This window comes from Apteryx mantelli, chromosome Z, assembly GCF_036417845.1.
Source record: "Apteryx mantelli isolate bAptMan1 chromosome Z, bAptMan1.hap1, whole genome shotgun sequence".
Lineage (NCBI taxonomy): Eukaryota > Metazoa > Chordata > Aves > Apterygiformes > Apterygidae > Apteryx > Apteryx mantelli.
Genome location: NC_090020.1, coordinates 58,236,203 through 58,524,560, shown reverse-complemented (window position 1 = coordinate 58,524,560; position 288,358 = coordinate 58,236,203). Strand labels below are relative to the sequence as shown.

The 288,358-nt window shown below is 41.3% G+C and overlaps 11 protein-coding genes and 1 long non-coding RNA gene across 31 annotated transcripts; 4 read left to right on the top strand and 8 right to left on the bottom strand.

Moving 5' to 3' along the window:
- Positions 1 to 92,589: 92,589 nt before the first annotated feature.
- Positions 92,590 to 94,048, bottom strand: CARTPT (CART prepropeptide). The gene is made up of 3 exons (XM_067315894.1): positions 93,905 to 94,048; positions 93,719 to 93,802; positions 92,590 to 93,553 (listed from the first exon to the last, which is right to left on the bottom strand). Exons 1-3 carry the CDS (start codon positions 94,046 to 94,048, stop codon positions 93,446 to 93,448), a joined length of 336 nt encoding a protein of 111 aa, XP_067171995.1. The 3' UTR covers positions 92,590 to 93,445.
- A 6,491-nt stretch (positions 94,049 to 100,539) lies between these two features.
- Positions 100,540 to 143,048, bottom strand: MCCC2 (methylcrotonyl-CoA carboxylase subunit 2). Of its 2 annotated transcripts, none has more exons than XM_067315265.1 (17): positions 142,915 to 143,048; positions 138,246 to 138,312; positions 135,159 to 135,243; positions 134,793 to 134,894; positions 134,060 to 134,187; positions 128,068 to 128,180; positions 123,106 to 123,219; positions 118,021 to 118,085; positions 117,081 to 117,180; positions 116,073 to 116,168; positions 114,741 to 114,813; positions 114,450 to 114,526; positions 111,273 to 111,339; positions 110,880 to 111,036; positions 110,005 to 110,119; positions 108,576 to 108,661; positions 100,540 to 101,002 (listed from the first exon to the last, which is right to left on the bottom strand). In XM_067315265.1, exons 1-17 carry the CDS (start codon positions 143,035 to 143,037, stop codon positions 100,885 to 100,887), a joined length of 1,686 nt encoding a protein of 561 aa, XP_067171366.1. In that variant the 5' UTR covers positions 143,038 to 143,048; the 3' UTR covers positions 100,540 to 100,884. The 2 variants fall into 2 exon arrangements, with proteins under 2 accessions (XP_067171366.1, XP_067171367.1); XM_067315266.1 differs by lacking the exon at positions 100,540 to 101,002 and adding an exon at positions 109,672 to 109,738.
- Positions 143,049 to 144,365: 1,317 nt separating this feature from the next.
- On the bottom strand, positions 144,366 to 195,580 carry BDP1 (B double prime 1, subunit of RNA polymerase III transcription initiation factor IIIB). 5 transcript variants are annotated; one of them, XM_067316423.1, is made up of 43 exons: positions 195,384 to 195,580; positions 191,415 to 191,967; positions 190,676 to 190,785; positions 187,903 to 187,962; positions 187,388 to 187,531; positions 186,675 to 186,808; positions 184,593 to 184,687; positions 183,925 to 183,979; positions 183,120 to 183,263; positions 181,206 to 181,490; positions 180,712 to 180,883; positions 179,466 to 179,625; positions 177,490 to 177,566; positions 175,903 to 176,047; positions 175,662 to 175,738; positions 174,777 to 174,936; positions 174,284 to 174,366; positions 172,895 to 173,126; positions 172,220 to 172,410; positions 171,322 to 171,529; positions 170,639 to 170,823; positions 169,848 to 170,064; positions 168,199 to 168,314; positions 167,299 to 167,518; positions 166,593 to 166,777; positions 165,159 to 165,375; positions 163,704 to 163,909; positions 162,601 to 162,683; positions 162,296 to 162,348; positions 160,579 to 160,695; positions 160,243 to 160,279; positions 159,145 to 159,228; positions 158,248 to 158,479; positions 157,383 to 157,540; positions 156,799 to 156,940; positions 156,159 to 156,345; positions 154,661 to 154,721; positions 152,898 to 153,099; positions 151,682 to 151,898; positions 150,784 to 150,826; positions 149,160 to 149,454; positions 147,518 to 147,755; positions 144,366 to 146,812 (listed from the first exon to the last, which is right to left on the bottom strand). In XM_067316423.1, exons 1-43 carry the CDS (start codon positions 195,578 to 195,580, stop codon positions 146,684 to 146,686), a joined length of 6,906 nt encoding a protein of 2,301 aa, XP_067172524.1. In that variant the 3' UTR covers positions 144,366 to 146,683. The 5 variants fall into 5 exon arrangements, with proteins under 5 accessions (XP_067172524.1, XP_067172519.1, XP_067172521.1 ...); XM_067316418.1 differs by having other exon boundaries at positions 162,296 to 162,683; XM_067316420.1 differs by having other exon boundaries at positions 162,296 to 162,683; positions 190,676 to 190,779.
- Positions 195,581 to 203,950: 8,370 nt separating this feature from the next.
- LOC106486380 (survival motor neuron protein-like) lies at positions 203,951 to 209,861 on the top strand. 6 transcript variants are annotated; one of them, XM_067315859.1, is made up of 9 exons: positions 203,951 to 204,002; positions 204,144 to 204,215; positions 204,536 to 204,661; positions 204,949 to 205,149; positions 205,575 to 205,715; positions 206,784 to 206,855; positions 207,406 to 207,516; positions 208,444 to 208,529; positions 209,593 to 209,861. In XM_067315859.1, the coding sequence occupies exons 1-8, from the start codon at positions 203,964 to 203,966 to the stop codon at positions 208,498 to 208,500; spliced, it is 819 nt and encodes a 272-aa protein (XP_067171960.1). In that variant the 5' UTR covers positions 203,951 to 203,963; the 3' UTR covers positions 208,501 to 208,529; positions 209,593 to 209,861. The 6 variants fall into 6 exon arrangements, with proteins under 6 accessions (XP_067171960.1, XP_067171959.1, XP_067171961.1 ...); XM_067315858.1 differs by having other exon boundaries at positions 209,244 to 209,861; XM_067315860.1 differs by having other exon boundaries at positions 208,444 to 208,533.
- A 2,810-nt stretch (positions 209,862 to 212,671) lies between these two features.
- Positions 212,672 to 213,948, bottom strand: LOC136995422 (baculoviral IAP repeat-containing protein 1-like). The gene is given in 1 exon segment (XM_067316431.1): positions 212,672 to 213,948. A coding segment is annotated over 1 exon segment (771 nt). The 5' UTR covers positions 213,443 to 213,948.
- A 255-nt stretch (positions 213,949 to 214,203) lies between these two features.
- On the bottom strand, positions 214,204 to 222,795 carry LOC136995341 (baculoviral IAP repeat-containing protein 1-like). The gene is given in 4 exon segments (XM_067315863.1): positions 214,204 to 217,215; positions 219,328 to 219,543; positions 219,546 to 219,807; positions 219,809 to 222,795. Coding segments are annotated over 4 exon segments (678 nt in total). The 5' UTR covers positions 219,959 to 222,795; the 3' UTR covers positions 214,204 to 217,165.
- A 72-nt stretch (positions 222,796 to 222,867) lies between these two features.
- On the bottom strand, positions 222,868 to 235,469 carry GTF2H2 (general transcription factor IIH subunit 2). 3 transcript variants are annotated; one of them, XM_067315854.1, is made up of 16 exons: positions 235,434 to 235,469; positions 234,980 to 235,063; positions 234,812 to 234,889; positions 234,063 to 234,099; positions 233,276 to 233,362; positions 232,258 to 232,308; positions 231,731 to 231,785; positions 230,787 to 230,892; positions 229,643 to 229,733; positions 229,390 to 229,477; positions 228,740 to 228,847; positions 227,480 to 227,543; positions 226,372 to 226,475; positions 224,054 to 224,156; positions 223,716 to 223,755; positions 222,868 to 223,309 (listed from the first exon to the last, which is right to left on the bottom strand). In XM_067315854.1, exons 2-16 carry the CDS (start codon positions 235,033 to 235,035, stop codon positions 223,190 to 223,192), a joined length of 1,188 nt encoding a protein of 395 aa, XP_067171955.1. In that variant the 5' UTR covers positions 235,036 to 235,063; positions 235,434 to 235,469; the 3' UTR covers positions 222,868 to 223,189. The 3 variants fall into 3 exon arrangements, with proteins under 3 accessions (XP_067171955.1, XP_067171956.1, XP_067171954.1); XM_067315855.1 differs by lacking the exon at positions 235,434 to 235,469 and having other exon boundaries at positions 228,740 to 228,826; positions 234,980 to 235,366; XM_067315853.1 differs by lacking the exon at positions 235,434 to 235,469 and having other exon boundaries at positions 234,980 to 235,365.
- A 109-nt stretch (positions 235,470 to 235,578) lies between these two features.
- LOC136995280 (uncharacterized) lies at positions 235,579 to 245,808 on the top strand. Its single transcript, XR_010886829.1, has 3 exons — positions 235,579 to 235,789; positions 242,429 to 242,636; positions 245,714 to 245,808. It is a non-coding gene; the product is annotated as an uncharacterized lncRNA (long non-coding RNA).
- Positions 237,613 to 250,388, bottom strand: MARVELD2 (MARVEL domain containing 2). 3 transcript variants are annotated; one of them, XM_067315362.1, is made up of 6 exons: positions 249,402 to 250,388; positions 247,757 to 247,789; positions 246,453 to 246,589; positions 245,722 to 245,893; positions 245,277 to 245,327; positions 237,613 to 240,205 (listed from the first exon to the last, which is right to left on the bottom strand). In XM_067315362.1, exons 1-6 carry the CDS (start codon positions 250,368 to 250,370, stop codon positions 240,203 to 240,205), a joined length of 1,365 nt encoding a protein of 454 aa, XP_067171463.1. In that variant the 5' UTR covers positions 250,371 to 250,388; the 3' UTR covers positions 237,613 to 240,202. The 3 variants fall into 3 exon arrangements, with proteins under 3 accessions (XP_067171463.1, XP_067171461.1, XP_067171462.1); XM_067315360.1 differs by lacking the exon at positions 237,613 to 240,205 and adding an exon at positions 243,025 to 244,353 and having other exon boundaries at positions 249,402 to 250,387; XM_067315361.1 differs by lacking the exon at positions 237,613 to 240,205 and adding an exon at positions 244,493 to 244,543.
- A 1,283-nt stretch (positions 250,389 to 251,671) lies between these two features.
- Positions 251,672 to 268,947, bottom strand: RAD17 (RAD17 checkpoint clamp loader component). Of its 6 annotated transcripts, none has more exons than XM_067315331.1 (16): positions 268,872 to 268,947; positions 267,195 to 267,470; positions 265,986 to 266,069; positions 265,122 to 265,278; positions 264,501 to 264,637; positions 263,344 to 263,396; positions 263,125 to 263,250; positions 262,972 to 263,041; positions 261,464 to 261,575; positions 259,226 to 259,417; positions 257,741 to 257,826; positions 257,014 to 257,160; positions 256,348 to 256,494; positions 255,502 to 255,622; positions 254,795 to 254,852; positions 251,672 to 252,481 (listed from the first exon to the last, which is right to left on the bottom strand). In XM_067315331.1, the coding sequence occupies exons 1-16, from the start codon at positions 268,911 to 268,913 to the stop codon at positions 252,214 to 252,216; spliced, it is 2,076 nt and encodes a 691-aa protein (XP_067171432.1). In that variant the 5' UTR covers positions 268,914 to 268,947; the 3' UTR covers positions 251,672 to 252,213. The 6 variants fall into 6 exon arrangements, with proteins under 6 accessions (XP_067171432.1, XP_067171433.1, XP_067171435.1 ...); XM_067315332.1 differs by lacking the exon at positions 268,872 to 268,947 and adding an exon at positions 268,228 to 268,560; XM_067315336.1 differs by having other exon boundaries at positions 252,379 to 252,481; positions 255,502 to 255,581.
- A 320-nt stretch (positions 268,948 to 269,267) lies between these two features.
- AK6 (adenylate kinase 6) lies at positions 269,268 to 272,628 on the top strand. Its single transcript, XM_067316212.1, has 5 exons — positions 269,268 to 269,451; positions 270,056 to 270,148; positions 270,497 to 270,555; positions 270,640 to 270,785; positions 270,941 to 272,628. The coding sequence occupies exons 1-5, from the start codon at positions 269,424 to 269,426 to the stop codon at positions 271,128 to 271,130; spliced, it is 516 nt and encodes a 171-aa protein (XP_067172313.1). The 5' UTR covers positions 269,268 to 269,423; the 3' UTR covers positions 271,131 to 272,628.
- Positions 272,629 to 274,085: 1,457 nt separating this feature from the next.
- On the top strand, positions 274,086 to 287,832 carry CCDC125 (coiled-coil domain containing 125). The gene is made up of 11 exons (XM_067315924.1): positions 274,086 to 274,804; positions 276,462 to 276,520; positions 277,670 to 277,756; positions 278,557 to 278,634; positions 279,432 to 279,517; positions 281,802 to 281,884; positions 282,778 to 282,893; positions 284,047 to 284,154; positions 285,217 to 285,388; positions 286,791 to 286,924; positions 287,053 to 287,832. Exons 1-11 carry the CDS (start codon positions 274,525 to 274,527, stop codon positions 287,395 to 287,397), a joined length of 1,548 nt encoding a protein of 515 aa, XP_067172025.1. The 5' UTR covers positions 274,086 to 274,524; the 3' UTR covers positions 287,398 to 287,832.
- The last annotated feature ends 526 nt before the right edge of the window (positions 287,833 to 288,358 follow it).

Below are 288,358 nucleotides of genomic sequence, written 5' to 3'. Positions count from 1 at the left end.
TTGCTTTCTGCTGTTTATGCTATTTAATTACTTTCTAATTGCCAAAATTTGTAGAGGAAATTTTGTTTAATAAAGCTGATGCTTGCTTGCTCAAAATAAGAGGACATTTGCTAATAAGAGGGCATTTAAGTAATCAGCAACCCAGCACTCAGGAGCAATGTGTGAAGCAGGAAATGGCAACTGAATGGGGATTTATAATGGAGCGCCGCCCTCCACAGGAGAGCGCTGTGCGAGTGTAGCACCTGAGCACCATGAGATCAGCTAATCAGGGTAATAGAGGCCTCGCTAGCATGAAACAAAATCAAGAGCTAAACAGTTTCTCAGGATAAGCTGGAAAAACAAATTAATGAAAAGGAAATATTTTAAGCTTGACACCGCCACCTTCTCAAAGGCTTCAGCTCTCCCAGCAGACGTTGTTGACGTAGGACATTCAGGAACGCCCTGACCAGTCAGTGCTTGCACGCTGTTGGGATGCAGTGGAAAAAGGATGAGTCCTAATCCCTGCACTGGCATTTAAAACTTTCTCAGACTCTTGCCCTCTCATTTCAAAAGCATCACACTTAACTTTCCAAGTTCTTGGCTCTTTTTCCATCAATGTGTTTAGTGTCCTCTACCAAAATCTTTGGAGATTCTTGGGTTTGCTTGCTGTATGTTGTTGGAGAGTCTTGATGAAGTGTGGCAATTCCCACAGCATCTCTGGCAAAAACCCATTAAATGATAGCAGCAGGATCTGGATCCCAATGTGCCTAAAGCTACTTGATATCAAATATTTCTGGTTTTCCATTTCTAGTATTTCTGGGACATTGCCGCCTGCTTTCAAGCCTGTGGCCATTCACCGCCACCATGAAAGGGGACCTGCCACAGAAGTGGATGGGAGATTAGCATAACGCTCAATGACAGGTTCAGCACGTTGCGTCTCTGATCCCGAATTTGCTTCAAGGGTTGCGAGATATTCTTTCTGCTTAATCACTGTTCATATCAACTGCCTTTGGCCATGTAATAGCATATTCCAAGACTGACGCTAAAACCTTTAATTTTCATATAGTGAACAGCATTAAAAACTTGAAATTCATTACCCAGAGAACCCATAGAAATGTTGCTATTGCTCACCTTCATGTGAGCCAACTTTGTTGCTGCAGATGTTGCTTCATGGCAACTCTGCAGTTTTTAATAGTCATCACATGAAGTTGTCTCCAGTCTCTGGCTGCTTCTGCAGGCTTTAAGGCTGTATTTCTCACGCTACCTTTTAAACCCCTACTTCCAAAACAGTAGAAAAAAATGAGGCAAGTCATATTTTTGCATGCGGGCGGTATTCATACACTCAGATTCATACATTCATTGTTAGATTCTTATTAGTTGGCCTTTACACACATACACAAACACTAATTTTAAAAGCAGAAATAAATGAAGGTTCAGCATGCATACATATGAACTCACATACCAGTTTGAATCTCACCGACTTGTGACCTTTGCCACTCATCAGCACAAATTCTGAGGCAGAAATGTGCTAAAACAAAAAGAAGGAGAGGCTCTGATTTAGTCCGAAATATGAATGGAGTGACTCTGCTGAAGCTGGACTATCATTTAAGCACCAAGAGAGTGAAGCTATTTCAGATTTATTTTGGATTGAAGCACGAAGTGTTACTAATCCCAGCTGAAACACAGCAGACAATTACCCTTCATTTGGAGAGATAAAATTGAAAATTCACCAATATTTTTCTACAAACCAAGGACAATTAATAATTCTACACTAAGCATTTGCAACTGAGCCCAAATACTCACACCACAGTGCCAGATCCCTTACTTAATAAGCAGTAAATAACCTCTAGATCAAGCTTTAAATAAACACTAAACATAGCGAGTCAGCATAAACCACAGTCAAAACTGGGGCCACTAGCCAGCGCCTCTGCCTGGGGCTTTCAGCTGCGACCCGTGGACAACTCTTGGGAAAGCCGGATAAGCAAAGCAAGGCCCAGCAATGCACACACGTGACATTTCCACCGGGAAACGCCGCTCCGGCACAAAGCGCTGGCAAACGAAGGAGGCTGCCAGCTATGGCCCTGCACGGAGCGGCTGGCAAGCTGCCTGCTGGCTCCGCACCTGCTGTCCCGTGGCATTTCCCCCTTGCACGCACAAAGAGCCCCGCTACCCCTGCCCTTCTCCTTTGCCTGGCTCATCAAAGGGCCCATGGAAAAATAAGCAGGTGATGCCTTTCACGCTCCCTGGCAGCACGGAGATGAAAGATGGCCTTTCTAAACCCAAACCCTTGCTGCCACAATTTCAAACCATCAGGGCAAAAAAGGGGCTGACAGGCTGAAACCTCTTTCCCAGAGTTGCAGGTCTTCTCTCGTAGCTGTGCTAGTTGAAATGCAGCTTCTCGCACTTTGTTACCGGGCGTGCATCCAGTGTTTACATTGCATTACCAATATCTGCTCTATATTGTTGCTGTCACAATGTTTCAGATAGCATACGTTTTCATTTTATAGCTCTCCTGTTTCCCTTTAACTTATGACCTTCATTGAAAATGAACGCATTTATCTGCAGACTGTCAGGCAAAAGAGTTGAATCACAGGGGCTTGGCATCTGCAAAATGCTCAAATGCTTTGTAATCCACTGCAGCTGTATGAAGGTTTCTGTAGAGGAAGAAAAATGATGGAAAACCTTAAACTGTCTGAGATTAGAAGTTTGCTCTGGAGCAGCCCAAGACCATTTCAAGCCCTCACCAAAATAAAAACAAAGGCCTGCTGGGAATGGACATTTCTGATGCTCCCCTAACACATTTCTTTTTTGACTCTTCATACTTTTAAAAGCATTTCTGTCCTTTTCCTCATATCTTTACTGTTCAGATAACCCTGGCCTCTTCAGGGGCTCCCAGGCGCTGCATGAAGTGTGTTGGAGGCAGGAAGGGCCCTGGGCGAGGTCCAGGATTCGGCAGCCTTTGGCTGAGGGGATCTGACAGCAGCGCTGGGGCTCCTGTGTCTTACCAAACAGAGGCAGAAAGTAATTTCGCTTTTATTTCAAAAGTTTGTTAAAAGCTACCCAGTGAGGTTCTTGTAACGTCTGCATTGTTTCCCAGCAACCTGAACGACACTGCCGTGTTAGGAAAGGCGTCCTGAGCTTTTGTTCAGAGGGAGCAGGGCGCTCCGCCGCCGTCCCCCCGGCGAGGGGAAGGGAAGCGCGCTCTTGCCAGCAGGGCTGCTGGTGTGTGGCCTCTGTTGCTGCAGTCGCCCAGCTCCAAGGCCACGTTCATTTTCCCGAGACAGATTCCTTCATACCCCGACTCGGAGCTAAGCAAGCTCCAACGCAGCCATTGCAGGCACTGTTCGATCTTCCTGGTTTTCTATGTGGAGGAGCAACCATAGGTGGAAGTAAAGCCACACTTCTGGCTGCTGCCATCCACCGCATCAGTAATATCCTAAAATATTCCCCCACAAATGCCTAGGTGTAGCGACAAGACCCGGGTGCAGCAGCGTCCCTTCAGCAAACACAGACTCGGGAGTAGTGGAGGGCTGAGACATGAAAGCAGACCACGAGGTCAGTGGAACAGGCTTCTTATTTACCTGGCTACTCAGCTGATGTTTATGCTCTCCTGCCATCCACATGCCAAGTATTGACAACTCATGCAAGTTTTAATGTCTTTGGCACTGGTCAGAATAACAACAGCACCTTTAGTGAACATCAGGGTTTGGAGCTGGAGGGGCTTGAGAAACCGAGGTAAGCCTGTTTGGAGGGTGTTTCTGCAAAAGATCAGCCACCGTGAAGGAGCTGACAGTGGCATTTATGCTGTGGCCCATACGACTGAAAGTTAATGTTACATCTCAGTAAAATGTGCAATTCATGCTTAGAGTCATTTACTGGAGCCTCAGGTGAGAGCATTTCATCAAGGTTAAGTAGTTGGGGAGCAGGGAAAGGGGTCGCTTGATTCCACACCACTGATGGGAGATGTACAAAGTCTGGTTGCCCATCATTTGGGCTGTGAAAGGAATGGGGGAAAAAATCAAAAATTAAAGAGAAACACTGCTCAACCATTTGTTGGTCGCTCTGATGTTCAGGAGACTGCACCTGCTATGAGACACCATGGAGGGCTACCATATATAATCACTGTTCCAACACTGGCATACTCTCTAATTGCAGTGCATTTACTTTTATGGCTTCAATATGGTGCCCTACTGAAAGAGGAGTAGAGAAGGGAGAAAAAAAAGGAAAAAGAAAGGAAGAAAAAAAAAATAATTGACCTCAAAAATACATGGATCCCTTAGGACTGCTAGATGTTCATTTGAGCACTCAGTTTTCTCAGCATTTTATCTCAGACAGTGGCCTGATCTTTAAGAAAACCCAGTAATAGACAACCATCATATAGCTTGCCTTCAAGGGACATGTATTCCTATCCCTTAGATCTTGAGATTCAGCTTCAAGGCAGAAGGAAAGTCTGGCAGGAACCTAGAAAAGTCACCTAGACCATCCCTTGGCACAGAATTATTGAGATCTCAGTAATAGACAGGATTTCTGCAGTGTGTCAACAGCAGGTTAATGTGGAAAAATCCTCCTCAGGACTCAGCTGTGCTATTGGGCCCAATGTTCATCTTCCATTAGTAAACTGCACAGGTTGTTCCTGCGCTGGATGAAAGATGGGATGTTTTCACTTTTTTTTTTTTTTTTTTTTTTTAGTGGTGCTATTTCAATGGTATCCTTGCTCAAGATTTTTGTTTGTGGTTAAACAAGATTACTCATAGGCTTTGGCATGTTTTGTGATCTCTTGTTGGAGTCTCCAACAGCTGGATCACCTCAGAGAAATCAGGCTGTAGCTCCAGAGTGCATTTATTGCTCCCAGCTCTGCAGCCAAAATGCCCAACCTTCTCCTCTCTCCCTTTTTTGATCACTGCATAAGCAACATGCCTCTGAGCAGGCTTGTATTGATCTAAAAAGCCATCACAACTTTTCCAGGTTCAGATTCAAGTTGTATTAACTGGAAAAAGGCAGATCACGGTAAAATGCAATACCCCCAAGAATCAATAAATCTTGCTTTTGGAAGTGAAGAGGGTTTTTCACCTGCCCTTGCCCTCCAGATGGGAGCGGGAAACCTTGCGGCGCAGGGGGATACTGCCCCCGGCGAGCGCTCCCGGCATGCATGGGTCTCGCTCCTGCCCCAGCCCTGGCGGCAGCCCCCGCGCACTGCCTGCTCCGCACAGTGCTGCAGGAGACCGGGAAAGACTGGGACTGGCGAATGAATTCAGGCAGCACCAACGGAGCACTTCAGGCTTCCCAGCCACCTTGCTGCCTTGATAGAATTGAGATGCGTCAGGCCAACATCAATCACTTGTCCGATTTCCTTCAGCATTCCCTTTTCACTAGGGTTGAGTGTTAAAATTTAATGATGCATTTCAGTGTTTTCCAGTTTAATTCCTACAAAGGATTTTCCTTTCAGACTTCAGGAATAGATTTCCATTTTGATTTCTGTCCTGTTCCTGCGTATCTGTCATTATAAAATCAATCCTGTGGACATCTGGTCACAACAAAATCTCATTGCAAGACATTTTGCCTCATTAGACTTGTTGCTAGCTATTTTGCCATGGACTGCTGGTCATGGAAATTTCATCCCATGCAGCATTTACTCCAGGGCATGGATCTATTTCCAGCTAGTGAAGATGGAGTTTCACTACAGTTCCTACAGCTCTACAGCATTTCACCATACAGGAGATTCATGCAAAGACATTTCACACATGGCCATGGTAGACAAAATATCCTGGATAATTAGAAAATGATAAAAGAACTGGTGGTCTTTCAGAGAGATTGGTTGGGGTGAAATCACCAGTTTAAGTGTCTGAATTATACCTTTTTGCTTTAGGGTAGGATTTTAATCAAGATTGTCAAAATCACTTATCCTTTATTCTTAAGACCAGTAAATGCCAAATCTCACATTGTACTGGTGCCATCAGCAAGAAAAGTTGTGCATTTAACTCCTGTGCCTTTGGTCCCGGTGACTTCAGACATGGTTCGGTGAGCATTTGTCTCTCCTTAACCATTAAGATAATTGCTTAGAAGTCCTACTCCATTTATTCCTTTGCAAGATCTATAATCAGCACCTGTCTGTGAAGAATGGTACATTTCTGCCAACAACTGAAAATGCTGAATTAAAAGCAATGTCTGATTTTATTCTCAGTTGCCTTTATCACCTGGGCTAGGGTCCGGCATACAGCAGTTTCACCAAGCGCTGCCTGGGCACTAGCAGAAGCAGAGCACCGGCTACTCACTTGGGCAAAGCAGCAGCCGGCCTAGGCCAGCTCGCCCCTTCCCTGGGCATCCGTCGACGTCCTCACTGAAGCCGGGCCCCCCAGTCTATTGGCAACTGCGCCACTTCGGGGACCAGTGAGTCAATAGCAGCGGCTATTTCTGAGGAGTCACTATTACTGTTGCCTTAAACACGTACAGGAGCACACTGAGTCAATGCTTGCAGCAGCGCCAGGAGCCTGGGCGATGCTGGACAACAGCAGGATTTGGGGAGGAGGGAGGCTGCCCGTGCCATGGCATTAGAATATTTTGACATGTTTTTCAAGGGATAAATAAGGTTGGGTTTTTTTGTTTTGTTTTTTTTGCTTTAACCTGTTGTTTTCAACTTTAGGTTTCTTTCCAATCCCTAGTACTTCTAGTTTTTAAATACTATTTGTCCCTCTAAATTTACTGTACAAATGATAATTGTTCATAAAAAGCAAATGACAGATGCACCTGTCTAGTCAAACCTCCTTTCTGTGAACACCAATAGTAGCTTTAGCATGGGATGAGGGGCAGGAAACACACACACACACGCACGAACAATATTGATTGATTATTAAGAGAATAAAATTCTTTACAGACAGCCAGAGTTAGCTATAAAACTTTCTTGCTAATTCAGTGTTTAAACAACTTTTGGAACTATTATTGGCTGCCCAAATAATGGCTTATTAACAGTTCAGGAATTCCTTATTTTGATATCAGCGTATTACCAGCTACTACATCTTTCTGTCTAAGCCAAGATAAATAGTTCTGCTTTCTTGTTCAGGAAAGGACAGTTTTCCAATGCCAAAAGTTAACTATTATTGCAAACACTATGGCGAGTTATTATTGCGAATATTTCAACAGCACTTGCAATGCAATGTCATCTTGACCAGAATTTCTCATAATACCGCTTCAGGAAAAAGAGCGCTTGGCAACATGAAACTTTCAGTACCTGCGGGCTGGCCCTGCACACAGCTCCCTAAGTCCTCACTGAAGGGCCAGCTGCGGTGTTGGGCTCCGCACTGCCTCACCTGCTGTCCAGGAAAGCCGTCTTGCAAGGAGCCCCCTCCCCTCCAGATGCACAGCCGCCAGAGCCGTGCGGGTAACCTTCCTGCGCCCTTGCCCGAAGCAGGGCTGCCGGGTTGGTGTCTCGTCTAACCCGGGCGTAAGGTCACTGGGACCTCACTGCCTGTGCAAAGGGCTGCGCACAAAGGGGCATTCTGGAAGTCAAAGATTTCTTTTATCATTTCTTTCCTCTTCCGATTTGAGCTTAAGACTGAACTTTGTCAATGATTAAAGACTCGGTTCTGCAACACAGAGACAAATGAGACCTCGCTGAAAACTAGCACTGGTACTTGCAAAAGGAAACATGAAAGATGTGAAAATGCAGTGGGCAAGGCACTACCTGGAGCGGAGTTGAGCAGCCTTGAGACCTACAGAGATGCGAGGGCTTAAAACACCACCACAGGTCACTCCTGCCCTCCGCGTTAGGAGCACGTAGATGCATTTGGTACTAGCACAGCCACAGGCAAACAGCAAGAGGAATATGAGCTCATCTCGCCACCTGCCCGAGCCCAGCCGGCAGCAGGGCAGAGATAGGACGCTTGGCAAGACGGGAGCGGGAGCAGACCCAGCTCCAGGCAGGCGCAGGAAGGACTGGAGGAGCAGTGCGCTCCTGAGCGGCAGCGAGCACAGGGAACAGAGCAGCCCGGTGAGTCGCAGCAACGAGGCCTGCCACTGCTTTTGTCTCCTGTGAGGACTCGATGTATACTAGGAAGGCAATTTCCAAAACACAAACCTGCCGTTTCACACAAAAGCCTGCCTGTGTATCTTGAATAAAATGCAAGGTCTGTCCAAGCTTTTCTCCAGCCCACATGTAAATCTCACAAGAGCGTCTGTGCTCAAGTAAACTCAGCTGAGGTGATAAATGCTTCAGTAAGACACATGGCTGACTACTTCTTTAGTATATCTGTTTACAATTTGCAAGCAATCCTGGCATGGTAGTAAACCAGCAGACTTCAGGATGAAATTACTTATTTATATTCTCCAAATTCCTTTATAAGGACAATGTAGGAGTCAGAAACGCTGCGGCTTTCATTCTCCTTTGCTGTTGGAGTGAGGCCAGTTAATGCTAGCAATAGCATTCAAATGGCACTGTAGGGCTGGACTGTCAAAGCCACCTTGCACTGCCTTGATCCTGATTCCACAGAATTCACCATGGAGAAAATTAGGTCAACACTGAGAACTACCAAAAGTCCCCACAGTGAACACCGTTGCTCATACCAATGAAGTATAGTCCCCTCTGAGAAGGGAAGAAGCCATTGCAATATAAAACAGGTTAGACCTGCATAACTTTGGGCCTTCCCCCAGGGGCTGCTGTATCAGTCGACATTGCACCTCAGACCAGTGCAGTTATGCCACAGACTGCTTTGTGCTGACCAGGCTTAAACGGTTTGTTCAAGGTCTCAGAAAGTCTGTGGCACAATCAGATGTTAGAATCAGCTCTTCTGATTTCTGGAGTACTACTGAACCACCATGTTTATCATCTTGTTACCCTTTCTTCAGTATTTCTACATGGATGTCATATTAATATATCAAGCTTCATTCTGAAGTGTTTCTAGAACAGCTGTATTTGTTACAGATGCAGAGGCAAAGTAATGCATCAGTGTCAATCAGTTTGAGCTACCAAGACCAGAATCTCATCCACAACTCAATCTCATCAATTTAAAGGCAGTTAAAGCAGTTAGCTTAAGGGCAGTTAAGATCTACTTGAGGGCACACTTGTTTTTATTAATATATTACATAAATGCATTGTATGTCAAAAGCAGCAATAATTTTGATGGCGCTTCTCTTACCAAAAAACTACCCTGCAACATCCCTTTTCAAAGCTTTTGGCCTATTCCATATTAGAATATTAATACATTAAAAACAGGATTGTCCTTCCAAAGACACAGCATAATTATACTCAGGTTTAGTACCAGAACATCATTCAGCAACAATAAAACTAATTACCACAAGAGCAGTTCATGGTCAATATGCCAACTTATCTTTTAAAGTGCCACTAGCAAAGGTAGGCACATGTTTTTCTCCAACTATTTTTTGAAATATACTCTTCCTTTTTATGCTCATTTCCCACGACTATTGGTGCAATTTCATTTTATTTCCACAGAGCCTGCAGAAATAAAATTTTAAATTCACGTTTGACAACCAAAACACCCTGATCTGCACAGAAACATCTCCCAAGCTTTTGATTACAAGCTGTGCCCATCCAGAAAAGTCATGAAACCCAAAATGCAACAAAACAACACCATGTGATTGATGCTTCTAGTCAATGCGTCTCCAGTTTTAAGCCCTGAATCCTCAGAGCAAAGTGTTTGCCATAAATCCACAGAGTTCAGAAAGAAAGAAGTTTAACTGAGAAACTCAATGATAGGAAATCAGGATCTTCTCACCACTGTTCTGTGAGCAGAAGGGGAGCTGGAATGAATCGAGTCAGTTGTGCACTGGTGAATTATTTACTCCAAGCTAGCCAGGGCATACTTGGAGCAGTACTGCTTTAGAGGTGAGGCTGAGCTCTGTGTTACTGCAGCCTTCTCTGCCAGGTGAATCAGATTTCTTTGGATACTGAGGTTTGGGGGGGGGGTTCCCACCCACGACCTAAAACGCTTATATGCACTTCTTGTCAGTCAGCCAGGGGGGGATTTTCTGGCAGCTCTTGAAGCGCAAAGTGACAACATCAAGGGGCACACGACCAATACACTAGGAGCAGCAACAAGGAGAAAAAAAAAAACACACACACTTTTGTTGAGCCTGTCTTAGTCTCTGTTCTCTAGGAATTAGTGCTCAATAAGCCATATTCGTAAAAATCAGACGAAAACCTGCAGCAGGAGTTGAGCATGTGATCTTGCTCAACGTGCTGCCATAAAGCACTGTAACACACAGCCAGAAAGCGCTGCTGTTAAATCCCCGTCGGAAAGGAGCAGGGCAGAGATGCCGGAGGAGCACAAAGGGCTCCAAGAAGAAAGCAGCTCTTCGCTCCTTTGCCCCTGAAGTTACCAGCGTGCCTCTCTCCGGGAGTCTGGCACTGTGCTCTGTGTGACCTGCAAAACTGCCCAGAGGGTTTCGGGGAGCCAGCACACCTCTGCTGGCATTCCTAACGCTACGCCGCTCCGATTTACCGCGAGGACAGAGGGCCACGCTCACCGCGGCGCCTCCCGCGCCCTGAGCAGCGCCTCGGCTGGGCGACCGTCCCACCGCCGGCCAGGCTGGGGCCAGCGCGGCAAACGTGAGGCCACAAGCCAGCGAAGCTGGTTGCCCGATTTTCTGCTCCGCACGCCAAGGGCAGCTACGTCCGCAGCCTCCGCCTCCTTCCCAGGGCGCAACAAAGGGGCCTGCGTGGCCAGGGGCATTTGCCATTCAAGCGCAGAAAATCCCCGTATTCAGTACCGGGCTGGGGGAGCCGCACACCGCTCGGCCCCGCGCTCTGGTTTTGTCTAACTGCTCGCTGTGCTTTCAAATGAAAGCGAGTAGTCACTATAGAAACTGCCATATCATATGGTTATTTATGCTGCCTCTGAGATATGGAATATCTTTTTAATGAGGCATTTGTAATTTTGCAGCCTTTAGGAAACATGCTCCACAGTAATAGCTGGGTTTTGTTGGGTCTTTTTTGTTGTTATTATTTATTCAGGCTTGCTCTTTCACTGTTGAATGGAGGAGACTATACAAGGCTTTATTTGGAAATTCATTTTCTTTGTATTACATCCATAGGAGACAAATGAACAATTGTATTAGACTATTTTAGCTTCATTTCAGCAGCAACATCGTTCTTAGTACTGTGGAAGAACTCAGATGGCAGGACAGGTTAAAAAAAAAAAAAAGACAAAAATAGCTGTATTTAAGCAGTCAATCCACAGCTTGTTTAGTGCAGATAGACATGAAGAGATCACACAAAAATCTAGCAGGTCCCAGTCTGATGACCTAAACTGATGACCGTTTGAAACTAGATGTCTACTGAGAAAAAAGCCCCAACTGTTTGCATTGACTTTATAGAAAATTGAGCTGTCAGGTAAAAGTTAAAACCTCACAAAAAGCACTGATATGCACAAAACACAGAGTCAGTGAAGTTCTCAGTAAATACATTAAGAAAAAACACAGGAGCTGTAACCCTCTAGTGAGTATCCACCTTTAAACCATGGTGACCTATTTCTATTTTATTATCTCCATCACAATAAAGCTGAGAAGACACAAATCATTTGATGGCACAGCTGCTTGGAGGGCTGACAGCCACAAACCTGCTGAACATCCCCTTTGTTCAAAGGCTCACTTCTCAGTATCCAGGTCTGGGGGCTTTTTTATTACTATTTCTCCCCATCAAAAGAATGGAGGATTTTCAGCTGAAGGAGGTGCTGCCTGACCTTCCTCTTTTCTTGCGGTGAATGCCTTTCTTCTGTTAGGTGCTTCCTGGGACTTCATTACTTATTTGCATGAATAAGAGCATTACATATTCAGAGGCACAGGAACATGCCCTGAGGGGCACGGGAAGGCCTCCACCCCTTCAGCACAGCCTCCCACTCAAGGCAGGCTCTTCCTCTCGCCCCTCAGCCTGCTCCCTTGATCCCGCAAGCTCCAGCTCCATCACATGTGCCCAAGCAGCTTCACCCCCCCCTCAGACCATATTCTGTCCCCTCTTCCCACCCCTATCACTACCTGCTTGTTTTCCCCATCCCTCTCTAACTCCTTAGTGCTCTCCTTGCCTCAAAGCAGGCTGCTGCCTGCTCGGCTTGCCAGAGTTACCAGTCCTTTAGGTTAAGTCAAAGCTAAGGCTGCCCTGTGTCGAAGCACCTGGCCACCCACAGGCTTACCTGTGCCTCAGAGCCCAGGTGCATATACCACTGGGACAGTGGGAAGCGCTCCTGAAGCCGTGATGGGCACCTCATGCCCATGTCATGGGGCTGGGAGATCAAGACAGCAGCCTTGCCCAGGTGCCACCTGCCTCCAGCTACCTGGGAGACAGCCATCCCAGGAGCTGAGCAAGGAGCCCAAAGTGGTAGGTGTACAAAAACACCCTCACACCACAGCTGGCACCTGCTGGCCTAGCAAAGTCTAACCGATCTGCGTTGCCATCCTGCGCACAGCCTAGGCAGCCTGCATTTCTAGGCTCATCTCTTCCTTCGAGCCACAGCTCTCACTCTGCTGCTGCCAAATCTGGGCAGGACTCTTATTTTAGTCTTCCACACACAGAACTCGCTTAGTCTAATTCCTGGAAAATTATTGTTAATCAGGCACTGGGGACTGGCCATGGTCTGAAGATTGGAATGAATTATGAAATACACAGATCCTGGATTGCTACCAAGCATTACTTCAGCAGAGTTTTCAGTCCAGTTCTGAGTCTGAAACTGAATAAACCTTACCCACCACTATGAACTTGGCCAGAAGATACCTTTGTGCATCAACTTGGCTGACCCATGTTCAGATGTCTGCCTGCTGTTAGATCTTGAAGTTACAAAAACAGACAATAAACGGAACTGTTTCTTTTGGGCCAGAGGGATTCATTCATGGGCCAGTGTTATTTGGTATGCTTTGCTATAGATACTAACAAAGATACAGCTGCTAAAACTTGCAGAAAAGACTAAAACTGGTGGGATGGTAAACAGCTCATCAGGTCACGGCTACTGTCAGATCTGTATCATAATGGTAGAACAGCTTTATATTAGCAACATGTGTTGCATTATATCGGAGTACATAGACATGCACGTAGGAATGAAGGCTATAGGACAAATACAACTACAGCAAGTAGTTTGGAAAGTAAGGATTCACAAGAGTTCACAGTCAAGCAGGTTAATCCTGCCCTGCAAACACACCTAATAAAAATAAATAATAAACGCAGGACTATTGACCATAAGGAGGGAGGTGTTACCTGCAACTACATGTGGCATTTGCACAACTGTAAAGGAATCCAACAGCTTTCGGGAGCCCACACTATAAACACGCTGCAACACTGAGAAGAGCTCAGAGGAGAGCCATGAGAACGATGTGAGGGCCAGAAGAATCTCTTCATTAAAGCAGCACAGCCCGGGCAATTCATCCACGGAGAGGCTAGGAAGTGACTTGTGCCCTGCCTAGGAGAGCTGCACATGAGGGGTCCCCGCTAGCAGAGAGCTCTTCAGCAGACAGGGACTTAACGAGATCAAATGGCCAGACATGGAAGCCAGATGAATTCAGAGTAGTAAAAACAGCCCTCTTAAAATCAGTAAAGGTAATTAAACAATAAAGCAATTCTCTAGTCTAATTCTCTCACCTGACTGTTTTAAATCAAAACTCCATGTCTTTCTCTAAAGATGGGCCAGGCATGAAGCTCTTGAGGTAGAAATAACTCTGTTAATTCCTGTGGCCTAGTTACAAAGCTGTAACAGCAGCTGCTCCAGGTCTGACCGAAGGTCCCCCTAATCCATCATTCCCCAAGACAGGCCAGCACAAACACCTAAGGAAGGGTACGAGAAGAGGCTAGGCACTGCACAAGGCTTCACCCAACAGGCTCCCAGGTCCCTGTGATTCGCAGCTCCAGGAACCAGCCTGGGCAGATAGCTGCACGATCCTCTGTACACACCGCTAGCCACTGCTGCGCCACGAGGAATGGGCACCACAACTAGCCCCTGGAAAGCAGCACAGGTCACTAACAGGAACACCACCAGGGATAACACAAAAACAGCAAGTGTGGGAAAGGCATCCCAAGCCAACAAGAAGCCTAGGAAAGAGCATCTGGGCTGCCTACCTTTTCCTGCCTCCCCACTGGCGCCTAGGGCTCCCACCCAAGGGGCACTGCACAACTCGGCACTGTCCTTCTCCCCTGCAGCCCTTCTGGAGGAGAAGACATGAGCCCACCTCTAGGTGCTCCTTGCAAGCCTGGTTTGTTACCTCTTACCTTATTCATACTCTGATGCTACCAATCACTCCCACCTGAAATTCTGCTTCATCAGGCCTCCACCTGACCCATAGCCTTATCCTTCTTCTTCCCATTTTGCCCTCCTTTTCCTGAGCACCTTTCCTCATCTGTCTTGGAGGTGTGCAATGCAGTGAAGGCCCCACTACGCAAATCCTTAAGCACAACTTGTTCCTCACATGGCCACCAGGCCTACTTGCATGAAACCAAGTTACTTCAAAGAGCTAGAGTGTTTCCAGGGGGGATCCTTCCCAGCAGGGTGGTCCAGCAAGGCAGGAACTTAATCAAGAGCTTCTAAAAACCAAATGCAATGCAAATACATAAAAAGGAAGAAAAAAAAATGTATAGTCAATGCTGGGGTAAGAAACTAGAAATCAGCCAGAACTATAAAAAAAATATAGAAAATAAGCCAGAGTTTCAAAGCAAGCAGTTTTGTGAGGAAAAAAATAAGATTTAACAAACAAACAAAGGGGAAAACAGACACTGACAGTAAAAACACAGATGAGTATTTGTAAATAACCAGAAGACTATACTGATAACAGCAGTTACCAGAACTAAAGTCCTGGTCTCACAACAACTTGCATACCTGGGAGATGTTACGCCTGACCTGAGTGTCCTGTAGCAGTGAAGGCAACATAGCGAAGCTGAACACCAATGCAAGTCTTTGCAATATCCAGACACAAGCCCATAAGCTCTTAAGGGCTACTTTTATGTAAACGTAAAACGTTTTTGGGACACCAGAATTAACTGGGCAACAAAAATGTTCTGAACAAGGCCTGAAAGAGCAGATAACTGCATCAGATAGCTGGACAGAAAACCTGTGTTCATGCATCATTCATTCTTAGGAAATGTTATCAGAACAAAATCCCACCCCGTCAGAACAGAGGACATTTCACCTTTCTTTGGCAGCTGGCAGCTATTTGTCTTTGGTTCAGATGTGCATCACGTAAGATCATAAATCTCTGTGACCGGACCGTAGCCTAGTGCTTCTCCAGACTATGGGCCATGAGATTTCTATTACCAACCCTCACACTCAACCTGGACGCTGTTCTCAGAAGTCTTCCCTGGACAACGTCCTTGTGGTAAATCCCACAGGGCCGGTTAGCCAGGCCGCTGGGTCATCTGTGTGCCCTCCCCAGGGACCCGCGCTCCCCGCACAGGTGGGCAGAGGGCCAGGCTGGACTGGACCGGAGCCTGGCCCTGCGTAAGGGACAAACAGCAGCCTCAGCTATTTGCACCCAGGCATTTAAAAGCCGTGCAGTATCTTTCAGCAATTAAAAGACCAGTGGCTCTGTTTCTAACAATCTGTGGTTACTAGCAGGGTGCTCTCTATAGATGGATGACAGGAAGCAGTTTATAGTGCAATTTCTGTTCTCCTTCGCTGGCCATGGAGACCTTTAATTGCCTGCTGTACTCTGCAGGGATTGCCTTGCCCGTCCCCTTGAAAAGCAGGTGGTGTTTACACCGCTCACCCTCCCCCAGGATGTTTCCTAAAGCAAAATAGATCCTTCGCAGACCCATTGAATAGGGCTACTAGGAAACATGATGAGCATATGAGCATGTGATCCTGTCTCTGTCTCCTCCCAGCTTAGTTTGGGAGATGCTTTAGGGGTATCTAGCAAATTAGGGTTTGCAGCTAGCCAGAGCGACTGCTCTGCTCCTCTGACACATTATGGCCCTGCTGCAAGTGTCACCTGATGCAGGTTTATCAGGCTGCACCCTTGATAGCTTTGTTACTGTTCTTTGTACTAAATGCTCTTCCCCTCTCCATAACAACAGTTACAGCCTTACCGCCTCTCTGCATGATGCATTTGAGAAAGAGTTTTACAATCAATCAGTATAAAATTCTTGCTGGGCATCCTATAAGCTCAACTTTTTGAATAGAATATAAATGTTATGTTTATTCTTTGTTTGCCAGTTTACATAGTTCTTGTTTTAATGCTTGTTATGTTTTATATTCATGTGTTTGAGAGACAGTTCAGCTAGTCAGCCCAGTACCGTGCACGCAGGAAAGAGCATGTGCTTTCAAAAAGCAGAGCTCTTTTCTAAGCTCTACTTTAAAGCTTTTTAAAGGGGAATCGCTTTCTTCCATTTCCATTGAAGCAAATTGCAGTTCTTTGTGCAGAAACCTTGTTTACTAAGAAGAATTTAAATAATTTTCAATAGACCTTTTAAACACATGGTTTCTTCAAAAATGTTTAGGAAACCAGAAACCTCCAGCTTGCCTGGTTGAACCATTAGAGCATCTCCCACAGCTCTGCTCAGAGCAGGTTAGTGAGTACCTCCCTGACACTGGGGAAAAATGTGCAGAGAAGGAAGGGTTTCCTCACACACCAAGAAAGACAACTGACATTTTCTCCCATTCAAAAGCAGCAAAAAAGGCCAGTCTCTGACATTTTCTGGAACTGAAAAGGGTGTGCTTTGGATCAGGCACAACTTCTTGCTTTTGTCTTTTCAAAAAGTTTCATTCTGATTTCAGCTATTAAGTATTTTTGTCCTGTAGTTGCCTTGCACTGTGAAACAAAAACTTTCTCTATGGAAACCATACACTGCTGAAGCATCCAAACAAAGCAGGTAAGGAATTTCAAAAATGTATTGCTAGTCTCCCCATAAGAAGTGCCACACCAGCTTAGACCAAGTCTTCATCTCACCTAGTATGCCATCACTGGCAGCAGTCGACAGCCGGCGTTCGGGGGGAGCATAACAGCAGAGCAATGTGTGGTGAAACATCCCCCACCCCCCCAGCAGCCCGCGGCGCAGGGGCTTCCCAAGCCGGAGGAGCTGCTCTGGGATGTAAGAGCTCTCACTGGGTATCTCTTTGGCGAAGCTGAATGCCTTTCAAATCAGGGTATGATTTTAGAGCCCACAACACCCTGTGACAAGGAGCCCCACGGCTTAGCGGTAGGCGTGCGAAGAGCCATGTCCCTGTGGACACGCCAGCTCCTCACGGCTACGTGGCCGCCCAGCCCTGCTGCCGGAAAAGGCAGCGAACTGCTGTGGCCCTGCTCCCCACAGCTCTCAAGCTTTGACAGAGCCCAGGTGGATCCACCCTTGCTCAGCTCTTTCCCAAGAGAAAAATAAATAAATAAATAAATAAATAATCATTCCTCATACTGAAGCTGTCCTGCACCTGGGGTTGTCCCGCTGCCCTTTGCTGTGCTTTCTTGAGCTTTACTCTGTCCTTTTTGAGTCAGAGAAACTGAGTTGCAAAGAAGAGCCAGCATGTGGACACACCAGGGATTTGTGCAGTGTCAAAAGTATGTTTTCTTCCTCCTATCCCCTTTCCTAGTAATTGTTGCAATTCAGCTTGCTTTCTGAACTGGTATTGTTTTCTCATGTTTTCACAGATCTCATTCCCCAGTGGAGATAGCAGGAGATTCTACGAGTCCAAAAAATGAGTGAAACTGCCCTTTCCCATGAGAAGTTTCAGTAGTTGTCTTGTTTTGATAAAAAGTCATGAAAAAAAGAGGACTGTGCTGAAAAAATGCCCAGCCAACTCAGGGAGAAAACGTCCATCTTGGGCAGGTGCGGGGCCATGCCACAGGGCTCATGCTCGTCTCCTCGTTCGCAGCGCTGGCTCCCGCAGGGAGCCGAGCCATGTGCCCGAGCTGCACTCCTCCAAGCGCTGCAGGCTCCCTGCGAAGGCACGCAGCTCCGGGCGCTCCCACGGTGCTGCAGGGAGCAAGGCACCCGTCCAACAGAGATTCACAACGCTAATTAGCCCACAGCACGATAAGCTGGGTCAGACAGATCAGCATATTGTAAATTGAGTTTGAGAGGCTGTTAAACCCTGATATTTGATTTAACCTTTAATTAAAATCTTTATAAGCATGAAACAGAAACATCCTCTCTCAACGAACTGCACCAGACAAGACACCACAAACTAATTTGCCTAGTAAAAGTTAAGAATTCAAAAAAAAAAAAAAAAAAGGCAAAGAAAGCAGGTGCTCTTCTTACGGTAGCCTGCCCTTAGTTTACAGGCAGGAGGTATCAGGAGGAATGCTGCAGTATCTCCAGAAGACAGACACTTTTACTCTAAAAGGTGAAAACAATAACTACAGTTCAGCTAATAAGTCAAGGGAAAACAAGTATATTTGAACGGGTAAGTGAAAAGACTAACATGGAGCATTTCTAAAAATACTAACATTACTAGAAAGGCATGAGCTAGCAGTTTAGAAATAGCCACGGGAGTCAGCAGCTCCAGATTTCCAGCCCCGGCATCCTTTGTGGGCTTCGGCAAGCCAAGCTCCATATTGATCCATGGGGTTTATAAGACTCTGCCATTTCAGGGCTTTCCGCATAAATCAACAAGTATTAGCAAAGTCCCTTATGCACTTTCAGGAGTTTCTGGCACATCTTCATATTTTGTAAAAACAGCAAACTGTTTCAATAAGCATTTTTGGGTTTGGCCTATTTCGGTTTTTGTGATGAGGAATATTGTTAGTTCTTTGGCAGGGTTTTTAAAGCCTTTAAAGAAATGAAAAGAAAATGACCAAAATCTAAGCTGTTGTTATTTCATGACTGTGTCATGCTCAGGAAATGACATCTCTCATCATCTGGCAAAATGTTCTTGCATATTTCTGCCTGTTTCTAAATGACAGCAGAGATGAAAATAAGGTTCAGGTTGTGAGTCATGGATTTATTTGACCTCTGCTGTAAAGGAGATGTCACAGGGCTGGATAGTTTTTGGGAGGTGGTGCACAGGCCTCGACGCCCTTGGGCGGGCAGAGTTGGCCTTCACCCATTCTCCCACTGGGTTGACATGACAGATCTCAGCTTGCCCCATCTTCTTTGACTGGGAGATTTTAGCTGTATTTTATTGCCATGCCTGAGGCCAGTCACCCGGACAGACAGTTTGGCGTAGAGGGCTGAACAGGCAGCCCCTCGGACGCTGGCACGCACCGCACACGACTGCACCTTCTCACCTCTCGCCGTGAGCATGAGGTAGCTCACGGCTACCAGGGGCAAGCTGCTGCATGTGTCTGCAACCGCTAAAATCTCTCTGAGGTTTGTATTCATTTCTCAAAGCATCTATTTATAGCTGAAAAATAATCTCTGTATTTTTAGAGACACATTTGCTGAGCCCTTTTAGTGACAGCAGTCAGAGCTAAAATAGCCATCCACTTCAAAAGACAGGGAGTTTTTCCATACCCCTCAACGAAGACAACACCACTCCTATTCTTTGCACGTATTGAAATTCCATCTTCAGAGCACACACTCTGCAAAAAACCTGCAGGTGTCTCATTTCAACCACATCACCGCAAAAAGAGTGCCAGCTCCTGCTCCAAAGGTAGCAGTGGACAAGAGGTGTAATGGAAAGCCGGAGGAAAAATGTCCGATGAGTATAGGGTAATTGTTGGCTGTGCGCCTTTTAGGGTAAAAAACGAGGTTAAACCTGGGCTGTCCTCATGGTCACATTTGGGACCCTTCTTACTTTGCAATGTGATATTGCAGTAAATTTTGTAGCAAGAGCCTGATCCTGTGAATCCACATGTGTTAGCGCGCGAAGGTGATGGGACAATTCTCCCGAGAAAGGTGTCAGTTCTAAGCAGAAGTCTAAAATTTTCTAACACATCCTGACAGGGCTAATAACAAGGATCAAAATAGCAAGAGAAATGGCTGATTATATAAGCAGATGTCTAGCACAGAAAAAAAGATTTTTTTGTTTCCTCTTCACGGATGTAGAGCATTTGCACTGGAGTTTCCTGCAGAATTGGCTAAAATTTGCAAGACACTTACGTGCTTAAATGCAGATAGAGTCACAAAAGTTCATGTGTTATGCACAGAAAAAAATCTTTGCATGTCTGGCTTTTAATCATGAGGGAATATTGTGTCTTTTCATTATGAGGTACTGTAGGTTTTAAGGTTAAGTCCTAAGAAAAGATTACTGGCTTTGAATTTATTCCTACTGAAGAGAATGGAAACCAATAGATTACTTGGCTCTAATTTGAAACATTTACTTTTAGTAACAATTATCAACAAAACACCTTAAGATAAACAGGAGATAGACTGCAAACCCTGGCAGACAAAAAGGGCAGCAACCAACCACATCGGTTTAGGAAGCAACTGAAAAGCAGTGCCAAAAACAGAAGCTAAGCAAGATGGGAGCTTCTTAAGTGATTATAAATGACTTTAGAAGGTTACACAGCGAAAATCTTAAAGGTAGATCAGCCCCAACTACTTGTCTGAAGCGATCCTGTTCACTTCCTGGGCCTTTGCCATAGGTTTTTTCTTCTCACTCGCCACTTCATGCTAATGAGAGACTAGCTCCTGCCACTTTGTTCCCATCGCTGACCCCGACCCCTGTTCTTGGATGCCATATATTTAATGTAATTGAATTAGTCCCTTTTTACAGCAGGAGCTGAAATATTGCCCATTGGGGATTACTTTCTCTTTTCCTCTCTCATTATAAGCTCAGCTAACATGTCTTTCACAGAGGACTCTCCCATGACAAAAAGACATAAAAATTATGAAAGTAAATGAACAAATGCCTGGATGGAGAGATTCACATGCAGATAACTGTGCCATGACTTATCTTCATTAAGTGGCTCATGTCACTGGCAGCTGCAAAATCTGGTTGTTTGAAGTGAGAATGATTTTAGTAGTCAAAGTGCACGTATTAAGTGGGCTGGTTTCTTTAAATATATATACAATTCAGATTTTACTCTGAAAGTGTTCACTGTTAGATTATAGATCTATAGTTATAAATAGACAGATAGATATTCTTTCTCAGCACATACCTGAGCTATTTCAGCCTGTAAGTTGGTGTGATCTTGGTTTTTCACTTTCCATGTACTGTTGATTAATTTCTGCATCTCAGAAAACTTGAGCAAACATGCTCTGCAAAGTCAGAGAGAGGTAGAAAGTATACTACATGCTTCTTCACTGTTTCCCAATATCTGCATTCCTTGTTCCCTTTGGGAAATCCTCTTGATTATTACACATGAAAAATGCTATCCTCCTTGAGAAACTCAGGCCTACTGCCCTTGTTTCACATATATGTGAATTCTCAGATTGAAAAAGCAAAAGTAAAACCTTGAATTCTGCTGCAGAGACATTCCATTAAAGCATTGTGGATATGTTATTGCCCAGAAGCAAAAGTTGCACCTATGATATATCAGTGGTTTGTATACAGCAGCGTTCCAAGTTTTAAAAAACGACCCCTACAACTACAGCTGGGCAGATCCGAGGGCAGGTTAGTCTAACAAGAACAGCAGACCTCATCCCTGGGAAGTCTCTCCAGCAGGGATGTCTACTTGAGCACCCACCGTCCTGGGGAGGGGCAGCATTTGGGGTGCAGCCTCACCAGTGCCACGGGGAGGGAGGTGACACCCTCCCTCGGTACTCCAGCCGCGCTGCCCCTTGCGCAGCCAGTCTGTGGCCTCACTGATCCATGGTGAGGGCACACTGTGCGTTCGTGCTCAGCTTAGTGTCCCCTGAATATTTTGTTAGGTAAAACCTGAAAGAAAGGACAATGCTAATCAGGTAGAAGAGATATTTTCAGGCAAACAATATTTACTGACAAGCATGCTTTTGGATGCTGTTACCTAACTTCATGCCCTCCAAGTTTTCTCCCCAGGGTTCAGCAGAGATGTGACAAAGGCAACAAATTGCCTTTAAGGAAATGATTAGGAGTGTGGGATTGTACAGAGGCCTCTAAGACTTGTAAGAATCACAGATAAAACCATTCAAAGATATCTTTCCATCGTATTTTTAAACCACCGTGGAGCATGCGTTGGCATGATTTGTAAAGAAATGATCTTTCAGCCAGACAGTGCTTGGGGGACTCGCTGTCACACGAGCAGGAAAATCCCAATCCATCGCAGAAGCAGAAATACCACCTACTGTCTTTTTTTAAAGATTTGTTATGGAAAAGATAATTACACATTTCTCTAATGAACGATCTGTAACTGGCAGTTGTGATTGACTTCAGTCACAGAGACCGGGAGGTCTGGAGGAGAATACAGGGAGCTTGGAAAGTGCTGTTTGAACTATTCAGTCTCAGGGCTGATGGAGGCTGCCCCACTGAAAGGCACAGCAAGGCTATCTCATGCATGCATTGGCATTGGACAGACTTACAACCTTGCAAAATCTCAGCATCTCCCCAGTATGATACATGTAATAGAAAAAGATCACAGTTTTTCCTTATCTCCAGGAAGAGCTCATGAAAATTCATATTATAATTGTTCCTGTGTGTTGCTGATTCACCATTGTATTTGCCTGGTAGAAACAGCAGCCCTGATCGATGTACAGATGCTATTCAAAGGAGAATTAATCATAGTATTTGTGTTTATAGAGGACCTCAGCACCCACTGCAAGTTATAAGACATCTGATGGTATTTTTCAGTTTGCACTTCTCCTAGGTGCTATGGGCAGTGCACGCACGCTGTTGGACAATAACCTCCTCATCGCAAACCAATTCATAAAGCCCGAACATCACTTCCTTCACTCCTCACACCAGCAGAAGGTGGATGTGATGTCCACTACCCGTATCCACATGCCAAACTTGGGCATGTCACAGTCATGGTATATTCAATCTGATGCTGCCTGTCTGAAACGAATTGGGGGAGGTAATTCTTTGAGTATGTGTGCGCATGTGTGTGTGCATACGCAAACATACACTAGATGCATGCACATGTCTACTTTATCAGTATACCAGAAATGTTTTCACGGCAGAAAGAAAGGTGCTTCCACTTGAAACCTTCATCTTCAAGTGCTTGTAACTTTCTGAATAAAATCTAATATTCAGGATGAACATTTCATGTTCAGATTCTCATCTCAGCAGTTTCTTCTCCCCCAGAAATGTCAGTAAGATTTCACACAGTTCAGAAAATGAGTTTGCACCATTTAAGCAGCTCTTCAGATGATTTTTCCTGTTGACTTCAGCTAAATTCAGATTAAGACTGTCCCGTTCCTAAGGAAAGAGCACTGAAATAACTGAAAGAAAAAAAACTGGAGCAGCAATGGAGAAGGGACACCCACAAGCAACAGTCACCACACATGGGTTTCTGCTGTCTTCTGTTATGGGAAGTACAGAAACATATGACAAGAGACAAGGGGATGTGTACAGAAGGTGGCAAGCACAGAAGGCTGAATCTCAGTTCTCCACTGCATGGAAGAAAGGGATCATTTGCTTGAATGAAGTGCACATTTAGTACAGAATAAAATGTCTTGGGGCTTTTAAAAATAGTTTTAGGTTGGTGTTCATATGATTCAAGGGCACTATGCAAGTGCCTTTCAAATTTTGTGATTCTGGTGTGGTGAAAAAAACCCGTATAGCTTGCTACTTTCTCCAAAGGAGACTTCCACATAGGCACTCAGTATTTTTATAAAATCTTTATCCTGGATTCACAAGATCTTCATGTTAGAAGATGCTACATGTCAGTGCAGAGAAACACTTTACTTGGCCTGTCATCAAAGTCATTATTGTATCATGTGTGGACTTTATACCAACCTGGTTACCTACAAGAAATCATGGTTTTACCAACATGTATATTTAATCACAGTCTTGTATATATTTTAGCTCCTGTGAAGGGTATCATGCTGTCAGGCCAAGGAGCAGCTTGCTGGTAGACTCATGAAAGGATAAGGGATGGTGAACCTGACACCGCCACAGCCTCCAGCTGTGTGTTACAAAGTGTTAATTAATAGTGTTTACAGAGTCCTTACACCCGTGAGTGATTAGGATTGAAGCAAGCATGGAGGGAAGCTCCTGTTAAGTACCCAAGATGTGCATTGACTTGGTAGAATAGGGAGATTTGCAGCTGTATCTCAAAAGCTTGATCTAAAGGTATATCCAGGGGGACAGACGAAGAGTCAAACTTCCCAGAACTGAAAGTAGCATTCAGAAAGTGAAATGTTGCTTGCTCTCTAAATTCACAAGTTTAGCAGATGAAATGTAGGCTTGAAAAACTTAAATGAGAAAGAGTAAACACATTTTGAATTTAAGCTAGGACTGCAGTTTATATTTTGTTCTACTAGCACCCTTTCGTTGCTAGTCTTATACCTAGAAGCTTGATTACTTGTTTTGTCATCAACCCCATCTGGCGTTCAGGGAGAACAGGCTGCAAGGGACACATTTAGCGTACTCTTTCTCCACAGGGAAAGGCAAGCCATGACATATCTGAAATTCTTTTAGTGGATGCAGGGACTGGGGCCTGAGGCTGGCTAAGGAGCAAAGGACCAGAGTGGAATATCTGCAGGTGCCGACTTTCTAGCTGGTCTTCCCTCTGACTAGTGTCTGCCTTGCTAGGAGCAAATAGCCAATAAACGTACCATGACTTTGGGCAAGAATTGAAATATCACATCCAGGCTCTGATTTTTCTATAATGAATAAAATAGTCTTTCTGTTCTAGTCTAAGCATGTGCAAAGGTATGTCAGTAGAATTCAGATGATTAAAGTGCTGTAATCTATTTAAGATGAGATATGCCCTTTTCTGTGCAAAGCCAAACATCCCTGGTACACTACAGTTACGTACGGTTTACCTCAAAGTGGACAGAGAGAGAGAGAGTGCAAGAGCTATAGGTGAAGACAAATGACATTTTGTCAGAGCCCAAGAAATCATTGCCCAGTTTAAATGAATGAAGCATGCCTAAAAAGATATAAGAAAAATACTTGTAAAAAATCCAGAAAAACAGCTCAATGTTTCACAAGGACAAAATTGCATAAACCTTGTTTTCTTTTTGCAGTAAAGGATGTTGCTGAGGAACACCCTATTAGCAGCCTGCTATACCTAGGCATACTCTGACCAGTGATCATGAAGCTATTTTCCCAGCAGGGGACTTTTCAGTAAGGATTCTCTGTATGAAATCTCACTTGTAAATGAGGAAGTGGATCTATATGACCGCAAATTTGATGGGAGACAAATTGCTCATGGTGTTATTCCAGTGGTTGCTCTCCATGCACAGCGCCGGCATGAGACAAAGCATGACTCTGCTTATAGATTCAGTGCAATAAAGCGTAAATAATTGAAAGCTTTCTGATATTATCCTGTCTTCTTTTAGCATGCTTCTTCAATAATTAATTCATTTGTGTCTTAAACGTGTCTTGCTCCATACCTTCAATCATTCTCTCAGTTTTGCTTATTAACCTTCAGAGATCATGCTCTCTTTTGTACATGCTTTTTCCTTATCGTGTTATTCTGTTCATCCTGTGGGAGTTTTCCTCTCTCACACTCATCATTTTCCATATACCACTTGAATCTCCACATGTCTATTGCCTCCAGTAACAATAATTAGCAATAACAGCCAACATGACTGTAGCTTTCAGTGTTTTCTCACTGCTCTTTAATTCAGGAATCAAGATCTGCAGTTCCTTCCTTCTTCCTACTGATTGTGCATTCATTGTTGCTGGGGGATTTAACCCGCTCCTGGGGATGCTGCAGAGTATCGCAGCCCTCATGCCCAGGTATCATCTGACACAGGTAACGTCCTTCATGAGGCCAGACTGGCCCCTGATTCATTAACCTCATTTTAAATTCTATGGCCTATTAAAAAAACTTCTTAAAAGGCTTATTAGTCTGCTTACAAAATGTTATCCCTTCTTTTTTGATTTACAGATTATGTTGGAGAGCTTTTCCAGGCTAGAAAACTCATTTCAGACTAAAAATCTGTCACTTAGGATCTGCAGACTTAGACATTTCCCTCATTCACAGTTATAACCTAATTTCCTAGGCCTGCTCCTGCTCCTGGTTCAGTCACCAGAATCTGCCGCTGAACAGAATGAGGATGAACTCAAGCCCTGAAAGTTATTTTAAAGCTTTTTCTTTTCCAGTCCATTTTTGTCATGTTTTTCATCCCCTGTTTTCTGATTCAGCTGTCAGTTTCTCTGAACAGAAAAGTTTCATTGTTTCAGTACTTCAGCAATACCCCTTCCCTGAATGGGTTTCTTTTGCTGAAATGTTTACTAGTTTTTGAAGACTTTGTTTCCAAAAAACATGCAGGAGAAATATCGAAGGGGGTAAATTGTGGAGATAGGGGAGAGGAGGCTCAGACTAAAAATGGTTTCAAAATAAATTCTATTAGGAAACATACTTTGTAATTAGCAGTTTGCCAACCTTTGGGAAAAACAGACCCAGAGCAAGGCAACGTTCAGCTTCCACAGGCAGAGATAGAAGACATTAATGATTTTCCTAAAATGCCTCATTCACATTTTGACTTTGTTTCACATTGAGCATTGGGTATTTCTCAAATTATTTGCCATTGTGGTCATTCTGACATATTATATCTATCTATCCAGCCGTGTGTGTGTGTATAGGTACTTTTATATGGCTAAACACATTCCTTAAATATCCTATATCAAATATGAAATGGATGGTTAACTAAGTAAGTACATATCACAGACTTTATACAAAAATTCTATTAATTCTCATATATATATATATGTATGTATATTTCTCACACATAAATGTTTGTTCTGATCTGACACCTTTGTCCAAGCCAATCTATGGGAGCAGACAGCAATGACTTTCCTTCGTGGGCTTTCCATCAATGTTTTAACATTTATCCCATAAACTGGAATAGTTAATACATAATTCACTGAAATACACCCATTTTTATGGGTAGAACAGGAAGTCTACTCACCATTATGAAATTTCTCCCAGATTGGTGCGTTTTTTACTAAATCTGTCATTTCTCATGAACTGGGTAGTTTTTAATTGTGCTTCACTCACGGTGCAGCTGGACACCACAGACCACTTTAGTCCTCTGAAAGGACTAAGGGAGCCCAAACGCGGGGTGGAGCACAGGTCCCGTGCTAAAAGGAGAGCGCCGGGTGGCTCGCAGTCGACCTCTGCGGACTGGTGGCCGGCTCTTCAGAAACCCGACTGAATCCGAGGTACCTCGTTGCCGGCTGCCGGGTCACCCCGACTCCCTCTGCCCTGCTCAGCTTTAGACACTCTGCCTGCTCCACTTCAGCCTTTTTTCTCTCTCACTCTCTCGATCGTCAGCTTCTTATTCAATCAGTTTTGCATTTTCTGCCATGCAAACTTGTCTCACGTAGAAACACCTTCCCCAGTTGTAGCTATGTCCCTCGTAAGGGACATCCTTCTGCCAGGCTACCAACGCATGCTACAGCCTCTGTCTGCTGTCACAGGCTCGGCGCTCTTCCCTCAACCTAGGACTTCTCGAGATTGGAGATGGCCCCTGTTAGATGTCTGGAAATGCCTACTGTTGCTGGAATACAGTCATAAGTGAATATTACAAATACAGCTGGGTAAAACGCTCTCTGATATACATCAGAGCAAAAATTCAGATACATCAAAGCAGTAATAGTGAACCAGTGAGGGTGAAGAAAATCAATGCATGTCGATGTTGAAATAGGACCCAGGACATAGACACTTCTATAAAAGATGACTCCACCTTGGATCCAAAGCAGCTTGTTCAGGTGTCATATAATCCTCTACAAAGCCAAGATGAACTGCAATGAGGGTCTATTCTTTCACACTTTTCACCTGAAGGATTTGTATTGGTCTTACACCACCATGATCCTGAATCAAAAACAGAAGCAAAATCCACACCAGAAGGAGTTAGATCATTTATCCCTTCTCTTTAAATGACACATGGGAGAAGGGAGAAAAGTTATTGATTCTGTTTCTTTTGTAGAGAATTTCATTGACTGGCAGCATAACGTGAGCAAGAAAGATTGCTATCAGTCTCACCTATTGAACACTCAGAATAAAGCAGTTAATTTTGAAGCGAAGTCTTCAAGAGGGAATCACAGAATCACAGAATCGCTGAGGTTGGAAGGGACCTCTGGAGATCATCTAGTCCAACCCCCCTGCTCAAGCAGGGTCACCTAGAGCACATTGCACAGGATTGCATCCAGGCGCGTTTTGAATATCTCCGGAGAAGGAGACTCCACCACCTCTCGGGGCAACCTGTTCCAGTGCTCTGTCACCCTCACAGTGAAAAAGTATTTCCTCATGTTCAGATGGAAGTGTCTGTGTTTCAGTTTGTGCCCGTTGCCTCGCGTCCTGTCGCTGGGCACCACTGAAAAGAGTCTGGTCCCATCCTCTCGACACCCTCCCTTGTACACGTTGATAAGATCTCCTCTCAGTCTTCTCTTCTCCAAGCTAAACAGACCAAGCTCTCTCAGCCTTTCCTCATAAGAGAGATGCTCCAGGCTCCTAATCATCTTTGTAGCCCTTCGCTGGACTTGCTCCAGTAGTGCCACATCCCTCTTGTACTGGGGAGCCCAGAACTGGACACAGTGCTCCAGATGTGGCCTCAGCAGGGCTGAGTAGAGGGGGAGAATCACCTCCCTCGACCTGCTGGCAACACTCTTCCTGATGCACCCCAGGATACCATTGGCCTTCTTGGCCACAAGGGCACATTGCTGGCTCATGGTCAGCCTGCAGTCCACCAGGATTCCCAGGTCCTTCTCCGCAGAGCTGCTTTCCAGCAGGTCAACCCCCAACCTGTACTGGTGCATAGGGTTATTCCTTCCTCCCTAGGTGCAGGACCCTGCACTTCCCTTTGTTGAACTTCATGAGGTTCCTCTCTGCCCACTTCTCCAGCCTGTCCAGGTCTCTCTGAATGGCAGCACAGCCCTCTGGTGTATCAGCCACTCCTCCCAGTTTTGTATCGTCAGCAAACTTGCTGAGGGTGCACTCTGTCCCTTCATCCAGGTCCTTGATGAAGAAGGTGAACAAGACTGGACCCAGTACTGACCCCTGGGGGACACCGCTAGCTACAGGCCTCCAACTAGACTCTGTGCCACTGATCACAACCCTCTGAGCTCTGCCATTCAGCCAGTTCTCAATCCACCTCACTGTCCACTCATCTAACCCACACTTCCTGAGCTTGTCTATGAGGATGCTATGGGAGACAGTGTCAAAAGCCTTGCTGAAGTCTAGGTAGACAACATCCACTGCTCTCCCCTCATCTACCCAGCCAGTTATTCCATCATAGAAGGCTATCAGATTGGTTAGGCATGATTTCCCCTTGGTGAAGCCATGCTGACTACTCCTGATCACCTTCTTTTCCTCCACATGCTTGGAGATGGCCTCCAGGATGAGCTGCTCCATCAGCTTTCCAGGGACGGAGGTGAGGCTGACTGGCCTGTAGTTCCCTGGGTCCTCCTTCTTGCCCTTTTTGAAGACTGGGGTGACGTTGGCTTTCTTCCAGTCTTCAGGCACCTCTCCTGTCCTCCATGACCTTTCAAAGATGATGGAGAGTGGCTTAGCAATAATGTCCGCCAGCTCCCTCAGCACTCGTGGGTGCATCCCATCAGGGCCCATGGATTTGTGGGTGTCAAGTTTGCTTAAATGATCTCTAACCCACTCCTCCTCCACCAAGGGAAAGTCTTCCTCTCTCCAGACTTTCTCTCTTGCCTCCAGGGTCTGGGGTTCCTGAGGGCTGGCCTGAGCAGTAAAGACTGAAGCAAAGAAGGCATTCAGTAACTCTGCCTTCTCTGCATCCTTCGTCACCAGGGCACCCACCCCATTCAGCAAAGGGCCCACATTTTCCCTAGTCTTCCTCTTGCTGCTGATGTATTTGAAGAAGCCCTTCTTGCTGTCCTTGACATGCCTTGCCAGATTTAATTCCAAACGGGCCTTAGCCTTCCTCGATGCATCCCTGCATACTCTGACAACGTTCCTATATTCCTCCCAAGTGGCCTGTCCCCCTTTCCACTTTCTGTATACTTCCTTCTTCTGGTTGAGTTCTGCCAGGAGCTCCTTGCTCATCCATGCAGGTCTCCTGCCTCCTTTGCTTGACTTCCTACTCATAGGGATGCACCGCTCTTGAGCTTGGAGGAAGTGATGTTTGAATATTAACCAGCTCTCTTGAACACTCCTTCCTTCTAGGGCCCTCACCCATGGGATTCCTCCAAGTAGGTCCCTGAAGAGGCCAAAGTTTGCTCTCCTGAACTCCAGGGTTGCGATCCTGCTTGGTGCCCTGCTGCCTCCTCGCAGGATCCTGAACTCCACCATCTCATGGTCACTGCAGCCAAGGCAGCCCCCGACCTTCACATCTTCCACCCGTCCTTCTTTGTTTGTTAGTACGAGGTCCAGCAGCACACCTCTCCTTGTTGGCTCCTCCACCACCTGTGTCAAGAAGTTGTCACCAATGCTCTGCAGGAACCTCCAGGACTGTTTGTGCCTAGCTGTAGTGTCTTTCCAGCAGATATCGGGGTGGTTGAAGTCACCCATGAGAACCAGGGCCTGGGATCGTGAGGCTACTTCCAGCTGTCTGTAGAAGGCCTCATTAACTTCCTCTTCCTGATCAGGTGGCCTGTAGTAAACACCCACAACAGTGTCACCCATGCTAGCCTGCCCTTTGATCCTTACCCATAAGCTCTCGACTCGCTCTTCATCCACCCCTAGGCACAGCTCCATACATTCCAGTTGCTCTGTCACATAAAGAGCAACTCCACCACCTCGCTTTCCTGGCCTGTCTTTCCTAAAAAGCACGTAGCCATCCATGACAGCACTCCAGTCATGCGAGCTATCCCACCATGTCTCTGTAATGGCAATGAGATCATGGCCCTGCGACCACACACACATCTCTAGTTCTTCCTGTTTGTTCCCCAAGCTGCGTGCATTGGTGTACAGGCATTTCAGGGAGGTGATCGAGCATGCAGGTTTCCCAGGAGGGGTAAAAGAGGGTCCTCCATAGCCACATCCCACGCGCACTTCCCTGGCTTCATTCACCTGTTGGAGGCATCCTGACTTGAGCAGTCTTTTGCCAACTACCCTGTCACTATAACTCTCCCCTTCCCCCGTCTTTCCTAGTTTAAAGCCCTCCTTACCAGGTTGGCCAACCTGTTGGCAAAGACCCGCGTGCCCCGCCTCGTGAGGTGGATCCCATCTCTCACCATCAGTTGTCGATCTTCAAACAGGGTCCCATGGTCGTAGAAACCAAAACCCTGTTGCCAACACCAGCGGCGCAGCCAGTCGTTAAGCTGGAAAGTCCGTCTCCTCCTCCTCTCATCCATCCCCCTCACTGGCAGGATTGAGGAGAAGATGACCTGGGCTCCCAGACCCTTGACCACCATCCCCAGAGCTCTGAAATCCTGCTTGATGGTCTCCAGTTTGCCCTTGGTGTCATTGGCGCCCACATGGAAGAGCAGCAGTGGGTAATAGTCAGAAGAATGGATGAGCCTTGGCAGTCTTCCCATGACATCTCTCACACAAGCCCCCGGCAGGCCACAAACCTCTCTAGACATGGGGTCAGGTCGGCAGATAGATGCCTCCATCCCCTGCAGCAGGGAGTCCCCCACAACAATCACCCGCCGCTTTTTCCGGGCGTTCCGGCAGGGCACAGGGTCTGTTGTCCCAGGCACTTCCCTTGCAGCCATGCCCATCTCCTCCTCATCCTGGAGGGCACTAAACCTGTTCTTCAGCTTCAGGTCTTCAGGAGGAGTAGGAGCCTTTCTCCTCCCACGAGCAGTGACCAGTTTCCAGCCTTCTTCTACGATGTTATGATGTACTGTGTCACACGGCACAGAGCCCTCTGGCAACTCCACTGCTGCGGGGGGTTGGGACTCCCGAAGCTGCACAGTCTCCAAGAATACCCTGTCTATCTCTTGCTCTGCTTCCCGGATGCTGCGCAGCCTACTGACCTCCTCCCGTAACTCCCTTACCTGACGACACAACTCGTCAACAGCAGCACACCTCCTGCAGGAGAGCTGGCTGCCAGCCCAGGCCTCCCGGAGAGGCCCCAAGCACTCCCTGCAGCCTGAGACCTGTAGAGCCACATCTACTGTCAGAGGGTCGGTCTGGGTCCCAGCCTCTGACACAGCAGCTCCAACAGCCGCTGGGGAACGTGCTGTGCGGCGTGTCACGACCATACTTGAGGAAGCGTACACCACAGGGATCAGAAACAAAGGTCCCTTCGTGCGTCCCTTCGCGCGCCCTTCTGCGCGAACTGCTGCGCAAACTGCTGCGTCTGTTCGCTGCCTCTGTTAGCTGCGCTAAGGGAAGCAATTATGTCAGCAGCTCCACTTCCCGGAGGATTAACGTAGTTAGGGGATACATGATAGCATTTGCTTTAAGGTTATGCCCGCTCAGGGAAGGTTACCAAATTGTGCCATCATTGGCCCTCGTTTTGCTGCTCTGCAGAATCCTTTGTGGCAGCAGGGCCATAGACCTGGCGAGGGGAGGGAGGGATACTAACATCACAGAGGGCAGAGTGTGCAGTCAAGTGCTTTTGAGATGCTGCAGAAATTGTTTTCCACATTGAACAGAAACATTTCCACTAAAAGTTTGCTACCATATACTGTCAGTGTGCTGGGACAAGGCCCCAGAAGAAGCTCCCCATAAGATGAGTGCCATGTATACAGCAACTATTCTAAATCAGCATCAGTTATTTCATGTTATATCTTTATATGAAAGTTATAACAGAATGAATCCTATGGAGTTTATAAAAGCTATTATTAAATGCACAGACTGGATCTGTGTTATCAGAAGATGGTCCCAGGAGAAGCCAGGCAGGATTAAGAGATCAGTGCAAAGCAGTAGGCATGTTCATTAAGAAAACCTAAAGAAATGAAGCAGAAGTGATGTAATCCCCTGTCCCAGTACCCAGACAGCACAAACAGGGAAATAGGAGCCAGAAATGCCCTTGTGGATGAAAGGGAGCTAGCTCTGGGCGAGGCAGCAGGAACGGTGTGGCGGTGCCCCTGGCTGTGGCAGCTCCCAGGATTTCCCAGGGCAGCGAGCCTCCGGGGCCAGCCGCACGGAGACAGCGCAGCGAGCACACCCTGGCTGCTCAGTGCAATCCTAATGCAGCATGCTGGTTTTCATTCCTGTTTCCATGATTGCCATTTTATGGTTTGGCTCTTCCTGATTAAAAGCAATAAACTTTTTCCACTGACTCGTTCAGTTGTCTCCAAGCAACTGTGCACAGACTGCACCACCCTCAGAGGCTGGCGAACAGGTCGGCAAATACCGGTTTGCTCACCAAGTGCCGTACACACTCAGCTGTTTGGGAGACTCAGAGGGGCTCCAGGGCAGCCGTCTCCCAACCCACAAGGCCCTGGCCATCAGACGGTAACAGCGAACGCCAGGGCTGTAGGACGTCTTGAGACTCAGCAGTTACTCCAAACTTGTCACATTTACCTACAGAAACTAAATTTGACTTCATGTCACTGATGGTCTCTGGGCTTTAAAAGCAAAACTGAGAACCACACACTACATTTCAGCGTGCAATTGCAAAAACATATATATTTACATACTGTTCGCAGTGCTTATAAAATTATGCATTTGATAAACAGTTTCCACATATACAATCACAAAATGCTCTAGGGACTGCGGGTATGGCAAAACCAGCCACCTGCCCTCCTTGGGCCATCCCCAGAGGCAGGTGGCTCACTCTTCAGGTGCTGCTCAGAGCACCGCAAGGGAAGATTTGTACCTGCGAGAGCTGCCACGACTTCCTGCCTTGCAACAGACTTCTGGCATGACCTTGGACAAGTAACTTAATTCCTCCGTGCCTCAGTTCCCTGGCTGTAAAATTAGGCTCTCATTCTAAATCCTTTACTGACTTTGTTTACTTACACTGTAAATTTATCAGAACAGAGACTATTTCTTACTACGTGTTTGTACAGCGCATGGCAAGTGGAGAGCCTGCCCTTGGCTGGAGGTCACAGGTGTCCCACCATGGTGTGAGTAACAAGAGGCTGTAGCATGTGTCTTATGAACAGAGAAATAAAATAAAATAAAATAACATAACTTAACTTAACATAAATAAAATAAAATAATGTATATCTCTTTCTAATCTCATAGACATGTTTGTATATTCATTCATTCAAAACAGTATACAAAACAGTTCAGCATGTATCAGACACGCATCGATAACGTTTCCCCCTGTGAGTTTCTGCATTTGCCTCTAATACGAAGAATGGAAGACAGTGGCTTTGACTTTTCCAAAATACGGAGATATTTATTACAGTCAATTCTTCTATTTCAGCAGCAGCTTCAGTTTGGCCTGACTCCTCTATTACATGACTTGTCTCGGTTCAGAGAGCTGTAATGCACTAGTACTCCAGGTCCTTGCACTAAATTTAGAGCGGATATTCAATACTGTAGTGCCATTGCCTTGTCAAAGGCAGCAGAGGAAAGTCCCCATATAAAACAGAATATTACCATCCCTGTGCCTGTTAGTCCAGCTCACACTGAAGACCGTGGGCAGCTTGTGGCGGAGGGCACCGTGGGATGCCGCGCTGGTCGCGGAGCACTGCAGCATTCGCCAAGCGAGTCCCGGTGCGGGGACGCCGCACCGAGTGCCCCGGCAAGGCACATCCACCCCGGCCGGGGAGTTTGCATATTTCCAGCAGAGTGGTCATGGCACCGTGAGGCTCGGTGTGGGCGGAAAACCCTCTGCAAACGGCGAAGGATCGTGCAGACAGCACGCCCCGAGCCAGGCGCCGCGCTGCCGCTCCCGCCACGGATGCCCGGCCTCGCTAGGCCACAGCAGGCCCCGGTCCAAACACCTCCGCCACTCTCGCCTCTGAGAGCGCTACGCGCAAGCCTGGAATTAGGCCAGCTCCCTTCTGCTATCATTTTTAGCAATTATTTTCTCTAAGGACAGGTTTATTACTGGGAATAAGTAGCCACAGAAGGAGGAAAGACACAGGGATGCTCAAGGCCCAGCTTCACATCAGCTGAGTTAAGGATTAGTTCAGCCCTGGTACTGTGGGAGCAGCAGGGAAGTGCTGGGGAGGCTGGAAAGCCAAGAGTAAGCATAGGAGGTGGGCAAGATCCCTCCAGGATCAAAAATAACTCTGAAAACACATCAGAAGCCTTACATCTGAGTTCACAGGAGTGGGCAGTTGACATCTCCATACCTCTGGGTTTGGACATGTAATCTAAGACATGCAAAGCAAGTCGATCAGAGATGCTGAGTATTTGCACTGCAGTTAGTGGTTGCCAGCAGTGTTTACCATTCACATTTTGCAAGGACAACTTGTCCTTCTTTCTCCCATCATTCCTCTCCTTTCTGGGTTAATGGAAAAAAAAACCAAATTCAGCATACACATCCACCCTTCCCAACAAGGCCAACCTTGCAGAAGAAGCACGCTTGCTGTACAGCCACCCCTCCCAGCACCCTCACTAGGGAGGGAGACCTGCAAGTCCCACCAGTTTTAAATGTCTTGCTGTGGGGTGAGCCTGGCACTGCAGGAGACCTCCGGGCCCGTAGCCCAGGCTGCCGAGCTGGCTCGTGTTATTCATGTCTCTGCAATCACGGACATCACGCTGCAGCAGGGATGGGGCAGTACGTGGCTTGCAGTGAGAAGAAACAAAAGAAACGTCCTGTCACACATCTCCCCAAAACTGATAACCCCAATAGGTTTCCAGCAACATTTCTGTGTACTGTATTTTGCTGCTGAACTGAAGCTAGGTGATAGCAGCTTAAACCAGATGAAATCTGTAGACAGCTAGCTATACTCTCCCAACATATGCCAGAACAAGTACATTTATCAATGGTGAGGCAGACTCCTCTGAACATAAATCAAACATTTTCATTCAAGGCAGCTTGGTGTTTAAAACAAATCACTCCAAGGCACAAGCACCACCAAATAATTACCATGACGTATAGCAGTGTTGGGAATGAAAGGGAGCACTTCGATCCCACCGGCAACCACTCCCTGGGAGCCAACAACATAGGCCATACCATTTTGCAACAATAACACACAGTACAGCTTTAGCTGTATGGGCTCTCACCCGGAGAGCTGGGGAAAGGAATATCAAAATACTGCCAGGCAGGCAGGCAGGCAGGCAGCAGCAGAGCGATAATTTGACATTTCATCCTCATGTCAGTGAACCTGCACCAACATCACGTACCGCATGGCACTACGTGAATCAGAAATAATATTGACAATGAATGAAATGAGAGAGGTAGAGAAATAAGAGATTAAGTCCCTACTCTCTTTTCTCATGACGTCTTGCCTCAATTACCTACAGTGATTGAGAGAGGCGGTGGCAGAACTGCAAGAGAAGTTCTTGGGGGCTGAATAAGTGTGTGAAGCTGCTGTTTCTTCTGGTTTTACTTCAGACAAATCACCCAAGTGATTGCCCAGGTGTCCTGCTCTTTAATGCAGGGGTAGCATTTGCCTGCCTTGGGGGAACTAGCTGGCTGGTAGCGCTCTATCGCAGTGACCATAGACTTCCATCCCAGTCCTCGGCCTCAACTAGCTTTTCCTTTCCTGAACAGCACACTCTGAATATTGCAATACCAGGCTTCCTAGCTCAGTATCGATCTGCAGAGGTTGGAAGCCATTTAGCATTAGCTGTACCTTACTGAGTACAGCGCTATGGAGAGGAGATTTTAAAGTCACAGATGTCGGGCCAGATGGCAAACTTGATGTGTACTGGTGGCAGCTTACAGAGCTGGGCTCAATGTAATGTAAGGATCAAAAAGGGATATTTCTTTAAAGTTCAAGGGAACTGGCACGAGTGTATTTCAGCAGTGAGGAGGGCAGAAAGGGAAAAAGTTTAAAAAAAAAAAAGAAAAAAGTGCAGCTATCAGGAGGAAAGCACTGGAGAGTGGTGGCAGCCTCGCCCCGCCATGACACCGCAGCAGCTCCGGCCGCACAGGCCCCGCACGCAGCAGCCAAATCGTGGCTGCTTGGGAGCAGCCGCGCTGGCAGCAGAGCCAGCGCAGCCTCCCAGGGGCCGTGTGCCGCCCTGCCCAGCCGCTCGCTCCCGAAAGCCATGGGCAGCCCCGTGCTTTAGCACGCGTCTGTGGAGACGCACCTGCTTGCAGCCGGAGGCCACGGCTTAGGGAATCAAACTGTTCAGCCAAAAGGCAGATATTGTGCTGGTTTTAATTTTTTTTAAGACCAGCAAAGCATTGGTTTACAAACTGGAGAGTGCTGTTCCCCGCTGGCAGCATTTCCTGCCGATGACCTCAGCATTTGCTCATTCTGACATCACGGTCAAGAGCAATATAATTTGGTCTGGTGTCCTGGGAAATGCTTCCTGGGCAAATTTACAAGCGAAATAAGGACATATGCCCTTCTGGATGGCAAGCCACAATGTACTCGTCTTTCCAAACTGTCTGTGAATAATAATAAGGAGGGTTTGAAATGTTCCCTGTCCTCATTTGAAAACATTCACTACTGAAGACTTCTGCTGCATCAGTGATGAGGGGCCAAACCTTGAGACCCTCACATAATTTTCAAGAGTCTTTTGGGAGCAAATTCTGGAGCAGAGCTGTCCAACCCACTTCAGAGAAATTTTCAACTTGTGCAGAATAGAAGTTGCTTGTTCAATAGCTGTTGCAGAAAAGAAAAGTTGATTGAAAAAAACTGCTAGAAATTGCTTCAGAAACATTAACACTTGTTCATGAAATGAGAGGGATGACCTGAGCTCTAGATCTCCCTTTTAGTCCCAGGAAGAGCCTTGTTCCTTTTTGACAAACCCCATCTCCTCAGAAGAATTTCCAACATTGTCTGAGAGAGCATTATATCAGAAAAGAAATGAGGATATCAAAAGCTGGACCAAACTAATTCATATAGTACAGCAAACATATTGTGTGAACATGTTGCATTAGTTAGCATAAGATTAGCATTTATACTATTAATAGAGACTTTGCTGCACTTTTTAATATCAAGTACTGACTACAATAAAGCACATCACTGTACCTGTGTTTCAGACAATGTGAAATCATTTATTCAAGTTGCATTTCAATCACATTTAACTGAGAAATCAGCCAACCTAGGTCCCAAGGACTGTATCCTCCATGTACCTCTATGGGAGCTAAGGGAGCGCTGCCAATTTACACCGGTGGTAGATAGCTGTCATATTGCTTTTACAGGGAGCAAAATGCAGATGTGCTGATCTGGCTGAGTGCCACTTAGCCACCTGCAGAAGTGAATGGGGAGAGGAGTTCAAGATATGTTAGAGCATCTCTGTTGAATTACTTTGTATGCAGCTGCCTACAACTAGAAAGGGCTGACAGCTGGGGCAAAGACCTCTTCAGCCACCCCCTTTACACTGCAAGCCAAGATAGGACTCACTTAGGAGCAGTCCCAGCTTCTGTAACAGGAAGGGTTTCTTTCTTCTTTAAGCCTACAGGCTACCTCTAGCTTCCAGTAAAGCGTACAATCAACTATAACATAGCAAGCAATCCCTTTGGTGACCACTATCTCAAAGGCATAGCAAACACATGACCACCCTTAAACTGGATGACTGGATATGATATTAGGGATAAGAAATCCATGGAGAGCAAAAGCTTTGGTAGTCTTTCAGGCTATTTTCAAGCTTGGAAAGAACTACTCTTAAGTTCACAAGCTAAGTTCACAAACCAGGCTAAGTACATTACAGTGACCCTACAATGGCGTTTTGTGAAACAGGAGCCACGTTCTATGCACTGACTACTCTGTACTGCTATTGCTTTCACAAGGTGAAAAACCCATCTCCTGTCAGGTTATACGGGCTGCAGAACAGTACAACTCTGTTGTTTGAATTATATTGTTATCCATTCCATAGCTCAGGGGAGCACTTTTGCTTTAGGGAAGCTCTATCCACATGTGTACTCTGCTTAGATGTCTGTTATTCAAAAAGAAATCATCTCTTTACTTCTCTATAGGATGTATTAAAAGGTTATTTTCCATTCAGTATAACTGTAAAAAAACAGTTAAAAATTCAAAGATGAAACTCCTCGAGAAGGCTCAGTTAAAGCAGCTCATATATTTCGCTGATGCCTTATTTTCACCACGCTTAGAATATTCCTGCAGTGCTGAAGCACTGATATAAAGCAGGAGCTACAGACTTCTGGTATTCTTTTTTTGTTGAAGTCAGTGCAAGTGATACCTGAAATGAAGGCAAAAAAGAGCAGTACAGAATTTCACCATGGGGACTGGGACACAAAACACGCTCACTCCTGCTGTAGCGAGGCACAGACAAGGACTTAGTTATCTGAGGCTGACCTCAGTCACAAGATAAGTTGTGAGAGATATTTTAGGGCAGGGAAACAAACAGACATGGTTTCAGCCTTGTTGAACAAACAGCCTGTTGTTTTGCCAGTGTCTGACTGGGTGCAAACAAAATCCACTTCCCACATGAAGTTGATCTACGAAACGTAGGAGCAGGTCTGGTTTGCATCGCTCTCATGGGACACAAATCTTGACACCTGTGGTGAGCTAGAAAGGAAAATGCAGAACCACAACCAGTTTCTCCTCCTTCAAGTAAAAGGTAGTCAGGGACCTATTTCTCATCAATTATATTTTCATATGTATCAAAGTGTGATGAGGATTCATATCACTTAGTTACATTCTGCTCTAAGGCGCACTGGAACAGGTAAGGACAATAAACTAACGTTTCCCTGGGACATGTTGGCATCAGTATTGAGCAGATCAGCATGGAAATTAGTGGAATGGTTCCAGGGCAAGCCGCACTGCTTCGTGACCATGTTTGCTCGAGTATGAGGCTGAAGACATGTTACACCACATGATCCCCGTGCCAGTCTCTCTTCTTAGGAGGATATGATGTTAACACAGCAGGATAGTTCCTCCGGCATCATAAAACTTTTGAGATGCTGAAGAGTTTTCCAAGCAAAAAAATAAAATCTGAAAAGTTTTCACAAACAGGAACTCCATAGGCAATTTTGGTCTAGGTCAGCTGAAACATTTTCGCTGAACATCAATCACTGAATATTTTTTCCATTTGTATTTCAGACTTTCTGTATGTTTTACCTTTTCTTACTGCAATTAGTGTCACTGTACAGATAAGAAGACATTTCCAAATAAAAAGAGCATGCATTTTCTTTTTTACTTGAAAATGTCAAAGCAAAAGATGTCTCTCCTGCACTTTGTCTCTGACACACCAGTGAAGCTCTGCTAACACTGTGCAGCCCTGCAGGACCAGCCATCCCCTGACTGGCACCAAATCCCAGTTCTCTGAACACAGGGGCCACAATTGCACTTCCTAGATTGGTATTGCCCCAGTGCTAGGCTGGGTCCAGGATGGGGCCTCAGGATACACACAAGACCGAGGGTCTGGCCACGACTTGGCTTCACTGTTGCCAGCGCCTTATCCAGTGACTCGTGCCAAGGTCTCTCCTGGCAGAAGCACCTTCTGCATTCGCACTACCAGTTTCTGTTTGCACTCAAGGATGGTGGTCATGCCTTGCTCTCACGTCTGTAGGGAATGGCCATTCAACAAAATATACATGAATTTACAGCCAAACCAACAGGTATGCTTTGGCAGGGCTTTTTCTTTTTAACTCACAGAAAATAATAGCACTCTACCCCAGGGAACATCAGTAGTAGGCCAAAGCTTCAAGTGATGGGAGCACCTCCGTTGTAACGCACCCCGACCCACCAGATGTCCTAGCTGCAGGGAGAAAGATGGGGATAAAAAGAAAGAAGATAGGGAAAAGAAAGTGATTCTCTGCAGGTTAGTAGAGGGGATGGTGACCCCCATTTGGGAACATCCATACCTGAAGGATAGCCACTACAATGGCCATGGGTGGAGATTTGCCAGGAATTATTTTCAGTGCCTTCATACACCAAGTAAAACTGCTAGTCAAGCAAAGAGAGCTCTGTTCTTCATGCAATTTTTGTACATCTCCCAGGAAGTACAGTCTGAGGTCCTGTAGCCACCCTGGCTGGCTTCACACATGGACTGGAAAGGCATTCCTCCAGCGGTGGATCTGAAGGGGAGATACCCAGCAGCACAATGTGGAGACTGGGTCCACACCCACATAGCTACTCATGCTGCCTCCTCCTTTTCAACCCTGCAGTGCAGACGTGAGGTCTTGCACAAGAGAGAGAAAGAAAGAGAAAGCTCCTTTTGTTCTTCCCTGCTCTGTATAAAAGCCAGGCCAAATCTGCAGTAAATTATACTTTACTATTTTAGGTCAAAGCAGATACATGGCTGTGATAAGTTGGCTGCTTCTGCACCCCAACCCTTATGGGTTTAAAGCAGATCTATGCCTGTTATACTAAATACTCTAGGAGCTAGTGTTTCAGAGGGGGTCTCCTTCACTGTGGATCGAATTCTGCATGTGCAATTTCTTTTAGTCATGAAGGATTTGCTCCTGATTCCTTGCATCCCAGAATGCAGAAGATCCGTGTGTATAAATCAGACTAATACTCGGCTTGGGTGGCTGGTGGACACTGCAAACTGTGCCTGCTCCTTGTAGAAGAAGCACCAAGTTCCTATATTAATAGAAAGTTGAGTGCAGAAATCTGATCCCAAAAGAGTAGTTATTTTCAGCGAGTTAAGAAATGCACATGTGCATAATTGCAGAGCAGTCTCTAGCTGCATTTGAAGATGCTGAAATGCAATGGTTTCATGAAAGGCCTGATACAAGACAGATGAATAAGGCAGTCAGAGTAGCTGAGGAATGAATGAAAGCACAGACAACACCAGCACCATGACTTTTGCAAAGCACCACAGTAGTTTCTCTAAAACTCTCTTCATCAGACTGTAAGCAGAGCAATAGCTATTATGCACTACTCCCTAAACATGCACGGCTATAAAAGTTGCAAGGGAATTTTCAGCAAGCCCGTTCAGCAACTGCACCTTGTTGCAAATAGGCTGTTTCTTTTATGTTCAGGCTGGTGGCTCTCCCCTACAACCCTGCAGATTACTGGGCGCCCCCAGGAGCTGCCCCTGTGTCCTACATGTGGAAACGGTGATGGCCAGGGATGGCACCAGCCTGCCAGGGGTTGCTCTTGGGGGCTGCTGGCAGCCAATGTCACTTAGAGCAACCACGCAGGGGGTCCCGGCCAGTCTGTGGGAATAACCCAGTGTGAGCATGTGGGAGGATCAATTTGTCTCCTTGTGGAGGGTGCTGATATTGTGCCAGGGCTAGAGACCCATGCAGACCTCTTGGCTTTAAGAGCTGCCAGTTGCCCATTCTTCCCCTTCAGAAATTTAAGCAATAAAAACTAATTCAAGCCTGAATCCACAGATGACAGGTGGAACTTGGGGAAGTGAAAACTGTCCTTCATCAGCCTAAAAACATCAGATCTGAGCCAAGACTACAAACAATCAAATAATGGAAAAAGCTGTCCCTAAAGTGTTTTGGCAAATGAGAATGACAATTTGGCTTGACTGTTTCGTGTATGGTTACAATAACCACCATACACAGAGATGCTGTGTTCATGAGCACATCTGCAGAGCTGAGAAGTTTTACGAGGCCAAGCACAAGCAACATCCATTTGAAAATTCATACCCAAATGTTCCCTGTTTCCAGTTCCAGACTCATGATTAGTTAATAACCTGCTCTCAAGTTTGCAGTGGAGGCCAGGGAAGGAAGCCAGACCCTGAGACTACAGTGATCAATCACCTCCTGGGAAATGAACGGCTTGACACCGGCTGATCTTGCACAGCCAAAGCAGAGCTGAATGTGCCCAGAGCCCTGGCACAGCCCAGGATGCAGAGTGTGGCACTGTCCCTGCCTTCACCCCAAATGCCGGCACCGCACAGTCTGCAGGGGCCATGCCCTGCTGGGGCGGAAATGCCTCCTGAAAGCCAACAGCAAGAAAGCAAGAGAAATAGATGGTGTAGATTTGCTGTTAAAGAAGGGATGGGCACCTCCTAAGCTCCCTAAGGACTGTGCTGAAGGAAAACACATCCTGAGTTGTCAGTGACTCAACTTACTCCTCCCCAGGGAGGTTTCGGGCAGCAAGAAGGTTTGCAACCCAGCTCACAACACAGGAGCAGCGCTTAAAGGGAAAACACTGCCCTGCCATCAGTGAGAGGATCTGCAGTTGCAGGCTTGGCAGTATTAGCTGGCTCAGCCCTGAGAACATCCAGAGACTAAACACTGCTAACAAAACTACCTGGAAATGCTAATAAACAGTTCCTAAGTAGATCTCAAAAAAAAAAAAAAAAAAAAAAAATCAAGATCTAGTCACACCTGAAAAACAGGGAAAACGTTTCAAGCACACTTCAAAGACACACAGCAAAATGTTCAATCATCTCTGCGTCCTCATGCACCTCTCTTCAAAGGGAGCAGAGCCCACTGCAACAGTACTCTTCAGAGAGGTGTAACTGCATTGCCCTGTTTCCCCATGGTTTACAGATTGTTATCTTGCCACTGCTGCAGCTGCCCCTGCCCCAGGGCTGGGAAGCCTCTTGCTTTGCCCGACATGCCACCTTGTTACAGACGGGGCACATCGCATGGCCGATGTTTGGCAGGAGCAACATGCAGAACTTCCCTGTTATTCCCCGTCTCCAGAAGAACCTTTTCCTCAGGTACGGGTCCAGCCAGGACTGGCTCTGTGGTGACTCCAAGGTCACTAGTAAAAGCCTAAATCTGCTGGAAACTTGAGATGTTGTCCAAGACGCACCATGGCATTAGAGTCATAATACCTCTACTATGAATCAGTAAATAACATTTAACCTCCCACCATAACAACAAAAATATAACATTTGTAAATGAATATACTTGAATTTGAAACAAGGTAGTCTTTCCAGACTTCTAATGATTTTGATACTGTAAAAATATACACTAACTTATTGTACTTTTAGAGCTTTCCACTGCCAAGAATAAGGTGATGATAAGTAAGCATGGCAAAGGCAGTGTGCTCAGGTGGCTGCAAGAAGCAACCATTTCATTCCAGGTTACACGTTAAGAACATTCGGGTCTTATTTGGTGATGTTACCGCCAACAACATAAGCACCCGTAATAGCACTGATGAATCAGAAAGCCATCAGTGCAGCTACACAGTCTTTGAAAAGCAGAATATAAACAGCTGTTTCAAATAAGACTAAGTACATGTTTAAACTGTGACAAACATAAAACAATGTGATAACACAAGGAAATCCCTCTTGGATTGTGGTAATAAACCACTGATGTCACCACTTTCCTGGATTCAACAAAACTCCATGGCAATGTAATGCCACCATTGGGCAAGCTCCACTATGGAGTTTTGCTTTTTTTTTCTCCTCAGCTAAATTAACAGTGGTGAGAAAAAGTATCTGTGAAGCTGCAAATTGCCAAACAATGTTGTCTGGCAATTTTTCTTCCATGTTTCCTTTCATTCCCTCACATTAAAAAAGGGAAGAAGAGAGAGATTACCTAGTGATTCTTGGCCTAACTCCTAGCCGAAAGCTGGGAGAACAGATGTTGCCATTTTCAAATTTCAGACCTGCCCTGCCATTAATTATTTCAGCCCGCTGAATCTGGTGGGATTCCAGTTTGCTGTGGTGGCAATGTACAAAACAATTTCCGACTCTGAAATCCCAGATTAGCAAGTAAGGATCAGATCACCTGACAAACTGAATTACCTGACCAGAGGCACTGGCTATTATGGGAAAAACTGGTTGACTAGGAGAGAAGATCTGTTTTTAGGAATGAACAAGATGTCATGATTTAGAGAAAGAAAAACTTCTAGTAAAAGGATGTGGGACACCTTAGACAGATTTGACCTGTGCCCAAGGGACTTTCTGGAACGTCAAGGAAATAGTGTGTTTCTTGTACTCTCTAAGATGCTGAATGAGTATGTTAGAAAGCTTTGCAAAGATTCCCCATTATATGCTTCAGTTATCATGAGTCACCAAAAAAAACCCATAAAATGGAAGCACTGCACTACCTTTAATGAGAGGAGCCCACAGTGAGCCCACAGGACCGGGTGAAGCAGAGAGACAGACAAAACCTACCTGAGAGCCTGAAACTGGAAGCGTTGACTGGAATTTCCTGGTTGGGTCTTGGCCACAGAGAGTTCACCAACCGTCCCAGTTGCCACAGCAAGATTTGAGAAAACCCAGCTGGTATGCCTAGGGGAAACCACACACCACAGACTCATCTTTGCACTTCACGCTTCCCTCAACACCTTCAGGAGAGGCCCACATGCCTTCACAGAAGCACTCTCTAGCAGTGCCAAGCACTCAGTCTTTCTAGAAGATGCCCCAGGGCCTTCCTGTAGGGGCAGACAGGACTTATCAGCCACTTGACCTCAGCCCACACTGGGGTTGTCCAAGAGGCCCCTGTGGATGCGAGGTGCTCGCTGGCAGGTCCTTGGGAATCAGGCCCCACCGGGGCCAGCCAGCCCGGGGCAGCCCACTGCACAGGGGTCCATCCTGCATGGCGCTGACTGGCAGACCCTGGGAGACAGGAGGGAGGCTACTGGGTGGGCTGGTGTCCTGGCAGTGACAGACCCCCATGTCCCTGCCACCTCGTCATTCCTTGTCACCATTTCTCAGAGCACCAACGTCCTCTGTGGTGGAGCAGGTACTCATCAGGCTGATGCTCCTTAACTTGAACGTCAGTAGAGGGTCCAGAAGGGACTCCAGCATGAAACTGCAGAGTTGGCCAATGTGTGTGACCCTTACCTGCAAGCAGCCATTGTGCCAGGGGACCAGCGTGTTGTCAGGACAACCTCCTTCCTCAGTCAGGACTCTAAGGCAGCGTGGTGCCTGCCCAGGGCAATCCTGCCTCCCTTAATCTGCTTCTCAAGGGTGTCAGTGAGCATGCAGATAAAGGGGATCCAAACAGACAGCATATATGTGGATTTTCAAAAAGGCTTTGACAGGATTCCACAGTAAAGGTTGTTAAAGAGACCATGTTGCCAGGGACTGGAGGAAACGTCTTTTCATGGATTAAAAGCTGGTTAAAGGATAAGAAGCAAAGAGTAGGTCCCAATGGTCACATCTCAGGATGGAGAAGAGTCAGAGTAGAAACCCCTGGAGAGAGGTGCTGGGATCTTTTTTATTCAACACCTTCATTAGTAACCAAGAGAATGGATTGAACAGTGAAATACTTAAGCTTCCAGATGATCACTAAGCTCTTTCAGTTAACCACTGGCTATGCGGATGGCGAGAAACTCCAGAACGACTTTAGAAAATTGAATGAGTGGGCAGATGTGCATCACTGTAGATAAATGCAAGGCAGTAGATCTGAATCATGCCTACATGACACTGAACTTGGAACCGGGAGTTACTGTTTAGGAAGGAGATCTTGGAGTCACCAGGGGCAGTTGTCAGAAATCTTTGGCTCAGGATGTTGATGGAGCTAAAAAGGCCAAGTAGCACTGGGCATCATCAGGAAGCGTATTGAAAGCAGGACAGAAGGTGTAATTTTGCTGCTACATAAGACCCTTGTGCACCCACTTCTTGACTACTCTGCAAACTCTGTTTTCTGCATCTCAAGGAGGAGGTGCTGGAATTAGAGGAAGTACAGAGAAGGGCAGAGTACAGAGAATGAGTAAGGAGATGGAGCAGCTGTCTTCTGAGGGCTGGGACTCTTCAGGGAGAAGGCTGAGGGGGGGATCTGACTGGTGTTTCCAAAATTATGAAGGGGATATGCTGACCATGGAACTGCTGTTCGCTAAATCCTACAGTCCAATACTAAGGGGCATGCAATTAAATTAGCAGAAGTCTAGAACAGATAAAACACTTCTGTAACGTGCTGCCACAGAGGGTTGGAGGCAGACAACACCAACAAGGTCAGAAACGGTTTAGACGAATTCGTGGACAACATGTCTATCAATGGATCCAGTAAAGACTGGGCAGAGACATGCTCTCCAGCAGGCAGGAGTGGGAATGCAAGGACACAGGAGGCAAAGGGCTCACAGGAGTGCTGAGGCTCATGTCCTCACCCCAAACAACCTCTCCCACTGCTGCTGCAGAGGGACAGACTGCAGGGCCACCGACCTGACCTTGCAGGGCACTCTCACTCCTCAATGGACTGTCTGTGTACCTGTGCAACAAGACACACTGCACCTTGGCCGCAAGAAAGCTACTGAGAGATTTCTCTACCTGGTTCCCAAGACTATAGCTTCCAAGTGCTTCACGTGCATCCTTACAACACCCTTGGGACAGAGAAAAATATTAATCATCACTTTGCAAACAGAGCTTTGAAGCAAAGGAGAGCAAGTCTCTTATCCCAGAACATGCAAGGTCTCTGCAGTCTCACTTGAAATCGAGCTCCTACACCTTAATTTAAGTGCCTAATTTGTCAAATCATTAAAGGTAGAAGGTTATTCTATGACTAGGTTGAATGTCAGTAAACAAAACAATTCTTTGCATCAGGTGTAAGGCTCATAAGGAACAGTGGGCAATAAGTAACAAGCAGCAATATCACACTGTCATATTACTTGCACTGAAAGCCACATACTCCAACAAAAAGGCTGATCAGTCACATGTAACAGCAGCCAAAAACAAATCCACCCCAACTCGAGATGCTAAGTCACACCAAATTTTCCCTAACAGAGAAGTTTCCAGTCTCAGTGCCTGAGCAGAGAGAGCAGAGAGCTGCTGCTGTTAATAATTTTTGAAATGGTGTTCTCAGAATATTTACATATACTTATATAGCCTGGGGCAAAAAAGCACAGTGCTGCGACAGGGCAGTGACACACCACTGAGGTTCCTGGAAGAAGCGGCAGCTCTGCTGTGCCCACCACACTGTCGACAGCCCAGCACACCCAGACGTGCCACGGGGCTGTCAGACTTGGAAGCTGCCACGGCAGCAGGTGACACGCCAGTGCCAAAGGCCTGTCAGTGCACAGCTCACCTGGCAATGCAGAAGGAGTATCTGTGATCTACATGAGAGCCGTAACACCCCGCTATTAATCACGTGGGTATACAGAGCTCCCAGGATAAGAGTGTGAATACACGTTATCATTCAGCAGAAGAACGGCTATGTCTTTTTTTTGGCTGTCATATCATTTATGAATGATATGAAAACTACTTTCCATCACTCACCTGCTGTAACATCTTATGCTGCAGAAGAGAGATGGTGCCTGGCAGAGCAGCACCAGCCCATCCCCACAGCTATGCAGCTCCCCGCAGCACAGAGCTTGGGCGGACTCGTCTCATGCGAGTGATCAGGTCAGCATCTGACCTCTCTGAGGGAGCACTGAGCACTTGCCTTGGTCTCAGAGGAGCAATCTTTTTGGGTGACTGACCTGGGATACCTCCAAAAGACCCAGCTTTCGGGCTCATTGCATACCTGCCTTCCGAAACATCAGACCTCTGCAACTCCTTGGGTTGTACAACCAGCACTTGAGGCATCCAGACTCACGAATCAGTTCTCAAAGTTTCTGCTAGTGCTGACATATTTGCTCACAAAATGTCTGCCTCAAAGTATTTAGAAAGAAGGGGAGTGAGCAGAAGCTCAGTCACTCCCAGACAGAACATTTTCCACATTCGCCTTTGCAGGATGCAGGTTTCAGAAACTTTTAAAGGTCCAGCAGGTTAGCATTTACACCTTAATGCCTTCACCTCCCAGCAATGTGCCTTGATATTTCTTCATTTATTTGTTCAAATACTAATCAGTGTAACAACTGCATTGCTGAATCTCTGTGGTCTTCTGCTCACCCTACTTAGATTTCTTTCACGTAGAAGACTGGCGCAACTTCCAAAAGATATAAAACTAATAAAGAACTGATTTCTAGTGTGTCACTAGAAGTTATCCATTTAAGTTACAAAGCAAGAAAACCTGGCACATGGATGACATCAGATGAGACTGTTTACAGTAAATGCTTCAATTTGGAGCTTTAATAGGAGACAAATATACCACTGCATGAATGCAAAACTGTGATAAAAAAGAGCTGAACTGGATTTTTGTAGCAGTGAGGCTGCAATACTGCAACATGCTTGCCAGAGAGGGCAATTCTACCAGCAGTGCAATAACAGCTACACAGCTGCTACAGACCAAAGAAATCAGTGGAGTATTTTACCATCCTGAGCGCAATTCCTTTTGCAACTGCTGTGTCCTTCTTCCTCCCTTTCCCCCCTTGGCAATTATTTCCACAAATAACCTTATCTTTGGTTGCATGTAACTTTTAAGTACATATTGGTAACTTAAAGATAAAACATCACAGGGACGTTGTAGATAAAGCTAAGTACATATTAGAAGCTTACAGATGAAACATCAAGGAAGTTGTAGTGTTGAATCTTGATACTGTATCACAAAACTTGTAATAACCAGATTAAAATCCAGCCGACTGTAAGTTGCAAAAGCAGAATCTTTGTCCACTGGGGCAGGAGCATTAGCTACTACGATAATGAGAATAAGTTTTGCGGGGCTTTTCAAAGATCTAAACGTTGTTCAATCATTACAAGCCGTGAGAGGCAGAAATGACCGGTGGTTGGCTCAGATACCAAGTACCTGACATGAAAGACCCAAACGATGCTGTACCGAGGTTTAGCACCGCCACCAAGGTGATGGTACCTGGTAGCGGTGGGAACGCACTTCGGCCGTGCCCTGCGAGCCAGCGGTCAGGCGGGCGTCAGGTGGGCACTGCCGCCGCCGCCGCTCGTTAGGGAGCTTCGTCTGCTGGGCGGGCGCGAGCGGGGCGGCTGGCACACGCACAGAGGCGGTGGCAGCTGAGCCCAGCTCCGGGCTGCCATCACCAAACCCTCTGGGGCCCAATACGAGCTCTTGGTAACAAGATAATTATTATCCATCTCCATGTGATTATCTTGTTATTTACAGGGAAACGCAGGCAGTGCGTTTTTCTGCGTTAGAAGCAAGACTGCAGTCTTTTATTCATGGGTCCTTTGTCACATCTTTCCCTTTTTTTCTGACTACCAGCCGCAGGGGACTACATGAAACCAGGGAGATTGCCCAGAAACGCGACGGCAGCCCGGTGCTGGCCTGCCTGCGCCGTTTGGTTTGTCGCTGGCAGGAGACGCAGACGTGGGCCAGAGCAGGAGAGCTCGCCACCGGCACCGGCCAGCGGTGGAAACGTACTTTTACTGTTGCTGTGAAATAAAAGAGCCTTGTCAGAAGTGTATTGCGGTCTCGCTCCCCAGCTCTCGCCCCGCGCAGAGGGAGGCCCGGCCGCAGGTGCGGGAAGGAGCGCGCCCGGCGCCCCCTTTTCCAGCCCGCTCGCCCCGCCGGCCCCCCGCTTCCGGCCCCGCCGTTTCCCAACGCGTGCCAGGGCACGGGGCGGGCGGCTGAGGCGCTCCGCGGGGGGCGGCCGGGCAGGGCCGCACCAGGACGGCTTTGTCTTCCTGCAGTGGCGGCTGTTCAAATTGTATTGGAGAAACACAAAGGGAGGGTACTTGAAAGTTCATTTGTTAATGCTAGTGAGGCAAGATAAGTCAATGTACCATATAATTTTATGCAGACAGGAGCTGAAAGGAATAGAGCAAAAAAACAACTGTTTAAATTTGTGAAAGCAGACAAAGCAAAACCAAGTGATCAAGAACGAACTGCAGCAATTTTTCCATGTCTTCATTTTTAAAACAGTGTTTAAAATGAGGGCACCAGTCTTAGCATCTGACAGCATTTAATTTCAGTTAATGACCAGATTACTAATGCCAGCTACAATATCTTGGGAAGAAAACGTTGAAGGAAACAGTAAGCTCTTGTAGAATAGAGTTTTTAGAATAATACAGTCACGCATCTGTAACTTGCACTTCTGCATTTCTTTTAGTGCTCAGAAAAGGTAGTCACTCCATCACCTTCAAAATTTCAGGTCTTTGACATATCTGGTTAAACCCAATCCCACATACTTTCTGGGTTGCTATAAGCTCACAAGAGTACCTAAAATGAGTCTGAATATAGCTGTTAGCAACTGAAAAGAATGAAGGAATATTTTTAAAAATAGAGATTTGGTTAGTAATAGCAGTTATTTTAAAGAACAAAATACTGCTAGAGCACAGTCACTTGGTCATTCAGTTTAGAATAATATATCAACATAATATTATCAAATTATCAAAACAATCAGTTATCAAAATAATATTTTCCTTCTGCCCACAAGATATATTTGTTTTACATGTGCAGAAGATGCTTCTTTGCATATTAAACAGGTAGCAGAATCATGTGACTTTTTAAAGTTTTATAGGTGCAAGAATAGGTATCAATTTGCAGAAAAGACCACTAACAGACTACTAAAATGCTAACTTTTGTTATTTTGATGCTCATGTTTTTAAAATAACATATCAAACAAAATCTGACATCATCATTATTTGATTTATTACAGATGTAGTCCAGTGAATGAATAGAACAGCATGCTACGGACCCAGGCCTGGACTCCCTCATTACAACCCCCTTAGTAACTAGCCGAAGGAAGAAAATGAATTTGCATGAATAAAACATCACTTTAATATGTTCTAGTAAATGGATGTCCCAGGAACTCTGGATGGTCAGCTTGGATGCTTATCTAAACCTTCTTCTGACTACCACTGCTCACAGAACGGGTATTTCTTTTGATCAAATATCTCATGTTCTTCATTTTTGACAGTATAGGAATACTAAAACTTAGTTTCTTGGTGCATTCTAGCATTTTTACTTTCTAACAAGATGAGATAGCGCAAATTATTGGAGAAAATCTTAGTAAATAAAATTAATGCAATACTTTTTCAAATTTCTACCTAAGCGTGCAGTTCAGCTGATGGAAATTAAGAATTACTTTTGAACATATTGTATCCTTCACTGAATGTACTTTTCTAACGAGGAATAAATGTTAAATCACAGTTTGAGATTTATAGTCTCAGCTCAATAAGACACCAAGGCACAAGACTAACTTTAAATATATAAGTAGTCCTATAAATTGAATTATTCACACATCTAAAACATATATGCACATAAATAATGAATGCAAGTTAAGATTACCAAAGAGATCAAATCAATCATTTGCCCATTCAATCCCCATACAAGCCAGACATACAGAGTCTGCATCTTCTTAACATTTCTTGTAATTCTAAAATTTATTCTCAATTTATGAATAAACTTGAATGCTAATGTATTAAACTGATGCAAAAATTGTAAAGGAACACAGATCCTTGCTTGATGATCTGTATTTCCATTTTCTTTCATTGTCTCAAAATACCATCTTCCCTTAAAAAAAAATTTTGAAAACAAAAACCAGAATAATTTACCCCAGCTCTATTAAGCAGAAATGAAATTCTAGGATGAAAATTTCTGACTATGTCTTTGGTCATGCTCTGCCAATTGGCTATCAGTGATAGATGACCTGTACAAAATGGAGATTTTTTTTCATATGAACCCCAGGTTCCTATGAGGTTTTCAATAACCTGGTTATACAGTCTTTTCAAATTCCTCTGCTTCTGACAGGGAACTAGTTGTATGAGGAGCCACATCACAAATTTCAAATCTTTTATGCTATGAATTTCAAAAAGATTTGAAGCAGAGATACAAATTTTTCTCATATTTATTCCATGTTTTATGCTATGCAGAAGCAACACAGTCCCATCTGAAAATTGATTGTGACCTCAAAATTTGGCATTTAACTCAAAGAACAAGTATTGAAACATCAGCCAGCTATGATCTATGCTGAAACAGATTCAAAACAATGACACTTGCTGGAAAAAGTAATCAAGGATTGATATCCCTGGCATTAGCTCTTCAAGTAGGTAGAGAAAGTGATAGATGAGCATCGCCTGTCAGATGCTTACACTGGGAGAATATTCGGGTCCAAGTAACCAAGTGCAAACTCTTCTTCTAGACTCTTTTTGTTGTTATTTAATATTGATACAGCAATAGCCCTTGGGTCAAGCCCCAGGATTGGAGGAAAGACATAAATATACAGAAAATATAAGCAAAGTATTTATAGTCCTAAGGCTAATTTTAGGGCACCCACGGTAGAAAAAATTTTTTGTTGACCTTCCGTGCATTTGCCTGTGGATGCTCCATCCTATGCCTATCTATAAAATAGGGGTGGGAAGCTAAGATCCATGTCTCACTTTTATTTATAAACATCGTGATCATCACCAAATAGGACCGTAAATGTTTATAATGTGTTGCAGATGAACGTTTGACTACAGCTCCCTGTCCTTAGGCCAGCCGTAATGCCCTGCCGCCCATCATCACTCTTCCCCACAAGCTCCCTGCTGGGCTCATTTGGAGGCACGATCTGCGACCCCGCAAGTGGAGGCAGAGCCCTTCCATTAACCCGCGTTGCTGCCGGTTAGCGTTGGCTGTACGTTCTGCTCACTAACCTGTAATTTGCTTTCTCTGACAGGTTACGAAAGAGACGGGTATGAGCTAGCAGGAGGGAGAGAGCAACAGAACAGGAAATCAGGCAAACACCCATGAAAAGCTGCGAAAAAAGTATTAGTTTGAAGGTCAGCATTTCTGACTGTTGCTGCTGTTGCCAATGAACCAAACGCTATGAATGGACAGCTCAGTTTAGAACACGTACTCAAAAGCTACAGCACTCGGAAAGCCACAGCAAGGAACCAGCACACCCCACGAGCACTGGTCATTCCTGTTTATTCATGGAAATCATCCACTGCTCCCCTCACATCTCATTCTCCACAAGACACACATACATGCATCACACACTGCCATCTCTTAATGCACCCAAGGACTCTACTCCACTGGATAAACTGTGCTTTTAAGACCTAATGAAGCGTCCCACAGCATATTCCAACCGTATCAGAGCAAGGCTGCACACAAGCAGAGCGAGGTGATGAAACAGGACAGCACGGCCCCGAGCAGAAACAGCAAGGAAAAAGCGAGAGAGACATCAGATGAGGGCAAATCTGCCACACCATGCTGGGGCAGCAAAGGGAGGATGATGACAGAGTTAGAGCAATAGGGGAAATTGAGGCAGTGCTGCCTCGGGGAGGGGGAAGGCCCCAGGGAGGCTAGAAAAGCTGTGGGCAGGCAAAAAAGAGAAAGGTCAGGAAAGAGCAAAGGAAAGGGACAGCAAAAAATTTATTTGCTTGTTTTCAGCCTTTGAGACAAGTGGGAATTTTAAAAGCACAGGCTTTTGTAAGGAGCAGAGTACGTCACTAAGAGCCAGGCGCTATCCGCACGCGCAGGGTGGCAGGCAGGTCCCCTCATGTCCTACCACCGCGTGCCCTGGTGGGACATGCAGCGTGAGTGAGTCAGTGCTTCTTCACCAAAGCAAGTTAGGTAGTGAGGTCGCTGTGATGCACTTCCAGCCTTACCTCTCGTTTATTAGCGATGTTTATTAGGATAGACATACGTAAAAACTGGAAAAGGGTAGACAGTGTGTAAGGGACTTAATGTTGGCCTCAGCATGCCTGGAGATTACAAATCACCTGCTAGTTTGCGAAGAGACTAATGAGCAGCATCTGAGATAAGGGCAAATTAGGGCAAATAGTTTTAGAAGTAAACATCAAATCACAAAATCTGTTGGGCCTCCCAAACCCCAAAAAGTAGAATATGATGTAAATTCTGCTCTGATCTAACACATCTTTATAAATGGACAATTATTATGCTCTTAATGCAAGAAAATAGCAACATGTCAAATTCAGTGCTTTGAACAAATTTTTTGATACATTTCTGAGACAGTGAGGAAACCTTCCCCTATGTGAGTCCATGAAAAGTATTGACTTGTGCCTATTTCTTTGTTCTATTAAACCGAACATCCAAAAACAATTATATTCCATAATTTCCATTTTAAACATGAGTCCAATTTTCAAGTGAAATCAGAGGGTCATGTGCAAAAAATACACAACAATTGCATGTCTAATTTTTGCTCAATTACCTTGACAGCACCTGCGTAGCAGGCAATTTCTCCTCTAAATGGGCAATTACGTATCACACAGATACAGTAACACAGCTGATTTCACACAGACTGTAGCTCTTAGGGATTTGGTGCCTTTCTGATAACTAGAAACAAAAGTCACAATATGTGTTAATGCACTATAAAAACCTGTCTCTCTACCCTTTTTTTACTATTAAGTTCATACATGACTTTACCATTTCAATTTTCTTCTAAAATCAGGTTTGGCTCCAGCAGTCCCACCAGACATTTAATTATAATAACAGCTTAATTCAATAAAATTTAGTCTCTCAGAAATTCTCCTGAACTTATTGCCGACTCAGTCATTTTCATCTATATGCTTATATGCAGATCCTTCTTTTCTCCCTGAAGCAGTGCCTGCAATTTTGCTAGATACCCACTGATCAGAGCTGTAGCAGGCCCTGCAAAAACCATATATGTGACGCTGCGTGTTGTTGAGCAACATCCTCCGGTACAGTAACTTCACTAGCCCTCAGGCTACAGATGCAACACGCTCTCACGCCATGCAACACTTTCAAAAAGCTGTTTTACAGAGCTTGGCCCTCCACCGGCGGCAGGCACGTCCCGTTTGGCCTCCCGACGCCTCCTGCGACTGCGGGCACTGCCGTCCGCTGCCTCTCTCGGCGCAGGGGTGCAACGTGTCTGCCAGGGAGCACCGGGAATCACCTCTGCCCCAGAGACAGCACCTCTCGAGTCGCATTAGAAACCGGCAGAAGAGGTCTGTTTCTGCCTCGGCTGCTTTGGGCTCACCCAGGGTGCCCACGGGGTTGGCAGGGCTCGGCCGGAGCGGAGACGGGGCGAGCGAGCAAGCGCGCGCGGGGTCTGCGTTCCGGGCAATAAGGGCTCTGGGTATAGGAAAGCCTTTTGAAGAATTCCCAGAAATTAAATGTATAAATAATGTACAGCAGGATATTATCAGCCCAGATGGTAGATGCAGAATAAAAATAAGACAAAACAGACTTCTGCATTAGCATCCCTGGGGCTTTGCTGAAAGGGTTCTGTCTTCCTCCAATATTTCAAAATTCCCTTAAATTATGGCCCATGTCTCACCTGGCTGCCACTGTTCCCTGATATTCAAAGGGAGAAAATAATGTGGTTTTAAAAACGTATTCTTCCTTTAGTGCCTATGGGATATCAGGGGCAGAATGAGATCCGCAGCACAGCCCCGCATTTCTGCAGCACCAGGCACCCAGAGGGCTGGCAGGTCTCGGGGACAGGGAAGCACAGGGGAGATGGACCGTTTCGGAGTTAGCAACTCTGTGGACATGGCTGGTAAAACGTGCTGAAAGCTCAAGTGGCAATATTATAAAACAGACAAGTTCCGCACGTATGCTGCTTGCAGAGCAGTAACCGAGCCCCGGCTGTGGGAAAAGCCCAGCGCAGCCCTGCCAGCTCCCTTGCCTCTGCTGCTCTAGCCCCAGGGCGCCCGGAGCGCCCGGCTACGTGACGTCCGGGAGGGAAGGCACCGGCTGAGAGCAGCAGCCGATTTCCTCTCCCTGGGTAAAAAAACCATAAGCAATTCTTCACGTGGGAGAAAGCTGGAGGTGGGGAGGCAAGCAGCTGGCAGCATCACCCTGAAGAGCAGGTGGAAGGTTTAAACAACTGCTCCTATGTGTTTTTGCACCCTGCGATGTTTTTTCTGCACTGTCAGGTTTTTATAGCACCAGGATTTTGCCAACAGCGTGTGATCCCAAAGCAGACCATTCTGCCACGGGATTGGCTTGATGGCAACAGGAAGGGGGAGGGCAGTGCTCTTAAATTTTATAGCTGAGAATAAGCAGTTTATAAAGTTTGCATATTTAATGTACCCTGAGTTGTTCCTGTATAATTCCAGCCTTGCTCTGGAAGCAGATACATGACTGATCATCTCAGCTCTGTTCAAAAGGTTTCCATTCCTTGACACCAGCTGACATTTTGTGAATTATTTACCGTGAGACACTGCAGCATACATTACATCCCCGCTAAAAGCTTAACCCTTCGAGGAGACTGTCTGGCTTTCCTGATATTGGAACAACTGACCTGAAGACAGGACGCAGGAGCCAAATTCCCTGCAAGGCCCCTGAAACCAGCTGCTGCCATTTTATCAGTCCGTAGCAACCCAGACAGCCTCAACAAGCTAGTAAAAAATACTGAATCTTTGAAAACTGCAATTCAAAGTGCACGTTTTCTCTTAACTGTCCGATCAGGAAACTGCCTAGCTCTTGGTGGGATCCTCCGACATACAAACAGCTCCGGGCGCTGCTGTGCACATCTCGCTTGTCAGCTGCAGAGCTGCGGTACCTGCGAAGGCCCAGCCCCGCGCGCCTGGTCCCAGGAGTCACTCCGCTGCATGAACCCCAGGAGAAGACCGCCAGCTCCTCGGGGAGGCGGCACCCAGGGCAGCACCTAGCACACGAGCAGCACCGGGGCGGTCGTAAAACAAGCCCGAAAGCCCAGGGGGGCAGCGGAGACTCAGCACAGAGCGAGGACACCTTCCCGGCAGGGCCAGGCTCGCTCCTGACTCCTATTTACACCGGGCCCTGTGGCCTTAATGAGAATTTTACCAGAGTAAGGGCTTAGTCAAGGTGGCTGCACAGCATATCCCACCGGCTTGGTGGCATGGGCTCAGTTATCTTTGGGCTGCTTTCCTGTTAAGGATAAGGGGAGTGTTATGCAGGAATGGATTTGCTGTAAGGCCTTCTCTTGGAAGAGAGAAAGCGCATGAGTTAAGGCCCAGGTGTGCCTGGCTTTGAGCACACACCAGTGCACTTAGGCACAGATTTGCCTGTTTAATGTTGGACTCAGACTCAAAGATGTTTGATGAGCATACATGACTTTTCCCAGGTCACCTGGAAAATCTGTGGGACATCTGGGGGTTGAGCAGAGAGCCCCTGAGTCTTTACATACCTATGAAACTCTCCTATTTTAAATATATATGAAATCCTAGACTGTATGCTTAGGGGCCTGAGGACACCAGAAAGTCCAGTTCATGCACATGCTTTAAAAACACAATATGTTATAAATCACTTTGCATTACACGTTGATCATTCAGAAATCCCTATGCCCCGAAAAGGATGCACTATGCAAGGCAGCAGCAGCAAAGAACAACAGTCATACTCATAAATCATTTTTTTAGGTGGTTCAGGGAGGGCTGAATTACAATATAGAAAACAGTCACTTGCTTTCCATGGTCTTGCTATGCTACTAGAGCAGATAGGGAGGACCAAGGTATAAGAGGAAACTCTTGGCAGTTGCAAGCCTCATCTCTTTGAGATGAAGCGAAAGGCTGAAGCAGGGGCTTTTTCAGTAACTATTGCCTGGCATATACAGGAATGTGGGAAATCAAGTCACACTTTGCTATTGGGAGTACATTTGAGGGCATTCTTTCTTTGAATAAGCCTAGTGCTTTGAAGGATCCTCAACCTGTTCTGCTGGTGTATGGGAAACTACTGTGCTCAGACCTTACTAATTCACCTTATAGCATCTGTGAGCCAACGGCACAGAAATTCTCACTAGGTATATTTATCACAGCCAATTTAAACCGAAGAACAGCATCAATTAGCTGTTTCCCAAGAACCCCATGATGTTCTCCTTCCTGCCTGGACACACATACACCATCACTGCCACCGAGGTGCCTGCTGGCACTCACACAACCACACTGGCAGTCAGTCCTCTTCTACAACCAGGACTGAGGCAGAGAAAAGCTATGTGCAAGGGGAAATCATGCACCAGGCTGCAACTTTAGACACCACATGTAAATCTGAAGATTTACATTCTTTGTAAACAGGCCTTTGTCTCATTGGAAGTGAATTCCTTGGAAATGGAAAGGCAGGTGCTTTTGAAAAATGTTCTTATCAGTGATGGGCCCACAGGGATGTGGAAAACTGGTCATGAAACAGCAATTTTAACCTGCACGCAGCTGAAGGTGTGGGGTGCATTTTACTCCAGGACTCTTCTTCCTTTCTTTTCAAAATGCCTGTTTTCCAACCAGTAGCATTTGTTTAAGTCCCAGTTTATGGTGACTAAGAGGTTTAATGGCTGAAAAAAATGGTCGGAGGGTCAGAGCTCTCCAGCTTGGTTCAGCGCCGGGCCAGTGCATCGATCCAGGACTGTGGGCAAGAGGCTGCCCTCTCCCTGCCTCTTTATGCCCTGCAGCAAAACGCACGCATTGTAATTGGTGCATTGTTTATAAATATAATTGATTTTAAAGAGCTTGGAGCCTTTCAGCTGCAGCCACTAATAGCCAGCAAAGCTGTTATTGCCATTCTAAAAACTGCTGAAACAAAAGTGAGGTTATAAAGAGCAAAGCCCCAGCATTCTGGCTTTTGGTACTCTCCTGTTCAGAAAACATGCCTGAAAAAATATGAAATGTACACCCTGCTCCCGGCATCTCAGAACGTACAGCAGCGGTGCAGCCCTGGGTGCATTTGGAAATCCCGCAGCCCCTCGGCAGGTCTCCGCAAGCCGAGGGGTTGGCACCCAGCTCACTGAGCCGTCGGAAGCACTGGCTGCAGGAAGGACAGCAAGTCAGCGGAAACCTCCTCACCGCCTTCAGCAAGGGACGCGTGAGGCCGTGCGCAGAGGCCAGGCTGGCCGCGTCGGGTGAGCGTTGCCGTACATCCCTGCAGAAAAGCATACGCGTGTTGTGCAAGTAGCTGAACACAGACATGGGAGCGCGAGGGGGGGGGAATGCATGCACAGCACTCAGCACAGGTCGGGCACCAAGCTTTACACATGCATATGTGCAAAAATCTGGCTTGTCCTTATCAGTTTTAAAAGCTTTGATGCACATATCCTTCCGGAGGAACAGCTGAAAAATGTATTATATACAACTATGCCACAATATGCAGGCATGTAATGAAAAAGGGAAATAGCAAATTCTGTCATTAAAGAACCCCAAACAATTCGGCCAGTAAAACAGGCTGTGATCTCCTCGGCACACTTTCAGGCAGCAACAGAGCTGGTTTAATTGGTCAGCCAGCCACGCAAAACTTTAAAAACGTTTTCTGGTATTTAGCTGCAGCATCTAGAGTGTCATCTGTAGACCAGTTCTTTCTGATGGAGCCCAAGCTGCGACAGTCCCATATTTTATGCACAGCAAACCTCCTGTCTTTCTGTAAATCTATCCATCTGGTATAAATTAGTGTCTCTCTGAGGGGAAGCTTTGGCTTTTAGCTTTTTATCCATCACACAATAAAATATAAATATACTCTTTCTCTTTGGAAACTGAACATGGACAAAATATGGCAACGCAGGAAAGGAGAAAGAAAAGCACAGCATTGAAACCAAGCATGCATGAAGGAGAAAAAATTTAATTTTTCCTACCAACTCACACAACATACAAGCAGAGGCCGTTTCACATCTACAGATCCTATCAGCAGCACAAATATATTTCACATACAAAACCCCGGGGAGACGCTACCGCAGAGCAACTCCGTGGAGCGATACTCAAGCTTCCCACGTAGTGTTCAGAGCTGCAGAGTGACGCTGCCCAGCGCCAGCCCTCGCGAGCCGCAGGTTTACCGGCCCGTGCAGGGGCCGGGCTGCTCCGGAGCGACCTGCAGCAGCCCTCGCACCACCCTGCCCCAGAAACAGGAAAAAACACTGTCGCTAGCAAATGGAATAGCGTGCTTTGCTTTTTTTTCTTTTTTTTTTTGCAGAAGGGTTATCGGTGATGTGCCGAACTGTGTTTTGACAATGCTGCTGAAGGACTGCCGAATGCTTATCCCGCAGGCTTGCTAGGCCTGGAAACGCAAACACATAGCTGCGGTTTGTCTCAGCGGCAGCGCGCAGCCTCAGCCCAGCGACCCCGAGGAACGCGATGCCCGTGGGTGCTCGAGCACTTCTCCAACGCTAGCAACAAGCCCACGCATCGCTTTCCCTTTCTAATACTAATGAGAAAACCACAATTACCTACACAAGTGCCCTCATCAGAAGGTTGCTGCCCATCTCAGAAATAATTCTCAGTGACGGATCGGCGGCCTCAGGACACCAGACCTCAGAGCCGGAGGTTGCATTAGCTGCAGCGACTGAGCACGGAGGTGCTGCAGGAGGCGCGCTGGCCTCACCGCAGCCTCTCAGCGGAAAGCTGCCGCGTCTCACGGGGGAATCGCTGCCCTCTCGCCTCCCACGCCAAGAGAGGGGCGAGGGCGAGCCCGGCACAGTGCCGCGCGGGCCCTCACGCTCCTGTGCGCAGCGGCTGCAGCGCTCCCCGAGCAAGCCCGCGGGAACGCCAGGGCTGGGGCGCAGGCAGCTCACACGCAGGTCTGCACTAAACACACGCAGGAGCAAAATCCACCCGTGAACAGGCAGGCTTCACGTATGATCAGCAAAAAGGCTGTCTATAAAATTCTCTTTCTGCATACTGTAAAATCGGGAAGAGTCACTGGGAAGTCCAACAAAAGTCAAAAGGCGTATTGGAGAGCGACATTACATGTATAAAGACGTATTTCTATCCATACGTCTTGGTTAACTTCACCACTGCTATAGGTATTTATATATAAATAGCAAGCTCCAGCATGAGGAAAGCTACATTTATTCGCATTACTGTTTGCTGAGTTTTTGTTTGTTTGTTTTGTAGTTTTTTATTCCAGGACCTGACAAATGGCACCACGACTGCCAAGGATGCTGGCGAGAGCAGCCAGCAACCAGCTCCTGCAATGTCACCCTGTGTGGGCAGTAATGGGTTTAATCTCATACACAAGCATTTAACTGCTGCAGTGCTCTTTAAATCAATGTGCTAGGTACATGCATTAATATTTAATATTGAAAAGCAATATTATAATGTGGCAATACTGCACATAAATAAGTGCATTTAATTCGATACAATTACACCACAGCTGAGTTTGCCCTGCTGTATTGACTTTTGCAATTAAAAACAGAAGCACAAATAACCCGGCTACTTAAAGAAAGAAACAAACAAACAAAACAAAGATGTTGCCCTGGGGAGAATATACTCAAAGACTGAAAAAATAGTTACATGAAAGGATCACCTGATAGAGTAAAAGTCCAAAGACAAAACACATTTATTTTAGTGTAGGCTAAGCATTCTAAAAGTGCTTGTGTGATATTATAGCAGTTTTTCCCTTAAAGAAAGATGTATGCTGGAGAAGGAAGACAAAAGCCTTGTGGCAAGATGGGTGAATCTCAGATATGATCAGGTTCACTGCAGAGAGACATGTCCAGCAGTTTTTTTGGTTCTTCTTTTTTTAACAAGCTCGCTGACCTTGGAATTTTTACAAGTGCTTGTAAATTAGTTTCACACCAGCTTTGTTGTATGAGGACAGCCTGTGCGTGCATATATTACCTACATAATGAATGTCAGAAAAGCAGCATTCAAATTCACACTGCAATTAAAACCAGACTGGAAAAAGCACCAGGGGATTCTGGAGCAGTGGTACCTCCCCGCTAGTTACTGGCAAAATCTTTCACCCCAGGCCTGTTCTTTCACTGCAGACCCATGCGCACCCACAGACACGAGTTCCCAAAGCAAACAAACCCGGCAATGAACATTTTCCAGGCCACACTTCACCAAAGGCTTGATTTGCATTTGTAAAGTACTGCGCTTTGAGGGAGAACAGGCCATAACGCAGCTGAAGCACATGATTATTTCTGGGCAAGATTATTTCTGGGCAAGCCCAGCCCGCGGCTGCTCCCAGCTTCCTCGGGCACCGAGCAAGGCGCTTGGCCAGGGCCGGCACGTCCCGGCTCTGCCTGCAGCAGCAGGCTGGCCGAGGTCTGCCCACCCAGGCTTCTCTCCGGCAGCTTTTACGTGCTCACACATGGCAAACATTTGGTGAATGCGGAGAAAGAAATCCTGTAAAAATCAGTTATGGTTGTGTGTTTTTATCAGAGACCAAAACAACTCTTCCCCCAGTGCCCTTCTAAAATATCTTACAGTGTTCAAAATACCTTTCACGTTCAAAAGGTCAGAAATGAACCTGAGGGTATCTCTAGCTTCTCCCGGCCAGGGTAACCCTTCATCACCTCGCTGGATCACCACTTCACCTTAACTTTCACGCTTAAAGTTTGCAAGCACCTTTCAGTTTTAAAACAACAAGCTACTGGGAGACAAAAAGCATTTTCCTAGTCAGGAAATTAAATTTTCATATGCAATGGCTATATTACAATTTGCTTCCCAAAAAAACTAATAGTTCCTCAATGTAAGCTACAAATGCAAACTCTCAATATTGCCTTTTCTTGCACAATCTTAAGTCACTATACGATAACTGTAGCACCAGAGAGGTAAAATATTCCAGACTTTCTGGTCCTGCATTAGTCTAGAAATCCTTTATACTACCTTGAACTGTGAGGCCCTTTTGACTTTTCCATTGCAGGGGTGAAGCACGCCTTGCCCAGAAGCCCCCTACACAGTCTTCGGGAGTTAACCTGTGGCGGGCTCTGAGGACTTTGTGCTTCGTGATGGAGCTTTTCCCTCAGGAAGGCTAAAAGGCTCAGGGAGTGACAAGGGTGGGACTGCAGAACTGAGCAATGTAAAGGTGAACTAATCAGTGAAGACAACACAGTAAGCAGCAATCTTTTTTAAGACCGGTTTAATCAAAATGAAAGATCTTCCTTGCTCTAGACACAACAGCTGATCAAGATGGTATTGTGCATTTAGATCACATTAGGGTGAAGGAAGAAACTGCAAGGGAGTAAATGCCTCTTTCCCTAGGGACATTTCATATCTACATCTCTTCTTTTACATTTATATTTTGCAGTGGTCCAACCTGCATTGAACAGGTTGCTTTTCTGAGGAAGGAAGTAGCAGTGCATGAAAAATGGTACAGAAGCATTCAGGGAAACCAAGGTATTTATAATTTCAGAAACTGAAATTCAACAATTCCCGGGAGAGAGGCTTGCGATGCCTTGCCCTGTGACACAGGAGCAGTGATGTCTCATGCTCAGTGACAGCTGTGAAAGTCAAATTTGCATCTCTTTCATTAACACCAGCCAAGAGGAATTACGTACAAACGGAGAAAGGCACCCTCCGTTTGGTATTGGAGGCTAATATGTCATTGCTGTTTGCCTGTATAATCTCTTACCTCCACAAAAGACCATCACACCCTGACATCTGTATTCAGCCCCAGCAAAAAGTTTCTCCATGTCCCTAACGCTGGGAACTGCTCCTGAGCAGGTGCCAACAGAGCAGCGGGGACAGCCTCAAGCTGAAGCTGGACGGCGTGCGGGGTCTCAGCACCCACAGAGCTGGAGGGGCCTCGTCCTCGCGGGGCACCAGCACCGCGCAACGCTGGGGCCGTACAAAGGAGAGGGGGCAAGCGACAGCCGGCCGCTGCCACTGGGAGCTCAAGCAGCAGGCACTGGATGGAGTCAGCGGCTCGCCGCGGAGCCGGGGAAGCACTCTCAATACCAGATGTGTAAAAATGATACTGCTGTGTTTTCTCAGGGACAGGTCACAAGCAAACATTGCTGAGCTCTGGAAAATCACGTGCCGGCCCATCGCAAGGTTCACCTGGGAGCTAAGAGCCCCGGTGCAACTCGGCACCGCACTCAGCCGCGCATGGGGTACGGCTACTGCCGAGCTCGCGGGGAGGAAAGGCTTCGGTGGGAGCAAGCGGCAACAAGGAGGAAGCTCTTGCCAGCCCTGCCCTCATGTGTTTGACACCCTACAACCTCCTGCAGCTCCATCCCACCATGAAGATGCTGTCTCAGTCCTGGGCTGACAAGGAGACCTGGTATCTACCTCTTCTGGCCTTCACGACAGGAAGAGCACCGTGCCTTATCCAGAATAACTGGCCCCTTGTGTGCCCTGGCACACTTTAGGCAAACTTAACACAGCCACAACACAGTTTTCCCATGATACACAAGAGCAGAGATTTTCATTGACAAGTTTGCCTGGCTCAGTTATTGTTTCCATTTATGCTTTCACAGATCTGAAGTTACTGTATTTTTGTCCTGTCAAGTGCAGTGACCCATATTAACCTTCCTCATGCAAATCAATCATGTAGGTATTTCCCTCCACACGCTCTGCCTTCAACAACAGATTTATAATGAGGACAGTTAGATGGTCAGAAACGATATGATTAGGCCTTCAGCTTGGAGGGTGCTGTAGTATTTGTCCCATTTTTCTTCCCTGTATCTCTGTGTTTATGGATCACCTTTCTTAAGGATAAAGAAAGAGTGAAGAGAGGGAGCGGGGATGGTCATCTTGAAATCTGGCCTATTGCAAAGTCTTCGGACTTAGCCTCAGAAGTAGTACTGTAGAAGTAATTTTTGGTACCATTACCAAAGACTGCAGTCGCAGATAATTGCTTGCTTTAGACTTGGCTAATACAGCTTAATGAGCTCCCAGCCCGTGTCATGCCATGGGGCCACGGTGACTTGCATCTGCTGAGCGGATACGCCTCAGTGCGCACACTTTGGGAGTGTCATTTAAAACACGTCTTTGTCACCAGAAGGGGGGGGGGGGGGGGAATTGCATTGCATGGCAGCAAAGCCTCAGAAAGAGGCAACAGAAAGAATTTTCTAATTTCCCCAAATGATATTTAGTCATTTGCACTGAAGTGAGCAAAAAATTCAAAAGGCATAAACATTAGCTGCCAGACGTTAAGTCAGAATTACAGCACAGGAACGTCGCTGGCTGGAGAAGTCCAACACACGTTAAGGGGCCAATTGTTCCCAGGGCAGTGCGGCAATTCCTCACAGGGCTTCTCCCTGCAGCACGGCCCCTTTCGTCCATCTGCTGCCTCATTCAGCACTTTTATCAATGGCAAAAGAACAAGTTTCATGCTCTCACTATTATTATGTTGGTACCTAAACGCGTACTCATCCAGCAGGGCTGGGAGGGAGGAAAAGCGCCTAGTTCTGCATGGCCCGATGGGATCCCTCCGCGCCCAAACCTGGGGTCCCAGCTGCCGCTCACGGCTTGCCCCTCCAGGAACATTACTTTAAAATGTAAAGGGAGAGCTTATACATCCCTGACAGCAAGGAAGGTACCGGAAAACTGCTTATAAAGCTGAGTAAAACAGAGGAACTGAGATGCAGGAAGCCCTGTTTGGTGGAAAGGTTCGATTGCCAGACAGCTGTCACCAAACTTGTATCGTACCAGAAACAAGGAAGGAAAAGGACCGTATTGCCAGGCTGATGGTGTTCCCTGCGCCTAAATCACACAGCTAAGTGCTTCACAAATAACACCTTTCTTTTAAGCTGTCAGCAATAAGTCTGGGACTCAGCTAAAATACGTACTATTCAGAAATTATTCATGAAGGAATTCCTGCAGCTTTGCTCTCACAAAGGGTTTGTAGCAACCATTTGGCCCTCAGAAATGTGTCACTCACTTTCGTTCGGCTAATGAGCCAAAAACACCGCTCTGGTCGTCGCAAGGCTCACACTCCACTTGCTGGAACAAATTCTTTCCTCTACTCATTTTAAAAAGCATTTTCCGACACGGTTGCAGTACGTTGGGATAATCTTGCTACGAGCTGCGTGCAGCTGCTGCTGCAAGCGCCGCAGCGCGGGCGTCGTCACCGTGGCCCCCGCACCTCCGCTCGCCGCCGGGGAGCTGCAGCGCCGGCCGAGGGCTCGCGGCTGCCCCGGCCCGGCCCTGCGCACGGGCCCCGAGGCCCTTCAGGGTCGCAGAATAGCGGGAGAGCCGATGTCCCTCCCTCAAAGGGAGGGATTCCTCGCGGATTCTGCTGCTCGGGGGCCAGCTGCGCCCAGAGGCCCGGCACGCTCAAAGCGCAGGTGCCCGGCTCCGCGGGCGCCCCAGGCCCCCGCGGGCCCAGCGAGCAGGCGCTGCCCAGGTACACCCGGCTTCGGGTTATCAGCGGCCCACACGCAGGCCAGGATCATTCACAAGGGGGTCTCGAGCAGGTCCGTAATTCACAGCCTCTAATATTTCTGCAGGTGCCTTTGGCAGTAAATTCATTCTGCACATTTTATATAAGATTGTGGTGAAGAGCTCAGGACAAATAACTGAAAATAAAATGACAGGGGACATAGGAAAGGCAAAAGGAAGGCTAAAGAGAAAGCAGATTAAGATTTTCTGCTTATTCCTCCCGTACACTCATATGAAGAACGCTTTATTTTAAACTGTGAAACCATTTCTTAAGCACAGTTTTACACATGACACAGCAAAAATTTAAGAAGAATATTTTAATTCTACTAACCTTTTTTTAAAGTGTTTTGAAAATTACTGGAAAAAGGCATTACCCAAGAGCTACGTGTTCCTCCACCAATAAAGCAAAAAGCTTAGCAGGATCCAAAACAATAACCAAACCGTGTGGTGAACAAAGATAAAAACTGCAGTTACAGTAAAGCATTTAATTTAAAGAGCCACGAGTTCTGGCAAGGTTATAACTTTCATCATTCAGGGCACAAGCCAACTTCCCATCAAATGGGATTGTAAAGAAATTTCTCCTCTGGACTGGTTAATTTATGAGTGCCCATTTCGGACCTTTTCACCTGTGTCTCAAAGCTGCTTCAGTCATCACTGGATGTTGGGTTAGATCAACTCATCCACAACGGCAATTCCCAAGCTCCTACTCCAAGCGAGTGCATGCAAAAGGAATGCAAAAACAACTTAGATTTTGCCTACAGAAACCAAAATTTTTGAGGTATTTAAACAGTTCAGACTGGTAATCATATCCTCAGCCAACAAATCCTCCCTCCTTCATCCTGAAAGCTTGTTCATCCCAGAATATGCTTCCCTAACAAGCAGATTATTCTCAAGGTATTGGTTGATACTGAAATGTGTGTTTCAGCTGGAGCTTACCTAGGTAATCATATGGTAACTAATGTTATTATCAACTTAGTTGTTATAAGATGTTTGCTTTGGCCATGTGAATGGCAAGAAATGTGTGAAAGCCCGCTTTGTGTTTCAGTCTCCTGTTCTGCAGGGATACGAAAGATGTGCAGCAACAAAAAAATCACACTTTCTTTGATACTTGGGAATTTAACACCGAACCCATGAAATACTACAGGCAAAAATGGATAATGATCAGATTAGTTTATCCAGAATAGAAGGCTTTTATTAATTTACCCACCCACACACAAATGCTCAAGTTGAATGTATATTCTGCTGTACCATAAAGACTTCATAAGAAATTCTCAGTGCTTCTATCAATACTTCTACCATATAAAGCATTAATTAGTGTTTTGTATAGGCCAAATATTTAGACTACTGTGACCACAAGGCAGGCAAGAGAGGGTCGGATACCAGCGGAGAGAGACACTCAAGGTTCATAAGGGGTTAACCAGGATAGGTTTAATGAAGGACTTGCACTACAAACTGCATGGGGAGCCCCGGGAACTGCGAGGAGGGGTCGCCGATGGGAGGCTGCTGGAGGCATGATCAGATGCACGGATGGGACCCGACTTGTTGTTCCTAAGGGCCCCTTAAATCTGCTCAAACTGTTTCCTTATCTCAGCTGTGCTAACCTGGAGTAGTTACTGCCCAGGAAGCAGCTAGAAATTAGCTGACAAAAGGGAACATGCATGCCTGGCCCTGATGGGAATTCAGTCAGCGTGTAGTTTCACACGCTGGGGCTGCTACCACGTACTCTGCCAGTCACCAACTCCCCGCCAGGTCTTCTGCAGGTGTTCTCACTGCAGCGACCTTCTAACTCTTGGAGAATGCTGTATCTATACAGTGATAGTTATCACATAAAACATTACTTAGGGATTTCACTATGTTCTAGCATAGCTGGTTTTAAAGTCAACAAAGTTGAATATCCAAAAGTCCATTTAAAGACATTAATGTTACTTTTGCGACATAAAACATTTCTCAGTTCATATTGTTCTTGGACTGAAGTATTTATAGTTAAGTCAGAAAAATGAACCTTTATTTTCAGTTTACTTTCTTGAACTGGTAATAGATGGATTTTACACATTTCAAGCCATGCAGCTCCTCATTATTCCTGAGGGTTACTTCTTCCTCACCACCATTTTTTTCCCCATTAATGCTGCAGAGTAGAAGACGTGCTGGTTTGGACAAGGGGCCACGCGCAGCTGTAATGCCCAGCTACGGCCCTGGTCCTGCTGACACCAGGATCCACGTCCACTTGTGCTTCTCCTTGAGCAGGACTCTCATTCCAGCACCCTGCTATCGCAGGGAAAATCACTGCAATGGGGGTTCTGTGGGGGAGACCCCAAAACCAATAATGGTGCTGCAGGAGCAGGAAGGAAGGGAAATTTGGGGCGAAAACACATTAAATATTGAGTCTGTCACCTATGCTTTCACACTGGTCCTCTGCAAAGCTATGGCTGTACTTAAGGGGTAAAGTGTAGAAGCCAAGAGTCTGGAGGGGCAAATCACCAGCTCCCCAGGCTATCCGAGGCTCAGAAGGACCCAGAAGCAGCATGTTCACTGGCATCTAACAGTGCATTTTAGTCCTCCCTGCATATATTTTGTAACTATGTTTACAACTTCATCGTCAAGAATTTAACCCTTTGCTCTGCTAGAATAAAGTTGTGCTGTCATTAAACATTAATTTTGTGAGATGTCCACATAAGCAAGCCTGAGAGGCACAGGGCATATTGCTTTCTATAGCAGTGCCGGCAGCTGATAAGTTTGGGAATAGGGAAGTATTTCTGACCAAATGACAAAGGGTCACTTTGAAGGATGCCCATGGCATGTCCTAAGCTTCAGCCGGCAAGTGACTCATGCCTCATCTCGAGTGTCTGTCACTTATCTCTTTGATCTGTCTCTTAGAATGAAAAATCTTCACTGGTAAGAAAGTGATTCCCGCAACAGAGCTAAATTGCACATCCGAAACAAAAACTTTAGATGTTTTTTCCATTTAAGCTTTTGGCTGTTAAAACATTGCACCTCTGGTTTTGCACCAGCGATGCTGGTAAGGAAGCAGTATGCAGAGAGAAAGACGTCTGGACTGGGTCAGTGGTGGCAACGCACACACCGCGGGCTTGCGGGTGTTGCGCGATGGGGGTCGCCTGCCAGCATCCGCCAAGAACGGCGCTGGGGTCACAGGGAACAGAAGGCACACTTTGTGCAGAAATAACTTCCGTCTCCAGAAAGATACGTTTGAAAAGTATTTTCCAAATAGGTTGTTTCTGCATAAGATAATCCATGAGGACTGCCCTATAAACTTCCACCTTTGGACATGTCAAGCTAATTATATCCCATACGTTTACTCCAAAGTAAATACTGCTTGTATTAAGCCGGTAGCAGTCCGGCACAACAGACAGAGAGCAGAGTGAGAATGACCTGAGGCATACAATGAGCTCTATTTATGTATTTTTAAATGTTCAAGTTAATCCCTATATGCATCTTGAGTGTGACAGTCACTAATATGCCATAGCAGTTCAAATAAAGCCCTTAAAAGGTGATATCACGTTTCCTGGAAGGAGCAGAGAAGTGATTCTGCACAGATCAATAAAGACAATAATAATTGCCGTAATGCCTACTGTAACTTGTTAACTGTAAGACACCATGCAAATGGAGCCAACCATAAAAGTCATTTTAGCCTAGCTTCAAACAAAGCCTGTGAATTGGTTTTTGCTAAGAAACATGAAAATATAGAAGACAACAGAATGACTAAAGCAACATGGGTGTATAACAACGTTATTCATGGTCATTCCGTTGGCAATAAATTAAATAATTTCTCAAGATTTGCACATAGCTGTTTGTAGCCTGAAATACAATACACCCTCTTTTAGCTGAGGAAAAAAAAAAGAATGGAGACTTGGTTCAGAAGGGCATATATTTCTCTATGGCCACTCTTGTCTCAAATCATGGAAGTATCACAGTTTTCTTCCTAGCCATTTCCTACTACAGAAATAAAAAAGGAGAAATCCTGGTGGTTTTTTTTCCAAGACAGGAGAACTGCACTAAGAATTTTTGTATCTACAAAAAGTGTGCTACAGCCAGACAGTTTGAACTTTGACAATGTATTATTATTTGTAGATGTTTTTGGAACATAACCAAGAAACACTATCCATCTACAGATTAATAGAAAAGTGAGAATGAATATTTGCTTCTAGATAATTGTTCAGCTCAGGAACTACATTATCCAGGAAAATACATTATAAATCATTCATAATTTGATCCTAAATAGTGCAACAAATTTTGAATCACTTTTCCTCATGGATCAAAGAGTTTCAGAATGATAAAAAGTTCATTTTGTCAAATGTGAACACAAACAAATATCAAAGCATTCTCTCACAAGACAATTATATCTATATCCTGCTGCTGAAAGGCTAAAAATGCTAATCAGCTATTATAATTTTCTTCTGAATATCAGGTCAATTAGAACAATTTGATCTTATATGCACTAAAGTGTATAACCAATTCCTTGAAGAAATTCCTTGAAGAATAAGTCAGAGCCTAAAGTTTGCCACATTCTGTAGTCAAAAACGTATTCGTCTGGAAACACATCATGGCAAAGCAGGGAACTGGAAAGGGATTTCATTCCATTATATATTAGCTCTCAGGCCTAATTTCACATTACAAGACTGAATTAGTAATTGAAACAGGCTAATCCAGCTCTTTCTCTCTCTCTCTCTCTCTTTTTTTTTTTTAAACTTTGCTGAAAACTGCACTCATAATTCAAGAAGTGAAGCTGGGTGACAGATGGGATATGGATTGCTCATGTGAAATATACTGTGGTCTGAGAAACATAATAGTGTTTGTGCATGCATCTTTTAAGACCTTTGTACCATTTGTACTCTATCAAAGTGCCAACTTAAATAATAACTTAAAAATTACAGTAACTGAACTGTCATTTTTGGACAGTAGAGAGTATGCTTTGATAGTGTAGGATATATTTGGAAGAAACAGCAAGGAGGAATGAATAGATCACCTTAGCAGTGATGACATACAAAATACCTGCCTTCATCCCACCACACTCAGCTGTGACCACTTCCCATTCCCACGGGGACAGACACCACCCTGCCAAGAGGCCTGGGACAGCTGGTGTCCCAGCAGACTACCGCTTCGGATCATCTCCAGGTTCGTACGGACTTTAACTGCATCACTTTACTCAGGTCATGCGATCCCACTTTCCTCCTAAACTTCATGGAACGAATATCTCCTTTCAAAACAGAAGATGCTGTTGCAGTTTAAAGACCGCAGAAGCTGAAAACCCTGAACTGGGCAATAATTTGGTCCTGAGAACTAGTGAGAGCCATTAGAAATTACTGCCCTGCTTTTATCCCCGAGGGAGCTGAACAGACCCTAAATTGCAGCTGTGGATCCCGCTTGTGGGCTTCGGGCTGGTCGGCAATACCTCGGTCTTTCTCCAAACTGAGAGCATCAGCAAAATTTTACTCCCTGCAAATATTACTCACCGAGTGTTTCCAGGATATATATATTTTTTAACTCTCATCTTTCCCAATGCAAAACTGTGCATCGATGGTCAAAATCAGGCAGAAGCTTGCAGAAGGAGAGCATTGCACTCCACACCTACTCTGCAGCACACACACAGCTCTACTCTTTTCTGATCCAACTCTGCTTGTTGCCAGCAGACATGGTACATTCATTTATGAATTTTATGGACACATGGACATTTTCCTACCAAAACATTACTCTGACAGATTTTTCTCCCCCATCAGCTTGCTTCCAGTGAGCCAGCAGTGGTGCTCACTGCCACAGCAATCACAGCCACAGTCACTCATCTTTTCCCCAGACTGAATTTTCAGAGTTTGTCCCTGAAGGGGATGCCTTCAAATAGCTTAGTCAGAATCAAATTTAGCAACTCACTCTTTGACCCTGGAACATGGAAGACTTGAATCAGCAAGTCTGCAGTGACCACAGTCCTACAGACTTCTCCCCTTAAAGAAAATTCATTGACAGTGTGATGTTTGAGATGGTTACTAATCATGACATAAGAACATCTCCCCTCGGTTATTAGCACACAGCTTGGCAAAGACCACAACAGTTGCCTTATTTGATTTCTTCAAAGTTAAAAGACAAGTTTAGGCCTTTCTTTTTGTGTCAGATGTAGAGGCATTTTAGAAAAGAAGTTCCTTCCCTGGCAGAAGCACCATAAATCAACAGATCAATTTGTTTCCATCAGAGGTTTCTGTTAAACCTAATTCAAAATTGAATTTTTATGGATAAAATATTTTGCTGGAACAAGGTTATTCCATACAACACAGTAATGAGAAGCTTCCTGTAGCTGAACACTGAAAACTGTGGGGAGGGGGGGGGAGACGGGGGAGAGGGGGGGAGAGGGGGGAGGGGGAACACCAGTGCCCCAGGCAGCCTAGCTAAAACAGATGGTGCGATCTGGTGGGGGGAAGATAACTGCGAGGATTAGAAGAGCGAGCTGCGAGCCCTGACTACTATCAAATAACTACTGAAGCAGAAGGATCAGTCTAAAATCAAGTGACATACTGACTAAGGCTCAAGTTTATAAAAGCAATGCTTTGTCAACACTTCCCTAAGGAACACAGACAAGGCAACCGGCAGGAAAGAGAAGAGGTGGCTCCGTGCTTTGGATGGGCTACTTTTACATGGGTTTTCAGTGCCAGATTCCAACAACCAGTTTAAAAACCAGAGACCTATTACCTCATCAGTTTGCGGGAAATTAGCCCAGATAACGGCCATTTATGCTAACACTCGCACAAATCCCCTTGCAAAAGACTGAGAATGCACACCCAAAAATGCCTGGAAACAGAGAGGGGGAACAGCAGCAGATGCCTTTTTCTTTACGGCCCGAAGGCTCAGAGCAGCTATAATTTGCCCTAGCCCCATTTAAATTAGCAGTTACGGTGATTTCCGTGGGAATCCTGCCCTCTGTTGATGTAGGTAAAACATTTCACCCAGGTGCAGATGTTGCTAGCCAAAGTGTTGGCTGCTTTTGTAAGACATGTTCTCATTTAAGAAAGGGTTTTTTTTAATGACACATTCTGAGCGAGGCTGTAACAGACATCTGACAAGGATGTGGTAGAAAAGTACTAACCTTAGAAAAGTTTTCCTGGTCAAGAAAAGATGTAAAGCCACAAGCTTTGTTTTAGGGAACAGACGTTACGCTGGGCTGTCCGAACTGACTGCTCGTGCCTGCCTCACCAAGTCACTGGGCGCAGCAGGAACGAACCGCTGGAGGAAGCAGCCAGCCCGAGGTCCCCACGTCTGCAGCGCCCGTCACTGAGCAGCGCGGCGAGGCGAGGAGACCGCCGGCAGGAAAGACGGAGCGCCCAGTACGGCTGCAGCTCGCCGCTCCGGTCTGGCCACGGCAGCCGCTGCCACGGCCCTCTCCTCACCTCCACTCCTCTACTGCACACACGTTTGCAATGCAGGCCACTTCCCTGCTGCGCTCTGAGATGAGGATACAACAAGCAGCGAGCTGAGGGAACGGGAGCGGACAAGGCCACACGACACTGCACGCGCGGGTTGCTCCAGCTGCAGTGTCTGGATATACCTGGCTTAAATCCCTGGGTTTAGGAAGCTGAGGAGCGAGAGGAGCAGACCAGACTGTGGACTCTGGTGGTCCATGGCTATATTTTCTGAAATACCCTAAAAAGAAATATGTGGGTTTTTTTCAACTACATTAGAGCATAATTTAACAGTCTTTGCCATAATGATTAAGATAGATAAGAGAAAACAAGAAACAAAGGAATCGGGAAAGAGATTCCTAGTACCTTTAACACCAGCTGACCAGAAGTGACTGTTTTGCCAAAACCTCCTTATTTGTACTTAATAAAATAAAAAATGAAAAAATAAAAAGAGGAATTGGAACTAGAGGAACCTTTTTATAATAAATTAAAATTTCACAAAGTATCTGGATTTTCTCTTTGTTCTTCCAGGCATTTGTCTTTTCCAAATCATGCTTCTAACATATATTTTCCCCCTAAAGAAATCACAGGAGGCAAGGAAACCATATTTTTCTTATCAGATGAGATATTCCATATGGCAATACAAAATACTTGTGACTTTTCCCTTATGTAGTGTTCCTGAAGCAAGGATTTCTGAGCAAGCATGTTATCTCCCCAGCATTTTTCACTCTGCCAACCAGGAGTGCAAGACTCTGGCTTGCCTTATGTCAGACACATCCTTATACCAGCTGGCCAGCCCCTCCAAGCACTCCTTCTGGGACTCTGCCATCTGGCCTTTTCTGTCCAGACCCTAATGCTGGGTCACCAGGGAGGTCTCCTGGTGGATTCACCCCACCCCTTTCTCAGGTCTCACTGTTTAGACCCAGCCTTCTCTTTGCTAGATTTCTTGGTGCCCGTTATTGTACTTATTTTCACAGCATCGTTCTCTTTTCAGCTTGTTCCCAAGTTTACCACACTTGCTGTAGCTGCAAGCCACCTTTCCCAGCAGCCAGTCACAGATGTATTATTTAAAAATCTCTGCTAATCAGAGGATCTGATGCTTATGAGCACTGATTTGAAATCTTGGCATGTTTCTCGGATTTGAGTTTCCAGCAGATTGGCTGCAGGGTATGTGCATGGACAAATACTTGCATAGAAAACAATTTGAGGAGTTCTCCAAAAGCCTACTATTTCCATCTCTTAAATGAATGGGGTATTTGTTATCAGCAATCCAGACATACAGCTTGAGGAAAGCTAATGTGGTTCAAACTTACAAACTTTAAAGCCAAGAACCCTGGCACTGGTCCAACAATAATACTGGCTGGTGCTCAACAGAAAGAAAGAGTCTTGTGAAGATCCAGGAAACTTTGGAGATGTTAATTAAATGTTGAAGTTAGATTTTAAGTTGATGCACTTAGCACTTTATTGCTTGCTGGGCACAGGCAGCAATGCAAACAAGGGGTCAGGTTGTCACACAGCGAAAGCGGCACTCGCCAGCCTCACCGCTTGCCCACCCCGAGATAACGTTCACAGCCTCCTGCCCAAAAGGGACGTCCCTGGAGGAGGCTAGCGGGGGGCCAACGCTGGCAGGGAGGCCAGCACGGCTGCTCAGACGGGCCCAAGCATCACGGGAACCACCGCTGCAGACAGCTCCTCCTGCACCGCTTCTCGCCCACCTCACCCACCTCCTGCTCATCATGCTCAGAGCCGGCATGCCAGGCGCCCCGAGCACGGAGGGAGCAACCACCTCAGACCATGGCCCTGTGGATTTACCATAGCCCAAAGGGAAAATGAAAGTTGTTTCCCAGCCCTCGAGGCTGCAACACATGCATATTTATGCAAGATCACCAAGTTACATGCAGAAAAGGGTGCACAGTGATGACAGCTTCATTTGGTATATATAATGAAATCCAAACAATAAAGGACCCTCGTGGGTCATGGTGGCACGAGTCAGTGCAGGGCCACCAACAGCCCCATTGTGACGGGACTGTCCCTCCACTCTGTCAGACACAAACTACAGGAAACACCTCTGGTGCTTGTGGTAAGTGGCACAGGAGTGCCGCAGAGAGAGATCTGCCCACAGGTGCCAATATTGGACACACAGTTTCTTTGCTTCCCGCTTGGTTTATTAAGGATGTTTGTCTTTATATAAAAATCAGTATTATCAAAAATTAGTATATTCATTGACAAATAGTATCTCAGAGCTCTCATATTTATTTAGGACAGATAATTGCAGTATCTCATGCTATGTTGTGCACCACCAAATATATCAGAAGTCACCTGTAGCAATACCTCATAAATATACATACCACTCTATTTAGGAGAGTTTGACATAAGAGGAAAGTACATTTTAGCATATTTAGGGATAGGGTATGCTAGAGACAAAACAGACTTCCCGTAAGCCTTTACTTGAGAAGAGTCCGATCAAATATTTTTTCCCATATCCTGTAATATCTGGATGACTTATTTTCTTCTCTGCAAACTAAGATTATCACTGTGAGTCCAGAGACCCCATAGAATAATTTAGATTGGAAGAAAAGCCTAGAGGCGTCTAGTCCAACCCTCTGCTCAAAGCAGGGCTGACTCCAAAATTAGATGGGGTTGTCCCTGGCTGTCCCTCCCGCAGCCCCCGCCTCCTGCGGGGGGGGTTGCTCAGGCGAACTGCTCCGTGCGATGAGAGGAAATAGCTCTTCCCTCACCCAAACCCGCATTTTCACCCACGAGCTCTAATGACTGCGGACGTCGAGGCGGCTTGATTTTAAATGTCAGCTATTTTCATCTATAGCTGCACTTCCCATCCTGGGCTCAAACCAGAAGCAGCAAAACAGGCAGAGCACAAAACGCTGCGCTTTGTGCTGCTTCCAGCTCAGTCAAACCCAGGAAATACTGCATTTCTCTGGGGACGGGGCCGCCCCGCGAGGCGGCCAGGCTGAGGAGATGCGGCTGCGGCCTCAAAAACAGAGCTCTTCCAAGCTCTGGGATTCTTTTTCAGTGCAGCTTGTGCTTTTTCTACATCTGTACTGATCCCAGTCCTGCCTTTGCATGCTTCAGTGAGGAGACTCACTCAAAAAATACCGAGGGACTTAACTCCTGAGCCCCCTGGAGAAAGGGCGGCCTTTCTCGTACCTTCCACACGGGAACAAGCAGGCTGCCAGCTCCAGGACAAGAGGCCTAAGGAGGCGGTTGTGTTACCAGACACATAAGGAAAAAGCCTCTTATTTTGCACTTAAAGTCATCAACGGCTCAGCCCTTCACCAAAAGGGTCGGGTGCCCGTTTCAGAGACAGCACCCGGGCTATCAGCGCTTTCCGCGCTGCGCTCGGAAGGGACGAGGGATGCGGGCTCCCGGCGCCAGCTGCGCCCCGCTCCCCGGCCATGAGCGCTACGGGGGTCAGCTTCCCGCAGCGCCTTCGGGTGCTTCCGCCGCGAGTCTTTAAAACAGTCCCTGGCAGCATCACTCTCTCCAAGAGGAGACAGACACGCTTACTGAGCGACGGCGGCTCCCGGGGGCCCAGCGGGGGCCGGGCGCAGGCAGCCCCCGTTGCAGCTCCCGCTCAGCCGCGGCCAGGCTTCGCGGGCGCTGCCGCGAGTGGTGCCCCCGAGGCGAGCAGCACCCGTCAGGCCGCTGGACAGAGCGGGGAACAGCAGGCTCCCCTCACACCGGTGTCGAGGGGCTCCCACCCCTGCGTCCCGAACACTTAACTCGGGTTTTCCTGCAAAGGCCCGGCGCCCCTTGGAAGTGACAGTAACATTTATCCATACCCTCACACGCATCTTTGGCACTTGTTAGGCAAAATTTAGCACTAGCGATCACCCCATCAGTTCACCCTGGTCTCCTTTTTAGCATCTTCTGTTCCTTAAGCTTAGTTAAAGCCACAGGTGAACCTCAAAGGTGCCGACCGCACAGCGGCGCAGCACAGACGGTGTGACCAGCAACCTTTCAGAAGTGCTCAGCTTATGCCTTCACCCTCCACTAATATTTCGCAGGGCAAACACTCAGTTGAATAACACACCGACATGCCAGCGGGTACCCTGAAGTGTCAGTATGGCTTTTTTTGGTTTGGGTTTTTTTTTTGTTTGGTTGGTTGGCTTTTTAAGGCATGCAGAGGTCTTGATGAAGATCAAAGCAAGAAGCAGGGCCACGTTCAAAACACCGCATTCAGACACCTGCAGAGTTTGGTGCGCCCGGGGCACACCGTTGGCACAGGCGTGGAGCAGCGGGGCAGTAAGATTAGCTCACGGCGCCCAAGGCAGCGGGGCTCAGCTCCTCCCTGGTCACCCGTCATCACCGCCACCAGACAAGCTTCAGGCCTGGTGGGCAGGCTCAATATATAGCCTTTTTTTTTTTTTTTTTTTTTTTTAAGTTTGTGTCAAAAAAAAAAAGTCTTGTTGCCTGGGTTTGGCAGTTGTTAGATGCTGAAGAAGAAAAATACTATCTTTTAGCTGTAATAACTCAGGGCCTCTCCAAAGGTTTTGACATGACAGGCAGCAAGCCAGGAGCCGGGGCAGAGGTGGCATATAAGGGCTGTGCCAGGCTCCCCCCATTTCTGCTCCCTTCTCAGAGGCTGCTCCTTGGTCGGCTCCCAAAAACCATCTTACCATCTCCTGCGCCCTTTGGACCATTCAAATGCCTAGAGCAGATGTTTCAGTGAGCTACCCACAACGATGCTCAAGTCAGAAAACAGTAATTATATTCCAGCTGCATGAAGCTTGCATAGCAATTAACTATGACAGCACTTTGTGGATTAAAGTAATTGGGGTTTATTATGATGTTTGCTTGGTTTTCTTAAGCCATCAGTCAACTCCTGGATAAGAGGAAAAATTAGCTCACTTTAAAATATCCAGTTTCTTTTCTGTGTAGGCCTTAATAGGAAATCAGCATTACAACTACATTCCTTTACGCTTCAAAGATTTAAAAGCTCAAAAGACTGGATACCCAAAATATGAGGTCCTGCAAAGGAGTTTTAGGAACTCCAGAAGTGTGTGTTATTCGTTACTTAAGTTAGGGACAGCAGAAATACACATTAGGACAAAATGGAGTTGCAGGTATCAGCTGTGAATCGGTGATGATATTTTATATGCTTCTAGCAATTATTCAGTTTGCAATTACTATTTGAGAAAATATATTTACATACCTACAATATCAAAGTGGCATTTTTAAAATGGTTTATAGAGGGCCAATTACTAAGTTATATTTTAAGAAGTGATTCCTGAAGGGTTAGAATTCAGTCGGCCTGGGTGCTGCTTGTAGCAATTGCTTCAGCAACAACCACCTCTAATGCATAAACTAACTACTTATAAAATGACTGGTGCTGCTTATTCAGGGATCTTTCAGCACCTGCAAACTGCTATTTTTGTGTGAGGCCACATAAACTAGGCTTTATTTCTCCCTTTGACTTCTTTGGTTGTCTGACTTCAGAGCTAATATTTGTCAGACATAAAATTCAAGATTTTTTTTTTTTAAACACCTGAAATCTCATCAATGATATAGTCTAAATAAGGCTCCAGAACTGTTGAACTTGGCAGCTCTATTATATAAAAGACATGTGGCTGGAGAGTAAATATATCTCAATATCGCAATTTGAGCAGATGTATCCCAGTGAAGAGCTAACCTGCTGGATGTGTAATATTGTGTAAGCCAAATAAAAAAAATATATGTGGCGTGAGGGCACTAGTGATCTCAGGAGGTATTGCTCAAAAATTCTTCAGCAAAATCAGAGGTAGTAAACTGGCCCTTGATTTGGGGCCATTGAACAGGGGCAATTCCCATAAATAAGGGTTGGAAAGACAGGATTTTTTCAATACCTACAGCTAAAGACCACAAGAGCAAAAAATACTAAGTTCCAGTTTCATCAGCTCCATGTGCTTGCTGACCACATGAAGGGCTGAGGAAAACGCCGTTTATGAGGTACAAACCCTGTAGTCAGATGTCTATAATCCACACTCTTCTGAAACCTGAAACAACCAGTGTTAATACAGTGTTTGCTCTCCTTCTGGTTACAGATTACTCTTGTCACTCTAAAACAACTGTTTGGCAGGATCCATGCCCTCATAAAAAGTGTGTTAGAACTACAAAACCCACACACAAAGGTTTTATATATAAAACCAGATGTACTGAAAAAGACAGAGTAATTCTGGTCTCCACACCCACAGCTTTGTAAAACCGTGGATAGGTCCCTCATTTTAGGAGAAAGGTGTCACAGTTTGTTCTAACTGTGCCTAATGTTTTTGTTTTTAGCGTATTCAGGGCGATTATTGTCATTATGATAATAGGTTGCTTCATGGTAAGCATGAAAGTGTAAATACAGTATGTATTTATATAGCAATGAGAAAGACTAAGAGCAGTGCAACATTTGAATAGCTTTATTCTAAACACTTCATTTATGGTCTGCTCTTTTAAATAGCAACAGCAAAATTATCTGAGAAGGCTACTGCTGCCCTTCAGTGGGAGTTCCTGATATAACACTGGCACATAACCATTTTTGTTCATCGTAACAGAATATTACAAGAAAACAAAGTTATCCCTCTCCAGAAACTGCAGTTAAAAATCTGCTGCCAAAAATACTCACCAGAACTTGGCAAGATTCCTCCCGAAACATTCCCCCACGCAGAGCGTTACTGTTTTTGAGCTAAACCAAAGTACATGGTCAGAATCACTGACCTTCCCTCCTGAAAGGCTGCATTTCATCTCCAACGTGCTGACGTTATAGCAAATGCTGATAGAGGGTGTGCTTTTGGCGGTATTGATAAAGAAAGGCTTTAGGAAGTCAAACCACACATTGCAACCTCTTTTGATATAACGTTACAGAGCAGAAGATGTTCTTTTGGATGCAGGCTGCTGCTGGGTGGCTGTGTGACAGGGACACACCACCCCTTCCCACTGCACGTGGAGCAGGCTCAGGCCGTTTCCTCTCCCTTTGACCACCCAGACGCCTCTCTGCAGCACGCACTTTTGGGCTGCCATGTCTCATACCCGCTCTCCCCGCGCGCACGCAGCTGGCTGCAACGCAGCCCTGGGGTCCACACGCTGCAGGTGGTCAGGGTGTTTCAAAGGCTCTCGGGGTTTCAGCAAAAAGCCCGCTGCCCTCTTTCCATTTTTCTATCAAACACGTAATAGGAATATGGAGAACAGACAGACAAAGGACGAACGGATTTCCCAAACATAAGTAGAAGAATTAATAAACACCACATCTAACAAACCTTTTTTCCAAAAGGATGTTCAGTACTACAAGGCTAAATGTGTTGGCACAACCGTATTAATACTGACCTACAGCCCTTAAAATACTTCAGCTGAGGCGGGGTTCAAATACCTGTGTTTTTGGGGTAGTTACCTGGCCGGGGGGGGGGGGGGGACGGCCACCGTGCGGAGGACGGGGGCCCTCGGCAGGGCGCCCGGCCGCTTCTCCCTTCCTCAGGGGGAGCCCGTGCCTGCAGGCGCAGGGGGCAAGACACGCGTGGCACGAGAGCGGCACGCAGAGGCGCACTCTGCGACAGTGGCAGGGAAAGCCCCCGGCGGACGAGGCCACGGGCCCCAGCACAAAGCATCCGTGGGACCAAGCGGAAGCTCAAGCCGTGCGTTCGTGCCCAGACAGCAGCCCCCGGGAGCGAGCCGGGGGCCCCGGTCTCGCCGCCACCGCCAGTCGCTGGCATTGCGATGGGAGCGACTGCAGCAAGGCGAGTGGGAAAACCGCACTTTAAACAGAGTTGTGTTTGAACAGGTTCCTTGCCGTTCGCTCGCCTAACATTCACACGGAAAAGCCTGAGCTAAATCAAACATTTGCAGACAGCATGTTTCAGGCTGCTCCTTCATTTAATTATGGAATAAAGATTGGATTTCTGTCAAAATGAAGTCCTGGTGGATGAAAGGAAGACGTGGCTGAGCAGCATGCAGGAAAAGGTTGCCAACACTGCTGATCAAGAAGAGTTCCAGAGTTCCAGAGAGAGAGAGAGAGAGGTCTGTAGCTATCTTAGAGTCTTTAAGAAAGTTTAAAAAAAAAAAGTTTTTTTCCAAAGCGTGTGCTCGAGGTCTTCCACCCCAGGCCTTATTCCTGCTACTTAAGAGCAGCCCATGGCAGGCAAAGGGAAAGCCCTCGCACAAGGAGGTTTTCCCTCCACCAAGCTTTCCCAGCTCCAGGCCGGGCTGTCTGAGCTCACCCACCTTGGAGGGAGCCAGGAGGCTGCCCAGCACCCTCTTGGCAAGGCAACAAGGCCCAACTGCTGAACAAACCTCCTTGTTTAACCTCTAGTGGTCCCAGGAAAATCCCATAGCAGAGGCAAAAGGACTGTGGCTTTCTTTCTCCTATATCCCCAATAATGCTGTAGAGCAGGCACTACTTACTTCCAAAAGACCACAAAGGCCACTTCCACACTTACCAAAGTGGTTTGGAGACAATCACTTGTCCAGCCAGGGAGCAGAAGCCACACCAGATGCCATAGGGATAATAACCAGGTTGCTCAAACACTCATCATGCTCAGAAACTTCACAGTAAAGAGCTTACAAACCAGACTTTCAACAAGCACTCACATCCCTCGCATGCAACACAAACATATGCCCCCAGGTGATGGGAAGTAGGGAAAGGTACTCTTGCAATTAACCTGGTCAGAGTGTTCTCACCTTCCCCAAATTACATCCTCCCTCCTTCCCGGGTACAGCTGCAGCTGGGGCTAATCTCAGTGCAGAGCTTTGCATCGGGGCAAGAGCAACTGCACAAGAGCTGTGGATTTATGGGATCAAGTTGACTGCAGAGGATAGAGGCAAGGAAATGAGAAATGTTTGCTAATGGGCATATATTATGTTCAAGTCTAGTAAAGCACAATAAGCTGTAAGTGATGACACCTCGCGCTGGTGATTAACACATTCACTCACTGGCTCATTCAAATGCAACAAGTCCATGGCCAGGGTTGCCCTCGCTGGTGGGAGAGCCAGGACAGTGACAGGTCATTCTTCTCTTTCTCTTCTTGAGCAGGGGAATTACTGCCTTTCCCAGGGTACTGTTATGCTTCCTACACTTTAACTCCTATTAGCTTCAACATGCACATGGTTAATGCATGATAGGCCTTATCAGAATATCTATATTTGTCAACGAAAATCAGCCTAGTGTCAGATCACCCTGTCCTAGTTCCACATTAAAGTCTTCATACCAACACCAGTTTCATTTCAACAAGCTAATAACTTACTTAGAAATCCTGTATGCCGGCAAGGGACTGCCCACAGCTGCAACTACCAGCTAAACAAAAGTTTAAAAGTATATGCTGTGCACAGGTGCATGATGAAGCCTGTGCTGAGCCGTAAGCCTGCGTTTGGCTGAGCAGGCTGAGGGCAGGGTTTTAGTACTATTATAGCTATTTTGGCGGTGCTTGTAACCAAAGTATCAATGTAGAGTGGGAACTCAACTACTGTCCCCTATTGCCCTTCATCTGTCCCCTTGAACAGGAAAAACAACGGTACCCCAGAGGCAGTTTCTCATGGGCAGAGATGCCCCATGCCTTTCTGCTCCAGCTGCAAGGCACACTGCTTTGCCCAGCTTTTGCTATTGCAAAATGCATCGCTGGGAGTGCACATGGAAAAAGCAAAATCCATAAATCACATTGCAAAGAGGATTCTCCCCTCGGAGAAGACTGGAAGAAAGACAGGCATTAATCTTGCAGGGTAACACACGGCACAGTGCCTTTGTCACTGCAGTATCGTGAACACTGTGTAGACCCGAGTCATACACAGGCCAAAGACTTTGAGAGCCAGGGCGCGCGGATCCAGGAGGTTCGGGAGCTAAAATTCCCAGCCTCCAGAGTCGGAGGGCCTGTGTGCAATTCTGTCTTATATCCACAGGTGTCAGTGAAAGACCAGCTCTTCTGGGGTCTCTGGAGCAAAAAATCAGAGTTTAACAGAGCTACTGAAGTTTAGCATAACCAGACTCCAGGGCTTTAGGGCCATTGCCGGGAAAGCATACACGTTAAGAGAGACTTCAAAAGGCAGAGTGTCCTGGCAAGCTCAGAAGTGACAGCTCCTGAAGCCTGCAAGGACATGCACATCAGCAGAGCCGTCCCCCTGCACGCAGGTCTGAGCCTTCCCCTTGTGCCATGTGCACAGACCGCCTGATTTCTTTTCATTCTTCAGGCCAGACGCCTCCGTTTTCCTCCCCCGCAGCCCCATCCATGTGCTGTGTTCTCCGTGTGTTTCCCCTCCCCTCCACTGGACCCTGCAGGCCCCAGCCCCCTTCAGGGCCGCCTTCCCCACCAGCACCAGCAGCTTCTGCCTCGTAGGCTTCTGGCTAATGAACGCTGCTGTCTGCGGTCCTTCCCGTTCAGGCTGCCCTCCTCCCAAACTGCCACTGCTGCTCGGAGAGCGACTGGGAGAGGAGGGAGAGGAACGCTCACGTGCGAGAGGAGAGCGCTGGGCGTGGGAAGAGCGGGAGCCGGGCACAGCCAGCCGGCAGGGCCCTCTCCCGGGGCCCCCCGGCTGCCCACGGCTCTGCTGCCTCTCCGGAGGAGGCTGCTAAGCAGCGGTGGGGGGATGCCAAAAAAAAGAGAGACCTTTGGGATTTCCAGGCCTCCCAGCATGGGGCTGTGGGGAGCCACATCATTTGTGGCATTTATCATTTGTCTTAACAGCACAAAATATCTGCGTCATGCGCCCGTCCCAAGGCGACGTGCGTGCCATGTTTATCACCGCTTTCCCACAGAAAAAGCATCTCTGACCGAGAGCATCCCACGGCGCTACATCACCCTCCCCCGCCGCAGCACGGCCTCAAGCCCAGCTGGGAAGCAGCTGCCGGCGGCGGGAGCCCTCGGCAGCAGGGCCGGGAGTGCCGGGAGCACTGGGCGCTGGTGCAGGGTGCGGGGCACTGGGCCTGCGGGGCGAGGGGCCGGGCTGGTGCCCAAAACCCACGCCGGGGCGGGGAAGTGGCGCTTCTGCCCCCGCCCGAGGGGTGGTCCTCAGGCCGGGCACGCGTTCTCCTCCGTCATCGCTCGACCGAGGACAAGGACGAGCCAGACGATGCGTGGGAAGGCCTCGACCGCGGGCCATGTGGGGAGTTTGGGGAAATCCGGGAGGGCCGCCCAGAAAGTCGGACCTCAAAAAAAATCCTGCTGCATAAATCCGGGAGAGTGGGGTGCCGCTCATGCCGATGTCACCACGCTGCGGAGCAGGCGCCTCCACGTGGGGCGGCTGGGCAGGCGGCCGCCCCTCGCGGCAGCGGAGCGGATCTGCCCTGGGGCGCCCGGGCGCCCTCAATCCCGCACCACGCATAGCCGCGGCGCTGAAGACGCCCCAGGGAGGAGGTACCCTTAGCTGCATCACAGCGCCCTGCGGTGCGGAGGGACAGCGGTAGCCAGCGCTTGGCCTCCGCCACCGTGTCTCCTCCCAGCCCCAGAGGTCTGGTCTGGGTTCATCAGCCGCTGGAAAGGCCGAGGGACCAGGAGCGGCATCGGCACCGGCCGCCTCCTCCGCGGCCCCTGCCGGGCAGCTTGCTGCAGTGCCCAGCTGGCAGCACCTGCCGTGGCGCTGAGATCCTGTCTCCGCTTCCCCAAAACCTTGCCGTGCTACCGGCAAGGATCCCTCATGGTCCGACATTCATACGGGGATGAAGGAGGAGATCATTTACTAAAGCAAGCGGATGACGAACAAAGTGCTATTGGCAGCAGTAGGATGTGGTATCCAGCATTTTATACACTTGCCTTTCCTCCTCACAGACTCGAAGGACATGCTTTCCTAACCTTACGCATGTGCAGGAAAATAATTTCCTTCCCCACAAAATGCCGCCGTCTTAGAAGGGGTGAGCAGCAATCACTTAGCACCCGGGAGCCCTGAGGATGCCCCAGGAGCACTCACTGTTCCCCAAACCCAGTCTCACAACACCCCCAAAACCACATTTCGTCACAAGGGACTCTGCAAAATTGCTCCTACATTCAGCTTTTCTGCATGGGCCGGAGGCATTATCCTTCAGTGGCGTATTTCTGTAAGCAGAGAGCAGCAGGAGACGGCCCCTGCAGCCTCAGCGATGCCTGGATTAGGGCGAGAAGCAAGGCGAGGTGTTTGCAGGAAGCGCAGCGTGTAACAAGCTACAGCGAGCCACTCCAAAGAGATTCAAACTGTACAGCGCCTGGCAAAAATCGCACTGTAAATCCCTTAGTCTTGATATTTTTTTCCAGGTTTCCAAGACATTGTCTCAGATAACCCAGCTTTGCTTGGCATATTAATCGCAACACAGGTCTTGTGTGCCAGCGAATCAAACGAGATGAGAAGACAGATAAGGTCTGCGTGTTCTTCCCCTTTTCTGCAGGGAGCAGCGCGGGGCAGGTGGGTGCCAGGGCCTGCCATGCCCCAGGAGGGCTGCCCAGCCCCGCGCCTGCCGGTGCCCGCAGCACCGGGACGGCGACAGCGACGGGGGCCGTGGCTGCGCGCTTGGCCGCCCACCCGGGCCGGGGACACCGGGGAGCCGCTGGCCCGGAGTGGGCAGCAGGTGCCTTGGCTTCCCACCTGTGAGGGGTATTGGTGCAGCTGCTGATGCCCGCTAACAGCTCTCAAGAGCACTTTAAAGAAAACTTACAGCTTTCTTCATGGCGTTGGGACTGGAAAGAATGGATCCGAAAACGAAGAAAACGTGTCAGTGGCGGCACAGTGCAAGCACCTGGTGCTGGTGGGGACAGACCTGAGAAGTCTGCAAAAATAACCAGCATGTAAAAATATTAGGATTTCCTTTCCATAGCTGTTATACAAGCAGAAAATAATAAGTCTTTTTTTTAACTAATGAGGCAGTATATCTAATGGTTCAAAAATGGGGCTCACAGCCTGGAGCCATTTCTTTTCCTCTATTTCTTTCTGAGCAAAACACAAATAATCCATGCATGCCTCAGCTTTCCATCCTCTCCGAGGAGGGTACAGATCCTTACTAGTCCTCACAAAATGATCTTAGTGAAATCCAGACCCACCAGCATCAGCCAAAAGTTACTGCTGACACCAATAAAAGTAGGATTTCATGCACTCCCTAATCTCTGATGAGATACTATAAATAACTGGCAGGCACTGATTACTATAATAAATATACCTAATCTGGATAGAGATTTTGCATATAAGCAAGACAGCCATTATCCTGCAGCTAACATGACAAATACTGGATGAAATAAAATCATTTTTCTCCAACAAAAGCCTCCCTGATGCCAAACTGGAGTGTGCACACAGGGTATAAACATAAAATTGCTATGGTGCCAAGCAGGAAAGCTGGCTTGCCCCCAGCAAAGGGCACCTAAGAGGGGCCGCAGCATCGGGGAGCAGTGCCCTGAGTTAGACCCACTGGCAGAGGCAGCCCTGGAAACCGAAGGGCAGGAGCTAAAGAAGGGGCCTGCCAGGAGTACAGGGCGATGCTGGGACCCGGGGAGCCCAGAGGAGGAGAAATCCAAATTCACCCTCCAGACCAATTAATTTGACTGGGGTGTTCGTGTTAATTATGGACATTAACAGATGGCTTCAAATCAACCTGTTATTAAAATGTCATAGCAAAACCAAAATCCAGTTCTCTAACTTATGTCTACATTTTCTGTTTTAATAGTATTAATGAGGGGAGTCGATTTTTTTCTAGTAGCTGACAAGACACATTTTGGAGCAGAAATAGATATATTCTACATTCAGTGTAAGTGACGGTGTGGCCTCATTATTGCAGTGTCTAGGTGTCTATACACAGTTATTTATAGCCAGGAGGGGATCATTTTATGGGACATGATATACAACCTGCCTGAAAACAGTCTTTTCCAGTAAGACTTTCATTCCTTGCCAGTGCACAAAATTAAAAGGGGAGTTACTTTCTGTACTTCATGTCAAGCCAACCTGAATTTCCTCTCCAGATGAGTCATACTAGTTTAAAGATGAATTTCTGCAACAAGCATGACATCGTAGCCATCTCAGGACTTGGTAACAGTAGAAAAAAGGAGCATAGGGAAGAAACTGGAAACAAAACCTATCAAAAAGTTCACCTGTTTCTTTACTTTGCTTATGGATAGGCTGTATACGCGCTATGTATAAAATATGAGCACCATTAAACACACTGGGAATTTTTCCACAAGTCTCACTGGGACCTACCATTCTGTCTTATATAGCTGCTTATTCTTCCTCCCTGCTGATGATACAAGATTGCAACTTCTTATACATCTTCTTTTCTCATAAAGCAATAAAAAAACCTGCATGTGCAGAAACACTTTCGAACTCTGCTTGACAGCGAGAGTTGGCGTCCCTTCCTCCCAGCCAAGACAGTTTGGGCGTGCAGCCGTTACGATGACAGCAGTTATCATTTTCTTAAAACTCCGTTGGACCATGACTCTGCATGAGTAGGACAGCTAAATATGTGTTACTTTCTTTAGTTTTGGTGAATGAGGTCACTTTGTGATTCATACAAAACTCCGTAATAAACAAAGTAGTGACTGGAGAAACTGTATATAGAGGCTTTCCTTCCTGTTAGGCATCTTCCTGAAACTCTCCTTCACATACACTCGTGGTCGCATCAACGTAATGAGAAATCTTTCATTTCCAGCCGATTAAACAGTCTATTTAAATGCCTATCTTTCTTTTCAGTACAAATTACTTCTGTGGGAAGGTAGGATCAGGTAAAGAACATTGCACAGGATCAAGATATTTCTCCATGTTTAAATTGTTGGCTGCAAAGATGTGTACTTGGAAAAAAAAACACAGGGAAGCACACAGAAACTCAGAACCGGGTAATGTATTCGTGAAGGCTTGACCACGCTCACCTGCAGGGCACCCTATGGAAAGGCTGCGCCAGTGTCCGCCAAGCGGGACACAAGGAAAGGAAAGAAACATCATTAAGGCATGATCAAAAAGGCATGAAGGCAAAGAAGCAGCGACAAATAAACAAAACCACACCAGGGAGTTAAGTTACAGAGAAAACACGCATTACTGAAGCACATAACCTTTTTCCACAGCACATTTTCAAGTCGAGGCACGGGTGAATACTGCGGAGGAGCAGGCTTGCCCAGCTCCAGCTCGCGGCGAGCACGACATGGGATGTGACCGGGGAGGGCTGCCCAGGACGGCGAGCAGGACGAAGCTGCTGCGCAATGGCCCCGCGCCGAGCGACCCCAGGCCAGCGGGGTGCCGCACAGTGAGCAGGCGGCATCGAGCAGCCCTAGGTGCAGGCACAGGTACCGACGCGTAATGGGGCCGTGCAGGTACCAGCGCCAGAGAGCAATTGCAGAGGCTGAAACACTGTCAGTTATTTTAACTTCTCGGCAGTCTAATGCCATGCCCAGCTGGTAACACAGAAAATAATCCAAGCCATATGTCATTTAGATGATTCAAGCAGCTGTTATATATGCCTATTTTCTTCTTAGCAATTTCAGCAACAAGGCCATAAATTAACATGAAACACAAGCAAACGAATGTTCCTTTAGATATTCAAATATGTGAAATGAAGTCTATGAATTCAGGACTAGGAGAACCCCTGCTGTCATCCCCAAACTAGCTGCTTCAACCACCTTTTTCTTCTAGCTAGGGGAAATGTGAATTAACCTGTTTCAAGGCCACGTTGTCCTCTGACACCACATTTGTAAGAAGATGGATACATAAAACCAAATGGCCAATGTTTGGGGGCATTCTTAGAATCCAGTGGTCAGAAGTCTATCTACTTTTAATCTGATGCTCAGATTAAATGCCCCGTTCCTCCATTTTCCTGGTCATAGTTGCTATAGTTAGACCTCTGTAGGGTTCATGCATGAAACTGAACTATCTAGAAGTTGGCATTTACTGGATTACTTGTAGAAAGGAGGTAGGTAAGGTAGGTACATGCATACCACGATATCAAACCATTACTGTCAAGCCTTTCAAACAATTTCTGTAATTTCTTTTCTTCTGAAGGATGTTACTATCCACTTGGCTGCTGGATGGGATGCTGTTATCACACTGATTATCAGTACAAGGGAGCTGCACATGTCAGCTTGAATTATTAATGTGGTTTAAATCATCTGGCAATCTGACACCACAATCTGTGTAATTGTGTTAGTAACAGCATAGCCTTCTCACTGAAAATGATATCACTGGATCCATAGTGATGTAAACTAGATACCTGGACCATCACGTACCAAGACCCACGCAAGCAGCTTCCTTCCACTGTTTTTGGCTTTAGATGCAGATATTCCCTATGGCATGTAATGCTGACAAATTTTAAGTCTTCCTTGTGTGTTTCATATTTTCCAGATAGGATTTTTTTTCTTCTGACCACTGTGCATTTGATTTTTCCAATGAATTGTCGGATGGATAAAATGTTTGTGATATCAAAAATATTATAAGTAACATGAAAGCAAAGACAAGATGAGAGTAAACACCAGCAGCACTAATATTTTGCATGGTAATGTGTCACACAACGTATTGCCCCTGCTACTCTATTTCAAAAACAAAGAAGAGCTCTGAGGACATTACTGGTCAAAGCACACATTTTGGTAAATTGGGCAAAAATGAAATATTTTGCCCATGTTTGGGAAACATGAGGCTGCTTAACTGAGGTAGGTGGTATCTGATAGGGAAAGAAACCTTGGTTTTCTGCTGTAGAAAATTGGATCATTTTAAGAGTGATCAGAATTCAGATACAGACTGCCTGATCCTTTCCTTAGGCAAAAGGAGAAGGGAAGAGCTGCTTATTGCCACCCAGCTCTCAGACCCCCAATATTTTTCATACCAGCGCCCCAGGTCCAATTTAATCAGCTACCAGCAGGGCAGCGCCCAGCACAAGCAGGAGCGCGGCACCGGAGGGCGCTGCCAGGACACCGCAGCGCCGGGGGGCGGTTGCCCACGGGCCGGGGTCGGCTTCGGGGCCGGGTCGGGGGCACCTGTGGCCAGGCAGGGGCAGGGCATTGGCGGGGCTGGAGCATCCAGACTGTTAAAACACTGGTTTCCTTGCTCGCATGCTTTCTTCCTTACGTACAATAGAAATGTTTGCCACTGCAGTATAATGTAAGTGGGATAAGTTTAACCTAAGTGGTAAGAGAGCTCTCGGGTTACAGCAGTCAATATTGGCTGTCATAATGAAAACATCATGCAAGTGAATCAGACAATTCAGAAGTCCCAGTCTCTTGAAGCTGGGCTTTAGATATATAAATTTGATCTTTATTTAAACCACATTTGTAACTTTGAGCACTATGATTAGGCAAAATAAGATTAACAAACAAGCTGAATGTATCTTGCCAGCACATATTTCAGCCCAATTTTCTGTAAACATGATTTCATTAAAATGTTACACATTGAGAAGGTCTACACTGGACTCAGTTCTCTGAGGTGGATGTGGTACCTGGGGCTGGACCTCCGTCAACAAGTTGAGTCCCCCAGAGCCACAGGCACAGCGGCTTCCTACAGCAGGGCCACAGAGGAGCCAGCCGACAACTTCCTGCCTGAAAGTAGCCAGCACCCAAATGTAGGAAAAAAATGTTGCTACAAATTTATTTCAGTATTCCACAAGAAATCAAGAGCAAATGGTGTCTCTGGATGATACTAAAAAGCCATCCAGAAGCACCGCTGCCAATTTACCAAAGCTAAAACATGCCTTTGACCCTGCCCATGCAGAGTGACACGGGGCAGCATCACCCACAAGCAGGCAAATCCCAGCCTGCAGCCGACCTCCACCCCCACCTGGAAAATGCTGCAGCTCCGTCCCTGCCTGCCATGTCCTAGCCCTTTCTCTTCTGTAAATTCCTCCCCAAACTCTGGTCCCACCATTTGCAGCCCAGCTCCTGTCACCTTCCTGACTCCGTATGCCTTAGCTGCCTCATGCCAGACCTCGACACCCGTTAGCTGCTCAAGTCACACTGAGCCATCTCCCTGCTACTTTGGCTGTCCCCTGCCCACCCCTGAGGAGCCCTTCCCAGGCTCCACATCCCTCTCTGTGGTACGTCTATTTTGCAGTCATTTTTCCTGTGCCTGCTTCATGCAGGCTCTTTCATGTGCTCTTACACTTCAGGAGTAAAACTGCCTTGCAGAAGTCTTTTTTTTTCTCAAAAGTCTTCAGATTTCTCACTCCAACTTGTGCTCTCTTGAGCACCAGATGCCAAACCTATCTGGAGAGATGTTTTCCCCAAATCTCCCTTGGCTTGGCAGTGAGTACACTGGGGCCCTTGCAGTCCCTTATCTCCGTGCCCATAGAAATAAGAACTGATTCTGGCACAGACCTGCAGGGACGAAATGTCACCGGGGGAAAGCCAAGAAAGTACTTCAGCAGTCCTTCTTCTACAGGAGTAAAAAGCAAAGCAGTTCCACCAGGGGATGGTTTGCAGGAGGCTGGTTCCCTGGGCTGGGCCCTGCAGCCGGGGCAAATCCTGCCCCCCCTGGGGATGCACGGGGGCTGAGGTAGCCCTGCAAGTCACTGTGGCCTCCTGCCCCTGTGGGCACCCCGAGGGGCAGTCAGCCCACCTGGGGCAGCATGGCAGCCCTTGGGGCTGAGCCGGAGGCTGTGAATCCCACTGCCAGCCCTTCCCTGACCAAGGCAGCAGCCTGGCTAAAGCGCATAGTGCTGCAGGGACTCGCACTGATTTAGGAACAGCTCTAAGCCTCTCCCCTGGCTCCACTAGCCAGGTGCGTGCAGAGCCGCCCTCTAGCCTGTGCTTTGGGCTCCACTCGGGACCCGACGAGCGCTTCCAGGGAAAGTAGCCAGGACACTGCCCACAAGGTGCCCACAGCACACGGATCCCCCAGCAGCCACAGCAAGCAGTCTCTGCTTTTGCTTGAAGAGGTACCTTACGATACCTATGCATGGAATTAAAACTTATTTCAGAGCACTGTCATCAGAACAATGATTTTATTAACAATGACAAACAAAGGATAAAAACATGTTATAACTTCATTGAAAGACACGGTGTACCTGTGGAGAACATACGTATCTATGTACATCAGTTCATTATAGAAATGGGAGCAATTTACTTTAGGCGACTGGAACATCCTTCATTAGTTTGCAATGAATGCAGACCACTTTCTCTGTGCGGTGGCTCTGGTAAAGCAGCCGACCCCCGCAACACCCACCCCAGCCAGGCTAGCACCAGCTCCCCCAGTGCTACCAGTACCTCATGCCGGACTTTCTCCAGCGCACAGTGAGCGCGGTCGGACTCTCGGCCTGAAGGCTGCGGGGTGGCTGGTCCCCCCATGGTGTGCAGGGAGGTGTTACCAGATGCAGGGGGGAGAAAGGGGGTCAGGGTGCTTTCCATGCATTCCTCTGCTTCTCCCCCTCACACCAACCTCCGAGGGCCGGATCCGGCCTCGCCCCGGGCCCTCCGGCCAGCACCAGAGGGATGTTCCCCGCCTGGGAAGGAGCCAGCCCGGCCGGGACCGGGGTACGCCGGAGCCCGGGGAGCGCCCCGCTCCTGGCCCGGCCCGGCCCGGCCCCCTGGCCGGGGCCTTCTCCCGGCACACCTCCGGTACCGGCACCTTCACACGGCAGTGCGCGGGCTCGGGTTTGGGACGGACAAAATCAAACGGGGCCGGGGCGGGGGGAGAGGGGGAAGAAGGACAACAGCTCTGCGGATGTCGGATGTCACACATGGCGTTACACTGGCAACACGAGGACTTCTAACTGCTTTTCTCGGAATAACAAGCCGCAGGGAGCTGCCGCCACCGCCCCGGCTCAGCACTTCGAAGCGAGGAAAACCGTGGTCCCTGTGCGCCCGCCGCTCTGCCGCGGGCCGCGTTGCCTACAGGCACTTGAGGAGGAAAGAGTTGCAAGAAGTGGCGCGGGGGCAGTCGCAGAGCTTCCCGATGCGGGCCCCCTTCCTCACGGCGCACTGCTCCCCGGCGTCGCACTGTCGGGAGCAACACGGCCGTGAGCGGGGCGCCCCGGCCCCGCCGCAGCTCGGGACGGGACGGGGCCGAGGCCGGGGCCGGGGCCGGGACCGGGGCCGGGACCGGGGCCGGGACCGGGGCCGGGACAGGGACCGGGACAGGGGCCGGGCCGGGCGGGCACTCACCATGGGGACCTGCCCGAACTTCTTCTCGTAGTGAGGGATCCGCTTGCTCTTCAGCTTCTCCAGCACTTCCTGCAGCTCCTCGATCTGCCGAGAGACCCCCGAGACCCCGTCAGGGCGCGCACCCCGCGCAGGGGCCGCCCGCCCCGGCCCCCCCGGCGCCCCGGCCCCCCCGGCCCCCGGCCCCACCAGCTCCTTCTCGTGGGAGGCGCCGCCGCCGGCGGGGCCCAGGTCGCGGACGCGGCGCGGCGGCTCGGGCAGCCCCTGCCCGCGGGCGCCCAGCAGCAGCGCGGCGGCCAGCGCGCACAGCGCCAGCGGCCGGCAGCTCTCCATGGTGCTGGAGCGCCGCCGCGCCGCGCCGCCCTTTATAGCGCCCCGCCGCCGCCGCCGCCGCCGCCGCCGCCGCCGCCTGCGTCAGCGCCCCCGCCGCGGCCCGGCCCCACTGCCCGGCCCCCGCTCCGGCCCCGGCCCGGCGTCTCCGGCACCGCGAGGGCTCCTGGCGCCCGACAGGGAGGCCCGGCTCGCCCCAACAGCGTTGACTCCCTGCCTGCTTCTTCAGTCTTGCCAAACACCAGCCGTCCCAGGTGAAATGCTCCCCGAGAATGGGCTGCCCCGTTCAACTTTCTTAAGTGAGATTCAGCACAAGCCGGTTTTCGTTTGATAAGCCAAAAAGTAGCCCTTTTTGAGAATAAGAACAAGGAGAAAGTGTTCTGCCTGCACGCAGGTTCTTGTATCTTCCCCTTGCAGAGGGGACAAGGGCTGTCAGGAAGGGACAAGGGCTGTCAGGAAGCCCCTCACCCCCCACGCTGTGCAGGAAGAGCAGGAGGCAGGCACAGCCCTGGGGTACACAGGCGGAACAGGAGTGGGGAGGAGCAAGACGTAGGCAGGCAGACACACAGAGAAGCAAGCCAAAGCCAGGTAGGTTGGTTCATCAAAGAGATCAGTCTTGGAAACTGATGGAGAAGGCCTCAACAAGGGAGAATTAGTAGCCTGTGGGCTAAGATAAAGCAGACTGCAATGAGGGAGAGAGCCAGGATGGAAGAATTAACCTGAAGGAGAGGGAGGGAAGACAGAGACAGTGAGAAAGCAGCAGGCAGGGATGGGAAGCTTGAATAAAGAGGCTGTGAAGAAGAGAGGTAGGACTGGCACTTGGATGGAAGGGGTCAGGATTACAGAGAATGGTGAGCAAAAGCAGCATCAAAAGGCTCGAGATAAAAGTAACCATCAGGATTTACAGCAGAGCTGTAAGAAAGGAACTTGAGGCCAAATACTGGACTACTGACCAGTTGCTCAGTGAGCATCATTCGTCCTGTGCATGATGTGTGGCCAGATTCTGGTGAGGAGAAAAAAGCACAACCACAAAAGGGAAAACTAGGGTCAGTACCCACACACAAGAGCTGCACTAGCTTCAGTTCAGGCCTTCCTACTGAAGTGTCCCCTTGCATTAAATAACGCCATGGCAGAAGAGTTACTCTGCAGGCCCAAATCCAGCCCAGGCCGCAGTCAGTCACTGTGAGGGCAGGAGGCAGACAGGAGAGTGGCCATAAATGCTTAAGAATAAAAAAAGCAGCAACAGGCTGTAGAGCAGGGCTGTGGCTAATGGCAGCAGACCCAGGGCAGGGGAAGGGGGCGCGATCTCCCTGGGAGGAGACCCAGGAGCAGCCGGCCCTTTGGAGGCTCACGCACCCAGGCCACGGAGCTCCCCACCTGCTCCCCACGGCAAAGCCACCCTGGTGCCTCTCTGGCACAGGACCAAAGTGAGGCCACACAGGGGGCTGGGGCCAGGGGTGCCAAGCAGACTCAGAAAGGTGACGAGTGCCCTCCTGGCAGTTTAGTCCCACAGGCTCTGCCTCCACGAAGTCCAAGATGCTTTGGGAGGCTAAAACAAAGACCAGCAGACCAAAGCAGGGGAGAGCCGGCTGGCGAGGCAGAAGTTCAGCCTCTGTGAGTCATGTTGTGTTGCTGTGCGACTCCTGCGTCACTGCGGGGAGGCAGAGCAGGGAGCAGCGCTCGCCCGGAGGAGGCCCCTGCTCTGCCTCCGCTGCCTCGGACCAGCACTGGCGGCTGCTGGCGCTTAGCTTTCAGGGAGGCATGCAGCCGTCCTCGTCCCCCAACCAGCAGCGGTGGGTCTTGGGCTCCCCAGGAGGAGGAGGAGGAATATGAAAAACCTCATTAACAAAACTCTCATAGCTGGTTTTAACAGGGTGGTTAGGAACAGCCTGGAAAGGCAAAACAACATGCACAAAATACACATATATTTAAAAAAATCAGACCCAGAGAGATATTTTCCAAATGGGAAGGCAAATGTTTAAAGGAACCATAGGGAGCTGTGGCTTAAAAAGGAATTTTTAACAGCGTCATTTTGTTTGAGGCAATAAAAAGCCTCAGATCTCTCCCGCTATCGTGTTGCTTGCCTCCAGAGCTGCATGTTCACCCTTGCTGTTACCTCCTCCCACACTTTCCTACTGATCACCACATTCAGCAAAGGTCTCATTTGTAATTGCTCTTTGGCATAGAGATCCTCTGTATGTTTGCATAAATCCTCCAGCCTTGTTCTGCTCAAGCAACGCTAACGTCTGCCATCAAACCACTCATGGCAAATCCCACATTCCAGGCTGGAGCAAAGATGCAGCAATGTAAAGTACTTGAAATGGCGGGGCTGCTAAAGTATATTAGAGCAAAGAAATAACATAGACTGAGAAAAACATAATGCTTTATATGGAGAGGCAGATATAGTCTATTCAACTTTGAAGGCAGACTCAGTGAAACCTGGACTGAAATGGAAGCCGTATTTTATAGTATGAGGGTTACTCATGCAGTGTTCAAAACACCACAGAGATGCTTAGAAACCACCACTGTTTTCTTTCCACCTTGCACTTCCATGTAAAAAGTTGAATTTTGGATTCTGAGTTCCCACATTAAAATTTTTATCTAATGTGGAGGCAATTAGAAATGTCTGTCTCCAAAAATCATTGCATCTGGCTAGGTATAGTTACCTATATAACTCTACATTTCCATATCTACCTATTGCTATCTGTATCATGCCATTTCTACAAATATCACTATACCCAGCTCCATATTCAGTCATTCTTACAGAGATTGTCTCAATTACTACAGGGAAAAAGTGTTTTAGGATGCAGGATATCTGAATATTAAATAAGAGTCAGAAACTACCATATCAAGGAGCAGAACAGGGTCAAGGTAAAACAAAAAGGAAAAAAAAAAAAGACAGCAAAAACACAAAAAAACAGAGATACTTTCTGAAAAGAGCATCAGTAGCCAGTTGTAAGACTCACTGGCTACCAAACTAAGGGAGTCTGTGGCACCACAGAGCTCCATGCAGATACTCCACGGGAAATTCAGTAAGAGCTCAGATATGAACAACTCTGTTGTTACTCTGCATTAATTCAAGCTTCTCAAGTTAACTTACTTCCTACATACTAAAGCTATTGCGGATGAGATACAAAAAGGACACAGAGTATCAAAACCTGTATGTCAAATGGCTCCTTTTTAAAGCTCTGCACTGTGTGTGCTTTTCACAGTCACACCCCTCCGTTACGACTGATTAGTTGAATGTACTTCTAAAGGCAGGAAAACAGTGGAGGTTTCTGTTGACACTGGTGTCAAAATAACATAGTATTCATTCAGCAGTTTTGATGCATTATGTATTCCAGTTTCAGCTTGACGTAGACACACAGTTGGACAGATTTTATGACTACGAGACTGTAGAGATTAGTGTGAAGCATTTAGTCGACTGCTCTACTGAATCAGAGCCATGAAATTGGACATCTGGCTTTAAGTGGATCCTTTAAAGCTTTGCTGAAAAGCAGTGGGCTTTTGGAAGTGCTTTGTTGAACTGCCTTAATTTAAAAACCTCACTTTGAGAAAAAAAAAGTTAATAAAATATACTATTGCTGGTTTTCTGAATCAAGAGATTTCTTTGGCTGAAATCTGGAACATCATGGAAAATCTAAGATAAATTAGGATTCTGCCACATTTGAAGTAACAATAGAGTCCAGAGGCATACTTGAAAGATAACATCTGTTTCAGAGGCATATACCAATTCATCTCTATGAGTAAAAGAGATTGGAAAAGTGCTATTTAAGTAAGGGATGGGTTCTCACAAGAACAGCAGATACACAAATGCCAACACAGTTATTGAGACTACAAACCTCACATTAAACTTACCTCCAAAATGGAAGGAAAATGGGAGGGAGAGAGGAGTGAGAACAAGCACCCAGTAACTTCTCAGAAATTACATTTATAGACTCTCCCTTCGTTTCTGCAGGCAGAGTTACTGCAGAACCCATGCACCAGCTGTGTCTCACTCCAGTCTTCAAAACAGGCACACAAGCCTTGCAATGATTTCAGATCAGACTATCTGACCTCAACTTTCATTAGCTAAACTGCCAGCAATTTCAGTTGTTTACTGCACTGCAACTTCTACAGGTGCCCAGCACATCTCCAGGTGCCATGAGAATAAAAAAGAAAATCGGTGTGAGTAGCAATGGGCAGGGGCAAGGTTTCTATGATCCATCCATCCTTAATTCACCATCTCAGCCCAAGTAATTTAGGAAACACAATCAGTTACTTGCAACAGTATCTAGGGACAAGACAAGCGTCTTAGTACACCACTTTCACAGCTTTCCTTCCAGCACAGGGGCATTTAAAAAACACTGTCAAGGTCACAGTATAACCCCCTTAAACACAACAAACTCAAATGTTGACAACTTAAAAAAGGCTATGTCCTTTAGAGTTATCAAGAGAGCTAGAACTAGGTTGTCTCTTGGTTTTGCCATGAGATAGGCTGTTCAGAGGAGGGAGGAAGACATACAGCCCAGAAAAGTGGTCCCAAAAGAGAGGCCAAGTGAGAGTAGAAAGGTCACCTGGAAGCCTAGAGACCAAGTTCAAGGTCCCGGTCTACTACAGCTTGTATGCTTGATATGGGGGAGCCATTTCATTTGTTCCTCAACTTCTGCCCTGAAAAAAGTATCATCCTAAGTATTATCTTTTCCAATAAGTAAGTAGATTAACAGTTGTGAGCTGCTGATACTACAGTGAAGGGACTGTACACACCTAAGATGGGTAGAACAAGTCTGGAAAGTCACCCATAGCTCTCAAGTTGCCTCTACTGTCAGAACTCATGTCCTTACACTGGCAGTCAAAAGCTACCATTTGTCAGCAGATTCTCAAAAGGATAGCTGTCAGAGAGGCAATATCTGCCTTCTTCAATAGTAGTAGTTTATTTACCATTAATATTCATTAAACATCTGGAAGAGATCCTATGGGTAAGCAACAAAAACAAGCAAGAATACCTATAAAAAGGAATAATGCCCCAGTGTAAATACACCTGTTAACATCATCAAATATGGTATAGATATGGTGTCATACACTTCACTTCTAGCAAGTCCACAGAAGACAAGATTTTTCTGCAAATCTCCGATGACAGTATGCAAGGGGCTGTCTCTTCCGCCAGAGTGCCAGTAGAGCCAGTGTGCATTATGCATAGTAAGTGTCTACATATGAAACACAGCACATTAACGTGGAAAGCTTTTCCAAGATTTTTTCATATGCAAGGGGGAAGTGATAATCACTAGTGAATCTTTGAATCATTCGTGTTGAATGTAAGTCCCGTTCTGCATCTTTCCCTAACTGGAACATGCTGATAGAATACTAACGAGCTCGTGCTGATGAATGCCATTTGTTTAACATGCTTCCAAAGATAGGTATTACTAAGGCAGAACTGCCTGATTTATTCACAGACATGTTTTGACTTGGGTTGTACACATATTTAGAGGAAGAAATTTTGATAAACGTAACTGTCCTTTCAGATGTAACAAGCAATAGGGAGTTAGCATTCGCAGAGGGTCCTCACAAACATATCTGCTTCCATTATCTACATCTCAGCATTATCAGTTACTGTCTCCAGCTCAGAATGATTTCATTACCAGTCTCACCACTCTCTTACCATTAAGTGAGTGGGCTATGTGGCTTTGGGGTAACAGACTCAGGAAGCTGACCCAAAGAGTTAAAGGCAGGAAGGCGATGGATGGTTTTCAGTAAAAAATATTCCTGCTATTTAGCCATCATCTATTTGGTATTTGAGCACCCATAGGCCCAGTGTAGGTAAAATTCCATTCCTAGTCCCAGCCAGCACAATATTTATCTCCTTATTCTAGGCAAAGTACACACCAAGCGGCTAGTTTCTACAAGGTACAATATATCTGAAAAGAACAAATGAAATGACACACATTGAATTCTCTAAAAACATTACACTGCAACAAAATTACACTAAATAAGATTAAACAAAGCACTCCATCACTCCATTTAACAACCCAAAAGTGGCATTCAGGCATGTGCTCCAAGTCAAGCATTGATCCATGCAGGGAGACTGCTGTGTCTTTGTGAATCTAAAATTGCCAGAGGGATCACACCACTAAGCAAGGTGTTAAAACATGTCAGCAGCCAATCCCAATCTTCAAAAGCGTTCAGCAACCTGCAGCTCCCACAAATGTTAGCATGCCGTCTCCCGCTCTTCCAGAAGGAGCCATCCGTCCATCAGATTCTCTGCTGTTTTGACTTCAGGGAATGACACAGAAGAGGAATGGTTTTTGGATGAAAGCCAGAGAAAGGCCAAAATGCTAACAACTGCACAAAATCTATAATGTCATGCTGTGTTGAAGTTACTGGCTGCCCTTACTGCACTTATGTTCTGCAAAAATTATTTACTAGTGAATGTGGATTTTTTTGCTGTTGTTGGATTGCACCTACAGGAGACATACAAAACAATTAAAAGAAATAAAGGAGTCGATAAGCAGCAAATATACAGCCTATTTTGCAGATTTTATTTTGCACAATTTTATTTAAGAGATAACATGAATGTTTCTTGTCAAACATTTAACTTAATGCCAGAAGTTACAAGTTATTCACCAAATGGACACTGTGGTGTTATACAAGCACTACCAGTGACTGACCTGAAATCAGTGCTAAAACACTGAAGCACAGTGTGAGGATTATTTAGTGAAAACATATAATTAGGACATGTCCATCCAAAATAGTAGTGTATAAATCTTTAATCAGTTTAAAACACCTCAACACTGCAGTTAATTTGCTCTCTAGCCCCAATTAAAATATACACAGGTAATTATGACATGTAGTATACATTTATATCACATCCTGAAAACCCCAAATTCTGTCTTCTTAGTAGGTGCATTTAGTGCTGCGCTGAGACTGAGGCCCAAAACCAGTCTTGTGTCAGCTGGATCAATAATTCCATCATCCCATAATCTAGGGAAAAAAAAAATTAAAGGAAATGAATGTATACAGTTTACAGCAGGTAGGTCTTCAAGCACACAAAACTGAAAATAGTTATATTAAAGAGAGAAGACTAAAGAGATAAATTATGTCTCAAGCCATGGGGTTAATTCACCTTAACATCAATGCAATAGTTTGATGTGCATTCTTTAACTTGTGCAATCTGTCTTCTAGACCAAGGTATAAATTCTGGATAAAGGGACTATGTCAAATCTACAGATTTTAAATGAGAATTTTCACACTTATTTTAGTATGAAGTCATCATCCTAGAGAAAAGAGAACTTGTTTATTTTTTAATATTCAAATGAAAAATGACTTTTTGTTAAGGAATTATCCTTTTGTATTAAGAATGCTGGAACTTTAGGACTAAATCACCTCATTATTTATGTTACTGAGATTATTTCAGTTGTCAAATTAGGATGTTTCAAGTGTTTATGCTTTTATCATTAAAGAGTCAGAGTAAATTTTTAGGTATTTCCAATCATTACTGTATTTATTTCTTCTGAAGTCCATTGCTAAACTATATAAGCTAATACCCTCCTTAGTACAGGCCTCAAGGCAATTAAATTATGAAGGTATGCCATGTGAAAAACTCTGAGCAAATACCAAATCCCCAAGTCTCCAAATTCACTATCACTTGTAAACAGTCTCTTTGATGTTATCCAAAAATTAAAGTACTTGTGGCAGATATATCCTTCAGCTCTATCCTACTCAAAATAAAACCCGTGTTAAAACCCCCAGCAGTCCACAAAATTGTTAATATTGTACATCTACTACCTCCCCAGCAATTATTAATACAGCAATGTTTAAACAAGACACTACCCTTATTGTCACAACTCAGGTCTTGCTTAAATCAGCATACATTTTAACCAGGGTCTGCAAAACATATGCATAGTATCTTTGGTTAAAACAGTGATTCTCTTCCCCCATCCCACCTTTCGCTAATGAGACTTGTTTTGCATTCTTTTCTGAACTTATTACAGTGTTGTCATGTCTAATGGTTTATTTTGTGTCTGTAAACAGCTGCTCTACTTTAACAAATGTGGTTTAAAACTACAAGAAAGGATCATGAATAGGAAGCTAACACTGAATTTTATCAAGAGAAAGCATAACAATTTCTTTCTAACTAAAGTTTCCAGTTGTCAACTTTCTACTGTTTGAAGATTAATTGAAAAAAATCTAATTAGATAGGAAACAATATATTTTGCACACTTTTCTCTATACCAAATACACCAAAACCCACAAAAGACTGCAAACTCTGCATAATACATGCTGATAAGCTCAAGTCACCAGGAGACACTTGCAACTGTTTTCCATCTTTGCTTTACTTTGCCATTTGCTGTTAAAGTAATACTCATCACATCAGAGGGAAAAAATATTCATCTCAGAAAGAAGGTTCTACTGCAGATATATATCATCATGGAGCAGCTCCCACAGAGAGGGAAGCAGAAAAGCACTGCAGCTTAAAGTACAAAAGGACAAAAGGGTTTGGAGTGGGGGAGACACTTGAGACTGAAAATAAAAGCTTGATTAAGAAATTTTACACCAGAGTAGCTGTGGCGCACACTGACCTGGCTGACAGGAGTCTGCCAGTTCAAAATAGCCCGGGACCAAATTTAACTAGGTTTTACTGAGACTCTTCTTGGAGTCAGGTCAACAGGTTTGGGGTGTCCCCACCCAAGACAGTGGTTATAACTATTCACATAATCTAACATGATAAAATGACTAAGATGCAACATTTCCTACACTTTTAACATCATGAAATACACATTACCAAAAATCTTATGCATAAGCTTTTTCCCTCCTTTTCCTTGTATTTTAAAGCTTGATTTAGTTTTGATAAATTTAGTCAGATTAATCAGGGGGAGGGAGGGAGAAGAACCCTGTGAATAAGGATAATCAGCAAAGTAGTTTTGTGAGGTCAAATCAATCACCAATCCTTTGTCTTTTTAGGACTGTAAAAACATTTGACTGTAAGAATAATCACAAATACAGTGATTTCTATTTTAAAGTACATTTGATCTTTTTGACTGTTTCAGGCTTGTTTGATCTGCTGTATTTGCGATGAACTTTTTTATTTATGAAAAACACTGAAACTGAATGAAGTACCTCACACTTCGTGAAAGCGTTTAACACATCTGTTGGGGGTTTGGGGAGTGCAGGGATAAACTGAATTAAAAAAGAATCACCAAGTTAGTGTGATATTTTCCAAACTGCAATTTTACAGTGATTACCACCATAATAAACACTTTTCCAAACATGAAGCACATTTTTATAGCAAGCTTGTTTTCTGTAACAACACACTAACTTTTACTGACTACCATAAAGATTTGACACTGCATAACAGAGAAGCTGCTTTCATATAGTCACCCCTGGCCTCTGCTTCTCTTTGTTTAAAGAAAACTACTTTCTCTACTGCGATGTAACATTAATAATTAAACTATCTATTAAAACCCCATTGCTAGAACATGAATCACATCTACACTCATAAAACATTCATAACAGAGACGCTGTGAGTAAAAGAAGTGAACAGCCCCCAAAAGTTAAATGCTCATGTAATTTGTTATGATGTAAATTGACTAAACTCTTTTTGGAAACCTGTAATCAGATTAATCTAGCTCATTAAGAAAGGTGCTGCCTAATGACTCCTGTTAATTAAGAATGCTCAGTATGAAAGGTTCTGATCAGATAACTGATTGAAGTTCGATTAGAAAATACAAATATGGGGAACAGTATTGACACCCTGTACATAAAACAAGTTATAATTTACAAGCAAAATTATATATGCAGAGTAAATAAGGAAATTTGCTTTTATTTTACAATCATTAAGGCATTTTCCTTCCCTTTCATTATTACTGCTCAAACCTTGATCCAAAGCCTAATGAAGTCAACTGGAAGGGTCACATCAATCTCCATGGCCATTAGCGGCGTGGCAGACTGAGTAAGACCCCATCCCTTGCCAAGGGAACAGCATGAGGGCACTTCCAAACTGCCTGTTCTTGAGTGGTAATAAAGAAAGCAGGCTTCGTCCCTGCTTACCATTCTTTTCTCTCAGTAATGCACAGCTGTTCGTCAGAGTTTTGTTGTTGCTCTTTTGGGGGAGGGACCTAGTTAGTGTCTGAGAAAACCAAGCCTGTTAGAATTCAGTTTCAAGACTGTACCCTGACATTTGGTAGACAGTCAACTGTTATTACCACACTTGGGACCAGAAAGGAAGCATCCTTTAGAGCAAAGGAAGCAGGTTACATTTTCTCCCTGCATTACAGAGAGTGCTGGCCAATAAGCAACTGCTGATTTTGGTTGACAAATGGGCTGGCTCCAAAGTACAGGTGGTTGAATACCTCCCGCCAAGACTGTAGTGGTATTTCACGTCATTGGGGATTGTTTCTGGTTTGGCAGCTGCTCCACAGTAATGAAAACTTTTGAGCTTTTGGTCTGAGATCTTGTTTAGGAACTAGCAATAAAAGAAGGAACAAGGCACATGCATGATAGGAAGGCATAAAATCAGCGGCAGAGGAAATAAGAATATATACCAGTATGTCCAATTCTCTCTACAAAAGAGCAGAGAGCAATTAAGACAATGCAGATTACACCTATGTGGATGAGAGTGAGAAAAAACAACCTGGACTCTCGATCTGAGCCAGTCACACACTGCTGTCACACATGCATTGCTCAGTGGCAAGGGGCATTGCACTTTTATCACTTTTAGTCAGATGAACCTCAGAACAAGTTCAGCTCAGACGTTTGACTTCAAGTATCAGCTGGGCTTGTGTGCAGCACCAGATGAAGTATGTAACAACCCTGCTTCTTTAATGAAGGACAGGCCACCTAACATTAAGAACACTGCGTAAGCCCTAGCAAACTTAGGTTATTTACTGAGATGCCTCCTGTATTTGCAACCTGACTTTACAAAATGGCCAGATATTCTGGAAAAACACACTGGAAAATGATGGTCAGTAGAGAGCACAAAGCTGGTATTAAATACTCAGGTTTCACACCTGAAATCACTGGATGTTATAAAAAAAAAAAATCAGTTTTTTTTTTAATCATAGCCTTAAGCTTATATGTAAAACTATTTTATTACAGATTAGTAACTTACTATTCTAAATACTGACAATGGCCTGTTGGTTTGTGGGAGAGGATGAGTTTTTAATACCACTAATATACACATACTGAATGTTAAATAAATCAAATTATTTTCAATCCTGAGTACAAAGAGACTATGACTCTGTTTCCAGTGAATACGTCAAAAGAAGTAAATATAAAACATTCAAGGCATTCATTTTCTCCTCCAAAGTAGGGATTCAGTTCAAATACAGACAGTTTGACTAATTTTTTTAATGTTATTATTTCAGCAGAAAATTTTCTCCTTAAAATCTAGTTACAAAAGATGACAACAGGTATTTTCACTTTTCCTTCTTGCCTGAGGGGTAAGCATGCGGTTTCATAACAGTGATGCTAGCCGTGATCCTTACGGGGTACAAAGTCAGGACAAAAGTTTTTAACAGCTGACACTAGATGAAGGTATCTCCCAGTTTGAGGGAAATCCTATGGAACTCAAATTGGTTAAAAAGATTTAAAAAAAAATCAAAACCAAGGTGTCACCAAAAAGTCCATGTCAATAACAAGTCAGGATTTCATAAGAGTATCCTCATGGATTATGTGCAAAGCCCCCAACAAACTAATTCAGTAGCGGTTTGGGTTGTACGTAGGTATACAACCTCCAGAAGTTGCGAATGCCTGTGATGACGCTCTGCAATGCTGCCATGTAGGCCTGCGCCAGAGACTAAGCAGTGACAAAACAAAAAGCCCTCATTGAATCCATGGCCCCACCTACTATAAGACTGCACCACTGAAATCTGCCTAGATGACACTGCAAACCCTGTCCCACTTATCTTGTGGAGGATACTTAGTCCACCACTGCACCAGACAGGGCAAAACAGCGTGAGCTTTCCTTTGATGAAGGCATATATTTGATCAAACGTTCAGATGAATGTGTATCCCTCAGGTAAGATCACTTCAGCTAAATTCATTTCACTATTCCAATGGAAAACAGAGTCAAACTATCACAAATTTTGTATCTTTTTCAGACTATGACAGACCAAACAATTCATGAAGGAGCTCACTGTTGCTACGCTGCTGTTGATACACCAGACTGGACACACATGAAGTTCAAACATATATCAAGTCAGATAAAAAAGCCCCCAAACTTCTCCTCTTACTGATTTTTCTAGTACATTTAGAGAATCTTTGCTCCCACCTCTTCAGCCGAATTCTGTCCATGATGTCTGCACCAAAATCTATCCTATTTCAACCACTTTTTATTCAGATTATGTTTCCAGACTTCCCACCTTGCAGGTAACCAAACCATCAGTAATCATAGTTCAGCTACACAGAAACATATATACAGCAGACTTGGCAGTTATAAGAGACCAGTATTCTCTCTGCAAAATGAAGAACTGCAGGCCCAGTAAAACCCTATTATTACATGCTAGCCTAAACCACTAACACGCTGAGAGCCTGCTCAGTTTTTGGATACTACATGAAGAAAAACGGGGAGAAACAGATTAGTACAGACAGAAGGAAACTAATGTAGAGGAACAATCACAGGCCAGGAGAGCATCCAAGTTAGCTTCCACAAGTAACACTCCAGGATGCCATTTTCCTCCGTCAGCCTAACTAGTTCCTGGTGATTTACCAATACTCTATAAAACTGAGCACCAAATGCTGCCAAGAACTGCCATGGTAGTTTTGGAAAACTTCTCAGAAAACATGAATATGCAGCTAAAACATGAATATGCAACTAATGCCCTAGCTGAATTCCTGTAATCCAATACAGTCAGCTACCAAGAAGCCTTGCGGTCACCTACTTGAGCCTTGCAAATACAACCCATGCCCTCCCTAGTTTGAGAAAGAATCAAAAAGCTAATGCCACTCTTTGCCAGAGTAGCCAATGACTCAATCACAGATAAGCAACAGTCCAATAAACACTTTCTGGAGTCACCAGTTTTGCCACCTACTGCTGAGCACCATGTCTCAGGATAAAGTAGTCCAGAGAAGCTAGTCAAAGATCATCTACGAATTATTCAACCAAACCAACATCCTAAGGCCAAGTATTATCTGGATTCAGACCAGAAAATGTCACTGACAGATGATTTTTTTGTTGATAAGCCTCCTCTTCTTTCAGGGACTTTATATAGTATTTACCATTCGTGAGCCTGAGATATTTCTGGGTCAGCAGAAAATAGTGGCAGAAGCAACAAGTCAAAATGACTTCTGGTCTTCCTGAAACTGCTCCTTCACCACTGGCCTCTTGCATTTGCAGACTCCCACTAAAATAAATTCTCCCTAACATACATGCAGCCAATATGCAGGTTAAACAACACGCAGATCACGAAGTTTTGCTTGTCATCACATGTGACAGCATCAATTTTGGAACAAAATCTCCTTGTTTATTGGAAGCTGCACCTTGGCAAGATTGAAGTGATGTTAATGGGCAGGAAAATATGTTTTGATAAGTTTACAGACGCATCAGTCTCCTTTAGTTGAAAGTCTACAGTCACAAATGGCCAGCTCAATCCATGAAGTAACTCTTGGACTCACTGCTGACATGAAGCTCATACTATATACTCAGACAATCATACCTTTGTCTGCACTATGACAGTGTAATATACTTTGCTTATATACTTACACTTAGAAGTACTCAGTGTTTAAGGCTCAAGCTGGAGTGCACAGGAGTGAAAATAAATCGGCTAATCTCAGTGTTAAGCTATGCACTGCTCTTGATACTGGTTTCCGAACAAATCCTGAAACTAGCCTTTACCTATGATATATATAGCTGCTGAAGCTCTGAGACAAAGATAATCGTTGGTAACTAAATTATTCTGGGTTAGAGACACGATTTTACCACAGAGAGGGGAGCATAGGCTGCCCAAGAACAATGGAATAAACTTCCCAGGAAATAAGGATCACCACCAACCTCATCTTTTTTTACTTTAAGTGCAAGGCCTATACCTTTCATCTTGCTTTTCCTAAATACACTTAAACTTGCATGTTAAAAAGAAGCAAAGATTAAAAACTCCATCCAAAAAGGGACACTGCACTGAATATGCTTGTCCTTCGGAGAGAAGAGAACAGATACAACAGGCATTCACCACACTGCTCAGTGGACTTTAGAAAGTGCTGATACTGTGGTGGTGAGAATGATATAAAACCTATCCCGAATAAAATATATAGAATATAAATTCCATGCTTCAGAAGACTAGTTGGAATCAGCAGAGAATACCTCCCTATTGTATCATTACTTACGGAACCAGCATGCTCATTTCTGTAAATGCATGCCTTCTGAAATAGCATGCACTACAAAGTTTCAGAGTCAAGATAGACAAACCATTGATTTGCAGTTTGTTGTGATATACTCCTGCACTTCAAACAAAACCTTTGTTGCAGATTGCTTTGTTCTGCTGTTCAACACCAAGATCTAGGTGTTACTGTTATGTCTTGTGATTACAATCAAGTTTTGGAGAAGAAGTCATTTATATGATACCTTGCACTGGAATAATAAGGGTTTCCTTCCTCCTCAAACCTCCTAATGATCGGCTCCTTCAAAGCTGCTTCATCTGCTTCAGATAACTGTAATAAAACATATGAATAAACAAACACAGACATGATAAGAAATTCTTTAATACTTTCTTCCATAATGAAAGCAGAGTTTTATATACAGCATCAGACAAGAAGAAACTGCCTAAACCTGTCTCCACAGTTTTTCCCTTTTTTACCTACAACTATTAAATTCATATATTTGATAGTGGAATTAAAATACCACTTTTCAAAATTGGGGGGAAGATGAGAGTAAAAATATATAGGAAAAAAATAAAGCTATATTTATCCATCTAATTTATCTGCTGATAATAAGATGAGCTTTTTATTAATAGACTTAACTAAGTAAAAGAATGATTGGGGATTAGCATCTGAAAAACTACTGAAGCTACTTTACTCATTAAACACTGTTCTGACCTGCCTTTGGCAAGATTTTTAATAAACCAAGTCTGTGCCATTCTCCTGTTGGGTTCCTCCAGGATCCAAAGTGTAATTCACTGTAATGCACTGTAATTCAGAAAACTTTCAAGCCTCTAACACATGTTACTGACATTAACTACAATTATTCTTCCTCAGTCTACTGGCTGGGCATCATCTGTCAAACCTGGAGATTTGAGAAAATGAGACAGAGATAAGTATGACTATATTCTGTCCACAGAAAAGCCAAGTAGAGTGGAATAAGGAATTGTAGAGATGATACATATATACTGCTTCATTATTCTGGTCACTACTCATGATAAATTAATCAATTTTAATACATCATATTAAAATCACTTCTTACATGACCAAGGCACCAATATAAACATAAACCATATAATTTTAAAAGCACAGCATAAAGTAGCATACAGAGAAACTGGAAAGCATTATTAAACAAAATACCACTAATTTTAAATCAAAATGGTGAAGCAAGTCAAATTATTTTCCTAGCCTCTGCAGGCTTCTGCTATTATAAGCTTCATAATTCTCAGTCACTGAATAATTTGAAATTCAGCTTTCCATAAAGCTGCCTATTTCAAAAGTAATTGGAAAGACATTGTTCTCACATATTCCTCCTCATACTCCCACATAGGGGGGGATCCCTGGCTGCTCATCTTGGGCAGGACTATGGATCTGGTGCACAAAATACAAAAAGATGGAGACATGAAAAATATTTCTAAGTGAAGACAAAGTATGTCATGAATGATCTTCACGTTTAGATGAAAACAGTAACATTTAATGAATGCTTCATGTTTGCCAGTGCAGTAGGCAACATTAAGAGAACCTGAGCTCACTGGTGTCTCACTCTGCAACATTTTTTCCTGGCTCCTAGTGTGAGCAACTCCAGTGAAAGAGTAAATGATAATGACAGTACTGCAAATGAAAGAAGAAAGATGTACCTGTTTTCCCTCCCTTGCTTTTTGGTCCTTAGCTATCGTAGCTAAAACAGTTGCAGCTTGTTCCCCTCCCATCACAGATATGCGAGCATTTGGCCACATATAAAGAAATCTTGGACTGAAAAATAATATTGAACATTAAAATAAAACATTGCCTAACTTCCTGGTAAAGAACTTATACTTACTCAGCTAAAAATGCATTTTTATTAATGACAATCTTGCATTTTATTGACTTTTAATGAATGCAAATTAATGTACTCTAATGCTTGCAACATTTTGAAAATACAAAAATCCTACTTTTTTCCCCATAATCAAGCATCTTAAAAATTTATTTCCCTCTTTCTGACTCCCCTTCATCTTATACATCCCCAAGAATTCTTTTCCTAAAAAAATATCAGCAACAACTTTAATAGTATTAGTGGTCTTGAAAAATCAAAAACACTAATGTGAGTCATATCCAAAGGGTAAAAAAAGAAATCCCTAGAGGTTTTGCAAACATTACTCATAAAACCAAACCCATTAAAGTGGATGAGGGTTGGTTTTTTTTATACAAGCAGGTAATCTTCACATGAGCACAGAGTCCAGGACCAGCCCATGCTGCCTATTGATTGCTTAGAACTGTAAAATTTTTCCCCCAAGAAATATAACGGGAGAAAAGCTGGACATTTACATGTCAGGAGAGCTTCTCTGTCACCTAATTAATTACGAGCCTAGCAATCTCTACAGGTTTCTATTGCTGTTATTTACTTATAACAGTATTCACTGAGAATTGCTTGTTTCTCAAATAGGACAACTGCAAAAGTTAAAATAATTTTCACAATGGTATTTTAAAGTTTCGTGACAGTCTATCTCCTATCATAACTCTAAGTAACACTTACCTATATGCTCTTCCACACATCCCGTAGTTTCCAGCACCATAAGATCCACCAATAATTACTGTTATTTTAGGTACACTGGCACAGGCTACAGCAGTTACCATCTTGGCACCATCTTTTGCTATCCCTCCAGCTTCATATTCCCTACCAACCATGAAACCTAATGAGTTACAAGATGAAAAAAGAAAAGCCTCAGTAACCTGATGCCATCAGTAGAGCACACGCAAAAAAAACAGAAAACAGAACAAACCGTAGATAGCTGCAAACAGGCTGTTTCCAGACAGGTCAGAGATGTAGACAGAACAAGCACAAAGATGCTGTCTAAATGTTATAGCCTCAACTGCTAACAGCACAGCCTACAACGTAGCAAAACTTCGCAGCACTGAGCTTACTCACCTGTGATATTTTGCAAAAACACAAGGGGAATATTTCTTTGACAACACAACTGGATAAAATGTGTACCCTGGGAAAAAAGAATAAGCTATTAAATGCTGTATCAGTGAAGCTATCACTACCAACACTCTCTGAAGTCTGTGACAGCCTGCTTCCCCTGAAGTCCATGGGAGTATCTGCATCATAAAACGCTGGCCTATTTCTGCTCCACCCAAAGTCAGCTGCAAAACATTCATTCACTCTAGGAGAAGCAAGAAGATGACAAAAGCATGCAAGTTCAAGGGTAAAGCAAAAATAATATCCTTGAACAGTATTACTGCTGATAGTGGAAAGCTCAACTGTTTTGACTTAGCCAATATGCGTTTAAACCATAGACAGTTTCATAGTGCAGCTTCTGACATGGTATTTTGTAAGACGGTGTCAGGGAAATTAGACAGCCAGTCAGAAGAAAAAAAAAAACCTCCCCATTTCCTGTACAAAAGAAAGATCCACATACAGTCAATGAAACTGGGAAAGATTCACATACAGTCTTTGCCTTCCACCCCTCCAATTGTTGCAACATTTCCCCTTTTCTCAGTACAGACAGAAAATACTGTCTTTTTTAGCCCTCCTCCTTCTCCCCATTTTCTAGAAAAAGACAATTTTTCTGGCAAAGATAAGAACAACAGATTCCAAGCCTTTGTTTCAGCTAGAAATAATCTAAATCAGTAAAGCTTTAAGTTGCAACTTGATAATTGTTTCTGCTAAACTTGGGGTTAATTAAAAGCAAAGGCACATCATGCTTGTGTACCAGGAAAGCCACTAACAGCAGCCTATGGATGCTGGCGTTTGGTATTCTAGAAAAACAGGTCAGGCTGAGGACTGTGACAAAACCTCAGAAGGAAAGGTGACCTAGGAATATGCTCCAGAAACTGTAAAAGCTTTCCACCTTTCTGCTTTTGTTTGTTTTTGTTTTGCACTTAAACAAACCGGATCCAAGTCATCTTTTGCAAAACTACCTGCAGCTACTCAGCCTCTGCGTAGCTGGCCATTGCTATCTGTCTCATTCTAGCTAGTTCTTCCAAGTTTTTAATGTTAAATTTTTTAACATTCCAGTTAAATTCAACATTCCAAGACTTTAACGTTTTTGCTGGACAGTTGATGAAGGTTTAGGATACAAACAAGGCATCCCATGAACCTACTGAACTTGAGGCTGAATAAAAACTAGCAAGCAAGTCTGGGGACAAAGAATTCATTAGCCAGTTGCACAGGGCTAAAAATAGCAAAGCTGTGCGAAAATCCAGATTATCTACTAAACCAGCAAAGAAGCGAGATGGGGTTACACAGAATCTAAAATATCCTTGGCAATGACTATGTTCTCTTTACTGTATTCTATTACATCTCATTATACATGAAAAGCAATATGCATATTTCCTATACTGTAAGTAACATGAAAATGCAAAAATCAAGTTAAATGTCTCCAACTGAAAAAGGTAGTTCTGCAATGCTGAATCTATTCACTAGTAATAGCAAAATAAACCTGAAGGGAGAGATGCCGGGATCAAGCTGCTGCTTAAAATTCTGGAATTTACGTAAGTAAAACTTATGTCACTTACTTTGCCATTTAATAAATATATAATATTTTTACTCAGTTTCTCAGATTATTTACACATTACTGGTAAAAAAATAAATAAAAAATAAGGTATGCAGCACAGCAACTGTAAAAAACCCTAATCTCTTCACAATACAAAACCAAAATTAGGAAAAGAAAACAATAATAAAAAAAAAGATAATGCACAATCTTTAGCTAGCTTTTTCAAAAAAGCACTTGAAAAATATAGAGATCTTCATGAGAAAAGGACACAGCACAGTATTTCTGCCATACAAATTCTTTTTTACAGTTTCTAAACTCATTACAAAAAAATGCAAAAGAAATGTAAAAAAAAAAGGATATTGTTAGATTATGACCCTTAAAGAAATGAAATTACAGATGAAGGTCTCTCTCCACTTGTTAAATAAGTGATACTTGACTATCTCCCCTTACAGTACTGATACATCAGCAAAGGTGAGCAAAGAGAGAAGAGTTCCTTACTTTTTTTCAGTGGTAGGGAAAAAAAAAAGTTGCAACACTAATCATCAGAGAAATACTGAAAGTATAAAAAGGGAAATGGGTTATTTTCAATTTGGAAAGAACTGTATTAAACAAATGCTCCCAGAAATCAGTGTCACTTACTGCAGTGCTCAAAGTTCAAAGTATTCACCAGTACATGAAACTCAATTTTGTGGATTATTTTAATAATTTATAAATCAAGTAAAATTGCTTCCTTTCTCCAAATCTCTCCTAATAGTCTCTTTTTTCATATAGATCTTCAGCATTGATTTCCTCACCATTAGTTTCAGAATCCGGCCAAAAGAAAACCAGCATGTATAATTTCTATTAAAAAGAAAAATCAATTGGTAATAGTGTCTTGAAAAAAAATACAGAAATTTGTATCTAAACAACACAGAACAAGGTAAGTAACCACTGTGCCATAGCCAGAAGCTCTAAGGCGTTCCTCAAGTCCTGAGCTCAAACTGTAAAACACACTTAATTGCAATGCATTTACAACATGCCATCAAAAATGGCCTTTTATTTACAAAGCAGGTGTTTTACTTCACAGTTTTTAGGACAATGAGAAAAAAATATGTGCCTATTATATTCAATAGTCTAATCCAGGACCTGCCAAGGCAAAGTATGAAAATTAAGTCTGTGGTAAACCAGTGAACTGATTATTATAATCCAGGCTGGAAGTTTTCCAGTTATTGGAAAAACAATGATGTGATGCATTGCAGAACTTCAATTTAGAAGTTAAAAATCCTAACTAATACTTTTTTAAGCAATCAGCATGGACTTTATTTTAATAGCCGTAATTTTCAGGATATAATGTTTCAACTGTGTTGTTGTCATTCAACTATTCTTTTTGCAACTGTTTTCCTGTGGACCTAGCTACTTCACATCAGAAACATTTACAGAACTGTTTCTAAAATAGTCAATTATTTTTACAGTTTATCAAGCTATTTCTTGTTTACTTGAGGACTTCGCAGTCAGTCCATGTTCATGTTTTAAAGCAGTTTCTCATTTTAAATGCTACTTCAAGAGCTATTTCTCTAAAAGAACTCTCATTTCTGGACTGCAAAGCAGCTAATAACCTATTTAAGTACCTTCTTTGCTGACTCTGAGAAGAGAACTCCATTGTTTCCAATAATTCCTACTGGATAACCAAATATTCTTGCGAATCCTGAAGGAGAAAGGTAAGTTTACACATTTTCAGGTATATTTATTTTACTGTAATATATAGATAATACTTTCCCTTGATAACAACAACCAGTCTTCTTTTGAGGAAAAAACTTTATTATTAAGAATGCCAATGGGTGAACAAAACAAAATCAATCAAGCTGGGATAAAACCAGTGGGAATATATGCAGAATAATTTTAATATATTTTTTAAATACCTGTGATTAAAGTATCCCCATATAAGGTTTTGAATTCATCAAATTTACTTCCATCTACAATTCTAGCAATGACCTTAAGAAAAAACAGAAAAATAAAATTAGACTCTAATCCTTTATATTTTCTAATTAGTTTAGAAAGAACATGCTAACATCCAACTTAAAATAAACACTTCCCATTTAGAGAATGTCAAGCAACACCCCATATAAATAGCCTAGATGGCAGGCAAAGCTCATTCATTTTTTAAAGTGTGATTTATCTACCTGCTAATGAAAAAATAGAATTTCAAGATTAAGAATATTGTAACTAAATAGTTAAAATTGTACACTATGAAAGTTCTTCTGATCAGTTCCATTTCAACAAAAAACAGTACCTCTGGGTATATTAACCATTAATCAATAAACTCAACTTTATAAAGACAAAAATATATTGAGGCATGAGATATCTTAGAGATAAGTATATTTTCAGCTTTGCTTAAGGTTTTGACATACAAAAAAAAAAATCTGTTCTGAGGTTTCTCTGAGACACAAAGAAGCATTTTAAATAAATATACATCTGTAACTAGTAAGACATTTGCCAGGTGATATTTCAAATTTAAAAGAACCTAAATCCAAGCTATTAAAACTTTCCAGGTTGTAATATAAGTGAGACTCAGTGAAAGTGTTCATATATTTCCCCCCTAATGCAAAGTGAATCCTAGTAAATTCTAACGAAGCATCTCAGGAGTGCCATACGCTAAGACGCTTTCTAAAATAACTATATAGTTGGTAGTGAAAAAAGCTTCAAATATGATCTATGCAGAGGATTGGGGAGGGTATGGTCTCTGAAGGTACTGAGGCACATAAATACTACTAGATCTGTAGCAGAGCACAATAGTGTCCTCATGCAGTCGGGAGAGCACTGAATTGTTTAGTATGTTCATACCTCCATAAATCTTTAAACATTTGATATTCGACTTCACAGAATTAGCAGAAAAAGAAAACTATGGTATCACTTAGTATCCAAATAACTGAGTCTACAGAATGTTTGGCCAATACAAAAGCTCACTGTTTCCTGGCAGCTTTTTTGGACTACTATCAAAATCTCATCTTTGCTTATCCTTCTTAAAAGTACAACCAAAAAGCATTACATTTTTAAGATCACATTGCCACTGTAATGGATCTATTAGACAATACCATCCAAAATATATTAAAAGGTTTTACATTTAAATATTCATTATATGCCCAGAATCAGATTCCTGCCAGACAAACAAAGATGACATAAACAGTGACCTCCAGCAAGAAAACTGAGCATATACATGTATGTGCATGTGTGTCTCGTGTTTATATTCATACCTCTTTGACATCAAAGTTTCTTTTTAGCTGGTCACCAACTATTCCATATATTTCATCAGCAGGAAACAAAGGCTCTTCTGATGGTTCTATAGTCACCTGTAGCAATTTAACAAAACAATTTACACAACAAAGGAATTATTAGTCCTACATTATGATTAAATAAACTAAAGATGCAAATTAATTTGCCAACTGCATCTCTTCAGCAACCACATCAACATTTCTTTCTGGCTTGTTGTTCTCATTCTGCATAAAGATCAAGTTTGAATCAAAGGACAGTAACACCCTCTAACATACTGTTCCCCAGCTTCATTCTACTCCTGCATATACCTCCATCTGCACTCCATTTTGACAACTTCTACCCTGTTATCAAAAATAAAGCATGTATGCCATTTGCTTATTTTCACCCTATCCCTATTAGACAGACAGTGATCTGAAAAGTCAGTCAATATTTTTGCCATGCCACTACATGCAACATCTTGCCTTCCTTCAGCTGCTGAGCTTTATTCCTCAGTTCACCCTTTCATACCTCCCCCCAGAATAAGTTAAGGCAATTCCTCCACTATATACTATTCATCCTGTTTTCTAATAGAAATTTTTAAATCAATACAATACTTTATAAACCTGAGCTACCAAAATGACATGGTTTAGCTGTATCCCCTTAGTTCTCCATCTTTTGTTAATAACTGTATAAAATTCATATTCAAAAAGATGCTTCAGCACATATCTAATGTTAAGTCAATGGGAAGGACCACTTGGGCTTAAAAGCAAATTAAAGACCTTGCAAGACTTGGTTCATTCTAAAGTGTGGTTCTGTGGTTCTGAAGTTTGGTTCTGATTATGCTGCTTGCTTTACCCTCTCTTGCAGTCCCCGTGAATTTATTAGAATAACCACAGTAGGATTATAATTGCAGAAGTCAGAGACAAAAAATACATTGTATAAATAGAGAAAAAAAGAACATTCTTAATTTAAAAATACAGTGTGTTCAGGAAAACATTGCATATACTTACATCTACTTTCTTTTGTCGATTTAAACTTCTTACAGCTTTCCTAGCTAGATGAAGTGCATGACTGTCATCCAAAGCATAATGATCTGTTACACCAGATTTTCTGTACACAAATAATAACATTAAGATTTTAAAACAATATATAAAAATGAAAATCAGAGTTTTTGAAGACTTAAAACTATATCTTTAAAAAAGGATGATAAAACACAGCTCTCTATGTTGTTATGAAATTACTTTAAAAACAAGCACACATCTGACCTTTTCTTTTAAACAGTTCACTTAAGATAGCAGAAATAAGACAAAACAGGAACTCTGGTAAGTCAAAAATCAAAATGACAATGTAAGAGATGCCAAGTATTGTTCAAACAGAAATTAAGATTCATTTAAAATTATAAAGAAAAATATATGTTTACCACAATATGATGAACTGTCCTGAAAAATAATTCTTTAGTCACTTCAGTAAATTAAAAAACAAACTATACATTTATTCTACAGTAATAACTAAATTTGTTTGTTTTAATTTGTAAACCAAAAAGCACGTAGAGGTCTTTATTTTGATAAGAAATATTCTCTTAGAAAAATCATAGGCTTTTCGATTTTACTTGCAGTTAAGTTGCAATTGACAGTAAGAAAGATACAACCTCCAAAAATACATTCTTTCTCAAAATGTATTATTCTAATAGCAATCAGCATCAAAGCATAAAAGTATAGAAAAGTCCTCTGTATTGTGCATGATATTGCATTACAATAGGTAGACACTTAAGTATTTTAAAGTAATGAATGAAAAAAAGATCCTAATTCAGGTAACTAACTAACTACACCACACTAATGACAAAATGATTCACCAATACCAGATTTTGATACAGAAAATCTTTCTTTGAAGCCCAACTAAAATCTAAGTGGTGGAAAAATTTAACTCTGGGGAAAAAAAATTTTTTTGAACCTGCAGTGAAGATCAGCCCCTCCAAGATCCTCTGCTGACACCTCTTCACCTGTTGCTGCTTTAACCTACAACCAAAAAAGACAGACAAGGGTTAGAATTGGCACTTGTCTTGCATTAATACTTACACAGGCTTAGTAATGGAAAAGTTCTTTGGAAAATGTTTCTTCTTTAATAAGACTTCCTCAGTTACTCTCCCTCATAGCATTTAAAGTGTGGAAACACACAATCTTTCCAAAAATGCTTAAATCACTATTTTTATATCTTTATTATCTACTATTTATAGGTAGTTTTTATTCAGGAGTATTTTCCATTTACTGCTATGTTTGTATATATCTTTTAAGTGTGTGTATATATCTATACAACCTTTGTATTTATTAACATGCATCTTCACAAAAAGGTGTTTTTAATCAGTTAATTGATTACTGTCATAAAAATATATATTCCTTTTTTTAAAAAACAAAACAAGGCAATTCATGCATGATATTCCACTGCATTGTTTCAAATAAAAAACATCTTGATTTAAACTTAGCATTCTTCTAAGTCTGCTCTGCTTTCTCTACACAAACACTTCTTTTACAAATTTTAACCTTCTTATTTTAACCATAAAACAATCTGCATCAGTCTGAATTTCCTAAGTCTTCCATTACACCCACAATAATTTAATAAGCAGCATTTTCTAAATAGAGTGCATTAATGACATAATGCTCACAATCTGTCAAATCTTAGATTTGACAGGATAATTTAAGTGACTGAATTTCTTCTTAAAATAAAACAGTATCATTTACTGCATGGCAAACAGTTTTGAAGCATTTTTTGAACCATTGCCTCTTGTCCTGTCACGAAGCACCACTGAGAAGAGTCCGGCTCCATCTTCTTCACTCTCCTGCCACCAGGTATTTATACATCTTGATCAGATCCCTCCTGATCTTTCTCCTCTCCAGGAGGAATAGTTCCAACTCTCTCAGCCTCTCTTCATATATCAGACACTCCAGTCTCTCAAACATCTTTGTGGCCCTTTGCCTGACTCACTCTAGCAGGTCCACATCTCTCTTGCACTCCAGATGTGGCCTATGTACTGAATAGAGGGGAAGGATCACCTCCCTCAACCTGTTGGTATCACTCTGTCTAATGAAACCCAGGAGGCAGTTGGGCTTCTTTACCGCAAGGGCACATTGCTGGCTCATGTTCAACTTCTTGTCCACCAGGACCTCCAGGTCCGTTTCCGTAAAGCTGCTTTCCAACCAGATGACCCCCAGCCTGCACTGGTGCCTGGATTATTCCTCCCCACATGCAGGGATTTGCATTTCCTTTGGCTGAACTTCATGAGATGCCTGTCTGCCCATTTTTCCAGCCTGTTGAGGTCCCTCTGAATGGCAGCATGGCTATCTGGTACATCAGCCACTCCTCCCAAATTTGTATTGTCTGTAAACTTGCTGAGGGTGCACTCTGTCCCACCATCCAGGTCATTACTCAAGATGTTAAACAGTAATGGCCCCAGCATCAACCCCTGGGAGATACCACTAGTGACTGGCCTCCAGCTGCACTTCATGCTGCTGATCACACCCCTTTGAGCACAACAGTTCAGCCAGTTTTCAGTCCACCTCACTATTTATCTAGTCCATATTTCTTCAGTTTGTAGAGCGATGATATGAGTCAAGAGAGGATGGTATGGTGGAGAGGCCTACAGGTCAACAGGGCATCCTGAGCTCCCAAGCAGCATTGCCAAGAGTGAGGATGTCAGCTCCTAGTTTGAGAGAGTGCAGAGGAATGTCCTTGCGATGTTACTAGTACTGTGCCAACACTCCTCCTGTTACTATTTCTAAAATGGTGAAATCTATCTGCTCTTTCTAAAAGGAGCAATGAGGAAACTTGCATTTTAGACTCTGGAATGTATGTGCATTACACTTTTTAGTACACACACATCAAGACTGATTCTATCTAGCACCAGTTTTTTTGTTTGTTTCCTTAGGATGTTTGGTTTTAGGCAGGTGAACAGTAAAACCCAGACCAATTTTCTTTGGCAAGGATGTCTTGGGGAACAGAGCATACACAATAATGGCTACACTATCTGCTACAACCTGGAATGGACGTTTCTATGGGAGTTCAAACTAATTTTGATGCTTAGAGGAAGGCAAGCAAAATATTTTCAGTGAGAATATGAGAAGCTTTACCAAACAGAACACTGACAGGTAGAGCGATATTAAAGTTTGATCTATACGCACAAAGATAAAATCATTACATCTGCAGGTTGCTAAGGAACAGATGAAATTGGAGGATAGTTTTGAAATTCAGGAATCTTCTTCTGGAAGTGGTGAAAAGCTTTCTTCATTTCTGACATCGCAATATCCTTACCATCGCTGACTTGCCAAGTCTTCTCTTTGAGACTTAAATCAGGCTACCTTTTTTCAGCTGCCTATCCTGGCAAAAGTCTCCTGCACCACTTCTACATCTCAAGTGATATACATGTACGACCTCAATTCCCTTGCAATGTTAGAAGATTACTATCCTCTTAGAATGAGAGCCAACTTGCTAGGTAGCACTGGATATTAGCAGTCCTATTTTGTACTTGCTCCAGCACGGAGCTTGAGAGAAACTGGCTTCAAGTAAGCTCTGCCAGAGCACATTACTGAGGAGGTCAGTGCAGACACACCCAAGGAGTCTCACAGGAACCAGCCTGGGTCTTGATGTACCTTTCTAGCACTGTCTTAGCTCTAAGCAGAATCACTCAAGGTGCACTGCACCAGCACTCTCGCCAGTGGAAACACATTGTCAGAAGAGATGAGCTTACTCAGGTCTTTTAGATTTACTAGCTGAGCTTCTGCAACAAATTAAGCTTGAGCAAGGCCCGGAGGCAGTACTGCCACTTTATACGCCACTGGGTCTGAGCTAATGAACTGTGCTGGACCTAAAAAGGCTTTGCACTGAGACAGCTCAGGCATGCCTGCATCCATGGCAGTTATTCACAACAAGATAACCGGACCACTAACAGTCAAATGTAAAAGTCTATTTCTTTCATCCTACTAATCTTCTTGCCTCAATAAAAAGATATATGAATGCTACTGACTCAACTAATGCTACTATTCTTAACTAAAATTTTCATTCCTATTTATATCACTTTTCACAAAGAAATTTCTAGTATTCTTCTAAATTACAGTGATAAATCTACAGAAGAACACTTAATTTTGAAGGAGAATTTGTATTTGTTTACCTATAAACAATGAGCTGAACAAGACTAATACAATCCAAACAGGAACAGAGACTTAGGTAAGACATTTGAAACAATTAGTGCCAGAGAAATTCTAGCAGGAAATGAGCAGTAGATCAGTTAGCATTAAATGGCATAGTTTCGTCAATGAGCAGTTGCTATTGATCTGCTTTTGCTGATTACTCTGTTCTTTTTGTCAGCTTGGAAGGCCTGTACTGAAACAACAAAATACCTCAAGCTAAATGCATTATTCAATTAAGGAAGACAAGGAAGTAAGCTTGTACTCATGGGTACCCCACCACCACATGTTTTCCTTATGTCAACTACATTCTGAATTTATTTAAGAAGTTCTGGAGCTGTAATTATGATTTATCAGCCACAGAAAAATATATTTGAATAATACATTTTGGGGTTTTTTTTAACTGCACAAGAATTAAAACTCATCTATGCATAGAACTTTGAAAAAAAAGTGTTTAAAAAGCTGAATCCACTTTTAGCATCAAGACAACAAGAAAGAACAAAACTAAAGTGAAGGAAAAGAATTAACTGCAAAAAATTTACTGTGGAGATGAGAACAATGTTATACAAGTAAACACAGAATGACATCATGGGATAAGCTCTTCAGGCTTTCAAGGAAATTAACATAATCATGACTTAAAAATTGGTCAAAAATTCTGTCAGCGGTTGTTTTCCCACAGTTTATGGAACAATGACCTAATACATTTCCTCAGTAACTTAAGTGGTGGAAAGAAGCAAATTCCTCCAGCAGACTCCCCCTCCTCTGGCACTATAGGAACTGAGTAAGAGCAATATCCTCATCAACAACATTGTTATGAAGTAATTTCTCCATTTATGCATATTAAAGCTGCAAGTACTTTGAGACATTTAATTTGCACTTGGCTTTGGCAAAGGAAGCACCCAGATTGTTCCCAAACACTGTAACCAAAACAGAGCCAAAGTGCTGCCTCAGACCAGTTTGTTCAATGATGCAACATTTCAAAGAAGAAGCAAGTTTATCCAGTCAGGCTTCCTCTAGACTAGAAAAGTTCCACTGACTGCTGACTTACCTGTTATCTCTAGCACTGATGTAATGTTTACTACTGGAACTTCTTTTTTTTCTGATAAAGCTCATGTTAAGTACAATTTATAAGTAATCTTTGAGTAATCTTTGCTTGGTCAGCAAAGATTATTGTTTTGGTGTAAAAGTGAGTCTATGCTGAACCATAAAGTAGTATAGCTCTGTTTTTCTAATAAAATAAAGACCACTCAGAAACACTCCCCTTCCTGACAGAGCCAAGCCACTATAATTTTAAAGCTACCTCATGCTGCAATATTTTGCACAGTGACAAACTCCACTATGTCTTCCATTATAAAGTGAGTTTTAATTCATGGAAGTTCTTCAGGTCAATTTCCCTTATGAGCATTTTCCTAAGAACGTAAGGAAAATGACACACTCCATCATTAGCGTATCTTCCTTGTCTGTAAACTGACTTAAATTATTGATTAGCCATGCTCCTTAAATTCTCTGATCCAGACTCTGAGATATGATATACATACTTGTAAACTTTTTGTATTTCAAGTCACACCTAGAGATTATATAATATAGTTGAATATTTAAAATGTACTTACCATTCTAAAAGTATTAATCTGTAGCAATATTATTAAAAAACCTTAACAAAATCTAATTTATATATGTATCTTTATAACAGATAGAAAAGATTTAATTTAGGATAGAAACATTCAGATATATTTCAAAAAGACAAAATAACCCACAGAACATCCAAAAAGAACTCACAAAAAGGTCTGAATATTTAAGCTGTACAACTGTCAGTAATGCAAAGGTTTTTTGGCTATGTTACTAAAAATCTTTGTAAGCTTACCAATGGTGGTCCTCCCAAGAATATTGTTCCCTGTTTGCCAACAATAATACTTTCATCTGCCATTGCAGGTACGTATGCTCCTCCTGCTGTACAGGATCCCATTACTACTGCTATCTATAGGGAAAACAATAACACAAGTTAACAAGCTGCCCAACCTTTTAAAATTGAAATGCACAGACCAGCTGTTATCTATTGTAGTGATTTAATACAGCTTCTGGAGTAGGAGTGCAAGATTATTTTTGCCCAGATAGAACAAACTTTATTTGTGCTTTACCTTTTCTAAAAACAAACAAACAAACAAAAACAGAGTATCTCTACTCTTCAACGGTCTTCAACCTATGATTTTCAGACCACCCTGCACAAAGAGAGTTCATATATGATGTACCATGAGCTACATACGAGGAATACTTAGAGGTCTACATTCTGCCAGGAAATTTATGTTACCAATAAACTGTAAGAGGCTGCTTTAGGTATTTATGCTTTTAGACCTTCTCAATCTATTTCTGCAGAGAAAAGTTAGCGCCTTAGATGTTGTTAACGAGTACAATTTCACCAACATCAACAGTCTTTGAAGGCAATTCCTCAACTTGAGAGGCAATGTAACTTCAGTTCTCCAATGGATCAATTAACAATGACCACATTAGCGGCACCTTCAAGGAATGTTGTACAACTCTCTATAGGCTTTAGCGTGAATAATACCTGCTTTATTCTTATGTCTAATTGCAAGATGAACATCTAACCAATGAACATTTTAACTAGTAATTCTTTGGTAACACTTATACAGAACTGACTGGATCCCAGACAGGATGAATACAGCAGCAGCATATGATCATGCAAGTGAAATCCTCTCTTAACTTCTCCTTCAGAACTCTTCCAAGAAAATAAGGATCCTTTCAAAGCAGCTTGTAGAACAGCAAAGATGGAATACTCATATGGAAAAGGCAGACAATATGAAAATAATTGTCTAATTTATTGCTTTCTTTTACAACCACCAAAAATAAAATCTAAAACACAAAATAATGTTATTTTGTGAAAATTTTATTTGGAGATATTTTCTAAAGTGACATCAAGTAGCCTTCTGTCCTAATTGCTAAAATTTGCTGTTAAAAGAAAGCAGCACACAGTAATAACAAACAGAGGCACAGAATAAAGTCCAGATGACATTATCTGTATCGGAAGCAGGAACAGATGACATTTATTAACCTGCTATCATCAAATCAAATACAGCTTTTTTAGCAACCAGTTTGCAGTATCTTAAAGTATAGTCAGAATTACACATTTCTTACAGATTAATCTGTAATATGTCTTTTGTGCATTTAATAGATATCACCAGGTAGGTATAAACACAATGTAAGCCTCTAAAAAGGAGGTAACTTGGGGAAAAAGTTAATTTGATTTTTTCCCCCAGGGTTTTTGGAGTTGCTTTTTTTTCTCCTCTAATTACCCACTTATGCTGAAAAATGTGTTTGTATTTAAACTTTAATTCAGATATTACCTTTTCCAATATATACATTACGTATCAAAATGCAGAGATCAAAAAGCATGACCTCAAACATTCATACTAATGTGCTACTTACTAACTTCACTCAGAGTGAATTACTGCATAGACAATTAAAAGAGCAATAAAAATCAACAGTTCTGAATACACAGAAACAGTATTTTATACATAGCACTCAACTCCCCATTGTATCCATGCAAAACATGAGTGTGAGGGCTTGGAAAGTGGTTAATGGGAAGCTAATCATGGCTTTCTGATTCACAGCCATACAGGCATCAGTGCAATTTAAAGCTGCAGTAGGAGTATAATAAATTAGTCACAGGCAAAAGCAGATGAGGAAATTAAAAGCAGCGTAGGTAACTGACAAAAAAAGAAAAAATATTTTAAGGTCAGAATTGAAAAGGGCTGGTGAGCTGATGAAACAGACATTCAGGTAGGCTGCAACAAATAACAGCAGATATAAAACTAACAATGTCCAAATTAACATGTCAGAAGAATTGACCTCAATGGTAACCAGAGGGAGCATAAATTCCTAACTCCATTTCCTAGTAAGACATCATCTCAGATAGGGAGGATGATTCTATTCACCACATTGTGTGGTGATAAAATGTTTAGCAGATTTACAAATGCTTATAGCACCTTTTGAAATTAAACAAATGAAACATTCCTCAAACAAAATAAATAGACATCTATAACATTTTTTTAAATGAAGCAAGCACTTTCGTAAAACTTTTTTTTCCTTTTTTATATAAATACATTATAAAAATTAAATGTCAGTGTCAAACTAAGAAAATTAAACTTTTGTCAGTGTCATACCAAAAAAGAAATATAACTATGTTTTGTTAAAAGGCAAATCCTTCCTACACGTAGTTTGCTTTTTGGTTGTATAGAATTACAGTGCTATTCTACTGTGATACCCAGTGGTAATCAAAATAGAAAGAAATTCCACTTTATGAAGAACTTTACAAATACATGCACAGTTTTTCAAAATTTTCAGAAAAATACCAACAAAACTTTAGGACTGACTTTCTAACAGGGTCCTGCATAAACTCAGTTATTTCAGTCCTGCAAATTGGGTTTACATTTTCATCTTTGACACAACATTTAAAAATCACATTACTGCAGCAGATAACGATTGAAGTCTTTACTAAAAACAAAGTTCATTAAAACTTCTCCTGAAGTTCATTCAGCACAACAGCCACGTGACTATCTTCTTTAACAACACACTCACTTGCTGTTCCACAAAAATGCTGGGACCAATTTTGTTTGTACATACAAATCTGAAGTATAACCTAGACTTTTCAGCAACTCCAGGGGAAGAGCAGCTTGTGCCAAGCATTATAAGCTGCTTACAGTTCATAAGCATCTTTTCTCCTGCATATTTTTGTTCCAGCTAAACAGTACTTTGCATCAAAATACCTAGCTAATCACCAAAATTGTTCCACTATTGTTGCTAAAAACAAAAGAACTGCAGAAGCTATTCTATGCCAGACTAGCTAAAGAGATTGAGTGTATGGTGGGAGTCTTCAGCCTTAGATTTGTCTGGGGACAGTGGATTTCAGGAGTCTTCAGAAGAGGAAAAAATGGCTAAAGATCCAAAGTCCAACAGAGATGCCACCAAAAGGTGCCAAAGGGGTATCACAAACGCAGTTGCCTTAGAAACCATAACAAAGCCCATGTCTGCTAAGTTAGGGTCACATGGAATACTGTACCCTTGACTAGTGCTTGTGCTCCACGCTGCCAGGGAGAATCCCATTCTGTTTTTTCCCTTCAGGCTAGAGGATTCAATCAAGCATGGCTACTCAGAGAATCCAAATGAAAATGGCTCCAGTCAAGCTATCCCTCTAAATTACAGATATAGTTAAGAATGAAAAAAATAAAATAAAATCCAATTTCCACCTTACATTCATGACGAGTTTAACAGCCAAATATGCCAAAAACAAAACAGTGGTAAAATATTTCCATAACATTATTCAGATGAAACAACAAGTTAGCTAAACCTTTACTCTGCTCAAGGTACCAATAGCTATTTCTAAGCCTAACATTTGAAAACAATGCTTCTGGTCAGGTGGAATATCCTGACAACTTCCTTCACCTTCTTTCATCCAGCCCATATAAAGTAATGGGCACCAAGCTGACAGCTTCACCCAGGAGCAGGCTCTTGGAATTGAGATAAACAGTTCAATGAAAACGCTAGCTCATTGCTCAGTAGTAGTCAAAAAGGCAAAATCAGTGTTAGAAACTACTGGGAAAGGAACAGAAAAGAGAATGGTGAAGAACATTATGCTATTATATAAATCCATGATTAGCTCATATATTGAATACTGCAGGAAATTCTAGTTCCTTCATCTTAAAAAAGACATAGTTGGACTGGAAAAAGGTTTAGACAAGGTAAACAAGGATCATCAAAGGTACGGAACACTTTCTGTGTGAGAAACAGTTAAGTAAGCTAGAACTCTTCAGCCTGCAAAGGGGAGTAAGCCTGCAAAGGGAGAGCGCTACACCATGATACAAAGAGGCTGGGAGCTGAATGGCTAGAAAGAAGCCAGCTTCTGGTGGTCTGCTAAATTTCCTGCACATCAAGATGGACCGTTCCTGTGCTTGGAGGAGGTTATCTGTGAAGATCCTGGACTCCTCCACCCTTCCTGGCAGCCTCTCACAGGTCCAACACAACAATTCCCTTAACAAGCCAAAGACCACTCTCCTGAAATGGTGCTTGCCTTCCTCAACTCCTTCAGGATCTTATGCTCCGCTATCCACTTTTACTGCAGCCAAGGCTGCCATCAGCAATCACATCCCCAACCAGTTCGGCACCCTTCACGAGCAGACCCAGCAGAGCATCTCCCCTTGTTGGCCAGCCCAGCATCTGCATCAAAAAATTGTCCCCAGACACCTGAAATATCCATGACACAGAAACACTTCTAAATGCAGGACCTGTGACTAACAGTAATTCTATGCATCATTAATACATTAGAAGATGACCTCGTTGTCAAGGTAGTTTCATCAAACAGTACAGCAGTGTATAAAATGGATATATAAATATATACATACACCCTTTTTAGCAAAAAGTATGTCTCATTTACTAGCCATCATCAAAAGGGTCCTCACCTTTACAGCACTGATGCAGAATAATCAACTGTTCCAAGAGATTTCCTAATGCTTCATCACATGGCCCTACATATCATACTGTGTATTCCTCTTTTCTCCCACTTCAAGATAGGAGCAGGTAGGTCATGTCATTAACACTAAAGCCAAAAAGGAAAACAGCTTCTTCAAAATTATAATGACATTTTGTGGACATTCATTGTGTTTACAGTGCCTCCAATCCCCAGATTGGGCCATTAGGTCAACACAACTTCATGCTGTCAAAAATGTAAAGCACAGCTACAAGACTTCAAACCAGACAAAAGCAGTAGGCATAAAAAATAGTGAGTACGTTTCATTCTTAAATAAAAGCAAATTACCTGTGGAATTCCTTGTGAGGACATGACTGCTTGATTATAAAAAATACGACCAAAATGATCTCGATCTGGAAATACTTCTGCTTGCTGAGGTAAATTGGCTCCTCCAGAATCAACTAAATTGGATGAAAATACATTAACATATGTATATAACATTGTTCAGAGATTTAAGTTTTTAGTAAAATATTTGCATGTCCAGCATTTGCTATCACTAAGCGTATTGCCATTAATCTAGGTATAGTAAGATATTCTGCTTGAAAAAATAAAATTAACAACCCCACATAAGCAACTAATATTGACCCCAAACATTTTAATGGAAAATAAATGCAAATGCATTTAGAGATGCAGTTGTACTTTTCTACGCAAACTTCTAAACTCACCTTACTGCAAAACACATTTGAATTAAGAACACTTCTAGTGCATAGTTTTAACTTAATTTTTCCATTGCAATCCTCTCTCAAGTTCCAAAATAAAGAGACTAATTACCATTAGCTGTCTTTGATAGATTGGGTACTTTCACCCTCTGATTATACAGACATACCGAAGACCTTTCACCCTTACAGTCTTCAAAGAAGCTTCATTTATACGTGTCCTCACCTCATGCTGTGCCCTCTACCTTCTATGTCTCCAATTTCAGCCACCTCTTCACTCCAAAATCATGAAAATATATCATGTCAAAAGACTTCAAAGAAGAACAAAAGACCAGGAAGGGAAAGACCACACGCATCTCTGAGAACTCAGGTTCCTGATGAATAATTTCTACATACAAGCACCAGTCCACACGTACATTCTCATGCTGAATGACTATAACCAGTAAGCCATTCAGCTTTACCATGAAGTAGGGTTTGGATACTTCCTCACCATCTTGTAGAATCACTTTCCTGAACACAGTGTCAACTCTGGCAACTAGACAAACTGACTAAGGTAAGGGGGACACCAGTCTCTTATCTCCAGCAGATAGTCCAGGATAACTGCGACTGAATTTGAAGGGCAGAAACAGATCTGTGGGAACACCAGATTAAGAATACTGTTCACACCAGGGAAGTGCATCTCATAAAATCTTTCCAGGTATTGATAAGAGCTTCTTCACAGAGAATGGAAAAGAGTCATCTAACATCCATAACGTGACAGAGTTCACGGTAAATTCAAGGTGATTCAAGCATCAAGTGTCTGGATCTGCGAGGAGAAGTGGAGACCGCTGGGCTACTCACTGACACAAGAAGGCATTACCAATATTATATGGAGGAATATAGGAATGTTGTCAGAGTATGCAGGGATGCAACGAGGAAGGCTAAGGCCCCTTTGGAATTAAATCTGGCTAGAGATGTCAAGGACAGCAAGAAGGGCTTCTTCAAATACATCAGCAGCAAGAGGAAGACTAGGGAAAATGTGGGCCCTTTGCTGAATGGGGTGGGTGCCCTGGTGACGAAGGATGCAGAGAAGGCAGAGTTACTGAATGCCTTCTTTGCTTCAGTCTTTACTGCTCAGGCCAGCCCTCAGGAACCCCAGACCCTGGAGGCAAGAGAGAAAGTCTGGAGAGAGGAAGACTTTCCCTTGGTGGAGGAGGAGTGGGTTAGAGATCATTTAAGCAAACTTGACACCCACAAATCCATGGGCCCTGATGGGATGCACCCACGAGTGCTGAGGGAGCTGGCGGACATTATTGCTAAGCCACTCTCCATCATCTTTGAAAGGTCATGGAGAACAGGAGAGGTGCCTGAAGACTGGAAGAAAGCCAATGTCACCCCAGTCTTCAAAAAGGGCAAGAAGGAGGACCCAGGGAACTACAGGCCAGTCAGCCTCACCTCCATCCCTGGAAAGGTGATGGAGCAGCTCATCCTGGAAGCCATCTCCACGCATATGGAGGAAAAGAAGGTGATCAGGAGTAGTCAGCATGGCTTCACCAAGGGGAAATCATGCCTAACCAATCTGATAGCCTTCTATGATGGAATGACTGGCTGGGTAGATGAGGGGAGAGCAGTGGATGTTGTCTACCTAGACTTCAGCAAGGCTTTTGACACTGTCTCCCATAGCATCCTCATAGACAAGCTCAGGAAGTGTGGGTTAGATGAGTGGACAGTGAGGTGGATTGAGAACTGGCTGAATGGCAGAGCTCAGAGAGTTGTGATCAGTGGCACAGAGTCTAGTTGGAGGCCTGTAGCTAGCGGTGTCCCCCAGGGGTCAGTACTGGGTCCAGTCTTGTTCAACTTCTTCATCAATGACCTGGATGAAGGGACAGAGTGCACCCTCAGCAAGTTTGCTGACGATACAAAACTGGGAGAAGTGGCTGATACACCAGAGGGCTGTGCTGCCATTCAAAGAGACTTGGACAGGCTGGAGAGGTGGGCAGAGAGGAACCTCATGAAGTTCAACAAAGGGAAGTGCAGGGTCCTGCACCTGGGGAGGAATAACCCCAGTCACCAGTACAGGTTGGGGGTTGACCTGCTGGAAAGCAGCTCTGCGGAGAAGGACCTGGGAGTGCTGGTGGACACCAAGTTAACCATGAGGCAGCAATGTGCCCTTGTGGCCAAGAAGGCCAATGGTATCCTGGGGTGCATCAGGAAGAGTGTTGCCAGCAGGTCGAGGGAGGTGATCCTCCCCCTCTACTCAGCCCTGCTGAGGCCACATCTGGAGTACTGCGTCCAGTTCTGGGCTCCCCAGTACAAGAGGGATGTGGCACTACTGGAGCAAGTCCAGCGAAGGGCCACAAAGATGATTAGGGGACTGGAGCATCTCTCTTATGAGGAAAGGCTGAGAGAGCTGGGCCTGTTTAGCTTGGAGAAGAGAAGGCTGAGAGGAGATCTTATCAATGTGTACAAGTATCTAAAGGGAGGGTGTCGAGAGGATGGGACCAGACTCTTTTCAGTGGTGCCGAGCGACAGGATGCGAGGCAATGGGCACAAACTGAAACACAGACACTTCCATCTTAACATGAGGAAAAACTTTTTCACTGTGAGGGTGACAGAGCACTGGAACAGGTTGCCCAGAGAGACTGTGGAGTCTCCTTCTCTGGAGATATTCAAAACGCGCCTGGATGCAATCCTGTGCAATGTGCTCTAGGTGACCCTGCTTGAGCAGGGGGGTTGGACTAGATGATCTCCAGAGGTCCCTTCCAACCTCAGCGATTCTGTGATTCTGTGATTCTGTGATTATTATAGCCACAATTAAGTCAAAACAATTAAGAGCATCAACACTTACCGTCCTACTTTGACCAAGATGCTAAGAATCCTAAGAAAAAGAATAAGGCAAGATCAGTCTACCTAATTGCAGAACAATCCAAAAAAAGCACTAGGGCAACATCCAAGGAACCACTTTTAGTTGCTGATAAAAAACAAGACCTTAGGCTAGAGGAACATTTGGTTTGACCCAGGGTATAGACTCTTATGTTCCCAAACTCAACAGATGAGGGATTGCAAACCAAGGTAGATTTTTCCTCTTTTGTTCTAGCAAAGCAAAACAAATCAGAACAGCCACCACAAAAAAAAAGAGAGTTTGGAAGACAAGTTTTTGATAGATGTGTTTCTCAATATATCAGTTCTAGAAGTCTATCATTTAATGACTGAGAAAAGAGGACCTTACACCCCTTTGGTGATTGATGGTATGGATGCTGGTACTCTTCACCATGTACTCTAGTAAAATGGAATGGCAGGAGGTAGAAATGAGAACTAGCTAGAATCCTGGATGCAAGCTGCCCTTCTGAGGAAGGCCACAAGCTCTTCTCTGGAGCACAGGGAAAGGAGAGAAACAAGTGAAGTTACTATCCAGGAGTAGACACTTGCTCTCAAAAAAAAAAAAAAAGAGAGAGAGAATTTGGTAATTTACTACATGCAGCTCTGAAGAGACTGAAGACTACGTGCTCTTACCACTTTGAGACTCCTGGGATTTTTCATCTGCCTTGTCTTGATGAGCCTAACATTGCACTGCCACATGACAAAGGGAATGGATGTCTAACAAAGATTCCTGGCTGGAACATGATATTTCCGATCAAATTTCACAGTTATAAAAGAAAGGAAATGCAGGTGTGCACCAGAAGGTCTCACAAGATTTGATAACGGCTTCACTGTTAAGGAAGGCTGTCATTTCATGATGCAAGATTTCAAAAGACCCATGGGCAGGTCAGACAGCTCCTTCAGAAGGAACACATGGAGAACACTTTTTTTTTTTTTTTTAAGATGCCTTGAAATAGTACCTAGTCACCACCATCCATGTCGTGAAATGGGCAATCCCTGAACACAAAAAATGCCCACACCAGTGGCTGGCTGTCATTGACAGATGGCATCAGGCTTTGACATCAGAGAAGTAACACCTAGGCAGGGACCACTGAGGGCAGAAGCAGCTCAAATGGCATTACATGGCAAAATGGCAAAATGCTGACTACAAAGCATTCCCTCTTGATTACAACAACTGAAAGGAACTGAAACAAGCTCAGATACAGAAATTGCAAAAGTAAAGTAATTCACCAGCTTTTAGTGACAGGCAGTACATACACCAGGACTACACATCTCAAACGTAGAATAAAAAATTAAACTTTTGTTTCAGAGGCAAACTTATGTCTCATAGTTCCTCATTTCATAAGATCTTAAAAGGTCAGAATCACACAGAATTGCTCAGTGATAATATACTAAAAAAAATAAGAGATGTCGGAACAGATAGAATTTGCTGGTAATTCAGACTAAAATATACAATTATTTTGCAAACAGCTAAGCTAAATTTCTTATGCTTTTTATGACTAACACCCTCAAAGAGTTAACTCTAGCCCTCCCCTTGTCTCCAAGATGCTTTCCATTGCAGTATGACAAACTCATAAAGCCCCCATGCACACTGTCTCCATATCCACCCAATCAATACTTTCAAGTTCATATTTCTCTTAATCCTTCTCCTGGTATTCTTTGCATGTTTGGCCTCCCAGCTGGGCAAGAGATGATACATGCTGCTGCTACCTTGGACCTACATTTATGCTGAGTATTGAGCTAGTACAAATGTCCTGATTGTTAAACTGATTGAGGCCTCTCAGCTGCTGAGCAAGTCAAGCAGACAGATGAGGGCTGAACCCTTCTTTCCTTTTTTTTTAGTGGAGACAGTAATAGGGTCTTTCTCCTCTACTCAGACGCTGACTTGCACAAAACCCATAGGAATATATGAACTCTGAAATCTCTACATCTCAAATGTGGCTGTAAGTGGTTAATGGGTTCAAAAGTTATTATACTGGGAGCTGAGACTGAAATATAGCTGAGACTGAAATATAGACTGCATGATCAGATAGTCCTTGCTTTCCTAAGAAACCAGGCTAAAAAAATACTACCTGTAACATAGTAAGGACATTTGGCATTCTGATCTTCTTCTTTAATAAAAGTATCACATAAGTAAACTTACACTAAGATTCGGCTAAACACAGACTTCTTCAATGGATTCAACAAACTCAAAATGCAAAATAATATACACTGAAATTGCTGCTTCAGTAAAATCCACCTCAAATTGTAAAAAAATGTTGACTCAAACTATTATTGACATTTTTAGCTTTGAGACTTTTTTTTACTCCTTTGGTATGATCTTTCATACACCTATATGCTCCATCAAAAACCAAAGTAACTTTTTTTTTTCTTCTTACCATAACTTGAATTAAGACTGGATGAGACTATAGGATGGATTGTGTATGCATGACAGGAGGAAGAGGAAGGAATAAGGATGAAGTGACGCAGCGGCATAGCCACATCCCTAACTTGACAACCCAGACAGCCTACAGCAGTGCAGAAAAAGAACTGCTGAGAAGCCAGGGATGGGGTGCCCTCCAGTAAAATTTGCCACTAATCTGTAGAGGTAACACAATATTGATGAAAATGCATTTGAATATGCGCACATCTGAAACACATACTTGGTTGTCAAATCTGGGGATCCATCAGTCTGAATAGCATCCATTTAAAGAAGCAGTCTTTTATCTAGAGATCCTGAGCTGCCCTTCGCACAGGACATTTGCTATTTCTGCGATGGGACTTACCCAAATACAGACATGGGAGGTGATTTTGCATTGCAATTTCTTGAGCACGTAAATGTTTCTTAACAGTGATGGGATAATAGGTACCACCCTTGACAGTTGCATCATTAGCAACAACCAAGCATTCCACCCTAAAAATAAAACAAGTTTATGAGAGAGAAATATATTTCTAATAAACAAACATGTTTGTTGGTTAAGAAATGCAACAAGCCCAGGACCCTTGAAGCCTCTGGGATACTCAAAGAAAAAGCCCTCCTCACCTGCATTCCCTCAAAAACAAGTTATTACAGCAACCTGAGCACGAGGATGTCCTGCTTCACAGTCCCTTAATTCTCTAAAATAATGCTGTATAACACCACATTTAATTTTGACATTAGTCTTGGTGGAACTTTCAGCGAGCAAACCTAAATCTTAGTCTAGTATACCACCCTATCTTTTCAAAATTACTTTACTGATGCACCAATCTCCTTCCTTTATCGGACAACAGAACCTCTATGTGTGTTAATAGAGATGCTCTAATTAAATATGGGACATATTATTTAACAAAGAAGAAAAAAAACCACAAACAATTACTTCCTCTTGGCTAAAACTAAATGATTAAGATAGCAACTTCATTATTTTTTTAGGTCTCAGAAGTGAAATACTAAAGACTAATAGCTTAATACTGACAACTAAACAGAATTATACCTTCTTCCTTTTCATACCATCAACAATGTACATCATTGGTATCTCTCACCCAGATATTCGTCCAATGCCTGTGATAATGCCTCCTGCTGGTACCTCTTCCTTACCATACAACTGGTAACCTGCAAACTGGGAGAACTCCAAGAATGGAGACCTGGATAACAAGAAATATCTTGACAGGATTTTAAAAAGGACTTAGCCTCATATTTGCCTGCTACTGAACCTTGCTTACAAGGTTCAATTTTTAAAAACAAACCATTAAAAAAAAAAGAGAGATAAGCATTTCAAACAACACATCTGTAAAATTTCAGATGGTGTTATTTGCCAGTGTTTATGGAAACTAAAGAGAAAACAAGACTGCTACATTACTTACACACAAAAGAGAATCTGAAGCTTTATTAAAAAAGAAAGTACCTACCCTGGATCAATAAGCCTGTCAATTCTCTCTCTGGGTAACAGCTTTCCTCTTGATGTGTGAAGCTTACGGGCTTTTTCTCCACCTCCTGTGATACAACAGTCATTCATTAGATTTACTGTGAACATAGATAAATAAATCATCACATATATTAAAACTTGGGATGGAAACACTGATGAGTTCCCAGTTATTGAAGTATGGACCTTAATATTACATTTAATAAATAATGGTTTTCACTTCAAACAGATTTCAGATATTGACGTAAATGCTTGTTTTTCAGAATCTACTCTGTTTTTCCCCCTCATTCTTTATAGCTAATCTTGAAGTAAAGATTCTAATAAATACAGTTGTCTGAAACTATCCACCACTTTTTATCAATGAACAGAGCAACTGACAACAAGAACATACACAGAGGAAAGTACAGTAATGAGAACTACAAAACACACTTTCCCCAAAATTGGTTAAAAATAGCGTGTTGAATCCAATCCTGAAAGAAGTAGCATGATCAGGATTCACTTCCTTAAACTACTCCAAATCTGTAAGCATCACAGTTAGGATATACAGCATTTAATATCAAGGTTATATTTATCTTTGCTTCATTTCAACCCTTTACTCAAGGTGATCCTATATCATATGTTTTACTCTCTAGAGTTTTTTGTTATTAAATACTTAAGATTTGTTGACACATCTTGGCCTCTTAATAACAACAGCTTATCCAAAGAATGTTTCTCTACATACACAGATCACTGATCCACCTCTTCACTTCCAAATTGTCTCCCCTGTCCAAAATAAAGAAGGTGCTACTTTGCTAACATTGCCCTTGGGACTTCTAGGTTTCCTTGTAAGCTAAGCATTGCTAAAGCAGAGCTTTTAAGCTTTCCTTTCAAACCCTCTCTCTTACCTCCTTCCTTGATCATTATGTTCAACACCACCATTTCACATCTGTTAAGGCAGGCCTGAAAACTGGCAGCTTACTTTTGATTCGGCCTGTTCATTAGGTCTGTATAACCAGTCTCAGTTTAAATCTTGCAAATTCTTTCTGTACAAGTCTCTTAAGATACAGCCTCTCATATCCACCCACAGAACTAACACTCTCATCCAAGTTCTCAACATCACACATCATGATTACTACAACATCATTTTCTCTGACCTTGGCACATACCATCTTGCCCTGCTCATTTACACCCAGAGTGCTCCTGCAAGAATCATCTTCTGTGCCGTGATTTTTGTCCTCTCTGTGCATCCTCCTTCGTCACACACTAATCAAACTCCTTGTCCTCCAGGCCCTATAACCATTCTATTAAACATTTCTCTTTCAAGATTAAGAAGTTCGCTCCACCCTAGATTAGCCTTCTTTCTGGACACTGTCAACAGCAGCCTCCCTACCAGTGAAATAGACTTGGAGGTTTTCAATTTGAAATCCCCTCTTTAATTTCTTTTCTACAACAACATCTACAAAAACTTGACTGTGACTGTTAATATGCTATGATTACTGCTAGTCATGGAGACTATTAGTATCTCAGCTGTTTCTTGTGCTTGTCATCAGTAATGCATCTCTTGTCATTTATTATAGGCTGTAAATTTTTTGCGGCAGGGACCATCTTCCTGTTGTGCCACCGGAGATGATGTTGTAGAATGGGATATGGGTTCACAAAAGCGCTGCCAACCAAAGTAACAAATACAGACCGCAACATGCATTACACACATCTCCAGGAAGAGCTCATTCAACGAAAGTTGGCTCTTACAAAAAAAAAAAAAGATGTTGCACTTATCCTTTAAAGTATTCAACATAAGTACGTAATTCTTTTCGTATACTTGTATGATAGGCTAAGCAGTCTCAGTCAATTCCACTCTCAGAAAGGCGTATTAACATCCTGGAAGAGCTCCCTAATGGAGATAGAGAAAAGAGGAGAACAGTGTTCTTGTCCTGTTACCACACAACAGGCAAGACAGGAAAATGTGTAGCAGGAGTCTATGGGTTTCAACACCTTCCTAGGCAATCCTGGGGCCTTGTTTCACATCAAGTAAGAAAAAACCTAAGCATGTAATCTTAACTGCACTCCTTTCTAAAGCTATAAAAGAAATAGTATCATACAGATGAAGAGACAAATAGTATCATTATGCACACGAAAAGGGGAGTATCAAAGCTGCATGCTCAACCTCTGGTAGCACAGTTAAACATTTTTATATCATTTTCATTTTATACTCCTCAGTTAACTGGAATTAATTCAGAAAGCCTTACAAGTCAAGAAGATAAAACACAGATTTCTTTTTTTTTTTAACTAGTACAGGCTCTCTTTTGCCCAACAGCACAGCTACAGCTAGGTTCTTTCAAAATCCTCTTCACAAGCAAACAAGCAGGCAACTTGAACAGAAATACATTGGCCAAATCAATTTGTTAGAAAAGCAGGCAGCAGAGCATGAAGCAAGGAAGCAGATGAAGTGGAAACTATATGTGTATCAGTAAGATTCCTCTGTTAATAATCCTATCTATCTAAAAACTATTGCCATTAAATTAATTAAACAAACATAATTTTCATTGATTTCTAAGATCTAAATTGATTAAAAATTAACCAATTCCACATCTCCAGTTTCCACTATTTATTCACTTTGTTTACTTTCTGCCTCTCAGGCAATGAAATTAATCTTCTGTTTTATTAAATCAGCCTTGCTTTTATTTATTGTCTGTTTCCAGTAATTTATGCATTTGCTTGCATTTGAATATTACCGTGATATTCAAATAGCAAACAAAAAATATGTTAAAACTCTAAATTCAATGGTAAATAAATAAATAGGAATGTTATGGACATATTACTTAGTTTTTTGCTAAACCTGAATTATTAAAAAACAAAAACTAAATTTTGAACCAAATTAACCTGAACATAAACCCTTTAAGATTTTCAACTGATGAAAGATATCAGATCTAGATTCAAATGGATTAGCAAAAATTTCTATAATGATGTCTACTATAATCCAGCTTATGTTGTAACTGAATGAACTGTTTATGAACATGCAGCTGTAAGAAAAAAAAAAGCACTATTTTGGGATCAGTTTAAAGAAATGTTCTAAAAAATGGACCATCATACTTACCTAATTTGATTTTTTCTGCTTGCTCTTGGAGTTCATTTACTAGTGCTTTCATTCGCTCATAGTTTTCCTAAGTGGAGAAAAATAAGCATTTCAACTTTAACTGAGTAACAGTATGCTGTTTTAATAATAATTAAAAAAAAAACACAGAAAACAGTGTACATTATTTCTTTCTCTTCAAAATTTCAATTTACCTTATTACCTTAAAAACTTTATTAAGTTCTTTGAAGTAATAACATTTCTACCTATGTATGGTCTTTCCTCAAGCATCTCAAACATTTATAAACAAGCTTCATAAACACTCTAAGTGCATTAAGACTGTAGAAGACTTGTTCTAAATTTAATCAATCAAAAATGAGATTAGTCATTAAAGAGTCAAAGTGTTATTTTTCAGGATTTGTTAATTTTTTGTCATAGGTTTGTTTTATTTTTTTAGTCCAATTTTGTAAAAAAAAAAAAATCAAGAGGATTCAAATCAAGTGCTTCTATGTCTCTCGTAACAAAAGACGAACAACCTGTACTGCATAGAAGTTTGTAAACAATATTCACATTCTTACTGCTTAGCTAGAACATAAAGATAAAACAGAGCTTTTCAAGACCAGAAAAGTGTGGTCTTCTTGACAATCTCTCTCTTACAAAAACAAAAAGACTCCTAGAGCTTTGGATATGAGTGATCTGTTACTGAGCTCAACATTGCTCTCAGATTTATCCAAGACAGTGTGCCCATTAGAGCAGTTTTTACCATTTCCTAGATATTAAAATATACTATCAAGCTTAATTTGGCTTTTCAGAGATGTTAGTAACCACGTGACCTCTTTAAAAAGTGTAACTGCAGTAATGTATTAGCTGCTGTATAAAAATTCACATTGCCTTGTCTAATTACTTCTCATTTAGAAGATACCAAAGACTACTTTTATGTTAGAAAAACCAATCTAGCAACTCTTAGTATTCAGACTTGAACAATGAAAATCAGGGTTTTCCCTAGAAGTAATGAGGGCTGAGTTAAATTTTTTCAGCTCCATCTCAGTCACAGAAGGGCACCAAGATGGAAAGGATGAGGAAAAGAAAAACACATACACAAGTGCTTCGCATTCAAACTATTGTAGCTGCATATTGTAACTTCAGAAAGAATAAATTTCTCCCCCTTTGTAGTTGCTACAAGTAGATGAAAGATATTCTACTGAAAGGTAAAAACGCCTCAGCTTAAAATAGGTCTTAGCAATTCCACCAGCTTCTCTACACAGTGGGTATACAATGTCAGGCCTCGGAGGTCCTCCAGCAAGATCAAGGTCACACACCACAGCGCTAAGCACAACTCTGCTGCCATCACCAGCTCTTGGGAACGAGCTCGCCTATTCTGATGAAGGCAGCTGGGAATACGGGTCTCCAGAGACACTTCCACGCATTTCCTACCGCCCGCTGGCCAGCAAACACCTAATGTGCTTGAAGATACAACCTCAGTTAATGAAATCTCTCTTATGTGTGGTGCCACCTAAGCCTCCCACCAACCGAGAACAAGTGAGATTACCAGAATTCTGCATCTCTTCCCTCACGTGTAAGGCTGTGTTAGTGCGTCCACCACATTATTTTTTCTTTCAGCCTACTACTTCTGATATTTGAATCCTTCTTCTCCCTGCCCCAGTTTCGATACAGCTCCAGCACCTACCCCCATAACTGTTTTTTTTCTCCTAACCTGTGAAAGCACACTTCCATCGCCTACTGACAGTTTTACCTCTGTCCACAGCTTTCCAAAAAGCAAATACAAAACAAGCAACAACTGTTAATTTGACTCTGCTGCTACTTGGAGAGACTTCAGGCAGTAACTGCAGCCACACAAGCACATTCACCAGCAAAGAAACCAAAATCCGCATTTCGTCCATCAACAGTCTGATTACAAGTTAGCTTTTTCTCTGTGAAACTGTAAAATAGGCATTGTAATTCTGTACTTTAAAAAATCTGCAATTATTAAAACACTCAAAGTTATTGTATGTGTGATTAAGAAAAAAAAAAAGACCTCCATACTCTTTCAGTTGATCAAGCTGGTTTATTTCCCAGGATTGTACATAATCAGTTTTCACTGTTTCTCCTTGTTCAGCCAGTCTGTTTTCTCTAAATATACTCATCTTTTTCACACAGTACTGAGACTGAAAAAAATATATAAATCACCCTTAGAATAGGGAAAAATGCACTTTAAAAAACTGGCAAAAGAAGATAGAAGTATACCAATTGCAATCTAATGCTTGCTTTTTTATTAGATTCTGAATTAACACTCAGTGTAGCTACTTTGGCTACTACTGTCCCTCTCTTCCACTGAGATTATGTACAGTACATGAAAAATCGTGAAAGGATTTTTTAGATCATCTATAAAAAATATTGTACCCAAATGAGTTACTTCAATTTTCTACCTCCAAATTCACTTAATTTCTAATTTTATCTTTCAAATCTTTAACCAGAACACTACATCACTATACTTTACAAAGGAAGAGCAAAGACGCTTTTAAATCTTATCACAGAATTTGAATACACACAGAAAAGGCTGCCCTCAAAGCCCAATGTGTTAGTTCTACCATGTATTTGTGGGCTTTTGATTAAACAATGCCAAAAAGGCAAGTGAACTGACACAAGTTCTTACTGGAAACTGGCCTTTACGACAGTAACTTCTGTAAAATTCTGCTGTTAATATGAGGGTTTCTAGGAACTGTAAAGCAAATCTAAAAGGCAAAAACTACAGCCTAATCCTACAGTTATTGCATGAGCTAACTGAGTTATTGCTACCTCAGCAAAATGGCTATGAGAGCTAACGCTTGGAGTCCTTACAGAGATTCTGCTGTATTTTCCAGAATTTTGACTCACTCACTTTTAAATTACAATTTTACCTGTCTGGTTTGAAAGACAGCGTACATTACGAAGGTCAACCAGCCTAGCTGAATTCACAGCCAGAAAAGCAAACATTAGCTAAAGAAGGTGTAACCTTCATCTTATCATTATGCTTTCTTGTGTTTGCACTATTATCCCCTATATTACATGTATTTCGGATGGTTAAGTACTTCACAGCAGGGACCTCAGTTCTTCGTGTGTTTGTAAAGCATTACATACATTTACAGCACCCTGCAAATTATAATTATTTCTACCAAATACTAACACTTCTAGCTACCTTACTGCCTGAATGACATACCAGATGTATCCAAGCAAGTGGACTTGTCTAGTACAGTTTGACAAACCTGTCCTGTCTTGACATAGCATTGGAAACTGCTGCCCAAATACCTGAACATTAAGAAAAGTAAAAAACTACATTCTACAAAAAGTTATCAAGCCTTGCTTTTCCTCTGAAATCTAAAGGCACATACACAAAGGGAAGTCCAATGACAGCTCAGCTCAGTAAATAGATATATTAAATTATTACTCATTGTTTATGGTTTGTGAAATGTATATGTGTGTGTGGTATATACACACACACACACACAAACACTGAAGTTTCAGTCACCTAAGTTCTGTCCCAAAATTTAATTTCTGCAAAAGAAAACACAGAAATGAAGAAAATATTTCAAAGGGAATACCTATTCTTGGTTCACTTGTGATTTTACCCATGTCCAGCAGCACAGCTTTTCCAGCCTAACTGTAAACATGACTTTTATCGTCAGTCTGATGACATTAACAATCCCCCATTAAAAATAAACCAATTTACGCCAGGTACAAGCAGAATCCAATAGGTGGAATTAGAGCCTTCTCTGTGAAAAGAACGGTTTCTTCTCCCAGAGGAGACTGTCATTCCTCCTCCTCCTGCCCAGAGGACTCTGCCAGTGCCCTTGCTTTCTGGAGGCACGCAGCTGGCTTTGCAAAACCATTCCTCCTGCCTTCAGGTCAGGAATTAATTTGCAACACAGGCAAGTAGTTTCCAACTTTTAAATCATTAGGCAATACCTTCAGCCACCTACTAGCTCCCTGTCTCCATTTCGTTAGTGACAGACTGATCAGTCCCTCACTACTGAACATGCAGGGGGAGACGCCTCTCAATGGGAAACGGCATTCTCATCAAGGCAAAAAAGCAAGCTGAAATAAAAGAAGATTCACAATGAGGCAGAAGAGGGTACGAGCCCATGTTCCTTTTATCTGGTACCTTTAAACTCCACCTGAATGAAATAAACACAGTTTGGCATTTCTTTTAAAAAAGATCAAAGATGCAACAACTCCATGCATCTTGCGCCGCACGCAGGATGAGCTGGGACCGATTCACTTTTATCACAGAGAAGCAGTCACTAACTGTGACTACTGTACTAGCGCAACTCAGAACTGTTTCCCTTTTATTCTCATGCTTTTCCCGCAGAAAATATCACAAAGCTATGACGCTAAAACGAGCGCAGCCCTCAGGCCGCCCCTCGCAGGCGAGGTGCCGCTGCCGAAACTCGTGGCCGCAGCCGCCCCGGACCAGCGCCCCGCTCTGCACAAGTTGGGAAGCGGCGGCGGAGGGCGGCGGGCCGGGCCGGGCGCCAGCACGAGCAGCGCCCCCCGGGCCGCGCCCGCGAAATGGCAGCGCGGCGCGGCGCGGCCTGCAGGCGCCAGCGACGGGCGGGGGTGTCACCGCCCGGGCCCGGCCGGCGGCGGGTCCCGGCCGCCCCCGGGGCCTCCCTGCAGCGGCCCGCGGGCGCGGGGCGCAGGGCGCGGCCCGGCCTACCTGGTACAGCGAGGAGCTGGCGTCGGGCGCCGAGCCCACGGCCGCCACCGCGTCGCCGCGGTAGGCGCGGGCGGAGCGGGCCGCGGCCGCGCGGCGCAGCAGCCGCCAGCGGCCCAGCAGCATGGCGGCGAGGCGGCGGCAGCGCCGCGGCCGCCCGGCCCGGGCCCGCCGCCGCCGCCACTCCCCCCGCCGCAGCCAATGGGCGCCGCCGCCCCGCCGCGGGCCGCCCCGGCCGCGGGGCCGCAGGGCCCCTGCCCGCACAGCCGCCCTGCAGGGCCGCACGGCAGAGGGACGCGGTCCGGGGCAGCCAGCCCGCCCTGCCCGGTCCTGCCCCCGCACGGCTTTCCTAACTTGCCTCGAGGCAGGCAGAAGTGCTTAACGAGCAGGCAGAGGAAAAACATGCAAAGTCGCTGTAAGAAATATAGTTACTGCTATCAAACCAGAATTGATAAGTGACTCTTAGAATTTGCACTGCAGACTGGAAATTGCTCTCTCCGTTGTTTTCCAGTGTATTTGCTGTCACATGCCCTGTGGTAAGAGGGGTGGTTCATAAGTGCATACATTAGAGTGAAACTGCCATTGCATAAGCCTTCCCCTCTATCCCTGTCCCTTAAGCTTGCTTACTACACTAAGTTACAGAAGGGTCATACATGGCAGCAAACCATTTGGGTTTTTTTTTAAGGTTCTCTGCAGCCTCTTGAGGCAACCCACCCCACAAGTTGTGTTGCTATGGAAATAACAGTGATAGCACAGATGTAACAGCAAGAAATACGAAAAAAGGTATTCCAGAACTGAGAATTTTCAAATTAAAAAAAACAGCTATTACTTTGATAATTAAACCTGATAAAATGTAAAAAGCCTTGTAGTTTATATAGATGCATAAATACACAAGAACTGTGCACTCTGTCCTTTTATGAGTTCTCTATTTCACTATATGGAATATCAGTGCTAAATATATCATAAATACTGTATTTAAAAGGAATTTTTGTACACTTCTCAGACAGGATTACATAGTAACAGTTCTAGTACAGCCAGAAAACCCCTAAATATTTTTTAGAAGTATGGAGGGTTTTCTTCATTACCTGCAGAACTGTTGAAAGATTATGGTAATATTGGCAGATTTTTAAAAAATTCTATTTGCTTGAGCTGCTTCTTCCTTTCAAAGCTTTGCTGTTTTCTGGCATTCCAGTTTTTCTTTGGTTTTACACAAGGCTGTAGTTTTTACATACAGGTAACATTGGGAAGTTTGATACTAAGTTAGGCACTATGTTTAAAAAAAAAAAAGTTAAAGTGTATTCATCTGTTATCACCATACAACCTGCATTGCAACACTTAGCTCTATAGTCAAAACCTTACCCCTTCACTTTTCTTTAGAAACATTTCTGTTAACCCATATACATACGAGCATTTAAAAATTGCAATAGATATTCAAACAAATGGAACCACAGGTAATATAAAATAATTTATTCACATAATTTACATGTAGAATACGACTGCTTTCTTTGAAACAGAAAGCTTATACGTGATTATACACATGTCAGACAACTCTAAGCAAAGCACTCCTGTGCCATACCTTCATAAAAAAAACAATAAACTAAATAAGCATTGAGATTTCACAATTCTTTTCTTCCATCCTTCACCATTATAAGGCTTCCATATCCAAACAGAACACAAGTTGTTTTATCTCTATTTCAATTAAATTTGCTCTTGTTTTGTTTTTTAAAAAAGAGTGTCCTATAACAAAGTGCACATGGTTTGCTGTCCTGGGGGTGGGGGGGAGGGGTGCAGGGAGGGGAGGGAAGACCAGCCCCAATCAACAGGACAGATAAGGCACCTTAAATCTTAGTTATGAAATAATTCTTATTTTTGCCTTGTAATTTGAATGCAAGCTAAAATGTAGGCAGCTAAATGTAGAATGGCTATCAGCTTAGAAAGTACTTAGGGCACATTATAGCCTTCTCCCCCCTCAAATCTTCAGACTATATCAGTGCAAGTGATTTAAACATGCCACATGTAACAGGAAATAAACACCTACATACATGAAATGGTATCTACAAGATATACAATACAAGGAGCTTTATGTATACATTAATCTATTTCATAATGTTTACAGTAAGATGATATTTAGATAAACATTTCAAGTTAAATGGAATAAGCAGAACACAAGATACTGTCTGAACAGAAACTGTTGTCGTTGGGGTTTTTTTTGGACAGTATGCTTTCAAGCAAGTTACTTTATTCTGGGAATTTTAGTCCCTTTTTCATCATCTCAAGAAAATACAGCTGTTTGTGACATTTGGTTGACAGAGGCCTCCTAATGTACTAATTTATAGTAGTTTTTCTGTGCATTTTTCCCTTACTCAAAGTTTTAAAGGCTTCTTTAGAAGCCTTGCCAATAACTTCTGAAAAGGCAAACGCTCTCAAGCTTCAAATATTTCAATATTAACTAGATACTTATATGAAAATATTTGCTATGAAAATTACTTTCCAGTTTGAAACTGAGGATAGGTTTCTGGAGAGCATAACAATACAATTTAAACATCAGTTTCTCTTTCATAACAGACCACTGTTTTGCAAAAATACCTGCTGGTATTAAGCAACAGGAGAAAAATTTAGACTTCTTAAATCTACAAACTTACTTCAGGTAATAAAGACTTTGAGAATGTATATTCAATCTTTCAATGACCACCTGACTTTTAGACTTTGTGAACTTTTTTATCTCATCAAGGGAATCTTGTTACTATGCAAGTGAAAAATTAGACTAAAATCTAAAGCTACAGCAGAATTTTATAGTAAGTTACAGTATAGGTGGACATGAAACATACAGAAAACTATGCAAATGTAACTGCTTCAAAGCAGTAAATCCTCAAAGCATCCTCATTTATAGTCAAGGATTAGATACAGCTCTGTTTGTGCTACTTCACACAAGTGGAACTCTTCGGAAGTCAGCAGAGACATATACACCTACATATAATACCAAGGAACAGAAATGGCATTTAGTTCCTTGTTTTCAACATATTTAATTTAGAAGGAAATTAGCATTTAGATTGGGAAATGTTAATCTCTTCCTCCCCCTCAAATAAGATAGTTGGAAAGATTAACTTAGTACAGCATCTTTTAATAAGTTAAATACACGTTTTCCATGTTTCTCTTTATACATTTTTAAGGAGTTAAAACCATTTGGCTTTTCAAGTTAGGCTCTTTCAATTTATGTGAGACTTCTTAATTACAAAAATACATAATTCAGAGATGCCAATAAAAATAGGTGGCAATGCTGAACATATCTATGTATTTACTGGACTATACTTGCAGAATTTCCTTCTTGATCTACAGAGATTACACTATATATATATATATAAAAAGCTCAGTCCTCCTTCTAACAGGATACTTCACAAAAAGAAGCAAAGAACTTTTAAAATCAGTATCACAAGCTTTAGCATTATGATTCAAAGGGATACTGTCACAAGAATAAGCATTTACTCATTGCACTTTTCTGGAAGATAATCACACGCCCACCAGCAGCATCTGAACAAGTCAAAACATAAGCCAGCTGCTCTGGTCCAGTGACATCAATGTAGTGGTTTAGGTTATGTCAATATTTTTAAAACATCCAGGTAGCTTCTGAGGGAATTTCGTCTTTACTAAAGCTTATAACAACAGCTTGGCTGATAATAAGTTTGACATAATGGTAGAACAAATAAGAACTTTTCTAAATACTATTTGTTGTTGCATTACACTTTTGGATCCAGGATTTTATAAAGCCATTTTGCTATTCTGAATCATCCACTTCCATAAAGATGTCACTGAAAAAATACTCAGAGATCCTGGTTGGCTCTTCTTCCTTCTCTTGATCTTTAGCAGAAAGGGATGGCTTCTCAGGTTGCTCGTTACTGGGAACCTGTAAGAAAAAGAAAAGGCTGCTCTTAACAGCCTTGACCTGTTTGTGTTCATATATACACACACACACACACACATTTTATACACACACGCACATTCTTGAACTTCCATTTAGACAAGAAGGTCAGATACAAACTTCAGAATTTACTGAAAATGGAAAACAAGCAGACTGCCCCCCTCTTCTCTGTTGAGACTAGGAATACTTCCTCAGGGAAAACTGATTAATATTTTAGGATAAGCCATATACTGGGCAACAATCATTCCCCATTGTTTGACTTCACTGAATTGGCATGGGTTTTGGTTAAACCTGAGAACCATTACTACCAATTAATTCCAAGACACAGAGCTTCACAGGATACCAATCTTGGACCCGTGCACATAAGCACAGATTCCAGGAGAAGCCCTCACAGCATCACAGAAGTTGGATGGATGCAAAAATCTTGTGCAACTTCTGCTAAAGTAACAATAGAAAAATGGCCCACAGCTGTCACGGAAATCAAACATTAATAAATATATATGAACAGAAAAAACAACTCAACTCCTTTATAAGTTTCCTAGGCATGCACAGGTCAGGGTTATATCCACCGGAGCAGATACTGCTCTCAAAACTTGGAACACTACACGCCTACCTAAACACTCCCAAAATGACGACTCCACTGCTCTTCACATCTCAAAAATGGAAGGATGTTCAAAAGTAAACACATACCTTAACTGCAGCATCAGCAGCTATGTTCTCACACTCCACAGATGATGTGCTTGTAGAGGGAAGGGAACAGAACTCCCCACCATCCTCATTGGACAAAGTAGGTTTTTTTAGACTTCGCTTTGGGGTCACTATCCGAGGTTTCTGAACCTTCCCTCTATTCCCTTTGGTATCCTCTGCAGATTCAGAACTACTTTTTTTGCAAATTAAAGATAAAAATCCCAATGGTTTTCGACCACCCCTATTCAAAACAAATACAGTCAGAATGTCATAAGCATTGCTCCACAAAGCAAGATGTAAACAGTGTTATAGGAGTCCAATTCATTATACAACAAGCAGCAAATACCTCAGATGCAAAATAATTAAATAAATTAATTAATTAAATAAAAATAATAAGACACAAACCCAAAATATTTTATTTTGAGAAAAGCTTTTGTATTACTGAACATTCTGGCACAGGAAGAGTTTTCTGAAGAGTTACAGAAGCTCTCAACAGCCTCCAACCCTGACAACAGGAACCTACCATTCGCTACTAAGACAGAGCCTATAACAAGCTCCCTGGGTCTTCAGAGAGATTCCAGTGCAAGGGACATATTCCTAAGGAAAGACCTAAAAAGAGCTTCCTTCTTGTAATCAACAGAAAAGGACTCCTCAGTCAAGGATGGAACCACACAAAACTGTCCTAGACACCAGAAGGAAGACTCTCTGCTGCAGGCTTTCAGTCTATGGACATCATCCTATTCAGGAACAAGTACATTGTTGTATGATGTACAGAAACTGGAAAGTAGTCACATTTGTGAGGGAGGTGCAGACAGTATCAAAGGTTATTTTTCACATTGTTAAGAGTTTACAACCTAGGAAGTAATCTTTGAGGCAAGGATTCTCAATGTTCATGCATTATTACCCGGTTACTATGGCTATCCCAGGTACAAATAGGACAATTTTGGTAGTCACAGAAGTACAATGAAAAAGAAGGTGCAGATAACAGGATCAGGACAGCACGGCAACACCACAACCAAAACCAGTGAACAGAACAGCAACAGAGAGCAGGAACTCGAAACACTAGAGGGAAGGGGGAAAGCTAAATTAAAAAAATACATCCAAATAGACATACAGACGGACAGAAAGATGAAAGAAATATCCTCTGAGCTGTTAAAATTGTAACTCCTTCAGGGAAATGACACATCTTAAGTTAGTCCTAAAAATCCAGTATACTGAGTACTATACCAATAACAAATCTTACTGACAGAAGGACAAAAATCAAAACAAGTGGACAGATATACATATATTATAGTATTAAACTGAGCTAAGGAAAAGAACAGTTATCCTAAATCCATATCATAGCCAATGGATGTCTGCCTCACAAGAGGCATCTGTCAGTGTCTAAACAAACACACCACAGATCAGTAGTGTCCCTTGGTCAATCTGCTCATTTAATAACTAACATACTTCAAATTTCAAAGCAGACAGTTTGATCCTTTCTAATTTGCTGAAGAGGATAGACACTATAATTCTCATCTGTGTAGGTCACAAACAAGGATACTGTCCTTCTTGCAATACTAAGTGGAAAAAAGACATCAAAAACTCAATATGGAAACAAGGTCTCTAAACAGAAAAGGCCGACAAAACCTTATTCCATAAATACCTGAGTAATGGAGTTTTTGAAGATGCAGCTACGCTTCCAGTGTGCTCCAACTGTCCAGATTCATGCACATCCACCAGTTTTCTTTGTCCACTTATTTCTGCTTTTCTCTCAGAGGTTAGCCTAAATATCGCTTCCTCTTCCTGTTTGGATGTTGAATTTCCAAGTGATGCTGTCCCTGAATTCTGCAAAGTCTCAGATTGGCTTCTTTCAACTAGCAGTGTTGCAGACTCGGACACAAATGCAGAGGTAAGTACCTTTTTCTTTACTGAAACTCCTGCTTTTTCAAGAAGATTCCCTGTAAGAAGAGTTGAGAGTAATTCAAGGACTTCAACTGTTTATGCTCAGTAATAACAGTCCAAAAGATAGGTTAAGATGGCTTACACCATTACAAGAGAAGGGCAGAGCTTTTTGTTCAGTTTGTGCAGGGGTGTTGTGGGTTTTTTTGTTGGACTTTTTTTTTGGAGGGGGTGAGGGGATTGTTTTTTTTAAAGCATAACTAGGAGTTTAAAGTTCAAGGTTTACTTTTAAAGTCCCTGAGATCTTACAGATGTTATGGGGAAAAGTTAAAGTGTGGTTTTACAGTCCACCAACCCTTTACAACACACCACAGAGCTTGGTCCAGTCATCTGGCTGCTTAAGCTTCCACAATTTCTCTTTAAAGTAAGGATCAAAAAATAGTTCTCCAAAGCCTTCACAGGCACAAATCACTGAAGATCATATTGTCAAGAATACTGGCTAGCCCCTGCCTTCAGAGGCAGATAAGCTTTCAAAGAACTCCATTGTGTATGTATTTTCAAAAGACAAATATGAAATAAAATAAACAACATATTTTGGTATACTGTGGTTAAAAAACAGTTAATATTTTCAATTCATAGCTCTATAGAAAATAAAAAAAGTGTGTATATATACATATTTATCCATATATATGTCTGTATATATAAAAAGAAAATATATATACTTATATTTAAGCATTTTTCTTCATGTAAGAAAATACCATGCTTGGTCCAAAAATCTTTCCTAGATGATGTTTAAAATTTATCTTGCTTAAAAAGCTGGATAAATTTTACTGGTATTTAAGTATAAAAGTTCCAACTCTTCTAAGAACATTCAGTGCAAATGAGACTGACATAAATAATTCAGAGACTGAAATGTAAGAGGTGCATTTGTTTGTAGATACTAAATGAATATGATCAAAACAAAATTCCTTTCCAGATCCGTCAATTAACAAGTTATTTCTGCACTTCAGAAAGCCCTCCTATGAGCTAAATTCTCTATTTATGGTTGTCATTATTAGGTTGGTGGGGGGGGTTGTTTCTTATGTAGGTTTTTTTTTTTTTCTTCTTTCAAGTAAATAGACACCTGAAATCCGTGAGTAGACTAACTACGCCAGTGCTTTTGCCATCATTAATTTAATAGCCAAGAGATTTTTCAGATATGCAATCCAATGTACCTAGTTTATGGCAGAACACACAAAATGGTGGTATGAGGGGAAAATTCTTTTCTACTCTAATGCTAAATTAGCATAGGCAGGGCTATTCAGCAAAATGACAGCCAGTATTAAACTGTGATGTACTATGCATTTCTACGCATTATACTCCATTTCTACAAGTTTAAATTTACCTACCAGCAGCTCTCCTTGGAGAATTTGTGGATTTAGTTGAATAATCCTGTATTAAAAAAAAAAAAGTAAGTTAATCCTCTCACCATTCAAGAGACAGTGAAAGTTGACAAAAACTCACATCATGCATGCACAGTTCTAAGAACAGGAGTGATACAGAGGAAAACATCTTCGCTAGATTATCAGGCATCACTTAAGTCACTTCCTGAGCAGGCTTTTCAAGGTGTTTTCATGACAGATGACTCAAGACAGGAAGATGAGAGGTCAGAAAAGGAAGAGGAATGTGTTATCCAATCCTTTCCAGAGAAGCTCCCTCAGTCGTGTGGGGGGAATTATCACCCATTCCCTCACACACACTACAAAATCTTAGCCTACTTACAAAAAATAAATGGCAGTCAATTCTGTAAGCTTGGTCGCATTCAGAAAGCACAGAGGGAAGCTGGAAACAGGCTGGCCAGTTTTTATTTGCAGCTTGTTGTTTTAGACTAATGACTATTACGTTTAAAAAAAAAAAAAAAAAAAAAGGCAGGAACACATCTAAGAACTTCTTCCTGTAACAGATTCCACTAGGAATCATAGTATCACTCAGTGTCTCTAGACAGTCTGCCAGTCATCCAGTACATATCTAGAGCTTCCCCCTCCTGCAACATCACTGTCAGAAAGCCTGTGGTGAAGGAACCAAACGGACATATTACAAGCATGTCAATTGGGAAGCCTAATCAAGAAAGAGCCTAAAATTCCCCCCCGCAAAACCAACAGCCCAAAAACTGTTCTATGGTTCAAAATGAGCAATCTGTGGATGTCAATTTTCAAAGCAGACAGTGTATTTTTAAGCAAGGGACATAGTTAAAATACTCCATCACATGTTGTGCATCTACACTATACATAAAAACTATTTTCTCACCTTGTAAGTGCTTTCCAAGTTACCTTCTGCTAAAGTAGAGAAGGTTTTCTTGGCAGGAGGAAAATCATTCTCTTCAAGTTCAGCAGCTGACCTTTTTTGAGTTGTCTGCACCAAATTTGGAATGGGATCTACTGATGCACTCTGTAGTTGTTTGGTTTCCATATTGCTATCTAAAGATGCAGCAAGTTCATCAACTGCAGTTGTTAAGGATCCAATGCTGTTTATATATAAAGACATTATTGTGACTGTAAAATAAGCCAAAATTTACCTTGTAAAAGATTTCTGTATGACAATTAGACATGGATCTTTGGTGATATTCTTTCTTACTGCAAATATTAACTTTAAATGCACCATTTACCATCAAGAAGCATTTTGCTGCACTATCTTAAGATGAGTTAGAGAACTGAATTTTTTTTACTCATACTCAGATCTAATTACTTTAGAAGCTGTTCTATTTGAACCCCACTTTGTATGTTCATAAAGTATAAAAATATGCCAATGGGTTAACTACCCTAGGTAATCCTACAATAAAGTACTACTTACATGTGCAGCTTAGTCTTCATTTCCCCTCCCCACCATATGAACTTAAGAGAGTGAAAAATATAGGGAAGCAGCAGAGATTACGGAAAACAGGTAAAGCAGTAGGGTTCAGTGAAACAGTAAATGTACTCTAACTCTGCCTATCAGTAATTCTGCCTATCATCAATAGCTCCCATAGGAGCTAGAATTCTTACACTGCGTGGCCAAGATTCACTCTTAAAGACCTGTTCTTTTAATAACTAAGAGAAGGACTTCTGAGGTAACAGGGCAAGGTCCTCCACAATGGTGTGGAATTACATCACGCCCACAGTTTTGATCCGAGAATAGAACTTGCATTAATAGACTGGACATATAACTTCTACTAAAAAGGAAGACTTGCACTAAAGGGTAAATCGAAACCAAAGTTAAGGTTGCCACCAAAATCCCAGCTAACTAAAATACTATAGCTTTAAACCACCGATGAGATCTTTCTCAAATCTGACTGGAACACATTTCACTTGCTTTTTAAGTCTCTGCCCAGTCTACTACAACGACTGGTCTTTTTTCCCTTGCATTTCTTCTTCTAAGAAGTTTTCATGTGCATAAGTTCTAATGTTACACATTAAAACTTCTCAAAGAAGAATCCAAGGTTCACAGAAAATGTTTCACCTAAGATGCTCAAGAGTAAATCATTTACCTCTCCACTCCAGTCACGCTTGTTCCACTTGCATTGATTGGGCTGATGAGTATCGGGGCTGGTAGCAATGGTTCCGAAGTTTGTTCCAGCAAAGCAGACGCATCATCATATTCTCTTGAGTCAGCTGGGATTTCCACCAATGTTAAAATGAATGTCTGTTCCTCCTCTGGACATCTACTATGATCATCATTCACTACTGTAACTTTTCAGGGAAATAAATAAATAAGAAAAGTCTATCATTCAAGTTTAAAAATTACATTGTTCACTTTTTTTTATGCCCACACCACGTACAGCAACTAGAGATTAAGTGCTCATTTTTCAAGGGAAAAGGGGACTGGGAACATCCTGGAGACAATATGCTTCCTTTCTTCTTAGAGGAGATACCAATCACCACCCACTGTGGCCCAGTGCAGTAGAGTCCCAATTACCATTCAAAATGCAGAGTAAGAATGCTTGGTAGGAATCAAGCTTTTTAAAATGGGTGTTCTAGCATTAACAAACAACTCGCAGTTTAAATAAGTTTGTGTAACAGTGGTCAAATGGCCCTCTAATTGCTATTGCCAGGTGTTAAGAGTCACTTCTTCAAAGTGATAGGAGTCTGCTGTTTTGTCAATAATCCCAAGGTTCTTTTTCCCTTACTGTTGATTTGCAGAAGAGGACCAACAGAGAAGCATAGTCATCAATTTAATAAATGAGAAGTATACATAATTTAGCCAACAGATGGACATTAACAGCTAACTGCCAATCTCCATCTGTTAGAATGAATTTAAGGAGATAATATTTTTAAAGTTCTATTCAAAAGACAGAAAGCCACAGTGCTGCTCAATTAGCTAAAACAGCTCTCATTTTTTGCTGATTTAAAGCTGTTATTCCAACCTGAACTCACTCTGGTTCTTTACCTAAAGATGATTTAAGAAGCTCTTTCCTAAGACCCTTGCAACAACTGAGCATAACAACAGACAACCTGGAAGAAAACTAGCCCTGCCTTTCACACATCCCCAGAAGTTGCACCTTTGGCAGGAAGACTGCAGTTTCCATTTAAAGCAGGTATTTTGGGCTTCTGACACAGTGATTTTCCCATCCCTTAGTGGAATATTGGTTCCAAGCCACCTCCATTTCAACTTGTTTTATGTAAAAGCAGCTATCATCTTGGTACCTTTCATCACATTTAATTAATTAGGAACTGATTTGCTGACTTGTTACACCTGAAAAGGGAAGTCTGGTTTCTTTCTCCCATTTCTTTCCCTGTTTCTCATTTTTTCCTGCTCCATATTCACAGTCCTACCTTCCTACCCACACAGCTACACCACTGGCACTCACTAGACACTTTCATTAGCCACTACAGCTCACTAAGCCTGTGGAAAACTACACAGGTTCTTTCTCTCCCCCTGCTGCCCCACCTTCAACTTCTGACAGATTAGTTAGCTAGAGGCTCACAGAGGTCTAACAAGCGCTGAAGCCAGCACAAGGTAAGCAGCAGGAGCTCACAACAGGGAGGAAAGAGCAAGAAGTTTCTCTTCCACTGATTTTTGAACTTAATGAGGTACCATTCAAAAAGCTACCAAGTCTAGTTTGTTTCAATGAAATGAAGATAAGTGGAGGTTAGCAATGAGAATAACAAAAATGACCCACAGTGGAATGCCAATGAAGTAGACTGTTTTAAATCATGTCAATGAAAACATTTTTTTTTTGATTCATCTTTGTGTGATCACAAGATGCACAAATGTCAAATTTTGTTAACTTTGAATATTACTACGTTATACCTGAAGTCTCTTCTGTGCTGCTTATATATTGCTGTTGAAAATCCTGAACACATGCTTCGTTCTGGAAATAAAACATTTGCAATAAAACAAGTTAAGAGATCTGAGAAGTAACTCTAGAAAACAGGAAAGAAACAAATTATGTCAAATGCTGGAGAGCCAGAAAAATCTAGTATCATCATCATCACAATTTGTCAACTTTTACTTCTGGCTATTCTAGGTTGAAGGATACCAGCCTGACAAGAAACACTTGGACAGTACTTTTATATCATTTATATGCAGCTCATTGCCTCTGTTGATGGTTTGTTGAAAAAAATTATGCTTCCTACAGTACAGTTCTGTCAGAGCTGACTCACACAATAAATTGCTCAGTAGTGCTAAGAACACAAATTCCCCCAACTATTACAAAAACCACTGAGTGCCAGAAGAAAAATTCCAACCTCTGCAACTAATCTATCCCTTCCCTTTCACGGCCCAGAACACTGCTAATTAAAAAAATTAAAAAACCACACTAACATTGAAAGTTGCCTCCTCTCACACTGAGTGGCAGTCTTGTCTCCAGCAAATTCATTCTTGTACCTTGTTTTAAGTTGAGAGTAGCCTTGACACATCAACAGATTGCACTGGGGAAAACAAGCTACCACCCATTAGCTGTTCCATGATAACTGTACAGACCCTGATCTCAGGCAACACTAGAAAACCTGAGGGAAAATGAACCTATCTCTCATGAAGAAACAAGAGGCTTCTCATTTATACTAGAGCAGGGATACACAAACCACTGCAAAGCAATGGATGGAAATGGAAATACATGTATTATCATGGACAAACAAGATATGTTAAAACTCTTAGTTGAGTTTTGAAATAAGTGGGAAAGAGCACAGTAAAAGTGAGAAGGAATAAATAGCCACAGGTAGAAGAGTTAGGACCTTAAGATTCTTGGATACTCAAAATGCCATTTTCAGACTAGAATATATTTAACAGCTAAATCCCAAATACTTTAAAAAAAAAAAAAAAGATCTTCTAGAGGGATATTTTGTTATACGCTAACCAATTTTAATATGAGAATTAAAATCTAGTTTTGCCAAGGTTTGTTTTAAAGAAAAAAAAGTTTGTTTTAAGCAAAGCAAAAGAAGTTGACCATGAAAATGCAAAGACAGTAGTGACATTCTAACCAAACAAATATAACTGTACGAGGTCAGACCAAATAAATAAATAAATGAGTAACTTCTTCCATCAAAACTCTTTAAAAAAATTCTTCAAAATTTTGTTAGCATATATCACTTACAGCCCTGAAATGCTATAAACCGAGGCTTGAGAAGATGGGGTTCACCCGAATGATTAAGTTTAACTATGCCTATACAAAAAATAGAGGTTTCATTCACCAGCTGAAGTACCAGGTCTGTAAAATGGGTGAGTGAGTACATTTGCACTGAGAACCTCTTCCCATACAGAGTTTCGGAAACTGGGCACCTCTAGACTGCAGTAAAATTAAGTTCTTTACCTGAGTCAAGTTGATTGTATACAGATTGTGCTCAGCAGGACTAGGATTTTGCTCAGGAAGTCCATCCACAGAACTTTGATTTGGATAAAGCTCTTGTCCCAGTTCAGAAGCCTCAGGTTTTGGTGATGCAGTTAGAGCTTTTAATTCCCCTGAAGTTCCACAAGCGTTTCTCATCTCTTTTTCTGTTCTGAAAGATATATATATAGTTAATTTGAAACTAACTAAGCATATCATCCTGTGACATGGAATAAATTCTGTATAAGTATTTATTTAATATTAAGCTTACATAGTCACAGAGAATTAGTTTTTGAAGAGGTGCTCTGTTTCTCTGTGACTACATCTTTAACATTTCCTTTCAGATGCAGTTTGACAAGACACAATTAAGTAGCAAGGCGATTACTAAGAACTGAAACAGCAAACATAAGTTAACATTTTACTTCCAAAAGCTGTATGACAACATGCAAGAGAGCTTAAAACCTTAAAAACAAAACAGTCTATACCGTAAATCTGTATGCATTAACACACACCATTGCTGCAGGCATACAGTTTCCATCATAGGCATGTACTACCCATGCACTTCAGCGGCATATTTTAAGAAATTCAGGAATACATTCAATGTAAATTGACAATTTCTTCCTACCTCTCTGTTTTGTCTACTTGCTTGACAAGTTCTGTACTTCCAGTTGCAAAATCGTGAAGATCTAAAGAATCACCCACAGCTGGTCTGACCTGTTCTAGTTCCACCTTCTGCATTTCTGCAGCACCCCTCAGAACTGTGGCCTCTAAAGATTTAAAAACAAATATATAAATATATATATAATATATACACATATATATACATACATACATTTTGTGTGTGTGTATGTATGTATATGTATGTAAAAACATATATATGGAGGAGAAAGACATTAATGAAAGGAAAAAAAGTATACCGTATTGTACTATTTCTGCCATGGCCATCCCCGTAACTTAAGGGCTTTCCAGGTAATTTAAGACCTGCACAGAAAAGTCTCTATGCAGATTTTATTTAATTTTATAATGAAAGGTATATTTATATATAAAGCTATACCATAAATGGATACCCTGCTGTTACAATGGTGATGCATCATCTGTGAACACGAATAGAAAGTGGAGATTGATTTTAATTTAGTTTTATTTCAGGAACAAATGTGAATTTATCATCAGAAACCATTTTTAAAACCTTAGGATAAGAGACAGGCTTACCACTTTGAACTTGCTCTAGCTCTTCCACAAGTATATTTGTATTAACAGGCTTCTGAATAACGTTCTTATTTGACCTCAATTCTCTGAAGTCTGGCTCAGGCTTCAGGAGTCTACCTCTTGTCAGTCTTATACTGTTCACCAAAGGCACGGAGCTATCACTGCAAAGGTAAAAAGGAAAATACCATCGATATAATTCTTGATTCTGACAGCAGTGCAATGAAATTAGTATTTTCAGCAAAGATCACTCCACACACAACAGATGGGAGATGTGGAACAGAGGTGGTAAATTCTGGTTAATAATATAATAAAAGAACCACAAAACTCAAAGCAAAAGATCTTTGATTATACTTTTTCAGAGGGGTATAATATGACAGTTTGTTCAAGCAGTGAACCCAGTTTTTCTGAAAAAGTGTTCCATCAAGCTCTTTCAAAATTTACTAATTTTTTTAAACAAAACTAAAAAAAACACAAGAGAAAATGACAGCAACTCAACCAGTTCCTTGACATCCATTTGCTCTAATCAGAGCCCATGGCAGCAGTGACATTTAAGCAATATGCCTTGGCCTGATTAGTTGTTCAGTACTTTCAGAAAATGAGCTTAGTAAAGTAACAGTAATCCACATGAACCAAGTTCTAACACTCCCCTCCCCCCAGCCAAATTCCCCAAATTACATGTCAACATCTCATAAAAGTGGTAAGGAAAGTCAAGAGGGCTTTTCCAGATTACATAGCAAATTACACAAGCTGAGAAACCTTCACTAAAGCAAGATGCCTGAAATTCAAGAAACATGCCAGAAAGAACCTGTTAAAGGTAAGCAGTGTCAGAGGATCTCCCTCTCTAAAGTAATTAAGGTAGTAATTTAACCTGGTCTCTGCAGCATTTTTCTCAAAATATTCTTCGCCACCTGTTCTTGTGCCAGTGCTTTGGAGCTCTAGATTAATGTTGCTTCCATCCTCAGAAGGGAACAGTTCCTTGTTAGAAGTAGGGGAAGAAAGTAAATACTGACAAGAAATTACGCTTTGTTCTGAATAAGTACGGGTCACAAGGTTATCGGCCATGTGTAAATCATCTTGAGCAGGTAACATCTGTGTCCGTTCTGGTTAGAACAATAAACAAGACAGAAAAGCGTAATTAAAAAGACTCAGGTTTTGTAACTGTATAGAACCGTTTACAGATGATCAAACTTCATTTGATAAAATCTGCTTTCTCCAAAGATGTAAATTTCAATCCCAGGGAAATGCAGCCTTAAGGTCACAGTTTTTGGTAGTAAGGAGGCAGAGATTAATATTCACCCATGAAAGACAATTCTAAATTCTAATTAAACTGTCAGTCAAAAACTAGACTAAAAATTGGTAAATTCAGATTATAGCTAATTGGGGGGGGGGGGGGGGATATTTTTCAGGCTACAGACCAGAAAATACCACCAACAATTACGGACATTTAAGCTTGGTTCTTCTCTTTTGCCTGATTTATGTGACCAACACAGACTAATTCAAACACGTCCTTTCCTAAAAGAGCTCCCAGAAACATCTTTGTAGCAAAGTGCTGCAGCTGGCAGCATCCAAAACGGTGCCTCACTTTTCCCAGCCAGGCAGCGTTGCCTAGCCTATGTGTTACAACTCAGCAGGGCTAAATGTAGAAGAGACTCTTGACCTCCTTGCACAGCAGCATGTAGAAGCAGCTTTGTAGCCCCTGTTCATTCCTCCTTAGACAAACCCATGAAGTACAAGGAAGGCTTTGTCCCATAAAATCGGATCATACCTTCAGTGTTTATTTTTAACTGGAACGTTGGATCACCCATTGCAAGTAAAGTCATGGCAGCTTCAGTGCTTCCATCATTAATTCCTACAAAATTGTTCGCACACGGGTTAAAAATCACAAGCATATTTACCATTAAATTCACTTATCCACATTCAAAAAGCATTTGACATCATCAGTACAGTGAAGTACATATTTTTAAATAGTTGCCTTTCATGGATCAAGATACTTGGAGACAGACAGCAATTCTCATCCACTAAATCCAAACTATTGTAGAAACATTAAGCAGCATCACTAATCCCATTAATGAAATAGAAAGAGAAACAGTTTAGTCAAAGGCATCCATACCTTTAGTGTTGATCAGCAGTTTAGACTCCTGACTCTTAATCTCTACCCAGAATATCTCCCTTCACCTACCACTCGCTAACTGGTCATATAAAACAAAACATTTTCATCTTCCAAACCTAATGTAATGAAATAGATGAGCAGGAAAAAGGAGGTTTCCCCTCCTCCAAATGAGACAGTAACCCACTCAATTTCATCTGCTTCTTAGCAAAACTGAGAGCATATTTAAATTTCAAAATGAAAGCTACTCTAAAAAGTAATACATCAGTCAGGGTTTGTAACTTATCTCATATGAAAAGACTATTTGCTTCTGGAAGACTATGATAACCGTTTTCCTTCTCGCACATGCTATCTTACCAGTTTAAGATATTATAGTCAGAGACTATAGAGATGGCAACGATGAAGCTATGAATCTACCCATTCTTTGTACCGTTCAGTCACACATCAAGTGAATGCTGTAAGCACTTGCAAAGTTTCCTCTTCTCCTCACACAGCTAACCATGTAAAACTGATACTAGGGACACGGAAAAGGCACATTTTGATCCTGAGAAACAGCCTTGCAGTGCTTGGTTGATCAAACTGACAGAGAACAGTAAGGAAGAACTGGTTTAAGGCTCCTCCAAAACATTAATGCATCCCAAATCTCACGAGCATGGCTGTGTTAAAATATATGAACTTTCAAACTTCTATCAAGAATACCTACATATTGATAATAAGTCAATGAGCAAGACACAAACAAGTTTACTTCATATCTACCTTTGTCCTCTTCTGGATTTTCAGGAATGTTTGCTCCCTTAATGAAAAGAAAAAAAAAAGAAAAAAAAACATATCAAAGTTATATATAAAACAGGTCTGCAATTTTAATACAACGATTACCAGTAAATTCTCTGCCCAAAGGCTACTCTGGCTTCAAAATGGTGTTTTACAGATTGACAATTTTATTTATACAGTTTTCCTGTATCTGTGTCCCTCATATCTGTGAGGGACAGTTAAGAGTCTGTTAAGCTATACTGTTATAAGCAGGCATAGTAAACTGACACCGGCCATGTAGTTTTGTATCTGCTACAAAGCCAGAAAAAGAGACATTCTTACAGCTGGCGAGGTGTTCATATTTTCCTGCCTCTGCATCACTGGCTGGACAGACATGTGAGACAGACTTTCAACATCAGTAACCACCTGTACATCTGGGACATTCACAGATATTTCCAGCTGTAAAAATAATTTAATTAAAAAAAATTAAAAAGTATTTCGGTTCATGAGCCCCAAAAGAAAATTTGATGAATACAAGTTTTGGAGCCCATATACATTTACCAGATCTTGAACATTTAATGGGATTCCCTCCCAAAAATTAAGTTCTATAGTACATACCACGTGACTTGAGAAGGAAGGAATTATATGAACTGGAGGTATAACGCGTAGTACTGTAGTTGGAAGCAGACAGCCATAGGACCTTATTTCTAGTTGCTTATTATTCTACTGAACTAAGCTTTTTGGCTGATCTCTTTCATGCTGGTTATTTACCTCAAAAAGGTTTTGTTCGTTTTCTCACTTTTTCTGCTTTTTAAGTCTTCAGAAAAAAAGCAGTTCAGCCTTCCAAACTAAGTTTAGGGAAAATACACACACACGCGCACACACACAGAGCCTACATCATGTATGTATGTAGCAAAATTTTATCTGTACATATCTGTACACAGTGAATTTTTTTAATATATGTATGTGTATATACATATACTCATATCTATGTGAATATGTAAAGAAATTTATATACATATACATAGAAAAAAAGAAATATATATAATGTATATATACAGAGAATTTTTTATATAAAGTTTTGCCTGTATTCCTTTCCTCTTTAACACTGTCTCTCCATTGAGAACTTCAGTCACTTCACATTTCAGAAATTCAAGGACTCGAAATTTGACAGAAAGGTTACACTACTGCCGATGATATTCTTATGAAAAACACTGCTCAATTTGGGTAGTTTTCAAAGGCTTGCATTTTCACAGGTACTTTGCACTGACCTGCTTAAGTCTGACAGCTGAGTTCTCAGGTATCTAATCACATCCCTTACCCTGATGGCTCCTGTGTGTTAAACCAAGTAATTTGAACATCATCCCCACACTTAATATATTCCAAATCTTCAGGATGAAGGGAATGAGCAGAGATCTCCCTGCAACAGCTTTTCTGTCATTGTTTTAAAGTTTCCCTTGGTGCTTTGACTGAGCTTTCAATTCTCTTGCTCTTTTACCTAGAGCTAATTGCTTTTTTTTTTTTTTTTGTCACTTGCACACAGTATATAATGCTATGTAAGGCTGTAAGGCAGTTAAGTTTCTTGACTGAGAAGTGATTCTTGATTGGGAAGTTTCTTGATTGGGAAATGGGAGGAAGGAGGGGAAGAACACACACACACACACACACACACACACACACACGCCCCCGAAACATCTCCCTCATTTCCTAACATTCAAATGTAAAGTTGAAGTGCTCTATTTGTTCTATCTTGGGCCTCAAAACATGCAGTGAACACAGGAGCTTGTGCCTACATCCAATCCCAGTAAGTAAACCAGCGAACACCCTGCAGAGCTTTACCGTTCATAACATGAACTAGACCTTAGACTAATGGAGCATTTTGTTCAAAATCAAGTACGTGTTTCAACTAAGCATCCTTACTACTGTCAATGCCATTCTTAATGAATTAAACTAAGGGGGGGGGGGGGGGAAACAAGCATCCAGAGACGCAGTTACAAGAAAAGCATGTGTTTAAACAATCAAAACAAAAGTACACATGCACAACACAGCAACATCATACCTCCTCCATGGTTTCCTCTATCTGAACAGGAACAGGTTTTGGAGATCGAAGACCTACAGGAACAAACACAGGAGCTTTGTTTACTTCCTCTGGTGCAAAACATTGATCTTCATCATCTGGCTCAAAGTTATCAGCCTCCTCCTCCTCCTCCTCTTGCGAAGCTCGGAGAGTCACCAAGGTTGTCTTTGAACTTCTGTGCTCTTTCCCAGATTTCCTTCTATGAGCAGATTTCAGACTTTTGCCTTTAGTAACATTCAGTTTAACTTTTTGTCTTTGATTCCCCTTTTCATTGCGATCAGGCTCACATTCAGATGCAGAAGAAGAAGCAGTTCTTAGCTCCAAGACTCGTTTGGAGGCTATCCGTTTTGACAGTCTTCTGGACTGCCTTCTGAAGCACAGAACAAAGCATGTTTAAAAACAATGAAACATAAGACATTCCAAAAAAGGAATACCACAAATCAATATAAAGTCACTGAACAGAAAGGATCCCTATGACCAGCAATGCGATTCTAACAAAAGTTACTTTTTGAGGAAAATGTGTCCAGACACTATTTCATTAGAAATCCCAATTATTTAATGTATGTACAAAGTACTGATAGCATGTGCGTATTAAACAGTTTGAGTGTTAAAAGTCGCACAGTGCAATTTACAGGATGCAGAAGTCTTTGATTGAAAAAGGTGGATTAATTCTCATTTTGAGGGACTTGGAAGTTGCATGCTTTTTATATCGGGGAATATTTCCAGTTCTTTATTAAAACTGCACTAGGAACCCCAAATTGTGAAACTTTAGCTCATCCAACTTATGCCTAGAAATTAGGATCGTTAGCCAATAACTGCTTGTCTGCTTATGTTTCTCAAACAGCAGTCTCTTCAAGAATCAGTTGGTTACCATTTCCCTCCTCAAAGTGGGGAGCATGAACACTTTGGATACCAGAAGTAATTCCTCATCTCCCCCAAAAACCCAGCATCCTTGGAAGATGGGAGTGAAGAATACATAGCAGCAGAGGCATCCAGCACAGAGTTTTCATTTAGGACGTTACCACAATGCCTTTGTCCCCAGCGTGTGTACTTGAAGGTCCTCGCCTTTAAAATCAGGAACTCCTACAGTGGCACAGTACTAGCAAGGTGGGCCCAGAAGCTAAGACTGGTATGATACAGAGGGAGAAGAGAAAGTAGAAGCAGGAACTTTGGATGAGTTGGTGAAAGTGCTGGCGGCGCTCGCTGGATGAGAGTACAGACAAGGTAGAAGGCATGGGGATAGCTATGCGCACCCAAAGTATGGGAGACACAAGGACTGACATCCTGTATGTGCTTATAAACATTTTTAGAATTATGGCTAATAATTATATTTTAAAAACAAAACAAAACCAAATCAGTTGAGCTTAAAAGTCAGAATTAGTTGTTTTACCTTGTGAGATCATCTGACGTTTTCTCCCGAGAAGCAGAAGGCTGAGAATCTTCTTCCTGACTCTCACTCTCTGATGAAATCTCTGGAGACTGGAATTTACTTTCTTGCCTGATTCTTTTACAGGATGTTTCTTCAGAGTCTGTAAAATGATGTTTTCTTGTAGCCTCTGAGAAGGATGCAGCTTCCACTAAGTTACTAGAGTTTTGCTGAACAGATGAAACAATTATTACCACGTTAAGTGCCAAACATATTTTTAAATTGGTTTTAGTGACAAACAGATTTAAAAAACAAAGTTTGAGGTTCTTGAACACATGCCCAATTGTCACCTCTGCTGCTAGATTAAGACTTCTTCCTCCCCCTCCCCCCAGCCTCCTTTTTCTTTAATTTCAGGCTCTACAGTAAAAATGCCATTTCATGGCACCTGCATTCCCAGAGCTGCTAATTAACAGACCAGGTCTTCACTCAACTTATCATGAGTAGTAGCCCTTCAGCAGCTGGAAAGAGGAACTATCTTCTGTTTTCTAAAGCTACCTATTAATTTAGAGGACAATTTGAGGGAAGGGAAGAGTTATTTGTTTTCTGCCCTGGGAACAAGTTAGAAAGAAATAGCTACCCCAGTTTAGAGAACGGGGTTTGAACATTATTCAAACCCAAATAGAAAGGTTTCGCAGGACATAGGCAGCATTCTATTAAGCAGGATCATGTCACGAGTCTTCTTCTCCTGCAGGAGCTGTAGTGTCAAAATTTTGCTCGCTTACAGTATTTGCTTTGACAAAGTTCCTACAGAGCACTTCTCACAAAACAGTTGCTTGGGATGGAGGTAGAACTTTCATTTGAACGCACTACACAATTCTGTTCAAAACATGTAATTTTTTAAAACACATCAGTAGGTGCAGTTCCATCAACTATGGGCACTTGGCAAAAATGATACATTAACTGAAAATTTCTAGTGAACCATTTAGAAAATAAGGAACAACTTGATTCAGATACCATAACTACAGACAGAAAGAAGCAGTCTGGGCCAGCTCAGGTCTGCTGAGGGAATTTAAGAAGAAGGAAGTCTGAATAGGCTATTCAGGTATATACCAATAACTGTAACTATACTTATACAGATTTTACATAGTATTTGGTATTAGACAGCTGCCTTAGTTTTCATTGTTCAATGCATAGCAGACATTAAATTTGTTGGTAACAGGGTTAGCATGTCTTTATGCTAATGAAGACTTCTGGCCATGTATATGTAAAACTTAGAAAGACAGTACATATTAAACAGTCTCACAGTTTTTGGATTCTGAGTACATTTATTCAACATCATTTCCAATGGTGAAGTTAAAAAAGAAAAGAAGCACTTTAATTACTCACACACATATACTGGGTTTATGCACCATGAGTTCTAAGAAGTTAAGCACAAGAATTAAAGTATAAATTGGCCCAAACTAAACATTCAGCACTTACCATTGATACATCTGTTTTTTCTGACATCAAACACTCTTCTGCATTTCTAATCTCAGTGTCATCTTCATTTCTGCTTCCACCTTCTTCAGAATGATCTCTCTGTCTAGTAACTCTCATCAGGTTTGACTTTGGCTTCCAGAGGGGGTCCCTCACTTGATGCAAAGGTTTTGTATCACTTGATTTACTTTTTTCTCCAGAACTTAGTTTATCACTGGACCTACCAAATATTAAGATTTTAAATTTTAGTGCTCAGGCACTATTAAATAGACTGTACAAGCCTGGCTCACAAATAAATATTTAGTACCTCCACCCAGAAATTGACCTAAGTGTTCTGCATTTTTTTTTACTTACCTATTAAACTCCACTCACTAGGGGAAAAAAAGAGCAACAGAAAAAGGAGATAATTTGCTTTTCTTCAGTAATGGACCTTTCAGTTTGCTTTTGGACAAGCAGGTAAAACAACATAAAGTCAGTAACAGCTGAAAGTTTCAACTATGCCACCATGGGCCCCAAAAATTAAGCAGCCATGGAAGCATCTTCACTAATTCCAATGCTCAAGGTACTACTGTTTTTAAACAGGATGAAATTCTCACATCTCTTCAGGCACATTCATATCAGTAAGATTATTGAAATCTTGGGCTTTTAAATTCAAGACTGAGGAAATTCCCCATCAGAGAAGCCAGGAAGACTCAATAAGGTAAGGCTCTTTTCTTATTAACCCTTGCACAAAGACTCTGGGATATGACTGCAACACAAGTCATGAAAGAGATCCCAAGCAGAGATTCAGAAACAGAAAGGAACAAGAAGAGAATTTTAGAGAATAGTAAAATAAGTTGATCTTAGGCTGCTCTATATTAGTTAAGATTATGCAAAAGGTAGCTTATAACATAGCCCAGAACTGTTACAAGTGAATGGCACAATCTGCCCCATATTACACATACATAAAAAGCATCCCCTCCAACAAATCCTTGCATAAACTTCTCCTGCTGGAAAGGAAAAGTGAGAAGACTGGGAATATATTTAAGACAACAAGCTCATTGAGAACTGCTGTAGATAGAGTAACATAAAGTGAGCTTGTCCTCCTTTCAAGGGTCCACATCCATACTCTGCCGTACCTTAGGAGTGTGTTAGTGAAAAATTCAAACAGCTGAACTCTAACTGTTTGCTCCTACTGTCCTACTCCCACCTGCAAAATATCCTCTTCTAATGTGGAAAACGGTCTTGAGAAATTCTGCGATTCCTTTAAAAATATACTTAAAATTACATAAGGATGCCACCTAGTGACCTTCATGGCAGGTATCACATACAACTGATACAGCTCAGCCCACACTTCAAAAAGCAAGTGCTATATGAAAATAACTGAATAAATACATAAAGTTTGTTTTGTTTTGTTTTTAAGAGCTTTTTTTTTATTTTGTCAACAGGGAACTTTACCTCTCTGTGGTATCCTGAATGCTTTCTACAGTCTCTGTAGGTAGACACTCTTTTTGCTCTCTCTTGTGAGAGACTGGTGGTTTTTCAGGGGAAGGGAGTATTTCTGACTTCATACTTCTTGTATTTGTCTCTGGACTGTCATTCTTAGCTGAATTCCCCACAGACAATAATACTTCCATGTCATCCTTAAATTTAGGGAAAAAGACAATATTAGCACAAAACATATCATATGTAAAATAAACCATTGCAAGTTACAATCTAGGTGTTAATTTGAAACAAAACTTCACTCAAAAATTTTCTAGTAGTTTATGGCACCTATCACTGTTCCCTTTTCCTTTAGGGAAGACATCCATATATTCCTTTGTGACCAGCCATCAATGGATTCAGAAGAAACCCAGCAACAGAAATATGCCATGCACATAACTATTAATTATCATGTACATGACTGAAATTTTAAAGTTTAAGTGAATAACAGGATGAGTCTTTAGATTTAACAAAAAAAATGTAGACACGAGTAGTGCGTCATTAACACAGAATTTTAAGAGACATCATATTAGGGTGCAAATACCCAGCAAGAATATAATTCTCACTAGTCAAAAATTAATTTATAGGTTGAAAGCAGCTTATTTAGACACTTCATAACAACAGCTGGTGCAGAGATAAGTATCAAGAAGCACAGTCAGAAGGATCTAGACAGAATTCTCACTTTTGAGGAAAGAGGTTCCTCAGACTCTTCTACGACAGGGAGACTCTCTCCTTTTTCTGCTTCTTCTTCAACTGGAGCAGCAACTTTTGGCGGCACTGGAGATTCTTTTTTGCTATATGCTCTTCCTAGGTTTGGTCTAGCCCTCTGAAATCGATTCCTTAAGAGTTGTGCTGGTCTGAGGGCAACCAGCTTGCCTTCCAGGGAAATGGATTTTTCAGCACTAGTGCATTTAAAAAAAAAACAAAAGTCACTTGACTTCAGTTGGACGTGGGGAAGAAAACACTTCTGCACGCATTAAATTTTGAATCAACACTTATACAAGATGATTAGAAACTCTGATATACCGTATGTTTTGTTTAAAAATCAGGAAAACAGCCTCTATTTTTGGCATTTATGGTTAAGATTTGACAAGGAATAAGGAAATTTCATTGTCAAAACATTTTTGACAGCAAAAACAAATTTGTGTTGCTAATCATATCAACATCAAAGAACCTGCAACTTAATATATGTTCAAAAAATTTTTTAACACAAGCAATAGTAAAATTGAAGAGCACACCAGCACCAATAAAAGACAGAACTCTGGCACTTTGCAAAATTTATGAGCTTTACATGTATGATCACTGTACATGGAAATACAAACCCAATAATAGAAAAGCTTGGTCAAAAAGAGCATGAACTCAAACGGAGCAAGACTGTACCAGATAAACAATTACAAGTAGTTCAATTCAACTAAAAACGTATTCTGAAAACATGGCAAGAAGCTGTCAAGCAGGCACTGAAACCTAAGCGTTAGAGAAAGACAGGAAACAAGGAACAAAACAACTGACTTCTGCAGAAATGTCTAATTTATACACCAGATGAAAAATTTTTAAACATAATTTTGCTAGACTCTAACCTCACCTGCTTTGTTTATACAATGCATTTTCAGAAATACGGGGCACCTGAAGCTCCTCTTGCTGTGCCTGTTCCTCATCACTCAACACATCAGCTTGATGCAATATAACTTCATTTTCACCCTTTAATTTGCAACAAAATATAAGCATTATGCCTTGTAGCATGAAAAAAAAGGAGAATCAAGCAAATTTTTAGAACAGAAATGTGTTTTATTAGAAAAGCAAGCATAAACTACAGCTCTCACTGCTAATTTCCCGACGTGAACAAAGAAGAGAATCATGCTGTTTTATTGAGAGTAACCTGCCTGAGCACATAAATCAATTAAAAAGGCATGCAGGAACATAAGTTTTTTCAGTCCTGGGCTGCCTAGAGTTAGCCTCTTCACCACTACCATAGGCACCGAAGCATTATGGATAACACTTGTCTGTTTTTCACTCAAACCACTCTGTATTACATGGAGCACTAGGGAAACAATGCATAGAGGCCTCTGAAAAGGCTTTGGAAAACCTTTGAAATTTGGACACATTAGAGCACAGCACAGACACACCCTAGCTGTCACAAAATAACCTCAGACTCAGAAAGGTTTATTAGTTTTACTTCTGAAATTTGCCACACTGGTTCTACAGAGACACCACTCAAACACACCCCTCAGCACCCCAGGTCCCAGACAGCTTTATCAGCTTTATTAGCACAGAGGAGCATCAGACCTCTGCACCCTGCAGTGGCTCTACGCGTTTGTACCACACAGAGCAGATGCATGTGCACAGTCCACGGGCCTCAGGTCTAGAAGAGACAAAGCTGAACCGTAAGCAACTAACTCAGCTGGGCACGAGCAGTGCCCCTGGGGTACTGAGTGCATCTGCAGTATGTGTCTTCTGCTCCTCTCTCTCTCCTCTCACACAAGTACTCAAAGCTAGCTCTACACGGGTTCAAAAACAAGAGCAGCTGTACCTACTCCACAAATGAGTCAATCACAGAAAGTTCAGGCTACATTTGAGATCTCAGTCAACTCTGCACAGAACCAATTCACGCCTGCATCCATGGCATCATTCATCTGCAACCCACAAAATGGTTACAGAGAGTTTAATACTACAGTGGCTCTTAAGGATTTTTATACTTTTACAGCACCTAGTAAAGTGTCTGTCAGACATACAATGTAGGTAAATATCCTCTACTTTACACAGGTAAATTGAGTCAAACACTGTAATGGTGAAGCCAGGCAAAACTTAATTCTTACATAAAAATAACTGTTCCTCTGCCTTCTCTTGATACTTTATGCTGGATTCCTCAACACAGACTTGATTCATCCAAACAGAAAAGATAAAATGAGCAAAAACCTCATTTTTATACTGCTATATATAAAATGCACTTTTCTTCTAGAATTCCCTAAATGTGCATAATCCTTTCCTATCATGCAATCCAACCAAAAATCACATCCTCATTTTCCAGAGGATATGAGTAATACAGGTTGTAGATTTCATCATTTCATACCTGCATTATCTCAACATACCAGGGTTTTGGGGGGGTTTCTATACAACATGGCATTTCAGCTTCAGGAAATGCTTCTTAAGTGTTCTAATGTAACTTCATGAAACAGAACATGCAACCTGAAAGCAATTTTTTGGAGGCAAAGAATTTATTCTTATTAGACTTACGACAACAGACACAGCATTGGCCAATTCGTCTTTTTGCAACACCAGCTGCTCTGCTTGAGGTTTCTTATCCCACTCATTTTTTTCTGTTTGTAATTCCTTCCTTCCCACAGTCCTTCTTAAGTTTGGCTTGTGCCTCTGGAATCGGCCCCTGACTAACTGCACAGGTTGAAGAGAAGTTGGTTTGCTTTCTTCTTGAGTAGCATTTTTGCTGTCAAGCCTAAGTCAGACAAGAAAAAAAAACCCTGAAACTTAATATAAAAGCTTGCCATTAAAAACCACAGGCCAGTTATATTTACCTATAAAACACATCTCTGAATTTTTAAAAGAAACAGGTAAACAAAGGTCTTCTGAGTTTAACCTATACACAGAAATCTTTGTTTCATTAAGAAATGTAAAGCACCAGTCTAACTACTTCAACAACAGAATTAACTAACTCATTCACTGGAGGCATTGTCTTACTGTCCGCTTATTACTATAAAACCAAAGCAATTTTCACATGGTTTCTCTGAAAAGCAAACTAACATTCTTCTGCTTAAACTAAACGCATCTAGTGTTTCAGATGATTAAGTCAATTATGACAAAATACCAGCTGTAAAAATGAACGCTCATTAATTTGATTCATGGCATAGAAATAACTGGAATTTTAATATAACCGATGCTGAAACTATGAGAACTGTCATCTCATCAGGTATTTTTATTAGATTTTCTTTGCCAGTTAGAAATCCATTGGCACAATGATTGCCTTTTAACATGTCTTCATTGTTACAATTAAAAAACAGAAGCGGCTTTACCTTGCATCAGTAGCTGACATTTCTTCTTGGTTATCTACAGGTGGACAAGACTCGAGTTCACCATCTTCTGATCTTGAAAGCATCTCTGGGGACTGATAACTTGGCCTTCCAGAAATTTCCTGAGAGCCAGAGTTTTCCTTTCCTAAGGATTCTAATGACTGCAGGACTTCACATTTTTCTGTTCTCTAAAAAAGTAAAAACACATGAACCAGAAAAATTCATGATGCTAATTTAAACAGAAAAGGACATATCATGATGTTCATGAAGTTCAGTATTAATCACTAACATATTTCCTGCAGAGAAATTCCAATTAACTGCTTACTAATAACTTCCCAGGCCTTCCAAGAAAAATACACACTTGTTTCTTTTAAACTAAACTGATTTCTTCCAGATTTCTTCTTTGCCATCTTTTATTAGTACTTTTCTTTCTTCACTGTCATCTCTACAAGCCTACATCAGGTCAGAAAAACGTTTGGAAACATAACAAAATATACAATGGATGTAAGGTATTATTCCTCGCACAGTTAAGTGGAAGGTAGGGGAGTTTCTATTTAGAAAACTTCAGCTCTTGAAAAAATTTTGTTTCAAGAAAGATTAACTTGTGTTTTCAAAAAATCATCAGCATTCCCTTCAGTTCCACAAACCCAAAGGCTCAGCTAGAACTAAAGGGGAAAAAAGCTTACATCAGGAAGGGTGCTACATTCATTGTTACACTGCGTCAAACTTTCTTCCTTATTGCTATCAGTCTGTGATACACCTTTATTTACATCCAGCACATCCTTTCTACCAGTTATCTTTCCTAAATTTGGCTTTGGTCTCTGGAATCGACTTCTCAATAGCTGAGCTGATGAAACAATGGTTTTCTCCTCTTGCTTCTGAGGACCAGATTTCCTACAAAACAAAAAAATAAAAGTATGATCAAAGGCAGGGACAAGAGTGGCTCTCCAGGTCATACATGATGTACTTGTATGTGATTCTCTCCAATACAGGAGTCAAGTATAAAAATTCTTAGCTTTCTTAGAGCAATAGCCAAAGTAACTGACATTGAAAAAAGATCAAGCAAGGTCATATCAAACACATCACCAATCAAAAACCTGTGCATCTTATAAATGGTCAAAGACAAGTACAAAATGAACAGTTTCAGAACAACTGCAACTTCCAGTCACAACAAGTGTTTTACAGATTTCTTTCTTTGTCTAATCACATCTAGAACTACACAGTAGATTTACAATCCAGGTCTTTAAAAGCACAACTTAACAGGAAACCAAAACCCTATACTCAAGGATTTACATAAGCACATAGGGGTGTATTTTTAGGACTAACATGGAGAAGGTAAATACAGGAACTGGGCACCAGAAAAAAGGTATTTTTTTTTAAAAACTGCACTCAATATTATATGCCAACAACAGATAAATTTAGTACTTTCACAGGTGTTTTTTATTCTAGTATTGTCTCAATTAAAAATAAGTTGTATATCTATGATGAGTTTATAGCTGTAACAGTTTTAGTTGCTGGAGCTGAATGTAAAATACCTAGAGTTAATGTTTTTTAATCACCCCTCCATTTAAAAAACAAACTTACTCTGTATTGAAATCTGAAACATCATTCAAGACATCTGAAGATTCCTTTTCACATTCACAGCTTTCAACTTCTGAGGATTTTTTGGGGGAACATTGGCTTGCACGTATTGAGTCCATCTTCTCAGAATCTGCAGAGACATCCTCTTCTAACACCAAGATACATGGCTGAGTGTTTTCACAATCCATCACATCCTAAAAGGAATATAAATTTCACTCTAAGAAAAAAAAAAAGATATGCTCAACCTCCCCCTTAGAAGGGCGGGGGGGTTCTTTTAGTGCCTCTTCTACAAAAATGCTTAAAAAGATCTTACTTCCTGTGCAACCAACTAACATCACTAGATACTTTTAAAATAAAAATTCAAATTTGTTATTTTTCTATATACTATTTGAAATGGTTTCTTTTCTAAGACTATCCTTTCTGTTCTGCACTTCTCCATTGTGTTAGGGGTGGTATCAGATATGAAAAGTGGGATGCAATCTCTCTCCACGGAGAACAGGATCTAAATGCAAACATTCGGAAATTCTATGACATTTCAAATAATTCTGAAAGAACAATGTGGTAAGCATCTCGATCTTTGTTACTAAGGCATCTGCTTGGGCACCAGAGAAAAAAGCGTGCCTAACCGCACACTTCCAACCGCAAACACCTCCAACTGTTCAGGAGTAGGAAACTCACGTCTTTGAGGCATGAATCATTTTTTTCATTCCTAGGGTGAGTCGCACCCTTTTCCACTTCTCCACATGGAGTTTTCTCCTCTTCGGGATCTTTTTTCTGTGTTTGGACTTCATGCCTTGCAGCAGTTCTTCCTATATTAGGTTTTGGTCTTGGCATTCGGCCTCTCTTTAGCAGTGCCTGTTTCAGCACAGTCTGTTTGCTGTCCTCTTGTAAACCTGCTGTTTCATTAGACCTGGAAAAACACATATGATTCGTAAGTACATAAGATGTCTGAAAGTTGCAGGGATCTCAGAGAAGCAATATTCCCCCCACCTCTTCTCTTTGCCCCCACTTATTAACATACACTTACTTAGAATTGAGCTATTCACTGCTAACTTAGAAGTCAGAAGTATATCTGTTGGAGGCTGAAAGAGTACTTGAGAAATTAGCATTTGTTTGCCCTGTTCTTCTTTCCCCACAGGAGACAGGATACCACACTAGACAGACCTTTTCTCACCCCATAACAGGTTCTTCTCATGTTTCTATCTGCCTCTAGACAGACCTCTGACCCATAATAGCTCTTCTCATTTTCCTATCGGCCCTAGAGGCACATGAACTTAATTTAATGAAGGGCCCAAAGGGTTAAGTTACAAACATTCAGAGACTATACAATTAACTTCATCCATAATCTTACTAACATGAAAATGTCAGCAGCACATTATTAAAACCAGCAATCAGCTTTTATGCCTTTTCACCCTGAGCACTATGTAGCATGGTTCATGAAAGAAATAACAGCTAAAATATTTTTCTACCAGATCAAACCCCGGTTTACCTCCCTCCATCCTCTTCAACTATCCACCTTTAAAAATAAAAAGAACATGTTTTACCACCTTTCCTGTAAAATACACTCCTCAGAGCATTTACACTACAGCTACCATTTCTCCACTGAAGAGAAAAGCAGGAAACATTTCTTAATTAACATATGCATTAAGCTGCCCACACTTTTTTTTTTTTCCCCTAATCCCAGGCATCTGACACTTAATTACGCTTTAAGAACAAACACTTATTCCTATTATTTAAATAGGTAAAATTTTCCACCACTGAAATGGATGTATTTGAGTATTAAAGCTAGCGGAGAAGGCTTGTTTTAAAGGGACTAGCGTTCAATTTTTTTACATTTATCATGCTTGAAGTCTCATTTAAGAGCACTGCTTTAAAAACAAAAATGGTTAATCTATGTAATCCATGCATAAAAAAAAAAGGTTCTTTTTCTTCCCTCAACTTCCCTCTCACTGCAGAAATTTCTCAAGAAAGTTCTATAATTACCATTCCATATAATACTACCAGAAGTGAGAGGGATGGCAAAGAGCTGGAGAGCAGTGCGTGGCTCCTCATTTTTCACATACTTACCGAGACATTGTCTCCAAGACTTTATCACGTTTTCCTGCAGATTCTCCACTGGTAGTATCACACCCATTACTTTGGTCAGTATTCTGAATAGAAATAGAACATTAAGACATTAATTCTGTTACATTTATCAAGCACAGGATTACCCAACAAGCCAGATAACTGTTCAAAATAGGATATGAAATGGGATGCTATGACAGACACAGAAGATTCATAGGGTAAATTTCACATCAGCTAGAAAGGTGCAGTAAAATCTAGATCAAACATACAAGCTTGTATTTGCTGCAGGACATGAGAGATTACTGGCATCTACTATATGTGTGAAAAACTCCCAGCTTACCTGAATCCTCTAAGCAATATCACACTGTCACTGCAGATTAAGCAAGTGGTTGATTTCTGGTCACATTCAGCAAAAAAAGATAGTGTTGCAGTTACATTCAACAGGGATTTTTTTAGCTAAACACATTATTTTCAGTTATCTTATTTAATTAAATACCTTTCCAATTTCTTCCTTAGGCTCTGGATGGGACATTTTATCTTTTCCTGCATCTTTTTCAGGCTCTTCTTTCTTTCCAGATGCTCTTGTAATGTTAGGTTTAAAATGCTGTTGACACCCTCTAACTACTGTCTTTGCAATTACGGTTTTTTCAGGTTCTCTGCACAAGAGAGATTAGCAAAGGATTCACAACGATGATATTTACTCCCTAATATCAAGCCTATGTAGTACTCAGTGACCTGCACAGCTTTCTTTACTGGAAATGAATCTTATATTGCGTTGTCTTTGGAAAGATTTGCACCCACTTATGCAAGTTTCTTCATATGAGCACAAAATCTGCTTTGGTCTTGCATTGTGGAAATTTCATTTATTTTCCCATTAAGAGGATATAAAGTTATCACCTTCTGCCACCTTCTCTGAAAGATTTCAAAATACCACAAATGAGGACCTTAAGTAGACTGCATGCCATAGCTGCTTCTGCAAGCATCAAAAGCTGAGCCATTAGTTGGGAAACGAGGGTGGGAGAAAGTCAAAGCCATAGATCTACATTCCTAGTAAAGTCTGGTTTAGTCCTGTGCAACTCTGTCTCACCTCTATATTAATGTTCAGTTACTGCTATTTTTCCCCCAAATTCCAAGCAAATTTGACTCTCTATAAAGTAATGCTTTCTTCACCTTCCCAAGAAAGAAGCACGTAGCCTCTCCAGTAGTACCATTTGATACCATCCAAGAAAATGCAGAAGCCAAATATAAGATGAATACAAATCTTCCCAACTAGTGCTGCATAAAGACCTTTTTATAATAGCACTAAACAGAATAAATTAACAATTATAGTCAAAGTTGTAAGTTAACACCAGTAGACTAGAAAAATGAACTTAATACTCACTCCGATTTAGTCTCCAAAACTACGTTCTCTACTTCTGTGATTTCATTTCTGTTACTTCCACTGTCTTCCACGATGCACTGAAATTAAGACAAGAAATATTATTCTTGGACAAATGAACAGATACCTCAAAGGCAGTCCTCAGAACCCATATTAGAGTGTAGTTAGTCCACAGGATCAGCACTGATCAAAATGGATACAATATCAACAGTATAGCATATTAAGCAACATTTCTCCTCCTGACCTTTTCAGTTTCATTCACAAGCTTTGAAGAGGAAGTCTCAGCCTCCAGTTTTTCTTGGGTTGCTGCTTCTCTCCTTCCAGATGATTTTGCTAAATTGGGTTTAGGTCTTTGAAAGTGCCCTTTGGGTGCTGGCTTTTCAGTTTCCCTTAAGACATAAAAAAAGGGATTTTATATTATTGCTGGAGAGAAAGTTAATGTTTCATATGGTCCAAGATGTACTTAAAGAGCAGCATGGACTGAATGGGTAATAAAGATACAGTTTTTGTCAGTTTATTAGATCACTCTTAGAATATATGTTATTACTTAAAGGATAGAATCTCAAGTAAACCTCAAGACCTTTGCTGGCTTTCACTGGAATCCAATTTTAAAATACCAGAAGGAATTGTCTCTTGCTGCTACAGTAGGAATACCTCCTTCCCTGGGGATTCAGAATTGAAGCTAGTGAGAACAGGCTTACTGATTTCAATAGAAACTAAAAATTAAACAATAGTAAGATGCTTCAGAAGTACAACAGATTTACTTCATATACAAAATTTTCTGTCCCCCTTTCCTGTCCCTCCCCTTTCAGGGCTATCAAATTCACAGAACTATGATCTGCTGTTTTCAAACTCTTTGTCCCACTGCCAGCACCCAAACGCTCTTGAAGAATGAGAAGCACATATCAATCTCTGCATCCTTAATGATTGCAGTAGAGTTTCCTAGATTCCACACACTGTTTACCAGAGTCAAAAAAGTTGTCAGTAAGATTATCAATAATCTTCAGATGGGGAACTACTACCTTATCTTATATATTTCCTAAGACAGGGCAAATAAAACTGTGACAATCCTTTCCATGAGAGTGACCTGTCCTTCAATAAGGGAAGGACAGAAGGATGAAACTTCATATTTAGAAGTGCTGCTAACTAAATGTAAACTAGAACATTATCTCTAAATCAACTTTAAAGAATCATACTATGGATTTTTAAGTCTCTGATCATATTAACTGGAAACCTTAGGCACACAAGAGGATTGAGCACCACTGCTCAGTTACAGACATCCCTGTAAAAAATAGTCACAAAAATTAACTTCATAAAGGAGAATAGTCAAGACAGATGGGAGTACCTTCCAGAGAGATGTCCTTCAACTTAGACTCTTGCATTAAATTACAAAGAGCAACAGTGCCCAATTATAAAGGTATGAATACATTATACATGTGGGGTGTGCAGCTAATGAGCTCTGATGGACATCTGCCAGTTTCAAAGAAACCAACAAGGCCCTTTTTTAAGCCAACTTTCACAACTGACATTCCCATGCAAAATGGCAAAACTTCTTCAGAGAAATCTCTCTTGCTGTAACTGACCGTAGAAGGACTAGCATTTCTAAGCTTAGTTAAGTCTTCCTCCTCATTCTCAGGTAATAGTCTAAGCTTTGACCAAAGTACCACTCCTCAGTAATCAAAATTCCTACCAAAAGTCCTTCTTGAATAAGGAAGAAAAGCCATCGTGCTCTACCATCTAATCCTAGTATGATTAAACAGAGTTTATATCCAAATTAAGTAAATGCAAGTTTAGCTCAAGTACTAACGCAAGGTAAAATAATTCTACTCACATTATTTCAGACTGAAAATCACCATTTGATGCACTCTCCTTTTCATCTGGTTTACATGAGTCATATACATCTTTGTTCTGAGTAAGAAAACAAACAAGTGTTTATTACTTCAGCTTTCCAACATTGAAGAACCCCTTGCTGTAAGATAATGACAAGTAGAAACACGAACAAGACTCCTCTGTCTTTTAATCTGGTGAAGCTGATAACGGACTCTTTAGGCAGTATCAGCTATTACTAGTTTCCAAGTCCAGTATTTAAGTCTTTTTCCTCAGAGATGACTGACCATAACTCTGAAAATGAGAGGGGAAAAAAAAAAAATAAAAAATCACAGCATAGAAACCTAATCACAAATACAGCAAAGTTTATATAGAATTTATTTAGTGCATTAAGATAAAAACCTATTGAATAAAGATATTTTTCTCTCCTTTATCCACTTTTTCATCCTGTTAATAGAATCATCTTTCACACTACTGGCTGGCTGGCTATTTCAAATCAAGTCAGTAATTGTGTTCCATTAGTTTTAATTTAAGTTAACCATAGCAGGCCAAAAGAATTGTAACTGAATAGTTGATCTTTTGAAATTACCAGTTTTGCAAGATTTTAAGACTTTCTTATGTCAAAGAGCCATAATTAATTTGTTTGAAAGCTTAGCTACTTAATTATGTTCAGCTGATGTATATGGCACATTGACCTGTTCAGTTCGTTATTTTTTATAAATATTATACCAACTAATATCAAGAGAATGCATTGTTCTAACACTTCCCACTACAAGCATTTAGTATTTATGAAGATATTAAGTAGTTATTTTTCTATTAGGAATGAAGAAATTATTTTAGGAAACAGAATCTAAAATAGAGGCCAAAGCATTAATAATTTGCCCAAGACCTTATGGAAATGTTAACACTTAGAATTTCCTGATCTCTCACATCAAGTTTTATCCATAAAATCATTTTTCATCTTAGAAAGCACAAGAAAAGTAATTCATTCCCCCCCACACAGGCCTTCAAAGAGGATGCTATCGAGTTCCAAAAATGAGTTAGTGATAAAAGGACAGAAGAATGATCAGAGAAACAGAACATTTTCCACATAAGGAGAAATTTAAGACCAGGACTCTTCAGTTTGAAAAAGATACCACTGGATAAAACAGCACAGCAGTAAAAACAAGAATAGCTTGGAGAAGATGAACAGGAATATAATAATGGAAGTAGAGTGCATCATATTAAGCTATCAGGCAGCAGGCTTAAAATAATCTGAAGAATATACTTTTTCATGCAATGCATAAAATAAGGAACTCTCAGCTGTAGTATGCAGTTAATGACAGAAGTACAGATAGATCCAAAAAGTCAGCTAGACAAATGGATGGATAAGAGGTCCATCAAGGGCTATGAAAGAAGCCAGATGCAATTTCAAGAAGGTCCTAAACTGCTAGCACTGATTAGAGCATACCTGAGGAAAGATCATTCAATCTTGGTCCAGTTTCCTATATTTTTCCTGAAACACCTCATACCAGCCAGGGATGAGAGGATACAGAGGTCTACATTTTGAGGCAACACAGACAGTCCTATACTCTTCCCATCCAAATCAGCTGTCAACATCACAGACCAGCAGAAACTTGCCCCAAGGCAGCACATCAAACTTCACCGCTGATATTATAGTGCTTCAATTTTTGATATTATAGTCCTTCAATTTTGAATAATTAAACTGTTTAAATGTTCAAATCATGAGATAAGCCAAACATGAACATTATACTCTGAATAGGTTTAGTATAACAAAAGCAAAACAAAAACAAAAAAAAATTAAGGCTAACTAAATTAAAAGCATTTAAATTTTGTTGATGGTCTCAGGTTTGTTGCCTTTTGTGCACCAAGTGGTAAAAACATTACAAAAACATATCGAAAAACAGCTTTAATTTACATAAACACTACTAATGGTAAACAGAAAGATCTTAAGAAAACAGAATCACTTAATAAAAATACCTTTGCTTCTGCAGTTTCTTCAGACTGTCTTTCCTTGTTTTTAATCTTTGAAATTGGGAACTTTGAAAGCTGGCTTTCCTGTGGTACTTCATCTCCAATATCTAGCATTCTCAGTTTAGCAGATTCTGTTTCTAGCATACTATCATTGCCATCTTGAAAGCTGAAATCAATAAAAGCACATGAAAACATAAATATATTTTAATAGAAAGCTAATATTATTTACAGATTAAGTTGCACAGTAAAATTTAGATTTACAGCAGTATGCAATTTCTACAGATTAGATGCTTGTCAGATTCTCTAAAAAACCTGTAACTTGTAGTGATATCCTCATGACATGAGCTTTAAAACCACTTTTGTACTTTTGCAATGCCATTACAAGAAGAGTTAAAAATACCATCCGTATATTCTAGACTAGATACAGCCTTAAAAACAGACTTTATAATTTAAAACACTGTACACAAAAGAACTTTCCTGATCTTCCATAACAATCTACATTGAGTTCAAAAATAAGAATTACTCTGTTCTTCCATATACCTCCTGTGAGAGATTAAAGCCTGTAAATGTTTCAAGAAAACTGTATGAAAACAGCAAACAATTACAATATAACTATATAGAGCACTTAACATGCAAAATTCCAAAGCAGCAGGGACAGCTTCACAGAAAGTTTTTAGATTTACCACTTTCATATATAAAAAAAATAAAATAAAATATTCACATTCTTTCTGGTAAAAAAAATGCCCAAAACTGAGACTAAAATCTTGCCTGTCAACCCAAGAGGCAAGTTCAGCACAAATAAAATCTGAGCAATTTTCCTTTCTCACAAGGAAACCCCTATTAAAAAATTCCAAGTGTATAGCAACACTACCGAGCAACATTACCAAGCACTCTTTTGAGAGAAATATTAGTAGTACTGTTAAGAGTTTTAAGCCAATGTTTAGGATAGGCCAGTCTTCAAGCACTTCACCCCCCCACCACCAGCACCCTCCAAAAAAAAGAAAGTAATTTTGGATGGGATTTTAATGTTGATGTAAACTGATTTACAAGGAGAGCATCAGGGCAGAGAATGCATTGAGGGTGTAAATTGAAAGCAAATGATTACAACGTAGCAGGGCACACCTTCGCAGTTCTGAGAAACTGAAAATCCTGCCCATCTATGTCAATTAACATGATGGTAAGAATCAGCAAATTCAAGCAATTTTAAAAAATAAACCATTTTAAAGCCTAAGCTTTCTATTGCAAAAATTACCTGCATAAATTGAGATCGCTTTCAGTTATGCCATCCACCGGTAAACAGGATTCTGATCTCTCCTCCTCTAGAACAGGAGTATGGTCTTGCTTTTCTTCAGTAACATTGTCCAGTTCTTCTCCCAAGGTAGTATGACCATCACCGTTTGTATCACATACTGAACTTTTTCCTACTAATAAATAAGAATGAAATCAATTTGGACATTCTGGGTAACAGCACAGAATTCCAATTCTCACATACCAGCTACAATCAAGAACAAAGAAAATCCCAGCAGAAATTACATAATTAAAGTTTAAGAGACTTGCTCTCAGCTAAAATAAAACATAACATTTAGATTTAGTATGAAAGCTAACTTCTTGAAAGGCACAGTTCTATAACCTTTCAAGGAAGATCAGTAACAAAACAAAATCCCAGTTCTCATTTTTAAGACTATAGTGTCTTTACATAAAGACTTTGTATTTGAAGATTTACAGGCGAGTATTTTTGTCTCTTACTTTTCTTAGAGGATTTCCCTTCGACAGCAATTTTTGAAGGGACTGCCGTCTCTTCTGGAAGATTCTCCACTTCCTGTTCAAGATCATCTTTTCTCCCTCTTTTTCTCTTCTTTTTTGCTAACGCTGGCTCTAATGCATCCTGTTCTTCCGTCCGTTCAGAAACACCCAAAGATTCTTCATTTTCCTTCTCAGCTGTCACAGCATCTGCTTCTGTTTCTCCATCAGAAATTCTGGCTTTCTGAGAATTATCTCCATCACTAGCAGCTTCTGCACTGGCAGCTTTCGCTATTGAGACAGTATGGTTCCTGATTAATAGGCTGATAAAGTATTAGGAGCCATAAATCTCAAAGATATTTCCAATAGCAACATCTTTTGAATTCATGTATCAGTGTTGATAGATCATTAGGCATACAAGCAGGTTCATAAGTCAGTCACTGATTAAAAAGAAAAGCTTCAGCAGAGATTAACTGCAGCACTAAATACAGAACACATTCTGTGCATAAGATAACACTTCCATCAGTGTAAAGTCAATACAGGATGTATTAAGCAAATGTTCTTGTTCTAATACTTTTTAGGAAGTTACACAATCACTTTTAGGTCCACGAAAAATAGGCATTGCCATCCCTGAAAACAATTTTCCTGTCTCTACAGAAAAAGGTAATTATGGCTGCAGAAAGTATGCCATAAAAAAGTAATTTTGATCAAGAGATTTATTTTAGTTAATCATTTATTTGCATAAGAAAGCTTAATTATTTTCTAGCTAAAAATTTGTAAGTTCTTTTCCTGCTTAACCAGCTTCTAAAATTCTTCTCCCTCCCTTTTCCAGAACATTTTGGTTGTCATCGTGTATTTATGTAGAACATCACACAACCACCAAGTACTTTCTCTCCACCATTTTTATTATTCTTATACATGCTTTCTTAATTCTTATACATGCTCACACTATTTTACACACAAAATACAATTAACCTATAATTAAAGACTACGAACAGAATTTCTACATGTAGCTATAAAACCTACTATGTGGGACATTTTTACTAAATTGGATCTGAAATCAAGGCTAGAGAAAGGCAACAATCTTTTAAGAACTAAATCAATTTTTAAGAATTTTAATTTTAAGAACTAAATTGAGATGTTACTTCCTAGCTAGGATCCCTTTTAAGGGCTGTTCACTTGTTTCTTCCACAAGAACCCATTTCCTTGTTAATGGTATTAAGAACAAATATTCAGGAAAAAAAAAAAAACCACAAAATTAACAGGGAATTCAATCAAATGATGTCAGTCCAATTGTTTTTAATTTAAACACATCTGTGAAAAGTCCTTTCACAGGTACTAAAGTAGTAAGACACTATACAATGATCAGCTGTAATTAAACATAATCTTTATACTTTATTTTAAACAGACAAGAAAACAAAAACAGCTTTTACAAGATTCCCTGAAAAGAATTATAGTCTTCAGATTTTAGGGGTCAAAATGCAGCTAAAGGAGAAACAGCATCTTAAAAAAAAAAAAAGTTAAAATTTAAATGAAAAGTCACAGAAGAAAACAAGGTTTTGGCCCAAGGATTCTAAAAGGTGAGTTTACCAGTAACTCATGAAGATACTTATTAATTATTAAATTAAAATATCCCTTTTAGTAGTCCAGTGTTTCAGATGCCGGAAGAGCAGTAATCTTAGCGTGGCCTACAGAAAGCACCCCTCAAGAAACTGGTTGCTAACAATTATTACCATCCTGCACATAAGCAACCTACATCTGAAAAAGAATTACACTATGAACCCAGAATTCTCTTGCCCTATTCAGAACAGGGGAGAAAAAGATCCCCTATGCGATTTTTACTTTGTTAGCAATATATTACTGAAGCAACATTAACACCACTGCTCCATAATAGTATCCTCAAGCATTCTTTTGAAGTACCTTTTGGTTTCTTCCGAGTCCTTGACGGCCTCTTTTCTTTTGGCTTCTGGTTTTTAGCAGTCTTTTGCTTCCTCTTTTCCTCATCTGCCAAGACCTTCTCAAGCAGCTGAGCAAAAAACTCAAAATCAAAGGGCCGCTTTTCTTCTGTCCAATTAAAACAAAGAAATGCAGGAGATTTTGTAGCTGACAATCTTCCCAAATTTCTGCTTTTGTAAAATAATCACTGGTACATGTTATGATATTTAAAAGCAACAATTACATATTTAAACAGAGAATTCTTTTTGAATATCACTTGAGCAGAAACTAGATAGAGGTGACATATAAGGACTGTGGTAGCTTGTTTTTAAAAAACAGATTGCAGAAAGGGTACAATATTTAGCAGTTTAGAAAATCTGAGAAGTGACAAATACATAAATTGTACCATAGTATCAAATAATGAATTAATGTGCTAATCGAAGACTTACGTGGCCCATTCAAAAAACATATAAAGCATTTAAAGAGTCTCAAAGCAGTTTACAATTAGTAACTGTGCTCTAAATTCCAGTGAACCAGAATAATCTTTAACTGAAAGTTTATATCAATCTCATGTACTGGATCAATACAAAGCCACAAATTAAACCTAAAGATCTTACTGTGAATTATACTTGTTATAAAAACCATGAGAGTGTAACTCCTAAATTCATTTAAGAGCAAAAACTTTTTCATATAATTAATTCAAGCCAGACAAAGCACAAAAATGACAATGAAGAAAGATGACTGCATTTAACTGAGTCATCGTGGGGTGGGGTGCGTTTTCTTTACTTACTGAAAGCTTTGTCTATCCTCCATCCATTTGCTTTTTCCTCACGTTTGAACTTATTCTAAAAATAAAATTTATGTTTATCTTTAAATAAGCAAGAAATGCAACAATATAACTGTTTGTATAACACAGATCAAGAGGAAGTTTTTAAACTTTTTTCTAGTAATAAAATTTTCTAGGAACTGAAGTTGTTAAATCTTACAAGCATGCTCACAGAACACAAAAGTTTTTGTCATTAATTTTTTACACAGAAAGCTAAAATTTGTTTTCTGTCATCAATATGTATCACTAGCTTATTTTTGGTTATTTTCAACATCTTCCTCCATCCATCCTCCTTACTTCCAGTCCAGGCAGAGGTTGAAATACAGAAGTTGTTACCAGCTGGACACCAAGAGAGAGGTAACAAAAAAGAACCTCAAACGTTATCCACTACCAGCATTTTTCAATTAAAATAAAATCAAGACTAGCTATATCTGCTTATTAAATATGGTTATCAGAATGTAACCCAGCATATTCATATTTCAGATAGTTATTCCTGGAAATGGTTATTAAAAGCATTACTCCAGAGCCAATTAGCATCAAAATTATCAATACTAATAGGAAACACAAGAATAGCAAACAAGAAACAGAAGAGTTAAAAATAGATGTTTATGATTGGGTGCTTTAATTTTTACCTTAATTTCTGCTCTGGCTCTATGAGGAAACAGCTGCCCGATCAAGGAGAAGTCTGTTCCTACCATACTGATAGCTAAAAAGAACATGTCTGTCTCTAGGGAAAAAAAAGATAGATAATATTTAAGAGTACTTACAGTTGTTATCCTTCTTACTATCTAAAATAAAACATTTTCCAAACTATTAATACAACTAGATAGATAACTCATAGAGGAGACCACCCTTTGATTCTACAGATTCAGAGAAATTATGATTACAATTGACCATTAGGTTATCTAACGGAGCTGCAAATTGAGTGAATTGGAGTATCCCAGTGAAATTTAAAGTTACGTAGTTAAAACTTAAGTATTTTTTTGTAATCATCATGCAATAAATCATCCCAACATTAATGAGAAACATAACATGAAGGTATATCAAACTAATTATAATTAAATATTCTCCAATTTTCATACATCAATTCACTGAAAGAGAACATGCCTGATAAGAAATTATGTAGATAAGTAACCAACATTTCCCACTGTCTAGTGAAGAATCAGGTCTACTAACACTATTCATTTCAGCAAAAGCAAGTTTGAATAAAACATCTTTTTATATATATACACACACACACATATATAAACACATATATATGTACATATATATACATGTGTGTGTATATGTACATTCATATATATGTGTATACACACACACACACACACACACACACACACACACACACAGCCTTACTCATTCTCTACTGAGTCAGGAAGATAAATGCTGAAATAATATTAATATCTTCTCACAAAGGTGGGACTATAGCATAATAGGGACTATTTGCATTCTAGAAACAAGTAAGTAGCTTTCACAATCATGTAATCATACACCTTCACATCAGTCTTTCTTTCTGTAAATTCAATTCCTAATATACTACTCTGTATGATATTTAGTTGTATGGTATGTTCACAGTCTGAACAGTGACTTTTTCCCTCCACGGAGGATTAGTGTCTTGACTTCAAACAGCCATTCTTGATGACATTTGCTGAAAATATAGCAAGTAACACTTAAGGCTAATTCAACATGTCATCACTAAAAATACATCCTGCAGCTTTCATAGTTATACAAATCATATTTGTATACTTTCTAAAATATTTCTTTAAAGAAAAGACATTTGCTTTTTTTTTTTGCACATTTATTTTCTGCCATTTTTAACTGGTTAAACTTGATTTTGCTTACAGCTCAACAAAATGAAAAAATAAAGCTCAAGAAAGGAAAAAGTTTTCACTTTGGGTAGAAATTTCTTCATGTCTTATTTTACCTAAGTACCTTTAATAATATTAAATGAACCATTAACAGAAAGAATTGTCTAATCTACCATAAGACTGTAAAATGTGCCATATGTTTAGTAAAGTTAGTAAATTAAAGCTAACCAGCTCCAAAATGTGAATTTATGAACACAAACACAAAAAGAAACCAGGCATTTTGCACACATTCATACTATTCTTTGTAAGCAGAAGACAATGTAGTCCAAAAGCAGCACAATGAATTCTGAAGCTAAGTTTTTCATCTACAGTTGTAAAAAGTATTTCCAGTTGTAAAAAGTTGTAAGCCTAAGGACAATAACCAATTCACAGCAGGCTCAAAAATCAAAATAAAAATAAATCACAAAAATCATTCTGTGCTTATTGACAACTATCAGCCCATGTAGAGACAGCTTATATCATTTATTCCTGCCCATGCTGGAAGAACCAAGTAGAGAAGCTGTTAAAAATTAGGAATTGTTCCACAGGCAGCTCAAATATCCTGATACTAGAATCCAAAACTATCTTTTTGATAAAAAGGCATGTTAGCACTTCCACAGCACCTAGTGGTCCAGGACAGAATAAAGTCACAGGCATACTACATATCATAGGACACCAGATTTTTTTAAGCACGTCTACTTTCACAGCAAACATCAGAGCTCTGCTTGTTATAAGAGTTTGCAGACTGAGACTCTGTCACACATGAATAGATCCATCAACTTCATTGGGAAAAAAAGTTGTAAGTACAGAGCATTTGCGGAAAACCAAGCTTTTACTTTCAAAACTTGAAACCAAAAAAATACTCACCTTTATTTGACCACGGTTTTGTGTAAAAACTTTTTCTGAAGCTGGAATATGTAGTTGTAGAGCCACGCTCAAAGATGGGATCATTTTCTTCTACAACACATGGACCTTTTGTCCTTAGTACTTCTACAGTTAAACTGGAACAGCAAACAAAAAGATACTAATCTGAAAATATTACTAGCAAGACACATTGTTGATGTTTATGAATGAACTATTCAGATTTTTGGAAAGTCAATAATTTGATACTCTAGTATTTTAGAACAGTCATACCATTCTAAGCAAAGTTACTGAAAACATTGACACCTGAACAGAGCAGCAAGGTTCAAGATACAAAGCTGGAGCAAATCATGCTGACAACAGAATAGCAATGAGCAGGCTCTTGCAACTATGATAAACAAAGGAGTGAACTATGTAGAAGACATCTGGAAGTCTGACGAATATTCACCATTCATTCACTCTAATAAAACATTGCATCTTCCTCTCTCCCTCCTTCTCCAAAAACACATTTCTCGGAGTAAGTATGCTACTACTGTGATGTAGATAATTGCTGCTCATATTTTGTCATATATTTGCACTGTTTTCTAAATTAGGATAGCTTGGCTCTCAACACATCAATACACTCATGTTTGTCCCTGTCCAAGATAACTGTTCTTTATTCACAAACCAAGCAGTAGTCTAGTAGATATTGTCCATGAATTGGATGTAGAATCTGGTACCTTTCTTCATCCAGAATAATTGAGCCATCTTCTGCTACTTTCACTCTAGGAACTAGAAGTGGACCATCCTGACTCTCCTCCCCATTCTCTGCTTCCTCATCATCATCTTCCTCTTCATGATCAGGAGTACTTTTCTCTTCCTGTCTACAAATAAGAGATCAACCAAAAACATTACTTTTGTTAATGTTTTGAATTGCTGCTCAATACACCAGATGTTCAACAATTTAATGAACCACTCAGCAACACAGCCCACTAGCAATGTAATCAACAAAGACTCTGGACTCTGTTTTTCATTCCATTGTACAACGGATGAACGACCCAGAAACATAATATTGAAACAAAATGCTCTTTAACCACCCTCCCCTCCCAAATTACATTTTGTTTAAATAAGGGTTACAATATTGAAACAGTAAACAAAGACTTATATTGTTAATATTACAACACATAAAGCATGCTTTTTTCCAACAAAAACAAAAATCTTTCTGACTCTAAATACCTCAATCACTAAGACTTACTCTTTCATTTGACCCAGTGCAGAATTTTTTTCTGTTCTCTTTTCTTCTGCCAGTGAAGACCTGGAATTTTATAAAACAATAGAGATGAAAGTTCATGCAGACACATTTCTGCTTCACTCTAAAAAAAACACAACTGTCCAAACTTGCTTTTAGTGGATAATGAACAAAGAAACACACAGCTTTCATATTTTCGGTTCTTTGTACCATATCTGCATTTGGTCTAATTGAACAAACATGATTGCTTAATGAGTTTTGCTGGATTTTTGTATAAGCCTTAATTGTTCGAGGCATTTTAAAAGGACAAAGCAAGAGATTTCAAGTAGCAATCTATGAGACTATGATGATGATCACCAGTTGATTCACTACTAATGTTCACAGTACTTTCAACTGAAAGTTCAAAATACTTTATCACAAGAAAGCGAGGATGAACAGCAGCCATTAGCTCACTGAGAAACAAGCACCTTCTACCTCACATCATAAGCTGCTAGCTGATAGTACCACAATGCTGCTACACACCAGCATCTCCATTTTGCATTGATTAACAAGTTCTGTGAGCATGAAAATCACTGACACTTCATTATTAGAACTGGTCCTTCCAGCAAGCACCATACTTTTGAGAATAGCTAGACAAAGTTTTCCATAGCCGCTTGTCAGGTTCTCATCCCTAAGATTTTGCACCATCTCCTGCACCATCCATACCATCCCAAATTGATCTACAGAATCAACACCTTCAAGGCGCGTGCTGTCATTAGAATTACAATTGAATAAAGCTAACATAGTTTACAATATCCAGGTTTAGAGGCATATGGATATATCCATCGTAAGAGTAAGTGGAATGTGAGAGCATATGGTTCATTAAGTTATCTGGTTAATGACTATTCAGTGTAAAAGAAATAACAAATAACAAGGAAAGTCATAAATAAAACAGACACACAAACATTAAGGAGCAGTTGATAACAGGGACAATAACAAACACCAGAACTCTTCAACCACTGATTGACAGACCATTAGAGGAACTACTCAGGCACAGCCTTGAAGAGGGTCAATCTAAACTTCATAATTGATAAAAAGGGGGAAACGGTTATCTTAAGTATTATGGGATATTTGAGGGGCTTGTAGGACTGTGAGAAACTTACTGCATATCAGAAGAGGCTCGTGGGATTACGTAAAACTTATTAGGGGATATTTATGGGAAAGGGAAGGATCAGGATCAATGGAGAGGAACATCCATGGGAAAACGGAGAGGAAGGGGGATAACTGGGCCAGTCACATAGAAGCAGGTTGCCAGTCAGTACACTTGTCTGACTTAGCCCTCCTGCCTGAGCTCTGCAGTCTATCCTATCTTCTTAAGAAATCTGTTTCTCAATTATTTGTTCTGTTTTTGTGGATTTGTTACTCTGTGTGAGTGCAGCAAAGCCTAAATGCCAGCAACCGGAAAAGATGCTGCAAGTCACTGGGCCTGTAAGTCTAGGTGCCAACAACTGAAGAGACCACAGACCATAGGTCTAAGTGCCAAGAACTGGCAAGTGTAGGGTGTATGAAGTATGGTGTTGAAAGGTTTGAGTGCCAGCAACTAGAGAAGGGGCTGCAGGTCACAGGGCCTGTAGTCTAGGTGCTAGCAACTGCAGAGGCCAGGGTGTGTGGAAATCTAAGTGCCAGCAACTGAAAAGACCTGGCTATGCTTACATTTTTCCAGCAAACTTAATCCTGCGTGCATGTGTGTATGTGCAATTTGCTAGCAAACTTCAAGCTCAACTTGCCAGTGAGTAGGTGGAAACTCACATGTGGAAAGACTGAAGATCTGAATCAGTGGCTTGGTAAGGGCCCAAGACCTGGACATGAATATTAGGGGGACTGAGAGTCCATGCTAATATCTGAGGGATCCACAATTGTGGGGGTGATCATGAGACAAGTGTGAGACTACATGCATCTGTTTTGCTAGCAAACATGAAACTGAACTAGCCAACAAGTAGGAGGAAACACACACCCTAGGCCAGAGAGCTCATAGTCCAGGCATGGTATGAGACTTGGAAGTCATGCTGAATTCAAGGGATCTGTCACTGCGAGCGCGCTTATGAATCTAGAGAGTGAGGGTGTGCTTGTGTTTTCACTAATGAACTTCAATCCTGATCAGCCAGAGAGGAAGAACAGGACTTGGCAGCTGTGTAAAGGCACTGCTCTGTCTGTGGTAGTGTGTGGCCAGCTGTGCTAGCGTCTTCTGTGGATGCGACTACCTGGGATACACACTCAACCTTGCTACTGGCCAAACCTGCTAACAGGAACAGCAGCAGCTGCATCGATCCAACTGGGATGGAGAGACCTCCTGGGTCTTAGAGTGCACCCAGCTGCACTATGGCAGCCTCAGGGGGAGGAATGCTTGGATCCTAGAGCCCACTAGATTTGGTGACCACCTATAACATCCCTAGTATCCATAACTAGGGAAGTAACTGGAGCTATACATAAAAATAAAACAAACACACACACACACAATGTTATTCTGCATTTGACATTATTTGTCCAGAGATAAATCATCAGTGGGGGCAGCTTCATGTTTTCATATTTCATCAAGTACACTAAGCTCCATTCTCACTTCTGTACAGAAGCTGAGTACATGTGAAAATGTTTATAAGTTTATGTTGCTATTGCAACGGTGCTGCACCAAAGCTAAGAAATAATACTTCAGTTTTAAGAATTGTCCTTTTCACAGTTATTAAATTGGCAGAAAATGGAAAAATCATTTGACCTAAGGAGGGGGGAAAAAAGTCATACTTACTTCATAGGATTGTTTTCCGGCAGATAGTATATCAAGTCTCTCATAGTCATTTTAGAACGATCTGGTGGAGAACGTCCTTCAGTTACTGGAGGCCTGTGTTTCAGCTGTTTCTATGTAAAAACAAAACAACTGAATTCACCCTGAAAATACCTTATACTTCACAAATAAATAGTTTTGCTTTGTTCATGAAGCACCCAATTTAGGGTGTTTTTTTTCCTCTCAACCACTGAAGTAATTTTAGCTTAGAAGTGTCCATTTGTCAGAGAGGACACCAGCAACCCCTAAGTAATTTAAACTCTCACAGAAATTCAATACTCTGTGCAGGCAGAAGTGAGAACATCAGAGAACTTAGTCAATGATTAAGTCGAAAAGACATGAGGAATCCCAAATGCCAGGCTTCTTACAGCACACTTCCCTGTTGTATTTACCAACTGTGAAGTTATTTAAATTGGAATGCTGACCATTATATATTAGCAGGTCTCAAATCAAAAAGGCTGTGGGTCTAAAGAAAATTACAATTTTTCATAAGATAATCTGTATTATGAGGGAACACAGTGCTGCTATTGCTTACGAATCATTTAAGCCTCTACAAAGAGTTATAAGATACCACAGACTATTAGCAGTAAGCAGCTGACCACTGTCAGAAAACTCTATTGCAAAGGAGAGGTAATATATAAGATTAGGCAAATCACACTTTTCTCTGCCCTTCGTGCATCAGCACAGCCCACCACATGCCTACCATCCGCTCCTTCTTCAGCTCTTCTTTAAGCATTTCTCTTAACTTCCGAGCTTTGAGGATCCTTTCACGGTCAGAACACATTCGTTTCTCTCTTACAGGAGTAGGTTTTGTAGGTAGCTTTTCCTCTTGCAACACTGATCTTTCTTGTGTTGGTCTCTCCTTGAGTGGGGAGGGTACACTCTTCTGCAGGGTATCATCATTTTTCTGAGCAGCTACACCCGCATTTTGTTCTTTGTTGGCTGATTTTTTAAATGGGGAGAATTGTGGCACTTGTGGCACAGGAGTTTTCTTTTCAGGCAGTATGGGAGACTTTGGAGAACTTTCAGCATTAGTCTTTTCTGATGGAGAGGAATCCTTCTGAAGTGAAGCACTGCCATCAAGAGCTTGAGATGCTCGCCTCTGTAGTTTTGATGATGAACGTTGTGCAGATGAAGGTCCAGCTCTGGGTTTTGCAAGATTGGGCAAAGTGGAGATCCGTTTTCTTCTCTGTGTGGGCATCTCTGCAGGTTTACTAGCTTCTCCAGCATCATTTGAGCTGTCAGTCTTTTCATCTCTGGAAAGTTCACACACACAAAAAAAAAGGTATTCTGAAATACTTTATGGTGACAGTTTTACAACTTTTAGCATCAGTATGTATATTTATGCACCAAACAATATAAATGCAGTGCTACAGAGAAATGCAACTATATACAAGAAGCCACACTAGAACCAATTTGCAGCTGGTACTTCCTCCTAAACTCATCATAAGAATTGGCATATTATTTTATAATATTAATTACTAATGTTACAAGCTGATTGACTAATAATGCTCAACACACACATTCCTTCTTTGCCCTCACCCCTTTTTTTTTTTGGGAGGTTCTCTACTTTTATCAGAGAATATCAAACTCCACAGTACAATAAAGCTAATAAAGCTTTGTAAAAATATGCCACAATGTCAGTTACATATAAAAAGCGTTCAATAAACCTATATGCAACAAGTAGTTTTATGATTTTCAAGACGATCAACCTGAACATTCCTCTTATGTATTTGCAAGTAGATAATATCTGAACTGTGATTGCACCCCCCCCCAAAAAAAAAGTGAAACTGGACACTACTGTTCCATTTCCCATGCTGATCACATCAAAAGTGAGCAGCCTTTTAGAAGCAACAGCTTTTAGCTTCCACAGAAAGCTCTCTTATCTCTGCATAAGGGTTGGAAATGTGTAAGTTTCGAAGTGCAAGCAAATGCCAACCACTATCCCCTTCCCAAGTCTGCAAGCAACTCCAGTGCCTTGACTGACACTCACAGTAAAAACTGCAGCTGAGTCAAAACTGAGTCATAAAGGGTTTCTTAATTTTACATTTGAACTATGCCTTTTTTGTTTCTGTACATAAGGATGACCACACCCATGGTTTACTTACCAATAATCCATCTCCAAAAAATAGTCAGAAGCAAATGCCTCTGAAAGAATACAATAAAAGTATAACCGTGTAGCAAAATTTTTCCAAATCCTCTCCAGCTACTGGCTACCTGTGGCTCAGGCACAGCCTAGAAGTGATGCCTTTGTATTTAACGGCCCCAATAAACTTTTGAAAAATTTGTCCCATACATTGAGTTTATATATACAGTGCCTTTCTATTTGCTTTGAATGGAAATTGCAAGCATCTTACTCAATATCCTTTGTTTTTTGTATTGCAGGAGATAGTGAAAAGTAATTCTTTATTCACCTTCTCACACCACCTCTGATTTACAAACCTTTATCAAAGTACCACACTAGACATTTGAACAGTCAAACATCGTTTAGCAGACACTTATGCTCAGAGAACTTCCTTCTTGATAATCAACAAAATCTATTCATAGATTAGAGAAACACAGAAAAGGAAAGCAACTGACATTACAGATATAGTTCTGATAGGCTTTGAAGGAATGCCTTTGGTTGGATGGAGAAAGATACTTTCTTGTTTGCTTTCATTTTTCTTGCACACCTCACAAGGAACACATTGTGCTGTGTGCCACCAATTTCTGCACTCAGGAAATCGAATTGTGTGACTCCCCTCAAATCCACTCACCCAGAATTTTCAGAGCCACCCAGGTGGCCAGCCTTTAAAATGCATCATCTAGAGAGACAGCTCTCCAAGAAGCTAATACACATCCTACACTGCAAGCAAATCCCTGGGCCTGCTCTCTATTTGATTGCTACAGGCCTTCAAAATCTCCTAGTCAACAGAAAACTTTAAGAAACAGGTTTTCAGTGAAATTTAGGATAAGCATATGAAGGTGAGAAGAGAGACACTCCCACCTGTTCCCTTGCTACATATTCCCAGGTCTAAAAGTTCCCTCAGGTCTCCCAGCAGTTACTATCTAGATACTATCTGCTCCTTCCAGCTGAAGTCTGAACTGAGGACCCCACCACAGTGCTGCAGCTGACCACATGTCCCTTCTTAAAAGGGCTTTTTTCCAAACCCACATTTCTGTGAAGAAGCTCTTTCTTAGCCCTTTTCCCTACCCCACATGTTTCACTGGGCTGGCAAACTGAAGAAGTTTGCACATTGCCTTCAACATGAGCAACAAGGATCACAAATACTTTAAGATTTATACAACTGTTCTACTTTTTCTTTAAAACGGTAAGGTGTGGTTTTGTGGATTTGTTTGCCTGGATATTTTCTGCCTTCATTACCACCCATGAGCCTGTTACTGACATGGCAGAAGCCTATTTTTTGAGCCATGTGAACAGATTCCTTAGAATACTCTCCATTTTAAAACAGCATTGGTATCTAGTTTTGAAACATACACTTAAGTTACACTAAAATACCCATTAAATTACAAATACAAAAATATTTTATAAATCCACTGAATCAGCAGCAGTACCACATAACTGAAAAATAGCAGCTACATTACCTACATTTAAAGAAAAAAAAAAGAGAGATAACATAAGATTCAGTAACCTAACCTCTATAACATATAAAACCTTAAAATAAAGTTTGAAGGAAAAACATTGTTACAACACATTGCAAAACAAGCATAAAAGATACCATAGAAATTGGATAAAAGGCAGTATGGGTAACCAAAAATATATCACAACTAAAAATATATATATATACATATATATATACACACACAGATATTCATACAAGATGCAAATTCAGCTAGCTAAAAGGTGAGAGAAAGTTGTTCTGAAATGTAATTATCAGACTAGGGAAAGGTCCTGAGGAACCGGTCCTGGGATCAATTTTACCAGGTGTATCCATTAGAATGAAGAACACTTGAAAAAAAATAAACAGGCAAAAAAAGCAAGAAAGTTTTCACTCATTAATATAGGGAAAGGTGTATGGAAATGAATGCAAAAAAGGAACTACTGTAAGAACATAAAATAAAAGTCATGCGGTAATGGATGGCTAGGAATTTTTGCTGTGCACTGCAAACTGGAGCTCCCAACTGCAGCAGTGCCAGCAAAACACAGGATCTGACCACACTAGGCCCCTCCTCTGCAGTGTTAAGCTGTATTTTATTTCACACACCTGCAGTGCAACCGCAATAAAGAAGTGCAAATTTTGCTTAGGCTGCAAATGTGCCAGGCACCTAGAAATCGTTGTCTTTGATTACAACACGCGCTGCTGCTACCACTACCTGCGTGAAGGCAGCACAGCGCGTCTATCGCAGGACACCTTCGAGGAGCTACAACCTCGAAGCGAGGAGGGGGCCCGCAGGAGGCGGCGGCGGCGGCACAAAGCAGTGCGGGGGACCAGGACGCCGCCGCGTCCCCGGGCGCCTCCCTAGGGCAGCCGGGGCTGGGACCCCCCCAGCCCGTCTCGCACCGCGATCCGAGCCCGGGCGGCGGCCGCGGCCCGGGCCAGACCCGGCCGCCCAGGGCGCACCGGCCAGGCCGCCCCCCGCCTCGCACCGCGGCCTGCCCGGCCCGAGCGCTCCCGGCGCCGCGACGGCGGCTCGGGAACGGCGAGACCCGGGCGGCCCCGGCGCGACTCACCTTTCGGCCCCTCGTCCGGCCGGCGGGGGCTCGGCCGCCGCTCCCGCCACCACTCCCGCCGCGGGCTCGGCGCTGGCGGCCGCCGGCGAGCCCGAGCCGGGGCCCGGGCTACCCTGCGGCTCCGGGCCCGCCGCGCCGCCGCCCCTGCCCCCGGGCCGCACGTTGGGCCGCACGCTGAGGCGGGCCCGGCGGAACATGGTGCCGCTCGCGCCGGTGGAGGGCACGGGCCCGCCCGCGAGGGCGGCCAGAGAGGGCGCGGAGCTCGGAACACGGCGTCGCCGCTCACGGCATGTCACCCGCCGCCGGCGGGTACGTCATCAACGCGCGACGGCACGGGCCGGGCGGGGCCTGCCCCCGCGACGGCAGGAGGCGCGCGGCGCCGGGGGAGGCGATGACGTCTGTCCCCCGCGCAGGAAGGCGCAGTGCGTCGCGAGACGGCGGCGCTGGCGCGGCGGTTCCGCCGTGCGAAGAGCTTCGGGGTGGGAGGCGTTACGCAGGTGGCAAACACTGGGTGTTGCCGCGGAGGCGCAACCCGAGGGTGCAGCGTCCCTCTCGGCGCCACTGCGCTGTGCAAGTGCTGGGCTTGCTGTTCTCCTGGGATAGTACGTCTTGGGCCTGCAGCATCCATACGAGCACTGACATCTTTGAGCCCTGTCCTCCAAAGGCATGCAAGTTAATCTTATTCATGAGAATACCCCCATTAACTTGCTATTACCGTATAAATAAAGTTAATTACATTCTTGTTAGATTTGGGGACCTGGAGTTTTGGCTTAAAAGTGAAGTCTGTACAGGCTGACCCTTGATCTAGGCAGAAAAAAATCGATGAAGTGTATAAATGCAACACAAAAACAATACTTTCGATATCTCATTAACTCAAAAGCCATTTTTCTCCTTAACTCAAATCTTTATAAACAAACTCCCAGTCATTAGTTTTCCCCATGATAATCAATTTTAAACTAACTAACAAGGGAAGTTCCTCAAGCTGGGAAAGTGTTTTTCTTTGAGAGGGCTTGGACAGCACAAAGCACCCTAGGATTAGAAAATTACCCTTTTACTTTCTACTTTCTAAACTCATACAGTAATGCAGATACAGCAAAGTGACCTTTGGGATTGGATCAGGTATCCATGAGTATGAGATGTGAGAGAGATAAGAGATAGCCAGGAGGAAGTGTTTGCAGATGGATGAGAGAAGGGTGATGGCAGAGCAAACAGGTGAAAGTGTGCAAAGCTAGAAGGAGAAAGCAAGTTGTGCTCAAAGAGAGCAGCAAAGTACTTCTTTTAAACTTTGCTTGGTAATTATAAGTGACGGTGATCTATGATTTTCTGCTTATTGCTTGATCAAAAGCTGTGAAATCTCACAATATACATAGTCATTTTGAAAATTGTTTTCCCTATTTCATATACATACATTCTTCTTTGAAATCTTGAATTCCTGGCAAGAATAGCTGTTAGCTCAAGAGGCGCAGACTAGTGGTGCTGCAATGTCACAATTACTTATTTTGCAAGAATACCTAACACTCAGCATGGCGAGTCTGCATATCATGGAGTTTTCATCTCTATTCTGAATTTTTCTTAAAATTTATCTCTGGGAATCCCTTAACTGTGAGATGCAATATCTGTTTTCATTTATATGAAAACATTCAGAGTTGCAGTAAAAAACTGGAAAATATGACCTAAACATACAGAAGATCACAGAGGGATATGTCTTATCTGACCCACTGAAATAACTTCAAGTATGCAAAGCCCTTCTTCACTCCTGGAACAGCAGTAGTTAGAAAGCTGATCTGTCCCTTCTAGCTATGCTAGGGCAATACCACACACTTATAGGCCTGCCTTGCTTTCTCAGACCGTCACGGCTGCAGCACTGTTAACCCTACAGGACCATATTTCTCTTCTTTTGCTTTTCCAGCCGTCTCTAGGAAAGGAAAGGAAACACAGTTGCTTATACAAACAGCTTTTTTGCTTTCGGTCTCGGAGGGACGGCGCTGTGAGGTGAAATGGCCGCCGCGCCGCGCCCCTCAGCAACGGCCGCCGCTCGTGCCGCCCGCACCGCCCGCCGCGCCTTAGGCCCCGCCCCTCCAGGGCGCGGCGGCCGCACGCCTCCCGCCGACAGGGCGTGGCTTGGTGGCGGCCCCTCGCCTCCCTCGCCCCGCCATGACGTCATAGGGGCGGCAAGGCGTTATAAGGCGTGCGCGCCGGAGGCGGAGGGGTAGAAGGTTCTGGCAGCGGGAGCGGTCGGTTGGAGGGAGGTGCGGCCCGGCAAGGCGGAGTGTCTCGCCATGACCCGTGAGTGTCCGGCCGCTGGCAGGTCCCCGCCGGCGGTGCCGGGAGCGGCGGAGTTATGGGGCTGCCGGGGGGGCCTTCAGAGGGTGGGGGGAGCGCTTTGGCCCCTCCACTGTAATGGCGCCGGGCTGCTGAGGCCGGCAGAGAGGCGCAGCCTGGGCGCGATGCCGGCAACTGGGGGCGGGGGGTGCCGGCGGCGGTTGGGCTGTCGCCGTCGGGTCTCGCTCCTTGGGACCTTGTGTCTCCACAGCGAAATCCCGCGGGAGTGTGTGGCCCGCTAGGGCTGAGGCTCCCGAGGTCCTGCCGCCGTTTTAGGCTTAAAGCAAAGATGTCCTCAGCGTCCCCTGGCGTAGCTGTTTGGGGGGAGAGGGGAAGATGGTCGGCTAGAAAAGCAGTAATGCTCAACTTCAGTGTTGGCTGCAAATAAAGGGTATTTAAAGGGTTGTTGAATACTTAATAGCTCACTGCCTAATTTGTGGTTGAGGCTGTCGCTAAAAGCAAAATAGGACTTGCAAATCATCACCTTAGTTAAAATTAATGTTAGTATATCTATTCTAAAATGGCGGAGAACTCTGAACCAAATCTAGAATACTTAGAGATTACCTAACAGTAGCAGGGTTGCTATGTTGTCTTCTCCCTACTATATTTGGCAATACAGAAGCTGCCTGTTGTTTGAGGAAGTGCCTTTGATATCAGACTTAATTTAAAAAAATGTAGCCGTCAAATCTGCTGTAATGCTGAAAGTGCAAAAGAACTAGCCATAAAGCAGTTTGTGTGCAGATTAGGCTTTGAGTTTATGGAGGAAGTGGTAGGCTTATGGATTTTGATATTTTTTCCTGTTTTGCATGATAATAAAATATCTATAAGGTTAGGAGGGGGTACAGTATTCCACATCTGATTACAGCAGAATGATTACGTACTTCATTTTAGGACAGCCTAGTTCAATACAATATCAGAAATACTAGGGGTGGAGGAAGTTGTGGTATGTTGACATACTCCATGGTCTTATCTTTAGTGTATATTTCTAGAGTTCAAAGCTTTGGTATCATCAGACCTGAACTAGATTTTGTATTTTCAAATACTTGGTGGCAGGTGACTTTTCTTCCACTGTTAAGTTCTGGTGTGTGAGTAGTTCCTTCGCTGCTCAGAAAGTACCCTGGGGTTCCTGATCTCAGATGTCAATCCTTGTTACCATTCTTTTGACCTCCTTCCAATAAAGATTATTACTGCTTGTTCCAGTTTGTGCTATTTGGAGATCTCTTGTTTATCTTTTCAAGAACTGCTGGATCTTGGAATTCAAAGAGCAGGGACAGGTAGAACTGAAGCAATATGTCTTACAGAGTTGGGTAAGGTAGGGGATTCTAGAGCATAGTTATAAGCAGGAGAAGGGTATATGGGCCTATATGTGGCCTTCTTTCTTGAATTTCACATTATGGAAAGCTGAATAGAATTCTTGTCGGGATTGGACTACATTCCATGGAAGACTTAGGCTGATGTTACAGACTGTAGAAAACTGCAGTCTTGCCTGGAGTCAGCATCCTGGGTGAAGTACTGGGGCCAAACAATCCTTGGCAACACTTTCTTGGACGTTTACGCTTCCTTTTAAAGAGTAGTTTTGCTCTGTGTGCCTACTCTAGTGCTGTGCTTTTCTACCTGCTCTCTTTTGCTGTGCAGAAGTGGCAGCCAAGCTTTTCAGCAATGCCATTCAGCCTGGTTCTTCAGCTTATCTTTTTTGCAGAGTACTTCTGCAGACACCATGCACAACATTCCCTTGGAGAGGAAGGGAATGCCTTAGGTTAAGGGTGGAAGAAAACTGCTGTATGAACTGGAACTATAATAGTGTGTTTTGACTTTGTGCATTTCTTCTTTATGGACAAAGAAGAAATCAAGTTTCTTTAGGCACCACAGAAGACCTATTTGATTGCTGCTAACTTGTGCATACAACACTTGTGCCTCCTGAGCACTATAGAACTCTGGAACCATTTTTAGCCTGGAATGTATCATCTGCCCATGAGTCATCAAGTCCCAATCAAGCTGTAATACTGCTGGAGAGCTGTTTCACTTTAGTTTCTGAACAAATAGTGGCCCCTTTTCTATACTGCAGGACTCTGGGAACAGGATCTCCTTGAATGCTCATGAGGAGGGTGATTAGGTGTTCTCTAAGCTCTTGCAAAAGGTAAGTACATAATGTCCTGTCACAGACGAAGTATACCTTCCAAGGCTGGACCAGCCTTCAGGAAGCAGCAGTCAAAATACCCACTTCTTTGGACTTTTAGCACCACTTGCCTAACCATATAAAAACCATAATGGTGTCCAGAATATGCAGTACCCCTGCTTCCATAGGATGGCTCTTGTCTACTACTTGATGTGGCAGGTACACTTAAACAGAATGAGTACAAAACTCTGGATTATGTCAAGTTGGTGTTTAAAATTTTCTTCTGGACCTGATCCTAAACTGCTTCTGCAACACCTGAAATGACAGGCACCTGAAGATTATCTATCCTGAAGATAAAAAGAGCATAGGTAGTCTTAAGACTGGAAAGAGATTGAAACAGGCACAACAAATTACAGAGATTGAGCTGTCATTTTTTGAGTGTGGAAAAATAACTTGCAGTCATGTTTGTCCAAGAATACAAGTGATTACATCTGGAATACACTGGAATACTGAGTCAAAAAGAAGCAGGGCAAGAAATACTAAGCAAAGAAAACAACCCTGGCAGGTGAGCTGAAGAGTATACTTGAACTGCTGTAAGAAAGTGGATACAATGAAAAGGTGGTCAGCAGTGTGGAAGAGTTTTGTAACTGAGGTGGCTATGGCTGCTGCCAGGAGGACTGAGAATTTGGATAGCTATAACTGCTCTGAACAACAGTTGTGTGCTGTTTTTGATGTTATACCCTCAGGAATTCTGTCTGATCAAAAAGCCTGGTGTGTAATCAGTCCAGGGGTTGATAGTCCTGGGGAAAGCTTGCCTGTCCCCTGAGGAGCTGTCTTCTATACTGCAAACATGTGTGTGTGTATATATATATATAAAAACTTTTGCTTTTGTTAAATGTAATTTAAGCACTGGCTAAGGCCATGCTTAAGTGTTGTGCTTACCTTTTATGTTAGTATTGAGTACCTGTATTTTGCAAGTGGCTGTTCCCAATAGCCACATTAAACTTGGAGACAACCTCAGTGTGTGTCCAGTAGTATCTCAAAACTGTGGCGTGGCACTTCATAGTGTTGTGTAGAAAGTGGAAGTAGGAACATGTATAACCATCAGTTCCTGCATAAACTGTATAATATATCTTGTAGGTGGGAATCAGCGTGAACTTGCCCGCCAAAAGAACCTGAAGAAGACTCAGGAGATCCACAAAGGGAAAAGGAAAGAGGATAGCTTGTCTGCTTCTCAGAGAAAACAGAGGTAAGATCTAGTACTGCAGGAAGATAAAAGGAAAAAATCTTCCAATTTTCTTAAAGAGAAGCTGTGCTTGCGAATCAGTCATACCTGATACAGTGATCAGTCTTAGTATTTCCTCAGGGAGTTCTGGGGGAATCAGACAAGACTTAATCCAGACCCTGGCTGTGCTACTTACCCAGAATTCTTGCATGTATTGTGAGCTGCTTTCCAGAATGATTACTAGAAGTACCTTCAGACTGCTCTGGTATACTCTAAATGCAAACTGAATGTAAGGCCTTTTGGAGTTTGAATGTAAAACTAAGTTGATAAATGGATGCTATTGGTACTAAAAATCCTACAGGTTTAGATGAAAGTCAGACTTCCATCTGCTGAAGTGGTAGCACTGCCAGCTATAACATTTAAGAGTTTGAACCTAAATCAAATTACTTTCAAATCAAATTGGTAAAAGCTTGCTGCATAGCTACTCAGATCAGCTAAACTCCTTAAAATGAGTGAAATGGGAAGAAAAAAATGGTTCAGAAATCCAGTGTCTCAGTCAAAATGGGATTTAAGTGCTTTGCTTTAGTTCATGGTCCATTTATGTGCTAGAATATAAATACTAGATGCAGGTTTATAAGCAGCTTCTTTTTTGGCAAGAGTGGGGGGGTGGCAGGTATTTCTTTTGAGCAGCTTTTTGCCTGGTATTACAGGAAAAGATAGTGTCAGTAGTTTGAAGATGTTCAATCCATTATGTCCTTATTTCTGAAACTTAAACAGATGTTTAATGAAGCAACTTGCATACAACATAGGCTTCCTTGGTGTCATAGACCAGAGTAATAGAGATACTATGAGAATGGCTAACTCTGTTTTATACTAATACACATATACTAATTTTTTTCTTTGAAACTGGCATTACTCAAGGGCTGTAGAAGGCAAGCCAGGAGAGGCTCTATTTTGAAAAACAGCCAATATCTGAAATCTAACTTTTTGTTTCTTTACAGAGACTCTGAAATCATGCAGCAAAAACAAAAAGCGGCTAATGAAAGGAAGTCTCTGCAGGCAGGAGCAAAATGAACTGTCTCTACAGAGGAAACCTAATGGGAGTGCATCAATGAAGCTAAAGGGCCTAGAAGATCAGACATTTATAAAAATGGCCAGCCATTAAATGGTTAAATGTTTATCTCATACTTGCAGACTTGTCCAATTTGCATTTCTTTAGAGTATTTTCAGGTTAGTGTAGGCTTAGTTATCTGAAATGTTATTTCAAAACTGACTGTACTCTTCTGCATGCATATAAGTAATGGTACCAAGCAATAGCTTAACTCCAGCTTTTGTTGCAATTGCTGGTTTCACTTATGGTTCCAGTAATAATGAATTTCTGAATCTGCAGTTAGACCAGATTTTTTTCCTTGATTTCTTAAAGAACAACTTAATTGAGAATGGAACATGTAAAATGTGCTTAAACTTAAAGGTCTGAACTGTAAATCTCATCTTAAATTATTTTTACAATAAAATGTTGCATGAAATATTGTCTAATTGAAATGGTTATGCTTGATACATTAGTTAATTTTTTTAATAATTAACTAATCAAGAACACTCAGATTGAATTGGAGAAATATAATCTGGTAGTGTTAAGTCTGTACTATAGAAGATGCTTATCTAGTTAGTCTTCACTGGTGTACTTCAGCAGACCATGAAACTATTGTTAATACTAAAGAGAAGCTACAGGTTTTGAAGTTAATGAATTGAAGATATAAACAGATTGCAAAACTTCTGTCACTAAAATGGTTGAAACTTGCTGCTTTCTCAAACTAGTCTCAAGAATAAAACTTAGTGCAAGTGAAAATGCAGTGCTTGCTTATGGACAGGTTGGCTACTTGAGCATATTGTGTACTAACTGAGGTAAGCTGCTTTGAAAACTGTCCCCCCTTCAAGATATTTGAAGTCTCTGCTACTGCTTGCATAAACTCTAATGGACCTAAGTGCATTTACTGTTTACAGACCTGATGTAACTTGAGCAGTTTCAGGGAATATGTAACTAGTTTGGGCAATGCAATACCTATAGCTGGTGATAAATTAAGTGAGTCTTGTTGCTTGCTCTTAATTGGCTAAATCTTGGATCCTGCTCTTATGCTTGCCAGGTTTTTCTTAAATGGCTTTCAAGGATGCAGGTCTAAAGCACCTGTAACAGCACTTATGCAAGTTCATCTAGTTTTCCAAGAAACTGCAGTGCATTCCAGTTTAGAAAGCATTGTTAAAACTGAAATCAACCACTTACTACAAAGCAGCACATCAGTATCTCAGATACAGTGCAGTCTGTAAATGCTCTGGGGTTAAAAATACAGTAAAGAGCAGCTCATGTGACTTCATGTAGTGCTTCATTTGGTAACTCTAAGGCTGGACCCTGTGGCTCCAAGTCCTGGTAGACCTGATGTGGTGACAGGGAGCAGCAGGCTCACCTGGTGGTCCTGTTGTTGTGGGGCTTGGGGGAGGGCAGTCTGCTCTTAACCCAAGGTGTCAGGGTGGGGGCAGCCACTGCTCTGTCTGCTAGGTGCTGACAGTTCCTAGGCACTGCCAAATCAGTATGATTTAGGGTTCTTGGTCACCTTCATTATATCAGCTAACAGCTAGGAGTGTGAACCCAGCTGCCAGAAATCGTATTTTGCCAGCAAACGTGGTGGGGTTTTTCTTTCCTGCAGGGAGCATCTTTTTGTTAGTCCGCGGGCGGGCTTGTGAGTAGCGACAACCTTGGGCTCAAATAAAAAAAAATCACCTGGGGGGTGTAGCGGGCGCGTTCCCGCTCCTCCCTGCCGCTGGGGGCGGGCGCGGCGCCGTGTGCCAGGGGGCGGGGCCCGCCCACCCGCAGGAAGCGGCCTGCGCCGCGCGTGCGCAGTGGGCGGCCGCGCTGGGCCTGACTATGGCGGACACGGTGCTGTTCCGGCGCGGCGCCGGGCAGGTGGGGCGGGGCGGGGCGAGGAGCGGCGCGTGGGCTCGACGGGACGGGACGGGACGGGGCGCGGCGCGGCGCGGCGCGGCGCGGCGCGGGGGGCCGGGCGGCGGAGCGGCGCGGCGGTAAAGCGGGCTGTGGCCTCCGCAGAGCGACGACTCGGACATCTGGGACGACACGGCCCTCATCAAGGCGTACGACAAGGCGGTGGCCTCCTTCAAGGTGAGGCTGAGGCGCGGCCGGCGCCGGGGGCCGCCCGCGGGCTTTGTATTTACCTCTAACGAAAAAAAAAAAGCTGAGCAAATTAACTGCTGGGAGAGGGGAGGGGAGGGGAGGGGGCCTTACCTGGGACTGCTCAGAGATACGCGTATAAATACAGCGGAGTCTGTAAGAAAGTCATGCAGGGTGGCGAAAACACGCGTTCAGGCGTGCTCCCGCTTTGCCCTTTGGCTGCTGTTTTAGCTCTGCTGTAACTCCGTGTCATAGTTGGATATCAGGCAATAGCTCACTGACTTTCTTTATTTTTCTTTCTCCTCCTGAAGAATGCTTTAAAGAACGGGGAGTGTTCAGAGCCTTCAGACAAACAGGAGCAGTGCTCAGGGACGAAGAGAAAAAACAACAAAAAGAACCGAAGTAGAAAGAAAAGCAACACGATGCCATCAAAACAGGTCACCTCAGCTGTAAATTCAAATGTCTTGTGCTGCATGTTTGTTCCTGGCTGTACTAAAAAGTAGCTTTTTCTTCATCTTGAAAATGTGGATGTGATAATGCTTTAGATCTTGTTTATAGGAAGCCGTTATATTGAGCACTTTAACTAAATACAAAGGAAAAATCTTTCTGAGTGAGAGGCATATTTCTCAAGGTTGGGGACAAAAGTTATGTTTGCCAAAAGGCATCCTTTTCAGTGATCATTGGTACAGGTTTTTCTTACCTGCCTCTCTTGCTTCTGTTCCAGTGGAAGGTTGGTGACAGCTGTAACGCTGTTTGGTCTGAGGATGGCAATGTGTACCTAGCAACTATTGCCTCAATTAATCAGAAGAGGGGGACATGCATTGTTATTTACACTGGATATGGAAATAAGGAAGAGCAGAACCTCTCTGATCTACTTCCTCCAGCCGGCGATGAAGCAGTAAATGAGATGGGGAATTCTGGGGAGGTGAGAGGACACTTTTTTGTTCCACTGAAAAGGAAAGAGAAAGCAGGAGAATCTACTTTTTCAGTATTTCTGCTACCCTGCAGTGATGAGACAGGGTATGTGAGAATCAAAACACATTTCTGTTGTGAAGGGACACAAACTAAAAGAGGGAATGAAAGCATCCACTTGAAGTCAATAAGGATGAAAGAGAGGGGGCAGTGAGGAAATCTATGAGTGAAAGATAAAATGGCTAAAATGATGAGCAAGGAAGATGATAAGATTATCAGATGCTTCCCGAGTGGCCTAGAAAACTGAAAGTAGAACTGGGAGGCTAGAGAGAGAAGGAAGGATGTGGACAGGGCTTTCCAAGTACAGTTTTACACTGAAACTACTTGCTGTAGATTCCTGTTTAATGCATATCATAAAAATATGTCTTGGTCTTCTAGAATGAAAATGAGACTCAGTATTCAACAGATGAAAGTGAAAAATCTTCCCAGTCACCTCGAAACAAAAACTGCACAAAAGCTAGATTCTCTCCTCGAAACTTACGTTTTCCCATACCTCATGCAGCTCCAGGCCTGGGAAAGGTAAACTCAGCCTTATGAGAACTAATTCTTATACCACTGTTAATTCTGCTGTCTCAATTGTGAGACAATAGGATGATATTTAACATCGAGACTTCCTTACAAAATCCAATTACGTATATACTTATTATGCATATTAGAGCCTACAAGTACAGAATTTCCTAATATCTGGCCATGGTGTAGACCTTTTGCAGAGTTGTTATCTAGTGAGAAAGCATTCTTTCTAGCTAATATTTGCTTTGCAATTGCCTTGTGCAAGTTTTTTATCTTGACTGTAAAATATAACTTAAAGGAGGGGTTTTGTGCCCTGGACAATGCTGGTGCTGTTAATGATCATGCTGTTTATGCTTTAAAATTGTGCGTTTACAAGCCAGTTCATACATCTCACTAGTACACATGAAATTGTAGGCAGTGAAAGTGATGTCCGATGTCACAGAATGTAGCTGTCAGCGGTAGCTTCTCTACTGACTCACCAGGGCTGGGGTTCTGCTCTTCAGTATTCATATTGTGTAGGGGTCTAAACAACAGTGCAGCTAAACACTGCATTTTGCTTTCTAAATATTGCCATTTGTGCAAGATTTCTATGTAAGGCTTTCTTTACTGTTTCTCTTACATATAACAGTTTTGTATCTGTCTCATATTAAGGAAATATGCACAAGAGCTTAATGGAAATGGCACGTTCCATGTTTAAACACAGAAGTGAATTTAGTCAGCATGTGTCCCCAACCACACAGGAATGGAGAAATTATCTGCCAGTGGAGAATATATGTTTCTTCACGTGAGAGTGCAACCACAGACTTCTCTTTAGAAAACAAAAACGCTTATATTAAATAGTACTGTTTCAATTCCTTGACCTCCAATGACATAAATAATGTAAATTATACTTCTCTAGTCGTGGAATGCTGTTCTGAAATAAATAGCTATAGTGTGTTCTTATTGCTGTTTCATTAAACTGTTGTGATGTGTTGCCTTTAGTTAGGGTTTGTGAATTGTTTCAAATAATTCTCTTAAATAAAATCCTAATGCCTTAAATTTCTTTTTAACTTGAACTATTCAATTATTTCAATACAGCCTGGATCAAAATTCAGTGCACCTCCACCATTTTTATCATGTTGGCCCCCACCCTTCCCAACAGGACCACCGGTAAGTGATAGCAGAGTGAGGAGGAAATGCCAGATGAGTGATCTCCAGTTTTCTAATGGAATGTGCTGGTCTGCTGTGTTTTTAGAACATTTATTAGAGTATATTTTCTGTGTATTGTCCATGCACTTAATTACAGTATCACAAGAATCTAATGCGTAAGGCATGGCGTGTACTCATTTTTTGTGACAGTAAAGCTTTTGGTAAGAATATCAAGAGAAAAAAAGATTTGTATGAAGAGAAATAAATTCTCAAATGGGTTGTGTGCCTTTCACTTGATTAACAGCATTTCACTGATACAGGCAAATATTTTTCCTAAATAAAACCTCATGTAAACAGTCAAGCTACAGGAACCCTATTTCTCTCAAGCTTTGGCAATGAAATGTTTTCAGAAAACATCAACTCTTATTTGACTGCCTTTTAAAGAATGTTTTGAGGACATGTTCTTGTTTTTCAGTTTTGTGTGTTGATCATTTAGAATTGGTTGCTATCTAACCCAGGATGTGCCCCACTGAAACACAGACAACTCGCATTTTCTTTTGTAATTTCCTAGCTGATTCCTCCTCCGCCACCTATGGGGCCAGATTCTCCTGAGGATGATGAAGCGTTGGGGAGTATGTTGATAGCCTGGTACATGAGTGGTTATCACACTGGGTATTACCTGGTATGTGCTATTTCTGTTCTGAAATGTCTTTGTAATCTTGCTCTGGTGTTGCTGCTGCTGTTTTCAGCAAAAAGTTAATGGGGAATGTTGCTTTTTGGCCCTCTTATTCTAACATGATAGCTAGATTTAAGGATATTTCACATTGTGTAAATATTTTCATCTTTGAGTAGGAGAAGATGCTTGTCTGCTTAAGTCGCATGAGTCACACATGTATGTACAGTCAGTGTTGGTTTAGGTCTTTGTGCCACAGAGGGTGTCCTGTTAGGCCCTGGTAGAGCCAGTGTGACCACCCTGAAACAAGCAGTTCTGTTTTTGTGGACAGGTGGTATAAATCTCAATGTGATTATTATTCGATAGTTTTCTATGGATTTTCTTTGAGTACTGGTGGTAGTATAGTGCTTAGAATCAGATTTGGCATTTTTGAAAAGACTTCATTCTTTAATAATTATTTCAGGCAATTGTGGAGATCTGTCATGAGCTGTCAGTGTAGCTGTGAAAAATCTATGACAGAGGACTGATTTCTGTTTTCTTTGTACACTTACTAAGGAAGAAAATTACAAAAAGAATTCAACTCTTGGCATTGGGGAGGTTGGGGAATGGGGCAGTGGCTGTTTAGGATATTTTCAAAAGACTAACTTTGGAGTTTCTTGCCACAGATTATGTAACTGTGGATTTCTTTAATTTACTTTTCATTGAACACCAAATATTGATCTGAAACTATTGTGTAGAGACACTGATTACGATGAAGGCATGTAGTTTGGCATCTGTCCTTTTTAATCCTCCAGTTCTGATAGCCCTAAAGAATTAAAAGCTACTCTTGATTTATAAAGGACTAAAAAAAAAAGTCTTAAAATGTTTTTATTCTGTAGCTTAAGTTTTTATTTCCATGTTAGTAAAAACAGGATTTTGTTAAATTGTGTCCTGTAGGGTTTAAAGCAGAGTCGAATGGAAGCTGCCCTAGAGAGAGAACCCCATCCTAAATAACTGAATATCCATCATTGTCTTCAAGGATTGTAAGTAAGTATTGTAATTTTATGCTAAACAAAGATATACTGTTAGCTGAGAAATTTGTTTGAAATTACAGTTTGTGTCACGAGCTCTCGGAGAGCTTGACATCCATGCAAACGCTTTGGGCTCCAAGAATTCCCACTGCTCTCATGCCTCAGTTTCTGCCAGTATTGATCCCTTCTTGCCTAGCAGTAATGGAATAGTATCTTCCTGGCCAAAGAAGAAGTATTTTCTTACTCTGATGAGAAAGTTAATTCCTGCATCTCTCTACGTCAGACTTAACAGGGCATCTGACTTGAATTATTAAGACAACTACTTTAATTGTTTATGAGCGATTTTGAAAATAAGCTGTTAAGTAAAATGCAGTTTCCACAGCTACGTACACATCTTTAGACACAACTACTTCTTTATGAAGAAGGATCTCTAGTTAAGTTTTGTTTTCAGGACAAGATCACATTTAATTTTTATATTCTGTTGAATTATTCCCTGCTAATTTGAATTATTCCCTGCTCATTACTTTCGTGTCTGTGCTTTCATCTGAAATTATTTGTTTAGAACTTGCCGATGCAGTGTTCAATTCCTTACAGAACAAAACTATATTCTAGCACATACTCCTTTTTCTGAGTTTGACAAGCATCTCATTGCTGTGCAGATGAGTTATTCGTGTTTAAAAAAAAAAATCTACATGTACTGACTTAAATTTTGTTTCTCTTTTAAAGCCAGGTACAAATCTCTCCCACGGAGAGGGGTATATCACTTGTGAATTGTTTGATGGTGAAGATCAGAATTTTATCAAGACAACATCAACGTTTTGTTAATAGTGATAACTAGTTGACAAATTACTGGAGACTAGTAATTATATGTGCATTGAAACAGGCTATTTCTTAAAGACATCCAGTCAAATATCTATTTAGTAAGCACTGCAGCAATAAGATCAATAAAATGCTCTTTACTTCCTTGAAACAATTTTAAGCCTAAAATGAATTAAAAAAAAAAAAACTACTTGATAGATTTCTTTCATTGCTCAGTTTAACACCTCTTGTAACTATTTTATCTTGTATTTCTTAGACTTTTGATCTGAATTTTTTCATCTGAATTACAATTCCAGTACCTTTCAGTAGAACAAGCAAGTACAGTATTTTCTGCCAAGACACAGGGCAGCAAGGTATGTGACTGTAGCCACTGATGGCAATGACCTAGAAAACAGTATACCACCATATTGAGAGATACCTATTTTTATGGTTAGGATCAGAATCCTGAGTGATAGCTGAACTCAAAAAGGTTCTTTCTTTTTTGTTTCACATGTCTGTGAATAAAGCTTACTTTCAAACATTGAATTTAGGTGTGGTTTTGTTTGTTTGATTGTTTTTTAGTTTCCATAAAAGTCTGCCTGCTATACGAGTTGCTGAAATATGCCAGCAGGTTTTTGCTATGTGGCCTTCTTAACTACTCCTGTGGTACCATACTAAAACCAATATAGAAAAATCAGGCTATGGAAAGGTAATAGAAAGTACAAATTTACACCTCAGCCCTTTCAGTCTTAACTCTTGTAGAATGAAGGCTGCAGGTACAAAACTAGACAGTGATTTCATTAGCACCAGCAGTTTGCATTTCAGGTAAAGTAGCCAAATATGGGTCTGAATTCTGCTGTATTCAGTTCCTTTCTCTGTGGTGGTGAATCTCAGAAGAATAATTTTCCCACAAATAATTGTGCAAAAAGAGAACAGCATAAACTGAAGTCTTAACTCCCCTAAGCCACTTTGAAGGCTTTTCTTTCATTGCCACATCCCTCTAAACTAGGTATGTGCTAGTGTCTGGCACTAAGTTACAGAAAGTCACCATCAGTTTTTAGAGCTAGTGAAATCTGGTGTTCAATATTATTTTTAATGCCATCACGATGATAAATGGTTTTATGATTTTTTATTTCATGATAAAAAGTCATGTAATTGATTTCATTGCAAACAAAACAACAGAATAGAAATAAAAATTATTTTAAATGGGCTTTAAGCAAAATTGTACAAGTTAAGGAAGCTTCATTTTCCATAGAAGATATCACTTAGGTACAATCTGTAAATACACTTGCAAAGCAAGTCAAGTTTTCCAGCATTAATCCTGTCTTCTCTTCTGTGATCCTTTTACATTGCCTTAACACTGCTGTAGAAGAGACTGACATATTTCATCTTGGTTAAAATTTTACAGTGCGTGTTTATTTGCAGTGCAGGTGTATAACTCATAACATGGGGGAAAAAAAACGCTTTCAAACTTCTCTAGTCTTGAATACTTGGTGAAAATGGCAAGAGCCATTGCCAGGATAATTTTAAACTGCTGGACTGGGGATGCTGATCTTTCATGATACCAAACATTTTAAGGTCCTGCATCAAGTAGCCACCCCAACATTCCTATTGTCACAAGGCCAGGCAGTTGAAAAACACACTGGACAAAAGATGTCACTGTTGGTGCACTGGCTTTGATCTGATGCATGAACATACAACTGATATTCAGATCTTTTAAATTAGGCATGTTATTCAGTGTTTTAAAGAAGTTTCTCCAACCAGTTTCTGTAACATTGTGATTTGCTAACAGTGAGAGCTCTCCAAACTTCTGGAAACCTCCACTGGTTGTAACCTTTGCTGCAAAAATACACAGATGTCAGTAAGGATTTAAAGACGCTTCAAACTCATCTGAAACATGAACACAGATAAAATGAAGCCGAGACAACATCATACATGAAAATAGAACAAAATTGTTGCTAGTAGGCTGAAAAAGCAGAACTTTGAACTCTGCTCTTTTCCTGTAATGTATTAATGTTAATTAAGCATTTTACAACTCAGATTGAGGAGAACTGATAAAATAGAGGGTATTTTAGGAGATATATTTATGCTTCAACTAATAGAATAAGGCATTGTATTGTATCAAATACATTGCAATTTTCACATCGGAGCACTGACAGTTCCTCCAGGCAGATAGATTTGTCCAAATTTGAAAAATGTAGTTCTGTGGGGAAACCAAAGACAAATGTACAATGAAACTGGCTTGATCAACTTAATCTGTTTGTTCTTCTGACGGTTTGCCAAGCTTTTTGTAGCTGAACTTCACTATTGCACCTCCCCACACCTTTGCCTTCCCTTCTCTGACTGCCACTTCCTGTCCTGCTGGTACCATTCATGGTCCTTTCCTGCCAACTCATCCTCCGCTGCTATTTCAGCCCCTTGCAACCTACACGTGCAGCCTGGCAGATCCCACAAGTGTCCCTGCACTGCATCTTGTCCAATATTCCTCAGTTTTGAAAGCCTGGCACAGACACACTCAAATTGTCCCAAGCAGAAAACACAGAGCTGGCAGTGTTTATTAGCTTGTGCTCTGTTGCTGTACAATGGTACAGCAGTGCTCCCTCTGCTGAAGTGTAACTCTGCCTCTGAAGCGACACACACCTTTCAGATCAGAAACCAGTATCAGGGGTAGTAGTTTGAAATTAGGGCTCAAAATGGAAATCTGTTAACACAGAATGAGTGCCTGTCACCTGAAATGCATATGATTGATTGATAGAAGACATGTATTCACAAATACATGATTGTCAAGCACCTAGGCAACTGGAGGAGAAAGGGAATTAGAGAGAAAGTTGGATTCTGCCAAAATTTCAGTATACTATACCTGGAATTTCTTTTTCTTCTGTCTCAGGACATTCCACAAAAGGCATTGAGAGAAGGAGTTCTTGCTCTGTTATACTCAAGATCATGTAGGTTACATTTTTTTAAAACATTGCTTGTACTGTTCAATAGCAGGCCGGATAACTTCAACAAATCCAGGACTGTGACTCAACCAAAGTTCAATGATGTGCTCCAAAATGGAAAACAGAATCATCAGATTTCTGAGATCAACTTCTTGAAATGAACTATTACTGAATACATATTGTAAAAGGGGTATCTTCCCTGTTGTATGTATGAAAGGACCCATGATGGAGTCTGGTAGCCATCTTGGTAAGAATGAGAAAAAGCTACTAATTTCATCTTCCTCTTTTTCTATCCTTTGTGCTGTGTCATTAAGAAGTGTAAACGCAGGAGCATAATCCTGACTAACTGTTGTAACCTCCAGTGAAGAACAGCACCTGCCTGTTTCAGATGTATTAAATTTTTGTCCATGTTTACTTCTATGTACAGCGACCTGAAAACAACTGGGTAAAGACAGGCATTCTGGGTAATCCCGAAAGAACTTCAACATAGATGCATTTGGTGAAACAAATTAAGTTAATGAAACTTTTTTTGCCTCTTAGGAACTGAAAAATGATTGGGGCACATGCAGAAATAGTATTACTCTCATAAGCTACAGAGGTGGCAAAGTTCAATAAAAATGCAATGAAAACCGAAAGAGGGAGCTGGGGATCAAGAAACCTTGACTGGTCAGTGAAGTACATCATTAGTGGAAGGTCTGAATGGTGCTGCAGATGTTCATCATTTTCTGACTGACTTTCCAGTGAGCCCTTGCAGCTGATCTAGTTAAATAAATACAATATGATCTGGGGGACTGCTTTGGAAGGAAAGCTGCAAGCATAAGCTAACAAAAAGTAATAGCGCCCAGCAACTTTTCCGAGTGTGTTGATTTGCTGCAAGGAGTGCAGCCCTCTCTCCAGTTTTTCTTTTACATCAGAATCCAGTAGCTCACTCATTCTTTGCCCTGCAAGAAACTCCTGGAACAAGGGATGAAAGAATTTATAAACTGGATGAAGCCTTTGGGCAGTGAATTTGCTCAGTAGACCCAATCTAATGGCTTCATCTCCATCAATCCCTGCTTCAGTGAGATCATATTCAGTGAAGTCAAAACATGGCTTAAAAAGACCCCTTAAGGCAAGCTCACCACATGAGGTAAACATAGCCAGTACATGTTCCCTTTCTTCACTGTGTTTTTGCTGTGTGTTAAACATCCTTTCTGAACTCACGCTAGCTTCCTATAGAGCCACTGAGACTCTCTGCACCATGCTCTCTCAAGTTGTGGTTCTGCCAAGGTTTCAAAGTTCTGGCTCAGAGCATCATTCCTGAACAGGGCCAGCTATATTGTCTGTACCCATGGTAACTTTATCCACAGACTAGATAACCCACCCCAAATAATGTTGTGTGGACAATATTTTGGTATTTCTGCATGGCTGAAATAAAGGAAATGTACTCTTACATCTATATCACATATGGGTATGCAGTATATGCACTGCCAAATTACCCCAGGGTAATCTGTTATCTTAAATGAAGCTTTACCGTTTTAGTTTTTGTATATTCAACAGTACAATGTACCCCAGAAATGCTCACTGCCTCTTCCTGCATTCACTAAGAGATGGCACCAGAGCACTCCTTTTCTGAAGAATTTCAGAAAAGATAGGGTACCATAAACTGGGGACTAGGACTCCTAATCACAAACAGCCAGGAGTCACTTTGGGCAAAAAAGAGACATACATGTTGGTGAATTCATAGCATGAACAAGCATCTTCATTAATATGCTGACAACTAACATTTTTGTTCTTCCCTCCACTATTTCACTATCATGAGGTTTAAAACTATTACACTTTCCAACGCTGAACTTGTACTTTTATTGCCTTCAGAAATACCAATTGTCTCCATCGAATACATATATCCCAGATAATCTGGGCATTTCCGGGAGGCAGTACTAACCATATTGCATTTACAGAAGGTTGCTAAAGAAAGCCTCTGGGCAGTACCACTAAAGCAAATTTACTTTTGAGTTATCAGCTCTATGCTTGCATATCAGTATTATTGTGCAGCAACTCGGTACAAACTCATTGCATATGATTTCTTCCCTCACAAATCTACATGTGCACATCAGTAAAACCATTGCCTTGAAATGACCATAGTATTTGGAAAAAAGTAGCAAAACACAGCAAAAAGTTATTCCAACTTAGTCTCTTTTGTTTTCAAAAGCATATGCATATAACATGTAATAAGCAAGCAATATACATTTGCAGTTTTCCAAAACATAAGTGAAAAGACACACCATATTGTCACAAAACAATTTAGTTTGCTTATACACCTCCTGTCTGCACAGAGGTGACTTTCACCTACTAAGGAATTAGTTTATATTCATCGGTTACAAAAGCTAGCAGTAGCTGACAGATTCCCTACTGTTTGTTGCCCCATATATGGGCAAACCATAAATCCTAAACTTGGTGCTTACTTCAGTTAAAATCTTATCTGATTAAGGGCCAAATCCAGAAGACCCTTAACAAGCCTCACAAGCTAAAATGTAAACATTCAATACAGTCATTCTTCCAACAAGTGAGGCTGCACTGAACTTACCAGCTGCTACAGAACTTAGAGTTGCTTTCTCTTCTAGATTTGCTTTACAGGAAGTTTGCTAAAATAAAAATAAATCCAGTTATAAACCCTTAAATAATTATTCACTTTGCTCAGGTACCAGCAAGCACCAGCAGCTACAAAGGCAATTTTCAACACAGGCAGTAATAGCTCTGTATTTTCCAACACACCCTGTCCCACATAGACACTAGCAAAATTCTTTTACTCCTCCCAGAAGTAGGACCCCAGACATAATGTCTCCACCTGTAAGACACAAAGCCCATGCCTTCTGACCTCCCGTATCCTCTGCAACACTCTCTCTCTGTAACCCTGACTCTCAGGAGCTTCTCCCACCCCAGGGTTTAGCTGCCTGTCTAGCAAGGACCCAAGGTCTAGCTCTGATAATGACACAGCTGCATAACCTTGACTCAGATTGCCAGGAGAAAGCTGTGAGGGTCTGTAGAGAGCCAAGAAAGGTAACATTGCAGACAGAGGGAGCATTGGTGAGATGGGATTGTTTAATAGCTCAAGGACTCTGACACCTGCCTGCCCAGCAAAGACTCTCTGGTTGCCTGATCAGGGTGGCGAGTGTGCTGACACTCAGCCTAACAGCTCATTACATCCTATCTTTCTCATGTGCTAGCCAATACATAATTGCTTTGTACTTTTAAATTGTGTACATCCTGCTCACAGAGTCTCCTTGTACCCAACTAAAGATGCCTGAACAAGCCAACCCAAAAGAGGAGCTGTAAACTCCTACAATAATGCCTCCTACATAAAACCTCTCCATTAGCTTCCCGTAGTCCCACAGATTGGGACCTACCTCCATCTCCTACTCTTATGTCTTTCACCAGCCTCTCTTCTACGGCACTTTAAGAACCCTGCAGTTCCTACAGCCTTCACCCCGTCCCTCCATCCCTGGCTGTATTACTATTACTAGATTACCAACAGAGCTGAATGGGTGAGACGTCTGAAGGAACACACAGCCACATGTGCAGCAAGTTGAGGTCCTGGCTACCTGAAAGAACTGCACCAAGTCATTCTTTCCCTCTGTTTGAGGGCAATTAGGTCTGCTGCACATTTCCCCCAGTAGAATATTACTCCATAATGTCACTCTTCTTATGATTAGAAGTCATCACCTAATTTACAGGCTAAAATCATTCATTGCCAGTTCATACTGATTCCCTCTTCTGGCATTATTGTCCTTTAACTTGTGACGTCAGACAAATATAAAAATGCCCAGATTAATGCTTCCTCCCTTCTAAAAATATACCCTACTTGCAGTTCTTCAATTTGGCTTTCATCTGAGAAGTGGTCATTCCATTTCAATTCCCTGACTCCTGCTTTTGCAAAAGCCATTCTGATTTTGCAACTGTGTTACTCTCCTTGTTGAAAGCTAACATAAAGTTTTAGATAGCAGGGCTACCTTTAACCTGTGTCCCATCTGCACTGGAAAGTGGATCTTCTACATATTCTGTGTTTGTATAGCTAATAAACTCGGTACAAACCCGCATAGAAAAAAATGGCTTTGGCAAGAGTGGTGGCTTTGACACATGCTTCCGCTGGGCAGTTTTAAAAGAATCCAGTCAAACTCCTTTATCCTCAAAGATGTTCAAGATGGGACCACCTTTGCCATCAGAGAGATTTGATAAGGGGGAAGGCTTTGGTCTACTATCAGACTCTAAAGCAGGGGCAGAACTAGTGTACAAATGTATCTGTCAAGCTCACAGCAAAGCAAAAACCTTACAACAAAAATGTATCTTACAGAGAAGTATAAATGTATATTATTAGTTTATACCACAGATAAGACCCTGTTTTTCTTTCAAACCCTTCAGTTTTCATTTATTTGTCCTCTCTCTCACACACACACAGGCAAATGCAAGTTAGAAAGATCTACTTAAGCTGCACATTTTACACACAGCTTCTACAGAGAACAAATTTTTACTTGTGGTAAAGGTTTCAGAAATGCAGAACTTATAATCTTTCACATATGTAATCTTGTTTCAAAAAAATAAAATAAAATAAAAACAACAATCTGGAGCAGCTTTCATTGTTAATGGTGATCTATAGTAACAAATACAAAGGCAATGTTTTCTAATGAAAAGCTAACAGTCAGTACATTCTATTTTTATACCTGTTCCAGTAGATAAAGTCTCCTTGATAAAGGCAGCTGCAAAATGCTTTCCCTAAGCAGAAAATTAAAAATTAATGCTTATTTTTATTGTGCATTCTATTTTAATTTCACTCTTCAGTTATACAAGAGAAATAATTATAATGGGCTGGTATTAAATATCAAAAAGGTACCTGTGCTCAATCTGAGAATTTTCTGAAATGGGATTGACTGAGTGTCAGGTTACTATTAACAAGGAGAAATGGCTCTCCTCAGACAGCAGCAACCCTAAAGAAAATAAGAAAACACCAATTCTCCTAAAATATCTGAGACAGCATTCTCCAAGCTACACAGCAGTCTTCTCATCTTATGTCAGCCAACGAGTTTGGGATATAAGTCCAGACTGGATCTTGAGGTGCACAAGGGTTGTCTTCATCAAAAATCTTAAATATATGCTAACCTTTCTGCTGACCAGAAGTTCTCCAACCAAAGACGAAGTCATACAAGAACTGCTGACAGGGTGGAATTCACCTAGCCTGACTTCCACCGTGCAGAAGCGTGTAGTTTAGCACACTCACCTAGAATCTTCCTAATAGTTAATAGATAAGTTTAGGTGCCACCAGGAGTTGATGCATCCATCTAATTTAGGGTTGGATAAAAGCCAATAGAGGCATCTGTCCCTTTTCACCAATGGACAGCCTACATACAGGCAACCAGCTTGGATACGCACCAAAATAAAGCAAAACAAACTATACTTAGAGTGTGTAATTATTTATAGGTTTGGGGACGGGATTCCTTTTTGAGGGTGAAGGTATTGAAAATCAGGATCAAGGCCTAATTTGCCTGTCTTCAAGTCCCAGATAGATCCTCCAGGAAAAAAGAAAAATTGAAATAGATTACAAGATTACGACCACTCCAACGAATGCACGGTAGCTTTGAATATACTTTTTAATTTCCTCACTAGATTTCTTTCTTAGAAGGAATTCACACCTATAAAATAGCAAAACAACTATTAATCCTAAACATGAATTCCAATTAAAATGCTGACAGCAATGCTTCATTTATTAAAAAATATATTCTCAGGATTTTTCACATCCGAAAGATAATGAAACAAGGGCAAACTTCTTGGTTTCATCAGCATTGTTCATGCAACCTAGTGACTCTCTAGGAGAATAGTCATCTGGCTTTTGCTCATAGAAAAGCCAACGGGATATCTTTAGAAGGGACATAAACCAGCATATACATTGAATAATCCAAGGTTAGGGATAGGAAAGACTTATTACACTGTCCAGGTCATCTTTCCAGCCTGAAGCAAGACAGAATTAGGGAGTCTCAAAAATAAAGCTCTGTTGAAATCAGCTACATTTCTCAGAGATTATCATATCCTTTTGTGTTCCTGAAAGGTGTCATACTGAAAGTGCAACACTAGTATGTGCTAACTATTAGAAAAGAGTTGTGAGAAGTTAGAGGAAATCAGTATGTCTGACAGCAAAATAAAACAGATTACAAGAATTAAAAAGGTATAATTCAAAAGCTAAAAGAGCTAAATAGTAACAGGTGAAACGAATCTAAACATTCTTCCAAAATATTAGGAACAAAAAGCCAGCGAAAAGAGCTGGCAAGGCCAAATGATCACCAGGCTATAAAAGAACCATTCACAGAGGGAGATGATGCAATTGCAGAGAAGCAGTGTCCTCTGCCACGTTTGCATTGATGCTCACTGCAGACTAATGCAGAGAGATTCTCATTGTGTAAACTGGAGGGGGGCGGCAGGAAGGGGAAATTCCCCCATGTAGAAACTAGTCTGAGGTTCCACAAATATAAGGAGGAAGTATCATACATCTTTCCCTTTCTTACTCTTTCCTAGGTGTCAGCTTACTGTCACTGTTGGAAATTGGTTAGATTACTTCAGTCCGAACTAATATAGCCATTCTTATGCTTTTATGATTTTTTTTTTTTTGTAAAAAATTCAAACTTCTCATTTCATTCAATGTTGAAACAGGAGTATGAAGTCATGGCAGGACCAGTAGTCCTGGAGTCTCAGGAAAATTGTTTGATCAGCCTAAGGCCCTGGCTGTATGGGGCAGAGGGGCAATGCCTCTAAATATCATTCATCAATATGAACTGAAATAGCTGAAATTAACCAAAGGCAACCAGATTGAGCCATCTGCCATGGACAATTTGTAAGCAAGTGAGAGTTTAATAAAAATAAAGGTTCTGCCCTTGCCAATGCTGCCATTTCGGAGGAGGGGGGAATTGAAAAATCTTAATTTATACAATTTACACACTAATAAAAAAATCTAGAATCTACAGATGTTGCATCCATTTAAATATTGTTAGCAGACCTGCAGTGTTTCATAAATCAAAACAGAAATCCTTCCAAGCATCATTTCCAGTTACCTGTAAAGAAAAATCCAACTCTGTCGAGCAAAGCAGGCTGTGTTCCTCTGGCATAGAAGGGCCACCCATCAAAGGACTGAAGTCTTGCTTCCTCCTCGTTATATCTGTATATATGCTCTGCTGCGTTCTTCTCCAAATACTGAACACATATATACTTTGAAATATTACCCACCTCTTTGCCAAGAACAAATTCACACATGGGATGAAATCTCTTCGTTGTTCATATGGGGAACATCTAACTTTTGTGGCAAATAAAACTAATCTGCAGCAGAAACACTGCACACTGGATTCAACACCCGTGTGATAAAATCCAGCAGCTACCATTTCTGTCTGAGATCATCAATAAGATTTATAGGACAAGAAAGATTTTAATTTATTGTGTTCACTTCTCATGGTAGGGTTATAACTGCCTTGCAGCTGATCACAGATTTGTTGGAATTCCGCTTCCATTTTTTTTGCTAACTCGTGAAAATCTAAGTTTAGATGAGAAAAAATGAGCTTGCAATAGAGAAGGATTCAGCTCACATATTCTACCATCATCCATCTCCACTGTAGGGTTCTCTTTGGCAGACATTTTCTGAAAAAACAGGAAGACTACTAAATTATATTCCCTGCATCTTTTAGATATCATTCAGTCATCATTTCTATTATATTGTGATTTCTCCAAGTTATAAGCACTTGATTCCACCTTACTCTGAAGAGATAGAATATAAAATAAGCTGTTGAGTCTGTATAAACAGGTATCTTATTAAATATTACTGGCCAAATACAGACCACTGCTAATTCTAGCTGCCCATTGCCCTTGCCCTTGTGTACAGCAGCAAAAATCCCTGTCCTGAAGCCTTTACAACTGAGGAGAGGACAGTGGAGAGGAAGAAGAGGCATAAGCAGGTGAGGAGATTTGCCCAAGGTCACACGGGTCTGTGGCCCAACCTAAGAGCTTCATGCAATAGCTTGAAAAGCTAGAACGGCCTACGTAAACTGATATGCCTCAGCTCTATCTCAGTTCCTCCATCCCAAAGTCATGACTGGATACTATTAGCATATTTCAAATTTCTCCTTAAATTAGACAGAATTGGAGGTAGCAGAATATACACTCCCAAATGAAAGATAGGAAGCAGAAATGAGAAATGAAAGTGAGAAATTCTTTCCTTGCATTGTTTTTTATTATAAACTATTTTTATTGTAAGTAGTGACTAGCAGAAATTACATCATTCTTCATCAAAAAGAACTGGAATTTCATCATCACAAAATGAAATGAATTTGCCAATGACATTTATTGCCAAACTTCTACTGTTAATACTTCTCTCCAATAAAGTGGCTTTATTAGAGTGTTATGATTTCTGCTTGGCTTCTCAAATTAACTGTTTGTGTCGAATCAACAGTTTCTTGTTCTTGCTACTAGTACTCAGTGATAAGAAAACCATAAGAAAGTAATATTTTGCTAGATGATGGTTCAGATGGCAGCAAAAGATGTCTACAGTTTAGTTCTTTGACATTCATAATAGCCAAATTCTGTTCTCCCCCAGCCTCCAGAGAGCTTTGGTTTGTTTTCTCAAATAATTGAGGGAGTTTAACAGATCTACAACATATACCAAATGATTCTAAATCCAGAATCTCCAGACTGTTGTTTTTAACTCTTTTTTTGCTGTTTGTAGAAATCATACTACCTGAACCCCCTCTCATAGCAAAACGTATATTAAATTATTTAAGTGCTTTGAAATCCCTAGGCAAAAAGGAAGTGCTGCAAAACTCTCCCTCAATTCAAAGGTGTAAGTCTTCAAGTTCTACTAGATTTTGAAAAATTACTTCTAAGAATTGCACCATAGCCACTACATATACTTTTAAGTATGGAAAATTGATTCTAGTTCAAACTTGTTGGGTTTTTAAGTAGGATGCATATACCCTCATTCCTTCCGTGCGGAGTCTGCACAATCTAGAATTAAAATTGTTCCTAATGATGCACAAGGCAGAATGGGACCCCACTCCAATTCTTGGAATTATGGCTGTTATGCAAAAATAAACCCAGAGATTTCATTGACTTATATTTTAATATAATTACAACATTTACAGTCTTGGCAATCAGTTATGACTGTTAATTCAGATTGTAACTTTTATTCCTTCAAGGTTCATGATAAAACAAGGTCCCTTACCTTCCAGAAATCCAATTCACTCTGAACAGCAGTGCAATCTCTGTCCCAATGCGCCTTCAACCTCAAACTTCTCTTTATAGAATTTTTTTTTCCCAGTCCCACAGGATGTTTTTGTCTTTTTCCATCCTCTCTCAACAGTTCTTGTCTGAACCATAATATGCAATGTCTTCAGGAAATACAAAAATTTCTCATAGGCCTGTTAGTAACCTCACTGATTGACTAACCTTGTGGCAGATCCAGTAAAGAAAAACACAAGAACAACAATTAAGTGGATAGTATCTTCCCACAAGCACAGGAGACTGAGATCCAGTGAATCCCATAAAGAGTACAGAAGGAGGACACATTTTCTTCATGCAGCTTTAAGTTCAAAGGTCACAGCTAAATTACATTAGCTATCAGAGAAATACTGCCTTGATAGTCATTTTTCAGAGCTTAGTTTGAACTGCTCTTTCTATTCAATGAGAAGAGAGAAAAAGGACAAGCAAAATTATTATGCAGACCGCAAGCAGATAATGGAATATACAGCCACGCACAATACACAACTTCTACTTCCAACTACATTACTTTAGTAGCTGGCAGGAGAAAAAACCAGAACAGATTAAAACTGTTTGTCAAAACCATCTCCTCTCCCCCCTCCTTAGGAAATGCTGATTGTGAAGACAAAAATACTGTTAGAAAATACCATACCACAGGACTGTCACATCAGAACAACTAAGAGCCAAAAGGTTCTGGCATTCCTTTGGCTTGGAATGGCTTATGAAACCACATCCGAAACCTTTTTGTCCTTTTTCTGCTAGTTCTTGAGTACAGCCTTAAATATCTGCATTACCTGCATCTCAGCTAAATAGCCCAACCACCAGGCTAACAGGCACTGCAATCACGTGATGCCACAAAGGGTTTATAAAGATTTTTGTTTCATTCTGCACAGAAACACACACAGATGCTGAAACTCTCATTCCCCGCTACCCCAAACAGCAGAATTCCTGTTTTCCAGCCAGCCAGCAGGCATAAACCTTAGACTAAGCACATAAGGAGCTATGTTAACAAGAGAGAACTTGCATATTTAAAGGGTTTGAAACAAAAACTGCTTGTGAAAATTGGGAAAATAACATGTGTGTTTTGTATGAAGTATAAAAAATGGGGAACTGCATAAGTCAGGGGGTTACTTTTTTGCTAGCTTGCATTTTCAATTCTTTTTGAAATGTCTTCCAACTAATTGCTCAAAAATATCTTTGTTAACTTTTTACAAAAATATTCTACTGTATAGAATTTAACAGAATATGTCACTGTCCACTTAAAATAAGAGCGCATAACAATTAACGTATAAAATATATTTTCAGGGCTTTTTTTTTTTAAACAAATGATGAAACAAATATAAATCACCATGTTAACATACAAACCAATTTTATCACTTTTACATTTACAAATTTACGTTACCCACAATAGCACTCAGAAAAAATTGAAGCCTTTCAAACAAGAACAAAGAAAACAAATCAGATAGAGATGAGCCATGAGTATATTAACAGTAACAAAATCATTAATACTTTAGATAAAAATTAAATTTGCTCCCAAGAAAGTGTTCACCCTTTTGTATTCATCTACGCCTTTCTTCTTGTTTTGATGTGCCTCAGTGAAAGCTATGGCTGAATAAACAAAACAGATTTATGCAAGAATGAAACAGATACGACAACCTCTAAAAAGAGACAGCATCATATAGGTGCAGGAGCAGGGTGCTCATGAATACAGCCAGGACAGCAGTGCAGAGAATCATGAACAAACAAGTCGCATTCCACACAAAATGCATTCTGACATACTTTACATACGTAAACCTGCGTAGAAAAGATTGAAAAACAAAACAAATTAGAAGAAAGTTATTACCATTACAGCACTACAGTAGGACAGTAGTTGTGTAATGTAAAATATACTGAATATTTTTCTCATTAACTGAAGTACGGGTTTTAATAGCTAACATGCCCAAAATGCTGAGCTTGAGTCACTGTAGATACATCCAAATGGCTAACAGTGGATGTTTATGTATGCAACTCCATGGGCAATCCCTTCCCAAATGTGTAAAGTATCTGCAGTTTTAAAGGCAAAACTGTATGGCTGAAAACTCTGTCTAGCCACCAGAGAAACTGCCACAGAGATCTTTCTGGCCTTTAGAAAAAAGACTCCCTTAAAAGATTATCTCTGGCTCCTCTCAATGCAAGTTTCAATACAGTTTAACATACTTACATTTTGATCTTTCATTTCTCCCTGGCAGCCTTGACAATACCTACAAAGCAAAATTGTGCATTTTTACTGAAAAAAGTGACAAGTTTTTAAACATCATTTTACATAGTCATCTCATACATAATAATAATTTATAGGATTTCAGCTATTCAAATGAACACACAGGATAACTGCCAATGAAAACTACAAACATTTCTTACTACCAGAGGTGATCAAAACCCCCAAAACATTCAACAGTATCACCAACAGTACAAAAGCTACTGCCAGCTATTCTTACTTTCTTAGGAAAAAACCTATATGGTCCAAAAGCACATTTATTATCACATATATGATTTACATACCGTTCCCCTTGATATTCTTTGAGGGGAACTTCCTGAAAGGCATCCAAAGGAAACAAGTGATGGTAAGACCGAGCCAGATGAGGCGCAGACACTAATGTAAGACCTGCAAATAACGAGACATCAAAATTATTACAAGACAGAGTTTCCTAAAAAGCTTTTCTATCCTAAACAAAACTGAGCAGCAAAATGGAAAAGTGATGCTTAATAAGTCAGTGGTTCAGAACTTTTAATAATAAAAAAAATTTGCTTGTCAGCTTCCATAATCCAAACCCGTAATCATTTCCAGAATTAAATCCAAATATAAATTAAAATAAAAACAAGCAATGAATGTATTTCTTCTAAGTTTGCAATTAGAAATTTAATTCAGCCTTTAGAAGTATATTTGTAACGCACAGCGTGAGCATTAGCAAGTTTCTCATTCTTATCCCATTAAAAAAAAAAAAAAGGCAACCATATAAGAATCTTTCAATTAAATCCAAACACACAGCTCCTTTTTGGCAATGGTGGTTCTGCTATGTTTCATCACCAGCTAAAATGGTACCCCACTACCAAATACTACTGCAGCCTGCTGTAATACTGCCAAGCCATGCCACAGGCCTATTTAGGCTAACGCAGGCTTATGATGTAGCACAGACTGACACAAACTTCCTCATCACTCACTCATGTGCAGCATAAACTTTCAACCTCTTGTTTTGCTGACAGCTGCAGCTGTGGGGAATCGCTTGCTGACATACAGGATTTCTAACTACACTACTAGGTTGCTGAAATTAAACTGCTGTTGGTATGAAAAATCTGATGTGAATTAGGACAAAGTGACCCAAAACTAGAATGATTTATTCTCTTGCCAAATGCACATATCCTGGCAAGACCTATCACATATTAGTCATGTACATGTAGAAGCTAACAGGAGTAAAGCTGTAGCTAGCACAACACTTGTACTATAAAAGGTAATCCCCCCATCTCCATTAAGAGAGGGGGAGGGGCATCCTATGTTGCACAGTCCCTTAATCTTTGCAAGGCTGAAGACCTTCCACTCGCAACTCTGCAGCCTTTCATGTGTCACCGTGCAGTCAGTCTGCCCTTGGGCTTTCCCTTTTGAATCTTTCATCTACAGACTCACAGCGGTGGGGGCAATACTTCTACCCTTGGACTCCAAAACACTCTTTTATCCTCCTGGCCTCACATTGAGGAATCTGAAATGCTGCTATGCCTGTTATGCCGAGATTCTTGAAGAAAAGATTACCACTGACACTGAGAATCACCCTTTCTTCCCCATGCTGCTTCATAGCTTTTAGTTTATGACACCTTGTACTAGGGAACAAATAGAGCTTAGTAAACCATATTAGCAGATAATAGTCATTCAGATAGCCAGCAAGACACCCAGTAATATGCATGCACAAAATTTAAAAGCTAACTAGTAAGTGCAATATCTGCACCCAATCAATACATGCTCCAACAGGCACTACTAGGATAATCAGCAAGGGCAACCAAAGGGAAATAGAGGGAGTACTGAGGAAGGGATACAGTCACTATGGAAACAACATTTAGCAGGCACCATCTGCTGCACTGGAGAAGGCACCCTGAAAAGGACACTTGCCTCAAAACGCTGTTCCTCCTCCTGACTGGCAACTGGGGAGAGTTTTCCCACTGTAAGCCATCACTTACAGACCCTGCAAATAAGTCTTTCTGCACGTGAACCTTCCTCAACATCCTTTGCACAACAATCTCATCTCTCCCACAACAGAGAACAGCAACTTGGCAGTAACTTGTTCAATTCAGGTGAATCACCAACCATGTGTATTAGTCCCTGATGTAAGATAGCAAACTGCCTACAGCTTATTATGCTCTGCTATATTTGCATACAATATATGCTCATTTGCAAATACTTCTAGTGTTCTTGCATTTCTCCATCATCATCTTGATCCTCTCATTGTAAGAAAAGTCGCTGATAAAACTATTGCAAACATGTATTCTGTGAAACTGAACAGAAGATAATTATACCATCCACCCAAGCCTTCCCCTGACAGTAACAGTTCTGAATACCCAAGGAATTCAGGACAAAACAAAACAAAAAAAAACACCCACACAAACACAACAAAAACCCACCCTTTATTTACAATTAACAACATGATATAGCTTTACCATTACAGGTAGAGTCCTGAGAGTCCTTGCACCAAGTTGACATTTCAAGATACAGGAATGAAGGCTTCTTAAAGCAGAACTGGCCTTTGATCACTAAGTAAAGTTGAGTGTTCCTGCCCTTTAACTATCTTATCACTAACACATAATTCATCTGCCCAGCTATTCTTGCTACTCACCACAGATTTTGCATTCCACAGGAAGTTCACAGTATTTGGCTCTGCACTGGGGACAGAAATATCCACCCAGCGTAAGACCTGGCTCACTGCTGTTTTCCAATTGCCTGGAGTGGAGAGAGACAGGAGGTTGGAGGAAGAAAACGGTACCATTTTCTGAATGATGGTATGCTGTCAAGCTATATAAATATCACTGTTAATAATGGTGATATGGGTAATACTACATAACTGGTAACACTAGGTAATACTGGTAATACTACATAGTCCTCAGAACAAATATTCTTTAAAAAGTTTCTGTACCTGTTATGTATATAGAAGTATCAGAAAACAACTGATAGGGTGAGACATCAGTGACCACATTTTCCCACAAAAGCAGAACAAAAAACAAGTTCTCCCCACATAAAGGAAAGGAGAATCAATTTATCTTTAGAAAAATAAAGTTATGAAATGTATCAGTACTGATATTACTACTTCCCCCCAATATTCTGTATTGACTTTATGATGCACATTAATATTTATTCCCTCAAACAGCAGACACTGTTTCCTTCTGAAAACTCATGCTGCTCTATCAGCCTTGAAGACTATGACTCCTTTCACGGAGAAGAGTACTATTATGTTAATTAAACTAAGGCTCTGTTTTAAACTTCCATTTAATATCACTACACACTAGTAAAGCAATAAATAAATTTAAAGAAAATGAATTCCAGATAATAACCCTTCTTTATCATGATTATATTTTTATAATGATAAGAAAATACTTGAATACAAAAATGTTGGAAAAATTGGTGGTAATAATTTGTAGGACCCTTGTGTTCTGGCCACTGCACAACATACATCTAAAAGCCATTCACTACCTTCAAAAATTTTAAAATGTAAAATTTAAAAAGTATATTTAAAAGAGAAGAACACAAGTAACTATGACTACATACAGAAAGTGCAAGTTAAAGTAAGATTTCTAATGAGAAGTCACAACACATTAGTTGCCAGTCCTTTTTCATGGTATTTTGCCATATTTTCACCAAAAAGCAGATTTTCTAAGTATAACTTGATATCACTGAATTCTAATACTGAATTTTAATCAGCTCACTAAATTCTAATCAGCTCTACTTACGCCATGCTAAAGGATGGTTTTGCATCTTGATCAGATAGAGAAGCAATAGTATGCTGAGGAAAACCTTAAGAGAAAAACATTCCATATTACCAATTTTAAACATACTAGTAATCTTTCAGTTTCTTATTTGAACAAAAAAGTTCAAAGACTATTCTAAATGTTAACTTTTAACTTTTTCTATCTTTTTTGTTTTGTTATTACGAGAAGCAATATACTCTTACCAAGCATGAAATCCTTCCTAAAAGTCTCTACATATCCACCACCAAATACCTCATTCATTTTCCCTAGCTGAAAAGATCTGTTCAGAAACTTAACAGGAATAGAAGTTCATTGGAACCCAATTTCTGAAGAACAATTAAAAAGCAAATGATGTGCAATGGTAGGAAAGCAGAAAGAGCACTATAAGAATGTTCATGAACAATGATTTCTAACTAATGAAAAAAAAATGTTTATATATTAAGACTAAGTATGTACTCTCCTTCCAAGTGCAGTATACGATAGATAAGACCATAGCATTTTACGGAGGCAGCACCAGTCTTTATACACCATTTATTTGTACAGCTCATCTCAAGTGAGCAATTTTTTTTTCCCTATTGCTGCTCGAGCTTGATCCGTAATGAGCAAATCTCTTAAGTATTTAAGTTTATGTATAAAAATATATACATTCTTATCTATGAAAATAGATGGATGAAAGTAAGAACAAAAACCTCCAGTCAGTGTAGCATTACTGTTTCTACTGTGGTTTAATTTCAGGCTTAAATTTAATGAAAACTACACCAGGAGAAGAAAAGGTACCTAGTTCACTTGTTGAAAGAAAAAACATGACAGTGCTCCAAACAAACACCCACTACACAGCAAAACAGAAGGCTGTTACAGCAAATGAAGCTTATGACAATTGCCTTCCACAGAGATAAATAAAGAGGGAGTAACAAAATACAGTTCTTCACCCTTCAGTTTTTAAATATTACATTTACACCAATTACTGTACAAGCAATGTCATTTCATCTTATTGCTTCCAACTGCGGTTCAGTGTCGAGTCTTACTTGTTTTAATTCTTAACTTTATTTAAAAGTTGAATATTTTGCAGGAACATTAAGCAAATTGAAACCTATCTGTTAAAATAAAAGTGTTAAAATAAAAAGAATTGTGCAATGTCTTTAAAGTGCTTCTAACCATCTGTATTACTTCAAAACAGAAGATACAAAGAGAGAAAAAGATTCTTAAATCTTGCACCTGAAATTTAACGAAATCATATCCTACCCATTCGAATAAGGGAGCATTCAGAACTTGAACTGGCAGGTGGTGGACTAACATGATGCAACAGCAGTTCCTTATAATGACTTTCATCTAAAATAACATGGTATGTTCCTGTCAGAAAAAGAAATGAATGACCTACTCTCAGAATATTAATTTATAACCTGGCAAGTAACACAAACATATTTCTCCAAATAACAGAACAACAAGTTAAGTAAAAAAGAAAAAAACACCCCAAAAAGTAGCCAACCCTGTCACTAAAAATAAAATAAAAAATTAATACACCAGAATGTTTAAATAATTACATAAGAATGCCTACAGCTTTTTCTCCAACATTACTAGTAATTACATTGTAAGAGTTACTATTATAGTAACTGATGTTAACATGTTAAAGTTCCACATCATACAGCTTTATCTGTGGAACACCAGGTTTTAGATATATTTCTTCTTTCCAAAGAAGCAGCTACAAGCTGATAATTATTTCACTAAATGTTATCCATTTCGTAACTTGCAGAAGTCCTTAAATTTTCTGCCAGCACAACAGAATATTTATCTTTAAACAACAAAATGCATTAAAGGGAATATGACAAACTAGTTGCTTAATTTCAAATTTAAACTTGTATTAATAGTGTAACTACAAAACTTCAGATACATACCACCTGTTTCTCGGGCAAGTACAGTACAAACTCGAACTTCAGCACTTAGACCGATGACAGATACTCTGATCTTAACTGCTTTTAAACACTTCACATGGAAAAAGAAAGCATACTCAAATTCATCAGCAGAACTGAAAATGGTAAAAAGGTGCAAAGTTTTAAATGAAAATTTACTGGTTATGACATCTTAACTGTCTGGTTTTAATCCAGTAGTTTGGAGGTTTGCAGTAGTAGTCAAACTTCACTTCTGTACCTTAATTAGGTCATAGATGTTGGCTGGATCACATGTTGTCAGACTGCTGAAGACTATCAAAACCTCTCTGCTTGTATGTCCTGGCATGTGCCTAAAGAAAGTATACAGTTAATCTACCTATGTACACTAAGCTACATATAGGCTAAAGTTTTCAAGGACTGTGATGTACTAAAGTCAGGAAAAGACATGATATGAAAATGCCTACATATTACGAAAGACTGTGGTAAGATCCTTCTCTGAGCACCAGGATTTCATCTGCCATAAAGTCAAAACTTTCCAGTATCTAACACACAATATTTAATTATGTCTGTCATCCGATTGCTTGTTGTAATGTTTAAGTTAACCCATACCTTATCCATACTCTCACAGGTAAAAATTCACTTTCAGACTAGCAGTAAGTCTTCTCAACTTCTTAGAAGAAGAAAAACAAAACAAAAAACCCCCACCTCTGATCAGCTGACAGGTGTAAATCTACTACTTTTAACTACTGTCTTTCTTTTACAGTTCTTCATTGAAAACTCTCCAACTATACATTCAAATAATTTTCTATGACATTAACTACTAGCTTTTTTCTGTTAGTGTTACTAGCTATAACCATTTGTTAAGCAAATTCTCCCACAAATGTTTTTACCCTCTCAATGCCTCGCATGGCAAAAATTTATAAAACTGTTTTAGGAAGTCTATCCTACCCCAAATTTATCTCTCCACAGTATATTAAAACTTCACCAGAAAACCGTGATTCAACTTTGTTTCTTTTTCTGTTCTCTTACCATCATTAATTCCCAACTCTGTCCTCTCTCATACCTTAGCCCTGTAGTAAAAATTAATTGCAGGGTCTTTCATCACTGTATTCATACACAATTTAAAATTATCTATTTTTTAAATAATGCTCCTTTTTGTAAGAGGTACATCTCTAAACAGAAGTGTCTTGTCTTAGAATATTAAACATGCACCAGTGCAGAAGTTAGCTTCTTACAGTTTTGTCATGTAAAAGGATGTAAAGCCTTCTTTAAAGACTCTGGCTAGCACAATGCAAGACACTACCTGTAAAAACAATCTTCCCTGCTCCCCAAAAAGTTTACAATCAGCATTATACTGATTAAGGAAACCAAACAGAGAAAACAAAAGCTGTTTATATACTAACTTTAAAGTCTGCATAGCCAAATTTAGGGAATTATATAGAGATGGCTCTCCATGGCAGTTCATATCTACTGCTTTCTTCAGAGCAGTTATGTGCTTTTTTGAGTTACCTGTAAGGGAATAAAACATTCACCTGAAATAACAAGTTAAAAAATACAAATATTTAAAATACATATTTTACAAATTTTACTTGTAGAGCAATGGCTTTCAACCTGACACTTGTAGGTCCCCACTTCTTACAAATTGACCCCTTGGTCAGAACGTAGAAAAACGGTGCATTACTATCAGAAATACATTTATTCTACAGACACTCGCAATTGTTAGAAACTCAAAAGGTCAAAAAGAAAATCACTACTGTAGATTATTAAGCACTTAACATGAAAGAAAAAAAACAGTGTGAACTGTCTCAAAGCATTTCAGTAGAAATAGCGTCTAGTTTCCTCCATTATCCTCAAAGTACTGTTCAAGCATTGATTGATCCTCAAGCTCAATAAATTTGCTCCAGTTTTACAGGTGGGTAAAGAGACAAGATTTTAAACAACTTCTCTGAAGCCACATAACTTGTTAGTGGCAGAATACAGGAAACCAAGAAATCTTGCTTGTTAACATCTTGTCTAATCTCACAGAACACACGGATGTCATCAAACACAAAGTTAACAAACAGGGTAAGATATTAATTATAAGTGAGACAAAACACATTTCCCTTGAATTCTGGGTAAGTCTTGATCAGGCACAAAACACACGATGACAGTTCTGGATCCAAACAGATTGAAATAAAAACTCTGATTTCAGGTAACTTGCAGCAACTTCTCATTTACGTTGAAAATACTATGTTAATGGTAGTTCACTATCAGTAGAGTCATCCAGGTGGAATTTGTAATATCAAAGCTTTATATTACAAGAGATGACAACAGAACTCCAATTTTAAAGAGAATGCTAACCGCCTACCTGAAAGTTCTGTCATTTTTTCAGCTCTTTTACTCTTCGTTACAATTAAGCCAATCTGGAGGAGAAAAAAAAAAGACAAGATTTTTCTTAAGAAATTAAAATCAACTTGATTTATATTTTTGATCCAGAAAGAAGTATTAGACAAGACATACCACCAATTAGCTAACTATACAGGCTTTCTTGCAAGTGTAACAAATGCAGCACAATGCTACGCATCAATTAATGTACATTCCTGTATCTTCATTGTCACAAAATGCAAAAACAATTCTTTCTAAATTCTAAATGCTGAAATAAAGTCTAATCAAGTCTTCTACGTTATAATTCCCATTTAGAAAAAAAAGGGAATAGATGTGTTCCTATTTTCATTAGTTATTGCAAAAAACAAGAACTTCACCAGACTGATGGGGAAGGGAGGGAAAGAACATATCAATTGAAAACAGTTTACTAGATAACGTTAAAAATAAAATTAAACTTTCAGAATAGGTTTCAGTTCTTTAATCAGCTGTGGTAACAGTGGTTGTACATACCTGACTAATAGGATTTTGGTCAAAGTACTCTTCAACAAAATACTCCAATAACTATAAAGAAAAGTTAAGACTGTTAAAAATATAAACAGTTTAATTCCACACGCATTAAGTGGTTAATACTTGCAAAGCATCCAGTACCATTAAAAAATGGGGAAAGGAGGAGGGGAGAGAGCAAGCAAGCGTGAGCGAGAGAGCAAGCGTGAGCGAGAGAGCAAGCGTGAGCGAGAGAGCAAGCGTGAGCGAGAGAGCAAGCGTGAGCGAGAGAGCAAGCGTGAGCGAGAGAGCAAGCGTGAGCCTTCACTTCATTCTCCTCCCTCTGCCCCGGAAAGCCTTAGCCCTTCCACCCTTCTCCTTCCTGTATTATCTATGCAAGGTAACTTTCAGAAATTTCATTTTACTGACTTCATATACTAAAGCTCTAGATTAGTGTTAATTCAAATAGAGGTTTAAGATGCAACAAAAAGCATTAATCTGTACAAAATATTCAAAACCCAGGATTTCTATGCTTAATGTTATAAGCAAGATCCTGTGGGATTTATAGAATTCAGTTTCCCTTCTCCACATTTAGAAACAGCAACTCCTGTCTAGCATTCACTCAAATCAGAATTTATGAAACCACAAACATAAAAAAAATAAACATTGCTATGTGTGTAAAGAAAGTACATTTGTTCTCTTCCCATCCCTCATTATGGGCAACACTTCAGCTCAATTTCCACATACTTATTTATCACCTTTATATAATACGTCCTTAGGAACTGTTTTCACTATACAGTAGCACTTCTGCAAGGCAAAGTAATCTTACACAGGCTTTACTACTCAAAAAACAAAGCCAACCTATTCCAGGAAAATTACAGGAAAATTGCAACATAAGCAAGGGAAAAAAGTAGGGATGAGATGAGAGATGAGGCTATGCAAGTAATCTAGTCACAAGAGATTGCCATTCTTCTAAATACAACACAGAAATGATTTACAGAGGAACAGTAGATTAGTAAGAGAAAACTTTTGTGTACAGAAATACCTTTAAAGTGCAAGTAAGTCTGTTGGGTTTTAAATCTTGGTCCTCCATAGTTCTCGATCCATCAATGACCACATAAAGGTGACGCATCTGCAGTATCAACATAATAATACTAATTCTACATCAAGTTCCCAATTTAAGACAAAGATCAAATTTTATCACCCACAGAACAGTTGTTTAAACAAATGGTTCATTATTTCATTTAAAACAGCAACTACTTCCTATGTCAAACAAAGAAAATTTAGAATACTAAACCAAATCATAGTTTTTAATGCTATGCAATAAAAAGCAGCTGAAAAGCCAAGTATTTTTCTACATTTCCTTCAAAATCAAACAAAAGACTCTTTTGTGACTAATATTCACTGTTCTTATGTTCTCAAAGTAAGTTACAAAATAATCATAGCTTGCAAGCTTGCATTTATTTAATCTCTTCATCTGAGGAACTCAACATGTTATAAAGCAACATTACAATTTACAACTCACTTAAACTATGTCCATCTATTCACATAGAGAAAATACAACAGCAAGAATGTGTATGATCTGACTGCATCTGCAAAGCATGTTCTGATACAGGAAACAAACCAAAGCTCAACTGCTGAAGCTATTCATGTTTCACATCCCACACTGCCACTAAACTAAAAAAAAAATGTCTAAAAAACTGCAGGGTGGCAAAAAGAAAGCTTCAGTCTCAGGCATACAAAGTCAGTAAAAGTGTATTTCAGATTAGGCATACTACTTCAATTCAAGCAGTTTTGGACATAGGACAGCCAAGGGTAAGCTATTAACATACCATTCCAAGTCGAACTTGTCCATGGTGTTCACAGAGTCTAATAAAACACAAAAGGTTTTAAGTAAGATGCAAATGAATGAATGATTGATCCTAAAACAGATTCCAATCCCACAGTTTCAGCACATATGAAATGATCATTAACCATGATAAACATCACAACTTACTTTCATTGAAAAGAAACAAAAGCGGAGATTATAAACTCAACCTTCAACTATAAACAGATCTAATGACTCAGAAAACAAAATACAGTTCTTATGACTAGGTTTAATGAAACTTTAAAAGTTCACATAAGTTTGAACATTTTACTGTAATATGTGAAAAAATACTAATTCTGTCTAGCAATTCTTCTGACAATATAAAACAAGAATCTGGTGCTGTCGTGCCAATAGTTTAAAGCAGGATTTGTACATTTGAAAAAATTGTTAAAGGATTCTCTCTGAACAGTCCAACTATTGCAATTACACTGCTTCACACAGCCTATCAGATCAAGACCTAAACTCGTTGGTTAGCATAGATCACTCACTCTTAGAAAAAAATCAAGATTAAAATAAATCTTTTCCCCTCCTCCCCCGATTTGAGTAACAAATAGCAGCCAGAGTTCTGCATCTAGAGTTTTGAAAGACTAAAGACCAAAAATATACTGCAAGCATGCTGAGCTTAATCTACCTAAAAGATCCAGTTTCAAAATAAAGACCTTACAGTTGATGAAAACAGTATTTCCTAAATACGCTTGTAGTGATGCATAATACCTTTTTCGCTTAGCCTTGAAAAGAATATCCTCAATGGTTGCTTTTAGCGATCCAGATTCATCTTCTTTAAGAACTTCCCTACATAAAACAAAACGTTACTGAATATAAGGAGTTTGTTTTTTTTTTTCCCCGGGAAGACTAGGGTGAGGAATACAAAGGAAAGCCTACCATGTTCTTTCGTAGCCTCCTTCCCAGCGTTTGGTTCTTTCAGGCTCGTCATCCATGTCTGTGGCTTTGCTCTTACCTACGCTGCTGCGGAGCACACCCGTGACAGACCTGTAACCAAACCTTCCCCACCAAACGCCACAGGCCGCCCGGCCCCGCCGCCGCCGCCGCCGCCGGTTGAGCCGCTGCCGGACAGCTCCCCCGCCACACAGGGCGGCACGACCGCCGCTTCGAGGGAAACCTAGCTATGGAGCCGCGCGCCGCTTACCCCCCGCCCGCCACTGCCGAGGGCGCGGAGCGGCGGCGGAGGGGGCTGCGAGGCTGCCACAGGCGGTTACCACGCCCCGGCGCGCGGCCCGGGCCGGGGGCGGTTGGGGGCCCCAGGACGCCGCCGCGCGGCGGGGGAGGGGGCGCGCGCCCTGCCCGCGCGAGCCCCACAAGGCGCGAGCCGCCGTACCGGCTGCCCAACGGTCCCAACGGTCCGCCGCTCCGGCCGGAAGCGCCTGCGCCCGCCTGCCCGCCCCTTCCTCGGTGCAGCCGCGAATCGCTCCCGGCTTTGGCGCCCGGGCCGCTGAGCGATCGTTCCGCGCTGGAGGCGGCGCCCCGCGGAAGAGCAGCGCCCGCCGGTAGCGGGACTCACCCCGGGGCCCGAGGCGGGCGGCAGCCCCGGCCCCCGCCGCAGCCCCGCCAGCCGGTGAGGGCCCGGCTGAGGCTGGCGCCGCCGCCGAGGGGACGGTGGGGCGCTCCGGGACACCGCCAGAGGCAAAACGGACCCCAGGGGGAGCAGGCGAGCGAGGTCGTTCGCGGCCGCAGGTGAAGTATCCAAACGCGGGGAAACGCTGCTACCGCCGCTGTTAAATACAATATATCTTTCGCACACGCAAAAAAATATTATTCGAAAGGGGAGCAGCGTAGCCAAAAGGCTTTCCGAGCAGATCAGAGGCGATAGGGCGGTACACGGCTCGCCGCCTTCTCCGGTGGCGACGGTGGCTGTAGCTTCTGTCGCGCTGAACCCTCAGCTACGAGTTTCTTACCTATTTCACACAGACCCTTTGGAGCTGTAGTCCCCCTTTTAGCTACTGCAAATAAGCCCATACCAGTGACTTACAAAATGTATAAAGCTCACCAGAGTATACATTGTCTATAAACTAAATGTGCATGGGGAAGTGTTATAAAGGAAGTAAGATTTTCAACAAGATTAAAACACTATTTGTATTTATATGACTGTATTTCCTGATTAACTGAAGAACCCAAGGGACGGGGAAAAGGACAGAACATTACGTACATGTACCATAATATTGCATGTTAATGCATAATTGCTATGATCAGTTACTTCATGAAAATAATGGTATTTTATCCCAATAACAAAAACACTGCTTTAACTCTATTCTAAAATACGCAGCTTAGAATTTATTACTGCAGGTTCAGGTTATATTTTCTGTGACTAAGCAAATGCCCTCACAGGAGCAAACTGAGTAGTGGAATAATGTAGCTATTTCTTCAAACATATCTAATCCCATAGAACATGTGTTCTACAACCATGTAGAATAATCCTTTCAGAATTGCCTCTTTCAGGCTGGAAGATGTTTCACTATGATAATTTTATTTTAGAACTTCTTTTAATAAACTGTCATTACAAACCTATGAACAGTTAATTGGCAGTTGCATTTAAAAAGAGGGTTGGGGTGTTTCATCTCACATTGAGTGGGGTATGGTAATTACTCTGACCAAATGAAAGAGTTTTTCACTAAATATCATGGTAAGTACCATTTTTCAGATGTCTATAAAATTACTATTTGTCTCTTTGCAAGCATATAATTTACTTTTAAAGGCTGCCAGGATAACAGTTATTTAAAAGACTGAAAGCCCTAAGTAGTACTCTGTACTTCAAATCCAGCAGTTCTTGACATTACTAATCACAGAGATATTTTGAAATATTGCTTAGTTTAGTAGAGGAGTGGATGGTCAAGATACTGCAGTTTGAGTTCTAACCACACATACCCCAAATGCAACTTTGAAAAGGTTTTTCTGGTCTATACCAGAAATACACAGAAAGACAAAAGATTCCTGAATATATCTTATTCCCAGCTTTTCCTTGTCATTTACTTTTCAGAACTGGGCAACAGGCTATTTCTCCTTACAGTTCTGACCTTTAGTTGCTTGCACACACACAAAATTCTGACTGGACACTAGAAAAGCATCAAGGAGAAAAATGAGTCACAGTTTAAACACCTAGTAGAAATACTGGGTTGTTGGCTGGTAGATAGATCCAAGAGGGACTTTTATTGTTTTCTCTAAAGAAAATAAATATGAAGCACTTGTAATTTATTTCAATTATCCAAATGTGCTGGTAGAAGTTGCACTTTTCACACTGAAAATGCAGTATTATATTTGCAGATGTTCACTAATCACCCTTCACAACTACTGTAGTAAAGAGTAAAACTACATTTAACTATCATCAGTTGTAACAGTAATTTTATCCTATTACCTTCACATGGCTACGCCCAGAAATCAGCAAGCAATCATACCATTCAGTGCAGAACGAAGCACATTCTCTACATTCATGAGTTTACAACACCAGCTAGTTCACATTACTAAACCTAGAGGATGATTTGCTTAAATACAAGAAAAGCATTTTTAGTTGTATGGATTAGCATCACAGCACTTGAGAAGATGACAGAGCACTGCAGCCGGATAGATTGGCCTTTATGTAGGTGGGGCAGCAGGGAAAAGGTACAAATACAAGAGTAGGAAGGGAATGGGAGGACAAATTTGTTACCAGAACAAAGTCTCTAATAGAAAAACAGGATCAGAACTGTGGAGCATTAAAAACTACCAAAATATGAAATCTGTTGTGAAAAATTTTACTTATATTCACACATACTTTTATATAATTTTTATACATCTCCAGAACAGACTACTACATGCAGTGGTAGACAAGGGAAATTACTGTAATTATTGTATTTTACATAGAGAGGAATAGAGCCAGTGACTACTAGCAAGTGCACACATTTTAGGAGTATTAGGAAATAAGCAGTCTTTCAGGACAAAAGAATACATCATAGCCATTTTACATGCTCTGATAATTCCAGAAGATCTATGAATATCTTTAAACAGGATACCGGTGGGGCTTCTAGGACTGTAAGCATTTATGTTTCACTTTTATTTATTTTTGTTAGAATGAAGATTATATGTAGTTTTTAAACCTTGCAAATGTTTGCTTTCCCACAAGGCAAGCAAAAAGAAAAAGCAATTATGCAAAAGCTTACTCTTTCAAAAGCAGAAGCAGTTTGAGATCTTTCTAGATTGACATCAAAATACAAAAAGAGGTAACAAATTAGTTCCAGGTATTTTGATGTTGCATGATTATGTTTTGCTCCCACCTAAAATAATTCTGAGCAGCAGTGATCCATTGCAGGGGCAGCACTCAGTAAAGAAATATATTCAGCCCTGTCCATAACTTCATGTCTTTCCAAAGGAGAAAGAGAGAAAATACAGCTACTGTAAGGTTTTAAAGAATATTTCTAGGCAGTAAAGAATGAGGTAGCTTTGATTTTAACATAAAAGCTTTTCTAAATATAGTCAGTCTCCTTTTTTTGCAAAAAAAAGAGAGCAACATTAAGAGTTTTGGAGAAAGAGGAATTATGTAAAAATACTACAATTCAATTTGACAAGTGTAAGAATTTCAATTACATTACTTCATTGTTGCAGAAAGCATAGCGTACATGGGACTGAGAATTTAAGTGCAGAAGCCCACAGATCATACTAGATAAAGTGTAATCAATTCTGAATGGCAGATGAACTCCAGAGAATATGGAAGGATAATCAAAATCACTTAATTAAAGTAGTACCTCAGTTAATGCAGGACATAGAATTTTCATGAGTATCCAAACAAAGGAGAAAATACACATTCAACACTGATGCAAGTGATGTGTCAGAAACAAATGAACTGCTACAGCATTATTCTCCTTCAGTTAGAAGTAAGTCTTGTGTTCAGAGTACATGTTCAGTCAAACAGAAACAAGCACTACCACCATCATTAGGAAGGTGAGAACTGGAGACCTAACTGCAGATGGAGAAGAAGCCAATATAGCAATAAATAGCTGTGTGTGTGAGATCAGAAATTTTGCTAAGCACTTGGTTCACTGGGACCTCAAACATGAAAAAACAGACTGCTTCTCATACTCTCATTTCAGCTTCACTGGAACTACAAAAACTGAATGCAAAATAAAAACAAGTGGCGGAAAATACAGGCAGGAGTCCTTATATGTACATGCACAGTTAACATGAAGTCTCTGAAAGAAGCACAACTACTTTACCATTCAGGATAGTGAACATTGTACCAGTTAAGGGATCTTTTCAAGTTTGGCTTCAAATACATTTCATTAAAAACCATGTCAGTAAAAAAAAAACAAAACATAAATTAAATACATTTAGAATTCTAAAGGAAATATTTTTGAAAACCTGAAATAATATTAACTTGCTTTTTCAGTGTTTATTTGTTCCTTGTTCCTTCCACTAACAAACAGTCTTAAGTACTGGTCAGTATATGAGATTCTAAAATAGACCTTTCTTGAGAATCTTGGTTATTGTGAAAGAGAACGCTAAAAACTATGTAAAGTTTAAAGTATTAAAGTCAAAATGGAAGGATTTGACTTTCTTAGGTGTTAGGCACAACATATTCTGGCATATGCAGGCATATTCGCCTATAATGCTTCCTTTTATGAGACTTAAAAAATAGTTCTTATGTAGACTTAGTGCCTCATTAAGAAATTATCACAACTCATGCAACATTCAATTCCTTTGCAAATTTAAAATACTAAAAGCTGAACAGCTATTTCTACAAATACAAGCAAGCCCTTTAGGTTTTTCTGGATTAGTTCATTAATACAAAGTACGTCATATATTGTCATCAGTGATAAAGCTAAACTATAGCAGTATGGCACACATTTTTGCTTACATTCATTAGCTTGATCCAATCTGCTGTATCTAATATGCTACTAAATCAGGATTGTGATAAGTAGGGAGACTCATCTCACTGAGAGTTTTCATTTCGCAAGCATCACACTGAGAATTCACTCAATAGAGCGAATAGAGTTAAGATAGTTTTAGCCAATTTCTCTGCAGAGCAATCAGAACTTTACCAGCTGCAGTGGAAATGCGCCAAGACTGGGTTCAATCTCTTGAATTACAGGAAAGTTGCCAGGCATCTGTTTCTAGGGGGTGTCACTGTGCATTCAAGTAAGACAAGAAATGAGGAAGAAAACATTTAAACAGAAATACATTTCCTTAAATAGGAGTGGGAAACTTAGCAATTAAATGCAAATGTTGTGTTTATCGGCAGCAATCTATAAATATAGGCAAAACAGAAGAAATGAATTTAAACACACCCTGGGAAAAATCAGATGTTCTAGAGGAAAGCAATAAAAAATACTGATGATGGAAAAAATTACTTCTTTAAGAAGTCAAGATTTGCTTCTAAGACCTGAAATAGAGTTGTAGTTTGATCTACTCTCATGCCATCTTTTCTTAAGAAGGGAAAAGTCCAATTTCTAAGAACTGGAAGTAGAGAAATGGGTTCAAGCTGATAATGGTAATAGAAGGAGAGAGAAATGATTTTTTTCAGAACTGGGATGATTTTTACTGTCAAGGCCAAGAATTGCAATACTGTAGAGGAATATAAGATATACAATCTTGTAGATGATGCTGGTCTAAAAGCTTCAAATCCCAACACAATTTTGGGATTAATAAACTAAAAGCTGGATAGGTATTTCTACAAATTTAAACCTATTACATTTTTCATTAACACCAGTATTTTTAGTTGATATGCCCTCATGAGTTAAAGCTAGTCCACCCTAGTATGTGATGCACACTTCAGCTTACGTTCATTACACACTTTACTTGCCCTGCATAAACACACAAGGTAGCAAGGAATATGAGGATATTGCCACAGCTATCTTGATCACAGTCATCCAGCTGTTTATCAAGACAAATGAGCCCTTTTCATAACTCAAGTCTGGCTTGAAAACTCTTGTATTCTTGGAATCTGTAAGTCCCTCTTGGACATTTGCCTGTATGGATCTGTCAAGCCAGGTGGGTATTTCCTAAGAGGAAGACTGGAGGAAAGAAGTCCTTGTCACATACACTCAGTGGCTGAGGACAAGCTGTAATTGAAATAATATGCTAATCCCTTTGATGTAGGGCAATATTATTTGCAAACTTTAAATGAGTATTATTACCTTCTGCAAAAACCCAGTCACACTAGTAAGGCCACATAGCAGACATTTACATTTACATGCAACAGTGCAGATTCACAGAGTAGAGTTTAGAGAGACCACACAGAGAGACCCAGGTGACATTCGCCAGCCTTTGATACTCTTGTATTAAGTACAAAACTAACCTCAGTTCTGTTCAGAGTATACCTTCTGTTCTTTCAGGACATCGGGAGACCCCTTCCTTGAGAGTTCTAATTGCAACTAAATCTGGCTAAACTGACTCCCCATTTGTCTTGCCTTTGACTAGCTTCAACTCCCAGCCACTAATTTATTTCATTAATCTCTTCCTCCAAGAGATTAAAGTGTTTCTTAGTCTAATATTTTTATTGTTGCATATTTAGAGTAGTTCTTCCTTCATAGGTTAGAGTAAAACCAACTTGCCAATTGTACACACCAAGCCTGCAGCCTCTTCTCCCCCCTGCTTAGCAATGTTGAGGTCTGTAACACAACCCAGGTTCAAGCCAGTCATTTACCTTAACAGCCGCAGTGTGCTGCCGGGCTGGACTTCCTAAGCTGCAGAGCAAGTGCCCATGCCTGCTGTTTGATGCTCAGCACATGCCGCTGCAACGTCTGGCACCAATCCTGCCCGAACCCCTAGCAGTCACAGAAGGGTGTTCCTGCCCATCTTCTCTCCATGACCCCAGGAAATCAGCCCAGCCACACGCGTGGCACCTTCGCAGGAGAGGCTGAGGGAACCACGCGCAGTGTCTCCCGTTGGGTCCTTCCCCCCTTCCAACAAGAGGCACAGTGTTTCCTTCTCCAAGCCCCTTTAATGGAAACTCAGACAGAAAGGAGAAGCCGGATGGTTGCTGGCCTATCCGAGGGGCTGGGAGCTGGCTTCTCAGAGAGAGAAGCGCAGACTGCTGTCAAAGGGAGACTGGAGCTGGGTCTTCCTAGTCTTAATAGGCCTTTCCCACACCAGGAGACCGACTGGAAATCTGCCAGAGAAAACATCAAACAAGCAAGCTTGGGGAGGGGGGTGGAGTGGGAGAAGATTCTCTTTTCAGCACTTTACTTGAGCTTTAAACTTGGATTAATCTTCTTCTGGTACCTGACAACGCCCAGAACTCTCATTGAGAAAAATGGGAAATCTAGGTGTACAGTGAATGAGCACTTAAACTGCAGGGGTCTGGACAAGGACATGTCTTATAAAATTTTTTTTCTAATATTTCTGCAGCACAACAGGTATAAAACACCTGGCCCCAGCTCCCTTACAAGTTAGGGAGGTTTCCTTTGCATTGGAAGGAATGGAAACTTGAGCCAGAGAGAGGACTGAGAAGAGAGCGAGGACAAGGGATGGCACTGAGTTTTGCCCGATGCGGACTGAAAAAGATATTGAGAGACCTTCCAGACGGATGAGACTGAAGTCTGTTTCAAATGAAAAGGTGCCAAGTTTTCTAATTCTCTCAGCATTCCCTTAGTTTCTTGTTATGTACTTCATCCACTAGAACTCTTGGAATTAAGTGGCTGATTAAATTGGAATGTCAACTTTTGACAAATACGAGAGCGAGTCTGAAGCCATCAGGATTGCAGTGTGAACAGTAAGGGCTCAAAAATCAGATGGCAAATAACTCACAGGGTGAGGTACAGTACTGCATTTGCACTACCGCAGATGCCATCATTGTTCTAAACTGGAAACACCTTTCCTAACTTCTTCCCTTTAAATTAAGGCCAAAGTTGAAAATTTACCTCTAAAGAAAACATAAAATCACTAACAAAAGTCTTGAAGTCTTAACAACACTTTTTCTCAGTAAAATGCCTTCAAAAACAAAGAGAATAACATGGTTCTGCTTAGGATTTGAAATTAAAATATATTTCAGAACAAAATATCCAGTGAAACAGCAGTTGTAGAAAACTGTACAAAGAAATGGCTACCAATGCTTCCAACCATTTTAATAAGTAAAAAAAATGTAAATATAAAGATATGAAAAATGACATAACAGGAAAATTTCCTTATCTATGAGAACATCTGCACATGCAAACCTATTTATCCCAAGATATATTACACAAATTTATACAGAATCTCTAGAAAGCATATCTATCAACAAAACATTTTGCCTGGCCTTACAGAAGATCCTTTATTGGTACTTTAACTGGGAATTCATTTTGTTCTACTTAATCTCTGAGTTCACAATCAGCTGCAATTAGGTAATCTTAAAATTGTCCTAAACAAAAAGTCCTGTTCCTTGCTCATGAAGAAGAAAAACTGTTTTTCTTTTAGGCCCACAGATTCCCACTAAGATGATCCAAAAAACTATGCAGAGCACACCAGTCTGGCAAAACTAGTGGAACGCTGACATGGCCTAATCCTGCATCTCTATTCCTTTAAGGTCATATATGAATTCATCACATCACCTCTACAGAGAAGCATTAAAAACAACAAAGACAAAAAAACCCACTGTGCTATGCTTGTTTAAATAGGAACTTATTTTGTAGCTCTTGTTAAGTAAAATTCCCAATAATTTCTGACATACAGCAGAGCATATGAAGATGCAAATAGTCTTATTAAACTCAGTTCTGACTTGTCAAAACTATTCAAAATAATTAAGTACTCTACCAAACCCCAGACAGTAACATCAGCTCAGCTCTTTTTTGATATCATAAGGCCTATATTAAAGTCTGAAATTGTTACAGCATTTGTGTGAACATTTTTGACATGGTATTTAGAACTGCTTTCTCTGGTAGACAATAATACAATATTTGCAAATAGAAAAGTATGCATACGTAAGAGGACTGGCTGTGCACTGTCCAATAAAAGCAGAATGTTAATACAGATTTTCTAAATTCATTTGGTAAGTTCATTATATTGACTTAAAATTGGATCTGTATGCAAAACCTATCAGAAATGCACAGTATCTAAGTAAATGACAAAGTGACTAAGAAAGTAATTGTTTTCCCCACAGGAAATTCTGAAAGTAAATAAATAAAAAAACACATTTCTATTTAAAAAATATATAAAATAGTATCTCAATAGTCAAGCCAATGCTAAACTTGTACATTCCAATTCATAACTTTATCATAGTCCTGAATTCGTTGTTTTATGTGAGAAAGCTTATTCTTCAGGTATTCACAACGCTCCTTTTTCTCCAGAAACGCAGGATCCTGCCAAAAATACAAAACCCCCTTATATTGATGTTTATGCTTTCAGTTTCCTCCAACAATAGCTCATTATCAATGATGCCATAGATTAAGGGCAGCATATAAATATCCATTCTTCAAAAACACATTCCTTTTACTTGGTCACAGTTTCTTACATCCAGCCTTATCCTGTTTACCCTGCTTTCATGAAGGGCTGAAGAGAGAGGTTCTGCTTTAATATGCCTTAGTTATTTAGTAAACAGAACAACCTTAACATAAATGTGTAAATACAAATAGATGTGTTCTGGCATGTCAAATAAATCCCTTTCTCCAAAAAGCAATGAAATTTAACTAACACGGATGCAAAATTTGAAATCAATTTAAAAAACCCAAAAAACAGACATTTGTAATGTATTATGCTTTTAGTGGAACAAAGGTACACATTAATTGCCTGCATTTAAAAACAACAAAGCAAAATCTCTTGGACTACAGAGAGAATTAATTTTTGACAGTCTGTGTAAGCTCCATGCCAGAAAGAAAATACAAAATTTCTTTTCAAGGGCAACACTGTATATTTTCTGTTGTTAAAAAAAGCTGTGTTGGCTTTGTGAGTGAGTACAAACGAACTGGATCCCCAAAATAATCAATGGTAACTGATCTTCTGAAAGCAAAATGCTAGAGATGAGACATGCTCTCAGAAGATTAAAATATCCCCCTCCCCCAACTCTGTCCAACAGAATCATTATTCCCAAATGAGGTTGTTGACATGATGAGTAGAGTGCGTAGTGTCCTAGCTTTACCAAAGCTTAAAAGACAAATATACAAAGCTCTGTAATAGCTAAGCATACCCTGAGCTAGCATATTGTACCTAGTGTCAGGAGTCCTGTCTATTTACACTCTTTGCTGTTCATTAGATTCACTAGCAATGTAAACCTGAAAACACTCACATTTTTTTTCTTCTTGTATTCTTGCAAAACTCTTGATATCCTTTCCTGTTCCTAGTAAGAGAGACCATGCATTTTTAACCATATTAGTGCACTCCATTTCTTCATGTAAATTTTACCAAATACTTGTTAAAAGTCAATTGCTCCTTTAATCAAATCCATTCTAATATATTTTTAACTGCTAGTTTTGTACTTGAAAAATAGTGAAAATACTTTAACTGTAGTTCATACAAAACTTGAAAGCTACTAACATGAAAAAACAGAAAAACATATATACAATTTAATTGCAACTTAGCATCCTCAGCTAATAACTAAACAAGAAATAACAGATTTGGGGAAACTGTCTCTCCTACCAAGTCACTGCCAGCATTACAAAACATTGCCATAACTAAAGACAGACAGAAACTGCCTAATAACATAGCTGCTTTTCCATTTCACAGGTACTTACATGTATGCTTCCAGGATTATGGGGCAGTTTTCTCATCAACGCATCCAGCTCATCAAACTTCCTTAATACAGCATGAACTTCCCCTGACAGTTCTTTATATTCAGCAAACTGATCATTGAATACCGCTTTGTATCGGTCTCGCATTTCATTTGTTTGAATTGCTGGGTATTTCCTTTTAAAAAAAAGTGTTTTTTAAGGACTAATATTAGAGACAGGACTTCAACAAACACGCAGACCCTTGACTTTGCTACTGTATTTCTGTATTATTTGTTAATCTCATAACCTGCTGAAATTTGCATGCATATAAAGCACCAAAATCTATGCCAAGTATTATACAAATTATTTTTATGATCTCCTACTTCACCATAAAATGGCCTAGCCTTGCCACTTTAAAATTAAGTATGTTATAGAATCAGGGACTAAAAGGACAAGAACTTGTCTGTATGGTCTTCTTTTACTTCAGTAATTATTGTACATGCTACATTACAATAGTCTGCTTTAACATTTGAGCTTTTTATTCTTAATTTAAGATTCTTCATTTATATTACTGTTTCTATGCCATTGACACCAGCCCCCATCCTCTCTAGTTTAACATTCACTTCAGCAAGATTCTGAGATCCACAGCACAGAAAGAATGGCAAAGAAACCATGAAATGTATATATGAGAAACACTGAGTGAAAATCAGGATTCAAATATTTTCCATTAAGTTTATCAAAGCTAAGTCACTTACGCTAAGTAGTCTGGCATTACTATAGGTTTAGGAATGTGGCCTGCAGGTATATGACCATTAAGTCGTTCAGGTTTCACTTCCACTGATTTAAGCTGCCTATACGTGATCTCTTCTCTTGGTCTGTCAACACTTTCATACTAAATTTTAAAAGCAAAAAAAAAACAAAAAAAAAACCCTTAAAAGTCAATTTTACTTCAAAAACAATATACATAAACTACAAAATATCTGACTAATTTGAAGACAGAGATACAAGGACTGAACAGCAGTGCATGCAAATTGTATATATTCTTATTATAATTAGAAAATTAGGAAGGCGTTACAGTAATGCTTTTCACAAAATAACCATCTTAAATTTGTCCAAATAGCTGTTCCAGTGACAAATAAATACTTCTTGGAAAGATTTGTCCCATAAAAAAGTAATTTAAAAAAGTTTCCTTGAGTTTCTGTCTAATCTGTGACTGGTTGCTGATGGACAGAAATCACTCAGTTCTCCACGTCTCAGTTTTCCCTCATTCCCTGCTGCACAATTTCTCCCTGGACCCAGAAGTAACAACACATGGAGTTCTGCCACAGCTTACAAAAAAGGATCCTGATTCAGTACTGAAGTAAGCAACTGAGAAAACAGTAGTAGGAAGCTCACAGTATCTAATGGGAGGCATTTAAGACTGAAAGAAATGCATCATAAATTCTCTGAGAATCATCATCTGCTGCATTAAGATCCTACACAGTCTTCATATTGTATGCACTTGCACCTTTGTGCAATGGAAGCACCAAAATCCTCCTTCAGTATGACAGATTCTGGCATTTGCTGATATTTCAAAGCTCACAGGGTGGGCTTTGGAGCAGTCTCAGAGACACAGGAGCAAACTGTCAGCTCAATGAGCACCTATCACTGTGCTTCACTGCCTCTTCTCCAATTTAAACAGGCAGTCAGGAGTTTAAAAAAAAATAAAAATCCCTAAAACCTACAATGCGCAAGATGCCCTACTGTTACAGCCGTGTCTGCAACGTACTGCAATGAATGCTGCAGGACTTGTTCAATGAATGACGTAAGAGCAGACACAGAGGCAGTCATCAGATTTGCTGACACTGTAAACTTAAAGCCTAGCCTAACTAGTGGGAATTTCTTTGAGCTCCTTCTGAATCTCCTGGGTAGAAGAACATTGTCTGGATTGCATTAAAGAACTAAACCTGATCTCTTCCTAGAATAAAAACTAGACCGGTCAATTGAAACAGAGAGTCACAAGAAAAAGAATAAGCATTTGGGACTTCAAGTAATGAAACAAATATAAATTGTTTCTTACCTTCTTTTCTGATAAAGACGACTGTGTTTTCATCTATCAAAAAAAAACAACCTTTAAGTTTTATTTTCAGCATAAACAGTACACAAAAGCACAGACTCTTAAAATCTAAACTTTGTATGTATATTTAAGTATGAATAAATTTAGAATAAGAAATATTTTTCAGATCAGTAGGTTTAAAAACTGTTTAAGAATGGCAGGAAAAAAAAAAAAAAAAAAACACTCCAACCCAAAACAACAACAGGATCTTCCCTAATAGCTGTAAGGAACAAATCGGATTAACTACTCTATCCAGTCACTTTTATTACTGCACATTCCAGCATATATTAACTCACTGACACTCTGAGGCCTAAGTCATTGCTTAGAAAACATTTCAGTGCTCTAACCAGTAACTCAACCAGCAGCTATTTTGCACAATACTCTCTAGAGCCTAACCTGTATTGTAAAAGCATTCTCTTTAGAAATATTCTTAAGTGACTGGAATAAAAGAACACTGAGAACAGCAGGGAAGAGTGACTGGGTGCTTTCTGTGTAATTCCAGCAATTACTTCATTTTTGAATGAGTTTAAAAAATGCTTTAAAAAGTTTTATTCACAGAACTGCAACTTATTTTTCGAAAGGAGAGTCCCCATTTTATGCAAGATACGGTGCTTAAACTGTGTATATATAAGTTCTTCTTGATCAATCTGATCAATTTATCTCAAAAGCAGAATTTTAAGAAAATGCAAAAAGCTTAACAAGGAAAAAAGACAGTACATAAAAATATTTGTTCTTGGTGTTTTATATCAAACCCTTGATGTACCTTGTTCAATTACTAAAAGAATTTGTTATGAAGAATCAAGATTTGCTCCCTTTTTTGCTTTTGGAAAAACAAGACAGGCACTAGAGGTTGGCACAAATACTCTAATGAAAATGGACTTAGAATCATCTGCCTTTTCCCCCCCCCCCCCAAATTCCATATATAATAGTTACACAGTTCCTAGAGCTTAAGGGTTTTTTTTAATAATTAGGATGAAAAAAGAGAAAAGAAACTTACTGGCTAGATTTCGGTGTCTCAGATTTCCATTTTGTTAATACTATTATCTATACTATCATGAGGAAAGCTAAAAAGACATGAAGTAGTAGCTTAGAGTTTTGTTTGCAACATAAAAATCACTATTTCGTCTTTTTATTGTCATTCACACTAGCACTTAACCTGCTGAAAGCACAGACTTCAAATGCTAGGTGGCATTAGGCCCTACCCTGCTGAACAACTGAACAAGCACATTGTTCACTTCTTCCTTTGTTTAAGAAATATATGCCAGGAAGCAGGTCATCAGCTGATGCAGGAAGAAAACGGAGTATTACAAAGAGAACAGAACCAGTTCCTTCCCAAAGTCAATTAACAACAACAAAAAAAACAACAGGAATTTGCATCAGATCTTAAAAAGAACGTTTCATTCGGTGATCTCAAATTTATCAGTAAGACCAGTAAACACGGTCACTCAGAGGCTCTGAGCTGCCGCAGTTCATGTCAGACACGTCCGACAGGCCTCGGTCCGTGGTGCGAGCAAGAGCCTCCCGCTGCTGCCCATCGCGCCCTGCGCATCAGATGGGGAACGGCGATGGACGACTTACCCCCCGCGCCATTAACTGACTGATGACTTACCTCCCGCGCCATTAATTCTCTGTGCCTCCTGGCTCCTTCGTGTCTCCACAGCTTTAAAGCAACCACCGCGCTAATTAAATAGAGTACCACTGTGACGAACAGGAAGATTATTGCTGCTGTCTGACCTCCTTCCACCCGGCAAAAAGACGCGTTTATCGGGGTCTTGAATAGCGGGTAGTAGCAGAGTCCCCCGCGATTAATATCGTTCACGTACACTATCGCAGCCGCCATGTACAAGAAGAACAAAGCCACGTTAATCCCGAACTCGGTCAGAGGCCACCAGTTTGAATCCAGCAGGATAGTCCGGTAGTACACGGACATGCCGAGCACCAGCAGCACGATGGTCACGATCCACGCCACTCCCGCCGCCACCAGGACGAACGGCGTCTTCGGCCCGCCGTAGTAGTAGCCGCCGTAGGCGCCGCCGGCCGCGAAGCCGTAGGGCTGCGAGTACCCGAACATGTTGTACCACTCGTTGTCCTTGTGCACGTAGGCCGAGACGCAGGCGAACACGGCGGCGCCCAGCAGCAGCTCGGCCACGCACAGGACCCGCAGCAGCCCGGCCCAGGACCTCATGTAGGCGTAGCGCTGCCCGTAGGCCGCCTCAGCCGCGCCGCAGGCCTCGCCGCGCAGCACGGCCTCGCTCTCGGCCCGCCACGAGGCGGCGGGCGGCGCGGCGGGCGAGGGCGGCGGGGAGCTCTCCGCCCCCGCCGCGGCGTACAGCACGTCGGAGGCCGCGCTGCCCCAGGCGCGGCTCTCACGGCGCTTCCCCCTGAAGAAGCTCTTCCACGAGTCCGGCACGAACCGCCGCACGGGCTTGAGCTCGGCGCCGTCGCCGGGGCCGCAGGGCGGCTGCAGCGGCAGTGGGGGCGGCGGGAAGGCGGCGGGCGGCGGCGTTGCCGCCTCCTCCGAGTCCAGCGGCTCCTCGTCGGGCCGCCGCCAGCCGCCGGCCGCCGCGCTCCCCGCCATCCGCGACGCCGCCCGGCGCGAGCCGCTCCTCGGCCCGGCTCACCTGCGCCTGCGGGAAGGAGGGCGCTGCAGGGCCGAGAGGCGGCACCCCGCCCCGGGAGCGCCGACTCCCGCCGCCCGCCCCGCCCCGCTCCGCCCCGCTCCGCTCCGTCCCGTCCCGTCCCGTCCCGCTGAGCCGCCCCCAGCGCGCGGCCGCGCAGCCCCGCGAGAGGCGGCCGAGCCCGCGGCACCTGCCCGCCCTGCTCCGCCCCGGCCCCGGCCCCGCTCACCTCCGCCACCGCCGCGGCCCATGCGCCGCCCCGCCCAGGTGGCCTCACCTGCGGCCGGTCCCGGACCCGGGGGCGGTGCGGCGCCGCGCCGCGGACACCTCGCCCGGCGGCGGCGGGATGGGCAGCGCTCGCACCCGCCCCGCCGCCGGCACCCAGTAGCCGCGGGGGCGGGGGGGAACAGACACCTGTAAATAATTAATCTTCGTTTACTGGAAACCCCCTGAAGCGCTGGCTCGCCGGAGCAAGGCAGCCTTGGAGAACAGGGCCGTGCCCGGCCGCCGCGCAGCGCCTGCGGCCTACGCTGCGCCGCCCCGGCGAGCTGGGAGCACAGCAAGCTGCAGGAAGGCTTCGGCGAGGCGAGCCGGTGCTAGGCTGAGCGGGGGTGGCCAAGCGACCCGAGCCGGAGCACCCTGGAGAGAGGGGCCAAGGGGCATCTGCAGTCCAGAACTTTCTCGACTGCGCTGTAGTAGCTGTAACAGCGGTTAAGATGTAATTTTCTCTCTTCAAAACCAAACAATAGCCATAGCTTTAAAGACTACACCTCAGCTTTCATTGAGGAGGAATTTAGACCGCTTAACAGCAGCATTAATTCCAAGCTTATGCTTGATAAATATGTATTTTTATCTACTAAACTTTACACATTAACAGTACAGAAATGTAAATAAATCACATTCAAAATAAGCTTTTTCTTCTTATATTCCTGCGTTACCACTAACCTTGGTGACTTGCTGGATTGCTTTGCATCGAGCAATCCCAAACTCTAAACAACAGTCTGTTCAGACAAATAGAAAACACTTAATGTGTCATTTACCAAACACATGACTATACTTTCCTCCAGCACAAATGCAATTTAAGGAGAAAAGCCACCCACTACACCAGGACAAGAAGGACTCCTACTTGAATGTTATTTTCCTTGATAAGTTATGAAAATATTTTCCAAGCAGGAATCTGAAATAATCTATTGTACAACATATGCTTCAATTTGTAAACACATATAAAAATATCTGTGGTAGAGTACAAAACAGTAATGACTAATACATTAGGAGTTTTATTTACATCATCAATACTGGATATCAAACATTTTTACATATACACTTCAGTCTCTTCTTTCAAAAAGTTCAAACTTCCAAACAGCAATTTTTTGAAGGTATAACTTTTAATAAAACTTTCAAATGCTGACAACAAATGTGCTCTCAGAAAACATACTGTACATACACAAAGAAAAATTAAAACGTGTAAAAAAATAACTTAAGAGTCACACTGCTTATCTACAGTCTCTTTCAAACTATTTCAGTTTGTCATTTATTAATCTCTGTTTATCAATGCAGATTACTTTCATGGCTCAGGACAGGCAGAGAGTAGTTTGTGATTTACTATTCAGTTCAGGTCTGATCCTGCAAAGTTAAGGCAAAGCTGAGGAGACTTTTCTTGATGCCGACACAGCATGTTTAGACTTGGCCTTCTAGCCCATGTGAGTAGTTGGAGGAATACTCTTGTACAGACTACGCTCTCTGTAGCAAAGGCCTCTGTAGCTTATTAATCTGAGTAAGTCAGTGGTCGATATTTTGTTGTACTCAGTCAGTATCATATTCCTCTATTTTTAATTCATCTTCCTCCATGATTGCTTGAGCTGCAATAGGCTGAGGCTGACTGCAAGGTAGCTCATTTCCACTGCACTGGCTAGAAGAAAGAGGAAATCCATCCGATTCATTCTTGTTTGTTTTGTTTTTCTCCATCTGCACAGCGGTCTCCATAGCATTCACATCTGCAAGGTCCCCCTCATAATTAACAAACAAGTCTGGTATTCCAGAATCTTTATCAGTGAGTGTTTCAAGCTTTAACCTGCAAAATTATCATTGCAACAGTAAGTTACCACAGAAAATGTTTCATGCTATCTCACACAGAGGCTGCAGTAGAAAAGACTGCCCTTGTATCATATGTCTCTCCCCTTTGCTGCTTCTTAACAACTTTCAAATATTTTGACAGTAGTAACCTCCATTCATCAGTTAGCCCAAGCTATCCACACTCTTACATCGCTACCTTTAGTATTACATTTCACAGCTCTGTGCCTATCTTCCAGTGAGAGAGATTTGTGCCCAGAACTCAACACTACATAACTCGCATGAAAAGGTAGAAAATACATGTTTCTCTCATGGAAGAGGACTGCACTACATAACCTCAAGACAGATTTTCAACAGCAAAGTATCAAATCATGTTTATGTTCTCTCACTCCCCAGCATCTGTTGTTGAAGTTTCTTCCTTATGGGAGTGTTTCTGCTTAGCTTTCATCAAGGGGATGAACACTTAAGAATTAACCTACTGACAACAGCACGTGGTGTATTAGACTTTTTCCAAACAAAAACTTAAGCCCTTTAGGGCAGGAAGCAATTTAAATTGAGACAGATGAACTAAGAACAGGCAAGGAGTGGAAAGGAGTCTTTAATTTTGTATTTATTTTCCTGTTTAGACTCCTCAATCTTTCTAGCATCTTTTTATCCAGATGCTATGAATGTTCCATTACAATTTTTCCCACTTTACATGGTATTAACAAAAATTTCCAAAGTTATCAACAAAACTCATCCTGACACCAAATCCAGTTGCTCAAGTACCATACACTCTCCCTAATGAGTTTCTTACTACAGCAGTATTCCTATCCCATTGATAACTAAAACTGAAAATAAATGAAGTAATATTTCCTTTGAAACAGTGGTACATCTGTGAAGCTATAGTTATTTTAAGGAGTGCTCAGTAAAATAGTGAACAAATAAAAAGGGATTACAGTCTTTTCAGGAGAAAGTTATCCAGCAGGTAAAACTCTAAATGATACACCTCTGACATATTAACGCAGGCAGAAGAACTTTATCAGTATTTAAAGGTATGCTGCAGAAAAAAGTAATGTTGTAAGGAAGTCTACAATTAATTTGTAGAGTTACAAACATTTTGGCTTAGACTAGGGGGGTTGCAAAGAAATACACCAGTTTGGGACACTTTCCTCTTTATCTAACTAGCAACCAAAATGGCTTTTAATATATCTGTTGGGGAACAGGATGGTTCTTGGGTAATACAGCCTTTATCTTACAGGCCAGTATTTCATAATTAAACTCAGATAGCAATAGTGCAGTGATAAATATGAGATGCTTGTCCCCTGACAAACTCCTTCTTGGTTAAGGAAAGGTTAGCCTCATTCCAATTATCACATTCCTTCATCACAAAAGACCATCACAGTTAAAATACTTTCTGATTTTAGAGATATCAAGGTTTTAGAAATATCACTGAGGCTCTGGAAGTATAAGTAATCCCTGTGGTTCAGAAGGCTCAACAAAATCACAGTCACAGCGTGCGAATGCCACGTCACCCCAAAAGCGTTGTACATTCTGCAAGTAGAGCAGTACAGTCCTGCAGCTGAAAACGATTAACAACATGGTTTCAGCACTGTAGCCTCACATCTCACAAAGGAGCTTTCGTAGCTCTGTAGTTCAGGCACTACCGACGGTTTATGAAAACTGCCCTCTAAGCAAGAAGAGTTACTCCAAGCAGTCTGACAGGCAAAAATTCCACAAAGTAAAGATCAGTGCTGCTATCTAATTTCAGAATAAGCATTCTTTAGTATATTTTTATAGTTACATTGATGTACAACAGCTTCAAAGGAAATAAGAATAATTTCCCATTATACCATAATTTTTACTCCTTTTACTTTACATCTAAATATAGAATGTTTTATCAAAGTTCCAGATTAATGTTATATGTCATGATAAACAACAGGCAAAGCATACTACAATCTTCGTTTAAATTCACTTTAATTCTCACTTAAATCTTGTTGATTGTAAAGGCAAAGGTTTTATCCAGACTATGCACTGGAAAATCATACATATGTTTAGGACAGAAAACTAGTATTTGATACAAGGGAAGAGAAAGCTAAACAAGGGGTTAAAAGCAAGAGTATAGTTAAAATGTTAGTTCCTGATAACATTGTCATTCTAAATAGATTTGAATTGGAAAAAGTTGCAACACCCAAACATATAAAATGATCAGGCTGCAAGTGAGGGAAAATCTCATATCACAGACATACATTAAAGATGTGGCAGTATGAAAGGGTTTTTTAAAAAATATATTAACATAAAAAGTGTTTTTTAAGAAAGTAAAAATCAAGTTTACCTGCCAAAATGTCTTTTCAGTGGTAGCCTCCCAACATCCTGGATGAAAGCAATCTGAGCTGAGAACACAAAGAATCACCAGTATCATATAGGGTAGATCATAACACACATAAAATTAAAGACACTGGAAAATAAATAATTTCTAAGTTTAAGTGGTCCTGTGTATATTTGTATTATCTTGGACACCAAAACAGTTCATATATATTCAAAGTGTATTTATTACATTACCATAGCATATTTATACATGCCTGCACAGAACAAGAAATCCCTATCATTCATCAACTATGTATTCATGATGTAGAGTTATCAGTTTACATATACTACAAAATGAATTCATCCTGATGTCACAGAATCACAGAACATTTCAGGTTGAAAGGAACCTTCAAAGATCACCTGGTCCAACCTCCCTGCTCAAGCAGGGTCAGCTAGAGCAGGCTGCCCAGGACCCTGTCCAGTTTACTCATATTTAATTCTTTCAGTTGCATAAGTTTTAAAGATGTTCTTGAAGTTGCTAAAAACTTAACAGGACAGCTCAAATTTTAGTTGCGTTACTGAAAACATATTTAGATACTGGCTATATGTGTGTGGCATACGTGTTTTCTTAGTGAGGCAAGAGAATAGATAGTATTAACATTTTCTGTTACAAACATTTTTCAGTATGCTTTAATGATAAAAAGAATCTAAGAGCAAGAGTTGCACTGATATTACCTTGGTTTCTCATTGGATTTGTTAGCATAGCAAGATAAGGCAATAGCTCCGTCTGAAGACACTCTGGTGGTAAACTGAAACTTGAAAAGAGAGATTTTGCTGCAAGGCAATTTTCTTGATACTGTTGTGGGGGAAAAAAAAAAGCATGATAAACTATACTTAATGTTAATATAAATATTCTGCACCATAAAAAGCAGTGTTATGACCTTGGTTTTGACTGCTGGATTACTACACACAAGCTCCTGAAGAATGAGTCCAGAAAAGAGATAAACACTTGGGGTAAACATATACAGATCATAAAAAGGTTAATTTCTTTAATTTTTGTCTTTCATTGGACATTTAAGTTTCCTGAAAATTTTTATCATTTGATTATAGAATGTCCTACCCATGCAGGCCAACATTTTGTCGATGGACACAGCAAGACAGATATTAATTCAAATTTCAAAAGTTTCTGAAGTCTCATGAATGAGCTATTTCTGATAAACACATACATTTAGAGCAGTAATTTTTTAACCTTACACAACAGTTTAACCTGTTTTAAACTGTACAAACTTGAACTTACTTTTAGGAACACTTTACAGTATTTCAACATCGATTTTCTCTCTATAAACTTGGACTTAGGACTCTCCCAGAAATATGCTAACTTGAGCACAGGAAGCAGATCTTTTTAAAGGCGCCTGATTTATTTTTCCTCTTCAAGCAATTATTTTTGTTTAGAAGTAGCTTATATTAAAATAGGATCTCTAACAAGTTTAGCAGCACATGCAAATCTCACATGTACTACTGAATTCACAAAGAAATGTAAGTGTAATGTGTAACACTTTCCTCAAAACATGAAGTATTTACCTTTTTATTGATAAAGAACCATTGGGGTTTGTGTAAAGGACGAAACCCCATTCCTCCTTGACACTGGGCAAAGGCTCTGGTTGTATTTGAATGTATCACACCTCGGGTAGCCACAGATGCACTGTATTTTTCCATCACAGGTCGTGACTGAGAGAGAAATCAGGCATTATATGAACGCATCGGCTCTGCACTGTGCGCCTTATTTGAACAAAAACGCACTCTGTAATTGCAGTGACACAGGCATGCTCAGAACATACTTCAATTACTGTGAAACTTTTCCTCAAAGCAACTGAATGAAAAAGCTAGCTCAAGTACTTCAGGGAGAAGGCAGGGAGTTCTCAATACATTTTTAGTATAAATTTATTCTACTTAAAAATGCTTTATAAAATATTTTATAAACACTACGATCTATTATAATAAAATGCTGATATAAGTTAGACAAACTGTACACAAGTGGCCTGCATTGCTCCTACATTTGATGTAGTTTAGCATTCATTAACAATTCACTGTCACGTATACTATATTAGAAGTCTGAAGCCAAATAGCGTAATTCTTATTACTTTATAAAAAAATTGATTTCAACTATTCATAAAAACTTACAGAAAAATCTAGAAGTTCAATTTCAGAGTATGAAAGATTTATATATGTATAAAAAAGGACACTTACATTCCAATTACTACAAAGGACATCAGCAGTGCTCAGATATTCACTGGCTCTCACAACATCATCTATATTAGCAAAAAATTCTACATAGTTCTGGTGAAGGTATAAATTAAACATGCTTCCAGACATATGTGATTTTTCTACGATTTCCTATTTAATAATAATAAAAAAAAAAGTATCAGCTCGGGTTTTAAACACTGTGAAAGAAAAAATATCCAGTAAAAGTTAGGATACATTTAGATGCCAGGGAGCTGGTGTAGATGATGCACAAGGAGATGCTCATATACACAAGGGAGGCTGCCTTGTTTCCAGAGAAGAACAGGCGAAGGGGGGCAGAACCCATTGCCGTCTTCCACTCTCCAACAGACGGTTACAGAAGGGTGAATTTAGACTCCTCTCAGCAGCACACAGCAAAAGGGTGAGAGGCAACGGTGGTCACAGGTGGCAGCAAGGGAAAAGGCCACCTTTCACCACAAGTTGTCCAGACAGATGGGGGAAATCTCTGTTCTTGGGGCTAATCAAAACTTGACTGATCAAGGGCCTGGACACTTGATCTAGCTTTTAATATAGCCTGCTGGGGCCACATCCAGCTTAATTACTCTTTAATTTAGACAGATTTAATATACACGTATTAAGACTAATGACAAAACTACTATGCTTAAGAATTTGTATTAATGACTTTTTTTTTTTTTTTAATTAAACTGGAACCAAGCAATTATTGAAGATGTACCTCTGGCTGAATAAGCAAGGTGTCTCGATGGTATTCTGATAAGTGAGAAGGCAGCTGAGGAAATTCTGATTCTGACAGTGGTTCTCCTAGAAGCAATTTTATAATCTTTAATCTTTTAACTTTAGAAATAATGTTACGTACATTACTGCACACTATCAAAAAGCCAGAAAAAAAATGACACAGATTTCGGATGTTATATTCAAATTTAGAGTGTAGATGAGATGAGAGCAAGAACAGAGATGTAGAACTGCCTGAACAGTAATTTTCACATATATTGAAAACAACCGTTAGCTACTGTTGAATCTATTAACAACTGGGTTACATTGTCTTCAGTTCTCAGAAAATTCTTGATGCAAGTGTAAGTACATAATTATATAGTCAACATTACATAGTAAAGAACACACAACTAGTTACATTTTGCTTGCAAAACTGTTTTAACTATTTTATAGTTTAAATAATATATATTTAATACAAATATATTTAAATATATATTTAAAATATGTATATTATTTATAATATATATTTTAAATATATATTTAAATTCTCTTTTAACTCATAAAACTCATTATGATGCAAAACTCATCTCATTATTTTCTTATTCTCTCATCTATTTCTCCTCAATTGATTTTGGAACTGACACTATGAATTATTACTTAAATTTGGACAGCCAATGGCATAACATATCCTGCCCTAGCTGAGTGTAGATGGTACTACAGTATAATAACCATTAATTCTTATGAAACATAGGGGTTTTTTTAATGATAAAAAGCAGTACTGTGACCAAGTATGAGGCAGATAGGAAGTAAACTTACAGAACCTTCACATATAGAAAGTAAAATTTTCAACAGTAGTAAAGTAGAAAGTATTTTGGAAAGGCGGAAAGGGAGGCAGGGTAGTAAAGAAAAGTGGAGGACCCTTTCAGCTCAGAAATGAGACAGCAAGTACGTCCCATAAAGAGGAACAGTTAGTTGAGAAAAAAGGTAGGGAGGAAAAGATGGCAAAAGGAACCAAACATATACACAAATAAAGGAAGCAGTGGCTGTAGTTCAGAGGCTGAAGGGCTGTTCTGCAACCTTAAAGAATAGAAAGGCAAGCAAGGCACATTACTGCAGAACTGTGTTCTGGGTATGATTCTGCATGAAAAGCAAATTTTGCTTTTGTACAAAGCAACAATGTCATCTCAGGTTCTGGTGGCTACGTATGTAGGTTAGCGTGCATGACAGCATGTGAACCTAATGCAACTAGAACCATGTCATTTTATTACATGCATATAGTAGATCTTTAATGAAAAGTGCATTATTTATCTAATGGATACAGATAGCTGCAATCTCAGTTACCACAGGCATTTATTACTGTTTTCATACTGTCATTAATGACCAAACATGTAATTAGAGGTCAGTCTAAGCCTTGCTTTAGCAAATCTGGCTACCAGTGGTAGACATTTTTTTAAAATTGAGAAAGAAGAATAAATCAAGATTTTCTTACTTTTGCAGTAAATTATTTTCCCTAGAGCATGGAAAAGAAAAATGGAGGCATCTTTGCCACCAATTGCTTGTATCTCCTGGTTTTCTAAAGTATCCGATTTTTTTTTTTTTCTTGTTTTAGATACTACTGTTTCACATTTCAGTGTGGAGCTCCCTTTTTTACTCGATCGAAAGTTGTCCTCCAATGAGCAGTCTACCAATAAAAACAACAATACAATCAGAATAAAGCACATGAATTTCTTTAAAAAAAGGAAGAAAAGCTTTCCTTAGGTGACTTCCAACAGCCTACTATTTCTGCAATGATGTAGAACTCCAAGGAATAAAACCCTTATGTTTTGCTCTGATTTAATACTTGAAAATTTAAACACAGAATTCAATTTAGTGGCACATGAATGTTCTTAATCCAAATAAGAGAACTTATCCTTTAAGTTTTTCTCAGTCTCTTCTCCCATGTTTACCACATGGATCCCTTTTTCCCATTATTATTAGTAAAATGAATATATCAATTGTGCTTGCACACACACACACAAAATGAAGAGGAAAAAATTATTTATATATATATATATATATATATATATATGTGAAAACTAATACTGCATTCTGATTGCACTCAGGAAATCAGCATGGAGGTAAGGTCTCTCCAATATTTACAAAAATATCACTGGATACCAATCTATTGTCTAACTGTAATACCTGTACTGAACAATTTCTATTCGACATGAAGACAGCCCTTCTCATTAATCTCCAAAAAAGTGAAAAATGATAAAAATGTGAGAAGAGAATGCACAATATGAGTACGTGATTCTGAGATGTCGCATACAGATGTCATACCTTATACCTTTGTTTTCTCTCAAGTTTTCTTCACAACTCATGTTCTCATATGACAAGCTAATTTATTTAAAATTATACATACTGATAATTTTAAGACTATTTATGTTTTCTACAGTACACAAACTTTTTACCATCTACTAGTAAGCTATAGCGAACTTCTCAGTTATTCCCCCAGTTTACCCATTTGATGGCACTAACATCAAAACAGTTTCACTGAGAACAATTTTATATTTTTTGATAGACACAAAACAACGCAAACTAAGTACACTGCAAGACAAAACTGGAAGAACTGAATTTCCACATTTACAAGTTAAATCTAGAAACATGAGTCTCTCACCCATAAAATATGACAAGCACAGCTAAGTTCACTCCAGTATATTCTAAAACCTAAATTACACCACTCCCTCTTACAACAAGAAGAGGAAACAACATTTAATCCTGGATTCCATGAGCTGTATGGCACATTGTCTGTTTGCAGGGTGGACAGGAGAGTAACTGAATAAAAGCAATAACACCATTACCAGTCTTATGACATACCACAGAAGCCAACTAAATTTACTTCCATATTTCTAGGTTGAACGTTATGCTGACACCATCTAAAGGTTCTTAGAATGAGCTACACGTCAGTTTTGCTTTTACAATGAAGAGGCTATGTGACTTGCATACATTAGTTTCCCAGGAAGTTTTGACTTCCCATGTTTATAGAAAACATGATAATAAGTCTCCTGTTTTCTTTCTGTGTTGGAACATTTAAAATAATAATCCCAAACTAAGTGTCATTTGAGCTCTGGCCACCTAAATACTTCCAAGGCTACTAAAAGACCAGACTTCACAAAGTTATTCCATAATCCCCTCAATAACTTCATAGTAGGTCACGTCACCTCCCAGCATTTCAATTCACCTGCTCCTAACAGCTGTAGGCACTGCAAACCAAAATCAATCATTTCAGCAATGCCATACACAAAGTCAAAGTGCTGTTTCAGAAATACTGTGAGTATAGAGATTAGGACACAGAGAAATACAGAAGAACAGGGCAATAAAAACATCCCTTTCAAAATAAGGTCACACTATAAAAGCTTTGATCAGTGAAGACACTGATAACTAAGCCATTGAGAAGAAAAAGGGCATTGTATTAAATTATATCAATACACACATAGCAAAAATATAAGATTGGTATTAGCCAGTTTTGAGATTATATATGAACAGGCATAAAACCTTACATATTCAGCTTCAAATCACCCCCTCCCCCCCCCCAAAAAAACCTGTCCCTTTTATTCCTGCTCCAAAGCAGTATGTCAGAAACATTTTTGCACAGCTCACTTAACTGAGCTTCAACAGTGAACAGAGTACCTTTGCAGTAGAAGCTGTCAAAATGTCATTTACTTTCACTAAAAACATAGGTATTTACCTTTCACAGAAGAAAACTGAAGACTGTTTATTGCACTTCTTATATCACCTGAACAACCTCTGCAAATTGACTCCAGAGAGGTTCTATCAGGAGCATAATTCTTTTCTCTATTCTACAAGGAAAAGCAATAGTTTTCAACACCCAAAGTAATAAAAAAAGTATGTATCTGAGTATTTGAAAATCATTCTGCACCTTAGTGCACTTAGCTATGATGCTAGCATGAAGTTAACACACAACACACTGTCGAACTTGCTGAAGCTCATCTAAAACTGTACTACTCTCCCTAGTGCTGTCCTGCAGGACAATGATACTCTAGCACTTGTCCCAGGGAAATCTCCTTCATGCTGATACTACCCACTGCCAGCTTTCAAACTAGCCTGTGAAGTTTACGGGGCAAGCACCTGTGACCTCCTGAAGGGTATCCTGGAGTTTGGGTTTCTGGGCTCTAGGAGATTGGTCTGATACCTCTGTAGGAAGGATCAGATGCCATGGGAATGGGAAGGTTTGCAGTTTGTCAATCATCCTAAAATCTTTTACACTAGACAATTTTAAAGTAAAAAAAAAAAAAAAAAGGCACAAAAAAGACAAACAGTTGCAATCCAAATACTAATGAAACTACTGCTATCTTTAGATGCAACTGTGCAGAAATAAAAGAAAACCAGGCTTAATGCCACTTTTTCTTTAAGGCAATTTAGAGGATTCCCCTCCCTGCATCATCAAGCGAAGTACTAGAACCTCATGGTTGGAACCCAATCCTTCAGTAATACCCACAGCTTCAGTACTACCGTCACTAAAGAGACACACGTATCTTCATTCTTGTGACATTAGTCAAACTCCAGCTTCCAACACAGACGTTTCTTGTAGTTCATAACCATTAGGGTATCAGTTCATAATCAGTAATCTTTTAGGAGTGCTGTTACATGGCAAGCTTTAGAAACACCCATGTCATTTTTGGGTTGTCTGTGGGGACCTACCTCTGATGTAGACCATGAACAGACTACCTTAGCACCAGCTATGTGCTCAAACCATTTAATATTGCTAGGTCTAAAACATTTAATCCATTTAAGCATATAACCATATAGTAATATTACAGAGAATAATACATGGAATTCATTACAAGCTCTCACTCAATGTTACATTTGGTGCTAATCAAACAGTTTTGGAATAGTATAAGGTTTAGGTTAATGACCTCTTCTGGTTTTGATGGATACCTTGAAAATGACTTTTATTCCTATTACTTCTTTCATATATATGGTTTCTGCAATAGGCAGAAGAATTTCCAGAATTAACTTCAAGACTTGGACCAAATCCTTACTTGCAGACCAAGTGGGACTAATCTTGAAAAAAGACTTCTTTCCAGCTTTTTCCTTGTTTTCTGCTTTTGGGTTTTGGGGCTTTGTTTTGTTATCAAGGATCCAAAACATGCTATCAATAAATATTTTAGATATAAAAGCCTGAAGTCTCTTGATCCTAGCATTGCACAGAAGTTACCAGTTTTGACAACTTACCATAGTAGCTTCTATTGTAGCTATTCGATTAAGAACTCTCATCATATTTGTTGGTGCAACAGGCTTGAAACTGTTGGAATTCATAATAAAGAAGTATTAGTTTCTGATTTCTCATTTATTCCAATCATGTTTTAATAAGATAAAAGATCTTACCTAATATTAGATATACACAGCTCTTCTAGAATTTCCTTTGGGAATAGTAACCTCTGGTTGCTGTCTCCACTGAAGTTATCTGAGATTATGAATATAAGGGGACATCTACTCGTACGTACAAATCTCCTAAATTGAAAAATAAGCAAGTATAACAAGAATCAAACTCCAGTTTACTGACAGTGGCTAAGAACAATCATTAAAAACTTATTTAGAACTCACCTGAGAATTTCATGTAGACTGTTAGGGTCTCGATAGAATTGGTTAGGTATGTCCTATTCAAAATAAATAAACAGCCGTCATTCAAATGTATTCTCTCCAACAGATAGATTGTTATGACACACTATGTATGTTGCCATACATTTTTTTCTTCCTAGGTACCTTGCTTTCAAACAAATTTGAATGGGGCTAACACCAAAGATAACCAGAAAAAAATAAGAAGAAAATCGTGGCATTTCTTTATTATGGGAAGAAAATACTAAAAGAAGATTTTTCTGTCTATCCTCATTTCCTAAGGAACCAGCTTGTGCGATTACATTTCCTGTTAGCCAGAGTTTTATTCATATAGGGAGAAGAATAGAGGAGAAACATTCAAGGTAGCATGCTCATTGAAGAAGGATACACTACTTGAGATATGGAAGTATCTATACAGGAAAGTGACTTTATGAACAGAAGTCACAGAAAACAATGGTTCTTAAGTTTTACAGTTTACAACATTACTTAACTAGAATTTCTATCTCATCTATTCTGTTTCTTGAAAGTTTACAGACAACAGAAAAATGAAAGAGCAGACAGGAAAAGCTGGTCAAACAAATTCCTGAATAAGTGAAAATAAAGTCTCATCTTGGACCTCCTGTTATGGCTTAAGAACCCTCAGAGTTCACATATGTGCTCTCAAAAGAAAAAACACCCAACAACACATACTGTGAACATCCTAAAAAAATCAGAGAATATTGAATTTCAAATGCTTTGATTATGACTGTACCCATTCTCAGATATCTTCTATAACTTCTTGCATCCTCAAATAACAAGAACAGGATAATTTCTTTCCTTTCCCTGTCTCCTTAAAACATACATATATAGTTCTAAAAAGCTAGTCATACAGAAACATGAGTATGATTTTTCAAAATTGCTTTGATCTACTTTTTTACACTCTTATTTCTGTACATGAACCAGTGTCCAATTTCTGCCTGACAATTAGCTAATATAGTTTAACTATGCATAGAATGGGGTTTTAGCCAGCTGTGTGGACTCAGAAATACAGAATTCTTCTGCAGTTGAAAAGTTTTTAGCAACTGCAATCCACTAGATAGTTAGCCTGTCAATATTAAAATAAAATTTATTGTTTTCAAAACAAGATTTCAGAAGTTTTCACTTACTTCAATAAGAATAAGCTTTTTATCATTTTCTGAGGACTCCCCAAGCATCTGAAGTTTGTTATACTTATTTGCTCTTAAAAGAAAATCTTGAAAGAGAGCTGCTTGGGCCTGACTTGGAAATGTATGAAAATTTGAGTCTGAAAAAGAAAACTAATTAAAAATATGCATCCTATATTATGTCAAGTAGTATATAAATACCCACAAGAACTAATATCCACCCTTGCAATTTTCTGACAATAGCCATTAAACACCAGCAGCCAAGCCCTTTGGCAAAAACGTTATGAATACAACAAAATTTTTAAAGGGTAGAATACAACTGAGGACCAAATCGAAGACACACTGATCTACTTATTTTTATTTAACAGATTCAAATGATTCCCAGGTTCTTTCACAAGCTCTCCCGCCTTTCATGAACTGCATATTGTTTTGGAGTAATCACTTTAAAAAAAATAAATCCTTTTTCAGACAAAAGCAATAATAAAAGATCCTTATCAAACACTATTCAGAAATCCTTATGTGTTTCTGACTTCATACATAAGAGACACAAAAGAATACCAAATACAGAATACAAAACCCACAAAAGTAGCTGAAAAAAAATGAACAAAAAACCGAAATACTTACCATGGCCAAATACACTTTTTAAGTCTTCTTTTGTAAAGTCTAAAGATATTGGATTGGTCCATTCTTGCACCTGAATGCCAAGATCTTTCACTAATATCTGTATAGTTGCAGTCTTTCCACAACCAGGTGGACCAGTTAACAGCAAAACAGAGCCACCCTGTAACAGAAAAAAAAATCCCAAGCATAATAAATAAAGACTACAAGTTGAATGAAGACAAATATTTAGTTTAATTTCTTCTGTACTTTCTGTGATAGTGATTTTCTTTCCCAATTAAAAAAAAATTACTTAATTTGCATTAGTTATTCATCTGTTGAGTGCTCTGAGAGAAAGACCTAGATCAGAAAGCTGAAAGCCGTGTTTCCATTTTTTAAATGTATGTGTTTAGTTAATTGCCCACTATTCAGACTACCAATATAATATGTATTGAACTTGAGAATCAGGTCTAAAAAACACAAGTCGAGACTGTTAAATGATGCATTTGTAGAAGAATGCCTCTTATCATTCAAGAAGTTAAAAACATCCTACTACCTCCAGTCAGTGTAACTGGAAATTGGCCAAGCTACTTAATCCTTTGAAGGTAAAATTCAGTTATTATAAGCACATGCTGAGCAGGTATGAATTGACTGGATGCTAGACAGTTAATTCAGACAATACCGCTGAGCAAAGAACAGAATCCAGCTCTGCTTTTCTTAGTAGTACAAGCTCTAAAGAAATGTAAATCTATGTTCTTAAGAGATTTCTTATGCTGCAATACATATAATCACTATCTACAAGTTAAAGGTTTTTCTGAAATTAAAATAAAATTCAATCCAGCTTGTTACATATTGTTTTATACCTCTATCTGCTAATTTTCCCAAGATTACCTGCTTTGGTTGCCTCTGAAATATGTGCATTTTTAGCCAGGCTTCAACTTCTTCAGTTTTCTTCTTATGCACAGCAAGGTCATTCTAAAACCAGATGAAAATATATGAAATGCTTATGCACATATACACACCTCTTGGTTTCTAAGCCTGTAATGTTAAGATTCAAGAACAGAACATATACTGACTAAAACATTAGCAGACCTATTTATGCTATTTCAGGAGTAAGTGCAACAGTTAAGCATAATCATTACAGCCTGTTTTCTCAAACAACTAATTTTCCACAGCCTGCAGGAGGGAAATAACGAGCAATTTATCATTCCTAAAGTAGCAACAATACAGGTCTGTTTGATTTTATATGTATGCTCTATAGCTACTGCTGGAGCTTGTACTTTTTAGGCCATACTGACTTTAATATTACATAGATTTTTGGAGCTTCTGTAAATTTTATGCAGCTTACTTGCATTCTAGCCTTGTAACTCAGTTCCTCTCCAGAGGAACTATTAAAAAAATTAAATATAAAATACAAGTTACTACACTAACTTACTCAAATGACTAAGCACTCAACTCTAGGAGACACTTAGCACATATGTTGATATGTTTGAAACACAAGGTGCAAAAGCTGCTCCACAAGCAGAAACAATGAAACCAAGTTTATGGTAGGTTTGAGTTCTTTCTCCTTTAAGGTCTAAGGTACCACAGTAACCTCAACCCATATTGTGGTGCCTAAGATGGCACCTAAGCAAGGAAGAGTCAACACACATTGCAATTAGTCCAGTATCCTGCGTGTACTAGAGTCCAGTTAGCTGCTGTCAAATAACATGCAAGACAATTTCTGTCATCTTTCCCTTAATGAGTGCACTAACTTGAAGTTCTCTCCTTTATTTAGCTGTTGATTTTCATGTACTTGCAGCTGTCCGATTTGGCTGAAATTTGACAATGGCTTCAAAAGGTTAGGAGTGGATGGACAGGAAGCAAGATCTCACTAGCTTTATTTCTTCAGGAAGACGGGTAAAAGTGCATCTTCTATAAATAGCTAGCTCATTAAAATCTTCACTACAGACATCAGATAAATCAAACTAATACTTCACTGGCCCAATAAAATAGAATATATTTAGAAACAGAGTAAGACGGAATACGAAGGGAAGGACAACATGCTTATGTTACACTGGAATCTTACGGTTACATTAACACTTAGAATGGTTCTCATACCTGAGTTTCAGGTTTGTATTTATCTACCCATGGCTCATCTTGAGATTGGCTTTGATTCTGTCTGGATCGGCTACAAGATAGATCTACTGAAGATGATTTTGCCCTTTTTCTGGGCAGAACCTTGTTCTTGCTACTTGCTGGCAAAGAAAGGTCCTTTTTCTTCTGGTGCTGGTTTCTTCCAGTGCTGCCTTCTAGTGCATTCATAGGAACTGTGCTGGAAGAAGTATTTGTGTTTCCAAAGAAGTCATCAAATGAATGTGCCAACCAACCTGTTACCTGGCAAAAAAAAAAACAACTTGATTTTAATGTAGCACTCTCATCCCCTTTTTAATTGGGTGCAATTGTCTCTGGACAATTTGAGATTTGTATCATGAGTGTATCAAGAATATCTTTCAGATAAATTTCATTAACATTAGGCATTAACATTACAATGACAGAATGTACAGCAATGGCCGAATGTCATTAACATTAAAAGGCTGTTTAAATTGCCACATTCACAGTTAGCAACAAACGCTGGCACTTATTACTCTTTTTGAACCTGCAAACTACAAACTTCTTATGCATTAAAAAATGTTAGATCTCCAGTCTTGTGACTGGATATTTTTCAGCAAATTTGGCAAACCAGAACATATTGAAAACTCTACCAAAACATACTGAAACTAAAGAAGTAAAATTAAAACTCAGTTAAGAATGAAAAAATAGCATGAGATCATTTATATTGTTTTTATATTATGGTCAAGTTTATGTTGTCTCTGTGTTGTTTTTCAGTACACTTTTTTTGCATTCAGAATGCAGATATTTGTATTTGAAAAGTTAGAAATAGGCAACAGGGAAAAGATGTTTTAGGCAGCACAGTAAAATCAAACATTAGTATTTGTTTGCTATGTGAGGAACCATGGACTAACCTAGAATTGGAAACTATAACATGTAGAAGAAGCCTGCCTGACTGTGAAGAGTGTCGAAACTGCTAGCAGAGTCAATATTTATTTTTGGATTTGAGAAAGAGTCTGCTATGACAGAGATACAAACTTACACCCAGAGCCACTTTTCAGGCTACCCATGGTCGGTGCAGTAGTCCACACACTGTTTGCTTGTAACAACCACATGAGAAGCTTTTCGAGTAGGGACTATCATGCATTACATTCTGAAATGGTCTTCACAAAAATGGGAGAAACTGTGCAGCTACAGAACACTCATCGATGTCATCTCTGTCTGAAAAGATCTATAACTATACTGTGGTTTATGTGTCTTGTAAGTTAATACAAAATATTATTAGCAGATATAGTTTGACAGTGACAAGCTGCAGCAACTGGAAAAGATTTCTGTTTGCGCAGTTAGCTTTTAGCGCTATTCAGACAGAAACTGTTTTTAGTTTAATTCGCATATTTAGCGGCAAACCCCATACCACTATGTGCGTTTTTTTTTCTTTTGCACATAATGCCTCAGTAAGCAAAAATAAAATAAACATCTAACACATGGAAAAAAAGGGACTGAGGAGACCCCCCCGCTCCCTACAGGGAGTCCGCGGCTTCTCCGGTCACAGGAGACCGAAGAGCCCCCAATTGCCTCCCCACTTCTGCCTCGCGCCTCCTCGCCGCCGCTGCGGGCACCGGCAGGCGGCGCGTCGCGGCCCTGCCCCGCCGCCCGGGAACCCCCGCGCCGCGCCGCGCCGCGCACCTCCGCCGGCGCTGCCTGCCTTCCCGCGGAGCTTCCGGACATCCTCCGCCCTGCGGGGGCCCATCCGCCGCCCGGCCCCGCACCGCCGGCCCACGACCCGCAGCCGGGGGCGGCGGGCGGCGCCGCGGCCGCGGGCCGAGCCCCGCTCCCGGGGGGGCGGCGCGCGGCGCCCCGGCCCGGCCCGCCCGGCGCTGCCGCGGCCTCGCCCAGCCTGAGGAGGCCGCGCCGCGCCGCGCCGCTCCCCTCCCCACGAGGGCCTGGGCGGGCCGAGGCGGCGGCGGCGGCCGGTCCCCGACACGCGAGAGACGGCACCGGACTGGGCCGGGCCGAAGCGAGCCGGGCAGAATCAGGCCACGCCACCGCCCTCCCGAGGGGACCTTCCCCGCCTGAGGCGCTTAGGCGTCCGCGGCGCGCCTGCGTGCCTGCGCGCCTCCACGGCCAGCGAGCAGCCGCGGACGGGGCGGGTGACGCCATGGGCGTGCGGCGGAGGCCGGCGGAGGCCCCCGCGCACGTGTCTCCTAGGCGACGAGCGTTGGCCCCGCCGCCGGGAGCATGAGGCGGCCCAACGTCCTGCTCACCGGTGCGGCGCGGCGCGGCGCGGGGGGAGCCGCCGGTGACGGCAGGCCGGGCCCAGAGAGGCTCGGCGGGAGAGACCGGCCCGCGCGGCCCCTGCCAGGCTGCAAGGGCCGTCGCGGCTGGGAAGGAGCGGGGCTGCCGGTGGCAGCCTGGTGCCGGCTGAGGGCGGCGGGAGTCCCCGGAGGGAGATCGGGGAGGCTGCGCCGCCCGCCGCCGCGGCCAGGCCGCGGCTCTTGCCCAGCCGGGGCTCGGGTTGGAGCGTGAGGGCTCCCGTGGGCTCGGTGTCTGGCTGCTGGAAGTGAAAACTTGGTGGTGTTGGGGGGCTTCTCCTTGTCTGGAGAAAAGTTAGGGGGGATTAATTTTTACTTTCCGTTGCCCTGATTAGAATAACGCTTCTGCTTAAAATAGGTTCTTTCTTCATCTTTTTTATCTGCAGACATTGTTCATATTTGCTTTTTCTTGTTATGCTGCTTTTTAACCCCCTTTTTATGTAAACTTGCTAATGCTGACTAAAAAAAGCTTCTTTTTGACTCATTTTTGCTAGAAAATTATTTGAAGGAAACTTCTATGCTGTTCTCTTATTGTTTTATCTGGGTTTTTGTCTTTAGGTACTCCAGGTGTTGGGAAAACCGCACTAGGCAAAGAACTTGCATCAAGATCAGGGCTGATCTATGTTAACGTGGGTGATCTGGCAAAAGAAGGTAGGCCATACTAACCAAAAAAATAGTCCATCAAAGTACTTAAAATATTTTTGCTTTATATAACTGTTCTTGTAGTGTGTGTGTTATATAGTAAATTAAAATGCAAGGAATCTAGTAACAGAAATATTTTTCATGGGATGGGTTAAAGAAGCTTTTATGAACCGGTAGCTTATTTTCCATTAAATAATAAATAACACACTTATTTTTATATGAACATTTAGACAAAGAGTTCTTTCCTCTGTATGGTATCTTCTGTTTTACTTCTTCTCAAAATAGGCATAATAATTTAAATGCTTTCATACTGATTGCTGTTATTTCACAAACTTGTGCAAATTAATTTTGCTGCAGGAGAACTGTATGAAGGTTTTGATGAAGAATATGAATGTCCGATTTTGGATGAAGACAGAGTAAGTCCAACTTCAGAATCTAGCATTTTTGTATTTGACTTACTGTAATTACAAGTCAATTTGCCTGTTGTTTTTTTTCTGTAGGTAATTGATGAACTAGAAGACAAAATGAGTGAAGGTGGAGTTATTGTCGATTATCATGGCTGCGATTTTTTCCCAGAAAGGTGGTTTCATGTAGTATTTGTACTTCGTACAGAAAATTCAGTTTTGTACGACAGACTAGAAAGCAGGTATGTCAGTGGAGTAAATAAGGAGTAAAGTGCTATTGCATAACTTCATTAGAGATATTTCTGGAATATAAATTATTGATTCTGTATACAATATTTTATGGTTCTCTGTATATACAAGGTAATGGCTGGCTTTCCATGTTGTTCTTGTTTTGTAGGGGCTACAAAGGGAAAAAGCTGCAGGACAACATTCAGTGTGAAATTTTTCAGACTCTTTATGAGGAAGCCATGTCATCTTATAGAGAGGAAATTGTACACCAGTTACCCAGCAACACTCCAGAAGACCTAGAGCGAAATTTGGATCAGATTATGCAATGGATTGAGCAATGGATGAAAGACAACAATTGACATCGGGTGGAAAAGTAACTCTGCTGGATCTCTTCCTGGAGGGGCTTAATAAGTGACATTCATAATTCTTTTATGGTAAATTAAAATAAATTTCACTGTGGTTTTGGCAGGGAACTAAAAGAGGTTTCGTAATAGCCAAAGCTCTAAGGCTTTGGAACAGCCTCTGAAACAGTGGGGGTAGGCACACAGGAGAACTGACTCGAGAATAGGAATTAGGCAGTGAATGACAGGATGAGATGACACGGTTGCTTTTAGTAGCAGGAACTGAGCTTAATAATTGAGGATTTTTTGGAGCTTATGGTTGAAATTAAACCTTTTTATTTCCCCACTAAGAAAACTGTAAAATCGTAATGGCTGATGACAATTGAGGAGCCTTTTATTGCTAAAAGTTAGATTAGTTTACTGAAAAGGGGATGGTCTGCTTCTGAATCATTAGACTACAAATTACTATATTCTGCTATATTCTTAAATATGTGGAAGATAATGTAGAATGAGGGGTTTATTATATAGTTTAAGGATACTTTATATTCGAGGTAAAAGATTTGACCTAGTGAGAAAGCTCTTTTTGAATGCTTCATCATAGAACATAAGGGATTATTCATGGTGTAAGGAAACATCAGCTATATCTGCACTGAGGTAGAAGAGTGAGTAAGAAGTTTTCACAGAATCACAGAATCGCTGAGGTTGGAAGGGACCTCTGGAGATCATCTAGTCCAACCCCCCTGCTCAAGCAGGGTCACCTAGAGCACATTGCACAGGATTGCATCCAGGCGTGTTTTGAATATCTCCAGAGAAGGAGACTCCACAACCTCTCTGGGCAACCTGTTCCAGTGCTCTGTCACCCTCACAGTGTAAAAGTTTTTCCTCATGTTCAGATGGAAGCGTCTGTGTTTCAGTTTGTGCCTGTTGCCTCGCGTCCTGTTGCTGGGCACCACTGAAAAGAGTCTGGCTCCATCCTCTTGACACCCTCCCCTAAGATATTTGTATACATTGATAAGATCTCCTCTCAGTCTTCTCTTCTCCAGGCTGAACAGGCCCAGCTCTCCCAGCCTTTCCTCATAGTGGAGATGCTCCAGTCCCCAATCATCTTTGTAGCCCTTGGCTGGACTCTCTCCGGTAGTGCCACATCCCTCTTGTACTGGGGAGCCCAGAACTGGACGCAGTGCTCCAGATGTGGCCTCAGCAGGGCTGAGTAGAGGGGGAGAATCACCTCCCTCGACCTGCTGGCAACACTCTTCCTGATGCACCCCAGCATACCATAGGCCTTCTTGGCCACAAGGGCACATTGCTGCCTCATGCTTAACTTGGTGTCCACCAGCACTCCCAGGTCCTTCTCCGCAGAGCTGCTTTCCAGCAGGTCAACCCCCAACCTGTACTGTTTTCTTTCTCCTTTTTCTTCTCTGTGTTCCCTATCACCCATCTCAATCATGGAAGGTATCAATGTAGGTTTCTTAAGGAAGCAGTAGTATATTGTTTTGCATAGTAACAATCCGGGGGTGACCTGAAACACGGTTATGCTTAAAAGGTTGGTAGCCATCTGTGCTAATGGCTTGTGAAGTGTGAGTCCTAGAAGGGCATGTTCTGTGATCCTGCTTCACTGAATAGGAGGATCGTAAAGCTTTACAGAAGATCCTGTAGAAGGTGCTTGCCAATAGACTTTTATATACATGAAATTGAATAGTGAAACTATTTACCTGAAATTTGTATTGTGAAGAGTATTATAGTTACGTATTTGAGATTCTATTTTTTTATTCCAAATTTGGTGTAGAACTTCTTATGAGAGTTACAGCAGAGTATCGAGTTTCTGGGAAAGTATAAATTCTTGTTATATTTCTGATGTGGTGACATTTGTAAGTGGGCTGCAAGTGGAACTCTTGAAAATCTGAAGCCTCATTGCAGAATCGGGACCAAATATTGTGGAAATGCACGCATACATGTGTTATTATTTAATAGCTATTTTCAGGGTTATTGCTTGAATGGGAAACCTGGTGGAGGATAAAGTTAGGTAGCATTTAGCTGGTTTGAAGTGTCTGCACAGTACCAACTCTTGAGAATGTTTTGAATGTCTTTGACCATGTCTCTTAAAGTAAAAAAAAAAAAAAGTTTCTAAGAGCTGTGTGCGGTTTTTGAAAAAGCTGTTTTGCAGGCAGAAGATAAACCTCTACTTAAAAAAAAACGCTTGGCCTTTACTTTCTGAACGGCCGCGTGAGGTCGAAGCTGCCCCCTCCGCAGCGATTCGCCTCGGTTTTCATAGCGCCGCTTATCGGGGCTGAGCTGAGGCGCCCGCCCCCCGCACGCGCCCGGGGCTCCGGGCCCGCCGCTGCCCGCCCTGCCCTGCCCTGCCCTGCCCTGCCCTGCCCTGCCCTGCCCCGCTCCGCTCCGCCGCGGCCCGGCCCGGCGCGAGCCCGCCCCCGGGTGCGGCCCGGCCTGTGGGAGGGGCGTGAGCGGCGCGGCCGGGCGGCGCCCAGGTCGGTCGGTTGGCGCCGGGGCCGGCGGGGAGGCCCTGGCGGCCCCTGAGGGGCCGGGGCCGGGGCTGGGGCTGGGGCCGGCGGGGGGCGGGCGGCGGGCGGCGCCCGGGGCCGCGGAAGGGGCGGCGCGGGCGGGTCGCCCGCCCCCCGGGGCGAGCCGGAGCCGGGCAGGGCGCGGCGGGGCCCGCGGGCGGGGGCCGTGGCTCGGGGCGCTGGGGCTCGGCGCGGCGGGGCGGCGCGGAGCGGAGCGGGCGGCGCGGTGGCGGCGGGTGGCCGGCGTCCCCGGCAGGCGGCCGCCTCCGGCGTGGCACCGCGCGGCCTGGCGGGAAGGGTGGCGGCGGCGGCGGCGGGGAGGCGCGGCCGGGGCCGGGGCGAGGTGCGGTGCGAGGCTGTGAGGGGCGCGCGTGGGGAAGGTGCGTGTGGGGTGCTGAGGTGAGATGCGGGGCTGAGCTGTGTGAGTGGGGTTGCGAGGTGCGTGTGGGGAAGGTGAGGCGCGGGGCAGGGAGGTGTGTGGGGCGGTGAGGCGCCGGCCTGCTGGCGGGGCCCTGGGCGCTCCAGCTCTCACAGACGTTCCCGCATCGCTGTCCTGCTCCGGCTGCATTTGCTTTACCTCCATCGCCACTTCCTTTGCTCTTGCCTTCAGGTCACCAGAACGAGTCCCCTAAAGCTAGCGGGTTCATCTGCAGCTGGAAAGTCTAAATATTTTAATATTTAACATCCAGGCGTGTGGCAGTGATGTTTTCTGTGAGCCTGGATGTGTACTGGATGCAGCCATGTGTTAAATGCATTGGATTTTTAATTTTAATGTTGTCTGGCTGCTTTACTTAAGGATTTTTTTTTCCTAGATAAAACATCTGTTGTTTTGGAAGAGACATTGTTCGCAGTAAGTGAAGTGCCCTCAAAAAAAAGGGGGGGGGGAGGAGGAGATGCAGGACGCTGAAGAGGATGACATGGCATGTGGAGACTTGGGGAATGGACTTGGGAGAAGACCTGGAGGCATCTATGAAGCGGAAAATTTACAAAACTCCTCTCCACTTAGATCTAGGAAAGGGTCTGCAAAGGTTTGCAGCTCTCTCTTGTCAACAAAGAGAGGGGATGAAAATGATGCTGCAGTTCTTCCCTGTTCAAAACAAAACAGTTCCTATGATGGATCGTCCGAAAAGCCTGGAGTTGTAGTCACTAGTTGGACCCAACAAAATAGCTGTGGTAAGACTAATTTATAGTTAATTATTCACCATTCATCATCATCTTCTAAATCTCTCTTTGCAAAATTGAGCGGTTCAGCTACTTCACAAGCTGCTATCAAGTTGAATTCAAACTGTTCACAAGAACACTTAAAATCTCTGAAATATTAATGTGCATTGTGTTCAGATCTAATGCAGTCTTACAGGTTAACTTCTGTAGCCTTAAGGCCTCATTTTGAATCACTGCGTGCTTAGTGTCACATTAGGCAATACTCGACACAACTGAGGCAGTAAAGTGGTCTCCGCTCCTAGCTCTTCCTCCCAAAATGTTAAAAGTAGAAGTGGACGTTACATTAGCTTTTTCTTTTCAATGCATCAGTCTGTGGCCCTTTTGAAAGTGACGTTTAGCAAAGAATCCTTTGACGGGGGCAGGCAGAGTTGTTTTTTTTTCCTCCACATATATATTTGTGTGTGTGTGTGAGTATGCGTATATACATATATATAAAATGTGTATATATATGTACGTGTGTGTATACATACATACATATACATATATATATGAAATGGTGGGGGACTGTCCTGTTTGGCTTCCTGGTCTGTTTCCCTGAGAAAGTATCTGAACCGAGTTCATGGTCAAGTATTTAAAATCTTGTTTGCTATTTAGTTGAAATTTGGATTGACATAGTTTTGAGGTTAAGAAGTCACTCTTATAATCTGCATGTCTCTGTTCTTTCAATGTTGGTGTTCAATTTTTTGTGAGGATAGCACCACTATGAATAAAATAAAATACAGATAGTGCTGTTCATTACAATTTAACTTTCTGCTTCCCTTTAGTTTTTTTTTAGACACTTTTAGTATTTTGACCAAAGTGTTTCCATATGATTTGTTTATTTCTCTCCGTTACAGCAAGTCCCCACCATCCTCTCCCCCCACTGCAGTAAGCTAACCCATGTAATTATTCTTTTTTGGTTTCAGCAGCGTTACTGAGAAGATGTTACAAAGACAGCGTAGTTCCAATTGGTTTCGCTGTACTTCTGTCAGTGCTCTGTATGATGCTATCTTAGATCTAGGTCTTTTGCATTACAATCTCCATGAAAGCAAGACTTAAGCCCACATGAATCTGACTTTGATTTAGTAGGAAACTGCATGTTAATATATCTCTGTGATGCTCAGTTTGAGAAAAATTGTACCAATGGTAGCCATTTATTTAAAGGAGCACTGTATTTTATGGAATATTCCACCAGTGTCCTTCATCTTGGTCTCTTGAAAATCGTGAGTACTTCTACACAGTGCTAACTACTGTTGTGTTGATTTTGATTGTTGAAAAGCTACAATTAAAAAAAGAATCCCAAAAAAAGAAAATTTTTTTGGAGAAAAGATGGCAATTCTGTTTTTTCCTTTTTTAGAAGAAAAACCTAAAATTCTGCTTATTTTAGATCTCTTTATAACTGATCTTTCTTTTTTTTCCCCAACTTGGCTCTTTAAATGTGAGGAAAATGTATTTGAGTTTACTATTTATGTATTTCTTAAATCTGCTTATTAGCCCCAGAAGAAAAAAACCACAAAGCTGAAAATTCACCTCTGCATGTTCCCTGTTTTCAGGCTGAAGCAAACTTTCATATTTTCTTTTGTAAATATTTTAGTATCTCATATTTTAGTTTCTCTTATCCATCTTACAGAGTCTAATTCTGAAGTATCGAATGAAGAACTAAAGCAACAACTTCGAGATGCTCTAGAGGTTAGTAACAGCACCAAGTATGCTGTTTTTGAAATCTGCATTTCGTATTAAAAAAAACCAAATACCCAACCTAGCCCTTTTCAGCTGAGCATCGTCTTTTTAAGATGATAAAACAAATCAATATGAAAAAGCAAGGAATGAAACAGTAGCCCTTAGATTAATTTCATAATAGAATAATTTCACAAGAAAATAAAGATGTTCTAGGAGGGTGAATGGATAAGAGTACTTGGGCTCAATCTTTTGGTCTAGTTAGTGCTCTTCAGGAGTTTGACTGTGTTCAACTCCCTTTAGCTTAAGTAATTTCTCAGTAGTTTCTCTTGCATAAGGAGCTGGGCCTCTGTATCAGGAATTTGAGAGCACATCTGGGAGAGAATGAGATCCCATGTCCTGTGAGTTTTCTATGTACTCCTTCAAATTAAACTTCACATAACTCAAAAGATTCTACAAAATGAGTTAGAGGATGCTGACACTGGAAACTGAGTATAAAGTAGAAATCTAGTGCATAGTGTTTGCATTTGTATTTCACGGGTTAGAATTACTAAGAAGAAAAACAGTGGTTTTTTTTGGTCTTGGGTTTTTTTTTAGAAAAATATTATTTTAATACTAAGGTACTTGAATTCTTCATTGAGCAGGGAACTGATTTGTCTTTTGTGATCTGCAAGGTATCAGAGGGTGGTCTGTGAAATGATTGCAGTTCTTTTCCTCCTTTTCTCAAATAAGCATATAAGTAAGCAAGACAGGAGAAAATGAAAGTTCATAATTGACTGTTCAAAGACTAGTATTGCTTTTATTTAATTGTAGTTAGGCTCTTGTGAAAATGCTGCGCAAGATGCTGTGTGGATTTTTGTGGGTTTTTTTTCTGAGATGAGTAGGTGTTTCTTTAGCAAGACAGAGCTGCAATATCTAATAATTTATTTTGCAAACATGCTTGAAGAGAACAGAAAATAATAATTACAAGTATTCTTCACTAAGGATTTTGCTCTAGCATGCAATGCTAATATTTCTTCGTCACAAGCTGTTACAGGAGACTTATACAAGAGGCAAACAAGAGAAGGTTGTTGCTTGAAGAGGACAAATTTTACATTGCTGTTATGTTTTAACAGGATTGTCTTTGCTTTTACTCAGTGTTCCTATTTTATTTTGCCTCAGGAAGTTGAAATTTTAAAAGTTGAGCTTGAAGCTTCTCAAAGACAGCTTGAAGGAAAAGATGAAGCCCTAAGAATTCTACAGAGCGTGGTAGGAGTTGTTCTGAAATCATTTGGTTACTTAGTGGTCAAGGAAAGAAAACAAAAAAAGGTCTTCCTGCCACTCCTTAAAAGCTTAGATACTTCCCAGGGCTGTAATTTAAAGCATTAAATCTGCAGGTGTATACAGACTTGGCTGTTACGATTTAGTACTTTTTCTGTGTGGATCCATTGCAGTTATTCAAGGAAACTTCAGTTTTGTAGCAAAATCTCATACTTTATCCTTGAGGATCTAGCTGTTGGACTTAAGGAATGCTGCCTTCTTTGCAGTCCTTTACATTATGGATTTTCTAATGCTGGCAATTCTGCTGCAAAGCAGAGATGTTTTCAGTTCATGGTTTACAGTATTTTTGTTTACTATCATGATCAATGATGTTGAAATCAATTGCTGTTTTTTAACCTCCTTGCATAACCCATTTATAGTTCTGCTGGTTTCTACCCTCGGACATTCATAGTAAGTTATGCCCAGGTCAAGCTATAAGTATGTTGTAACTAAGTCTTTTGAGAGCTGATTTTGTGATGTGGAAGAGCCCTAAAGAAGACATGATCTCTTTTCAAATTATGCTAAATTTTTTGAATAGAAAAGACTATGAGATTGAAACACAGTTTGTTATGCACTTTAGCTACTTAGTGTCCTGAAATTAGAACCCACTGGGACTTTGAAGTGAACTGCTAGTGTTTGTAGTTCTTCACACTCCTGGTTAGCCAAGAACTTTGATTTACAGTGATGTAAAATTGAAAATATGGCTTTACTTAATTACAGTATTTGATAGATTTGTGCTTTTTTTACAGGCAGTATTTAATAAAGCCACTAGTCATACAAAAGCAATGCTTCAAAAAACTGAGGAAGAAAAGAGAGCTTTAGAAAAGGTAAGAGTTAAGAGTTTTCTTTACACCTGTGCAAACGTTTCCTTTTTCCATGCAAAATCATAATAGGTCATTGCTCCTAACCTGGTTTATTATGGAATAAGGAGTGGTCGTACTGTATTTTTAAATCGATACGGATCTAACATTAGTTTTGGATTTTTTGAAAGTATTCTTATTCCTCTTTGGTAGAAAGGGAAAATGTTAATTTATCACTGTTCTGATCTGAATGGTTTCATCCTCTACTGTGTACAGATAATACCTGAAAGATCCTTGAGTTCTTTCTGTATTTTTGATTGGTCTTTGTTATGAGCTTTACAGTGTTTTGTTTATATTGAGTTGCTTTATTTCCTCAGTATAATTTATTAACTAAAAACTTCCAAACAGCCTAAGGAAAGAGTACCCAATTTTAATAGGGAAGAAGGGGAGGAGGAGGAAGAAGACACTGAGCTACTTTGTTAATCTCAGATTTATATTTTATTTATTTTTTATGTGGCCTTTCCGTAGAACAGCAAGGGAGGCATTTTTAAAATAGGAAAATATGATAGCATGAATTTATTTTTGTCATAAGCCACTGCAGCTGTTAGCTCATTCAATGTGGTGCAGAATTCATAGACTAGTGATGGGAACTTTTCTGGTGTTTGGTACCACGTTTATTTAAAATAAATAAATAAATATAGATTGTTGTCACTGTTGGCTGGCCAAATTTCTGTCAGTGCGAAACTCAGGACTATCAGTTCACATCTCTCACTTTCATTGTCAGGCTTGTAATGAACTGCTGCTCGTTTGTTTTATCTCCACAGGAAATAAATACTTTGCAATGGGAAATTGAGTTTGATCAGGATAGATTTAAAAATATAGAAGAGACATGGACAGAAAAATATGACAGGTATTTTGTTCATGCTATGTATGTTTGGGGTTTTTAATTGCATTGAATGCTATGTATTATCTTTCTTATGTTCTCCATTTCATTTTATCAGATTTTCTGTTTTTTCATGTTTTCCTAACTTTCTGGATTTGGGAAGGTGTATGTATTTTTCATGCTAGTCACATTTATATGTTTCAATTAAAACTACTAAAATTAATAACTCTCAGTTCTTTAGTGTGTATATAGGTTGGCTTTGTTAGGCTGAGTTTTCAGTTCAGTCATATTACCGTATTATGTTAGCCAGTTGGAACCAGATTGTCTTTATTTGCTTTAAATGGAAGTGGGGCATAGAAAATAATGGTATGTGCATGCACATGGAAATACCATTTTATTTTATTTATTTATTTTTTTGCATTGTAAGTATGAGCGTGAGCATGGGTAAAATGGAATGTTTTTGAGAGAGGTTGGTCAACTGGTTCTTTGTTTAAAGAAGAGTTTTCTGTACTGACAGCAGGTGTTGCCTCGTTAGGCAAGCAGAAGAAGCCAGAGGCACTAAATAAATAATACAATAACAGACATTGAAAACTGACCAGCTGGCTGCACTTATTTAAAGGTATAAGTGATCTCTCTGAAGTCTATCCATCAGAGTTACAGTTATTTTAGTGGAGATTTTTATTTAAAATTTTCAAATAGAATCAAAGAATAAGACAATAATTTAAAATTGTTCACTTGTAAGAAAATTTTTGTGAAGATGTTTTGTCTCTTTTTTGCCTGTTTAACTTAGTTATGATGGTCAAAGAATACCTTTTGAAAAACCCTTTGGCTCTCCTAACTTAAAAAAGCAGCAAGTGTTGCCAGTTTTTTTGGAGTAACAAAACTAGTATTAACTGTTGAGAACTAGAGATTGAAACATGGCTTTAGAAAACTGCAAGCAGCAGTAAGTCGTGAGCTCGGTCAGCTTTGCTTTTTGATGTCTGAGACAACAAGATGAGGCAGAATGTGTATTTCCCTTTATTTGTTCAAATGAAAACATTTCAAGTTACTAGTTAGTTTTAAACAAAACCCTGAAGTTAGAGTATGCTATGTTTACTGGCAGCTGAAGAGATGTACAAAGAAAAAATTTAATTGCTTCAACATTGAGGACTTTAGATTGCCACTTTTCTATTCAAGAAGGAGATAGCAAAATGCCAAGGAAAAATGTATTGTAAATGTTTATTGTATGTTCTTATGTTGTAAAGCTTAAAAGTGTAGCTGTTCACTAGAATGGTATTTAAAGATACAGGGAATTTACTTTTTAAAATTAAGACCAGAGCCATATTGTCATACATTCAATAACAATCTAATGTTTTGATGGAAGTAAGAAATTGCTAGCAAGTGTTTCAGGAGTTCACAATTACAGATTTTATCAACAGTTTCTAATGGCAGTGTGATACTTAAGCTCATCTCTTAGTTAAGCTCTGAAGTTTTTGGTATGCTATGTTTACATATGAATAATTTTATTTTTTTTAACGTTCTCTTGCAAAACCTTTGAACGTACTTTGACACATTTAAATTGTTTGTGTGACGGTGTGTTTTAATTAAAATGGTCAGCCTGTTTGAACAACGCGTGTTATCTGAATTGCAGAGAAACCACAATATGAATGCAGCAATTCTCAGATTTTCTTCCCGCGGAGCCATCTGCAGAGTGGGTAACTTAGGAGTGATTCTGCAGACATGGTCTAGCCTCGGTCGTTAGCCTTGGCTCAGTGCCAGCCAGACCGAGCCTACACAGAGCTACTCCTGCAGGTGTATCGCGGTCCCCAGTTCCTGTGTGATCTGTATTTTTTGTTATTCAGAATATTTTATTGTTTCCAGCTGTTTGCCCTCGTGATGGGAAGTTGATTATGTTTTAAATACTATTACCATAATCACCCATCAAAAAATGCTGGCTGCACAGAAGTTCATTCTTACCTAGTATATATATATATTTTTTCAGAAAGCTAGTTAGAAGCAGTTTCAGGTTGTTTAGTGACCCCTGACTGGCAGGACTGTGTATAACAGTATCTATACATAATTAGCATAGATACTGATATGTAAAAATTTTACGAATTTTTACATAAAAAATGTTATAAGTGAGGAAACATATGTCAAACTGAACACTCAATTTTTTCAGTTTTGATTTTTTTTCTTCTATCTTCAACAATCCTAATTTGAATTTGCAGAAACATTGGATGCAGTGTTTTAACAGGCTAATGGCTTCTTTCATTTGAGTGCCCTTTTTAATAATTGTTTTAAAGATGACACAGCCTTTCTCTAACTTCTGCAGGATATGTTGTGAAAATGCAGCTCTTAAGGAAACATTGAAACTGAGAACAGAAGAAGTTAAAACTCTTAAATCTGAAAATGCAAGTAAGCCACCAATAGCTGTTCCTCTTAAAATACTGTTTCTCAGCAATAATTGAGAACTTAACTGTGACTACAGCTTTCTATCAGGATAAGTCTGTTATGTTCATGGCAGCTGGTATTAATGGCTATGCAGGAATCCCCTTTCAATAGACAGGTAGTGTCTGTTTTCTTTGTCACGTTGTCACTCAAACTAAAAAATTCATAGAACGTTAGCAAAAGTTGGGTATGCATAGCTTAAAGAGTAGATCAGGTCTGAAGGAAATACACGTATCTTATCTCCTTGGCTTGGTGACACACTGGGTGTGAAGAGAAACAACCATTCTGTGTTCCTTAATGTTCTGGAAAGAGGGAACACTAGGCCAAGACAGCCACAGAATGCTCCTGCTACAATGAAAATTACCGTGAGGTGGCTTTAACATATCCACTTAAAGATTCCAGTAGCATAAACTTTGAGATATTTAGCTTGTCAGCTTTAAAATGGAATTTTTCAAAGTGCAGGTGGTACAGAGTTCTAGTTGGGTCACATGGCTCAAGCTCCTTTCCCTTATTTTCAGCTTCCACATAGCTTTAAAAAAAGCTGAAATACATAATCATTTTCCTAATATTGTGCTTTTCTGAAAGAGCAAATGACTTAGTTGTAAGTGAAAAAAGAGGTGGGCACATAATACTGAGGAAAAGTAATATATGAGGTAGTATCTCTGTAAATGGGTCATCTTCTCTGGGAAAATACAGAAGGAAAGGCAACTGGGATCTGATTTTCTAGATCTATGTAGTCTCATCATATTCCCAAATTGATGCTTGAGCCATAAAACTGCTTCATTTGGGTGTAGTTAAACTCAGTTATTGAGAGATCAGAACAGAAAACTTCTAATTATTTTCATTGTTTTATTTCATAGTTTTGAATCAGCAGTGCTTGGAATTTCTTGCAATGCTTGATGTGAAACAACAAAAGGTTATTCAGCAAAATATGTCCTGGAATAAAAGTGACCTTACAGATGTTACAGGTCTTGAAGTAAGTATGGAGTCTGTTTTTCATGACAACTGGCTCAAAGAAATGTTTATATTCAAAATACGTGTTGCTAAATTTTGCTTACTGATTATTTAACTGTTTCTTTGGACTTGGTTCTAGCAAATGAAAACATGCCCTTGTGTGCCTGTGAATCAGTTTTCTAGTTTTTGGTGCTCTGTGACTTCTATTTTGCAAAGAAAGAGTAGACAGAAGAAGCATCAGGCTATCTTTCACAGGCCAGCATGCTTATTTATGTCTTTCTAATCTTTTAATTCCTAATTCCCTGCCTACTGCATTTCTTTAATGAGTGGAAAAAAAGAAATACTAATGAGGTCTGCAGGGAGCAGCAAAAGAGGCTGACAATTTTTGCCTTTAGGTTATCTTTTCCAGTAAACTGCAAGTATTCTATTTCAGCAAGTTTCTGGTCACTGGAAAATGCTCTAGTAACCTCACTGACCTGCCTAAGAACATAAGGGGATGACCAAGAATCCGTCTTATACATTGCAAAGTCTTATGTTTCAGACTGCTGTTTGGAAGTCTGTATTCCAAATTTTCTTTGCTTACAAGATAAAAAGCAGACTGTATCATAAGAAACGTTAATAAATGTTTCTGGAAGTGTTCAAGCTGGCAAGATCACACTGTAAGACTTTCGTTATTTCTTTGATATTCACTTCAAAGTGACAGCTGGTGGGGTCAGTATTTACAGGGATACCTTTACATACAGATTTCCTGGAATGTAGTCATGGCTTTTTGTGTGTGTGTGTGAGCACACTGCTTATTTCATCTCAATTTTCTTGAGCATTTCCATGTGGGTAATGGAAATTATCCACATGAACAGGAACTGAAATTTTTAAAGCCTGTCTCCTTTGCTGCCTTTGTGAAAGTGAGTTTAGATTTGAACAGATAATAGACATAATTAGTATGCTCAAAAGTACTATGTTTGGGATAGATGTGAGATTAGCGCTAAAAACTACATTTCATGCTTGTCATTTTGAGTCAAAAGAAATCACGTCTGAATCTTTATGGCTTGGTTTTCCTGGCCCTTACACTCCCTTTATGGTTTCAGGATGTTTTGTTGGTAGCTGTCTGGCATCTCTTGGGTTGTTTTGTATGTACAGGTAGTTATTTAATTGGTGATTTGTTTTTGGATTTAAAGCTGGCAGTTCTTGGAGCCTGCACCTGCAGTGCTTCTGGAGGGCAACCTTGTTCCTGTGCTAAAATGTCAGCTGTAACTCGAAAGCAACTTCTACAGCTCAAGCAAGAGGTAATGCTGCCTGACTTAAATGTGAACAAGCAGAGGGGGGTGTGTGCGCAAAACCAAATAAAGCCAGAAATACCCTACCTGCAGCTTAGGTGAATTAATGTGTTTTAAAACAAGAATGCTTTTCAGAAATATGTAATGTTTGTAATACCCTAACTTTTGCTGATGTAGAACTATCATATAAATCAGTTTTACTTATAAAAAGTTCTTTTTCATTTTTTTTCTTACTCTCTTTCTATTTTCTTCCACCCATATTTTTCAAATATAAAAAATAAATACACTGAAAAGGTATAATGTTACAATCTGAGTGTGGGCTACCCCAGCGAAGGGATGGCTTCCCTTCTTTCTTGGCAGTGTGTTCCACCTCTTCCCCTGTGTCGGCATCAGCATTTACAAGGCTGAGCAGCCAGCCAGATCATGGAGCCGGTCTTGCTAAAAACTATTTACATCACACTCAAGTCAATAAAATGATTTTTAAGCTCTTAAAGTTTAGAATTTAGTTAAACTTATAGTTTTAGATATTATGGATTTCCTTGTTCATGGTCCTAATGCAGAAGTTCCACTTGAAATGCTAATTTTGAAAGTAAGAACTGTTATGTCCCTGTTGTACCAAGGTTATTATCCCTTTCTTTTGCTCCTGTGCATAGGGCCAGTTGGTACAGGATATTCCTGATCTTTTCAAGCTTTTCTGCGCAGGGGGAGATAAATAGTGCTACTTGCAGCCAGTTAATGCAGTGTGTAGATGGGTGTTGTGGTGTCCATGCAGAGAAAGGGAAGGGTAAGAACTTCAATTTCCATTTCAAAACGTATTTCTTAAAGTAGTAAGAAAGCATTTAGTTTGGTTTCCACCACTTCCCTGATGAGATATATTTAAAATTTGTTTGGCTTCTCTTCAATCCCCTTTTACCTGTCCAGGCCTGCCTTCAGCATCCCTGTGGTGATCTGATAACATAAAAGTTCTGACTTCTGTTAATGGCTTCAGCCTGTCTCTTAATCTACCTTTTAAATCTGCTATTGCTTTCAAATTGCTTAATATACTTCAATTTTTCTCTGAATTATAACCAGATTGAACTTCTAAAGAAGAGTAAAGATGAAGCTTATATAATGGCAGATGCCTTCAGAATTGCATTTGAGCAGCAGCTAATGCAGAGGAAGGACCAGGCCCTGAGGCTTGCAGAAGTGAATAAGATTAAAAAGGAAACAAAATTTATAAGCTGGAGACGTCTGAAAGAGGATGGTAACTGGGCATGTTGTGCAACTGTTACGGTTGAATAGAGAAGTTAGCTGACAAGTGGCACAGGCAGACTTGCTTGCTGTATCACATGTATGGCTTTGGCTTAATTGCTGACTGAGGCTTCTGAAGAGACAAGAAAAGAGCAAAGATATGTCAAAACTGGAAATACGTTAAATAGTGTATCATGCAGTTCTGCCAGAAGCTTCACGTATGTGATATAGGATATCTGTGTATAAGTGGAATGTTACAGTATTCATTATATAAATACTGATGTATGACACTGGAGTTATCAGTCTAGGCTTTTAATGTAGCCTTTTTTTATTACGCATTCATGAACTATATTATCTGAGTAAAAACATTTTAGAATAGATAAGCTGTTATCCAGGATGACAATAACATCCTGGATATTAAAGACGCTTATTATGAAAACAACATATAAAAGCTAATGTCCGGGCAAGTTTAACCTGGCTGTTTTAGATGCTGTGAACAATTTAAATATTTTTATTTAAAGATTAGTTCTATATAAGACTTATGGAAGGAGTATAAATGCAAAGAAATCTATACTAAGCTTTCACTGAAATGCTGAATACAAAATTTTCTGTTTTTTGAGAACATTTTTAGTTTTTGATTATATATGTACCTACATATAGTATATATTTATAATAATTATACTTATCATGGTCATCTTTGAGTTACAAAGCACTCTGTAAAAGAGGAAGAATTGTAATTATCCTTTTCTTTCCTTAAGAGAGAGATTAAGAGTAGTACTTTAGTGTTTATGTCACAGTCAAAACCATAGCAGAATTAGGCATGGAACCCACCTCCATATATCCTGGTGTTAGCCATTGGCCTGGAGGTGGTAGGCTTAGGAGTCTGGTGGTTCTTCTGGATTCCTTAGAGTGCCCTCAGGAAGTAATACTAAAGCAGGATACATATCTGTTTCCCCTATACTGGTGTCATTGTTTCCAAGTTTTATATTCCAATACGTCTATTTCATAAATTGAATGCATTTTAATCTTTTTAGAAATCTTAGAAACTTTTTAAAAACTTGTATCAAAAAATCTTTTTCTGTCTACCAAGTTTTTAAAAACAGATTACAAAGAGTTATTGCTTCACTAGAGCCAAAGTGTATTTTTCATATAGCAAAAAGAACTTTCTTCTCTATTTGCCCCTATTTGTGAAAATATTATTTAGTCATTAAGTTATGGTAAGGGTGGTGCTGTGTGCAAATTATGATATTATGTACACTAGAAGAAGCCATGACTTGCATTGACCTTTTAGAGGAGGTAGATCAGAATGCTGTTTTATTTGTGTCTATTTTATCCCAAAGTAATTTTGTTCTTCTTATGCGATACTGGAGTTCATGTCATTTGTGTTTCAGACAAAAAATAACTCTTTTTCTTAGGACATGTCAAGTTGCAAGGAAACAAGAAAAGTCTGGGACAAAAATTATCAGGCCTGCTGTCTTCAGGTGTGGACTGTAGGAAAGTTGAAGAACTAGACAATCCTCATGAAATCCTTAAGATGTTAATTGATTTGGTTAGTATTTTTTTTAACTGTTCAGCATGAGTACTCAGGAGAAGAAATATAACTGTTCTACACAGAGTGCTTTGTTCTTATCTTATAAATTAGTTTCATTGTTTTCTTTCTTTTTTTAATAAATACAGCTAAATGACAAAGAAGAGGCTTTGGCTCATCAGAGAAAAGTTAGTTACATGCTAGCTCGCACAATGGAGATGAAAGAGGATGCTTCAGAAAAAAATAAAGAAAATAACACTCTGAGGAATCGTCAGTATAAAGCCTTGCAATCCCAAGGGTCAACTGATCTTGTATACACGTGCAGCCAAAACCTCAGTTCTCAAAACAGTATTTGTCCTATTTCCAATACAGAAACATTTGAAAATTCAGTAAAAATGCTTCGAAAATCGTATTCTTGGCCATCAGAGACTATGCACTATGAAGAAAATGATTCGTATGGAAAAACAGATGAAACTGTTGTGATCTCAATATAGTCATCAGCTGGGATAAAGCTTTTTTTAAAAGATCTTTTGGAAATGCCTGAAACCAAAGAAGCCTGCAGAAATTGAGCTCTTTCTTTGTGAAACTTGGAATTAAATGCTAATTAGCACCTAATTTTGATTAGCATCTAATAAGAAAAAACAGGAAAACCTATTTTATCAATGTTACTTTTGGAGATATTTCAACACTGATGCTAAAAACAAGATAATTCTCAAATTGTAAAGCCTTTTCTGTTTTGACAATTTCCTCTGGCTCTGAGTGCCTTCTGCTGGGGACAGTCATGATAAGAAATTTTGTCAGAATTAGGAAAATGACTTAATGTAGATTAGTGATTTTTTGCTATAAGGAAAGGTTATTCTTTTACTTGTTTTTTTCCTCGTACAACAACTGATACCCAAAATAAAGTTCACTGAGAAGTTAAAAAGTTACCTGTATTGTCTTCCATCTTTAGGGTGTACTGAAAAGAAGGTATACATAAAGTATGGAAAGGAAAGTGCTGTATTATACTGATTTTGTAGTTCCCTAAAATGACACTAACACTGGATGCATTTCAAAAGACTTTGTAAGAAATAGTAGACTGCCATTTGTAGACTGCAACAGTAGACTGAATTTGAGTGTGATTTCAGAGATTGACTATTTATATTTTTATATGCCTTTTGATTATTTACTGAGTCATTAAAACTAAAGAAAAAACTTTCTTTAAGGTTATTTTTTTTGCCTACAATTCCAAAGACAATCTAGAATGAGACTTCAGTTTTGTCTTCAGCTTGTTTTGTCTTGCTGGAATAAAATTTCCGTTGCTTTACTGTTAATCAGATATTGTTATTTGAATGTTAGAAGTTTTTTTGCTTCATTTCAGGCTTTTGGTGTAATATGATGAATTCTACTTCAAGAGAGAACTTGTTGAATACCAGAAAATGTGACTTGCTGCTACTCATGGAATTGTTCATTCAC

Bases quoted from the DNA above. Each gene is read 5' to 3' on its own strand.
- CARTPT (XM_067315894.1), bottom strand. From the start codon at position 94,048: ATGGAGAGCTGCCGGCCGCTGGCGCTGTGCGCGCTGGCCGCCGCGCTG. The intron at 93,803-93,904 runs GTGGGGCCGGGG...GTCTCTCGGCAG, and splicing joins CCTCCCACGAGAAGGAGCTG to ATCGAGGAGCTGCAGGAAGT. The intron at 93,554-93,718 runs GTGAGTGCCCGC...TGCTCCCGACAG, and splicing joins AGTTCGGGCAGGTCCCCATG to TGCGACGCCGGGGAGCAGTG.
- GTF2H2 (XM_067315854.1), bottom strand. From the start codon at position 235,035: ATGGATGACGAGCCTGAAAGAACCAAACGCTGGGAAGGAGGCTACGAA. The intron at 232,309-233,275 runs GTATTTCTGTAC...TTTTCTTTATAG, and splicing joins GACTTACTTGCACTTTAAAG to TTATTGGAGTATTTTGTTGA. The intron at 224,157-226,371 runs GTGAGTAGCAAG...CGTTATTTGCAG, and splicing joins TGTGGAATGCAAAATCTGTG to GTCTTACATTAGTGTCTGCG.
- MCCC2 (XM_067315265.1), bottom strand. From the start codon at position 143,037: ATGCTGCTGGGCCGCTGGCGGCTGCTGCGCCGCGCGGCCGCGGCCCGC. The intron at 108,662-110,004 runs GTACATCTTTCT...GTTTTATTACAG, and splicing joins AAGCAAGGGAGGGAAAACAG to TTATCTGAAGCAGATGAAGC. The intron at 101,003-108,575 runs GTATCATATAAA...TTTTTTCCCTAG, and splicing joins CCTTATTATTCCAGTGCAAG to ATTATGGGATGATGGAATTA.
- LOC106486380 (XM_067315856.1), top strand. From the start codon at position 203,964: ATGGCGGACACGGTGCTGTTCCGGCGCGGCGCCGGGCAG. The intron at 204,216-204,535 runs GTGAGGCTGAGG...CTCCTCCTGAAG, and splicing joins AGGCGGTGGCCTCCTTCAAG to AATGCTTTAAAGAACGGGGA. The intron at 205,716-206,783 runs GTAAACTCAGCC...ATTTCAATACAG, and splicing joins CAGCTCCAGGCCTGGGAAAG to CCTGGATCAAAATTCAGTGC.
- BDP1 (XM_067316418.1), bottom strand. From the start codon at position 195,580: ATGTTCCGCCGGGCCCGCCTCAGCGTGCGGCCCAACGTGCGGCCCGGG. The intron at 187,532-187,902 runs GTAAGTCTTAGT...TCTTATTTGTAG, and splicing joins GCACTGGGTCAAATGAAAGA to ACAGGAAGAGAAAAGTACTC. The intron at 180,884-181,205 runs GTAAGAGACAAA...CTTATTTATTAG, and splicing joins AGGGAAATCCTCTAAGAAAA to TAGGAAAAAGTTCAGTATGT.
- MARVELD2 (XM_067315360.1), bottom strand. From the start codon at position 250,370: ATGGCGGGGAGCGCGGCGGCCGGCGGCTGGCGGCGGCCCGACGAGGAG. The intron at 247,790-249,401 runs GTAAGTCATCAG...TTTTTTTGATAG, and splicing joins GAGAATTAATGGCGCGGGAG to ATGAAAACACAGTCGTCTTT. The intron at 245,328-245,721 runs GTAAGTACCTGT...CTCTCTTACTAG, and splicing joins ATAATCCTGGAAGCATACAT to GAACAGGAAAGGATATCAAG.
- RAD17 (XM_067315331.1), bottom strand. From the start codon at position 268,913: ATGTCCGGAAGCTCCGCGGGAAGGCAGGCAGCGCCGGCGGAG. The intron at 267,471-268,871 runs GTGCGCGGCGCG...TTTTTTTGCCAG, and splicing joins GGCAGGCAGCGCCGGCGGAG to GTAACAGGTTGGTTGGCACA. The intron at 256,495-257,013 runs GTAAGTGTCCTT...TTTCTCTCTCAG, and splicing joins TCCTTTGTAGTAATTGGAAT to TCACGACCTGTGATGGAAAA.
- CCDC125 (XM_067315924.1), top strand. From the start codon at position 274,525: ATGCAGGACGCTGAAGAGGATGACATGGCATGTGGAGACTTGGGGAAT. The intron at 278,635-279,431 runs GTAAGAGTTAAG...TTATCTCCACAG, and splicing joins AAAAGAGAGCTTTAGAAAAG to GAAATAAATACTTTGCAATG. The intron at 285,389-286,790 runs GTAACTGGGCAT...TCTTTTTCTTAG, and splicing joins GAGACGTCTGAAAGAGGATG to GACATGTCAAGTTGCAAGGA.
- AK6 (XM_067316212.1), top strand. From the start codon at position 269,424: ATGAGGCGGCCCAACGTCCTGCTCACCG. The intron at 270,149-270,496 runs GTAGGCCATACT...ATTTTGCTGCAG, and splicing joins GGGTGATCTGGCAAAAGAAG to GAGAACTGTATGAAGGTTTT. The intron at 270,556-270,639 runs GTAAGTCCAACT...TTTTTTCTGTAG, and splicing joins CGATTTTGGATGAAGACAGA to GTAATTGATGAACTAGAAGA.